This window comes from Sciurus vulgaris, assembly GCF_902686455.1.
Source record: "Sciurus vulgaris genome assembly, chromosome: 10".
NCBI lineage: Eukaryota > Metazoa > Chordata > Mammalia > Rodentia > Sciuridae > Sciurus > Sciurus vulgaris.
The window spans coordinates 8,391,773-8,679,533 of NC_136470.1; the positions used below are offsets into that span (position 1 = coordinate 8,391,773).

Genomic DNA, 287,761 nt, shown 5'->3' on the forward strand with positions numbered 1-287,761 from the left:
AGCCTTTTTTTGTATGGAGAAAGCAGAGGCAGCAGAGTGATGCTAACAGATGGGAGACTGCGGCGGAGGCCCCACCTCAACAGTGGGACAGGCAGTGGTCTTGCTCCCGTGCGCCCAGATCAATCCTGCCACCTTGGATTCTCAACACAAGCCAACCATGGTTTCTTTCCAGGACAAAACTCCACACTGGAGAAGCTGCTGGGAACAGAACCGAACTGAGCGAAAGAGCCAAGAGGGACAAAGAAGAAAAGATGTCTAAAGAAAAGGTTGGGAAAAGCCAGGATTTCTTCATTAGAAATCTGACAGGGAACAAAATGTCTGGCCATACCTTACCATAAAGATGGTGGTAATGACAGGGACAGACAGACAGAAGTGGGGAAACATAAGGTCAAGGGAATAATTCTATAAAGTGGGCCCACTGTGCCCACTCCCACATGCTTTCTTTGCCAAGAAGCAATTTCCCTACAGCCCTGCTGGGCTTGAGTGGACAGGATATGTCACATTCCTCCTCAAATTACTGTTATCTGCAGGAGAAATGTCCACAAGAGGAACCCGAGTTACGCTGAAGGGGGAGACTTTTGTGACTCTTTTCACAGACCAAATTCGGGAACTCAGGGAGATAAGGACTAATTCCTCCTAACCATAAAAAGCATTAAGAATTTATAGGCCACGTGAGGTGGTGTGTGCCTGTAATCCAGGCTGAGGCAGGAGGATCACAAGTTCAAAGCCAGCCTCAGCCTCAGCAATTTACCGAGGTCCTGCCTCAAAATAAAAAATAAAAATGGCTGGGGATATGACTCAGTTGTGATGTATAGGCACTGGGTTCCAATCTTCAGTACCCAAAAATAATAAATAAAAAATAAAAAAAAATTATGTTCAAGAATCCAATTAGAGGGGCTGGAGTTGTGAATCAGTGGTAGAGCACTTGCCTGGCATGTGTAAGGCACAGGTTCAATAATATAAATATAAATATAATATAAATATAATATAAATATAAATAAATAAGTAAAATAAAGGTCCATCAGCCACTTAAAAAATATTTTTAAAAATTCCAATTAGAACTGGTTAGCAAGGGTCAAAGTAACCTAGAGTTATCACGGCAGTGGGACTTCAGAGTCTGATGTCATCCTGCTGTCAGTCAAAAGTCAAGTTGTGGAGCTGGGCCAGAGTCTCTGGAAGCTTCTTTGGCATCCCCAATGAAACTAGAGTGCAGGAGAAGCACATTGGTCCCTTTCCTGTCTGAGAGGACCCACTCTCCCTTGAGAGTGTCCTTTTTGCTTTCAATAAACTCCTGCCTATTACTCTGAGTGACATATCTGAGTTTTTTCTGATTTGATCACAAGAATCAGGGTTTGATTTGGGGTCTTTGTTGTAATGTATAAAGCTGCTCCCCTGCCCATCAGGTGCAGCCATTTTCCCCGCCTCCCAACCACTTGTCAATCTGTGAACATCCTGGCTAGCTATTGGTTCATCAGTCAGCTTGCAAGTATCCTTCTCTGATATTGGTCCCCTGTTAGCCCAGCGGAATTCAACTGTTTTACTGTAGCTTCCCCGCCATCTTTTCCATTCTTCTGTCTGTCCTACACGCTTTTCCCTATCCTCCTGGCTTTCCCCTCTCTCTAGCGCACCCTTTCTTTTCCTTTCTCTTTTCCTCTCATTTTCTCTCTTACCCTGCAGGGAGACACTGTTTGCTTAATAAACTCCCTTATGTGACTTCCCGTGTCGGGCGTGGTTCGGTGGAAATTCCCTTACATTTGTGTTACAGGGGTTCACTTGATATCCTTGGTGGCTCTGAAACTTAATAGATATGGAAAGTGAAAAAAGTCCCCAAGATAATGTGGCCGGGGAAAAGGGAGTGAAAAAGAACGCCTTGCACTGACAGCCTTCCTCTCCCAGGACAGAGGTTTTCCATGTGCTGGTGCAGAAGGTTCTATCAGCCCTGACGTTACCATCTCCAGGAGGCGTTGATCTCCTTCAAAGTAAGCCCTCCCCAGACATCGCCCACAGATTCCTGACCCCAAAAGGATGTAATGGCCATAACTACAAGAAAGGGGGAAAGAAAAGCAAAGGGGTGAAGAAAGCAGACACAAATACCTTTATCTAGCTCTACTCAGTAATTCTGTGGGAACTATTGGTGTTGCTATCTGACAAAGTCTACATATAAATCGGGCGAAACCTAATGAATAACCATGTGATACACAGCCATTGCAGTACATGGAGTGCCACAGAGATGGCACTGGAGCAAGTGAGATCTGGGCTGGGTGACACGGGATACTCTGGCTGAGGCGAAGGGACTCCTGTACAGTGTCCACTTTATGCTCTGAATGCAGCCCTGGCTGCTTGGCCACTGCAACTTATTTTTAGAATGGACACCTCTCTTTCTCTTCCTCTCTCCGTGCTCCTCCCTCATCTCTCCCCCTCCCTAGTCTCAGGGGAAACAGGATCGCCTTTCCTCCCTTTCAGGGCAGAGTTATCTGTCCTGAGACACACCTGCCACAGGAATGAAGCGATCCAGATTTGGGGGATGGCACAGAAGTCTCAGGAATGACTGTCTCCCAAATCAACAAGTGAATATCAGCTCCAACAGAGAACACGTGGAAGGTCGCCTCTGAGTCACCTCTTTAAAACCCCCTACTCCTGCTGAGGGGCAGAATCACAGCCACTGGGACAGAAGTCCCTGGTGTTTTTCCTTTGCTAGCAAAGCAATAAACCTCCTCTATACTTTTTCTCAAAACCATGCCCTCATTAATGGATTGGCATCAGGGACAAGGACCGAGCTTTCTGCAACACTCCTAAGAAACTGAGAGGTGAAAAGTTATCATGTGCATTCCTTGAACAAATTTGATGGGCGGAGCACAAGAAGCAGCACCCGAAGGCTTCAGTCAACTTCTAGTTTTCTAGACGTGCTTAGGGAGAGGAAAGAACGTGTCTGCTAAGGAGAGGGGAAAATGTGAAGACGTGGCAAAGGAAGACAAGTCCCCGTATGAAAAGAGAAATGAGAACCTAGATCCTTCCTAAAGGGGAAACAGAAACAAAGTTCACGGATCCCAAGGCAGCCCAGGGGCTTCCTTCCCTCTGTTTCTTACTCTGTTCTGAGTATCGCCTCCAAATCAGAGGAGAACATTCTGGTATGTCCGTGGGTGATGTGGCAAAGAAACTGGGAGAAGTACAGGATGAGACCCCTACAGATGATGGAAGGCCACTGAACTGAAGAGAAAATAAGAAAATGCAAATAGAACTGAGGGGTAGCTTGATAAGTAAATAAAGGGACCATCAAACATGAGTAAAACAAAACGAAGAAGGAAGAAGATGGGACTGGGGTTGTAGCTCAGTTGGTAGAGTGCCTGCCTTGCATGCACAGGGCCCTGGGTCCAATCCCTAGCACCAAAAATAAATAAATAAATAAATAAATAAATAAATAGATAGATAGATAGATAAAGTAGGAAGAAGAGATGATGAATACATCGAGCAGGACTTTCTTCCTTGTCTAAAATGCACTTAATCTACATACAACAAGCTTCTTTTAAAGAAAAATTGAAAAGCAGGCCTGTGAATTGTGCAATCTTTTTGTGCAGTTAACACACTACTCAATATGTCTTTAGATGACTCTATCCTGGTAGTATTGATACCGCCATTTACCAGTGACGAGTTCTGCTCCTTTAATGTTGAAGACTGAACACTAGAGAAGCAGCCAAGGCAAGCAGATTAAGCAGGTTTTATTTAAAGGTAATAATACAGACTTCTCCCGGCAGGAAGAAGGGGGCCATGGCTGATGTTCTAAAGTCCCAAGAAGGGAGCGCACCCTACATCTTTTATAGGTTAAGGTCTCTTTTGTTCTCCAGTTCCCTCCCCCCTTATCTCTCCTTCCTGCCTAGTGACTAGGCCTGGTTTTGCATTAAGTGAAAACCATGGGCAGGGGGAGGGCCAAGGTGATTCAGCCAGGTAAGGGCTGGGGGGGGGGCATTAATTAGCAGCCTCTTGCTTGCAGTCCTTGATGAAGGCAGGTAAATTTGGTAATCAATGGGCTCTGGAGGAGATCCTTGACATTCCATTCTTCCAGGGGCAGTCTCCAACTTCCAGAGGCAGATGGCTTCCTGGCTTCATTTCCTCGAATTGACCCGATTCCCTATTTCTACACTAACTACCTGTCCTTAATTCTGGCTTCATTATTCCCAGTAGCCACTGACCTTGCCCGCTACAGACTGGGGGGGTTGTAAATTGGGATGAAAATTCACAGCAGGGCTGGGGATAGAGCTCAGGTGGTAGAGTGCATGCCTCACATGCACAAGGCCCTGGGTTCAATCCCCAGCACCTCCAAAAAAAGAAAAAAAATTTCACAGCAGGTTCTTGGTGCCCGGCCCAGGTTAGATCTGAAGGGTATGGAAATGATACCCCCACTGTAGCCCAAAAGGCTGGGAGGCAGACCTCCTGGATTCAGAGAAGCCTTTACTCCTTCGCGGACTCGGGCACCATCCAGGAAAATGGCCGTCAGTTACAGAGGGGATTCTGGTTTTATAGGGTACCAGGAGGATGATATCATCATTGGAAGTCCCCCACTTGTTGTGCAGTTTTGACCACATCAGGGGCTTGTAGTACAGGTTAAAACCAGACCCTGAGGGATAAGTGTTCAAATCTTGCCCATTGTCATTCAGGACTAGGTTGACATGGGGAAGGCCCATGTCAGGTCTGGCATTCCATATCCACCCCTTTCCTTTAGGGCCCATTGTTATCAGGAATGCACCGGGAGAGGTTCAATGTTTGGCCAATTTCCCCTCCCACTTCCTAAGTCACACTGTCCCTTCATTTTCTTGGGGAGCTGTCTTTTAGGAATATTATTTTCCATAACCCTTCACCCACCCCTTCGAGAGAGCATGTGACCCGGGAGGAGGGAGAGAAAGAGAAGCCAAAACTTTGATCCTTCCAATATATCACTTCTCAGTGACAAAACAAACCCTGGAAAGGAGATAACCATCCATCTGAGCAGAGCAGTCCCTGGGAAGAGGGATCCTTTCCAAGTAAATTCTCTTCCAGTGGCAGTGAAGCTACACATCAATCTTGTCCCTGTGACAATACAATGGCCCCTGGAGGACAAGATGAGCACTGGACCCTGAACTCTGAACCCTCCATTCGTGCCCTGTAAGAACACTAGGGCCTCATAAAAACCGTGCCCAGTAAAATCAAGTTCCAGATTTTGCGACATTTGCCCACGTCCTGTTAAGGTCTTCAAGAGCTGAGTCACCTCCCTAAGTGACCTATATGAACCCATACCCTCTATGACTGGGGCTGTCTTCAATCCAGATAGTGAGCCCTCCCATGCCTGACTCCACTGCTGATCCGCGAAGTCTGCTCCATCGTGCTTATCTGTGCTTTCATTATGGTGCTTAAACTGTTTTCATTATTTTTGCTACAAGATCTCTATTGGGAGGGTGGATTTTCATGTTTACTTGTCACTAATGCAGCTTATACAAAATGGTTTTTGTTCTGGTAATTGAATACCATGCCATAATTGTGCATGCACACACACACAATTGGATCTCTTTTCTTTTTGTGGGGAATTGACCCCAGGGATGCTTTACCACTGAGCCATATCCCCAGCTCTTTTTAGTTTTTGTTTGTTTATTTATTTATTTGATTATTTATTTAGTTTGGTACTGGGGATCGAACTCAGGGCTGCTGAACCCCTGAGCCACATTCCCAGGCCATTTTATATTTTATTCAGAGACACAATCTCACTGAGTTGACGCCGTCCAGCGGAGTCAATTTGACACTGGAGACAAATGAATAGCGAGGCTCTTGAATTCGGAACGGTTTATTGTTGATTCAGGAAACCTGGGAACTCCAGCGCTCAAGGAGGGCCAGCTTATATCCTCTCTAGGAGGTGAAGGGTAGGGCTGAGGCCAATTATGCGAAGATTAGGCCAGAAGCTAGTTGTCAATCATGGTAAAGGTCAAAATGAGCAGGCACGTGCACCCCTTGTGTGCTTGGACTTAATTGAATACGGCCAATGACAAAACACCTGGGTGTGCTTATGCTAACTGACTTCCTCACCACTGATGTGATCAAAACAACTTCTGGCTGGCTACCAGGTGCCATCTTGGTGTAGTCCGTATGGCATAGCCCCCAGCACTGAGTTGCTTAGGGCCTTGCTAAATTACTGAGGCTGGTTTTGAACTCACAGTCTTCCTGCCTCAGCCTCCCAAGTCACTGGGATTACAGGCATGTGTCACCATGCCTGGCTGGAACTCTTTTCTTGACATTCTGAATGCTTCTGTTATGGTCAGGGAGTCCAGTTGGGTTCCAGGTTCTTGGTGACCTGAACAAAGAACTGAGCAAGACAAAGTACAGATTTACTGAAGGCGAAGGTGGAAGTAGCACTGTGTAAGGTAGAGCAGAGTTGGGGCAGGAAGGGAGAGGGAGAGGGAGAGAGAGGTGGAGAAAAAGAGGGAGTGACGGAGGGAGAGGGAGATTTCAATATCTGTAAATCAGTGTTTCACATACTGAGCTGTGGGGCATTCTTTCCCTACAGGAACCTGATTGGAGACCTCACCCCATTTGCTCCCATTGGCTACCTTATGACACCTGATTAGAATACTGCCCACTTTACCCTACTGGTCATTTTAAAATACTGAAACTGGCAGAAGCTGTCATGGCAAGTCCTCAGTGGCTTAAGTTGTCATGGTAATGGGACTCATCCTAAAGGGACAGTACTGGTCTCCCTGTCTTATCCTCCAGTGGCATCCTTCTTATACCCTACTTCTGCCACCTTGGTGTCCCTGAACTCTTACCTAACCCTTCTAAATAAATACAATTTGTTTTTATTATTATCAAAGTATGTGGGCCTATTGGGGTTCAATATCGACCGATCCCCAGAGAGTCAAAGTGCACACACAGCAATGCAAATCACACAACGAGGTTTTATTGCAAGCTCAAGCCTGGACCGCAACCAGCCTCTCAGACCACTATCATGGCTGAGTGGGGAGCGGCCCCGAGGGATGAGAAACAACTCTACTTAAGAAATTTCCGATCATTCACATACAAAGACCTGTACATTATTGGTTAACGTTGGAACAGCTAAACATTTGTTCTCTTTTGGTTGGGTCCTGCCAATTTATTAGAATCTCATTGGATCCCACCAAAACTGAATGGTCCTGGAGGAAGAAGGGAGGAGGGGAGTGGTGAACTATGCAGGAGATGAGTCAGGGCTAGGCCCCCCTCCCTGTCCTTGATAGATAAGGTTTCCGGGCAGCTGCCCATTTCTCAGACAGATGTCTCTTAACAGCCTTGATAAACCCCGGGGGCCCAGTACGTCCTGTTTGTCCTGTATTGGCTCTTTAGGGTAGTACCTGTGTGCCCTTTCCTGGGGGGAGGTTTTACAGGCCAGTTCCTGAAATGGCTTGTTCATACAACATGGCTGCACAGATGTCACCTTGTTCTCCACAGGCCCAGGGGTGTAGGTTAATGGCAGAGCACTTGCTTCACATGTGGGAGGCCCTGGGTTGATCTCAAACACACACACACACGCACGTGCACACACACAAATACACACACACACACACACACACACACACACACACACATTAAATGATATTCTGTCATCCCCAGAATCCTCAGTTTAGGAAAAAATTAGATACAGATATAAGGTATAGAAGGTCAAGATGGGGAGGTGTATAGCTCATTGGTAGAATGCTTGCCTAGTATGTGTGATGGGTGAGGTTCTGGGTTCTACCTCCAGCAATAGGGGAACACACACACACACATACACACACACACACACACACACACGAGATATCCATATCAGATACATTCGAGTTTTCTTGTAAGTGTACAAAAAAAATGTCAAAGCTGAATTTGATATAAACTGGAAATGTGAATTCATGAGTTATTTTGTCTGTTAAAAAAAAAAAAAAAACCAGTATATTTTCTATTTCATTCATTGAAAAGACCTAGGAAAAAATAACCAACTAGCAGAACTAAGTATAACTAGAACTGTGGTCTTGAAACACCATTTCCCAGTAGAATAAAACCAAGGGGGCACATGCCTCCTCCCCTCCCCCTCTCTCCCCTCCCTTTCTAGATAGGGTCTCTCAAACTCCTGGGCATGAGGGTGACTTCTACCTCGTCGTCCCTGGTAGCTGGGTCTATAGGCACATGCTACTGCACTCGGTTTAAAAAGTTGGGACTTTTTAAAGGCGATAGTAACATACTGTGGGATTCCACATTCCCAAAGCTGACTCATGGAAGCAATGCTGCAAGGCAATTGTGTACCAGCAAAATTTGCACTCGATCCAGGAAGATAAATGCTCTGACACTTCCTCAGATGCTTGTACTTAACACACTCAAACTAACTTGGAAATCCTTATTTTTAAAAATGTCAAAGCTGAATTTGATGTGATTGATTAATTATAAAAGCTATTTCTGGGGGCTGGAGATGTGACTCAGTGGTGGCCTGCTCATGTGGCATACATGAGGACCTGGGTTCAATCCCCAGCACCACAAAAGAATAAGCAGAAACTAAGTTAGGCTGGTGTGTATGTCAAACAAAACTGTCTTCTTTGGGCAGGAATTTTAAAATTCCATACAAGCTTCAAATAAATCATTCAAATCAAGACAAAATGTGAAATCTAGGTGCTTTCAAAATATCCAATGAAGCTATACATCTTGATTTTTATTTTATTTTCTATTTGATACTGGGATTTGAACCCAGGGGTGCTCCATTACTGACCTAGAGTCAGTCCTTTTTATTTTTCATTTTGAGAGAAGGTCTAACTAAATTGCCCAGGCTGATCTCGAACCTGAAGTCCCCCTGCTTGTCTCCTGAGTTGCTGGAATTTCAGACTTGCACCACCACACCTGTTTGTAACTTGATTTTTTGTGGGGGCGGGGGGCAGAGGGGTACTGGGAATTTAACCCAGGGGCACTTTACCACTGAGCTACATCCGCATCACTTTTTATATTTTGAGACAGGGTCTCATTAAATTGCTGAGGCTGGTCTCAAGCCTGTGATCCTCCTGCCTTGGATTACAGGAAGCACCACCACACCGGGTTTATAACTTGATTTTTACATTGATCAGTATGTCTTGGAGATCCTTCTCTGTCAGAGAGAAGATATAAAGAGCTTCCTCACAGTATTTTGAACTTTAGTTATATTCCATTATATCAATGTATAGTAATTTATTTAGCCAATCTCTCACTGGAGGACACTAGGGTTGTATCCAAATTTTTAAAAATTTTTTATTAGTTGTTGATGAACCATTATTTATTTGTATGTGGTGCTGAGAATTAAACCCAGTGTCCTGCACATGCTAGGCAAGCGCTCCACCACTGAGCCACAATCCCAGCCCTGTGTTCAAATTTTTGCTATTACTATTAATTAATACTATAATGTATCCCTTGTACATAAATCATTTTGCACATATGCATGAATGTCAGCTAAATTCCTGGAAGTAAATTTGAAGGTCAAAAATATGTCCATTTTTAATTTTGATAGAAACTGCTACTTCCTGCATGAATCAATTTATATTTCTGTGTATAAGGGACACTTATACCTGTTAGTGAACACTATCTCGGAGCAATTTTCTTTCTCATAAGTTTGGGCATTGGTTTTCAGGAAGTCAGAACAGAGCGAGGTAGTCTTGGAAACAGTCTCTGCCACACAAGACGACCAGCCGCCGCTAGTTTCCGTTTCACTTTCTCAGCACTGGGCTGACATGCAGACAGGGCCCTAGGTTGGGATTCCTCGCCCTGTGTCTCTGAAACTCATTTCACTTTCTCAGCACTGGGCTGGCGATGCAGAACTCTCTAGGGAGAGGGCCCTGGGTTCCATTCCTGGCCCTGTATCTCTGAAACTCAGTTCTGCTTGCTGGTTTGCAGAGTGGGTAAGTTGCCACCTTTCTGGGTGGTGAGAAAAGAAGTCAATCATGTGATGCCCTGGGCACCCTGCCTGGCCCTGCAGCCAGGAACCTCCATGCCCACTCGAGAGCTACACTTCCACGAACACCCACAAAACTCCGTGCGTCTATAACTCTTGGCTGCGAAAAAGAGTGTGCTCTCATGGTCTGCTCCCGCCAGCCCTGGCAAGCACCTCTTGGGGTGGTGGCAGCTAACCCACCTTTTGGATCAGAACTGACAGTCTCATCTTAAGGATGAGAAAACTGAGGCCCAAAGTATCTGCCCAGGCTAGTAGGGAGGGAAGCTGAGAGTCAAGCTCAGGCACGTGGACGACAGCCAGCATGCTCAGCTACAGCAAACAGCTGTGATGAAAGAGAGTGTATATCACTTTTATGAATTCTTTCTTGTCAGGTGTGTATGCTGGTAATCTCAGAGACTGGGGAGGCTGAGGCAGGAAGATTGCCAAGTTCAGGAATCATTTTGCTTTTTCCTCACGGTGCTGGGGATTGTACCCAGGGCCTTGTGCTTGAGAGGCAAGCACTCTACCAACTGAACTATATCCCCAGCCCGCAAGATCGCAAGTTCAAACACAGCCTCACCAATTTTAGCGAGGGTCTAAGTGTAATGTACAAAGCTGCTCCCCCGCCCTTTCTGTTGCAGCCATTTCCCCGCCTCCCAACCACTTGTCAGTCTGTGAACATCCTAGCTAGCTATTGGTTCATCAGTCAGCTTGCAAGTGTCCTTCTCAGATATTGGTCCCCTGTTAGCCCCGCGGAATTCACCTGCTTTACTGTAGCTACCCCGCCATCTTTCCTCATCTTTCTCTTTCCTACTCACTCTCTCTATCCTCCTGGCCTTCACACTTTCTTGCATGCGCCCTTTCTCGTTCCCTTTCTCTTCCTCTCATTTTCTCTCTCACCCTGCAGGGAGACACTCTGCTTAATAAACTCCCTTATGTGATTTCCCGTGTCCGGCGTGGTTTCCGTGGGGTCCCTTACATTGGTGCCGCGACTCGGGATGGGTCCTTCCACTGTCTCTTAAGCGAGTGGAACCCCATCTGAGCCCCAGTGCCCCCGGACACAGCCCCACCTTCCATTCTGCCGGACGCTCTGCTCTGCATCCATCACCGGACTTCAGATTGGTGAATCTTCTAGGCGGGTTCCCCTAGGCCGGTCTATCTGGGACCCTCGAGGCGGCTGAGGGGTGGGGGTACCCCCAGCCACAACTTTTATAGTTATGGCTGGCCGCTTGGTCTTATCTGCCGGTGGTTTCCTGATTTCATGGTGGAGATTCTCTCAGGGTTGAGGCTCATCTCGTACTTGCATTCACACTCAAAAACCCTGATATCAGGTCCTCGACTCTTCTCGGCTTCTGCCTGGCCCACACTGATGTTTGTGTGACACACCATCTATGTGCCGCCTTCTTGTCTCCAGTCGACTACTCTGTGGCCTCGGGACGCCAGGGCACAGACTCGGCTGTATCAGTCCCCACCATGGGATCTGGGTCCTCCGATCTGGCAGATTCAACCCTGGGAACCCTTCACCCAACCCCCGGTACTTAAAGCCATCAAAATCCATTTGTGTAATGGCACACAGCTTCCGTGAGCGAGCCGGCAGGTGGAAAGGGATCCTTATCTTCCAGTCTCTTCTTTCTCGCTTCTTGGCTCTTCCTGCAGGCTCAGGCGCCTCCAGACCCTGCTTCTCCATCTTCCCCTGCTCCCCCATGTAATGTAAGCAGCCCCATTCGCCACAAGTAGTGGGAGATAATTGTTTGACAATTTTCTGTGTCCAAACCTAAATTAATTACTAACCAGGAAAAAGGGTTAAAAGGACCTAAGCATCAAGTTTCTGCTAGAACATTTTAGCCCCTTTCAGATTCAGATCTCAGTCAAGGCTTACATTGAAATGTAAATGGAGGAAGGCAGTGGGAGACCAGTCTCAAACCCAAGTAAAAAAAAAGTGTGCATTTTAAATTTCTCCTGGGCTACAACTCGGAATACTTCTCTCCCTTTCACCTTTTCTCTCCTTCTTATTTTCTCATGCTTTAATTAATGACCATTATCATTTTTCTTCTAGGACTTTTGTTTTTCTTAAATGTTATATTTTTGAACTCACAATTTTGATCCTACATACCTAGGTTAATGATTTTTTTTTCCATTTTTTAAATTAAAAATCATAAATTTACATAGGGCAATGTTGTTTGATTCATTCTGTTAGGTTAATGATTTTTGATCAGTTCTTTTTGTCCAACTCTAGAGTTATTTTTGGACATCTGTTGCATTGCAATGGAGATAAATATTACAAGGCCTTTACTTTTGTGTTAAATATAAGCACGCATAAAAATTAAAATTTTAAAAATGGATCCAAATATTTTTAATTCACGTGATTTAAAGAGGTTCAATTTCAATTGGGTAAACTAATAGAAGTAAAATGTCTTTAAAATTAACTCACAGGTCTCTAGGTGGTCACACTAATAAAATGTTGATGTTTATAAAATGTCTAACATCTATTTTTCTAGGACTTTTCTTCAATAGGAGACGGCAAATACTTGTCTGACATCTAGTTTTTTTATACTTGTCTGATATCTTGGTTTTTTTTTTTTTTTTTTTTACAATAAGATGAGTGAATTAGAGTTGACATGTATGGGATTACTCAAACACAAGCCTTTAAAGCAGAAAATTTATCAAGCTGCTCTTCTCCAAATTAAACTTGTCTGTAATGATAAACCTATCATTTAATGTTTTATTATAGGACCTGTCATTAATAGGGTATATGTAAAAGTTTTTTTTTAATGTTTTGATTTTTTATTTATTTATTTTATTTTTTTTTAATTTGTTAAATGTATTTCTAAAAGTTATTGAAAACCTGGTTATTTAAAAGTTAAACATGAAAGCATTTTACCACTTTGCCACACAAAAGGAAACTTAAAAGCTCTCTCAGCCTTTCTTTAATTCATGTTTTAGATATAATGTTAAATTGTGTTAACTAATGTTCATATAGACTCAGGAGTCAATATATGTAAACTTCTTAAAATAACATTTAAGAAAGAGTGTAATGCGCAATTGCAAAAATGGGACAACAGTGACTGAGATTGGGGTCTCTGATGACCTCATGGCTGTGGCATGCCTGGTGTCTGGGAAGGCTCCTGTGCAGGGGCACAAGATGCCTGACTGCTGTGGCAGTACATTGATCTCAGGCACACAGCACTTGGGCAGGAAGGAATTCTTTTACTAGATAACCAGTGTTTCATCAGCTCCCTTCTCTGGTTCCTGCCTGCCTTACAGTAACTTTGAACAGTGGACTTCCTTAAAAGCTACACAGAGCTCCTAGCATTGCACTTTGCAGCTCTGAAAAAAAGTTACGTTAATGTCCTAGTCTGTAACTTTTTTGAAAACAAAGAATAATGCTTACATACATATATAAAGATTGCTGACATAACTCTTTAGATCTGCATTTCCATCACAGAACAGAGTTCCATCTGATCTCGGCTTAATCTTCAAAATCTGTGTTCATAAACCTTTATTTTCTAATACTCCTTTGTCCCTCACTGAACTTGAGAATTTGGTCATGCTGGTCATGGCAAGAGGAAGCCGTGCCTTACCTGAGATAAGGCTCTGTCTCACAACCCTGCTGCACGTTAGAATGGCTCCAAAGTAAGCCAGACTTTTAACTCATTTAAAGTTGGGTTCAAAAGTTTGATGTTTGTTGTAAAGATTACTGTGATCTCAAGCAGGGGATATAATGAATAACTCAGCCAAAATTCAAGATAGCTATTACACAAACTGAATGTTTTACTGTTGGTGATTCCATTTTTTATTTCTTTGTAAACTCCAACCATTGCCTGATATTTTGCAGAAGTACACCATAGATTAACTTGAAAAGCCATCACCTATAGGACAGATAATGTAGACCCCAATTAGATAAAAAGGGGTAAATAACTGTAAAGTTATAGACATTGAAGCTAAAGCCCAGTACTCTTACTTTACGACTGGTGAGACTGACTTGCTTGATGGTTAAGATCAAACTTAGAGATTGAGATTTAATACAGAGGTCAAGAAACGTCCATATTTGGGTCTTGCCCTCAAAGTTAGCCTGACCACAGGGACCAAGAGGACTTCTCTAAGGAGGTTTGCAACTCTAGGTCACACAACCTTCTGATCAAAGAGATTGATGAGGCCACTAGAGGAAAAGCCACTCTGCACCTGCTGCAGAGGAGGGTCAAGGAAAAAGGGAGACATCCCTGGTGCTATCAAGGAAAGCCACCTCATGGAGAAGACCCTGCCTAACCAATGGCACTAATGGAGCTAAGAAGCTGCTCTTAAGTTCTCTCTGAGTGACCCCTGTGGGAACTCAGCTGACTCTTTGACAGACAGGAAAAGGTCACTTTGACCAACTTGATCTTAAACACCTAGCAAACCAGTTAAAACCAAAATATAGCCATTCTTGGGCATTTAAAAGAAATAATACTTAAATGTAACTTAAGATGTACACTTGTGTTAGCCCACTAGAATAAAGACTAAAAGTTACAAAAGAGATTCTTAGGCAAATGTGCCTGATAACTATCAAGAGAAACTGCCGAGTCAGAAGTTTTAGTCAGTTTAAAGCCAACAGACACAGGTAGGCTTAATCTGTTTGCTAGTAACAAAAGTATAGAGATCTCTACTAAATGTTGTGTTTACATTCCTGATAACCTGGACAATGTTAAAGTTCCCAAATAAAGGCCTTGTCCTCTCCAGTCTTTGCTAGGCCTTGTTATGGGAACTTCTCAGTTCTTCCACCCCCTGGTGAGGAATTATTGACTTCTGTCATCTTTATGATATGCATTGGCATGTTCCAGATTCTGCAACATTTATATTGTATCAATCTCATTTCAGTACTCATGTCTTTTTGTTCTTCTCTCATAGAAGCACCCATCCCCAGATGCCTTTACAACCTGCTCTTCCCAACCGGACTTCTACCATGAACCCCTCAAATTTCTAAAAAGGAAACTCCAAACTGCTTGCCCCATGCTTCCCTGTTCCAGCTTGAAGAAGCCAGATCAGTCATCACCCCCTTTCCCTACAGCAGTGAATGAGTTCCTAAAATTAGAGGGGTGAATGAAGTCAGAATTGGCAGTTAGTGTAGAAATAGGGGATCAGTCAAATCGAGGAAATGAAGTCCATGAAAACCATCTATCTGCCTTTGGAAGTCTGGAAGGAGAATGGACGTTTTACATCTCACCTGCAAAACCAGCCCCAGTCACTTAGGCAGGAAGGGGAGAGAAGGCTTCAGAAAGAACTGGAGAGCAAAAGATTTTCTTATAAAAACAGAAACGGGGGAATGTAATGTACAAAGCTGCTCCCCCTGACCTTTCCGGTGCAGCCATTTCCCCGCCTCCCAACCACTTGTCAATCTGTGAACATCCTGGCGAGCTATTGGTTCATCAGTCAGCTTGCAAGTACCCTTCTCCGATATTGGTCCCCTGTTAGCCCCGCGGAATTCAATTGCTTTACTGTAGCTACCCATCTTTCCTCATCTTTCTCTCTTTCCTACTCACTCTCTCTATCCTCCTGGCTTTCCACTCTCTCTAGCGCACGCCCTTTCTCATTCTCTTTCTTTTCCTCTCATTTTCTCTCTTACCCTGCAGGGAGACACTCTGTTTCTTAATAAACTCCCTTATGTGATTCCCCCTGTCCGGCATGGTTTCCGTGGGATCCCTTACACTAAGCAGCTTAGCAAGACCCTGTCTCAAAATACAAAATAAAAAGGGCTGGAGATGTGACTCAGTGGTTAAGCACCCCTGGGTTCTATCCCTGGTACCAAAAAAGAAAAAGACTTCTTTGAGTGCTCCCAGATAAACAAACATGCCGAATCCCCATCTTTTAGAATTTCTAGTTAATAAAGGATTAAATCATATATGGAATCAGAAGAAGACAATGAAGTGTTTTAGATATTGGAGAGAAAAAAGCCAGAAAGTTAAACTTGTAAGTCTACTATAAAGACCAACTTTCATGGCCTCATAGGTGCTGGCGATATAAATCAGCTATTGATTTTGTTGATAAATGTACATACACATCGACCTTGATGTTAGCTATTAATCAGGGTAGGGTCAGCTCCTCAAAGCCCGTTTTATAGATAAGTAACATGTAAGCAATTGTGACACACATTTTACACTTCAATAAATTTTAGTGATCCAAACTTTAAATGTTTTTAAGAATATCTCCTTGCACACAAAAGTGACATAACTTCCATATAATTTTCAACCAGTATTTGTGTGATGACCCTCATATCCAGTGGATAACTTTTAGCTCTGACTTAGGCAGGGAACAGGTTCAGTGATCCCTAAATGCTGTGTTTGGGCTAATGACATAATTGCTTCTGCACTGCACCAAATTACTAGTAAAATGTTAAAAGAAACTTAACCAATAATACTAACCAAACTCCCAAAGTACCCTGTGGCAGTAGGGGTGGGCTGGGTGTGAGAGCACTCTTAGGGAGAGTGGACTGACCTCACCCTGCGGCTGGACTGGGACCACAAGGCTGCGGGTCTGAAGGACACCCTGTGCTCACCGTGGAGAGTTATGAGCAGAGAAGTGGCTCCAAGCCAGCATGTGAAGCAGGGAAGCTGGCAAAAGACAGAGGCTTGGGAGAGCATGGGGTCAGAAGCTGCCACATCAGGAGGATTCTTTGAATATACAGCAATGTCTGCAAAGTGGTAAAGACATCCCAGAGTGGAGACAGTAAAGGGAAATGGCCAAAGAGTGAGCGCCGACTGACTTACATCACAGAGTGTGCTTGGAAGGTACACTGAGATACATGACTCAGGTCACAGTTGTCAGAATTGTAAAACTACGTGACTCTTAGGCAGTGATTTTTGTGGGCAAGAGCCAAATATGTTGGTGTATATGTATTCATGTATGTGTACACGCACACACACACACACACATATATGTATTTATATTTAGTACTGGGAATTGAACCCAGAGGTGCTCTACCACTGAGTCACACTCCCAGTCCTTTTTATTTTGAAAGAGTGTCTCAAAGTAGCTGAGGCTGGCCTCAAGTTTGTGATCCTCCTATCTCAGTCTCTCAAGTCACTGGGATAGCAAGCGTGTACTGCCACACTATTACTAAGATATAGTCAAGTGCTCACCTCTGCTGAATAGGTAACAGGGCAATTATTATCAGAAAGCAATATATTTTAGTTTTAAAATGCAGTATCAAATAAATGTTTTAAAGGACATCTGTGTGAAACATTAAATATAACATTCTTTTAATAGGTTTAAACTTTTAGAGAAATATACTGAGACTCATTCAACTGCTTCAACAAAATGACTTCTTCATTCTCTTCATATTTTACTTCATATTATAAATTGTGCACTGCTGTTAGATGATATATTAATTTTATTTCCATTACATAAATCAAGGCAGAAACACAGAATGAGATCCAAATATATTACAAGGCATTTAGGGAGGTGTGTTTTGTTGCTGAACAGAAAATTATCTGAAATTAACTTTGGAATTGAAATAGAGTTGCTTGAAAGTACATCCTGGCTCCTTTTTTGTTTAGATTGTTTCCTGGTTTTCATTAAAGTATCAGCTAATGAACTGAATGAATCCTCTCTTTTAAGGTTAACATTCTGGGTGTTCCAAAAAATCATATTCCACACACTCTTCCAGTTGTCTCAAGACCCTTGGGCTCTCGGCGACAGGAAGCTGTAAGTGTGGAGCTCCGGGGGCATCTGCAGGCAGCTGACTCTGGGTTTTGAAAGCACGGTTCAGAGTCGTGAAGAACGGCACCAGCTGCCGAATGCTGGGGACGGAGTGCTGGCGCAGAAGAGGAAATTCACTCCTCATGGCGAGCTCATCCGAGCTGCTGACTTCCTGCAAAACCAAGACCAGGAACGTGATATGGCTTTACTCGGGAGATGCCCATGAAGCACCTGCATGTAGTAATACCTAAGAAAACTCATGGCCAACTCAGTGACAGGGGCGGGAACTCCAACTGCAGGTCTTTGATTAACCTTTTCCATCAGGGCTTTACCCCAAGTCCCACCCAAGCTGAGGCCTTCCATTCCTGCAGTGGGCTCTCCCTCCTCTTGGACTCTAGGGCCTCTAGAGCAAGCATCTGGGGAAGGTGACTTCCATGTGACTGTGCCACTCGGGGAGATGCCTTAGCCAATGGGAGGGCAGGTAAGAAAACAAGATGGAACTTATAGTCATCTCAAGTGTTAAAATTCATATTTTGAAAAACTTTCAGATCATTAAAATCAAGTAACATTGGCAGTACTTTCTCACTGCTTAGCCTTTCTTCCATTTACCAAAAAATCATCATTATTATTTTTTTGTACCAGGGATTTAGTCAGAGACACTTTACCACCGAGCCATATCTCTAGTCCCTTTTATTTCTATTTTGAGACAGGGTCTCTCTAAGTTGTTGAGGCTGGCTTTGAACCTGTGATCCTCCTGCCTCAGCTTCCTGAGCCACTGCAATTACAGGATGTGCAGCACTGTGCCTGACATAATTAATTTTTGAGAACAAAATATTTACCCCATATTTCAATCTCAGAAGCTCTAGAATCCGAACAGTGTGGGGTTTGCATTCCTGGTGATCCTCCTCTAGATCCAGCGGGAAGGCAGGGCCCTCTGTGTCCACCTCTGGAACAAATGCCCACCTATAACTGGAGGGAAAAATCAAGGGTCAGGCATGCCGGATCGGAGCCCGTGTAGAATTCTAAAAATTTTATTAAGACATTCTGCATCCGCCTCGCCCATTTAATATACAACTCGATGGCTCTTATTTAATAGAATCGTACCTTTATCAACACAATAAACCTCAGAGTGTTTACTACCCCCAAAGAAGCCCTGCTCCCTTAGCCCTCTCCCTGGACCTCCTGAGCCTGGCCGAGGCAGCTCACTCTCTACCTGCTGCCCCTGCTTCCCTTATTCCAGAGATTCCACGTGAATGGGATCATTTAAGTGCTCCTTAGTGACTGTCTATCACTTACGTTTTCAAGGTCCCTTCCCGTGTAGTGTGTCTCAGGACCTCATTCCTTTGTGCTGTTGGATGACAGTTCACTGTATGTTGATACCACATGCTATTTATTCAGGTGTCATCTTGTTGTGGGCCAAACTACATGTGCCTTGACCAGCCAAACCCCATTTACCCTGGGACTCCCTTTCATATAAGAAATGCTTTCCCATGTGAAAACCCCATCTCTGTAACCCACACCTTGCTTAGCACACCCTGCTCAGCAATGCATAGTGGCTGAAAAATGTTTCTTTTATACTTACACAATGTATTATTAAGAAATGCTTTCTGTAAGACGTTTTCTTTTTTAGTTTCCATTTTTCTTGGGCAATGTACCCTGAATTGGGTCATTCTGACCCACTTCCTGTGTTACTATGGTTTTTCACATACTTCACTTGTGGTTTTGGGCTATAAAAAATGTTGTCTAACTTGTGGTGGGGGTCAAAGGGTGCAGAGTCGACTTGGTTGCTGCCCTTAGCCCACCAGTGAATCAAGTTCCATGCCCTGCTTCAAAACTGACCCGGTGATTTATTTTAAATGAACCACAACAACTTGGGTAAGAGTTGTCTCCACTTTTGGGCTGTTACAAATACTACTACTGGGAACATGTGTGTGGATCTGAACCCGGTTTTTTTTTTTTCCTTTTATTAAGTAGGTCTACTTTCTTAAAGATTTGGGTGAAGAGTTGAGTTGAGAAACTACAGCGTTGCCATGTGTCCCTTGTCTCCACACATACTCAGTGGGCTCTGGGCCACTGGAAGCTCACACTGTGCCTTCTTGCTACTGCAGGCCAGAGAACAAGTGCAAGTGCTAAAAGGGCAGGAAGGGCCCTGTAGAAGGGTGTGCGCAGCCCCGACTCACATCTGAAACAGCGGCATCTTGTCAGGTGGGAAGGACAGCGCGGTGTCCAAGAACTTGCACGCGGATAAGTACAAGACGAGGTCACTGGGGGCCATCTCCCCCACCGAGGGCCCGCTTCCGTCAGTCACTGAAACTTTTGTTCTGTTGATTTTGTTGCTGTTTCTATGAATTAGCAAAGACATTTTTGTTACAAATCCCTTCACATCTACTAGAGTCCATTTGTTTATAAAGAGTTCGTAAGGTGAAGTTTTCAGAGGAGCTGGTCGCTTCCTAATCCTCCGAGGAGACGGTGCTTGGCATTAGACAACCCTCTGTCACACAAGTGACTTCCCTTAGCCCTGCCACATGTGCACGCCTGCTCCCACTTACCTCAGTGATTCGTCTTCCTCTCTCAGATCTTCTTCAAGTTGGATGAATGTCTGAATCTTAAAGAGAAAATGTGCATTTGAGTTAATATCAGAAGGAGAGGAGATCTACTCAGTATGTCTGTAAGAACCAGCAGGGCTAGGGACACAGCTCAGAGAAAGTGCTGGCCAGGCAGATGGCAAGGCCCTGGGTTCCAGCCCCTGTACTGCCAGGTGGGGGAAAAAACTAGTAAACATTAAATGGTACAAATTAGTTGGAATAACTGATGGGAGAGAGATCAAATTGCGATAAAATATTCTCTATTTAACAAGGAGCTGACTATGTGCTACCAATCTGATTAAGAGCAACTTTTAGATAAAACTAGATTACACGTGGAGTAGCATAGCACGTGATTGGGAAAAGCCTCTCTCGAGGCTCAGCCTGCTCTCAGGGGAAGGCCAGGCGCACTCACCAGTTCAGAGACCATTATTGGCCACAGTGAGGTGAGGTGTTGAGGAGATATCCTTAGCAGCAAAACTCTGAAAAAAAGAAACATCTGAGCAGCAACTGTGGATGTCTGTCCGACTCTGAGATTGTCTGTCAGGCGCTCTACGGAAAGAAGATTTTGAAGATGTCACGCAAAGGTGCAGCTTGGGGTTTCTCATCAGCCAAAGAAGAAAACACAACTGTAACTGCTTCGACACTTTGACGGCAGCGTGGGGAGGATGCTTCTGTGCGGGGAGCTGCCTCCAGTCCCTTCCTCTGGAAGTGCAGCAGCCCTGGCCCTGGCTGAAGGAGGCCGGTCAGATGGCTGTCACCCTCCCGCCACAGCGGAGGAAGATCGGCTTCTGCCTCCTCAAGTCCACTGGATGTTCTGTGGCACTGACATCTTTTTCTTTTGGCACCAGGGACTGAACCCGGGGCACTGGACCACTGAGCCACATGCCCAGCCCTTGTTCTGTTTCATTTTGCCACAGGGTCTTGCTAAGTTGCTTAGGAGTTCCCTAAGTTGCTGAGGCTGGCCTCAAACTTGCAATCATCCTGCCTCAGCCTCCTGAGCTACTGGGATGACAGGTGTGTCACCAACCCGGTTACACCTTTTTCTAAGCATGAGGACTATGAGACGTGGAAACAGAGGCAGCCTTGGCTGAGTGACATAGATGACTATACAGATTGCCTGGCAGATGGTATAACTTGGGGATGGTGGATGGGAAGTGAAGGAAGTGAATAAAATAGATTTATCCAGTAAAATTTGGATTTGGTGATCATGATACACACTAATTCCTCAGGGGGAAAACACTGCAAGTCAAATTCTCCAGCTTTTACCACTTTTCCTGCTGAAATAACTACAGAATGAGATTTTTAAAGGTTTCTTAGGAGTGTAATACACAGCTACAGCAAATGCTCAGTGACGGGCATGCTAGCTAAGATTTGCTGTAGAACATCAGCAACAGTCTTCTCTTTATAAGTGTTTTTTTTTTTGCAGTGCTGGGGATTAAACCCAGGGCCTTGTGCTTGCGAGGCAAGCACTCTACCAACTGAGCTATCTCCCCAGCCGGTTTTTTTTCTTTTAAAAAACTGTTTGTTTTAATTAGTTATACATGACAGTAGAATGCACTTTGGTTTTTTTTTTTTTTTTTTTTTTTTTTTTTGCGCGGTACTGGGGATCGAACTCAGGGCCTTGTGCTTGTGAGGTAAGCACTCCACCAGCTGAGCTATCTCCCCAGCCCAGTAGAATGCACTTTGATACATCATATGTAATAGAGTATAAGTTCTCATTCTTCTGGTTGTACAGAGTGTAGACTACCACTGTTCATACAGTCGTATATGTACATGGGGTAATAATGTCTGATTAAAGTAGTCTGACCCAAGGAAAGAAATGCATAGCTCAGATTCTTCAGAAGTTGGTTTTATTTACTTATTTATTTGGCTGTGTTGGGGGTCAATCCCAGGGTCTCCTACATGCTGCCCAAGTGCTCTACCACTGAGTCACACCCCTCGGCACACCCTACTTTAAACATTCTGAGACAGGGACTTGCTAAAGTTGCCCAGGTTGGCCTCAACCTTGGGATCTTCCTGCCTCAGCCTCCTGGGCACCTGGGATTACCACTGCAGCTGGCAAGTCGGTGTTTTCAAAAAGAAGTCTGCACTTCTGGTTCCAGACAAGAGGGAGCTAGTACCTCCTAGTCTTACTCCAATTGAAACAGGAAGCAAAATACAACAAAATACGTGAACCTGCTGTCATGCAAATGGATGGCATGGGACAAGGTGGACATGAAGGGGGCAGATGCAGCAGTGGACGGTGATGAGCCGTGCTCATCCAGAGGGAGGGAAGAGGCCCTTTCCCCAGATGATCCTGATCCCTCTGCGGTGGCGCTAGGCCGGCCCTCACATCATTGTGGAAAACAGCATCCTGATCCCTTTCAAACACTGCTTTGGGTTTATTATAGTTTCTCTTACGATCAGTGTGAAATAAAAGACCTGTGTGTATTTGAGGTGTACGTAGTATTCCCAGGCTCCCACCCGGACACACAGTGATTACTACAGTCCAGCAAACGGACAGCCGAGCCACCTCCTATCACCACCTTTCTTTTCTGTTGTAAGGCCCTCTAATATCTCTACCTCGTGTTTCTTCTCCTGTTAACTGCCAGGATGTAACGTGCTGCACGTCTGGGCCCAGGTCTTGTGCATCCTGTAACCGTGGCTTTGTGCATTTAATTATGTCTCCCCATTTCTCCCCTTCAGTGTAAGACTGATGTCACTCTAAGCCAAGATGGGTGCTCAGCTCCCCATCCATGCACATCAGTCTCGCTCACTGTCATCTGATGGTGCTATAAATCAGGGGAAGAACTCCAGAGGACATCCTACAGGGAAGTGTTAGACATTCGCCATCCTGCTGTTTTTGGTCAGGTGAAGCTATCCACTGTGAAGTGCAGCTTCTGGTGCCGCTGCTCCTTAGAGGCAGGCATGGCCTCACTGTTCCATGGAGCATCTTAAGAAGAGTGAAGCGTCCTAACACTGGGTCAGAGATTGCTGTGAATGCACCCCAAGCCCTCACATGGCTGGAACTACCCAGGCACAGTGCTGGGGACAAGGACAATAAATAGGAAAGTGCTTTTAAATAGCTAATCAAAAATGAAAACAGGGTAAATGTGTATCATTTTAAGCAAGTACTATTTCTAGCAATGTAAGTAGAGTGCTTGCCTAGTATGTGAACAGCCCTGGCTTCCATTCTAGCATTGGCAACAAAAAAAAAAGAAAGAAAAAAAATTTTAGAAATTCCTCCCTGCCCCCAAACCACCTTCTATTTAAGTCAGCAACATGCTGACTTATTACATATGAATAGATGTTATAAATCAGTGTATCTGTGGTTTGAGGCTGGTGGTCAGTGGTAGAGCACCTGCCTAACCTGTGTGAGGCCCCATGTCCAAATCTTAGCAGCAATAAATAAATATACAAGCGTATTGTTATATTACAATCATGTTTTAGTGTTACTATGCTAACATTCATATTTTTAGTGTTATTAGTGATCATTGTAACTGTGATATAAAACATACATGGCAGTACGCAGCCCCCAATTCTTCTTCCCTCGGTGAAATGAACTCTCAGAATGTATGGCTGGCCACATTCTGCACACCACGCTTGACTGCTGTTTTCATTCCAGCTTCGGTGCACCTGGCAGTGCCTTACCCCGCTCTTACACAAAATGGGGTAGAGGGAAGGAACAGGTGTTTGATCTCAGACCGAAAAGGCACCCGCCGGAAGACAAGGTGGTGCCCGACTCTCTCCTCTACTGAGAAAGGAGACTCACTGCTCCCTTGAGACCACTGTCCCCTGGCTAGTTTGTAAAGTACACCCAGAGGCTGCATGTCAACTGTGGGAAACCTGACGCCCATGGTTCTTTTTACCCTTCTATATTTTGTAGGGATGCGACAACATTCAGCCTTGACCTGCATCCAGCCAAAGTCAGGAAAGGGCTGCCAGCGCTCACTGGCATTCCTGGGCTCCCTCTGATCAGATCAGCCTCTTGCTAATTCCAGTAAGGTGTGCCACTTGCATTTGTTGATTTTGAATATTTTCCTTCATGTATCTTAAGTGTTCAAGACATTACGAGGTAAAGATCTTATGAGCATTACCTGTTGAAGGTGTGCCAGCTAAAGTATAAAGTACAAAGGTTTATTACTGCATATATAAATTATTATAATTAATAGTTATAAAAGCTGATGTTTTGACTAAAACAATTAAGACCTTTCTAATAGTTAGAAAAGTGTGAAGTAGGTTGATGATTGGTACTAATATTAAGAGTCATATTCCTCAGACACACTCAGAAGAGGGTTTTTTTTTTTTTCTTGTGTCCAAGGAGCTGGGGATTCAAAGCACTCTACAAATTGAGCTGTATTATCTGCTTCCTCAGACATTATTACCCTATGTACAAATGGTGTGAATCTTCATTGTGTATAACCATAGGAACAAAAAGTTGTACCCCATTTGTGTGCAATGAATCAAAATGCAGTCTGTAAAAATAAAAAATAAATAAATAAATAAAACATTTAAAAAAGAGTCACACTGCTGAGCATAGTGGTGCACACCTGTGATCTCAGCAACTGAGGCCAGGAGAATTCCAAGTTCAAGGTCAGCCTCAGCAGCTTAGTGAGGCCCTAAACAATTTGATAAGACCCTGTCTCAAAAAAAAAAAAAAAAAAAAGACTGGGGAATGGGGTTCAGTGATTGAGCACCCCTGAGTTCAGTCCCTAGTTCCAAAAGAAAAGAGTCACATCAGGAAGAGCACATGCCTTGAGCTGACAGATGTTTATAAGCAAAAGTATTTTAAAGATCCTAGCAAAGACTTAAATCATAATTCTACCTGAAAATGACCCAAATGCCCTTCCATTGGGGAGGGGTAAATAAACTACGAAATAAAATGTATTAGAAATGAAAATTAAGGGCTGGGGAGATAGCTCAGCTGGTAGAGTGCTTGGCTTGCAAGCACAAGGCCCTGAGTTTGATCCCCAGTACCCAAAAAAAAAAAAAAAAAAAAAAAATTAAGTTGGGTGCTGGGGCGCATATCTGTAATCCCAGTGGCTGGGGAGGCTAAGGCAGGAGGATCGTGAATTCAAAGCCAGCCTCAGCAACTTAGTAGACACTCAGTAATTCAGTGAGACTGTCTCTGAATAAAATACAAAATAGGGCTGGGGATATGGCTCAGTGGTCGAGTGCCCCTGAGTTCAAGTCCTGATAATTAATAAATAAATAAATAAATAAATAAATAATAGAAAATGATGAATGCAATGATGTGGATCACTCTCAAATACATAACACCAAGGAAAAGAAGCCAGACTCCAAGGCTATATGCTGTGTGACCACACGTGAACAACATCAGGAAGCAGACTGGTGGCACAAAGGGCGAAGGGGAAAGGCTCACTCTCAGGGGCATAAGAGCTGGGTGCTGTGGTGCACGCCTGGGAATCCAGCTAACTGGGAGGCTGACGCAGGAGGACTGCAGGTTCAAGGCCAGCCAGAGCAGCTTAGGGAGACCCGAAATAAAACAAAAAGGGCTGGGGGTGTAGGTAAGTGGCAGTGAGTTGGCTAGCATTCATGAAGCCCTGATTTCAATCCCCAGTATTGTAAAAAGAAGAGGAGCAGATGAGGGAACGGTGAGATGGAATGTTCTACACCTTGACTGTGATGGTGTTTACGTGCATGTACTTATCAAAATTCACAGAACTGTATAACCAAGGGGTGATATGTACTACGTGTACATTGTATCTTCATGTACCTGACCAAAAGAGAAGAAATTTATTTTATAATTTTATTTGCAGAATTGCTCATTACGTTAGCCCTTATAACACGAAACAACAGCAACAAAATCCTTGGAGCGTTGTACTATTTGCACTTGACTCTGTTTAGGCCACGAGTCTTAAGAAAGATATATTCCTCTTTGAGAATTCTTTCATATCTTGGAGGAGGGTGAATAAAGATAGAATATCCATTTTGCCACCTGTTATGGTTTGGGTATGGAAAGTTCCCCAAGGGCTCCTGTGTTTAAGCATGGTCCCCAATGCAGCAAGGTTCAGAAGTGGGGCTTTTGGGACGTGACTGGATCCTGAGGGCTTGGACCCCATCAATGGATCAATTCACTAGAGCTGCAGGGACTACTGGGAGGGAGGGAAGCCACAGGTGGTGGGGCAGTTAGAGGAGGAGGTCACTGGAAGGGCTTGTCTCCCCTCTCTGCTTCCTGGCTACTGTGAGGTGAGCAGCCTTCCTTCACCACACCCTTCCGCCATGATCTCTGCCTCACCCCTGGCCCAAAGCAAGGAGTCAGCCAACTGTGGACCGGAAGCTCTGAAACCTTGAGCGAAAGTAAGGTATCTGTCACAGCGATTAAAAGACGACTAACACACCGCCTCAGAGTTTTACAAAAGGAAAAAAGAGCCCTCAAAATCATGGATGATATATGTGACAATTAATTTTTTTTTTTTTTTTTTTTTGAGGTGCTGGGGATTGAACCCAGGGCCTTGTGCTTGTGAGGCGAGCACTCTACCCACTGAGCCATCTCCCCAGCCCGACCATTAATTCTTGATGCAGACAAAAAATTTGGTAGATATGAAGAAAATTTAAAAAAATCTTGAAAAATCCACCTCTTTACTGGCCTCTGTTCAAAGTGCTGATCGAGGGAGTTTATAAACATGCTGCATCGTGCTGTGGGAAGACTAGCAGGAGATGGTGCCGAGACAGTACTGCTCCTACACTGGATGGCCAGACTTCAAAAAAAATCTACCTAATTAAAATTAACATGATGGGCTGGGGTTGTGGCTCAGTGGTAGAGCACTCGCCTGGCACATGTGAGGCACTGGGTTTGAGTCTCGGCACCATATATAAATAATTGAATAAAATAAAGGTCTATTGACATCTAAAAAATATTTTAAAAAATTAACATGATAAAGAATAGAATACTGTCATTCTTTTTAAAATAAAGTTTAGATTTATGGACATATTTGTTTTGTTTTGTTTGTGATGCTGGATTGAACCCAGGGCCTTGTGCATGCTAAGCCAATGCTTTACCCCTGAGCTATGCTTTACCCCAGCCATAGCAGTGCTTCTGAAATTCAGCAAGACGCCTGCAGAGTACTCATTCTGACACTTGACCTTTGTGCCAAAACGGACTGCAGGACCCTTTAAAAGATACTGCCCATCTTAAGGGTCTTTCTTAAGGTGGGGTCTTAAGGGTCTTAAGGTGGGGAACAGCTGGCCATTGCTGTGGTCTGAAAGTCTGTCCTGTCCAAAATTCACACTGAAATTTAATCGCCAAAGTAATGATTTTAGGAGGCAATTAGGACATGGATGCTCCACCCTCACAGGTGGGATTATTGGTGCCATTATAAAATGGGGAGTTTGACCCCCTCTTGCTCTCTGTCCTTCTGCCTTCCACATGAGATGAAGCAGGAAGACCACCATCAGAGGTGAGCCTATCAATTCTGGATTTCCCAGCTTCCAGAGCTGTGAGTCAGTACATTTCTGTTCATTATAAATTACCCAGTCTCAGGTATTCTGTTCTAGTAACAACAACAACACAAAACAACAACAAAAGACTAACACAGCCATCTTACCTTGTATCAATGGAAGGTAAAGGTGGTACTGATCAAGTTCTCCACTGAAGACAGCAAAAGCCTGGCGCTTTAACAGCATGGCTTTCTGCTCAAAACTTGAGAAGAGTTTTAAAGAACTACTCTGCATGTCTGAAACAAACATAGCAGATAAATTATACTTAGTAAGAAAACCACGGACAGAGGTTAAGAGACAGGAAAATCAGTCCAGTGTAATTCCCAACTTTCCCAGTGGAAAAATCGTGATCCTGATTGAGTATGATTATTATTCTCACATGTATTATTAAAAATACTCATTTCAGGGGTTGGGGAGATAGCTCAGTCGGTAGAGTGCTTGCCTTGCAAGCCCAAGGCCCTGGGTTCGATCCCCAGCACCGCGGTGGGGAGCATCGAGCCAAGCACGGTGGCACACACCTGGAATCCCAGTCCAAGGCTAGTTGGCAACTTAGCAAGACCCTGTCTCAAAATAAAAATAAAAAGGGCTGAAGGGTATGGCTCAGTGGTTGAGCACCCCTGGGCTCAATCGTGAGCACTGAAGGAAAACAGGAAAGACCATTCACGTGGCCCGAACTGCACACCACAGCAGTTTGAGGCTCAGCACAGACAAAGGTTTGGGTGGGGTTCTGAAATGCCTGGTAAAAGCCAGTTAGGCCGGCCGTGGCCTTCAAGTGTGGCAAGGAAGACGGAACTTACTCATTAGGTCCTTAAACATGGTTTTCTCATGAGTCAGAAGATGGTCAATAATGGACTTCCAACTGGATATTAAAAAAAGCAAAATTAATCACATTTGCAATGTTTGATAATATAATAAGCATTAAGAAAATAGCCTACTCTTTTAATAAGATCTTTTAAAAAAAACTGTTCTCTGCAAAGAGGTTGTCACACAAATACGTATGCCTTATATAAGGAAAGGACAAAAGCTTAGCTTTTCTTTTTTTCAAAACCTTCTCTTTTATAACTCTAGCATTAGGAATGAACTGACGCTCTGTCTCAGCTGACCGTGAAGTCACTCACCCTGGCGGGGCACTCTGGTGGCTCTGAACACGTCCACACAGGGCAATGCTCCCAGTGCTGTGAATGGACAGTGGTGGGTGGTAGGACAGACACCGCCCTCAGTTCTTACTTTCAAAGGGCTAGTTTGGGGTACCCAGAAGAACAAAAGGCTGACGGCCAGCCCCTTCCATACATCCCATCTGCAGATTCAGCCAACCACAGACTGAAAATATTTGGGAAAAAAATTGTGTACGTATTGGACACGTGCAGACTTTTCCTTGTTCTTATTCCCTAAATAATAAAATACGACGACTATTTACACAGCATTGACATTGTGTTAGGCGTTAGAAGTCACCTAGGCATGACTTCAAGTACAAGGAAGATGTGTGTGGGTTCTATGCGAAAACTCTGCATTTCATATCAATGCTTGAGCCTCTGTGGAACTTGGGATCCACAGGGATGGAGGCTCTAAGCAGCCTTCTGGTGGCAGACCAAATGTTCAGTCCACACAAAAGGCTGTCCCAGGCAGGTGTGGTGGTGCACACACCTGTACACCCAGCTACTTTAAAGGCTGAGGCAGGGGGATTGTATATTCATGCCCAACCTAGGAAACTTAATGAAACTGTCTCAAAATTAAAAAAAAAAAAAGAGAGAAAGAAAGAAAGAAAATAAGGGTGTGGTGTGGTGGAATACCCCTGTTATCCCAGCAACTTGGGAGGCCGAGGAAGGAGGATCACAAGTTTAAGGCCAGCCTCAACAACTTAGCAAGGTCCTAAGCAACTCAGAAAGACCATCTCAAAATAAAAAATGAAAGGGCTGGGGATATAGCTCAGCAGTGGAGCTAAACCTCTGGGTTCAATTCCTAGTACTGCCAAACAAACAAAAAGAGTCTGCTCCCATCTGCGCTGTCTCTCCCCGCACCTCCAGTCTTTAAGAATGGCCCTTCAGCAAGCCAGGGGAGCTACTGAGTGGATTTCCTGACTTCCAAGGAAAAGGCATGGGAAGCACACCTTGCACCTGTGTCTCCCGGGCTCTCCACTATCAATGCCGTGCCTGGCCCACTGCAAGATCTCAGTATGAACTTGGGGTGTATGAGCTGAGAAATGGGGTCGAGAGACCACCTGGATCACCAGTGGGCTCTGCCACCTCAATGCTGGTCAAACATTTCATGATAGGATAGAGCAGCATACCCGGGCACGGTGGCATATGCCTGTGGTCCCAGCTACTTGGAGCCCCAGGCAGGAGGATCACTTGTCTCTAGAAGTTCACGGTCACCCTGGGCAGCACTGCAACACCCCATCTCAAACACACAAAAAAGATAAAGTAACTCTGGACCAAGTGTCCCTAGAACCCCGTGTCCGCTCTTTAGGAATAATGTGCTCTCTCTGTTGTTAGGGGTCAAACTTGGGGTCCGTGCGTTCCAGGCGAGCCCACCCAGCCTCTGCGCTCTCCGTTTGGTGACGTCATTCTTCCGACAGAAAAGGCACCTTTGTCTCTTAAGGTGCTGAGTGCCTTTCTGGTGAAGGCCGGCTGACACGCGAGCCGAGACAGCGTGTCCTACGACCTGCGCTGGGGCCGAGGTCTGCTCCCACTTCCGCGATGAAGGACGCGGAGCGCGAGCACGCGGGGCAGGGCGCGGTCCTTACTGGGCGCAGGAGGCGTCCATCTGGAAGAACGCGGGGTCCAGGAACAGCTCCAGCACCTCCTTCTTCCATGCGCGCTTCGTGTAGGCATAGCCGCTCAGCGAGCTGAGCAGCTGTGCGCTGGCCCGGAAGCTCGGCGCGTTATAGGCGCTACGTGGGGTGGGGAGGGCAGAGGTCAAGGTCAGAGGTTACCCGAGGAACGCCCCTTGAGTCATTTCTCAAAACGTGTTTTTCTGCATCGGCGGGGCGGACGGGAGAGGCCGGCCTCACCTGTGGTTGCGTAAGTAGGGGAAGACGTAGTAGAGCAGGCGGGAGATCAGAGGCACTGCCTTCTCTTTCTCGTCGCTGCGATAAACCATGTCCAGGAGAGAGGCCAGAACCTGGAAGGAGGGTTGTAAGACCACGGAAGCCTTCTGAAGCAAGCAAGAGGACTGTCACCTCCTCCTAACCCAGGAAGAAAAGTCCTGGCTGCAGCTCGAGGCCTGCCAGGGTTTGGGTGTGGAAGGTCCTCCCAAGGCTCAGGTGGCAAAGTCAGGTCACCAGCCTGGGGCACTGATGGGAGGTGGTGGGACTTTTAGCAGGTGGAGCTTAGCGGGAGGAAGTTAGGTCACCGGACCAATTCTTTGAAAGCAATATTGGGGCCACACCCTCTTCTTTGTGCTTTCTGGCCACCAAGAGGAGAGCAGTTTTGCTCCCCCATACCCTCTCTGACACGTGTTCTGCCTCACTACAGGCCCCAAAGCAACAGAGCCAACTAAGTGTGGTCTGAAACCTCTGAAATTGTGAGCCCAAAGAAACCTCTCATTTCGAGCTGATTTTCTCAGGCAGTTTGTGATAGCAATGGAAAGCTGCCTAACAAGGTCCACACTGATTTTGGAGCTCACTTGGGAGGGTGCAGCCCACACTCACTGGCGCCTAAGAATGAACATGTACTTTTGCAGTAATGCAGGATGGCAAGCATTTCCACAAGGGACCATACTCAGTGTGTATTTACCTCTGCCAGGAGGGAGAGGGCTTGTACACTGTAAACCGAGGGGGCAGACGCGGACACCATTGCCGAAGCTGCAGCGGCATCTGCTGACAGAAAGGCATTTGTGTTTAACTATGAGGGACAGGTCACCATTTACAGCCACGAAGCATCCCACAAACCTGAGTCATGAGCTCCTGTCTTCCTTATTGGCCAGGTTTATATAACATGGGCATTCTCTGTTAGCGTTCAGTTTCATCAACTAAGAATGGAGATATCTGGACAAAACTAGCACCAGCTCACCCTTCTCCCTCCTCGTTTCTGATTTGTCATTATTTTTGGAAAGGCAACATCCCCTTGGATGATCCATCTAACATTCTGGTCCCTATGGGTCTTGACCTTTTCTCTTCCAAAAATCTGTCATTCTGCTGCAGCTCAGTCACTAACTGTCCCTGTCACGTCCTGAGGTTCTTTGGCCTCTCTGAAACTCATGCTGGAGTTGGTTACCACTGTGGCTGCATTGGGATGGGGCCTTTAGGAAGTGATGAGGTTAAGAGGCATAAAAGCCTTTTTTGCAGGACAGGGTTAATTCCTGTGGGTTTGGATTAGTTACCATGAGGGCGGTTGTCAAACAGTGAGTCCCCTGCTCCTGTTTGACTCTTCTGCATATGGCTGCTAGCTCCTTGGCCTCCCCTGTTATGATGTAACACAAAGGCCTCACCAGAAGCCAAGCAGAGGGTAGCATCAAGCTCTTGGGGCTTTCTAGATTTCAGAACCGTGAGCCAAAATAAGCTTCTTTCCTTCATACAAATGAACCCAGTCTCAGACATTTTGTTAGAGCAATGGAAAACAGACTAAGACACCTGTTCATGCAGTTTTGTATAGCTAGATGTTCTGGAGAAAATCACAACACTCTGCAATGGATCTTATTTCATGACCAAGGACTTTAATGCAATCACACAATCCTGTCACATGTTCCTAGGTGGTGTGCTGGCTTTTCTCTCTCCGATGTAATTCTTTCACATCCTCCCTCAACACCCACAACCTCTCACCTCGTATTTCATTGAAAAAGTTAATGCAATCAAAGGGAACCCCTTCATTTTACCACTAAGAAGTCATTAACCTCCGTGTTCACATTCATGTTCTCTGTCTTATATCTTGTTTTAATAGACAGCTCTCTGGCTTTTATCAAAGAACAATAAGCCTATTTATGATCTCAATGCTGGCCCAAGAGCAGTGAAGAACTTTACTTTCTAATTATCCTTTCTCTCTTGCATTGAGGAACTACTTTAAAAAAAAAAAAGGGGAACTACCATGTTGTTCCAATGCTATGCACACAGGCCCTGATACACTCGTTGTAAAAGCGAATCACAACAATGAGCATCTTTGGTCCTCAGTTCTAACTGGTTACTGACCTACTGACTGCCATGATTTAAGGACTCTCTCCATCGCTGTCTCTATCTCCTAGCCCCCTAGCTTCACCTACTCCATTGAGTGTCCCTGCTCATCATCACAACCGCACCCACATGGCTTCCATAGTAGCTGGTGAAGCAGGGCCCCATCCTCCCCTAACCACTTCTGCTCCTTCTGGCTCTCTGGGTCTTCCTCCCACCCCGACTGCCTATTCACCTTTGCTGGATCCTTCTCTCTTCCAGATATCTCAGCTTTCACACATGTAAGACCAAGCTCAACGTCCCTTTCCAACACCATGATCTCCTCTCTCAGTCTCCCCACCTCAATGAACTGCTTAAGCCCCAAACCGAAGTCATCCTTGACTGACTCTTAACCATCACTCCAATCACCAGTCCATCTGCAGAGCCTTCGGGCCTGAGTTTAAACCACTACTCGCAATTGGCCCTGCCTCCCAGCCAACAGCATCTCTGGCTCAAACCACTGTGAAATCCTTTAGACTGGACCTCAGCTTCCATTCTGGCTCCATACGCTCTCTGTTGCTCAGGACAGCCTAAGTGATATTTTCTTTCTATTTTTGGTACTGAGGGTTGAACTCAAGGGGGCACCTAACCACTGAGCCATATCCCCAGCCCTTTTTAATTTTTTTTATTTAGAGGCAGGGTCTCATTGAGCTGCTTAGGGCCTCACTAAGTTGGAGTCTGGCCTTGAACTCATGATTCTCCTGCCTCAGCCTCCTGAGCCTCTGGGATTGCAGGCATGCACCACTGTACCCAGTATTTCTTTTTTTTTTTCTTTTTTTTCTTTTTTTGCAGTGCTGGGGATTGAACCCAGGGTCTTGTGCCTGTGAGGCGGGCACACTACTTACTGAGTTACATCCCCAGCCCTGTACCCAGTATTTCTAAGAATTTTAAAAAGCCAGGTAATCACATTACCACAACACTGTCTCAAGGTTACATTTAATTGTTGCACAAAAGCCAGGCCCAGCAACATTTGATGTGACCAAGTTGCCAGAGCCGCACTGGGTGGAAGCCTCCTTGTGCCTAGGCAGGAAATAACCTGGCGTAGCAGCCAGGGGCGGCACTCATGCCACAGCAGAGAAAGCACAGCTGCTGTTGTGCTCGCCAAGGGCAGTACCCAGAGTATCTCCATTACACGATTAAGAGCAACCTTTTCTCTTAGGCAGACCACAAGACTAGCAATCCGGCACGGTACTGGTGTGCTATTGAAATCTGCCTGCCCGGCACCCTACCCTTACTCCTTCTGGGAAGAGGGCCCAAATTTGGGCGGGAGCCTGCGTCATGTGGCTCCTGCCCTTCCTCTGGGTTAGAGCCACCAGAGTCACCTGAGCACCTGGTCCCTGCTCTGCCTAAGGCAGACATCAGCCCTGGGCTCTTCATGTGCAGGAACCCGAGGTTCTTCATTTGGTGTTGTTTTTGTTCATCTGCAACGGATTTCTGTTATCTTTAAAGGAAAGGAGTCCTGACTCATGGACGTTCCTTCCTTGTATATTAAAAATGACCAGTTTAGGGGCTGGGGTTGTAGGTCAGTGGTAGAGTGCTTGCCTAGCACATGTGAGGCACTGGGTTCCATTCTCAGCACCACATAAAAATATATAAAATAAAGATACTGTGTTCCTCTACAACTAAAAAATATATTTTTTTAAAAATGGCCAGTTTAAACAGGTGCAGTGGTGCACGCCTGTAACCCGGTGGCTCAGGAGGCTGAGGCAGGAGGATCACAAGCTCAAAGCCAGCCTCAGCAACTTACCAAGGCTCTGTGCAACTTAGTGAGCCCATCTCAAAATAAAAAATAAAAAATGGCTGGGTAGGCTCAGTGTTAAGCATCCCTGGGTTCAATCCCTGGTAACAACAACAAAAAACTATTTAGCATCGTTTCTGCTGATATATCCATTGCGGACAGAAAAGTAATAAAAGCTAAGTTTTGAACATTTACTCTGTGGCAAGTATTGTGCCATAGAGTTTGTACTGAAAATAAAAATGTAATTTCTTGTCACTGGGTTTATGTGTTTAATAAAACTGGGACCAAACCTACCTCTCATCTTGCATTAAGCAATAGTGGCATGGGCTCTCCTATTCCCGTGTTAAATAAAATGCAGAACTAGCAAAGAAAATCAGTTGCCCCAAGACATACTCAATCCCAAGAGAAAACTATACACCAACGAAAGGAGCTTGCTTGTCAAAACCAGCCGCACACTCATCAAGAGTCACTTCTGGTCCTCGCCTCAGGCTGAGCCCACCAACCTGGGACTAGAAGAAACACACGTGCACACACACACTGCCTGACCCTTGCCATGTCATGCTCTGTGCTGCCTGGGGACTCTGCCATCATGGGCCATTGCCAGACCTGATCCCTAGACCTTGCACCTCCAGAACCATGAGTCAAACTAAACCTTCACGAGTCACCCAGTCTATAGCATGGTGTTTCAGGCAAGAGAAGATGGACTGATACACCCCTCCTCAAAGATCTGTCACAATGCAACTTGGCCACGGTCCTGAAACCCGGTAAGTCCCCTTTGCTGACTCCTTTTTGAGACACTCCTTTGATGCAGGGCACTGCCTCACTTACTGCAGTGGGCCAACACCCTGAGATCTGCCTGGCCAGCAGGTGAGCCCACTGGTCTTGAGGGCCTGGCAGTTGACAAACTACACTGCCACACTGAATGTGTAATAAGCACATAGAGGCTGTTTTTGCTAAAAAGCACTGACTCTTCACCTGAGATGCCCAGTGGGACGTGCATCAAGCCTGGCATCTCTGCCTTCGTCTCCATCTCCTTTACTACCTCGAACTACGGGTCAGTATACCATTTGGCTCTCTAGGCATGTTAATTGCTTAGGGAGTGTCTAAAAACAGGTCACATGAAGATGATTAGCCCTAAATCTACCTGATTTATCAGTCTTCCTCCAAGATTGAGGACACCGAGATAAGACTGACCAAGGTCTTTTCAAGACTTGTGGGGACAGTCAACTGCGAGACCTCCTGGAGTGGTGCCGAGCAGTCTCCAGTCATTGCCTAAATCTGCAGGCACCCTGGAACAGCACAGCCATGCAGACAGGTCACCCCACAATGAGATCACTGTCCTAAGCAGGAACAATTACCCCATGACAGGAACTGGGGCTGCCCCCTAATTAGGAGTAATCATCTCATGGGAACTGGACTGCCCTTTCAAGCAATAAGGACTTCTCCAGAGCCACCTTGCAGTCAGGATGAGATAATGATCAACCAGACCACGGTCTGACCAAGACTGCTTAATCATGCATGCGGTTGGGGTTGGACCTAAAATGTCCCCCAAAGGCTTGTGTGTCAAAGGCTTGTGCAGTGGTGCTCAGAGGTGGAGCTTTGGGAAGTGACTGAATCATGAAGGCTTTGACCTCATCAGTGCAGTGACAATTTGATGATGTTATTGGGAGGTGGTGGGAACTATAGTACTGGGTCTTTGAGAGCATGCCCTTGGGGACTGAATCTTGTTCCTGCCTCTCTCCTTTTTTGCCCCTCTGTTTCCAGCTACCGTGAGATAAGCAGCTTTCTTCCACCAGGCCCTTCTGCCATGATGCCCTGCCTCACTCAGGCCCAAAGCAATGGAGCCAGCCGGCCACGGACTAAAACCTCTGAAACCATGAGCCAAAATAAAACTTTCCTTCTCATGTCATGTTTTTCTCAGATTTTCTGTCTCACACCAACAAAAAGCCATCTAACACATGTGGCTCTAAGCCCCCTGCCCCCGCCTCATTCTTCCCCTATTTAAACCTAGAGCTCATATTGGTATCCCCAAAGACAGGGCTAGGATGCTTGACCTCCCTTGTCTTCCAAGTACAGCTGTATTGATTAAATTCCTTTCCTGCTTTTCACTATTTTGTTTGCTCTTTTGGGGGTAAAGGGCCACACCAGACTTGTTGGGACTGTTAATCAATTTCTGACTCCAAAAGCTGAATTATTTTTCCCTCTTAGAAAAGAGATTTTTATTCTTGGTCAAGAATAGAAGTGGGAGATAAATTTACGAACCAACTTCCTAACCCTTGGGGGCTGGGAGATTACCCATATAGGGTAAAGAAATGAGGACAAACAGGCTAATAAAGGAGAGGAACAGTCATGTCTTTTATTATAATGAAGCTACAGGTTTTCCAGTGGTCACCCTGGCTGCCATCTTGGATCCCATTGGTTTTGGCCAGTCCACCTGAAGAGGAACTTCTGGCCTTCAGGCCTCCCGTCCATGTACACTAACTAGGGAAGTTTTCTTTGGGATCCCACCTGGGCCCAGCAAAGGTTAACACGGCAGCACTGTTCCCTGGGACACCATCAGAGGAATCCTGCTGTTCATCATACACACAGCTCAGGTTGTAAGAAGGGAACTGTTCAGTCACTTAGCTGATGAGCACAGTGAGGGCACTTGGGTGGATGAAAGCAGGCCCAAGCAGGCAGGATGTGCTTTCTCCTAAGCTTAAACTTTCCCTGCTTTGGTCCTGAGGACTGAACCCAGGGCCTCCCATTTCCTAGGCAGGTACTGTACCACTGAGTTATATCCCCAGCTTGCTTTTTTATTTTGAGATGGGGGCCTCCCTAATTTACCCAGGTTGGCCTTGAACTTGGGATCCTTCTCCTCAGCCTTCCGAGCAGCTGGGATTACAGGCATGTGTCACTATGCCTGGCCCTAATCTTGCTTATCTTTGAGGATGGGAAGCCTGAAGGCCAGAAGTTCCTCTTTGGATGGGCTGGCTGAAGCTGCTGGATCTGAGACAAGCTGCCAGTATAGGACAGACAACTTCAACTTCATTACAACCCCAGCTGCATGCTGAATGACATACTCTCCGGTGCCATGACAGTTGGCTGTCATGACAATGACTGGAAAGAACCATAAAAGGAATGAGGTGGTGCCAAGTAACAGGAAAACCTCTACCCATTCCCAGAAAATACAGGCGTATTCTCCCTATTAGCCTGCTCCCCCCACATTTCTTTTGTCCTTCATCTATGATACCCCAATCCCAAAGGGGTGAGAACTCGATTTATGAGTTCATTTTCCTCTCTTATTTTTGATCAAGCTGAGTCAGGTCAGTCAGTATTTGGTCTTGTTAATGTTTCCCAATTCCAGGAGGAAGAAAGCACGCAACCTTTGGGATCAAAAACTAGTAACAACTTCACCTCCCAACCTCATAGCTTTTCCTTCTTTCTTCCTGTCTGTTTTTGGTGGTAAGAACACTTAAGCTCCTTCCAAAGGCCAAGCTAGGGCCTGGAGCGGACGTCAAGCATTACCCTGAACCCCTACACCTACCATACAAGTCCTCCTCAGGATCAGACTCTTCCAGGGCCACCTGTGGCTGAGCCTTCACTTCCAGGTTTCTGCTGAGCCAGCTGGTTTGTTCCAAGGAAGAACCAGCAATGTTCCCTATGGCTTCCAGGATTTTTTGAGTGATTTCCTGACAGCCATCAGAGGAAGAGGAATAGAAGTTAGTTAAGAAGTTTAGGTGCGAAGAGGCAGCACCATCCAATAGAAATACCACCCAGGCTACAACTGTGAGCCGTTTACATAACAGCAAACATTCCAGGGTCACATTCAAGGTAAAAAGAAATAGAGGCAGCTAATTTTAATATGTCCTACATAATCCAATCTACCTAACACACAACAAAATTACGAATGAGGTTTTGCACTTTATTTTGTACCAAGTCTGGATCCAACGTGCCTTTTATATTTATAGCACATTCAATTCAGTCACACTTTCAAGTGTTCACTGGCCAAATGGTCAGACAGCAGTTAGACACGAGCAGTGGGTCAGAGGTGTGAAAGCTTACTTAAGTGCCAAACAGATCGGTTCATCAATAGCACTGCCTCTGTCACACCGCAAGGTCTGACAAGATAGCTACTTCAGGACCCTGCCTGATCTCAGCTCTATAAAGTAGACCTCTTAACAGGAGAAGATAGGGCTGGGGATATAGCTCAGGTGGTAGAGTGCTTGCCTTGCAAGCACAAGGCCCTGGGTTCAATCCCCCGTACAGCACAAAAAAAAAAAAAAAAAAAAAAAAAAAAAAAACAGGAGAAGATAAACTAGGGGTAAGCTCAAAGGGCAAAGGTACGATTGCACCCAAGGGTCTAACACATCTCAAGCAAGGCCCTGCACAAACAATGCTGACCTATGTTAGCCTGTGGCCTAAGATCAACACAACGCAACCATAAAACTCGCTGTGGTCATGGGACCCTGAGTTCCTGGGAAAGCAGGGTGATTAGACCAGAACCCATCAGACATCAATCCTGTAAAACAAGTTCCAATTAGAACCTGAAGGCTGGGTCAGGATGACAGAGAGTTGCCTTTGGGTGATTAGTATAACCTCAGGACACTGTAATTGACACCTTGCTCACCTTGCTCCGGCTTCTCAAGGTGTTCACTTAACACCTACGGGTAAAAGCATGTGCAGCAGAACTTTGGGATCTAGTGTAGTTTGTCAATCCAGAGTCCAGAGGTCATACTTGGGTTCTCTTCCAACCCCAGTAAAACCAAGCTCACAAAAAAGTGAGTTGCTAGGGGCTGGGAATGTAGCTTAGTTGGTAGAGTGCTTGCCTTGCAAGCACAAGGCCCTGGGTTCAATCCCCAGCACTGGAAGTCTGGGGCTGCGTTGTGGCTTAGTGGTAGAGCACTCACCTACCATGTGCAAGGCACTGGGTTTGATCCTTAGCACCACATAAAAAAACTAAAAATAAAAGGTATTGTGTCCATCAAAAATGAGAAAAAATATTTAAAAAAAAAAGAGTTGCTGTTCTCATGGAGATGACCTGCCCTCTCCCTCCAGGGTGCCTTCTTTCTTAATAAACTTTGCTATACTTATATGGTCGGCATCTTGCTCAAAGTCTTCTCTTGCAAGAACACAAAGGCAGTGTCATTTCTGGTAATAACAGGTGCCCAGTGGCTACTATCCTGCCCAGTGTAGGTGAAGTATGCAGACATCAGAAATTGGCAGTACTCTAATAAAGGAGCACATGGCATTATTAACAAGTTGGTCTTCTGGCTTCTCTAGGACTATGGGTTCTTACTAGTGTTAAATAAAAATTATAGGAGATTACTCTTCTCCACTCAGATCCTATACTAGCCCTAACAGGACAGACCAAAAACCTAAATGGAGTCATTAGTGCTGAAGTTCACATCGCCAAATGCAAATGAGCTGTTTGTCTCACCCTTTGAGAAATCAGGACTAGCCAGATAACAGACAGGTTTCTAAACAGGTCAGTTTCAATTGGCTTGATACCGAAGTTCACTCTCTGCCTTAATCCTTAGACAAAAAGTAACCTGAAGTAACCTTTTGCTAACCAGATAATTTATAAGATTTTCCCGTGTCTCCTGGTACTCTCCTCACAAGAAGAGTCGCCTTTTTTGTTGTTGTTTTTTGGTACTAGGGATTGAACCCAGGGCACTTTACCATTGAACTATATCTTCAGCCCTTTTTTACTTTTTATTCTTGAGACCGGGTTTGGTTAGGCTGGTCTTGAACTTGCAATCCTCCTAAGCCTCCTGAGTTGCTGGGATTACAAAAGTATGTCACCACACCTGGCAAGAATAACTCTGAAATGACCATGCTGATTTTCATTCTTTGTTTTTTCTTTGTTTCAGTCCTTTTTTTAAAAAATCAAACCAGCCTCCTTTGCTCAGCTCACTGGAACACACTGTATCTTATGGAATGAAGTCATTATGGGGAAGTGTAAATAAATCTCCCAGCTTCACTTGTTCTTAATTAACTTAAAAATCACTGATTTTGGAGGTCACACAGCTGGGTAATACACGATCAGTCTTCTACCTGCTTTGTTGCAGGTGACATGTCTGACGTGTGGTCACGATGGTAAGAGCAGTTAGGCTACTCTCTAAGGACCAGATGGCCACTGCTGCTGGAAACAGGGACTCTTTCCTAGGGGCCTGCAGGTGTCTGCTGGGGACCGGGATGGGACGAGAAGGCTCATATCTCTGCCTTCCTGTATGGTGGGTCTCCTTTGCTGCGATAACCCCTGGGTCAGATTCTACTCAGGTCTGCATGGAGACATATCCATCGCTGAGAAGTGTTTGTCCCAAACTGTAACACAAGGAAGGATAACTGGACTCTGGCTTGCTTGGCCTCTGTCTTCCTCCTTCAGGTCTGAAGACACCTACCAGCTGCCATGACCAGAAACACTAGACCAAGAAGGGAGCGAAAACAGCCGGCACTTGAGTTCCTGAAAGACATGACTATTCCTCCCCTTCCTTAGTCTCTCTCCCCCATTCTTCCTCTCCTGTACCTGAACCCCCAACCTGCAGCAGAGAAGCTGGCCAGGAGGCAGAGCTCCCTCTTCTCCACTCCCTGGCCACGGAGTAAGGCCCTTCTTTCTCCCCAGTAGTGTCCCTGGGACATTGATTTTCTGTGGATGAGCTTCTGGACTAAGTGTGCCTGAGTCTAGAATGGCAAACAGAGCCAATCAATGCTGTTGAACTAGACCGTCATAGTTTTGTCTTTGACACTAGGATTGTACCTTTCAATAATATAAAAAGAAATAAAATTAAATAAATTTGCTAGATGGGGGCAAACTGACAGGTCACCCACTCTCAAGAATACCATCAGGGAAGAACTTGGTCAGCAGGTGAACAGACAAGAACCCTGAGCAGGGATCACGGTCAGTATCATGGCTTCTCACCAGCTAAGAGCAACTACAACCCTTGACATCTCAGAATTTAGCAACCGTGACCTTAATTATTACATAAGGTCCATTAGCTCAGGAGCTATGTTTAGGCATGAAACAAGCACATTTGCCACCTGGGTAGGAAGGTCATGCACTTGAGGGAATTGGCAGGCTGGCAAACCTGTGTGTGTATGCGGGGTGTGACGGGCAGTGAAAGGTCAGGAAATGGGGTTTGGGCTAAGAGAGTTCCCATGAGGACCATTTCACAAATATGTCCTGTGAAATACTTATTTGGTCTTCCTCCAACTTTTCTGGCATACAATGCCTAAAATCACTGCAAATCTCCAAAACTACCTACCATTTTCAGATAGATATATATCTAGATATATCCATCTATCTATCTGTATATAGATAGATGGTTTTGGAGATTTATATATGGGTATATATCTATATATAGATTTATCCATCTCAAAATGGTAAATTCATCTCAAATACATATATATACATATATATACTATATATATATAAAATATATATGTAATTTTATAGATTTCCAATTTTTTTTTTTTTTTTTTTTTTTTTGGTGACATGGTGATACTGGAGATTGAACCCAGGAGCACCTACCTTTAAACTACATCCCCACTCCTTTTTAAGACAGGGTCTCACTAAATTGCTGAGGCTGGTGAACTTAAGGTCCTCCTGTGTCGGTCTCCTGAGTTCCTTGGATTACAGATTATGTACCATCATGCCTGGCGAGAGCTGCAATTTTCAGCCCCATACTTCAACCTCTTGTATTGAAAGAGGAGCTAAAGGTTGAGCTGATCTCCAATGGTCAGTGACTTCATCAAGCATGCCTTCATAATGAAGTTTCCATAAAACCCCCAAGGACGGGGCTGGGAGATCTTCCCGTGAGCCGAACACATAGCAGTTTCTGGAGGGCATCTGGAAAGCCACACCTGGTCTTTGCACCTCTTTATCTGGACCCTTTGTAATATCTTTGATAATAAACTGGTGAATATGATTCCCTAAGTACTATGAGTTGCTTCAGCAAATTAACTGAACCCTGATTTAGAGGACAGTAAGCAGCACAGCAGAATAACCTGGGTTGTGCAATTAGCATTTGAAATGAGGAAGAGGCCACTGGGATAAAGCTTTCCACTTCTGCAGACAGCTGTCTCCAGGTAGATAAGCCTCTGAGCTGAACTGAAGGACACCCGGTCAGTATCTGCAGAACCAATGCTTGGTAGCAATCCACACATTTTGAGAAAGGAGTTTTGGGTTATGGGAGAGATACACCAAGTCCCAAAAGAGAAGCACTCATGAACCTTTGAAATGCAGAACAAGCACTGTAAGCAACCCAGCCTGTGTCCTTGGCCCTCTTCCTTTTATACAGGGAAGGCAATGCGCATGCACTAGAAAAACTGGCCGGAAATCATGTGACTCCACCCTCACTCCACCTCCAGTCCGGCCCCTAGCTGCTGTCCCTCTCTAAATGTCAACACACCCGGCCAGTGTCTGCATGGTAATGATGCTTTCTTCAAAAAAAGGAGTCACTCAAAATTTCTCATGCTTTATACAGTACCACTGTGGTATGTCCTGACAGTGCTACAGGATATACCTTTCACAAATGCCGGGGATCGTAACGATTTTCAGTAATATCACCAAAGACATAAAACTGTTAGATGAGCCCTTGGGATCTGCAGATTCAATAAATCAGGGGTGGAAAGTATCAGAAAGAAATCTGTATCTGCACTAAACACCTACAGACTTTTTTCCTTGTCATCACTCCCTAAACAGTACAGGATAACAACTCTTAGCATTTACATTGTACTAAGCAGAATATGTGCTCCAGAGATGATTAAAAGTATCCAGGAAGATGTGTACAGGTTATATACAAATAGTGTGTCATTTTACACAAGAGACTTGAGTGACCTTGGATTTTCGTATTTTGCTGGGGGCATCTTAGAATTGACGGATACTACATACACCAGGTTATTTCGAAGGACTCGACCACAAGTCACCAACTCAATCAATGTTTTATAACAGTGGCAAAATAGTGATTTTCTAACTCTATCTTAAAGTCTATGTATTAGTCAGCTCTCTGCTGTGAGAAGTTCTCCACCTCCTCTGAGCAAGCAGTACTTTTATTTTTCAGTATTTATAAAATTTTATATAAGCGTGCATTGCTCCTACAACAGGGCAATAAAGGGAAGAAATCTTTCTTCTTTTAAGGAAAGAAATCCATGTGTAGAGATGGATAGATGTTTTAGAGAGGGCTCTAGAGACAGCTGCATGCACTGCGGGGTGAGAGGGAGTGTCCTGTAAATCCTAGGGTAGTTGCTCAAACACTGCCCAAGAATCTTCATCATAAACACTGGCCCCAAGCCTGCTTGCACCCTGCATTGGCAGAAGATGAACTCAGGCACAAAGGCAAAGCCAGGATGGAACTCGCCAGTGCTGGTCATCAGTGATGACTTCCCCCAAGGATGGCACTCCAGGAATGACGACATTCACTAAACATCTGCACATACAGACCTGCAGGTCTTTTTGGTCCTTCTTGTTTTCCAGGTTAGGAGTTCTGGTTACAAAGTCATTCAGCATGCTGTGGAGACAATTAGCTTCTGATCAGAAACGCTGCAGAAATAAAACATGCTCTGACAGAAAACACAGCCTCCATGTGAATGTGGTGATATGATACCTGAGAAGCAGGAAATATCCAGGTGGAGCCAGATTCAACTGCACGGATTCCTTCAGTACTCCCAAGAGCGAGGGAAAGTTCTCTTGCAAGGCTGGTATTGGAAGCCTATTTAAACAAAAGAAAGAAAGAAAAAGGAGGGCTGGGGATGGGGCTCAGTGATAGAGCACTTGCCTAGCATGTGAGAGGCACTGGGTTCGATTCTCAGCACCACATACAAATAAATAAAATAAAGGTTCACTGACAACTTAAAAAATAAAAAAATAAAAAAAAAAAGAAAGAAAAAGGAAACGATGTTAGCATAGGAAGGCAGCTAGGGATGAGCAGGAAAGGGAGAAGGGGAGCAGGGAAAGACAGGAAGGACTATAAAAAGAACCCCTTGCTGGGCACTGACCCCCGGGCGCCCGTCTCTTTCCACATCCCCTTCTCCCTACACACACACACACACACACACACACACACACACACACACACACGTTCCACAGTTATGCATGTGCTCATAAGCCACTCCTGGGGTCAGCTGATCATTATATGACCTTCCACTTGTGGTCTTAGGTCAGAAAAGGCAAAATGACCCCAAGTACAGGGGTGCATGCCCTTGATACGGGGACAGCACAGGCGTGACTCCTCCCACATGGGCAACAGCTACGCCAACACCAGGCGTGGAGGGGAAGCACCGTCACCGTAGGGTCTCTCCACTGCCAGCCCCACCTCCCATCCTAACAAAGCAGAAAGCGCAATCATTTCAGGGGGTCCTAGCAGATCTGCCACCCCTTCTCCAGGGGGCATCTCCTGCTGCTTTGCCTCCCCAGCCTTACAATAAGCCTGCCTTGGACAGTCTTTTTTTAAAGGCCCTCCTGCAGGAGCAGAAGCTTCTGGCCCCAGGACTACCTTACAGCCTTTTTCTCTACCTCATCAATCTTCATGAGCGGCACCCGGGTAACTGTTTAATCTTAGACCAATCATACCCAGGACCGAGGGCCAGATCACAAGAACCCACAGTCGACTCTCAACCTCCAGTACAAAAACACCATCCACGAACAACTGCAAACACATCTACTTATTAAAAACATTTTAGACCAGAAGCTGGAAAGCGGAGAGGAAAACGGCAAATCTGACTGGCCTGTTTCCTGGTTTTTCATCTTGGTGTTCTGGCAAGCACCTGCAATCAGGGGACCAGACCCTGCTGTGACAGGAGAGCTCTGGCTTCCTTGTCGACAGAATAAAAGCCTGAGATGACCGGTTTCAGTGTCTCTCTGGCCAAGTACCCTGCTTCCCTGACACTGCTGGGGACACGTGTCAACTGTCAGCAGCTCTCAGGTCAGGCTCCTGCAGGATGAGGCAGATGCTGATAGGACAGCCACAAAGCCAGGTAGCAGTGCAGTCTTCTAAAGCTCAGGTGCAGACAAAGGTCCCAGGGCCAAGTCCTGGTCCCTGTCCACCCCGAAGGATGGCAAAAACCTACCTTGCAGCTGCTGGGAAGGCTCAGACACCACAATAATTGTGTCATGGTACAGGTCTGCTGTCACAAGAGAGACGTGATCGGCCCATCTTTAACTGCTCTATGAGAGGACCGCAATGATGCTCTGCGGGTGAAGCTGCTCTGAATGTAACCCTAGACCCAGGGACTCTGGGATAATGGTCCTCAATTTACCCTCCTGCAACTTCAAAACTTGGCAAGCGGGACTAACTGGAATGCTAAACGTGAACCCAGGAGACTGTACTGGCTGTGGCACTCCTGACAGACGGGGAGGATACTAGGCTTCCCTGGGAAGTCACGCGCATCCCGTCCATCTGTGTTTACAGCAACAGGAAAGGGCCATCCAGGGGCCGGGCCTGGAAGCAGTGCCTGGGATGCTGCCCTTTAAGAGCTTGCAGAGGCCCAGCGAAGCTTCCTTTGCACACTGGCCTTCCACATCTGCGTTAGCTACAGAGCCGAACAACACAGAAGCCACCCCGCACAGGCCGCCAGACGCACTGAGAACAATCATCAAAACCATCACTTCAAACCCTCATTTCTTCTTTTGCTGTTGGCCTTTGACTTTCTATTTGTGTATGTTAGGGGGCTGGTATCAATTTCATACAAACCTGAATCTTCTCAAGTTTAACAGGCCTCACAAAAAAGCTTTGCTGACATAATGTATTCAAAACAGATTTTTAAATATCAGATTAGATCTCGGAGAAGGAAAAGTAAAGCTCCTTGGCCATTCCCACACCCCAGGGAGAAATTAAGACACCTTTAAGATATTTCCTGAACTAAGGCGCTCAGTAGTCAAGATCACCAGGCTGGGTGTGGAGGCGCATGCCTGTGATCCTAGTGATCTGGGAGGCTGAGGCAGGAGGATTTGAGAACCAGACTGGGCAACTTAGTGAGAACTGTTTCAAAATAAAAAAAAGGGCTCGGGATGTAGCTCAGTGGTGATGAGCCTGCGGTTCAATGCCCGGTTGGGCCAGGGAAGCAGCTCAGTGGTAGAACCGCACTGGGCTCAGTCCCCAGTTCCACAAAAATAAAAAGAAAAGAAGACTAGAGCTGGCTCAGTCCACGGCCACTGCAGTAGCATCTGCAGTTCAGGTACGTTTCTGAGGGGACGACGTTACCTTTGGATGAAAGCGTAGCAAAACTGCAGCACAGGAATATCCACCAGGGGCGACTTCTGAAAGTTAAAAGTGAAACCAATTACTCCAAGCTGGGAGCAGATAAGCCCGATTTTCAAAGCATTCAAACACAAACTGAAACAGCTCTGTATCCTAACAAAGCAAAGGTTTTAGCTAAAGAATCTTTCAGATAAAACAAGACACAAGATAGTAAAATTTGGCATTATAATTGAACCTCCCCAAACAGAAAACGTGGGCTGGTGTGGACCCTAATAAATCCACATGCTTAGCTACAGACAGGGCACATGAGCAATTCCAACTCTTTTTGACACAGATTCCCGCAACACCAGCCCATGGTCTCCCCAAATCCCAAGTGTCTAGAACTCCTTAGTGGCTGTGAAACAATTTCCCCGGTTTCTTTGTAAAAAGTTATTTTAGAAGCTGAGCTAATAAACTAAACAAAAGGTAGTTTTAGCATTTGGAATGCTAAAACCCAGTCTGCCAGATGACATCTAGCTCCTTCTAAGCCCTGGACTAAACAGGAAGTTGCCGTTATCTGTAGACATTCAAGTAATGGGAGGGTACAAAGCCCACAGGTGCCTCTCGCTGGTCTGGGCAGGCCACCGCAGGGCCCTCTCCTGTACACTTCCTATGCTTCTGCCACCCCAGAGCCAGGGTAGGCATGAGCCACCCTCAGGGAGCGTCATTTCCTGACACCAGCCACGGGCTGAGTCCTAAACCGCTGCTGGCTGAGGGTGTGGCTGCCTTCCCACCCCCTCCATCCCTCTGGCCTAAACTGCTTTAATGTTCATGAACGGGAAGGAACGGCAACAGGGGACGACATGTTCTTGGGAGATGCTGGGCCAGAGTGCTGGCAAATGCTGCAGATGTTGTCTGTGTTCTTGTACATCCTTAGCCCTTGGCTGGTGCCACAACCAGCCCTCGCAGTGTTACATTTTAGGGTAGCTTCTCTTCTTTTCCCACTTATTTTCCAACCTAGGTCATTAGGACCCAGAACTTGGACCAAGGGCAGGAACCCTTTTGCAAGGACTAGTATCCCCAGCAGGCAATGCAGAGTTGACTTTTCCACAGACACTGGAAGGGACCAGGGCCTTGAGCATACAACTGGCTGCAGCCCACAGCGGCCAGGCCCTTGGCCCAGACATTTCTGCGGAGGGCCCTGGGCTATGTGTGAGAGGCCCCTCCAGAGAAGACCAAGGCAGGACGACCACAACGAGATCTCTAGCCCCAGCAGTACGTCTATAAAAACTGCCAAAGATGAGATGATCAGTAGTCAGTTTTCCCACTACGGGGAAAAGATGACGGAATGTCACCGCCCGCAGCAATAGTCCCGTGGATTTTGTTACTGCCCGCAGCAACAATTGCGCGGGTATTTATCGGAGGTGGACTGGAAACGAACTACTTCTACTATCTTTCTCTAGTGGGCTGCTTTCTTGCTTGTTTACTCCCTAGTTTATAGAGGAAGAGAGGCTTTGAGAGGAAAGAGAGAGAAAGGCTTTGTATAAGAGAGAGTCTTTGCTTGAGAGAATCTTTGCTTATCAGAGAGGCTACACTTTCAGAGATCTATATCTTCTTAGAGTCCTGCATCCTGCAAACTAAAGGTGCATGCTATCAGAGGTGCTTCTTCTGTGATCTGCCACCTGCCTTCTGCGATCTATCAGAGGTGCTGCTTATCCATGCTTATGCGTGGTGCTTCCTATAGGTGTGTCTTATATACCTAAGGCAGCCAATCAGTTTAGGATTAAGTAGCATGGTTGGAGCGGGCACCACAGTACCAATCAAGAAAGAATGAGGACTATCTGTTGACCACTAGCACAAAGGAGACATTAACTAATTAGGCAAAGGTAGATCACGCCGTGTTAACACTATGTGCCACCTCTTAGCTCAACGCCAGCCGCCATCTTAGGGTTACCCAAACATGTCTTCTGCATCTGGAATCACCTGAGTGATGTAATTACTATCAGTAAAGCAGTTCATTTGGTGGCCCGTACGGGGAAAAAGAAAAAAGGAAAAAGAAAAAGAAAGCCCAGATAAAGATAATAGAAGCAGCTCAGTTTCTAGATGAAAGCAGCCCACTAGAGAAAGGTAGTAGAAGTAGTTTGTTTCCAGTCCACCTCTGATAAATACCTGAGCAATTGTTGCTGCAGGCGGTAACAAAATCCGCGGGACTGTTGCCGAGGGCGGCGACAAAGGAAAATAATTTTATGATTCTCAAATGATTCAGCTTTTGCTCACTAGTCCCTGAAATTGAGGTAGCAGAGAAGAAATAAAAACACAGGTGGAAGAGATGAAAGGACAAGGAAAATAGAACATTAATCTAAAGCCCTGAGCTGAAGTTCCACAGGCCTCTCCTCCCAAGCCGGCTCTTCTTCTAGGCATGTCACTCCCAAATCTCTGGGAAATCTGTAAAACCTTAGAGTTACTGTAAATACACTCACTTATGAAAATTACCCTGTATACTATTGATTAGCCTACATAATAAACAGATTACACAAAGAGCCACCTGATATCTTAAGAAAGCTATCCTCTGGGGTACTCTCCAATGTCATCTACTGATCAGAAAACGGAGATCAGGCCAGCCTAGGATCCCGAGACCAGACTCCTGTGAACTGTCTTTGATCACCAGGTTACGTCCTCCCACATACCCTCCCCCATGTCCACCCTCACATCATTTCTAAAAAAGGAGCCTAAGATCCCCAAAGTGTCTCTCACTCTCCATGTGACCATATTCTCACGTGAAGTGTGCCCTTGCTTTCCCAAATAAGTCTCCCTGCCTCTGACTGACACATCCTTAAATTCACTTCTGTGACATTTGTCAAGAATCTCACTCATCCTGAGTGGAGGGAGGAGCCACCCCCTGTCTGGGAACTCCTTGAACCTGTGCTGGTGACAATGTTCCCTTAATATCTAAAAACAATTTCCTTCTTTTTTCTTTTCTTTCTTCTTTTGTTTTGTCTTTTTATTTGTTTTAATAAGTTATACATGACAGCAGAATGTCGATTCATCGTACACAAATGGAGCACAACTACTCATATCTCTGGTTGTCCATGACGTAGTCACACCGTTCATGTGATCATATAAGTACCTAGGGTGATGATGTCAATCTCAGTCCACCATCTTTCCCACTCCTCTGCCCCCTTCCCTCTCCTCACTCCCCTCTGCACAATCCAAAGTTCCTCCATTCATCCCCTGCCCCACCCCATGGATCAGCATTAGCATATCAGAGAAAATATTTGGCCTTTGGTTTTTTGGGATTGGTTTATTGCACATAGCATAATATTCTCCAACTCCATTGAATGGGGTTGAACCTGGGGCCTCACAATTGCTAGACAAGCACTCTGAACTGAGCTAAACCCCCATCCCTGAACTGTGTATTTTTATGTATTTTGCCATGTTACCATGGCAAAATGGTAACACTATTTTACATAGTGTTATTCTTATAGATTTTTGAACGACAATGCACATGGTAAAAATGTTTTATTGTATGAAAAGGAAATCTGGCCTGGGATGTGGCTCAGTGCTAGAGTGCTTGCCTAGCGTGCACAAGGCCTTTATGAAAATGCCATAATTTTATTCTCCTTTAAGGCTGAGTACTATTCTGTTATGTGTATATACCACAGTTTTTTGATCCACTCATTTATTGAAGGGCATCTAGGTTGGTTCCACAGCTTAGCTAATGTGAACTGAGCTGCTGTAAACATTGATGTTGGGCTGGGGTTGTGGCTCAGTGGTAGAGCACTTGCCTAGCATTTGTGTGAGGCACTGGGTTTGATTCTCAGCACCACATAAAAAATAAATAAAGATACCGTGTCCATCTACAACTAAAAATATAGAAAGAATAAACTTTGATGTGTCTGCATCGCTGTAGTGTGCAAATTTTAAGTCTTTTGGGTATAGACTGAGGAGTGGGATAACTGGGTCAAATGGTGGGTCCGTTCCAAGTTTTCTAAGGAATCTCCACACTGTTTTCCAGAGTGGTTACACTAATTTGCATTCCCACCAGCAATGTATGAGTGTACCTTTTTCCCCACGTCCTCACCAACATTTATTGTTGCTTGTATTGCCATTCTGACTGGAGTGAGATGATGTTTTAGAGTAGTTTTGATTTGCCAAAAACAAAAAGAGAAAAGATAGCCTCTTCAACAAATGGTGCTGGGAAAACTGGAAATCCTATGTGACAAAATGAAATTAAATCCCTTTCACCCTGCACAAAACTCAATTCAAAGTGGATCAAGGACCTAGGGATAAGACCAGAGAGACCCTGAACCTAATAGAAGAAAAAGCAGGCCCAAATCTTCATCATCCTGGCTTAGGACCTGACTTCCTTAACAAGACTTCCAAAGCACAAGAAATAAAATCAAGAATCAATAAATGGAATGGATTCAAACTAAAAAGCTTCTTCTTAGCAAAGGAAGCAATCAATAATGTGAAACGACAGCCTACTGAGTGGGAGAAAATCTTTCCCACATGCACATCAGATACAGCACTAAGGTCCAGGAAATATAAAGAACTCAAAAAATTTACCACCAAAAAAACAAATAACCCAGTCAATAATTGGGTTAAGGAACTGAACAGACACTTCAAAGAAGAAGATATACAATCAATCAACAAATACATGAAAATGTGTTCAATATCTCTCTTTCTCTCTCTCTCTTTCCTTCCTCTCTCTTTCCTTCTTCCCTCCTTCCCTCTTCTCTCTCTCTCTCTCTTTTTTTTTTTTTTAAAGTAGAACAGATGATTTAACTAAGGGTCTTGCCCATGCTAGGCAAGCACTCTAGCACTGAGCCTCGTCCCAGGCCAGATTTCCTTTTCATACAATAAAACATTTTTACCATGTGCATTGTTGTTCAAAAATCTGTAAGAGTAACACTATTTTACCATGGCAAAATACATAAAAATACAGTTTGGCACTGGGGGTTTAGCTCAGTTCAGGGTGCTTGTCTAGCAATTGCGAGGCCCCAGGTTCAACCCTGTTCAACAGTGATGAGTAAATTCGTGCTGCTGGGCAGCCATCACCATCCCCCTCCTCCAGAATGCTCGCACCTCCCAAATCTGCACTGTGTCTGTGAGTCTGTCTACTCTGGACACTTCATGGAAGAACCATACAGTGTCTGTCCCCTTGTGACTGTCATGCTGTACCCAACACAGTATCCTCAAGGGTCATCCATGCTGTAGCATGTGAGGCTGTCCTTCCTCTCTTAGGCTGGGTGCCTTTACATGCAGGAATACACCTCATTTTGTTGATGCATTCATCCGCTGATATATACTTGGGTTGTTTCTTCCTTTTAGTGCTCATTGTTGTTTAAATATCTGTAGGAGTAATACTATATGTATGTATATATATATGTATGTATGTATTTATTCATTTATTTATTTGATACTGGGGATTGAACTCAGGGGCACTCAACCACTGAGTCATATCCCCAGGCTATTTTTGTATTTTATTTAGAGGCAGGGTCTCACTGAGTTGCTTGTGGCCTCGCCAAGTTGCTGAGGCTGGCTTTGAACTTGCAATCCTCCTGCCTCAGCCTCCTGAGTTTCTGGGAGTATAGGCATGGTCACCACATCAGGCACAGTCCTCTCTCTCTCTCTCTGTATATATATATATATATATTTTTTTTTTTCTTTTTTGCGGTGCTGGGGATTGAACCCAGGGCCTCGTGCCTGTGAAGTAAGCACTCTACCAACTGAGCTATCCCCCCAGTCACAGTCCTTTATTTTTAAATATCACTTTCCATTGTATTACTTTCGTTTAGGAGATTCTCCTTAAAATTTTGCTAACTACAATTTTAAATTATTTGATAGAATGCATTTATTTCAAAATTGAGTTATTTCAAGACATTTACATGAAATATCTAGAGTAGTAGAACTCCTTTACTTCAAGGTTGAAATGAATCCTTGGTTTCTATCAAATTTATTAACGAAGAGCCAACAGCTTCTACACTTTCGGTGAAGAGTTCTGCTTTGGTTATACAAAAACCTCTAAGGGTCTAGAAATATCAACCTTCGATGTCTGTCCTATGTAAAAGGGAAAAAGGTCTTGATACAGCATGGAGCCCGAGGTCCTGCGCAGATGTGAAGCAGAGCAAACACGGGAGCGCCACAGTTCGAGCGCACCCCGCTGGCGCCTCCCGCCTCACTGCGCCACACAAACTTCCTCCTTCTCTTGAGTGTGGAGCATGAGTTATTCCTCCAGGTCCCCTCCCTGACCAAGCCTCGACCTCGGCTTACAGACCACAGCCTGCCTGACCTGTATCCCCACTCCCAGGGGCACCCCTGCCCTCCACCCCAGTAATTCCAGTTACTGAGGCTGAGGCCGGAAGATGGCAATTCTAGCCAGCCTCGGAATTTAGCAAGAACCCGTTTCAATATACAACAACAAAAAGGGTTGGGATAGCTGAGTGGCAGAGTGCTTGCCTAGCACGCCTGAGGCCCTGGGCCCTGGGCCCTATCCCAAGTACTGCCACACAAAAGAAGTTCTAGCCTAGGGAATTTCCTCCAACCCCCACACTAGGAGACCCGCGCAAATGCAAACACACAGCAGTAGTTTCTAGCAGTACAGGTGGAGTCCCTTAGTCCCATTCCGCCTCCAAGTCCCTGTTGGGCAAACTCAAGGTTACCAGGAATTTACCTGCTCCTGGCCACGCCTGCCTCTAGGATCCTCACCTCCCTTTCTCAGAACATTTATTTATAAAAAGCTCCTAATTACACATGCTTCCCCTGTCCCTTCGAGACGCCATCCTTCTCCTACAAAACAGGAGTTCTTTCTCAAGGACCTTGGAATCATCCCTTTGAAGTAGAATGGCCCAAAAGGTCAGGGCCTTCGGCCCCCAGTCTGTGGAGGGTAGGAGCCTGCCCACCCTGAGCACCCGTCAGCAACCCAGCAGACCCTGATCCGTCAGTTGCTCGGCCCTCGCTGCTCTTCGGTAACATCCACCTCCCGACTCTGCCTGAGCCCGCTTGTCTCCCACCCTCCTCGCTGCTTCTCCCTTCAGTTCTCGCTGCGCAAACCTTCCCTATGCAGCAGTTACTGAATACACCTGCTCACACCACCTTTGACCAGCGGCCGACATTGTTTATCTCTGTCATCGCCTGTTAGGCTGTAAGTTGCTTGAGGCAGGTGACATCTCCCTTTTCTAAAGACTTTGTTCCCTGTGGTGCCCAGAAAGTGCCAAGAATCTGAGCACCAGGTAGCGTGCCCTGCAGCAGGGACTCGGAGACACAGCCCGAGCGCATCTGCTGCCTCCTTAAAGCAGGACACCTCCACGGCACGTTCCTCCTGAACACTGTTGCTGGGAAGCGGCTTTAGGAAGACCATGCGTCTGCAGATGCCCCGGCGCCACGCAGGTCCTGGGCTCCTCACCTCGTCCCCTTTGATTGGCAGTGGCCTCTTCACCACCTCCTTCACCAGGTGCAGCACTGTGTCTGTCTGCAGGGTGCTGAGTGCACAAATCAAGTCCACCAGGGTGAGCTGGGACGCACTTGCCACTGGGACTATCTGCACAGAAAAAAATAATTCCTTGGAAGTTTGAGAGAAAACAAAAATAAAAGACAGCAAAAAGTATGTTATGGTTGCTGTTCCTGAGAGAGAAATCCGCTTTAACCGTTTGACGGACAGTTCCTGTTGTACTGGGTAAGGGCTTCATCGAGGGAAGCACTCAGCCCCAGGAGCATTCACCGTGGCATAAGTCGGGGCAAAAGCTGGGTGCTGGGGACAACACTGTGAAGTCTGAAACGAGAAAGCATTCTGGGGCCGAGGGTGTCTGGAAACAGACTGAATTCGTCCCCCAGAACCTGAAATGGACAATGGCCTTCTCATGCTCAGAGTGGAGACGAGGGAGGCTGTGACCCTCTCCCAACTCTTTCTCCAATCTACCCCTCCATCTCTAACAGCCTCTCTTTTGGTATTTTAAATTCTAAAGAAAGCCCTCGGTGATATTTTCTCTTCTCCTCAGTTAAAAATATAATGTGTTGTGCTGGCCGTAGCAGAACACACCTGTAATCCCAGCTGCTCAGGAGGCTGAAGGCAGGAGGATCACGAGTTCAAAGCCAGCCTCAGCAACTTGGCGAGGCTCTAAGCAACTTAGTGAGACCAGTCTCACCAAGAAAGGGTCAGGGATGTGGCTCACAGTCTATGTGCGCCCCTGGGTTCAATCCCCAGTACCCAAACAAAACAAAACATGTTTATCTAAAAGGGTGATATAAGCCGAGGTACATGCCTGTAATCCCAGTGGCTCGGGAGGCTAAAGCAGGAGCATTACAAGTTCAAAGCCAGCCTCAGTAACTTTGCAAGACCCTAAACGACTCAGTGAGACCCTGTTTCAAAATAAAAAAATTTAAAAGGGCTGGGGATGTGGCTCAGTGGTTAAGCACCCCTGGGTTCAATTCCTATTACCAAAAAAATAAAAGGGCAACAGAGGTGCTGGCCCCATAAGTCCTGGCTCTTCTTATGGTAAAGAACCTGTGAGGCACCCCACAGGTGCTAAGGAGAGTGCCTAGGCCCCAACTGCTGGCTCTTCCTCAGAGCAGGAGCCTGCCCTGACCAGGAGGCAGGCGCACTGCGGGGTTCCCAGGAGGAGGGACCTACACCTCTGAGGGAGGTTCCAGGTAGAACAAAGACTGTGCTGGTGTTGAGAAGGTAAACCGAGTTCTGGAGGACTTCCTGACCCATGAGTCTATGGACAAAATGCAAACAGAAGTTATCTTGGGTATAGTGACATGACTTCGTTTTTCTCTATTGTTTGGACAAGTGTTATTTTTACACATTAAATATGTGGTGAGATGTCACTAGGATGAGGGAATGACCCACAGGAAGGACAATGAACCATTTCTTAAGCCAGGTGGCAGATTCATGGGTGGTTTTAAAATTCCATAAGACGTACCTGTTATGGAAAGTAGAGGGGGAACTATTAGAGAATAGGCCAGGGGCCAGGGGAGCAGGGAGAGGACGGTGGCGGGCAGGGGTAGGACATGACCAAAGTATATGCTACAATGAACCTCTTTCCATATAATTGATATGTGCTAATAAAGAAGTACACATTGTCCACACCCTTGTAGGTATGTCAGAAACCAGAAGGCAGGGATGGGACCCCCCCTCTCCACCCAACCCATTTTGAGATGTGACTGTATCAACCGATGCGTTAAAAATGGCGAAGCTAACTCAACAATTCCCCATCTGACTTGCAACGTCGCCTGTGATTCCAACAACCCTCCAGTGTTTCTTTTTTGGTATTGAGGACTGAACTCAGGACACACTAATCCAGCAGCCCTTTTTATTTTCATTTTTTATTTTAAGACAGGGTCTCATTAAGTTGTTCAGACTGGTTTTGAACTTGAGGTCCTCCTGCCTCAGCCTTCTCAGTGGCGGGAGTACAAGCATGACCAGCGCTCCTCGTCCGCAGCTGCTGCTGCGTGGAGGAAGTGTGCTCCTTCCGCAGTTAACTCTACCTTTGTCTTACTGTGCCGCTGAGCCTTCTTTCTGTTCCATACGGCTGCAACTGCTGCTGTTAGCTGAACCCCCAGGGGGTCTGTCAAGGGGTTTAAGAAGTCCAAAATTATTTGTCTTATGGTCTAGAAAATAGAAAAAAAAGTTACTGCAGAATAATAGCAGGGCTTCAATGTAAGATGCATTTGGCCACCACCTACTGTAAGCAATGAGAGCAGGACCTGTCACACGAGTGCCCCAACACCATCCCAAGCACCCCATGGCTGAGAGGATCCAGGAAGCACCCTTCCAAGGAAAAGGATGTATGATGGGGTATGCCTCCCACAGAGGGAAGGCTCAATGCATGGCCAGGGTGGAGGGACATGGCCAGCTGAGTTGAGCTGAGGTGATCAGGAGTCTCAGGAGATGATGAACATGCCCCAGTTGTCAGTCAAGGGCCATCTTATTTTTACTTTTTCGTGGTGCTGGGGATGGACTCCAGGGCCCTGTGCATGCGAGGCAAGGGCTGCGCCACTGAGTTGCACCTGCACCCCTGGCAAGTCTTGAAGAAATCATGCAAAGCTTCCACAGACATTAAGAGAAACCCAGGAGGCCAGGCCAGCACTTTGCACCTAGGAACCTGCAGCCTGAGCTGGTCTCCTGCAGCTGGGACTGGCTTACAGCCATGTGGAAAGCTCATTCTCCACTTCTAGAAATAAGGGCCATTGAATCAACTGCATTATTAACATAGTTTAAAATACACGGTGACTTGGCCCTAGATGTCACCCAGCTCCCTCCCTTTGGCCCTCCTGAGCTCCCAGGTACCCAGCTCTGCAAACCTGCGGCTCTCCTGCTCCACCCTCAACAACTCCCACCTGGGTCTCTGCTCAGCCACTCTGCCTGGGAACTTAAGACCAAGTCCTGTTCCTGTTACACACTGTCACAGCACCCTGCCTCTCCTTGAAGTGCTTCCCTTCATCATCAGTCCTTGCCTCTGCCACAAGAGCAGAGACCTCATGTCTCCTCCACCTGCAAAACAGGGCCTGGCTCACAGCAGCAGGCAGAGAAGTGATTCCTGGGTGACTGTGAACTTTCTGACCAGGTTTACTTCACATCGGACACAACTGAGCCTGGCACAGAGCTGTCCTCTCCATTGTAGCAGGTTTCTTCTCTAGAAAGACCACTGGGAGCCCCACGCCACTGCCCTGGGTGCTTCAGGGAGGTGGAAGCTAAGTATTCAATAAGAGGATCCAAGATGGCAGACTAGAGGGAGGCTGCGTTCCTTGTCACTCTGTAACTTAGGTTTCAAGCAGAGGATATCTGTTTCTCAGTGAGTCAGTCTTTGCTGCTTATCGATCCCCTACTGTTTACCCCATTTGTCCACTGTGATCACCGGCAGTCTGCCAGCATATTGACTACTTTTTAAATTTTTATTTTTATTTATTTATTTTTGCGGTGCTGGGGATTTGAACCCAGGGCCTTGTGCTTGCAAGGCAAGCACTCTACCAACTGAGCTATATCCCCAGCCCTTGACTACTTTTTGATGAAGATTGCTCACTGCTGCCTATCATCCGCCATTTGCCTGCCTATTGCTTGCCCATCGCCTGCCTTTCACCTACCCACCATCCACTGCCCAAGGTCCACCTGCTGATTGTCTGCCAGTAGACTGACTGCAGACCGCCATTCAATTGCCAGCTGCCTGCTGTTGCCTGGAAGTTCACCGTCACAGAACCTGTCACACGTGGTTACGTGTGGCTGCCGCCATTTTGAGACAACAGCCAGGACCTGTAGGATCCCCGGATGGACTGACTGAGCCTCATCTCCAAGACCCCTCAGCCCAAACGTCCACACCCTGCTTCCAGGACCCCCAGCCAACCATACCCACACCCGAGCTGCAGCTCCCCATTTGCCAACACATTTGGAAGCCAGAGTGGCCATCTTGGATTACCCTGGAAGTGGTAGCTCCCATCTTTAGGTGGGGCAAATCCCATCCTGAGGCACCTGCTGGAGACTTGTCATTGTCAGGCACCTTTCATGCATCAGGCTACTGAAGACTGGGAGGTTTGAATTCTATATGACTGTTATAGTGTAGTTTTTTGTTTTTTTTTTTTTAATTCTTATTTTTTTCTCCTTTTTGAAAAAAATTTAAGTTTTTATTTCTTTACTTTTTTTGCCCTATTTTCCTTTTGTTTACCTCTTTCCTCAGTCTCTTTCTCCCTTTTCTCAGGCTAACAACCAACTTCTTTTGATTACATTTTCACTCCTTCTACAATCTAGAACTTCTATATACTCTTTTCCTATCCCACTAACAGTTACATTCTACACCCCTCCCTGTTCCTTTGTCCTCTATTAGAAACTGCAGACTTAATTGCAAATCTATTTGTTATACTGTAGATAATAATTGAACTCATTCTGTTTATTATGACAATATTGTTAATGTCCTCATTGGGGCTATTTGGTTTAGGGTTGCATATTGTCTGTATTGGGCGCTGCTAATATTGATCTCCCCCTTAAAGAAGAGGTTTTGGAAACCTACGGGGTCACGAAAAGCCTATAGTGGGGAAACTGCAATACCCCAGATCTGCACTGCTATAGGGGAAAATATGTGAACAACATGAAAAAACAAGGGAAGAAAATGATCCAAACAAACCGAGATTCTATATTAATAGGATCCAGAGACAGCATGGTAGAAGAAATGTCAGGAGTTCAGAATATACATAATTAAAATGATTTGAGAAATAAAGGATGAGATAAGAGAGCAAATGCAGGCAATGAATGATCACTCCAATAAGCAGTTGAAAGAGCAACTGTAGGAAGCAAAAGATCATTTCAACAGAGAGATTCTCAAAAAAAAAAAAAAAAAAAAAAACAAACAAACAAATCCTTGAAATGAAGGAAACAATAAACTAAATATAAAACTCGATGGAAAGCATCACCAACAGACTAGACCACATGGAGGACAGAACCTCAGACAATGAAGACAAAATATTTAATCTTGAAAATAAAGTTGCCCAGAGAAGATGGTAAGAAATCACAAACAGAATCTCCAAGAACTATGGGACATCATGAAAAGGCCAAATTTAAGAATTATTGGGATTGAGGAAGGCCTAGAGAAACAAGCCAAAGGAATGAACAATTTATTCACTGAATTATTATCAGAAAATTTCCCAAATCTGAAGAATGAAATGGAAAATCAAATACAAGAGGCTTACAGAACACCAAATGCACACAATCACAACAGATCCACATCAAGGCACATTATAATGAAAATGCCTAACATACAAAAAATTGTATATATGGGATTTTGAAGACTGTGAGAGAAAAGCGTAAGATTACATATAGGGAGAAAACAATACGAATATCAGATTTCTCAGCCCAGACTCTAAAAGCTAGAAGGGCCTGGAACAACAAATTTCAAGCTCTGAAAGAACATGACTGCCATCCAAGAATCCTATATCCAGCAAAACTAACCTTCAGGTTTGAAGACAAAAATCCTTCCATGATAAACAAAAGTTAAAAGAATTTACAAATAGAAAGCCTGCACTACAGAATAGTCTCAGCAAAATATTCCATGAGGAGGAAATGAAAAACAACAATGTAGGTCAGCAAAGGGAGGAGCTATGTATTCAATAAGTATTTGGCATTACTGTCATTAATCTTTCTACTGGCTCACAAGACAGGACACTAACCTTAGCCTCATCTTATAGATGAAGAAAATGAGGCTCAGACAGGCCAAGCGCAAAGGGTTTTTGAACCTTTTAGGACAGGTTTCTATGGAAGCTTGAACTATGGCAGAATTTCCCTGTAGGGCAGTCAATCAACAGACCATCCTGGACCCTGTGCATCGTGGCACCTAAATGTAGGAATGCAGGATGGAAGAACTCCCAAGTGCTATGTGAAGGCAGAGGCCATGAGTGGACCTGGGGCACTAGACTGACAGCAGACAATTCTGAGCCACCACACATAGTAACAGAGGTGACCAGAGGCCAGGATGTGTGTTTGGACAGAGATGGGAAAACCCAGGGAGAATATACTGTAACTGTTTTGGGTTGTGTGTTCCCAATTTAATTAGAAAAAACTCAAAGCAACCTGATGCGTGCATGTTTCAAAGGTACTGCTAAGAGCTGAGCACAGAAAGAAGCAATGATTAGCAGAAATTCCTTAGAGACACAGTGAGTACTTGAATACTCCAGTCTTCAACAACCACTGATCTAACTTAAAAAAAAAAAAAAAAAGGTGAAGCCACTCACACACCCCTAATCCAGGCATACCCACAAACAGAGTGGAGACGCACACTTCCGACTCCCCCTGGATCTCCTGGTGTACATTTGCGTGGTTATCTGTGTACACCTGCCTATACATAAGTATTCCCTTGTAGGCCAATACAAGACAAAGCAAGCCATCATGGAGAAAGGCCTCTTTCTTACTTTGGTGGTTTTAAAGTAAACCGAAGAGGATCCCTTTGTGGCTCCCAGGAGATCCACAGGTCTCTTCTGAGTCTCCTCCTTCCTGAGAACATTCCAGAGAAGGGCCATGGTGTTCACGATGCGAGGCAGCTCTTCCAAAATGGCGTTTCTGGCATTTCTCAAGCTGGCGGGATCGCTGGCCACCGTGGTCTGTGAGTCAGAAGGGAAACGTGAGACTCGGCCCTGGAGGGAACTTTTCCTTTCCCGGGGCAGAGTTGCTGTGGGGTACGGTGGACCACTGGCCTGTTCCAGGCAAGCCCACATGCATGGTCTGGAAGCAGGAAGCTTCCCTAAACCAGACAACGCTTGGCTTCTTTCAAAGAGGGACAACTGGGAGGCCAATGCTACAAATTACATATTTCAAATATTCAACCAAAGCAGGGGAGGTTATCTAAGATTTAATACCAGTGAGGGCAGCGAAACAGTTACAGTATCTTGCAGCTTAGATTTCAAGAACACCATTACAGCAACTAAAAAAATACATTAAAAATACATTTATAAGCCTAAAATCAAACTAGTGGCTTTACGCTTTGTCCCATACAGTAACTGATGGAACAACGGGTAGGGGCTGAAGAAGCCCACGCATGGGGGAGCCAGCAAGTCCCCAGTCACATCACATCACTTACACAGTTACATGCCACATACATGCTTGCATCACTTACATGCGTGCATCTGCTCACACTGGCACCACGTGCAAGCATTTGCATACATATCTGCATCACACACATAATCTGCACACACATCTGCATGACTTACACATGTATACTCACATACATTTAACTAAAATGAAACAGTCATAACCATAATGAAGACAAAACAACATGTGAAAACTGCCTTGAATTTAGGGGAAAAAACGTACCTTTTTGCTTTGGTTGGGTTGTTCCAAAAGACAAAAATGACTAATGGTTGTCAGGCCTTCCAAAAGAGTCAGTGGATAATCTGGAGAAATGTTTTCCTTCTTGGAGGTTGCGCTTTGGTGAAGAAACAAGAAACCGGTTTTGAAAACTTTTAAGAATGAGGCCATAAAGGTTTTAATCCTATATATAAACACGACAGCCAGAGAGATGTTACTACGTTAGGTGAACCTGGACTCTCTCAGTGAAATACCATCATTAAGAATGATATGCATCTTTGGTGCTATTTTATATTCAGCTATTGGAAAAATGGTTTAAAGTGTCTTAGGGTTTCTATGAAGACAATTCATATTTTAATCTGTTTTGCAAAAATGACAGAGAGTAACTGACTTGCCCAGCAACACTGAGCTAGCCTGGGTGGCTGCAGGGAATTAAAGATAAAGGATCTGCATACTCAGTTCCTTGCTACCCCTCTTAACAACACTCAACAGGATTTGGATTAGGTTGACTTATGCTCAACTGGCATTCTTGGCAAACTGTCCATTACGGAACCATCATCAGAGCAGTAAGATGCCTTGGAGTCAAACATACCTGACGGAGAGCTTCGCGGATTCGCTTTCATATTGCTTGACCAGCTCATCTAAGTTTTTGCAAATCTGGACAATGAAGGGTGTCACGGTCCATCCCAGGGACTTTCCAAAGTAAGGCAAGGAATGTGTGACCAGGCTCACCCAGGCGGGGTGCATGCCGTAGCCGTAGGCAGGCTGCAGGCCTCTCACCACTGCTGAGACCAGCAGGCCCTGGGAGGTGAGGGGGTGTGGCTGCACGTACTGCATGGCGCCGATGGCCTGCTGGAAGTTCAGAGCCCTCTGCCACTCCCGGGACAGGTTGGGCTGGCCTTCGGCCTCCTCCAGGCCCTGGCCCAGGCGGTGCTCCAGGACGATGAGCGCCTGCAGCAGCTTGAGTAGCTCGATCTGCAGAGGGTGTTCACTCCAGATCTGGTCCTGCCCCAGGTTGATGAGACTCTCCTCGAAGAGGCTGTCCTCCAGCAGGGCCCTGCCCCGGTCAGTGGCCAGCCCGTAACGCTTCTGGCTGGTGTACATGGACGCTGACAGGGAGAGCAGGACAAACTCCTGGACCTTGCACCTCTGCAGGAGGCTATGGATGAAGTCCACATTCTTCCCGTCCGAGGACTTGGCCACCGAGACCAGCTGCGTCATTATTCTTATCAGAACCTCAACGCTTTTGACCTGCACATCGCGGTTGCCGAGGATGTCTCGGTGGGAGACCTTCAGGTAGCAGGGGTAGTAGGACCGCAGGAAGCTCAGGCAGAGGTAGGTGAGGAGCTCGATCAGGAGAGAGTGGGGGCACACGTTGGGGGCCTGGGTCTGGAGCTTTCCATAGAAACTCTGGCCAATGAGGGCCTCCTGGTGGCGAGTGAGGAGGTTGGAGATGAGGTTGAGGTGCGCCGTGGAGCTGGTGTCCATGCTGGTCTTGGACACGGCCTCGATAAACTCCTTCGGGTTGGTTTTGAGCACGGCCTCCAACACGGAGAAGGCGTACAGGACCCTCCGGGAGTCGTAGGGCTGCAGGTAGAGCAGGATGTGCTTAAACAAGGCCTCGAGCGTCTCCTGCCGCTCCCTCTGCTGCTTCAGCAGCCGAGATGTGGTCAGGGCCTGCAGCTCCAGGTCTGCCTCCTCATCGCTGGAGAAGGACTCTGAGGCCTGGGTCTTGTCCGAGTCTGCCCGCACCAGGCTCAGTTTGGCATTGGACTTGAAGCTCTCTGGCTGGAAGGCTGCCAGCAAGGCCGAGCGCTTGGGGTATACCCTGCCCCCCACGGAGATGGGTGCACAGCAGCTCTCCTCGTGGCTCAGCTCCTGTGGGTCGTGGGAGGGGGACGAGAAGGTGGACGTGTTCTCGCTGTCCGTGTGGCCGGAGCTCGTGTCTGCAGACTCCGTGTGCTCGCTGCTGTCCGGGGCGCCAGGGCCTGTCCTGTCAGGGAGGTCCACGTAGTACGGCAGGTCTTCGCTCAGCTCGCTTCTCGGCGGGCACTGCTCCGGCTCCTTCTCCACTTCGGCCCAGATGGCTTCTCGATCAACTGTGGTGAACTGGCTCAAAGGCAGGAGTTCTTCAGAGGCTTCCTGAAGCTCAGGCGCCCCGCATGACTCTTTGAAAGAGGGTTTCTTTCTGTTAAACCAGCGATGCAAATCTTCTGGAAATTTCAAAATGACACATGACTTTAGAACACAAGGGTTAGTGATGATAAATTTGCCCTAGGGCAGTTTTTGTCTTAAAGTCAGAAAGACCAATATTAATCAAGTCCCCACATCAAATATACCACCAACGTCTAGATTACATTACAGACAAACCGCAGGTGAAAGAAAGCAGACAGATTTTGCTTTGTTTCTAAGTTCAAGGGACTGGACAATTTTGTTAATATCACCATAAAAAATTTAAGTTATCACAACTTTTGGGGGATGGCAATTTGAAAAAAATACCTATGATTTGTCCCAGGAAGTCTCTTTCCAGAAATGTATCCTATAGAAATGTCAGCAGGCTTCAAAGCTATGAGGGTAAGGGTGTTCAATGAAATGCCACTGAAGATACACTGGAATGCAAACTGAAGATCCAGAGAAGGGTGCAGTGAACAAACTGAGCACATGCAGGCAAGAGATGACTGCTCCTAGGCAGGCGCAGGGGTGCACACCTATAATCCCAGTATCTCGGAGGCCAGCCTCAGCAACTGAGCGAGGCCCTTGGCAACTTAGTGAGACCCTGTTCCAAAAAATAAAAAGCGCTGGGGATGTGGGGCTCAGTGTTAAGTGCCCCTGGGTTCACTCTCCAGTACTAAAAGAAAAACCAAAAACCACATTCCATTTTTTAATTAAGAAGTTTTCAGGGATAGAGAGTGAACCCAGGGCCGTGCACATGCTAGGCAAGCACTCAACACTGAGCTATACCCAGCCACCCAAATTCATTTATATGTCCTGATGTGAGAAATGTGCAGGACACACAAAGGGAAAATCAAGATGCAGAACAGTCTGCCAAGGGCCTTTGGGGATAGCATCTCTCACAGCGTGAGAGACAGAGAGAGTATCTGCCACACCTTTAGCACCACCAGCTCTGTCAACTGGTACTGCCAGGGACTTCCATTTGTGCTTTTACTTCTTTAGTTTTCTAATTTAAAAAAATAAGCACACTGGCAATTCCTATAATCAAAATACACAGTACTTCTAAATATTCAATTCTCTATGAATTCTGGGGATTGAACCCACGGATTCACCCATGCTAGGCAAGTGCTCTACCACTAAGCTACATCCTCAGTCCTTTTTATTAATATTTTTTTCAGTTTTATTTTGAGACAGTCTTGCTAAATTGCCCAGGTTAGATTGCAAGTTTTGAAATTGGATCAGTCTCCCAAGTAGCTGGAATTAAACGTGCACACCATGATGTCTAGCAACAAACTGGATTTTTTTTTTTTGCACTGAGGACTGAACCCAGGAATGCTTTATCACTGAGCCACATCCCCAGTCCTTTTTATTTTTTTTGAGACAAGATCTCACTAAGTTGCTGAGGCTGGCCTGGAACTTGCAATCCTCCTGCCTCAGCCTCCCAAGTCACTTGGATTACAGTTGTGCGCCACCACAACCAGCCTGGTGCCAAACATTTTCAATAAGCAGCTTTCAACAAATCTATGCCATGAACACAAGCAAGACTAAGAAAGGAGTGTAAGAATGATACAGAAACCCCTGAGCCACTGGAAGGACACAGTAATGTTCTAAAAATAAACTTCTACAGGATTATGTACGTGAGATTGGGGTGGGGAGTGCACTTATGGTTTCTTTTTTTAAAAAATAAAAATATAGGAGTTTTATTATTGAATTCTTCAAATTACTACTCCATGTTTTCCTTCTTGGTAGAAGTCTGTTTTTTTTTTTTTTTTTTTTTTTTTTTTTTTTTTTTTTTAAATCACTTAATTTACTTACTTACATGCAGTGCTGAGGATCAAACCCAGGACCGCACACATGCCAGGCAAGTGGTTACCCACTGAGCCACACGCCCAGTCCCCTTGACCAAGAAAGAGATATTTTGTAAATATGTCATAGACATGTGGAAAAGAACCCTACTTTTGTATAAGACTTAAATCTGATAAAGTGATGAGTTTTTCAGTAAATCTCCACTGGGTTTTCTGGTACTTTTACACAAATAAGCCCATCACAGTTCATGAACAACGGGCTGGCTAGACAGACGGGTGTTCTTTCAGTTTATCCAGATTTTGCTCATCCTGCTGTCTAGAATTAACATCATGGTCCAAAAGGGTTTCATTAGTTTATCATCAAAGACCACCTGCCTCGCAGGCAGGCTGCTGTCCTGCACTGGGACGGCCTTCCCATGGAAAACTCTCCCTCTGCATTTGCAAACTCTGCTTCGTCCTCCTGGTCACTCCATCTCCTTTTGGAATTGGCTTTTCCTGCTTCCACAAGTGTCTTGCTCATCAGGAGAAGGAGCACTTCGCACACGGCTGATTCGTTTTGAGCGACCCCGCCAGTTCTTTCTGCAGCTGCTGGTGCGTGCATGGCTCGGGGATCTGAGGAGACGGGGTGGTGTCATTTCAGAGCCTGTCTGGCTGTCCGACCACGCTCTTTTCACAGAAGCTTAGAACCAACTCTCCACTTTGCTCAGCACGCTGGGTACCCTTTCAGTTAAATGTAAAAGGCTGTGAAACCAGACACTTCATCTCCAGCCACCTTGTCATCGCTGTCTTCTGAAACACGTTTGCTCGGTCACTCGCCCAATGTGTTCCGTTGAACGAAGAGACCTTAGTTCTGCAGCGCTCACAGAAGCCTTTGGGAAAAGCTGCTCTAGGAATGTCTTACTTCCGTCAAATCACTATCTGAGACGGAATAAGCTTCAAGTTCCGTATTCACTTCCTCGACTATGACTTCATCATCGTCATCCTCTTCTTCATTTCTGTCCTCCGCATCTTCGTCCTCGTCCTCAACTCCATCCTCTCCTTCCTCCTCGCTCCATTTGGCTGGGGCTCCCTGCGCCTTTGGTTTCTCGCAGGGAAAGAGAAGACGGAGCACAGGCGACTCGCTGGGCAGGAGGCAGATCACTCAGGCTCCTGCAGTTGGTCGGCAGAAAACAGAGCGCGGCAGCAGCGAGGCAGCGCCGGGGGCTTCGAAAGCCACACCAGTGTGCGGCCAGGACTTGTCTCTTAAAAAGACAAACACTGAACAATGCAGTGGTTGTGAACTGTAGCCCAACTTTTAAGAAGGTGCTTAGTTTGTACTTTCAGTTTCCCTTTCTTAGAATGTGGAATAATTATAAATGTCTCCTCTTTGAGAAGGCAGGCAGCTTTCCTTTCCAAAGGAAACCAGAGCTTACAGTTCAGGTAAAGACCCTGCAAGGAGAGGAGGCCATCTCCCCTAAATCACTCACCGAGGGGAGGGGTTGCTCCTCCCTGACAAGTACTTCTGGACCAGCGGACCTCACAACCAGTGAGTTACACAAATGACTCAGGGCTCCAAGCCATCTTTGGAAAACTGCAAAGTCTAAACTGCAACTAATGAGCAGGTAATGTTAGTCCACAAACTGTGAAGCACCAATCACTGAAGTTTAAGGGAGTGGCTAGGTTTATAGAAGTTTCCTTTTCTTTCCTTAGTCCTACGTATATTCTTTTAAGTTTGTCTTAAAAATGTTTCTGGGAAAAAAAAAAAGTTTCTAAGTCAGGCACAGTGGCACATGCCTGTGATCCCAGAGACTCCAGAGGCTGAGGCAGGAGGATTGCAATTTTGAAGCCAGTCTTGGCAACTCATTGAAACTGTCTCAAAATAAATAGCAAAAGTAGAAAAGGGCTGGGGATGTAGCTCAGTGGTAACAGTGCTTGTCCAGCATGCATGAGGCCCTGGGTTCAATCCTCACTACTAGAAAACAAAGAAAGAAAAAAGACTCTACAATGCCTCTGTAAGTTCTGTGAACAACAAGGTGCATTATGTCTGCCTTTCTGATACCTGATCAACAGAATTTAATAGTTGCAAGCACCTTAGAGAACAGTCAGGAAAAACCCATTTACCTGGAGTTGAAGGTTCACAGTAAGATACTTTCATGGATAAAGTACAACCTACCAGATCACACTTAGACATTTTCAGCCACTCATACCTGGCCACCTAACTATCCCACCCCCAGAAGCCAGTGGTGGATCTGGCCAAAGTGCTACCCAGTGCATGCATGCCTCACCTGGCACCCAGAGACATAGTTGTGAGTTGGCCAAGCAGTGCAGATGCAGCTCTGGAGACACACTCTCCTTTCTTACCTTAGATACATGTGAATTATTTTCTCTAGTGAAAGAATCAAGAATCCCTATTATTATTGAAATGTGAGTCACTAATTTTTTTCATTGACAAATAACAAGTACATATATTTATGTGATATAATGTATTGTTTTCATACATGTATATGGAATTACTAAACTAAACTAATTAACATATCTCACCGCACATCTTATTTTTTTCTGTGTGTGTGACGAGAGCATTTACAATCTATTCCCATAGAGGCTGAAGGGGAAATGAGGAAATAGAGATGTTAGTCAAAGGGTATGGAGTTAATTTTGCAGGGGAGTAAGTTATGGTGAACTTTTGCACAGCATAGTGACCACAATTAATAGCAACATACTGTATAATCTGCATTTTCCCTCTAGTACTGGGGATTGAAACCAGGGCCTTACACATGCTAGGCAAGCCCTCTACCACTGAAATATATCCCCAACCCTTTTACTAAATTTTTGAGACAGGCTCTAAGTTGCCCAGGCTGGCAACAAGGATCCTCCCAACTCAGCCTCATGTATCTGAGATTATTGGCATGTGCCACTAACATCTGGATCCCAATTTTCCTTTTTTGATAACAAAATAATCTGGTTTCTCAGTGAAAACAGTATTCCCATTGTTACTTTAGTTTAGATGTGTGGTGTCCCCCAGAAGCTCATGTGTAAACAATGCAAGAGACTTAGGAAGTGAAGTGACTGGACTCTGAGAACCTTTACCTAGTCAGGGCATTGCCCCCTGCTCGGGATTACCTGGGAGGTAACCGCAGGCAGAGGAGTGGCCGCAGCAGGTGGATCATGGGGCGGTGAGCCTGTGGGGTGTTTATTTTGTCTGTGGTGAGGGGGGCTCACCACGTCCTGAGCTGCTTTCTCCCTCCACACCCTTCTGCCATGATGTTCTGCCTCACCTCAGGCCCAGGACAACGGAGCTGGCAACCTATGAACTGAGACCTTGAAACCGTGAGCACTGAATAGACTTTTCCTCCTCCAGAACTGTTCTTGTCAGGTCTTTTGGTCACAGCAATGAAAAAGCCAACTAGAACACACACTAACCAGTAGTTCTAAGTTCTAGTTCTCATGGTTCTTAGACTGTTCAAGTCCCCTTAAGTTTACAAGGTATTTTCACACTGTCTGAATCCAGCAAAGCCGCCAAGCGGGTCTAAGTCCCTAGACTGTGACAACAGGCAGCCGAGCCCTCCCCGTGCCCGGGCCCCTGCACAGCCCGCTCACCGGCTGAGTTCTCCTGCTTGAGGCAGTGGATGGAGGTCCTCTGGGTTTTGGGCTGCAGCAGCAGCAGAAGCACTGGTTCCAGGATGCGAGCCACGTCCCCCAGGGAGAGCGCACGCACCAGCCAGCCTTGGGCTGCCGCGCTGATGGCTCCGTCCGTGCAGGCTAGGCTGTCCAGCACAACGAACAAGGACCTGCAGGCAGGGGCAACACCACCAAGTCCACACCCTGCTGCCCTGCCTGCCAGTCCTGGTGTGCACACTGGGCACCTGCTGTCAACAACAGGGTCACCTGCCCCAGGAAGTTTCAGCAAGCTGGACTCGGACCCAGGCAGAGGAGGGTAAGGGGTGCGACCTTGGTTTCCCCTTGGAATGACGGGGAGAGCTTCTAACACCGAAGCCTCAGCCATGCCGGGTGCCAGGCCTGCACTTCAGACAGTGGGGTGCCTGAAAAAAGCAAAGTGGAGCAGAGTGTGCTGCGCTAACACTCACACCTTACGGTGGCCGAGGGCTCCAGGGTAGAGCATCCCAGGAGAGGTCTGGGCCTTTGCAGCTCCTAGAAAGTCCTCTCATGGGGGCCAGTTGGAAAAGCCCCCCAGGTGACTCAGGTGTGCGGAGCTTCCTCATCCACACTGAATCAAGAGAATTCCTGACATGTGCTCACGTTTCCAGGCTGACTTCCCTCAGAGGCCATGGGCACCGTGTGCAGGGGCACAGCTCACATGCAGGGGTTCCGCTCTCAGCTTCCCCCCACCTCCCCAGCCCCGCACACTGACCAGAGCCTCTGAGTCCCCGAGGCAAATCACCGCCTCACCTATCAAAGGAGCGATTGTGAGATGTCACTCGGCTGCCTTGGATCTCTCTTGTCAGGTGCCAGATCACAGAAAACCTAAACAGGGCTTCCAACCTTGTTCCCTTGATGAGAAAATAAACGAGAGTGAGGAGCTTGGATGCATAAACGAATGCTGTCTTCAGCCACAGCGAATCCCATTTCAGTGACAAATGGGCACCTCGTCACCGCCAAGGGACTCTGTTTGCATGCAGGACTTGGCCAGTGGGAAGGGGGAAACCTGCACCCTCCCACTCTTCCTGCTGTGTGCTGAAGCGCACGTTCTAGACTCCGCCTGAGCCGGTGTCTGGGTAATTCCCGAGAACTGTGGTCTAAGGACCACGCAGACTGCCGGACAGCAGCCTCCTCACGCCCTGGGGAAATGCCAGGCCCGGGGCCTTAAGGACTGAGGAGGCACACCAACCCTTAGTGAGTTCTGAAAGGACGACACATTCCTGCACCTGCCCGTTTTGGCCAACAGCCCCAGAAGCCCTGCAAGCCCTGCTGGCAGCTGGAGTGGACCTCCCGGTGGCCTTCAAGATGAGGACACAAACCTCACTGTTAGGACTCTAAAGGGGGCCCGAGCTCCCAGAGATCCTCCAGGCCTGGAGCTCTGGGGCGGCTCTGCTCGGGAACCAGGAGTCCACTGAGCCCTGGAAAGACTTCGCCTGGGTGTCTGTGAATCTGACTCGGGCACGTAGAGCGGGGTGGCCCAGCAGCGGTGGCAGGCTGGGCAGAAGCTCACCTTGTCGGGGTCCAGGAGGGCGTGGCAGATGATGTCCTCGCAGATGTTGGCCGTGGGGGCCAGGCAGTGCAGCCGGTAGAAGAGCTCCACACAGGTGATGTGATGCTCCCGCGTCTCTTTGTTGAGCTGATTCCAAAGCACGCGAGCCACCCTCTGGACGAGGAAAAGGCGACAGGCTGTGTGAACACAGGCAACCCTGTGCCTTTCCGTCAGCCCATTCCCAGCCCCGCAAGCTGGCTCTTACCTACGTTGGCTAAGTGTTCTGAAATCCTTAACACCCAGATGCACGCTGCCCACACAGAGCAAAGCCAATACCCACCAGGAGGCATCCAGGCAACAGGCAGAATTATGGTTAAATCTGGAGGTTTCTGACTGGCTAAAAGCACTGTCGCTCTTGTCTGGACATCGATGCCACTTTCAGGAAGGGACTCAACCAGAGGCGAGATCTGAAGAGTTGGAGCTTTTCAGTAAGCACATACCAAGACGCAGCCTGTGCCAGCACTTGGCAAGCCAAAGACACACCCTCTAGGGAGCCCAGTGGCTTTGAAGAGATGACCAGGATGGCCCGGTCTGCAGCTGGACACAGAGCACGTCACCATCTCGGGGTGGGCTCCAACCAGCCCCAGGCAGCACTGGGAAAGAGTGGCAGCTTGCTGGAGCTGACACACATGTGCACCCCTTGTGAGCACAGCAGCCTGCCTCAGTGTCAGCACCCAAACTGCACCCCAAATCCAGCTGTGCGCCTCTCCAGCACTGATCTTAGCTTTTAAAAGCAGGGGGTCTCCAGCAGCTGCAGTCCCCTGCAGGGCCTGGTCCCTACTCACAGGAGGGCATTCTTCCAGGTCATGGAAAGTTCCGATTTCGCAGACTGTACTATTCTAGGCACACTTTAGATCACCTGACTTTTTTTGGTTCAAGTATTTCTATTTGACAAAACTGTCTTCCCTGAACAAATGAGCCCTTAACCATCATTTTCTTATTTTTTCTCCGAGGGAAAGTAATTTCCAATGATCAAGTTACAATGAACCTTGGAAGACTTTCTGATTAAGCAAAGGAATCTCACCCCTCCTTCTAGCCCTTATGGCAAGTGCATGTATAAAATATTGCTTCTGGAAGATTTAGAAATATTTATTTTTGAACAAAGTTGAAAACAAATACTTGATGGCTGGCAAACAAATACATGTATAAAAATAAGCTGCAAGGAAATGAAAATTTTGTGTATTGATCTAACGCAAATCATACATACAATAGAAATCTCACTATACTAGTTCCTGAAAAGTTTGAGGGGAATTTTTTTCTTTTCTAGTACTGGAGAATTGAACTCAGGGTTGCTCTACCACTGAGCTATGTCCCCGGCCCTTTTTTTTTTTTTTTTAATTTTGAGACAGGGTCTTGCTAAATTGCTGAGGTTCCTCTTGAACTTGTGATCCTCCTGCCTCAGCTGCCTAAGCAGCTGGATTATAGGGTTACACCACCATGCCTGACAAAGGGAAAATATGATCTTGAAATAGAAAAGTGCAGAAAACAATGTTAACACCAGCCCTGGGCATTACAGATTTGGCATATAGAGAAGAGGTGGCACAGACCCAGGATCCTGATTCCGTCCAACGAGATGAGCCAGTGGGAGTGGGGCAGGCACTTGCAAAGGGACTAGGAACGGTGTGGCCTTTGCTCACCACAGGAGCCCTGGATGGTGGTGGTGAGCTGAGTAGCCCAAGTCAGTGGGGCCAGAGCACAGAAACAGACCCTGTCCCCACTGCTGTCCCAGGTAAGGAGCTGCCTCTTCCTCCCCATACACCCTCGGGTGTGGGTGACTGGGTGGCAGTCACCCAGTCACTTGAGGACACTTTAACAAAGCCGCCACTCCTGCAGGTGCTTGGGTCATGCCCTAGTGCTGTGTGGCTGCAGGGGCTGGCACCTCCATGGACGGCAGCAGGCACAGGGGAGGGGTCGAGGCCCTGGCAGGCAGAGGTGCTGGGATCAGCGGAGGGAGTGGGGAGAGGCTCCACCTCCCAGACCTGGGAGACAGTCTGGGAGGATGGAACCAGGCTCTGAGCATGCGAGGAAAGAACTCCACCCCTGGAGGGAGGGTTTTTGAGAGCTGAGGTTTTTGAGAGAGAAGCCGATTACAAAACCCACACGAGCTCCTTCTTATGTTTTGGCCTCACTTTATCCCGTCTGAAACCTGCTATCACCACCCAATGAGGAAGGCCAGGCGCTCTTGGGCTACCTGACCTTATTCTCATTTGCAGTGTGGGCAGCAGGAGCACTGCAAGGTGAGCTGTTCTACAGCAGTAAGGAAAAGAAGAAAAGATCTGGACACAGCCCCACCTGCAGTCTGAGAGCTGGGGCACAGCCTGCCTACCTGAGCAGGTGATCCACCATTTCTAGTTAAAGCATGTGCAACAAGTGCAGGCCTTAGCCCCAGCTGCCCTGGTTCTTGAGAAGTATGGAATACAGTTGTTCCTCGCTATCTATGGGAACTGGTTCCAGGATTTTGGTATTCCACAGGGGGATACCAAAATCCTCAGATGCTCCAGTTCCTTAAATAAAATGGCCTGAAAGCTGGGGTGTAGCTCAGTGGTAGAGCAAGCATTCAGCAGGCACAAGGCCCTGGGTTCCACCCCTAGCACCAAACAAAAGAAAACAGAACTCTAGAACCTCTGCACGTCCTCCCATACACCTGAAATCATCTCTGACTACCTGCAACACCTAAGACAATGTAAACACCCTGTAAACGGTTGTTACACTGTATTGTCTGGAGAATAATGACCAGAAAGAAAGATGGACAGATTCTTCTTTCCCCAAATACTTTCAATCTCCAGGGGCAGAATCTGCAGATCCAGAAAGCCAATCACACAGAGAAGTAAAACTCAGTGCCAGGTAAGTGTACACATCATTCAGATGTGCACATCATCTGAATCAAAATGAAAATCAGCAGTTCAGAAAGAACTTGGAAAAGCATGGCTCATCTCCCTAAACCAAAATGAAAAATGCTGCCACTTTTATTCTATAAATATCATTCCACAGACTCATAGATGAAACTCTTTCTTCCCTGTGCCTGCAGGGTAAGTATATGGAACTTTCTGATCTAGGCAGGCAGGAGCAAGGACAAACTTGCCCAGTCACAGCTGCTTACAGTAGTGCTGGTCCTGGTTCCAAGTTCAACAGAATCAAGAAGGACACTGCGATTCAGGTGAAGGGGAAAGGAGGGTGTGGTGTCCACGTCAAAGAACAAGGGAACACTGGCCCCCCAAGGCCTGACACTACAGACGGAGCCCAGAACGGAAGCTGAGCCAGAAGAGCAGCGCAGAGCCCAGGCTCCTCTCCCTTCAGACACAACCGGGAACCGGGAGAATCAGAAGGAACAACACTAGACTATTTGGAGTCTTAGGAATTAATCCTAAGGGCATTCGAGAAATGGAGAAATAGTTATTCAAGAAAATCTAAATTTTGGTAGAAGCAGCAAGAGCCTATGGCACTTGGGCCATGACCTACTCCTTCCCCACTTCCTACCCAGCTCAGCCTATGGAAACTTGACTGTCCATTCCTGGTGGCTGTGACCAGGACAAAGGAGTGCTCTCTTTCCCTGGCTTCCCAGGAAAGGCTTCTGCATCTCCCAGGGAGAGGTGGGCCACCAGCACGTTGTCCTCCCCCTTCTCTGCTTAGCAGAGGGCCAAGCCAGGTGAGGGCAGAGGAGGGTCCCAGCCCCCTGCCCCTGCCCAACCCCAACTGGTCGGCAGAGGCTCCTCCCAGGCATCGCAGGCCAAGCTGTTTTCACTGCAGCTTGCCCAACTACAGAGCCAGAAATCGTGCCAGGAGCCTGGGACAGAGAGACAGATAAGGCAGCCTCGGGTCTCGGCACACCCCGGGTGGAGCTGCGTGCTCCTTACCCAGGACGGTCATTCCATTCTTAGGGAGGACCTTAAATAAATGATTCAGAAAGACGGCTCACTCACCCCTCATGGCCCTCTTCCCAGTGAGAAGTACCTGATAAAAGTCCGTCTTCTCTGCAATGACTTTCAATATCCCTGGGGCGATGGGAGGCAACGTCACCATCTGCAGCTTGCCAAAGAACGGGTTGTGCCCGGAGCTTTTGTAGCGCTTCATCTTGTCTTCAATGACCAGTGCCAGGGACTGGGAATGGTTTATCACTTCCAGCAGGGTGGAGATGGCCACATTCTGGAGGTAGCAATCACTCACACAGCAGCAGATGGTCATGAGGGATTTCAGCCACGATGGGAAGCTGGAGTCGCTGGCTCCTGAAAGGCCAGCCAGAGGGGACAGAAGCAAGCAGAACCAGGTGAGAAGGGCAGCTAAGCCACAGCACCCTAGGTCGAGGCAGTAACCTGAGCATCACCTGGACAGCCGTGTGCTATCCTGGGTGTGGCGCTTACTCGGAAATGGGTCTTTACATTTGTAACCGAGTTAGGATGAGGTCATCAAGGTCACCAACACGACTGGTGTCCTTTACAGGGGAAGAGGCCACATGAGGCGAGATCCACAAGGAGATCGCCAGGTGAGCATAGAGGCTGGGGAGGCGAGGTCACCAGCCCAGGAAGGCTGGGAAGATGCAGGTCAGGTTTGGCCCAGAGTCTCAGGGAGCATGGCCCAGTGACACCTTGATTTTGGACCTCTGGTCTCTTGGGGACTATTAGACGGTAGGTTTCTGTCGTTGCAGCCCTTCGTTACAGTGGCCCTAGCAGGCCATTCGTAAACCTCTAATGACAGGTATCACAAAACGGTCTGCTTGTGTCACTGAGCGCTGTCAGAATGCTAGCTCTTCTGTGGGCTATGCTGGACACACAGGTTTTCAAAATATAGACCCAGCCCTTACCCACCTGCCATGTAATGACACACAAATCCAAAAACGATACAACTTCAGTCCCTACCACCAAACATAAAATTGTACAAATAGATTACAAAACAAGGAGGGAAACAGACGTGGCCAATACGGGCTGAGTATCATTCATCCAAAAGGTCTGGGACCAAAAGTGCTTCTTTTATATTCTTAGGATTTCTGGAATATTTGCATAGACGTAACTGACTGAGAATCACTGATCCAGAATGCTCCAAAATCACATGTCAGTGCTCAGAAAGCTTTGGATCTGGGATGCTCTCCTGCACTCCCTTCCTGGCTGACACACTGAGCTGGACTTACGTCCACGTCAGCCACCTCAGTAACAGCATTCCCAAGGGTGGCTCCCTGGCCGCGGCCGCTCCCTCACCTGGGAGCTGGAAGAGCGTTTCGCAGAGCTGCTCCGTCTCCTCCTCCGACAGGTAGACCGGGAAGGTGGCGCAGTCCAGCAGCAGGTGGCAGGCGGCGGCGAAGGCCTCCCTGCAGTCCTCCTTGGAGCCGCCCAGGTGGACAACCACCTGGTCAACATCCCACTCTCCTCCTGTTTTTCTGCCAGGGCTACTGGGCGAGGATGATGGTGACTCTGAACTTCTGTTCTTGAATGGAGACCCACGTACAGTGAACAAGTCTGAAAGCATCTGCTTAAACTGGGGCACGGTGAGGGGCCTGGCCTCCCGAGAGTTCTTCCTGCCCAAGTCATCACCCGCCGCGCTCAGGGGCCCACCCTTGCCGCGCTGCCCTGTGGGCTCTTCAGACTCGCCCTCTTCTCCAGATGGGGTCGGCGGTACTGTAAAAATGTTCCTGCTGGCAAAGTTGGCGATCAGATCCTGGATGCTAAGAAACGTCCTCTGCATGCTCCCGCCCTTCTTCCAGATGTCGTCTCTTCCCGGAGAAACTCGAGGGACCCTCAGGTGCTCAGAGAGCTCTGGAGACGAGGCGCTGAGCCCAATCCCACTGTCCTCAGATCTCAGTGGGGGAAAGGAAGCATCTTCATCCACCGGAACCACGGCCTTTGTTTCCACTGTGATTTCGCCTTTTACTGGACTCTGCAAAAGATGAAAAAACCGCTGTACCATACTGTGCATCCTTAAGACCCAGGACTCAAGAGTCAGGTGAATCAGACAACCTGAACGCGTTTCAAGCCTGTCTTTCCAAACCCCAACTCTGCACCACGACAGTCCCCTGTAAAAGCATGTAATAAGTTAAGAGGCAGGGAAGGCAGGTCGGCCCCAGGAGAGGCTGAGGCACCAGCATGCTCTGCAGGCAGGCGGGCTTTGGAGTCTGCTTTGTCTTATTTATTTAGACGACTCCTCAGCGTTCAAAAGAGTTGTTTAAAAATTATCTCTGACAAATTTAAAAATACGAATAGGAAACTGAACTGAGGATAAAATAAAGGCATGAAGAAATACAAGGAGAAGTGAAGTGGGCACAGAGCATCTCTTTGACAGACACACAGTCGACCATTCCTAGTCTGAGATGCTCCAAAATCCAAAGCTTGAGCGCTGACACAATGCTGCAAATACAAAACTTCCAACTTGGTCTCACATGATGGGTCAGTCAAAAGGTAGGTGCACCAAAAATACTGTATAAGGTGTACGTATAATGTAAATGAATTCTGTTTTTTGACTCAGGTCCCATCCCCATGATATCTCATTATGTATACACAAATATTCCAAAATCTAAAATCTGAAACATATCTGGTCCCAAGCATTTTGGATAAGGGATACTCGACCTCTCTATGCATACATGGACACACACACACACACACACACACAGCTTTTCCAAAGTGGCGATACTTCAAACATCAATGAATCAGCCTTCTTATCTATACTGTTACTTAGGCATTATATTAAATGTGAAATTCCTTAGCATTTACCTCACTGTGCTCTCAGGGAAGAATGGGACGGGGTAGGCGGTTGTGGAAGTGAGTTGTTGTTCATATCTGTAAACTATGAATGATTCATGTTACAGTTTGGATCGGGAATGTCCCCCAGGGGCTCAGGTGTTGAATACTGAAGGTTTGGTCCCCAGCTGGTGGTGGAGTCTTCAGGAGGTAGGGCCTGGTGGGAGGAAGGAGGTCATGGTGGCATGCTGTCCAGGGGTCTATGCTGTCCCCAGTCTGCCTGTCTGTCTCTCCCCTCTGCTTCCTGGTTTCCATGAGGTAAGCAGCTTTCTGCCCTGTGCTCCCAGTAGGACGTTCTGTCTCACCACAGGGCCAGAAATAATGGAGCTAAATGACCGTGGACTGAAGACCGAGAGTTGTGAACCCAAGTAAGTCTTCCCTCCTCCAGGCTGGTTTTCTCAGTGGTTTTGTCAAGCGACTGACACACGTACGTTTTATATCTTAAATAATTTTTAGGAATTTTTTTCTAACAGCTAGAACAGCCAAGGAAAAAAGAACACTAAATTCTAAATCGGGGCAACAATCTGTAATTAGTCTACAGTCTGAGACTGAATGTCTGTCAGTCACTCAGTGGTCACCAAACCCTAATCCATACCTGTGACCCGCTCTCAGCCTCACTTTTCAGTCTCTTTGCACCCCATCTGCCACTGCACTGAACTGGTTTCAAAACCCCCAAAGGTTTCAATCTTCAAAGAAGAAAATAAAAATAATTCAAAGAACAGGGGTATCAAACATTTGTGGGACTATCACTGTTCGTCTTTCTGGAAGACATTTGGCAACACAACATCTCTCACAGATTAAATGAAGCTCGCATGCCTTTCAATCACAACCTGCTGTCAAAAATTTGTCCTTCAGAGACACTGGCACCTGCGCACAGCCGTACGAGAAGGCTGCGTGAAACTGCTTTTAACACAGAAAGACAGGAAAGAACCCAAAGGACCCATCAGTAGGAAGACTTTTTTTTTAATATTCATGTGCAAGAATGTCCCCCAAATATTGTCTGGAATGAAAACCAAAGAAAGTCACAAAACAGTATATGTTATGGATTGGATTCTGACCTCAACAAGACGTTGCAGTCCTGGCCTACAGGGCCCTGGAATGTGACCTTATTTGGAAGTAGGGTTTTGAAGGTGATCAAGTGAGGATGGGGTCATTAGGGAGGGTCCTACCCCAACAGGACTTCTGTCCTCATAAAAAGGGGCAATCTGGACACAGAGACAGATGCGTTCAGGGAGAGTGTCCTGTGAACACAAAGACTCACGTTTCAATGAACCGAGGACACCCAGGTTTTCCAGCAAGATAGCAGAAGCTGGAAGAGGCGTACTTGGGAAAAACCAACCCTGCGGACACTCTGCTGTCCAACTCTGGCCTCCAGAACTGAGAAAAGTAATTTCTGTTACTCAAGCCACCAAGTCTCTGGAACTTTGTTACAGCAGCTCTACAAATCAGTATAGTACATATGCTCCCTTACCTTTTAAGTAACCCAGATCACAAGCATACACACATATACATCCACAGATCGGCCCAGAGATGTGCAGGCACCGACCGTAGCTGCATCGTTATTAGCTATGTCTCGCCATTAATCATAGCTACGTGGCAGGGAGTGGGTGAGATGAAGGGGTCAGTGACACCAAAACCTTTCAAAGTGTTCGAGTGTTTTACAAGCACATGTGACGTGTGACTCAGACATCTTCTCTTCTGTAACCGTGCCCTGACAAACCTCCCCCCAGGGTACGAGAGCCTGCCACTCCCAGGCACCTACCGAGCTTCCACTTGAGGGCTCCGTGTCTAGGTAGGAGGGCGGCATCTGGACTTTGCTGAGAACCTTGAAACAGGTCTTCAAGGTGTGCGTGAGCTCAGGTAAGCTTAGGGCCTCCACCTCCTCAGCAAGAGGCTGCACCAGGCAGCCGAGCACCTGCGGGAGGTACTGGGTCTGTACCTCTGAGTACAGCTCCTGCGGAACAGAAGTACAGTTGACACACGTTTCCCATTTCCCGCCCCCCAAAAAATGCACCTCAAAATGGCATTTTGGATAATTCTGGGTTCAAGAGCATAAATTTCATGTTAATTCTCAAATCAGAAGATAAAATAATGCTTCCTTTTGCTCTAGACAAATCAAGAGTGTCTTACTCTCCTTTCAAGTGGCTTTTTACAAGACGTAAGGAAAAAAATAATAAAACTGCCATGTAGATTTCTATATTAAGGAAGTTAGTGTTCTTCAAGAAGACTCGCCACTGCACAATTTGGGGGGTGGGGTACTGGATTGAACCCAGAGGTGCTTAACCACTGGGCAACATCCCCAGATCTTTTTATTTTTTATTTGAGATAGGGTCTCAATAAGGTGCTGAGGTTGCCCTAGAACTTGGGAGGCTGAGGCAAGAGGATCACAAGTTGTGGCATTACAGGCATCTGCCACGGAGCCTGGCTCAACTGCACAATTTTAAGTAGGAAGGACACTTGCTTTCACAACTAAATAACTGCAGTATCAGTTCATCCCATTATCTGGTTTATGTAACTTCAGTTTGGCCCCTTGCAACGGGCCCAAAAGTTACAACACCTTTCAGATGAGATATTAAACATATAAAAGGAGGCAGCTCAGTAGTACAGCATGTGCTTAGCATGCAGTCCTGGGTTTGATCTGCAGTATCCCCCAAAAAAGGAAGAAAGGAAAAAACAGAGCGAGAGAGAGAGAGAGAGATTACTCCAGACACACGTGTCACAGCAAAATAAACACAGATCGCGTGCGCTCGCAGGTGGGTTTTTTTTTTTTAGGTAAAGTTGCTTTTCAGTACAGTTACGGTTATAAAGCAGGATACCAACACTAATAAGAGCAAGACAACACTCTCCGCAGTGAGCACCTACCAAGGGAATAACGTCCAGAAGGAACACGAGGAGGGTACAGAGCTCCGAGACCGTGGGGGCAGGGCCGACGGTTTTTCCAATAGTGTAACTCTGCTTCACTGGCCTACGTTAGTCAAAAGAAAGAAAACCAAATTCATCTTTCGTCTTCTAGTAATTTCAAGCATCTTATTTCAAGCATCTTATGATTTCCAGTAATGCATTCCATTTCAAACCTAATGAGAGACTTTATAGTTGTAACACCTAAGCTGTGGTGACCAGCTAACACAGAAGTGTCAGTAAGGGCCCTGAATCTGTCTCCCAAGTGGGTTCCCTCTGATTTGAACTCCTCGGTGTGGACGTGCGTGGCCCCGTGAAAATGTGGGATTCCACACCCAGCAGACTCAGCTGTCAGCACGTGCTGACCCCAAAGAACAACTCAGGCCAAACAGCTGTTCACCTTGCCGTAGGAGGACCTTGAGACACCTCCTTCCCAGGGGACAGCCAGGAACTTGTCAGCATGAATTGCTTAGAATTCTCCTGTGTCACAGAGAAGTGCAACTCCCAAACCCGAAGCTCTGCAAGTGTTGCTGACACGGTGCCCTGGGTGGGAACCAGCCCGGTCAGCTGCTTAGTTGATACCAAACTCAACACTTCGTAAGTCAGCAGGCAACTGGGTAAATGGCCACATTAAAAAGTAGCAATGACCTGGTGAACCCTGAGTTCCATAGATATGGATCCAACCAACCACAGATGGAAAACAAACCAACCAACCAACCATGCATCTGTACTGCACACATACAAACTTTCTTCCTGTTCATTACTCCCTAAACAATACAACCACTCACAATAACAACAATTCACAGAGCACTGGCCCTGTACTGAGCACCGTGAGTTACCTAGAGATGACCTAGCATATACAGGAGGATGGGGGCAGGTCAGGAGCAACTACTGTATTTCACATCTGAGACTCCAGCACCCAGATTTGGGTTGTCTGCAGGGGACCCTGGGAGCAATTCCCCGAGGATGCCAAGGGAGGAGGGATGACTGTATACATTGTTTCTCAAAACATTGTTACCTGGTATTCATCTAGCTATTACAGTACCACTCAACCTGAGTTAGTTTGCTTTCTTGTAAATCAATGCTTAGTCATCTTGGTGCTCACCTTAGAAGAATTCCCGCGGGGAGCTGGAGGCCTACACTGCACCTTAGCGATTCTACTTCTAGGTGTCTAATGGAAAGACAGTGTGCTCCTGCACGCAGACAGGGCAAAGATGCTCACCATGGCACTACTCATGGGATCAAGAGTGGAATGGGCCACCAGCACCTGGTGCTGGTGCACCTTGGATGCACGAACTGGATGAACACGTTACGATGCAGCTGTAGGGTGCTAACCTCCAAGAGCACCTTACAGGAAGGTGCGTGCAACCTGGCTTCACTCAATACCATTTAGCCCGTGACACAGACTACGCCACTCCCAGACACACCCGCTGGAACAGTACATACCAGCATCGTGGGAAAGACAGACACCCAGTGCAGGACAGGGATTAACCTGGGATGAAAGGAAGACATGCTGGGCAGGTGGCATTTAGTTCCATCTGGGGAGCAACGGTTTCTTCTTTAAAAAAAAAAAAAAAAAAAAAAAAACAGCCAAGAGGCTGGGGGTGTGGCTCAGGGGTAGGGCTTCCCCGGCAATGCAGGAGGCCTGGGTTTAATCCCCAGTACCACAAACAAAACAAAACATAACACAACAAATAAATAGCCGAGGGGCTGGGAGTGTGGTAGAACACCTGCCTAGCATGTAATGTCCTGGGTTTGATCCCCAGTACCACAAACAAGTTTTAAAAAGTAAAGAAAAAATAACCAGATTGGGGATGGGGCTCAGTGGTAGAGTACTTGCCTGGCATAAGTAATAAGGCCTTGGGTTCCATTCTTTGGAATGGAGTTAAAAATAAATAGCCCACCGTGACCAAAGTAGGCTTTAAGCTCCGTTATCACCTGGCCTTGCTGTTGCCTGTGGGTCCAGGGATGAATTATTCAGGACGAGGTAAGACTATCTGGGCCTGGTGCTGGGGAGGCAGAAGAGCTCGCTGCAGCAGCGGGAAGTCAGAGTCCCAAGGCAGCACTGTGGGGTTCTAGTCGCAGCTGCTCCTGATCTGCCATGCAATGCCAAAGGGGGAACTTCACGTCTCTGGGCTCCAGCTTTCTTATAATGTCACAAGCAGGAGGATGACATGCCTGTTCCTCTTGGGGAGGCTCCAAAGCATTAAAGCAAGGCTTTCTAGCCACCAGACACACACGGCAAACTGTTTATATGGGAAGCTTCTGTTACAGCTGGGCATGTGAACAATAGGGAGAAGTCCAAGCATTATAGCAGAGATTGGCCAAAAAAAAAAAAAAGGAAGTTTCACAGCAGACCCCGAGGGACAAAATAGGGTTGAAAAGACTGCATTCCTCCTCTTGGAAAGGCAATGACCTGGGAAAGCTCCCTGGGGAGCATGCTGTCCCTGCTTGTCCCGCGCATAATTCTGAGGTCATGCAATTCACCCGCAAATTAAAAGTTAACAGCAAAGCTGATTACAGTAGCTTAAAACATTCATGTTTTTATCTGACCTGATACTTGCTAATTTCAAGAAGAATTTAAGAAGACTGAAGAGATCAAAAGCACTCCATCCAGTCCCAGAGACACAGAACTAAGCTGCACTAAGGAGATTGGGCCGGCGAGAGAACAGAGCGCAGAAAGCCGATTTGATGAATGAAACCAGAAAATGCACCGAGAGTTTTCTAAAGTGAGATTTTAATAAATAAAGCAGCTTCAGAATTATGTGGCAAAGATTATGTGAATCCTCTTCTTGGGAAAATTCTTCATCCTATGAGGATCTTAAGTGAATTCTTTCCAATCCTGTCTTGGCTGAATTCTCAAGCTCAGAGACCACCCGACTTCAGCTAGTTATGCACAATCTCGCCACGCCGGGCAGCAGCAGAGCCATGACACCTGCCCACCTTCCTACACATGCCAGCCCCCGCTTACCTAAAGCATTCCTCAAAACACCTGGTCATGTAATCCCACAGGAAGTCCGTACTGAGGGAGGAGATCAGCAAGTTCACTGTCTTCACGATCTCAGAGGCGTTTCGGTTCTCTTTGATTGTACTATAGAGGAGGGAGGAAGGAAATTCACCCATGAGAAGCCCGAGCTGCGGGAACACTGTGTCTGAAGAGTTGTAATGTACGTCTCATTTATAAGGTATTTCCACAGAGGCTGACAAACTCTAATCAAATATTGTTGTTCGGGGGCTCAGAGTTGGGTGCCTGCCTAGCAGCGTGAGACCGCAGGGGGAAGAATAGTTCCAGCTGGGTGTGGCAGCACAGAAGAACAAAACACAGGGGTTACAGGCAACTGCACACTCGAAGCCAAGGTGTCTGCTGCCTACCAAACACCACCCCCTGCCTCCAGCGCACTGGACTCTGCCCTTGGTGCCCTGCCTCGATCCCCTGCCTCTGGTGAATCACACCCCTGGCCCACATCTGAACTTACTCCCCTGCCATCTTCACTCTGTGGGACTCTCCATGTGCCACTCTGGATCAAGTTGCCTCTGTTGCATGATTTGCACACTTGGTCAGTGAACACCGTCTGCACACCCAGGCCAGGGAAGGGACCCAACTCCTTCACATTCTTCACCAGACTCAGCAGGAAACTCAATTCATGCTGACTGACCTAAGAGCATGGATTAGGCCTGGGCTGTGTCCACTTTCTTTAGCACGTCACATCTTACAGGGAACCTCAGAGAAAAGAAACTTTGGGCACCATGAGGGAGGAAGACGTGAGGTTAGAAGCCACATTCATACCTTATCAGCAGATTTCCGCTCTGAGTGTAGCTAAGCTTCAGGTCAGAGCCAAGGGCATCTCTACAGTAGGAATAAAACGCCCTGATGACTTCAAGAAACAAACTCTCAACCACTTGAGGCCCTGTAATCAAAAAGAAAATGGTCAGAGAAGGAATAAAGGACCTTTTTTAAAATCAATATGCAACACACATAAAACATAGAGTGATCCCACATCTGGGCCTTTTATATACACCTAACTGCACAGCAACATAAGGGTGACAGTGACGACTTTGGCTGGGGACAACACTCATGAAAACAGCCAGCACCTCTGTTGAGCTTGCTCTGTGTGGGACGCTGCTGCTGACATTTCACACTAAGACCACCCTGAACCCTCACCCCTGCCGCACGCAGGTGTTCTACTTCTGTCCCTCAGTACACTAAGGTGACGGGGCACAGAGCTTAGGCGAGTTGCCCACGCCAACCTCTGCTAGGGGCAGGCAGGCTGCCTGCAACAAGTTAAGTGTGCACAAACTGTGTGGCCCGACGTGTTACTCAACAGAAGTGACCCTGCACAAGGCCACTTCCCTATCCTCATTCTTCCCTATCTTCAATCGTGAGCTAGACAATGCAAAAGAAATAACGCCAGTCCCGAAAAGTTTATAAAGAGCCACAGAAGAACTGCAATCCCAGTGATTCAGGAAGCAGAAACAGGAGGATCCCAAGTTCAAGACCGGCCTTGGAAACTTAGTAACGCTCTGTCTCAAAATCAAAAGTAACCAGGGCTGGGAACACAGCTCAGTGGCCTAGCCCCAGCTCCACATCCAAGCAACTTTTCTGCCAATCAGGTGAGGCTCCGGACAGGACATTCTGCTACACGAACAGCAGCCATAGGGCGGGCAGCTGGGGAACTGACTCCCCCCTACATATCCAGAGGGATGAACGCATGTCGATTCACAGATAATCAGTCTGTCAACACCACCTTGCAAAAAAGCAATTAGTAGATTGATCTAATCCTCCCCCTTTTGTGGCACTGGGGATTGTCCTGCTAAGCACATCCCACCACTTGAGCTACAACAAAGCCAAAAGTGCCTCTGAGAAAACTACCTTCAGGACAAGCCTTGTACATGTCTTATCTACAACATAATGCCAAATGTCTTTTACAAAACAAAGGCCATTTTGTCAGCCCTTCTCTTGGAGGAGGAAATCAGATGTGGCTAAAGTTCAGATGCTCAAAAAATGGAGAGGACTGAAAGACTGTCCCTTGCCTTCTGGCTCTACATAATCTACTCCTTTGCCTCCTATGAATGTTGTCCCTCGGACAACTAAATCAGGCCCACAAAATTAATGGCTGTTATGATTGGACAGAGTGGACATCCATCCCCTTCCAGAAAACATGACCTGGAGCCCCAGAGAGCAGCAGCATTTACTTGGCTCACGAGGTGCCCGGCTTTGACATAAAACACACATGTCCAAAATGCCGAGCTACAGTTTCGTCCTTGAATACTTCTCCAAGCTACACGGCAAGCTCCCAGCACGTCCATGACCGGTGTTGTTTTCAGTCTAAACCTACGGCTTTGGAGAGCCGCAGTTACTTCACACTCAGGGAGGAAGGTTAAGAAGAGTCTGAGCGAAGTACAGACAGCCTGAGGTAGTGCAGAGAGGGCAGGGCGGGAAGAACCAACCACCTCACACTTGGATGTGGTTAACGGGCTGGAGCCACGGTGGAAGAAAAGTTCTCCTTTGTTACACAGGAAGCATGCCAGGATGGCTGGTCTGGTGCAAGCAGGCAGCAGTAGGGCTGAGTAGGAGAGCTTGTGCCTCCAGGAGGACATGGACAAGCCGCTCACCCTGGCTCAACCTCAGGCTCTCCCTGTGCAAAATGGGTATCACGGAAGCCCAGCTGAGGGTTGTAGGAGATGCTGGGACACTTTAAACTCACTGTGTCCCACCATGCCATACATAGGACATGATAAAAACCTGTAACATGCCCACAGCCCGATGCTCACAAGGCTGCCAAGTGTAAGAGGCAGACCTCCAGTGAGTAGAGTCTGGTTCAACCTCTGTCACTTTACAGTGAAAAGCTTTCATTTTACTCAGTGAAAAGAAGTGATTTGTTTGCGGTCACAGAGCAAAACATAAGGCAGGTGCTCCCCTACTTAGCTGAAAATGAAACCTAAGTGCACTGGAGCATGACACTGGAACGAACGTTCTAGCAAATCCCACGCAGGCTCCGCGGGCGCAGGCGCCAGCACACACAGGAGCCTGAAGGCACTCTGCTAACAAGGATAGTCAAACCACTGTGGGAAACTGCTAAGCAGCTTCGATGAGAGAACTGAAGCTCACGACTTCTAGATTCTGACATTCCAAAGATGAAATTATAGTCAAAACAACAAGGTGATCATTTCTCACTATATTTTAATTTCCTGAAAACGGGTGTTTGATATCTGTGGCCTGCGGGCAACGGCATTACTAATGTTACCTATTTCTGGCTTGTCGAGCAGGCTGACGAGGATGCGGAATGGCTTCAGGTAGGTGTGGTGGCGGTCCTCGCTGTCAGCGTCCGAGAACTTCTGATGCAGTATCTCAGCCAGACTCTGTTTAAAAGTCACACGTGAGGACCTTGTATATGGTAAAGCATGACATTCAGTTGTCCTAAGTGCTAGACATCGGGACAGAGAGCCCTTCGCAGGCAAACAGGCACCCTATATTTCACCCAACCACGTGCCAAGGTCTACCATGAAGTCTCACAGAGAATCCCGCTGCAGAGTTGTGATGAGCAATGCCCCCAAAAGAGCCTGCTTTCCAGAAATGTCCTTTACCTCAACTAAGAGATCCTTGGAGTATTTTTCAAAAAAATAAGACGACTGGTCTTCATAAGAACTTGAAATTTTAGATTCCAGCACAATGGCGTTTCCTTTAATGTCTGAACCTACAAAAAAAAGAAACACTATTAACCGTAAAGAGAACTATGCTTTTAAATAGGACTTTACAGTGTACAGAAGTCTCAGACGCTGATATTTTTAAAAACAGAACTACTCCAACAAGAAAATCAGATTGAACCAAGTCATTCTTTTCCCCTGTGCTGGGGATGGAAGGCAGGGTCTCGGGCCGCGCGTGCTCCACACCGATCCACACCTAGCCCCACCTTCTGACTGTGGTGTGGCTGAGGATCAGGCACGCAGGTTCCATCTCCGTTTGTCCTAGGGACACACCCAATTTGGGACAAGCGAAACTGCAAGTATGTAACAGAACGAGGACTGCTTTCTAAACCTGTGTCCACTTGTCCAGCAATAAGTGAAACCATGGTATTTCTGTGGACGCACTATATACCCTCGTTCTAAGGGAGGGTCAGTCCACAAGGTCCTCAGGCCCAGGACAAGCACTGTCCTCACAATGAGTGTAAATCTGAGACTCCTGGGACACAGGTAAGGATGGCCTGAGGCCCTCGCTGTACACAGAACGTGCCCTTAACAGAGGAGCCCTCCACTACACGTCCCGGAAGAGCCCTGACCATCTGAAATCCTTAGTGAGCGTCTTTGCAATGTCTGTGGGAAGTTAGGTACCTAGGGAGGTAAAGGGAAGAATGATCCCAGAGGGTCTCCTGACTTGGGTGTGACAGTCATGTGCTGACAGTGAACAGCAGCCAGGGCGTTGGGGCACAGCGGCTTCACGCACCACCTTTCCTTAGGGACACGAACAAGGGACTTTGCAACATTCATAGAAGGGCTACCTTTCAGTCCTCTGGTCTCCTGGACTCTGTCCCTGGGAAGCTTTCTGATCAAGGGTCCAAGGGTCCAGGGCACTTTGCCTACAAGTCCAGAGACGGCCAGAATAGCCCGTGCTCCTGCAGAGAGACCCTGCCCAGCGGCTTCCGCTCTCCAAAGCCACCAAGTGCTGCCCCAGGCGTTCCCGTTTACACGAACCTCCTCTATTTACATGTATCCCACGACATTTGTGGGCTTTCTCCATATAATCCCTCGTTCCATGAAACCTCTTTAGAATGGGCTGCTAATTCAGAAAGATTCGGCTACAATGTTTGGTGTGGTATTTCAAGCTCTTGAAATGGAATTCATTTGGCATTTAAAAAATCCCACTTATTTCCCTTTAAAAAAAAAAAAAAAAAAAAAAAAGCTGCAAAGAACCAAAGCTGCGTGTGGGAAGCAGCCGGTGACGGACCAGTGCTATACTTAGTGTGGCATCTTGGCATCTTCCACACTGTGATTCAAAAAGAGGTCGCCAAGACTGAAACTCATCCTGGGTCAGCACTTCCAGGGCTCAAGCTCCCGGACTTGGAATGACTGCGTACCCAGCAGCCAGGCATAGAGTCTTCTGTTGAGAGACATGTCCCTTCTCAGCAGGGTCTGGGTGGCTGCGGAGAGAATGCGCACGATGTCCCATCGGAGCAGGGGAATGGCTCTCTCGTCGGAATCCTGTTGGGAGGACAGAGAAGACCTTACTGCAGGGACCGGCACAGCAGGCTGCCGGCTCCGACACGTAGCCATCTACCCCAAAGGGCAGTTCTCCAAAGAGCCTGGATTTTTCCACGTTGCCCTTGGAAAGAAGCTAATTGATATTTGCTATGGAAACATCGTCCTCACAAAGACAAATAAGGGCCTTTAATTGGCAGAAAGCAAACAGTGACCAGGGAGGAGCTGAGCTCCACTCTCCCGACAAGACTGCTGGAGGTTCATGCCCGACTCCCAGGCCTCAGAAGTAGCAGGGACTTGTCCAGAAGGCCCCTGCAACTTACCAGACAGGAATAGAATGGGAAGAAAAAGAGAACAATCTCCAGGTTATTTCTCTGTACAAGAACATTCGAGTCCAACAGTGATGCACACAGCGACTTCACCTGTAAAATGATAGATGACATAAACAGTTTGTTCCAAAGACATGTGACATCCTTTGCAGGCTGTTTTTTAGTCATAAAAATGAAGTAACCCTTTGTTAATTCTGCATTAGATCATGCAGAACAGAGCAAGCTATAGGTCAGAATGGCGGGGGCTGGTCTCCAAGAGTGGGGTTAAGGGACATGGGGAAGATGCATAGCTAGACCTTGCCTGCTCCATGAGGAGTATCAGCCTGACGGTAGGTTCTGAGACCACAAAACCTGTGATCCCACAGAGGAGCCAAAAGGAGCCTTGCACTGAATGAAAACTCTGAAGACACGTGGTCCAGTGGATTCTAAGTGAATCCATCATCTACTTAAGTGTCATTTCTGAACACAGTCAGGTACCTGCATCAGAGCTAAGAGCCAAAGACATGAGGAACCAGAAGAGGAGGGAAAAGCCCTTTCCACTGGGGAGGACAGGAATGCTAGGCTCAAGGACAGGAAGCAACCATACTGGGACCCGTCAGGAAGAGGGAGCTGGCCCAGCAAACACAGCCTCATGGACAGGCCCCTGGGCAGCTCTGCGCAAGTGCAGAGGCCTGAGGGGAGCAAATGAGTGGCCGCTGGGAGCAGACTCAGAAAACTTCCCCGTGAGCAAGAGGAAGCCAGACATCTCAACAGCACAGGGCAGATATTAACAAAGCCATGCTTCAGAAAAGCAAAACTCTCCGCAACTGGCAAGGATGGGAGGAGTAGAAAGCAGGTAGAAAATTACATTTTGGTTCTAGAGCAAAGCATGAGAAGCCAAAGCAGGGCCATGGAAATGGAGAGAAAGAGCCAAAGGTGACATTGCCTGGCAGGAAGGAAGGCTCCCATGCGCCAGTCCCCAGCATGGGGAGTTCATTCACCTTCCCACTGAATCAACAGAAGACCCTGTGAGGGGGAGCTACCATCCACAGAGGAACGGCTCACAAGGAATAAAAGGGAGATGAACCAAACAGGCAATTCTCAGAAGGAGAAATGCAAATGGCTGACAAATACATGAAAGAATGTCCAACAGCATCATCAACAAGGGAGATGCACATGGAAACCACACCAGAGTTCACCACCCCCGGTCAGAATGGCAGCCATCAAATAATAAATGCTGGAGAGGATGGGAGGAAAAGGAACACTTTTACACCATCGGTAGGACGGTGAGTTAGTACAACTCCCATGGAAATCAGCATGATTTTGAGGGTCCTCAAAAGACTAGGCATGGAACCCAAGCCCATCTGACCCAGCTGTACCACTCCTCAGTACAGATCACGAAGAACTGAAGTCAGCGTACCACAGCAATGCATGCACGCCCCTGTTCACAACAGCACAACAGCCAAACTATGGAACCAACCTAGGTATCCATCTGCATGAATGGATAAAGAAAATGTGTGATATGTACGCAATGGAATTTTATTCAGCCATATAGAAAAATAAAATTATGTCATTTGCAGGAAAATGGATGGAACTAGAGACCATTATGTGAGGCAAAATAAGCCAAACTCAGAGGGTCAAGGGTCGTGTTTTCTCTCATACGTGAAAGCTGGAGAGGAAAAAGGAAAAGGAAGGGTGGAGGGGGACAGGGATCTTGTGAAAATCAAAGGGAGATCAGTAGAGGAGGGGGGGTGGAGGGGAGGACGGGGGAGTGCTACTGGTCAAATGACACTGCTCTATGGTGAGCATGTACGAATATGCAACAAACCCCATCATTATGTACAGACATAGCGAACCAATAAAAAATGTGGAAAGAGAGTAGAAGAACAAAGAGAGAGAGAGAAAGAGAAATGTGCTTGGAGGGGTGAGTATTTCTACTGTCAGTCTTCCAGCCCCTGAATTCTATTTGCCTGTAAGTGCAAAGCGTGGGTCCACCACCAGGTGGCGACAGACAGCAAGCCATTATCAGGAGGGTGTGGGGTAAAGTGATTCCCCAGGTTACTGAGAAGGGATGACACATCTCCATGGAAGAGAGCTTCCTCCAAGGGCCAGGAGATGGACACCTGGGGGAACCCCAGCGGTTTAGGTTAAAGAGCAGCCAAACGAAGTACAGGGCCAAGAGTCTCAGGGACCGCAGCTGGAAGAGGGGGATGTGTCAGCCTGAGTGGTGGTCAGTGTGACGAGGAGGAATGGAGTCTGAAGCCACACAGCGGCTTCCCTGCAGAGGTTGTCCGTGCCTCTGAGCACAGCGACTGCTGCTGCCAGAGGACATGTGCCCTCCAAGGGAAACTCCTAGGGCGCAAACACCACCTGTGTGAACCTATCAACCTGAATGCACGCACCGTGCCACGACGCTGCCTCCTGGTCCTGCCAAGCAGCTCATTCCACACAGCCTGAACCTCGGAATGCCTCTACTTCCTCCCCAATGCCTGACGTCCCTTTGCAGCCTCAGACACAAGCTGCACACAGAGCTATACCCACACACCCCCCGGAGAAGCAAAGCACCCACCGTGATCTGGTAGTCAGTCCCCAGCATGTATTTCTGCTCCTTGCCGGGCAAGTCCCTGTTGATGTGGCCCACCACGAAGAGCGAGGCAGGGAGGCGGATGGAGGGGCTTGCCAGAACACTCCCCCACAGGGCGGCATAGAACACCTCCCTGCCCACCACCAGGGACAGTCTCAGGAGCAGGGCGTCTGTTCTGTGGATGAGAGATGAAAGCTATAAAGTCCATCCCATAATCCCCATCTCACTACACATGGCTCCCTGAGCAGATCCACCCCTGGCTGGGGAAACTCCACCGTCCTCATCGTTCTGAGTTGTGGCCATCCCTTGCCCTTCTCTGTGTGTCCACCCACTGCTGTCACGGTGAATCTAAATTTCCTAAAACAAACATGTCACCAAGAGGAGCAGCTTCATGGCCAAAAGGAAACATCTGACTGGGTCATGTCAAGGTGGTGCAGAAACGGTCTTCACCCAGCCTTGCCATGGATACTGAGAAAGAAAGGTGGGTCCACCGTCAGAAAGGGCATCTGCAGATCAGCCACTTGATAAAAAGCACAGGAGTCACTGATGTGTTAGCAAACTGAAAGCTGCTGGAACTGATGGAAGACTCAAGCAACGGACAGATGGCCCCGACCTGGGTACAGCCAGAAACGTGTTGGGCGGCATTTGACTTCAGAACACTGGGGACAAAACTGGCCAGGCTTCTGCCGATGCGCCTGGAGTGGTGTACGCTCTCGCCCTGGCCACAGCACCTCCACACGCTGATTCCTGCTCTGGGAAGCTCCTGTGTGGGGACCTGACAGGCACTGCACTCTGACCTCTACCTAGGCCTCCCACGACACAAAGTCAGCACCTCTTCCTGAGAAGCTCATCAGCACATCAGGACCTGTTCTCTGTGGATGGTGGCTGACCACAGCCAGCCCCAAATGCTGGATGGCATGGTGCAGCTGCCAGAGGAAACCTCTCTGTTGGCACCAAAAACAAGGGGCAGGCTGGTCACAACACTTGCCAGTGACCCAGCAGAGGCAAATTCCCATGCAGAGATTTCACCTCACTTTGATACAATTCATGTCTGCCAGGATTCCACTGGTCACGTGCTTCCTACTTTCAAGGGAGACAGGAAGACATGGCAGCATGGCCCAGGGGATCGGGGAGCTCACTTGGGTTTCCAGGTCAGCCCTCCTGGCTGTGAGGCTTCCTGGCTATAGCGTAGGACAAGTTTGCCTCCTGTGCACATCCACACTGTGCAATGAGAAAGGGCAGAGAGCCCCTTCCTCATGGAGATGTGAGACTCCCCATGTGAAACTCAGTGCAGGAGAACAGGGTCAGCCTTGGGCTATGCCGCCTGCTGTGGCCACCAGCTCTGCTGTCTGGCGAGGGGTGACACACAATAGGCACAGGGAAAACCATCAGAGTAATGCCACTCCTGACCTATGATGACTCCGACCATCTGCAGTTCACTTTTCAACTGTCAGTTTAGAGTATATAAAAATATTTCATATAAAAAGACTACACCCTTTATATATTAAAAATGGATTTTTTCTCCTTAAAATGAGTCTGAAACTTTTTATCTCATAAAATATTTGTAGGAAATGACACACAATATCTCAGAAAAACAAAAAATGACGAGGTGTAAGTGAATAGCCAAAGGTTTAGGAAAAGTACACCGAATAGTTTCGTGGCTGAAGTCATTGACTGGTCTTCCATTAAAAGCTGAGCAAACAAATAGAGCTCGGCTTTGCCAAGGTCTGAAAAAAATCACAGCAAAAGCTCTAATACTGGGCAGAAGGCCCACCGGGCTGCTGCGATTATGGCAAGGTGGTCAGATGGGTCACACACTGCCCTGGACACAGGCCTGCCATGCAGCCTCGGCAGGGAGCAGACAGGATGGTGCTGGGCGAGGAGGAGACTCCACAACAGATTGACCACAAAGCCCCTGGAGCATGTGACTCTCCGGGACCCCTTGCATGACAAGACCAACACCTAGGTAAAACCTGCTGGAAGTGCACCACCCACAGCCCCAAGGCCTAGAACAGAGCATGCCCCAAGTATGTTCCACGGGACCCTAGCCACTGGAGGCGCTCAGCAGAGAAGGGTTTCCGCTCCCAGAGAGCCTGGGAAATGCTGTGGATGTCATTCCTTTTCCAACATTCAGGGTACGCTGGCTAGACTTCTGTATTAAATAAATGTAATTTTATTCCTTCAGTCTTATTTTATTCTAAAAAAATTAATGGGTACTAACACTTTAATCACAGTGGAGGAAAGAGCAATTACAACACATCTTCACTATGGAAGAACAAAATAACTGGGGTTAAACACCAAGCAACTGTCTACTGAACAAGAATTCCTCTGCTCATCTTGGCTGCTAAATTACAAAATTGGCACACAGCCCAGAACCCCAAACTCTGATGTTTTAATTCAAAACCAACCGGTAACTAACAAGCCCAAGCCCCACCTACGACTCCACCCTCACTTTCTCTGCTCGCTGTCCAGTGCCTCCCACAGACACAGCCATTTGGGTGGCACTGACCTCCACTCAACATGAGGACAGCGATGGCCTGGGAACGGCACTGCACAGCTTGGGCAACCACCTGTCCAGGGGACAGCCACGGGGACCACACCATCACGCAGAGCTTCCGTGTGGTCATCTGCCACTGAGCACGCAGCTCGGTGACAGCAGTGCCCCACATTGTGAAGCACGGGTCGGACACAGGGTAGAGGCAGGGTAAGAATGAAGTCCAAACCAGCAGAGCGCGCGATCCCACACAGCGACCCAATCAAAAGAAAGGCTCGATCACTGAAGTCAGGGTTTCTCAGCTACCTAGAAGGCCAAGGCAGGAGGATCGCTTGAACCCAGGAGTTTGAGGCCATCCTGGGCAACACAGTGAGATCCTATCTCAAAAAAGGAAATAAATGAATCAGGGCTTGTCTGAATACCGGGTGCTGTGGGCTAGCCGTGTGTGGGGCAGGAGTGGGGAAGCTGCGTGCACAGGCACCTGGCCTCCACCCACCCAGGGTGACAGAAGCATCTCTAGATATTACCAAAGGACCCTGAGGGAGGGGACATCGTCCCTGGGTGGAGAACTTCTGATCTGAATGGCAATGTCAACCAAGGTAGTCCCTGCTTCCTTACAAACCATTTAAGACCCTCGCCTGTCCTGCCTCCACAGAGGAAAACTCCTCTTAGTATTAGTAGTTCTCCCTACCTGTCTTGTTTTAGTTAGGACAGCAAAACAGCTCACAGCGCTTTAAAAAGGATTTCTGGCCAGGTGTTGACAGTATGCAAGAACTAGAGGTAAGAAACCAGGGAGAATAACACTGCCTAGTGCCAGCCATGATTTCCATTTCTTATGGTTCACTAGAAAGGGCAAACCAGGAACATTCTCCGCTTGCAGGACGCTTGTGGGTGGCCCCAGCCTAACTCGCCTCTTGCATGCACACGTGACCCCCACACCCTCCCTTTTCTGGCTACACCAGGGCTGCTGGGTGTTTATCTGAGTTCCTAAGCACTTCAGGAAATGTGGGCAAACTGCCTCGGGCTGAAATGGAGCGGCCAGTGCCTGCGGCCCTCCCACTCGGCAGCCACAGCCTTTGACCACTGTCTGCCTTGGAAAGCTGATGACCAAAAACTCCTGGGAGCGACAGATCCTGGGATTGGTGTTCTGTGACAGCTAAATCTATTCAGTGATTCACGCAGCTACTCAGCTCTTGGTTCAATGTCAAGAAATAACAATGGAAAAATCCATCAACATTAGGCGACTCTAACCTCTGTTCAAGTGAACCCTCATTTATTAACCATGAAAACAAAGGAAAACACTGTATTTACAACTGCTACTGCACGGAGCTGGAATGTCCCCCACAGGCTCTGGACCCCAGTGCAGTAACACGTGGGCCCTGGGAGGTGACTGGATCAGGAGGACTCTGACCCATCCGTGGTCTGACCTACTGACGAGTCACAGTTTCGTGGCATTGCTGGGCAGCGATGGAAACTGCAGGAGGTAGAGGACACTGGGGGTGTGCCCTGGAAGGGTACGTCTTGTCCCTGGCCCCTTCCTGGCTCTCTCTCATTCTCTCTCTCTGCTTCCGGGCACTCACAAGAGAGCAGCTCTATCTACCTATCCTCTTTGCCTCAGCACAAGACCGTGGTAATGGAGCCATTAATCTTTCCTCCTTTAAGTTGATTTCTGTCAGGTATTTTTGTCACAGCAACGAAAAGCTAAAACATACTTCTAGTGTGATTCACAATTACAGATTTAAAACATGGCAATACATTTGGGGAATTAATGTGTTCCTCTATCAGATGATGAAAGAAGGGGACTGGGGAGATAGCTCAGTCGGTAGAGTGCTTGCCTTGTAAGCACAAGGCCCTGGGTTCGATCCCCAGCACCCAAAAAAAAAAAAGATGACGAAAGAAAACATACATGCACTGCATGCACACACACAGGTATAGCCACACATTTGTTGTCAGAACACAAATGCAGCTGAACTTCTGGAAAGAGCCTGAGACTAGACGTCAAGAGGCACGACTCCTGCTGCTCCAACGCAGCCTTGACCACTCATAACTCGACACAGAACCCCAAGCCTTACTACCTGCTAGCTGCAGCTCAGGGTGCCAGGATTAAAATGGCAACAAAACCGATTCTCCTGGGTTCTCCACTGGGAAGTGGGAAGTAACTACCTGGTCCGCATGACCAGGAATGGTGAAGAACAAATCCGGCTGCTCTGTCAAGTCCTGGCCACAGTACCTCAAGCCATCTGATTCCTGCGTTTCCTCAAGTTTAGGGGAATGAGCACTCCAAGTGGGCCTTGGATGGATCCCTACATTCTGCCCCAGCCCCTGCGGCTCCCAGTCATGCCAATGCCACAGGCCAGGGAGGCTCAGGCCTCAGCACAGGAGGAAGCAAGCGGCACCATGTAACCAAAGGGAAACTTTCAGGCTCGGTCACCAGTCCCTGCTGCTGCGCCCGACTGGGCCCAGTGCAGCGGCTCTCAGGAGGGAGCGGGCTAGAAGCATGTTCCTCATGATCCTCAGAAAGAGGACCCTGCATGGACTCCAACGGTCTGAATGGACACAGGCCCTCCCCCACTCCTACGCAGCAACAGGAGAACCTTGTGAACTTGTGCTCACGTCTTTACAGGTCTCTGAGGTGCTGGTGACACCGGTCGAGAGAGTCTGCTCTGCATCGCAAGCTCTGCGCTCTGTGAACCGGAGCTGAAAGAAGGACTTTGGAACACCGTGGGACACTGGCTTAGAACCCTGGCTCTGCCACTCGTGCCGTGCACCTGGCCCACCCACCTTCTCACGCTCGCCATGAACGGAGGCGGGACTCAGAGCTCAGGAGCCCGCGAGGAGGTGCTTGCTTCCTCCTCAGAGGCGGCCCAGCGTGCCTTCCCCAGCTCCAGTGTGACAGCCTTCGGGACGGGGTGAGACACACCACCCTCACTAAGCCCTGCGCTTCTCCAGGTCTAGGTCCCCTCTTGTGGAGACGCGGAGAGGGTGGCAGGAAACCAAAGAGCGCAGAGAAGCGCCAACATGGCCTTCCCACTGTGTCCCCAGCACCGCGTGCGTCTTGGTGCTTCTTTCCCCGTCTCCCATACAGTAACCGGGTCTGGATGGGCCAGGTGAATCACCCACCTGTCGTAGATCTCGGAGCCCTCCTCCAGGCCAGGCAGCAAGCCCACGAGGAAGGCCTGGAGACTGGGCAGGAGCAGCTTCTGCAGTGGGAGGAAGTACTTCTCATACAGGCCGAGCAGTACCGGCCGCACCGACATCGCAGCGTTGGCCAGGAGTGGGAATAAACCGCAGCTTTGGGGAAGAAGGGAAGGGAGGGTGGGGGACAATCAGGCACTGGTCAGAAGCACCAGGCAATCAGCCTGCAGGAGGGAGTGTTTCTGCCTGTTTTTGAGTGTTTGTTTGCAGTGCTGGGGATGAAACCCAAGGCTATGCACATGCTAGGCAAGCACTACCTGAGCCGCATCCCCAGCCTGAAGGTGGTTTTACTTTATTTATTTATAGTGCATTTTGAACCCAGGGGCACTTAATCACTTAGCTGCATCCCAGTCTTTTTTTAATATTTTATTTAGAGACTCACTAAGTTGCTGAGGCTGGCTTTGAATTCACAATCCTCCTGCCTCAGCCTCCTGAGCTGCTGGGATCATAGGTGTGCACCACTGCATGCAGCAACAAGGAAGTCTTCAAGAAAAGACTGCCATTTGAAGTGGGGATCAGATGCATATTGGACCCAAGATCGTCACCAGATATTGCTAAGAAAAGAGCAGGCAACTAAGCTGTGTGCATATTCATGTTCTTCTTAAAACACACGTAGAGTCTGGCCACAGAGGCCAGGAGGTGACCCGCAGTCATCTCCCATGGATGGCTTTAGCCTTGTGCGCATGCCCCCTCCCCCACACACATTCTGCTTGTCACGTAATAATCCTGTGAACTGAAAGATGGACTGCTCAGGTCACGACATCCTGTGGCCGAGAAGCAACTGTACCTGTACAAGAACAAGTCCTTGGCCAGCCATTTGGTCCCCACAATTTTGAAGATAATCTCGTAGGTTTCCAGAGCTTTCAAGTGGACTCCGCTGGGCAGGGCAGGGTGCAAACACTGAGCTAACCTCTTGCTGATGATGAGGCGTCTTGGCAACAAGGAATACTTCAGGTTGCTCTGGAGAGCCTACAAAATGAGAAGCATGTGACTAAGGCAGCAGTGATTTTGGCAATGCAGTCAATTTGCCGAGGTCTGGAGACCACAGTGTGGCTCTAAAGCAGACACACAGGACAAGGGGCCTGCACACAGAGTGCCCAGGAAGGGCCATAAGTCAGCTCTGGGACCACAGGTGGCTGGGAAGCCCCTCGCCAATGCTGGAAAGAGGCAAGCAGCAGAGTGACTGTGCCACTATCAAGCCAGCTGTCAGGCACACCGTGGACACCACACGCAGATGAGGGCTGAGTGAGCCTCCAGTTCCAGGGGAAACCAGTCTACACTCCAGACAAAGCAGGACACAGGCCATGGGAGGCCAACACCTCCTGTCCCTAGGAAAGCCCTGGTGCTTTGCTCAGGGACAGGAAGAGGGCTGAGTCTTCCTTCACTCTGCCCAGCTGCCAGCCAGGTGGCTCTAAGTGGGGGCTCACCCACACGGGGGGGGGGGGCACACTTGCTGCCATCTACACCAGCTGGGGCGGTCCTGGGAGGGCCTGTGTCCACAGGAGAAACACGCCACCGCCCTGCTGGGATGAGGTGTCCACGGGTGGGGCCCAGGGCCATGGCAGGAGCAGCCTACAGGATGTGCCGTGCCAAGACCCCGGGTCCCAAGCAGGAGCGAGTCAGAGCTGCTCTCCCAGCAGAGCCCTGCAGCTGGGAGCTCCCGACACCCTCGTGGCCCAGTCCAGGGTCTGACGCGGTGCTGGACAACCCAGGCCACCAGCACGTTCTCCCCCAGGAGTTGCTGAAAGCCCTGGTGAACTCCGGCTCCCGAGGGCCAAGCAAGGCTCCCGCCGAGGCTGCTCACGCTCCCCACGCCCCAGTGCCAGTCTTCGGCACACACAGAACAGCCCACGGCTCCTGCCGGCCCTCGCTGCTCCTCACCAGTCCTGTCCACCCTGCCCGCCTTTCCGGCCTGTGACTTGGCTAGGCATCCCCTCTCCATCTCTGCCGTCTGCAGCGCCCCCTGCAGTGCCTAGAACAAAGCAGTGCCTGGAATGTTGGCCAGGGCTACCGCATTCCACTCAGGGGCCAGGATGGCTGCCCTGGGCCATGTGCCCTGCAGGCCATGACAGCTGTCTTCTTACAAAGAAAATGGTCCCTCCTCTGTGCACACACTCAGGTTGTGTAGGAGGTAAAGGAAAGAGTCAGAAAGCAGTATGTGTCATCTGAGGCCTGAGGACTACTTGAACTCTCAAATTCAATAAAAATACAGATGCATGCCTATAATCACAACTACTCAGGAGGCTGAGGAAGGATCACAAGTTTCAGGGTCAGCCTGGGCAACTTGGTGAGACTCCTCCTCAAAAGAAAATTTTAATAAAGGGCAGAGGCTGTAGCTCATTGGTAGAGGGCTCCACGGCTCAATCATCAAGATACATTCTAAAGCATTTATGAAAAGTCTAATACCTTAAAACAATGGGAAAACCAACAAAATAATTTAAATAATGTGCTTATGTTAAAAAAAAAAAAAAAAAAGAATTGACTCAAGTCACAAACCGTAACAGAAGATGAGAACAGACAGAGATCCGCAGATAGGAAGCACACAGGGCACCGAAGAGCCCTCACCCTGCAGCAGCAAGAATGGTTCCTGGCCAGCCCAGGGGACAAGCTGAGAGCCACTTCTGCTGGCTTGCAGGGCGTGTGCAGAGCAGGAGGGCTCAGGGCTGTCTTCCCTGGAAGTTATTTTGGATAAGACAGTTTTCTCTGATCTCATTTTTTCTCCGTGTGGTCTAAGGACATCTGCTATTTCTGGTGCCACAGTTGTCCATCCCTCAGATGGCATTTGGGATTCATGGGTATTTGCTCTCCTCAGTCTGTGCAAAGAAGGATCCCATTATTCTGCCCTTTGATCCCAAGATGGCAACAGGACTTACTGGAGCCAATAAGATGAGTGGCGCTGTGGGAGTCGACTCTGGCACAGGCTTTGAAAACCAACAAGCTTGTCGGGTCCTTCTGCCCACCTCTAAGATCAAGAAACAGGCGTTGACCCCAGTGGCTTGGGAGGCTGCGACAGAAGGATCGCAAGTTCAAAGCCAGCCTCAGCAACTTATAGAGGCGCAAGTAACTTAGTGAGATCCTGCCTCAAAACAGAAAAACAAAAAGGCCGGGAATGTGGCTCAGTGGCAAAGCGCCCCTGGGGTGGATCTCCAGAACCAGAAAAGGGCTGAGGTGAAGCCCCTCCCAGCCTGGATCCTGAGAAACCAGAGCCAGAAACCACCCGCTGAGCCAGTGAGCCAGACATCGCCAGGTGTGAAAGGGCCAGGTGTGAAAGTCATGTGGCTCAGTGGTAGAGAACATGCCTACTGTGCACAGGCCCAGCCCCAGAACAGCAGGAAAAAAAAAAGGTTCTGAGATTCGGGGCTTGCCTGCTGCCACGGCATGAGCACCCTGTCCTGGTGGTACACCTCTTCTACGATACAGTAAGAAGGGTCCCTCCCACTGCATGGTGAGATGTCCCAAGCCACCCCAGGATGTCCAGAACCACAGATGATACTGAGCCCTCTCAGAGTATGTTTTTGCTTATATATACACATCTGTAATAAAGTTTAAACTTATAGTCAGCACTGAAGACAGTTCTAGAACAGTTAAAGCAGGACCATGCACTAGACGTTATGTGAACGCGGCCTCCTAAGCACCTCACTGCACTGCACTGGCTCTTCCTGTGCAGACTGGATGACGGTCCACCTGGTGACGTGAACAGGGGTGCAGGGCAGGCAGGCGGTGCCGCACCAGGGCTGCTGTCAGACCCCAGTGGCAACCCGACGTTCCGGACGGCTCCTAAGAGATGAACAAGTGGACAGAGCTGTGTGGATATGATGGACAAAGGGAGGTAGCCCCCCGGACCCAGTCAGGTAGCCCCCCGGACCCCATGCTACAGCTCTGAGCTCCACGGTCCCCCACTGCTCCGGTTTCTTTGGTCAGATCCCCTGATTCAAAAGTTCCTCTGCTCATGAGCTGTTGCCTCTGGTGCCTTTGGAAAGGAGCTGAGGCTCCTGGCCTACATGGCCAGCCATATTCTCTTCCGAGGACACTTCCCTACAGACCCTGGGGACTCGATGCTCCTCTTGTAAGGGGAGATGGCACTCGGTCTCTGCTGCTGCTGCTTCAGTAAAGAAGGTGTTCCAGGAGGAGCAGCCCTTGCCAGGGAGGACCCACGCTGACAGATGTGACCGCACAACCACCGTGGAGGACACTGCGCTGACTCCCACAAAGGCTGACCATTCACTTGCTTATCAAAGTGTCACAAGCTCAAGATCAACAATCCCACGAACAAATGCGTGCACCCCCATGTTCATGGCAGCAGTACACACAACAGTGCAAACGCAGAAACAGCCCAGGTGTCTCCTGACGGATGAAGGGATCAACAAAATGTGAACACACACAGCACAACATTCTGAGGCTTAACTGGGAAGGAGGTTCTGACATGGGCTACAACCTGGATGAGCCCTGAGAACACTGTGCTAAGTGAGGGAAACATAGAAGAACAAATATCGTATGATTCCACTTAGCTGAGGTCCCTAGAGTAGTTGAATTCAGAGAGACAGGAAGTAGAAAGGAGGCTGCCAAGGTCTGGAGGGGAGGGAAGAATAGGAATTATTACTTAATGGGTCTAAAGTTTCAGTTTGGGAAGATGAAAACATTCTGGAGATGGATGGTGGCAACGTCTGCAAAGTATCAATGCACTTTGATGCCACTGAACCTACACTTAAAATTTGTTAAGGTAGGGCTGGGGATATAGCGCAGTTGGTAGAGTGTGTGCCTCGTAAGCACAAGGCCCTGGGTTCAATCCCCTGCACCACCAAAAAAAAAAAAAACATTGGTTAAGGTGGGTGCAGTGGTGTGCACCTGAAGTCCCAGCTACTTGGGAGGCTGAGGCAGGAGTATCACTTGACCCCAGGAGTTCAAAGCCAGCCTGGGCCACACAACAAGATCCTGTCTCAAAAAAAAGTTGAAATGATAACTTTTATATTATGTGTACTTTATTACAATTTTTTTTAAAAATTAAAGGTTCTGTTTCATGGATTGCTCATGTTGGCTAAGGCTACGTGAACATGAACATGTGTGTCACCTGCACAGCAGACCTTTCCCACAACAAACTGAAGACTCCCTCCTGACCAGTTAGCCAGGGGACGTACTTCAGCAAACACAAGAGACCCGTGGGCACAGTCCAGCCTCCCCTGAGAGTTGAGCTTCAACTTCTAATTAGCCTCTGAGATCTCGTAAACTCCTGATTCCTCATCTGTGTGTGTGTGCGTGTTTCTTTTCAATGAATTAGTAAATTCTGCTTATCAAAGTTCTGGTGGGTGTGGTCTTATTCCCGGCCTCTTCACCCTTTGCCCAATGACACACCAGCTCCCATCTGTACCCGTGATTGACATTATGACCCATGAAACTTGGCTGAGGAAAAGAGAAGCTATGAAGCCCTGGGATGTTATGAGGGAAGCCACAGTTCATGGGCAACTCCCAGAATGTCCTCCTGATTCACTGTGCTGGACAAAGCAAGAGCGCCTCCCTCTTGTGCAATCTTGGTGATTTTTTTCTCCCTTGGACTTAAGCAGAGCCACACGTGAAGAGTCAGTCTCTTCCCAGACCTTCCCTCATTCTCACCCACCCCCAGCTCTCCAAGAGCTGCCAAGAGTGGCATCCTGGCACAGACAGGAGGGCTGTCCTCTGTCTGTCTCTTTCCAGTCTCTATCTGGGCATTATGCTCTGGCAAGAATCTTCTCCAGCAAGAAAAGCTCAGCAAATACTTGCAGGGCTGTTTCACGGTTTGGGTGGGGTTTTCAGAAAACCAGAAACCAAACTGGCTGGCTAGTATGCTTAATATACGTAGCTTATGAGAACTGTCCCACAACTAGAGAACAAATATCTCAGAGAGACAGATGAACCTGGAAGGAAACATGACCATGTTTTCAAAATCACGTTTTGAAAGTGCTATATGGGAAGGAACAGCTACCATTAAACAGGAAGTTAAACTTCCTTATCTCACCCAGGAACTGTACCATTCCAAAAGCATTTCTAGAGCTATAATTAAAATATAATTACCACATTTTTTACCTCATTACATTTGTAGGCTCAGTGGCAGAGTGCATGCTTAGCATACACAATCCCTGGGCTAGATCCCCAGCACCAACAAATAAGTGAATAAATACTTACGAAATACAAGAATAAAATCTGTTTTTGTGTGCGTGTGTGTGTTTAAAAGGTATAGGGAGTCTTGAACTACATCTCAACTTCATTTCTAAAGGCCAGGAAAGTTATCTCACTTTGTTTCACCCAAGAAAATATCTATGTTTTCCTTTGGCACCATACAATCTGACAGTGTGATATTCTCCAGGACTCTCCAACTGATTTAGAAGGGTTCTTCTATGTAGGAAATACAATGAAACTTTCAAAAGGCTAGACAATGAACTTGAAAGGTAATTTATCAGATTTAAAAATGGTTAAGATAATAGATTTCATGTTATGTGTACTTTACCATAATTACAAATGTTTTTAAATAAACATAATTTAACAACATGGGTAGGGAGGAGGAAAAATTATATTTGATTTAAAAAATGCTTTACTTAGCCTGTAAAATCAGCTTTAAAATGTTTCCTTTGAAAGTTCCCAGCAGAGTCCAGGCTGCTCCTGCACAGAGCAGCGATGTGGTTCCAGAGCCGGAAGGGAACGCAAGTCATTCGGAAGCATGTGTCTGTCTCCTCAAGAAATAAGGAACCGGTTCGTCGCACAGGATACTGGCCTGCTCCCCTCTGGAAGTCGGTCATCTTTATAAGGATGTTCGTTTCACGCCATGGAACAGCTGAGAGATGGCACGGTGAGTCAGACCTGACCGGTGGTACCGGCTTCAACACTCGCTATGTCCTTGCCAAGGGACACCAGCAGTGCCCTTTACAAAGGAAAGCTCGGCTCTGAGTGATGAGGGATTGCCAAGGACTTGCCACATTACAGCAGGCCAAGGCCCCACGGCCCCAAGCACCAGGTCTGCCCTGGAACGGTGGTATCTCGGGGGTTGGGAGGGTGGGGGCTATGAGAGAGGAACTGGAGAAACAGGCCCCTGGGAGCCACTTCAGGAAGCCAGATTCCACAGGCGTCCCGTGATGTTACCTTTAACTGGGGGAGTGACACTGTTGGAACTTAAATGAGGAGCTTCCTTCTCAAAAAGGTCAGCAGTTAGAACACCACCGGGCTGCATTCAGAGCCAGCCAGTCCTAGTTACCAGCTCAGGGCAGTTACCCTCTGCAGCTCACGGAGCCCGGCTGCCGGACAGCCACAAGTAAGAGACTGGACGCCTGGGTTCCCTCCATCTTCCACGCTGCTGACACACTAGAATTGTTTTTTCTTTGAAATTTTTCTTAAAAGTGTTTTATTTCCTTTGAATCCCTTTACCTTCTTGCTTAGGCTTGCTCTAGCTAACACTGACTCACACTTTCTGAGCAGGCCTCATTCCCTGTGGGGGACAGGGAAGGATACTACGTGGACAGGCGATCAAGACTTTCAAAGGTGCAGGTGGGAAGGTGGAGGCAGCAGGTGAGTCTGGCAGGACTGGTCTGGAGGTTTAAGGTGCCCCTCTGTGCGCCTGCCCAACCTGGCTCTGCAGGGAGGGAGCACCACCCCAGAACTGCCAAGGTCTGCTTGCACATCGCAGCTCGGAACCAGACCACCAAGCCAGGCTCCATCTCCACCCTCCACCCCCTGGCAAGGAGCCACAGGTCACCTAAGCACTCCACAGCCACTCACCAGCTGGTCCCAGAGAGGAGAGAGAGCACACAGGCACGCACGCCACATGCACTTCCCAGCCTTACAGGGGCAATACGGAAGGCGCAGACTCACACACGCAGACCCCCACAGGCATATGCTTGCCACATGCAAGCACACCACATACACGTTCACACTCACCAACACACTGCACACATGCAGACACCCCCATAAATATACATACATCCCCACATGCCCAACTCCCCAAGCTGATGTGCAACGTGTACACATAAGTAGTACACATCCACACTACAGATGTAAGCAACAGCTACCAACATGCAAATGGATGCCACACACGTTCACACCCACAGACCAATACATGTGCACACACCGCACACAGATATATGACACACACCCACATGTGCAGTCCACACAACCCTCACACATGCATATCACACACATCATAAGCGCACACACCCCACGTGCACACACACGCCACACATGTGCACTCCCATGCACACACATGCCCCCACGTGCATACACAGGTCACACATGTGCACCCCATGCACACACACACATGCCCCCACGTGCATACACATGCCACGTATGCGCACCCCCACACACACACATGCCCCCACGTGCATACACAGGTCACACAAGTGCACCCCCATGCACACATGCACACACATGCGCCCACATGCATACATATGCTACACATGTGCACCCTCATGCACACACAACTACATGCCCCCCACATTCATAGACAGGCCACACATGTGCACCTCCAAGCGCACACACATGTCCCCATGTACATACACAAGCCACACGTGTGCACCCTTATGCACACACAACCACAAGATCCTCACATGCACACAAGAGTCATGAGCAAGAGGCCCTCTGACCACACAGGACCACACAGGATGCTCCCAATCTCTTGGTTAAGATGACCTGGGTGTCAACAGAGATCAGAGAATGACTTCTTAAAACAGCGTGACTACCACACTGCTACTCACCACAGACAGGCCACAGCATACAGCTCTGCTTGTCCCCTTCTGAGTTTATTCCATTGAGATCCCTAACGCCACTCAACATCACCACTAACCCCTATCGTCCCACCTCCCCACAAAGAAGCCGGATGGCTGCGATGCTGTGTGCGATTCCAGACTCCCCTTATTTTCTTCAACAGCACCACACATCCTTCCCTGACACCTGCCACACTCCATCCTCAGAGCGGGGACTCCTGCACACGATGACCCAGCTGAAGGGCAGAAATGCCGTCCATTTCTGAAACCTCAAGCAAGCCACTGAGCTCCTGTTTCTTCATCAGTAAAATGGGCGAACGGCACTGACGTCAGAGGGTCGTAGGTCTGGAAAGTCGGGGTGACAAGCACATGACAGGGGCTCACATAGGAAACCACACTGTTTTGGGGGGTTAACACCCAGGAGGCTCAGAAGTGGTAAAAAACGGTGGGAGGAGGTTGAGGCAACCGAATTTTGTAGGAAATCAAGGAAAAGAGCATAAAGACATGGGACATACACCCCCTTCAAAACCCAGGCTAAACCTCAGAACACAGGCCACACAGAAAGCACTGGAATTCTTACTTTATGTGTGCGTGGTGTGTGGGTCAGAGAGCGAGAGACACACACACACACACACACACACACACACACACACACACACACACAATGGGACTGGACTTGGGGGCTTAAGCTCCCAGCCCTTTATTTTTTAGATTTTGAGACAGGGTCTTGCTGAATTGCTGAGACTGGCCTTGGACTTAAGATCCTTCTGCCTCAGCCTCCCAAGTAGCTGGGATAATAGGCACGTGCCATCTTGACCAGCAAAGACTCTGATATTTATAATTGCATGCCAGAGACCTAACGGAAGAACGGCATTAGATGTGTGCCTGGAAATGTCGTCTTTCTGCTGCTTAAACATATTATAATCCACATGCAGATGACACAGTAACAGCCCAACAACCTGCTCAAGTTAGAGCTGAGAGAGAAGAAAGAACATCTGAGGAACAGCCTCATTGCAAATCCCAAACAGGCTTCAGTTCCAAAAGCTCGACTGGTAGGGGTCAATGTTCTTCAAAAGTCACACCCAGGAGACCAGAGTGGGACTGGCTCTCCAGAGCTCTCAGGAGCTGCACACACACCCAGTCCTAAGCGCTGAGGCACAATGGCTTCGGAATGGCTGCTGACAACGGGGACGCGTCCTCCCAAGCGCTGGTTCCCACCAGCACACATGCTCCTCCTCTCTGGAGGGCACGATTCTCAGGCTAGCCTGCCCATCTCCTCTGACCTGATGGTGGCTTTCCTCCTCTATGTTTTCCCTCTGCTTCCCTGTCCCACGAACAAGCCATCTGCACAGGAGCAGTGGCTTTGTGGCTGGGTGGGAAGGGACCGTTAACAATGCACAGGAAATGTGACAAAGGTGAGAAGGCCTGGCTTCCTCCAGATCAATGCAAGCCCAGAGCTGACTCTTCTCCAAAACACCAGCAGCTCTAAAACTGTCCCGGGACACTCAGGACAGAGAGGCAGAGTACCGAGGCCGGCACAGAGGAAGTGCTGGAGAACACGACCTCGTGGAAACCCATGGTTCTGCCTCGGAAACCTCTGCAACCATGCAGTGAAAGCCTTCCCAGGCAGCAGCCCCTCCAGAGCAGATGGCAGGGGTGGGGCTGGCGCAGGACGCGCTGCAGCTTCTGAGGGCACACAAGTTCTTTCACCATCAGTAGACAGCATGCTGCCTGAGCCCACAGGCAAACAGGATCTGGCTCCAATGGGCTGAGGGCAGCCCGGGGTCCTGAACATGGACATGCTGGGCTACAGAGCAGACTACCCACTGCACAGGTTTAAGTGAAGGGAACCTATGACCTCACGAGACCAGAGGTTTTCGGCACCGACCTGCTGCCAGAGGGGAGCTGACTTGTAGCCTGTCTTTTCCTGTCAATGGCCATGGGTTCAGGAATGGATTCCCATACACCCACACAGAGCCAACAAAACAAAATAAAACAACAAAAAACACAAGTGCCTGTTCCGTTCACGATTCTTTGTATTAGAGGAAATCCCTTCCAGAGGCCAGCTGCAGCCTTCCTGCCACCTCTCATGGGTCACAGCAGGTCGTGGACCATGTCTGAATTGGTCTGTGCCAAGGAGCACAGATTAGGGTTACATCCTAGAACCACAACGTCACCTGGGTCACCATCGGGGAACATGCTGCTACCTGACCCCTGCCTATAACTGGGGTTCCACTGGCAAGAAAGAGGCGGGCTGACCGGCTGCTGGGGATAACGGCGAGTCTGCCCCAGCCTGGGAAGGAAGGGCAAGTCTGAATGTGAACCCCGGGGTCCAATCCTGAGCCAGCACACCTGCCTTCACGGAGCGGAATATGGGAATTAGATTACCTTCCAGTGACTGTACTTCCAGGGCACGAGAACTTGGCCTGAGTATCACAATCACCACAAGCATGTGAGCGGCAGTCAGGACGGGACTGCGCTGCTGAGGAAAACTTCACCCCCTGCACACTGAGCAGGTAATGAGGTGACGCACGTGTCCTGCTATATAAAGATAAGCAGCTATTAAAGCTAGGAAGAAACTAAGGACTAGACAGATCCTCAAGGAGATGCGTGACGGAGGGCGGCTGAGGGCTGAGGTGACGGTGAGACGCTAGAGGCCCTTCCTCTCCAAGTTATTAGCCTGTGCCAGTGGGGACAAGGCCAGGGACCTGCCCTTACATCCTGTGCCCCTTCTCCTGCAGTAAGGGGTATAGCTGGGCCGTCTGCTCAGCCAGGGAATACTTTCTAGTATGCCCCGAGCATGTGAGCGGAAGTGGCCTGTGCCATCAAGGCCTGCTGAAACATCGCTGTGGGGCTGGGGTGCAGCTCAGAGGTGGAGCCCTTGCCAGCAGGCTCGAGGCCCTGGTTCCATACTCAGCACCACGGACAAACAAAACACAAACCCTCACCGTGCACGATTTCACACAGCACTGAGGTTCTGGACTTGCTACAGCAGCTAGCATTAGTATGTTGGTAGTATCATCATTATCTAACTCTGTTCCAGAAAACGCTAGCAAAATATTAGGACAAAACACTCAAGTTTAGTAGTGGTGGATGGTGCACCTGTCTACCTGAAGGACTCAAAGAATCTAAGAAAACAAACGTGTTCACTAAGGTGATCGCTTCTCAATTCCACAGCTTGATGGGTTTCCTCCACGCCCGTAGTTAAAACAGAGCAGGGCTGGGGTGCACTCAGTGGCACAGTGCTTACCTAGCCTGTGTGAGGCCTGGGGCTGCCCCCAGCACTGCCCCTCAACACACAAGGAAAATAAACCCAGTCACGACCGCAAGACACATGCACGGTACATCCCTAATAACCCGGGGAACGGGAAGGACTTGTGTGAGAAGAATGGCAAAATTCTTAGGTCGTAAGTAAGTCCTTTTAATAACTGAAGAGAATTACCACATTCTCATGCGGAAGGCCCACCTGGGTAAAGATGTCACTTTTTCACGCAGAGTAATCTATAATTGTTAGCTAATGTCAACAAACCTCCCCACTTAGCATTTTTAAAACACTTGGCCAGCGATTCTAAAGTTCCCAGCCTGAAAATGCCAGAGAAACGGAAGAAGAGCAGGTGGGGGACAAGCCTGTCCTGCCGACCAGCACACAGCGAAGGACAGCGGCTAACAGGCTGTGTCCCTGGCGTCCCTACAGGCAGATCAGTGGACAAAATAAGGCCCAGAAAAGATCCTTGTGGCCACAGCTTTAGCTATAGATCCACTGACAGCAACTCCACTCTGCCAATTTATCTTTAATTTTTAAACTTTATTTGTTCTGATTAGTTGTACCTGACAGTAAAATGCACTTATGCGTCTTGACAGATCAGACCTAAAGGGAGTGTACTCTCATCTTTCTGATCACGCATGCTGCAGGATCACATGGGTCATGCAGTCGCACATGCACATGGGGTAATAACGTCTGTTTCACTCTACTGTCCTTCCTTCTCTGTGTCCCTCCCCTCTCTCCCCTTGCCTCTACCTAAAATAAAGTGACTCTATTCTTCCCTGGCACCTCCCTTATTGTGAATTAGCTTCCACCTACCAGAGCAAGTTATCTTGACGAAAACAGCATGTGCACCAAGATGTTCTCTACAGCTTTCTTCAGAATGGCGAAAAACTGCAAACACGCTAGTGCCGCGATACAGGGCTTCTGGATTCTGTCCACACTACACAATCCCGGCATCTCTCCCGCCTCTTCTGCCCCGCATGTCATACGAGCATTTCTCGTGGATGGCAGGTCTGTTCCATCCAAAGGCTGCAATCGCTGCTGCACCCTTCCATCGCAGTCACCCCAAGCTGCACCCCACTGACGGAACCACCTCCCACATTTTACTATATACCCTGGATTGCATCTCCATGGGGTGTCTATGGGACTAGAATACATTCACGGTGACCTGCGCTCACTGCTTAGTCCTCTGTCACGTAGGAAATGCAGGAGCCACAGCGAGGGGCTCACTCCACTGAGGTGGCTAAAGTTAACAATCTGACCACACCAAGTGGGGGCGAGGACACGGAGGAGCTGCAGAGCCTCAGACGATGGCTGGGATTGCAAAACAATATGGCCATTAGGGAAAAGGTTTGGCAGTTTCTTAAAAAATTAAATCTACACCCCCTGGATACAACCCAAACACCCATTAACAGGGAAGTGGATAAACCAACCGTATATATCCATGGATCTTACTCAGCAGCAAAAGAAAACTATCAACATCCACAACTCAGACAGCTTTCAAAATAGCTTTGCTGAGGGAAAGAAGCCAGACCAGAATGACTTTGTCTATATAGAATTTTAGAAAACGCAAATGAATCTATAGTGATAGGAAGCAGATTGGCGCTTGTGTAGGGACCAGGAGGGAGTAAGTGGTTACGAAAGTGCCTGGGGAAACGTCTGGGGGCGACAGATATGCGTTCGTTATCTTGATTGTGGTGATGGTTTCACCCAGATATATACACAAATCTCAAGTCGCCAAATTATACACTTCAAATGTGTGCAGTTTATTTATGTCAAGAAAATAGGAAGGAGAAAAAAGGGAAAGAAAGAACACTTTAAAAGATAAATAAATGGAAATGCCTGTATTAGGCTTAAATACTTGCTAGAATAACAAGTATTCATGTTCAAATAGCTGTCTTGACAGAAAAAGCCAAGTTTAACTTAGTTCCTTCTGTGGCAGTCCACTCAGGCTGCTATAACGAAATACCACAGACAGTGTGGCTTAAACAACAGAAGTTCACTTCTCCCAGTACTGGAGGTTGAAGTCCATGATCAAGGTGACAGGTGATTCAGTTCTCCTCCTGGCTTGAAGAGAGCGGCCTTGGGCTGTGTCCTCACAAGGGGTGGGGGACCGAGGAAGGAAGGAGGGAGTGTCTCTCCATCTCCTTATAAGGCCACAGTGGTATCGGCTCAGAGCCCCACCCTAATGACCTCAATTAACCTAAATTACCTGCTGAAAACGCAGTCTCCATAGACAGTCTCACTGGGGGTTAAGGTGGCAACATATCAATTTGGCGGGGGAGAAGGGGGTGTTCAGCACATACCATCTCCCATACCAAGGCCTGACGTGAAATTACTAGCTGCATAACTTTCTCAGCAGAATTTATACAAGTAAGTGGATTTCTTTACTCGTACTCAACTCTGCTAGAGGAGCTTCCGTTGTTAGCACAGTGGAGGATTGATTCACCTGTCCAAGCCTGAACTGCTTCCCTCCAGCAGGCTGGAGAGGAAGAAAGGCAAAAAGGTCCTTTTACTCAAACACAAAACAAATAAGACTTTATTCTGGCTACCAAGAATCAAAATGCAGTCAATTCCTCTCAGCAAAGAGAAACGCTCAAAACCACCTCCACCCCAGACCCCCCGAGTGGCTTGCACGAGGCTGCTGAGGAGGCCCACACCAGCAAGGCCCTTGCAGATCCCAGTTCCTTTCAGATGGCCGGGGGGTAGGGAATGAAGCCAGGAGGTCCTCTGAGCCCCAGTGTCACTGCAGCAGACCAGGACCGCGCAGCCCTTAGAAGGGTTAGATGTGCCATGCTTTCAGCTGCGTCTTCTCAGTTCTGCTGCCAAGAACTTCAGAACGCCGCCAGAAATAAGTGGGCCCTGTGTGTACTTCCAGTGCAGGGTCTGCTCAAGAGGGGAGGGTCAGCAACTGTCTACGGCATCCTTGCAACTTGGCCCCTTCTCAGAAGGCCATTCAGGTCACATCTTTCCACTGTGACCCTAGCACTGAACTGTGTGACAGCCTCAAGGTCACAGGCGCGGAGACACCAGAAGGTTGCTGGCAAATGGCTAAAATAGTAGCCCCATGCTGAGAAGCCACACTGTGACAGATGGGCCAAGGAGCGACGAAACCAGGCACCCTGCAGGCTGGGACATCGAACCGTGCCCCCACTCAGATCCCGAGTGGGGAGGTACTGTGGCGGCAGGAGTCACTAAGATGTAGGCGCAGCCACAGGACCCTCAGAGGCAGGCGTGTGGGCCCGCGTGACACAGCCGTCCATGAGGCAGCCCGTGCAGAGCTCTGCAGGCACAGCTGGGGGCAGGGACCATCAGGAAGGCTGCCCGACCCACAGGTCCCAGCGTCAGCGCACCACTGCACATGCAGCAAGGGAAGGTCTCTAGGGCGCTCCTGGGTACGAAGGAGATTAAAGAAATGACATTTTAACTTCCATCAGGTGCGTGATGAAAGACCATCTGGGCTTCCACCAGAAATGGGCTTTCTTACAAAGCTGGTGTGTGCAGAGACGCTGTGCACCTGCCCAGCCCCGGTTATGGGCTGAATCACGTTCCCTGCAAATGCCCCGCTGAAGTCCCTGTCCCAATACCTCAGGGTGTGACTGAACATGGACACAGGGCCTCAAAAGAGGCAATTAAATACAATGAGGCCTTCAAGTAGGCAGGTGTCCCTCAGAACAGAATCAGGACACAGACACACAGAGGGCCGACTCGGAGGACACACGAAGAAGACACCATCTGCAAGCTAAGGAGAGGCCTCAGGAGAAACCGGCCCGGAGACGCCTTCATCCTGGACCTCGGCCTCCAGGACCGTGAGAGACAAGTCAAGTCTGTGTGCAGTCCCCGCAGCCTGCGGTGTCTGGGTGTGGTGGTCCTAGCAGACCAAGGCGGGCTCACTACTGGAGGTTCAATGTGAACAGACACCCTTCAACAGAGGAGAGGGGTGATTTCGGCAGGGGCAAAAATTAAGATCCTGCCTGGACTCTGCAAAGGCCAGGGCAGCTCCCCAGCCAGAGCCCCGAGCCCACGCCCTCCTACTCCTTCAGAACTGCCTCCAACAAGGAGGAGGCTCCACTCTAAAAGGAGACTCCTCAAGTAAACCCGAAGACTTTGGAGTTGCCCACGATGCCAAGACCCCTAGCTGCCCATGCTGTTCAGGAAACCTGCCTTGGCCGTCTGTGCGACTCACGGCGTCTGGCCCAAGAGCAGCACAAAGAGAGGGCTTGCTGAGGGCACCGCCCCACTGAGGGCATTTTTAAAAAAATATTTTTCAGTTGTTGATGGACCTTGTATTTTTATTTATTTATTTATGTGTGGTGCTGAGAATCGAACCCAGAGCCTCACACACGCTAGGCAAGCGCTCCACCACTGAGCCGCAGCCCAGCCCCTGATGGCATTTTTTAAGGAAAAAAAAAAAAAAAGATTGGTCATAAGAGTTTTCAATCCACAGAGGCATTCACTCTACTATCCTCCATTTTGGAGCCAGGAGCCACCACACCCAGCTGAGCTTCTTTCTAACTGAAATCTGGTAGGTATCCTTCGGTCAACAGCACCTAATCCCCGGCCCCTTCTCTGCTAACCACCCCGCTACTCTCTACCTCTAAGAGCTCAGCCTTCTTAAGCTCCACAGGAGGTAAGACTACAGTATTAATCTTTCTGTGGCTGGCTTACTGCGCTTATGCACTTAACATAACCTTCTTCAGTTTGATCAATCTGTCCCAAATGACAGGATGTCCTTCTTCTTTGAAGGCTAAATAGTATTTCACTTTATATAGTGTACTGATTAAAATTTATCTAAAAATAGACAGTGGCTTGAAGTCTCAAGTAAATGAGAAGGCAGAAAGTACCCTAACACTGATTACCTAAAAACTATACAAGATAAATGATACCCTGTTACAGAAAAATTCTAGAAACTGTATTGAAAATTTATCAAGTTGGTAAAATGATACAATTAGAATCTGTCTAGAATTGGAAAAAGGAAGGCTTCTCACGGCCCAGTTTTCTATTAGTAAAAAGGGCTGGGCAAGGAGCGTCTGCTCTTCTGAATGTGTATGCTCCACAGTCAACCTCCTAAAGGGCACCTTGACCACACCCACAGCATGGCTGGCATCTGCATCTAGCTTTTACAAATTCAATGCTATCATAACCCACTGCGTTTCTGTGCACATACATAAATCCAAGAAATCTCAGCACACTAAAGCCTTAGGAGAGTCTCCATGCACATCAGCTCCCACCAGGTCCAGCGGATACAGAAGCTGTAAGTCTCAGAGAAGCAGTAACAACTAGTCACCATGACCCACTGCCCGCTCCTGCGCCTCCAGACCCCTAGCCAGTGACTGCTCTCGGGCTCCTGGTGTCCACCTCCACCCGGCCTCCTGTGCTCGGTGGCAGCCAGAGGGATTCTCTTAACAGGAAAGGTCTCCTTGCTCAGATCCTCCCAGAAAGTAAGCTCTGTGGCTTCCCCTCCCCTTGCCCCACTCCAGAATAAAGCCCCCGCTGAGACCTGGCCGCTGCCCTCCTCCCTCATCTCCTGCCACTCTCTCCTTTGCTGTCTCCACTCCAGCCACGCCTGTCCCCTGCCGGGCCTTGGACTTAGGCCTGTGCCCCAGATGGCCTTCCCGCCAGCCTGCTCGCTGCACTCAGGGCTGCTCAATGTCATGTTACCGGCTGGCTGTCCTCACCCCCCACAGCCCAGGAGTATTTTCTTCTTGGCATTCAGCACCCACCTCACCTGTTTGTTGCCTGTTGTCTGTGTCCTGCCAATGAAGCCTCCCGCTCCATGGGGGCAGGGGCTCCGTGTTCAGGGCACGCGTGCCTTGGTTTGACCACTGCGTCCCTGTGCTAGGGCTGCTGGCACACAGTGCCACACACCGAGTGGCTTCAACCACAGAAATGTACTGTCTGGCATTCCTGGAGGCCAGAGTCAGAAATCAGTGCCAACAGAGTCGGTCCTTCTGAGGGCCGCCCTGGTGTCTGCTGGTTACTGTTGGTCTCCGGGGTCCCTGGCTGGCGAGGCCTCGTCCTAATCACTGCCCGGGTCCTCTCCTGGTGCTCTCCCTCGGTGCAGATCTGTACAAGTTCCCCTTCTTACGAGGACACCGGTCAGACCAGGCTGCCACCACACCCTAATGACCCATTTAGCTTGGCTGTCTCTGTAAAGACCCTATTTCCATGTTTCCTGTTTCCATGAAGTTACATGCCAGGGGTCAGGACTACAACACGCCCCTTTTGGAAGACATAAGTCAACCCATTACCACTAGAAGCTACGTGACATTGGGCAAGTGGGCCAACAGTCACCGGAAAAGTGGGGCTAATGGCTGTACCCACCTGCTTTGGGTGATGGAGTCAGGGTCCTGGGCAGCCAAGAGGCAGAGTCCTTAGAAAGAACAAAAACTTGGACGGACACGCACAGAGGGAGAACCCAGGCAGAGATGAGGATGATGTGCCCACCAACTAAGGAACTCTGCAGACTGTCAACAAGCAGCAGACACAGGAGGCCCTCAGAAGGACCAGCTCTGTTGACACTGATTTCTGACTCTGGCCCCCTGGAGCGTGAGACAGTACATTTCTGTGGTTGAAGCCACTCGGTGCGTGGCACTGTGTGCCAGCAGCCCTCGCACAGGGACGCAGTGGTCAACACCAGCTTTACAGACACGGATGTGAGAAAGCCTGGGAACCCTGCTCGAGACCACAGGTTGACCTCACTCCAGTCAGAACGGCAACGATCAAGAATACAAGCAACAGTAAGCGTTGGCGAGGATGTGGGGGGAAGGCACACTCACACGTTGCGGGTGGGACTGCAAACTGGTGCGACCATTACGGAAAGCAGTGTGGAGATTCCTCAGAAAACTTGGAATGGAGCCACCACTTGACCCAGCTATCCCACTCCTCGGTTTATACCCAAAGGACGTAAAATCAGCATATTACAGTGACAGAGTCACATCAATGTCTGTAGCAGCTCAATTAACAATAGCTAAACTATGGAACCAACCTAGATGCCCTTCAACAGATGAATGGATAAAGAAAATGTGGAAAATACATAATACAGAATATTACTCGGCTTTAAAGAAGAATGAAATACTGGCATTTGCAGGTAAATGGATGGAGTTAGAGACTATCATGCTAAGTGAAATAAACCAAACCCAAAAAAACCAAAGGCCGAATGTTTTTGCTGATATGCAGATGCTAATTCACAATGGGGGGTGGACAAGGAAGAACAGTTACTTTATATTGGGTAGAGGGGAGTGAAGGGAGGGAAAGGGTACGGGAAAGGAATGACAGCAGAGTGAAACAGACACTATTACCCCAAGTACATGTATGACTGCATGACCCATGTGATCCTGTAATATGTATAATCAGAAAAATGAAAGATTACACTCTATGAGGATCTATCGAGATGTGTAAGTGCATTCTATTGTTATGTACAACTCATTAGAATAAAAAAAAAAAAAAAAAAAAAAAGGACCACAGGTTGAGCCAGGTGCAGTGACGCACGCCTGTAATCCCAGCAGCTTGGGAGGCTGAGGCAGGATTGTGAGTTCAGAGCCAGTCTGAGCAACTTAGTGAGGCCCTAAGCAACTCAGTGAGACCCTGTCTCTAAATAAATATAAAAAAGAACTGGGGATGTGGCTCAGTGGTTGAGTGTCCCTGGGTTCAATCCCCTGTACCAAAAATTAAAAAAGAAAGAAAAAAAGACCATGCGCCCAGGGCCAGGCTGCCTCCCCTCTGGCTGGCTGTGGCCCTGCAGAGTTTGCTCAGACTAGGCCTGAGGTCAAGGTGTGTCGCAAGGCTTACACAACAAAGCTAAGGCCCCCGAGCTCTTGGCACGAAGCCAGCGCCCACGAATGTGAGCCGCCGTGGGCACAGTGAGGCAGGCCAGATAGTGTCACCCTTGTCCCTCTGATGCCTGGAAAAACCTTCAGGGTGGCTCGTGTAACTCGTTGCCTAATTACAGTGACAAACAAGAAGCACAGCCAAGATGAGACAGTGGGAGTCCCTGAGTCAAAACCACAACAAAAAGTTGTCATTTAGAACTTTTAACCAGCACAATACTGTGAAAGGTGTTCAAGTCAGTGAGTGCGTCGGAGGAGGGCAAGGCGTTGAGAGGTGCACATGGCCCTACTGTGGCGGGCAGGGAGTGAATGAGTCCTGCGCACACCTGTTCTGCAAAACCCTGTCTGGCTGCAGATGGGTGTGGATGGAAAGGAGGCCACTCAGAGGGGCCCCGTTAAACTCCTGCAGCCGGGGCTGTGCCTGGCTGCACCTGTGGGCCGCACCGCTTTGCTCTGCTGTGGCGTTTGGTTAGGGGCTTGGCTCACACCTGGCGGGGTCATTCTCTCTTTGTTGGGATAAGAAAGGAAAATGATGCTCACCACAGGCGACACTCAGACGTCAAGCACTTCCAAATGCCCCCGTGGGGCAGAGCAAAACACTGCCCGTCCCGCAACACGTAAGTACGCAGCGCCCACCGTGATCCCGGGCTCCGGGAATGTGGCAGGAACAGGAAATCAGAGTCTGCCCTCCGCATGCACATTAGCTGCGCCACGTGGCAACAGACAGGCATTCCAAGTTTCCGCTCTCCTGGAACTTGAGGGTTGAGTCAATTACACACACAACATGCCTTGAACTGGGCCGCTCTGTGTTAGCTAACCTGGCATTTGTGGACTGAATGAAGACAGCATTGTGGTCACATCTTCTATCAGGAGGACAGAGAGCCCAGAGAGACTCAGACACCTGCCCAGGGCCTTGGGTGTAGCTCAGTGATGGAGCACATGCTTAGTCTGCCCTAGGCCCCGGGTTCCATCCCCAGCACATAAATAAATAAAAGAAACAAAAACAAACCCCCAAACCACAAGCTTCAGTCGTTGGTCATCAACCGGGTTCCCACACCATTCAACGGGCAAAGAACAACTAGTGCTGGCACGGCTGGGTCTCCAGAGGCAGAGGATGGGCTGGACCCCACTCCTCGTGCACAGAAACCTTCTCGAAAGGGGTCAAAGACCTACACACAAGAGCTAAAGCCAAGAAAGCTCTTAGCAAAGAGCACGAGGCAATGCTCACGGAGTTAGATTTGGCAGCCATTCCTCACACAGAACACCAAAATCTCAAGGAAAAAATAGTTAATTTGGACATCAAAAACTTTAAAAAAATATTATTAGTTGTAGATGGACATGACACCTTCATTTACTGATTTTTGTGTGGTGCTGAGGATCAAAACCAGTGTCTCACGCATGCTAGGCAAGCGCTCTTCCACTGAGCTAGAGCCCCAGCACCCCAAATTAAAAACTTATGCACATAGAAGGACCATATCAGAAAATTTAAAATGACAACCTACAGAATGGGAAAAAACATTTGCAAATCATACATCCAAAAATGGCCTCATCATTTTCAGGTAAATGGATGGAGTCAGAGACTATCATGCTAAGCAAAATAAGCCAATCCCAAAGAACCAAAGGCTGGATATTTTCTCTGATGCAGACACGAATTCATAATAAGGCTGCAGGGCTAGGGAAGAATACGGGTACTTTAGGCAGAGGGGAGTGAAGGGAGGGGAGGGGGTATGGGGATAGGAAGGAGAGTACACGAATCAGATGTTATTACTTTACATGCATATGTGACTACATGACCTGTGTGACTACGCCACATACAACCATGTGTTGTCATGTGTAACTAATCATTTTACTGTCATTTGTAACTAATCAGAACAAATGTTAAAAATTGATTAAAAATAAAGAAGTACTATCCAAAATACATAAAGAACTACAAATACCATCAAAACGGGCCGGGTACTTGAATGGGATTTCTTGGAAAGGTATACAAATAGCCAATGAACACATGACATGCCCAAGATTATTAGTCACTAGGAAAAAGCAAATCATACCCACAATGAGGCATCGCTTCACACGCTTTAGAAAGGTTATTATGAAATAAAAACTGAAAATGAGTGGTAGTGAAGTGAGGCAAAATCAGACCCTCCGTGGTGATGGCAGGCGATAAAATGGTGCAGCCGCTGAGAAAGACAGCTTAGAGTTTCCTTGGGGAGTTACACGTGGGCCCCTAGACCCAGCAACCTCACGCCCACTCAAGAACTGAAGCCTGGTGTTCAAACACCTGTCCACATGCAGTCACGGCACATTCGCAGCCACGAGGTGGAGACCTAGATGTCTATCAGCTGAAGGGAGGGCAAGACAGTGGGTCAGCCTCACAAAGCGAATTCGGGCAGATGCCGCCCTACGGATGAACCTAGAGAAGGTTACGCCAAGTTCAATATGGAGACACAAAGGGCTGCGTGTACGACTGGGTTCTCAGCAACAGTCCATAGAGATGGAAGGAGGCCAGTGGTTGCTCGTAGCTGGGCAGGGGAAAGGTAGGGTGGGGAAGACTGATAAGCCAGGGTCTCCCGAGGGAGACGAAGCTGTTTCAGAACTGAACAGTAGTGCCCACAGGGCAAATGAACTCAAAGTCACACAACTGCTATGTCTTAAAATGGATGTGGTGAATTTTATGTTATGTGGATTTATCTCAATTGAGAAAAAAAGATCCATTTTGAGTTGACTGTTGGGCAGGGTGAGAGAGGTTTAATTTCATTTTACTGCATATGGATTTCCAGTTTGCCAGCACCATTTGTTTAACAGGCTATCTTTTCTCCACTGTATGTTTTTGACTCCTCTGTCTAGTGCGAGGTGACTATATTTATGTGGGTTTGTCTCCGTGTCTTCTATCCTGTACCACTGGTCTGCCTGTCTATTTTGGTGCCAATACCATGCCATTTTTGTTACTATTGCTCTCTAGTATAGTTTAAGGTCTGGTAATGTGATACTTCCTGATTCACTTTTCCTGCTCAGGATTGTTTTGGCTATTCGAGGTCTCTTTTTCTTCCAGATGAAGTTCATGTTTGCTTTCTCTATTTCTACGAGGAATATCATTGGGATTTTAATTGGAATTGCATTGAATCTGTATAGCACCTTTGGTAGTATGGCCATTTTGACAGTATTAATTCTACCTATCCAAGATCATGGGAGATCTTTCCATCTTCTAAGGTTTTCTTCAATTTTTTTCCTTAGTGCTCTGCAGTTTTCATTGTCGAGATCTTTCATCTCTTTTGTTAAGATTGATTCCCCAATTTTTTTTTTTTTTTTTGAGGCTATTGTGAATGGAGTGGTTTTCCTAATTTCTCTTTCAGAGGATTCATCACTTAAGAATAGAATTGCATTAGATTTATGTGTATTGATTTTATATCCTGCTACTTTGCTGAATTCACTTATTAGTTCTCAAGGACTTAGGAATTAGACCACAGACTCTATACCGAACAGAAGACAAAGTAGGCCCAAATCTTCACCATATTGGCTTAGAATCAGACTTCCTTAACAAGACTCCCAAAGCACAAGAAATCAAAGCAAGAATCAATAAATGGGATGAACTCAAACTAAAAAGCTTTTTCTCAGCAAAGGATACAATCAATAATGTGAATAGAGAGCCTACGAAGTAGGAGAAAATCTTTTTCACACGCACTTCAGATAGAGCACTTATCTCCAAAATTTATAAAGAACTTATAAAACTTTACACCAAAAATACAAAGAATCCAATCAATATATGGGTCAAGGAATTGGACAGACACTTTACAGAAGAAGACACACAGGTGATTAATATATGAAAAAGTGTTTAACATCTCTAGTAATTAGAGAAATGCAAATTAAAACAACTCTAAGATTTCATCTTACTCCAATTAGAATGAAGAACACAAACAATAATAGATATTGGCGTGGATGTGAGGAAAAAGGCACACTTTTACATTGCTGGTGGAGTTGCAAATTGGTGCAGCCACTCTGGAAAGCAGTGTGGAGAATCCTCAGAAAACTTGGAATGGACTCACCTTTTGACCCAGTTATCCCACTCCTCAGTTTATACCCAAAGGACTTAAAATTAGCATGCTACAGTGACACAGCCACATCGATGTTTATAGCAGCTCAATTCACAATAGCTAAGCTATGGAACCAACCTAGATGCCCTTCAACAGATGAATGGATAAAGAAACTGTGGTATATATACACAATGGAATATTATTCAGCCATAAAGAATAATAATATTATGGCATTTGTAGATAAATGGATGGAATTGGAGAATATCATGCTAAGTGAAATAAGCCAATCCTAAAAAACCAAAGGCCGGATGTTTTCCCTTATGAGTGGATAATGATATATGGGGATGGGAGGAAGGGGGGTGAGAGAAGAATGGAGGAATTAGATTACATAGAGGGAAATGAGAGGGAGGCAGGGTATGGAAAATGGTGGACTGAGACAGACATCATTAACCCATGTACTTGTATGATTACACGAATGGTGTGAATCTACATTGTGCAAAACCATAGAAACAAAATGGTGTACCCCTGATTTGTGTACAATAAATCAAAATGCAGTCTGCAAAAAAGAGAGAAGTCACCAGATGGGCTTGGGAGGATGGGATGGATGGGTTAGTGGGTTGGAGAGGAGGCTAGAGAAAAAGGGAAATTCAGGCTAAAACAAAGGCATGGTGACATGTGCCCCTCTTTTTTCCTCAGTTCTTTCTCTTATTTTGTAAAGAAAATAAATTTTAAAATTTTATTTATTTTTTGCAGTACTGGAGATTAAACTGAGAGGGACTCTACCACGGAGCTATATCCCCACCCCTTGTAATGTTTTGTTTTGAGACAGGGTCTCATTAAATTGTCCAGGCTGGCTTGGGACTTGTGATCATCCTGCCTCAGCTTCCTGAGTCAGTGGGATTACAGATGTGTACCACCATGCTGACCCTTTTACTTTGTAATAAAACTCGTACTAACACCAGTAGGTCAGTCATGCCCCTGTAAAGTTGTTGAAAAGAATAAATTTCAAGATTAAAGATTTTGATCAGTTGTAACCAAGGCAGAAGAGCGAATCCTTTTCTTATAAAAAAAAAAAAAGAAAAAGAAAAGAAAAGAAAAAAGACAGAAATAATAAACACTACCCCCTACTCTCCTCAGCCTGCAGGTGAGCCACGTGCTAAGGCAGAGAAATGCGAAGACGCAGACTCCAGCACACTCCACCCCACTTGCGCTTCTCCCTCCCGCTAGAACAGAGACCTCCTTCAGCCCGGCCCGCGAACACTGCCCTGGCCTGAGAACGGCTCATGTGCAGCTGGTGACTGCAGGAAGCTCAGGCTCTCCTCTCCTGCCTTGCAGGAAGACCTTAGGAGCGATGCTTGTCCGCGCCAGCCAGCACCCGGCGGTGACGCTTATGTACTGTAAAGGTGCCTTGCCGGAGACCAGCTGTGATACCCACCCATCTCCACCCAGGGTGACGGCGAGTTTCAGCATCAGGGCTGGACTGCTGCGCAGGCTCAACCTGCTCCCGATCTTCATGCACACCTCCTTCCTCGCCAGCGAGGCTTGCTAAGAGCTCCCTGGCCTGTCTGGACCTGGGGCATTCAGACCTGCAGAGCAGAGCTGGGAGTCTCTCGACGCTCAGCTGGCACTTGAGTTCCACACCAAGTCCTAGCCAGAGAGCCATAGGGAGCCCAGGTATTCTCTACCTACATGCCATGCAAGTCATCTGAGTGCTTAGGGGCTCCTCTGTCATTGACCTCTAGGCAGGTCAGGAAAATTCCATGGTCCCTCTATAGGCCGCGAAAGAGCTCAAGGCCAAGCCCCCATCTGACCAGTTTGGGTCCCCCCAGACGTCACCCCTTGCTGTCATCCAAACATACACACACATGAGCACATACACACGTGCACCTACACTAGTTTGGGGCAGACTTCATGTTTATTTCATCCTTTGTTCTTCTAGGAGTTACCAGTCAGGAGTAAAAGGGTCAAAAAAGTAAACCAAAGAAGAAAATGTAGTAAAAATCCTGGGTAGTACATAAAGAGCAATCTTTGAATAAATTTTATTTCGTGCAGACATAAATACTGTTGAGAAAAAGACTGTTCGACTTCATCAACACTCTAGCATCAGGCTCAGCAAGGGCTAGGAGGCAAACACCTGGGTAACGGGCAGTGGGTCACTCTGAGGGACAGAGCTGGGGGGTTTCTCTTCTGTATTGTCTGTTACAGTCATCACAAATTCCTTGCAATAAATAATAAAAAAGGCAATCGTGTCCCCACCTCCAAGCAATCAAAACAGTACCCGCCCCACGTACCTTGTTGAGCTTGCCAAGCGAAGATATGAGATCTGCCCATTCACTCGAGGACTCGAAATTTCTTAAAGCCTTTTCAATCACTGAGGAATAATTTCTGTATCTGTAATCATTTAATAGCTCCTGCTCCTCTGGATCCATCTTACATTCTTACAGTGTGGAAAGTATCTAAAAGCGAATCAAGGAATAAACAAATGAGGGATCTGTTCAGGGACACAAATCCTTCCCAGTGCGGAGCCACGTTGACACGTGTCCACAAACACTGCTGTGCAGATGCACTTGGCAATGCAGGTCAAATATTTAGCAAGGCTTCTGGGCTGGGAACTAGGGTAAATAAAAGCAGTAATTCCAGCCTCCTGGACTCAGGGAGACAAATGCACACGGCAGAGAGGAGGAGGCCAGGTTCCACCTAATTGATAACATTCATTCTAGGAGTGAAACTTGCAAAACTACTAAACTATATATTGTTGCCAGGTGCCGAGTCTCAGTGCAGACGGCCCCTCCCATCACAGGGCATTCATAAGACCTAAGGACAAGCTCTTAACCTGAATGGTCTATGGAGCACCTGGGGTCCTCTCCCGTGACACCAGGTGACTGGAAATATTCTACAAGATCAGGTGAGAAAAAATAAAACATTAGGATGTGCACTGGGGAGGTAGCTCAGTGGTAGAGTCCTGGCTTGTGTCCCTGAGGCCCTAGGTTTGATCCACAGCACTGCAAAAGCACGGAACGTAAGAACAAAGCACTGGAGAACAGCGCTGTTGCCCATGGCGGGATGCGTCCAGGCAATGCGAACCAAGTGCTGACACAGGCTACAGCCAGTGACTCCTGAAAACTCATGGGAGAAGTCACATGCTGTACAACTCCAACAGGTGAAGCGCCCATGGTGGGCAATCCCGCAGAAATGGCAGGGTCAGTGGTCACCAAGGGTGGGCAGAAGCACAGTGACCGCCACTGAGCGGTAGAAATATGGACCACGATGATAGTTATGCAACTCTGTGAATTTACTAAAATCCACTGGATTATATCCTTGAATGACTGAACTCTGTCATCTTTAAGTTATACTCAATAACACTGCTATAAAAACTAAACTCTGAATTCCATTCACTCTGCATGCTTCTTCCTGTCTTCCTCTTCTCAGAAAGTGGAACCACCTGTGTCCATGGGACATTCTGTCATTCTGGACTCTTCCTTTGGGACATCCAAGACCTGTGGGTTTCCTTAGAAAACACTGTTGATCCAATGGCTCTCCATCCCACTTCAATGCAGAGCAAGCCTCCTGTCCCATGTGGTTTGCAGAGGGTTCCTAATGGCTCTCTCACATCCTTGTCCCGCTCCAATATATTTCACACTTCAGGAATCTTAAAACATATATTAAAAAATATCACTGCCATGTTTAAAACTCTTCCTACTAAGTTTATAAAGAATTCAAATTCCTCCCTCCACTACCTACCTACAAGGCTGCACCTACTTTTCTTCTCACCACATTCTGTAAGGTCTTTGCACATGCTGTGCCCCCTTGGCAAAAATATACTGTACTACACATATATACCCCCAAAGCAAAATCATTCTTGGGAAGACTTGTCTTGTTCCTTTTTCTGAAATATACTCCTTTATACTGTTTGAAAATATTAAGGAAAAGATGGCAAAGAGAGGTGGTAGTTTGTTTATTATGCCAAGAAAAGACTGAGAAGTTATATATCCAAATAGTCCATAGCTTTTTTTTTTTTTTTCCTCCCAAGAAATTTCCTGGCCTGAAATCCAGTCTAACTAAGCACTGCACTACTCCATGCACAATCTGTTTACTCAACTAAACATCGAAGCACTGAGGAAAGAAACCCGAAGATTACAGGGTTCCTAGTCTTACTGTTCAAAGCCTAATAAAAAAGGAAATCTCTAAGTGCATAATTTCAACTTAATGTGTATACACAGTGACAGAGTAGGTTGAAGTATCAGATGCAGGCAAGAAGACGAAGCCCTACTACCAGGACAGGAGTGCCCAAGGTCCATAGGTATGGGCGGCCCACGGTACCAGGAAGAGCTGCATTAGTGATATAGTGAGTGTTTAGTAGGTGAGCTGGCAAAGGGTGCACTGTTCGTGGCAAAGAGAGCGTGAGCCAGGCAAGCACAGGTGACTGAAGCAGTCCAATGCTACAGTCATCCATATGAAGAAAGTACTATTTGGTGTAACAGCAAAATGCGAAGTTTTAAAAATACTCATTGGAGCAAGCTCCTTTATTTCAAAATACGGGACATTTGATACTATGATACTACACCAGTCCTCTGTGTGAGCTTGGTACATACATTATTTATGTATGCACTTATCTCACACAATACACAGGAGTTCCCTGAGTATTATCAGTTCCAAGATGAGGATACTGGGAATCAGACCATTCAGAAAATTCCCTAGGCCGCTCAGCTAGTAGCTGGCCGAACCAGGATTCCAGCTCAGGTCAGTGAGATGCTATGTTATGCTAGGGCAAGGACTAGGTTCAGTCCTTAAATAGCTTTTTTTGGTTAGATCTTGCAATCTATTCTGGATACCTCTTGTGAGAGATTTGATAGTTTGCTACAAATAATTATACACACAAAGGAATAATCATACAATTAAGTGTGTCTGACCAGATATGTTAACCTTAAAACTGAAAATGTCAGTAGGATACCTCTACCTTACCCATTCTTAACTTCTTAGAAAAACAAGTTCAAGTGAAAACCCATCTGCTAGATCCCAAAGAAGTTCATTATAAATACGGTACAAGGAAGAACAAGTTAGCTGAAAAGAAGAAAACAGTGAAAATAACAAAAACCACCATTCCATGAGCAAGATTTATCCACAGATAGGAACAACCCTTGATCTAGGCCACACACACGCACAGCCAGTTGGCCTAATCAACTCGAAGACACATGATTTTGAATTTGGTGTTTCTGAGTGGTAACTGTACTGAAAAAATTAGACACCCAGTAGGAGTAGGCTTTGAGGTTGAGGCTGTCCAACACTTTAACCCCCTACCAAAAAAAAAAAACCTATAAAGGTTTCCCCACATGTAGGGCTGCTGTCTCCAGGTGAGGGCAACACCTGTGGGTGACAGTGTTGTCAGCAGCTGCTCTTGGAGGACCTAAGGGATCCCCACGATACCCGCAGCCAAGAATTCTGCAGGACGCAAGGCCAGGCCGGCAAAGCGCGCGCACTGCGGCTGGATCCCTTCTCTTGCGGACAGCCCTGGGGCTGTGGTGGTGGTGGCGGGTGTTTCCTAACAGAAAAGCCCTCAGTTCTTAAAGGTCTGGGTCCCCAGCCTCCTCCCCAATTGGGAACGCACCCGCAAACAAAGGCAGAGCTCCTCCGCCCTCCGCCAGCGGAGGGGCTGCGCGGGTGGTGCCCCACCTGACCTCCAGCGGCCGGACCTGACCCGCGCCCGGCCCGGCGAGGGCGTGCCCGCGCATCCTCCACCGCCGCGGCCGGGGACCGGGCGGGGACCCTCCCAGGTCGCCCACGGCGCGTCAGGCCGGCGCCCCACGCCCACGCGCAGCCTCGGAGGGCATCTCCGCACTGCAGCAGCGCGCGTCCGGGAGCCACCTGCACCCCGGGACCGCCCCTCGGCGCAGCCCGAACCTTCGGCACCAGAGGAAGGACGCCCGCGCCGCCTCGCCGCCCGCGGGCCGGCAGGGAGGGGACGCCCGGCGGCCGAGGGCGTGAACGCCCGGCAGGGCGCGGGCACGACTTACCTGCGGCGGCGGCCCTGGTCGGCGGGCGCGCCCACGTGCGACGTGGCGGAGCCTCTCCGGCTGCGGGAGAGCGCGGGCGGGGGGCTGCGGCGCGGCGAGGACCCCGAGCGCCCAGCAAGCGCCGTGCCCGAGCCCAGCGGCCGCGGCTCCGGGGGCGGGGCCGGGGCGGGGCGGGGCCGGGGCGGGGCGGGGCCGCGCGGGGCGGGGCCGCGCGGGGCGGGGCCGCGCGGGGCGGGGCCGCGCGGGGCGGGGCGGGCCGGGAGGTGGGCCCTCGGCGCGTGGGGATGCGGCGGAGGGCGGTCCCTCGTCCGGGGGCGGGGCCTCGAGGGGGCGGGGCGGGCCGGGAGGTGGGCCCTCGGCGCGTGGGGATGCGGCGGAGGGCGGTCCCTCGTCCGGGGGCGGGGCCGGGGGCGGGGCCTCGGCGCGCTCGGCCGGCTCCGGCGTCACCACCGCCTGGTTCGGGAGGCGAGGCTTCCGAGGCTTCCTCGCTGTGGGCGTCGCCTTGCGGTCGAGGTGCTGCTGAGAAGGCCTTGCCCAGGTGGGCAGGGTGGCGTCCGCCCCTCACGTAGGGCTTTTCCGACCCAACCGAAAGGAAGGGGTATCGGTCAGTTCCTGCCCCAGTCGCCTATCTGCCTTCGACCCTCGGAAGGGCGTTGGAGTTGCAGACTAGGATAACCGTAGGGCCCGAGCGGGGGACATGCCCTGGCTCATTCCATCCTTTTCTTCAGGGCTACCCCCTAACCTCCCTCGGGGAGGAGGCAGAATGAACCCTTCCGTGCTCAAGGCGCAGAAGGCTTGGGGTCCCTCGTTAAGGCGTGTTCCCCCACCCCGCCCGAGGCCCTCTCTTTCCCTAAATGTCATGGGAAGTGGTCACTTCTTGGAATGACCCCGTCTTGGGGGCTCCGGCTCAAGAAAGAGGACTTGATATCAACTCTAGGTAGCATTAATATTTCCGGACGAATCCTCACCCCTTCCTGGGTGACCCGCCCCACCTGGCCTGGCAGCTACAGAGCTGGAAGCACCAAGCGAGGTTGTCAAGGGAGTCATACTAGCTGGCCCGGCCATTGGCCCTATCCTGATTGCCCCAGCTGGGGCTCCCAGCCAATCAAAACACTGCCACCTGTTGATTAAGGTTGTAATTTCTATTGTGGCCGCTCCCCTTTTAACCCCTGAGAGGCCCGTAGGAATTTTTGGATCCGATTTGGGCTTCACTAAGGCTAGGTAGTCCATGAACAAGCTTGGGGAGAGGAGAAAGTCCACTGACGTTTGGAAACCGTGTAGGACGCTTTTTGTTACACGTATGTTTCTGGGTAAGGGTGTATAGTTTGTACCAGATTCCAAAGTGGATCTATCACCTCTTCCAAAACATCAGGAATATTTTAATAGTTTGGGAATCTGGATCTCTGGCCTAGCCAGGCTGCTGATTCGGTTCCATCTCCTTTTGTCACATCCCAAGAGTCCCATATGTAAATCCTCTAATAATCAGTCTTAGGACAGGTCTTAAATAGAAGCAGAGGAAAATGAAAGGGTTGAGCCACAGTTAGCAGGGAATAAAAAAGGTGAATTTTATGAAAATTGATTTCCTAATAAAGACATGATAAGCTTTGTTTTTACAAAATGGCAGACAAAAAGAAAAGAAAAAACCTGGCAAATGAGGTTTGTTTTTTTTAGGTCTTCGAGTCCTATACACACTCTGCAGTTCTGAACAAACAGAGATGAAAGAACCATTTTATATTCAACATCAAAAAGAGAAAGAAGCCGGAGGTGTTGCATTCCTATAATCCCAGGGTCTTTGGAGGCTGAGGTAGGAGGATCATGAGTTCAAAGCCAGCCTCAGTAACAGGGAAGTGCTAAGCAATTCAGTGAGACTCTTTCTCTAAATAAAATACAAAATAGGGCTGGGGATGTAGGTCAGTGGTTCAGTGCCCTGAGATCAATCCCCAGAAACAACAAAAAAACAAAACGTACCACTCCGTTTGTGTCCAAGCCACCATCTACAAATTTCCCCTAATACATTTACATAAATACATGCCTTGGAGATATGCCACCTGTCAGTAAAGAACTCTAGGTGTTAGAGGGATTAATTTAAAATAAGTTTGACACACTCAAGTATTGTAAATCCTTTAAAAATCCCTCAACTTATAATCAGGATTGGCAGAAAGCATTGATATCGCTCTTGACCGGTGACGAGTCCTGCTTCCTCAGGTGTTGAAGTATAATGCCGGAGAAGCACGCCGAGGCAAATGTAGAGTGGAAATGCAGCTTTATTAAAGAAAAGTAAAAGCAGACTTCTCCCAGGTGGAAGAAGGGGACCCAAAGGCAGAATCCATGGGATGAGCAAATCTTGTCCTTTTTATGGGTTTTAGTCTCCCATTCTTTCCCCCTTATCTCTTTTCTTCCTGCCTATATGACTAGGTCTGGTTTTGCATTAAGTGAGAAGCCATGGGCAGGGGGAGGGCCAGGGTGATTCAGGCAGATAAGGGCCCAGGGAGCATTAATCAGCATCTTCCTGCCTGCAGTCTCTGACAAGGGCAGGTAAATTTGGTTATCAATGGGTTCTGCAGGTCCTTGACACTCCATTGTCCCACGGCAGTCTCCAACTTCCAGAGGCACATGGCTTTCCTGACCTCCATTTCCTAGATCTGACCCGATTCCCTATTTCTACACTAACTGCCTGTCCCCAATTCTGGCTTCAGCATTACAACATTAAGAACCAAATTGGGGTATAGCTCCTCGGTAGAGTGCTTACCCAGCATGTGCGATGCCCTGGGTTCAATCCCCAGCACCACTGAAACAGAACTGAATATTCTTTAGAGAAATCTGTTTTCTTGGGTCAACTTGTTATACTTAATAGTCTATCTCATATGTTTAAGATCTGTAAATAGAGCAATTTCCTTGTCTAACGGTATTCAAACTAATTAGGGCCTTTCAACTTTAATTTAAATCTGAACTGTAATACTTCTCTTGACAGCAAAGATGTTGTATGCCAGGGCCCACTACATTCTCAGGCTGGGGTTGACCCACCCATTAGAGACACTGTCCAGTTAAATGCATTCTCAGTGTTGTGCAAATATTGGTGACCCTTGAGACCTGTTGTATAAAGTAATTCTGCTCCACTCATCTGGATGGTAAGCTCAGGTTCCCGGTGGACTTGGCCTTCTCCCCAGCAGCATTCATCCTCGCGTTTGTCCCTGCTGCCCTCCCATGTTCCTCTTAGTGGAGGAGAAATCTTGTGCATGTCTCTATTTGATGCTGTGCCCAATTTGTGGTCAACTTGCAGTAACAAGGAAACCTTTGTCCGACTCATTATCACCTATTTCATCTCCACATGACATCGCTATTCAGAGTTTTAGTCTGTCACAATCCCTTTTGCAGTTCGGTAGAAGGAAAAGTCAAAGGGCCAGGTCTAAAGCTGGTATTGTATGTGGATTTACCACACAAGCATCAACCTAGAAAAGCGTACCACAGAAAAGCTGTTGTAGAAGGGACTACTGCTGACCAATTTAAAATACGCTGCATTTAAGCCATTCTTCATTTCTCCATTGAAATATTTATCCAGGGTCATTTAGGGATCTAATGGCCAGATAGCTTACAAATCACTTAGATTAACTACGTCCCTTAATTTTTACACCAAGATTTACCCGTGGTCTCACGGGTCATAGCAGAAGCTAGACCGCCCAGCACCAAGGAGTTTTGCAGTAAGACAGTCCTGGATATGGTTCAGGTGCAACTCATATCTCTGTGATCCGAAATACAATACTGAGCCTCTCTCAGTCTTTATTTCTTCATTTGAAAAATGACCTTAAGGGACTGTTGTGAGAACATGTAAACCATGTTGAGAAAGTACCAGGATGACATAAAGCCAGTGTGCCCCTGGCTCTCCCTTCAGGATTTTGTTCTCCCTTTGATCATAAGCCTAGTTATTATTTTCTCTACAGGATACCATGAAATATTTTACTGTAGTTCTCTTTGCAAAGTTCCTTTGGATCACAAGTAGCACCTATCCAATTCTACCTAGTTAAGGAGAAGGGAAATTTTAAGGAGACAAAGCTGTATTAGATAGTTTTCCATCACTGTGATAAAATGCTTGAGAAAAATAAACAGAGGAAAGATTTATTTTGGCGTGGTTCAGAGGTTTCAGTCTGAGGTCACTTGGTTTCGGCACTCTGGACCTGTGGAGAGGAAGAACACTGGTGGGGAGCACGTGGCAGAGCAGAGCTGCTCCATGTCAGAGTGGCCAGGAAGCAAAGAGAGGAAGGGACCAGGGTCCCTTCAAGCACATGTCCCCAGTGACCTACATCCCCCTACTAGACCCCATCTCCTAAAGTTTCTATCTCAGTTGGACCAAGCCTTCAACACAGGAGATTTGGGGGGACATATAAGATCCAAACCACAACAAAGGGTATCTTGGAGCATCTCTTCGGACCCAGAATTTCAGGAATGATCTGAAGCCAGGGAAGGGTCACCACTGTGGGAAGCGGGCTTCTCTTTGGGCCATTTTTAAAAGTTTCTTTTGAGGTTTGACCTCCTTCTTCTCTAGCTGTAGCCTGGCTCCCTCTGCTCCTTGGACCATAAGGGGTGGGATGTTGCCACTCACAGTAGCAGCTCTGATCCCATCTAGTGGGTCCCACTTTGTAGAGGAAGGGCCCACACCTGGAGCAGTCAACAGAGTCTAGCTGGGCAAAGTCACCTTCTGGCTGCTTCAATCAACTCTTGAAGATGAGATGGGAGGCAGAAGATTTCTGGGCAGAGGGTGCTGGGCAGACCATCCAGTGAGGGTCCCCTGCAGTACTTCCCATGGGACATCTCCTTCTGGCCAACAGCTGACAATTACGTGTCTCTAAGTGGGCTACCTGCTAATCCAAGTGTCAGGCTGGGATCGGCTAGGCAAACAGGAAGTAGAAATAAAAGCCAGGAGTGGTTTACTTGTGCACTTTCTGTGACTCGCCAGGGCCTGAGTTCTGTGGTTCCCCAGCTATTGCCCATCAGCAGCAGGACTCTGGAGGTTGGCCAGAGGGAGAGACCAGGGTATGGAAGATATTCAGGAAACGTGTTGAAAACCATCAAAATGTCTTTGGAGCTACGACCTGAGCTAAATAGATATTGGATTTACTCAGCAAAATGAAAATGGACTCAAAGGAAGTGGAACTCAATCTGGGTGGGATTCAGACTTCTCTGCACCCCAAGTGGCAGAACGAGTGAGGTGATTGTTGTGATAGTTAAGCTGATACTTTGAGGTGCCAGAGACTCCAGAAAAATAGATACCTACCTGCACAATGGGATATGCTGGAAATAACAGGATCACCTTGTTTACCCTGGTCCCCCCAATGAGCAAAGCCTCGAGCATTTCTGTACTTTATTGATTCCTTAAGGGAAAATGGCATCATTGCTTATGTCTGACATGAAACGTCAGGTGACTGTGACCTTCGTGAATATGATAGTCAGTGTGCCACTGTTCACACTGAGAACAGCTGTCTTCAACTTAGTGACGGGAGTGAATCGCATTTCTCCCTGTGTTCTCTCTGTTGCATACCTGTTGAATTGTTGAATTTGGTTAGCCACTCCTTCTCAAGCCTTAACTCCCTTACAAACCTTTGCCAGTAAGTTCTCCTCTTTCATAAGCTCCTTTGGTCTCCAGGTTTTATTTCTACAGTGCACAACCAGCATTCCAGAGTCCCAGTCTCAGAACCAATCCCACTTGAAAGCAATGACTCACAAGTGGACCCGCTGGTCATAGAGACTATAAATGGGGCTCAGGAATTCACCCAAAGAATCGCCCTCGGCTGTAGCTCAGAGAGGGATGTCAGCAGGGGAAGGAGGTGATTTGCAGTTACTGAAGCATGAGTGGATGATAGATGGGGCAGGAGTGCAGACCCAAAACCCAGCTAAAATACCAGTGTGGCCGCGTGCAGTGGCGCACACCTGTAATCCCAGCAGCTCAGGAGGCGGAGGCAGGAAAATCACAAGTTCAAAATCAGCCTCAGCAACTTAGCAAGGGCCTATCTCAAAATAGAAATAAAAAGAACTGGTGATCTAGCTCAGGGGCTTAGCCCCCTAGCTCAAACCCAGTATGGAGGAAATCACATCCCAACGAAACTAGACCTTTCTCCCGAGTCCCTCAAGTTTCCTTCTTAAATGAGATGTACAGGAGGTCGTTGGTTAGGGCTGAGCACTAGACCTAACAGACCAAACCAGATGGAGTTGCTCATGCTAAAGTTCCACCTCACCAGGCCAAAGCTAAGAAAATCAGGAGAGAGATGATAGCCAAATGTCCAAACAACCCAGGTTTAGCAGGTGCACCTAAGTCCTCTCCTCTCTAACCTTTACAAGAAAATTAACTTTGAAATGACCCATCTGTTTCTCATTCTGTCCTTGCCTTTCTTGGCCCTTTCCACCCATAAAACCAACCTCTTGTGCTCAGCTCATCAGAACACTTGCTATTCTATGGAATGAGGTGCTGTCTTACTCGAGAATTGCAAATAAAAGCCAATTCAGATCTTCAAATCTGTTGTAATTTTGTCTTTTAACAGAACCAATAAAAATAAACTCAAATACAGCAAGACAGAATGAGATACACAGGAAGTTTGCAGAGCTAAGGACACAGGATACACCCTCGCCCTTACAGAATCAACAAACTAGCAATGGCGAGGTAGGGCCTGGAAACTGGCCAAGTCCGACTCCGCAGCCCTAAGACCACTACCCCGTGGGTTCTCTGACTGCTGTCCCAGGACTGGCGGCAGCAGCGTTACCTGGAAACTTGTTAAAAATGCAAATTTGGGTCTGTCCCAGGCCTTGGGGATCAGAAACCCTGGGGTGGGAAGCAGCCATGTGCTTTAACCCGCCCCAGTGCAATCAGATGCCCGCTAAAATCTAATGCGTCCTTTTCTCTCAGGCTAAAGAGTGCGGGCATGGCAAAATGGCCCGGCTCCAGGGTCTGGAACTGGACACCTCTGTCCCAGGGAGATCCGAGTGGACGTTTCTTCTCAATGACAGAAACAGAATCCCACCACATCCGAATTCACTCATTCCTCCCACCAACATTTATTAAACATCAAGCCACCAAGCGGATGTTCACCAGTTCTGCACGACCTTGTCACGGACCAGCTGGCCTTGCGGCTCAGTGGCATCTGGAGGCAGGAGGGCCAAGTAGACGGGCGTCTCGGCCGCCTCCTCCGCAGTCCTGCAGCCCCGGTCCCCGGCCACGTCTGCCTGCAGCGGTCCAGGGCAGCAGGCGTTGAGCAGAATCCGGTCGGCTTTCCTCTTCTCATCCAGCCGACGGGCCAGGATTCTCGATAAGACCGTGACCCCCAACTTGGACACCCCATAGGCCGAGCTGGGCCAGCCTTCCCTCTCGTGCACCTCATTTCTCGTGTCCTCCACAAACTTTTTCATGAGGTCCACCAGGTCCCCCTCGGTGAGGGTGTCGCACCGGAACTTCTCCTGCAGGTCCTCGCTGCAGTGCTCGAGGGCTCTGGTGCCCTGTGAGCTGCTGATGTTCACCACTCTCCCTGGAACAGAGGAACAGACCACGGACGCCCGTCATAAAGCGGCTCGACCCGCACCGTGCGGGTTTAAGGCTGAAAAACATCGAACAGAGACGCTGGGCAGGAAATCTGGTGTGGGCAGGGCAAAGAAGGGGCGGGTGTGAAACATTTATTTTGGCTCCCGTTTTCCCAAGGGGAAGAAAGAACACAGCTCCATCAACAACAGGGTACAATGAATCAAAATGCAGTCTGTAAAAAATTAAAAGATAATTTTAAAAAAAGTTACTGTATGAGAGCATTCATGAACTATGTTAAAATTCCAAAGTTGGTCATTTTTAAAAAAATTTTTTTTAGTTGTCAATGGATCTTTCATTTTTATTTATTAATATGTGGTATTAAGTATCAAACCCAGGGCCTCACACGTGCCAGGCAAGTGCTCTGCCACGGAGACACAACTCCAGCCCCTAGTTGATCATTTTAAATATGAGTTTTAACTTCCATCATCCACTTATTCAGCTCTTTACTGAGTGTGCCACTGTGTGCCAGGTGCTGGGATCTCCAGTAAACAGGTAGAAAAGAAGAACAGGGTTTCCCTTCTGCAGCGATTTTCCAGGAGCTGGGCGCACCTGTCATCTGCAGCAGAGTCGCTGGGCACTTTTATAAACAGCCTCCGTTGACACACGTACTGCCCGCGCCTGCTTCTGAGGGATGGCACCCTCATCCTGAGGTCTCGGATCCCCGTTCCCTAGGATGGCACATTCCTAGGGCCCCGGGCAGCCACTTCTACCCCTGGGTGCCTACACCAGGATCAAGCCACACCAGGGAACGCCTTGTCCTTAGTGCCAGGCACGTCCACAAGCGGAGCAGGTTGATTCTTCGTCCTGGTTCTGATTGTTAGTTTCTGGTTAGTAATAATGTGTTAGGATTCGTTAAACTAATATGAATTAATATTCATGCCGAGAATAGTTCACGACTACTAAAGAGACAGTTTGCCCGTGAAAGCATATATGCATGCCAGCACACAGACGACAATCTGAAGCACAGCTGGAAACCCCCAAACCAGCCAGCATGAATTTGCACATTTTATCCACCATCAAAACCTACCAGTCAGGTGTGGTGGTGCACGACTATAATCCCAGCTGCTGGGGGGTGGGGAACTGCAATTCAAAACCAGTCTCCGCAACTTAGAGAGGCCCTAAGCAACTCAGTGAGACCCTTGTCCCTAAATAAAATATATAAAAGGGCTGAGGATGCAGCTCAGTAGTTAAGTGCCTCTGGGTTCAAGTCCCAGTACCGAATAAATACATAAATAAATAAGAAAGAAAAGACAAGACACCAATTTGGGGGCAGTTCTTTTCCTTTAACTGGGGATTGAGCCCAGGGGTGTTTTACCATTGAGCTACGTCCCCAGTCTTTTTCATTTTTTGTTGTAGACATGGTCTTCCTAAGTTGCTGAGAGTCTCACTAAATTGCTGAGGTTGGCCTCAAACTTGTGATCCTTCTGTTTCAGCCTCCTGAGGGGTTGGGGTTACAGGTGTGTGCCATCACGCCCGACTTGGGAGTTATTTTCTTACATGTTGTTCTGAATTCACATTCTCTACATTAGGTGGCATTCACCCCAGATGCACAATGAGGGGTGTACATTCTGTTGGATGTCTTCAAGGGTCCTGTTTATGGAGATACCCTCTGTCTCTCCTTGAAAACCAACACCTCAGTCATCCTACAGGTATGTGTGATTCTTCAGTCTCTCTTTCCCTTTCTCACTTTCAATGGTGATATTGAAGCCAGAATTGGGAACAGGTAGTTAGTGTAGAAATAGGGGATCGGGTCAAATCGAGGAAATGGAGGCCATAAAATCATCTGCCTCTGGAAGTTGGAAACTGCCCCTGGAAGAATGGAATGTCAAGGATCTCCGGAGCCCATTGATCACCAAATGTACCTGCCTTTATCAAGGACTGCAAGCCAGGAGCTGCTAATTAATGCCCCCTGGGCCCTTGCCTGCCTGAATCACCTTGTCCCTCCCCCTGCCCATGGCTTCTCACTTAATGCAAAACCAGGCCTAGTCACGTAGGCAGGAAAGAGAGATAAGGGGGGAGGGAACTGGAGAACAAAAGAGAATTTAACCTATAAAAGATGGAGGGTGCGCTCCCTTCTTGGGACTTCAGAACATCAGCCATGGCCCCCTTCTTCCTCCCGGGAGAAGTCTGTGTTATTAGCTTTAAATAAAACCTGCTTAATCTGCTTGCCTTGGCTGCTTCTCTAGTGTTCAATCTTCAACATTAGAAGGAGCAGAACTGTCACCGGTAAACGGCGGTATCAATATGTACTTCTTTCCTAAATTTTGAAAAACTTGAAAACTAATGAGAAGTTGCAGAGAGTTCAGTAAAAGTTCACACATACACTTCATCCAAGTTCACAATGATTAACATTTTGCCACCTTTGCTTTCTCCCTCCCTCCTTTTCTCCAAGTTGCAGAAATTGTAAACTCTCTCCTCAAATATTTTAGTATTCAAGTGGTTCGGTTGGTGTGGGATTGGTTCCAGGACCCCGGGAATACCAAGTCTGCAGATGCTCAAATCCCATCTACAAAATGTCACAGCATTTGCAGAGAACTAAAGCAATCCTCTCAGAGACTTTGAATGGTCTCCAGCTTATCCACCACCTCAACACCATGTCAACACTGGAAATCTCTGTACTGTTGGGGAGTAATGACAAGAAGAAAACGTCCACAGTCAAATATAGATGCAATTTTTTTTTTTTTTACAATTTGCAAAAATATTCTCATTCCGTAGCTGTTGAATCCCCACCTTAAAACCAGAAGGTACAGGGGCCCACTATGTGGTAATGGGCCTTCCCCACCAGAAGCACAGCACTATTGTACGACCCTGTTAGCTCCAGTGACGTGCATGTTCAAATGTCCCCAGTCATTCCAATAATGCTGCTTTATAGTTGTTGTTTGTCTTAATCCAAAATCCAATGTGGGACTTGGGATTGCATGCAGCCACCATATATCTCTTTAGTCCACTTTCATCTAGATTAGTTGGTAATGAGCTTTCTTTAGAGGACTTCGGTTCATTATTTTGTAGGATTTCCCCCAATTTGGACTGGTCTGACTACATTTACTTCATTATTTTGGGCAAGATGCTACATAGGTGATGAATTCTCCACTGCTTTCTATACACTTTGTTCTCCAACCCTTGGCTGCTCAGGGAGTGTTGTTTCCAGGGGAAGGAAGAAAGGAAAGCCACAAAGCAGATACTCCCTCTAAGCCTTCCTGAAAATGCGGATCCTTCCGCAGGAGAGGTGTCCTCTTTGATCCCAGGGCATACCTCTGAGAGAGGTGGGGTAGAGCGACAAGGGGAACCTAGTCAACAGGATGGGTCCAATCCTAAGGACACCCCATCTGAGGGTCAGGTGATCCTGTTGGTCCTGAAACACCTGCAGCCTCATTTTAGAAAGAGTGGGCAAATAGCTCCCTCTAGTGGCTCAAAGGTTGCTTAGCCTATTTACTCAGAATCCAACAAATAAGCAACCAAAGGCTTTTTTAAAGTAACATTTTAGAGCTAAACAAAAAGGAATTAAGAAGCAAAGATGCTCAGTAAACACGAGGTTTACCAAAAACATCACAAATATTATCATGTTGTAAAGCAGAGACTCCTACTTTGGAAAGTAATGTTAAAGAACTGACTAAAGATAGAGATTCAACCGCTCTGTCTTAATTCTCAAATCCCACTCTCAAAGTCTTATCTTAAAATGGCTTGGTTTATAATCATTTGACACCCTAATTACTATTTCACTAGGACAAATTATCCTAATTTGATTGCATAGTGAAGTCAAGAAAGTAGGAGACTTTCCAGATCCATGGCTACATGTGTGTGTTCAGTTTTTTTGGCCTCAACTCTCCTCTCTGTTAAGTGGAGGTGAAGTAACACAAGGCTTCATCAGTACTTTCAGCTCTTGAATTCTATGACTATAAAATTCAGCAGGGAAAAGACTTCCTGATAGCTTGGTAAAAGACAGTCCTGCGGTAGAATATTACACAGCCATTAAAAAGAATGAGAAAACTTTCTGTTCTAATCAGGGAAGAGCCCCAGATGTGGAAAGGGAACAGAAAGAAAAATCACATTGAGTGTGTTGGTATGGGCCTTTAGGCCCAGCTACTTGGGAGGCTGAGGCAGGTGGATCACCTGAGCCCAGAATACTGGGTCAACCTGGAAAATGTAGCAGGATCCCATTTTAAAACAAAAAACAAAAAGCAAGGTGGCCAATACTGTGCTAAACTTCGCCTTTTGTGTAAAACATGGGAGTTTTGAAAATGTGCACTTTTATGCACTTAGGTTTGTATTTGTAAACGCCATCTCCTTGCATCTGGGCACTCACCAGCTCCATGCTCCTGGACCAAAGGCTTCCCACGACCAGCACCTACAACTGTCTGCAGGCTTTCTATGATCCCAGTCCATTAAGAAACTGATAGAGAAAATTGATCCCTGTGGAGCTTGAGAGCAAGAGTGGATGGGTGGAGGACTGCACCTCCCTCCATGTGCCTGCTTAGATTTAAACCCTATTTAAAAATCACATTTCTAATAAATCACACAGTTCTTCCTCAGAATCACAGCTAACTTCTTCAGAAAGAAAATCCTCAGGGAGGTAAACCTTCAGCTGGGGGAAAGCTAGCCAGCGTGGTCATCACTTACACATCTGATTCATGGTTAATATCTGTCTCCTCCACTGGGCTCTGAGCTCCATGGACAAGATGGTCCCCAGCCAGGAGACTCACCACTGCATCCCCAGCACCCAGGATGATGCCTTGGATATGGGAGGCACTCAATAAATATTTGTGGGAAAGTAACAATGTATTCATTCAATACTTGGGGGTGTGGGCAATGTTGTTTGTTTGTTTGTTTTGGTACCGGGGATTGAATTTAGGGGCACGCAACCACTGAGCCACATCCCCAGCCCTTTTTTTGTATTTTATTTAGAGACAGGGTCTCACTGAGTTGCTTAGGGTCTTGCTAAGTTCCTGAGGCTGGTTTTGAACTCGTAGTCCTCCTGCCTCATCCTCTCAAGCTGCTGGGATTACAGGTGGGCACCACTGCACCTGGCAACAATGTATTTTCTAATAAAGAAAAAGCTTTCAGATTGTCTCAATCTTATAAAGTTGGATTAAGAAAGGAATACAGGGAAAGTCATAATGCCAGAACAGATACCATCCCCCAGATCCCCAGACAAGCCCGGCGTGGGCCTGATCTCAGGGAGGAGGGATTCACTGAGATTGCTCAGAGACAAGAACCTTTGGGGATTTGTGACATTGTCAGCGAGGGTTGAAGATCATAATCTGGATCCCAAGGGCACTGTGGTCTGTCATACGTATATTTGAGAACTATAGCTGAAATAGTCAAGTGAGGAGCCAGACACTTGAGAAAATAGGGCAATTTTCTACACCCCCATCCCCCACCCCTTACAAAGAAACAGCAGAGCCGGGGAATGTAGCCCAGTGATAGAGCTTGCGGGCATGCGTGAAGCTCTTGGGTCTATTCCAGGCACCACCGAAAAGGGAGGGAGGGAGGGAAGGAAGGAGGGAAGGAAGGAAGGAAGGAAGGAAGGAAGGAAGGAAAGAAGGAAGGAAGAGCAGCCCTGGGTGATCCCTGGGGTCAGCCACTCTTTCCTGAGGGACACACCTAACAGCCCACCTGCTGGACTTACCATGAGGCTTCATTATGGGAAGCAATTCAGTGCAGACGTTTCTAGTAGCAAAAAAGTTTGTCTTCAGGGTCATCTCAGCTTGAATGTCGAAGGGTGTTGGATCATCCACTTTCAAAAAGACAGAGAAACAAAGAGAAAGTCACCCCCCCCCACACACACAAGCTCATGAGAAAGTGGATCCTATTGCATAACAATTAATTGAAGGAAAAACAAACTTTTTTAAACCTCTAGTGGTTGGTTCTCAAACTTTAGTGTGCATGGGAATCCCCTGCAAGGCCTGTAAAAACAGTTTTCTGGGTCACACCCGGGGAGTTTCTCATGGGTACTGCTACAGCTGCTGGGCTTCCCGCCCCAGTTCCAGACCCCTGGTCTGCGGCTGCTTCTTAAACTTGAAAGTCACAGGAGAACCTGGGGTATGTGTTAAAATGCAGATTTTGATTCAGCACGTGTGAGGCCTGAGTGTCTGCAGGTTATGACCCACACAGGATCCTCCAACTCTTGTCTAGGAAGCCGGGCGTTTATCCGCCAATCCCTGGCCAGTGGCTGCAGTCACTCCGAACGCTGTCAATTCCTGGTTCAGCAGCTCCCCAAAGCCCACTGGCTGAGTAGGAGGTGCTGGTGAGAGGAAGCCTGGGTTCCCAAGCAGAGCTAGAGTGAGCGCAGGGGCTGGGGAGGTAGCTCAGGGGTAGAGCGCTTGCCTACCAAGTGTGAGATGCTGGGTTCCACCCTCAGCACCATATAAAATTAAATAAATAAAATAAAGCTATGGTGTCCATCTACAAATAATAATAATAATAATAATAATAATAATAATAATAATAATAATAATAATAATAATAGTGCCTAGGGCGGAAAACAGAGCGACTTCTGCACAATCGGTTCTTTTCCCTGCTCGGTTGTAAGCGGAGCTGGCCTGTTTCTCTATACTCCAGGATCATGGCAACTCAGTAACTTTCTTCATTGAGAAATTGCTTGAATAAACAATTTCTTTGCTTTTTTTTCCCCCTCAAGGAAGATGCTTCTTAAAAGCCACACTTGAATGCCTGATAACCAACACTGGCTCCCCGGGGGCGGGAACCAGGGCTCGCTTCCCTTTGGCCAGAGCCTATCAAAGCTCTCCATTAAACAAACTATGAAATCCACTAATGTGCAAGTGCGCGCTAATTGTGTCTTAGCGACTCATTTCCTGTCCTGAGCAGATGTCTCCTGGCATCTATGAATGCGCCCTTGTTTCACAAGGGAAAGCGAAAGCCAAAAGTGATTTTGGAGACCCTTGGCAAAGGAAATGGTTCTTGCCGTGGACAGAGAGCTGATGAGCTGCTGAGGCGTGGCTCCCTCCCGGGAGGCCGGTTTTCCTACAAACAGCCGCAGCTGAAAGTTCTGGGAGGGCCCTGGGCGGCGCACGGGCCTGCACAGGCCGGCGGGCCCCGGGGCAGGCAGGGTGCGCGGTGTCGGGCGCCTGGGCCCGCCTGCGCTCCCGACCCGGGAAGGCGAAAGACTGCCTTGCAAGGCGGCAGCTGAGCGCATCCCCAGGGGCTGGCGCCGCCCTCCCGGATCACTCAAGTGGAAGGTGGGGACGCTCGCGGCTTGCTGCCCGCACCCTCGGAGCGCCGCGGCGAGTCCTCCCTCCAAGCCCCGCACCTACTCGTAAAGGCGATGCCTGCGTTGTTGACCAGCACGTTGAGTCCCCCGTACTCCCTGCGCAGGAAGTCGCGCAGGGCGCGGATGCTCTGCAGGTCGTCGATGTCCAGCTGGTGGAAGCGCGGGCTCAGGCCCTCCGCCTGCAGCTGCTGCACCGCTGCCCGGCCCCGCGCCTCGTCGCGCGCGGTGAGCACCACGTCCCCCGAGAACTGCCGGCACAGGTCGCGCGCGATGGCGAAGCCGATGCCCTTGTTGGCTCCGGTGACCAGCGCCACGCGGCTGCAGGACGACATGGCGCGGGGCAGCGCCGGACACCTGCGTGGAGAGCTGACCTGTCAGCGGACCACCCCGGGTGCGCGCTGCGGAGCCGGGCCAGGGCCGCAGCAGCCACTCGGATCTAAGTTCTGGGATCCAGTGCTACGACTCCTAGAGAACAAGGCCCCCGGCGTCGGTCCCTCCCCTCTGAGGAGGGGCCGTCTGATCCCGAAGGTTTCGTAACGCCCCAGCTCGCGGGTCCGCCTCCTCCCCGCGCTGGGGTTTTGATCCCAGCTCTGAAATGAGGGGCGATCGCGAGACGCACTTTCCTCTGAGCAACACGGGTGGCGATGTGTTCTTAGCAGTTGGACCAAAGCAACTATTTCGGGAGAACTCCAAAGGCAGACAAACAAGTGCTGAGTAATTTTCTTGGGCGTGAGCCCATTATCCATTGCAAAATGCAAATGTTCGCTTTTGCCTAACGTGCAATGAAAACACTTAGACATAGTAACTGCTTCTGCAGACAACGATCCTCTGGAGAATTAGCGAAGACAGGTTCTGTGAGTAGACAGGTGTGGCCGGCTGCCCGGCTCCGTGCGCCCCTGTGCGCCCCCACGTGGGAGAGCATGTCTACCGTGTGCCGGATCCTTTATAGGAATGCTTTATGTAACCCTAACATACTTCTATGGTGTCGGGAGTCTGCCTTCAGCTTTAGTAGGAGGAGGATATATCTCTACAGATACTTCTCCAAATAGATCTAGATCCATCTGCGTTTCCGCTCGCAGTGAGATCTGTGCACCCACAGACAAAATTAAAGACGTGGCAGGGTCTGGGCGTGCAATGAGAGCCCCACCCATCTTCTTCAGTGTAACCCCAGCCTGTTTGATTGGTGACTTCGAGATTTGGGGAAGACGGTGATCTCATCGTGACTCAACTTTTCCCATGCCCAGCTGGCCAAACTGCCTGGTTCCTGTTACCCTGACTCCACCCCCTTATAAAGCCAACACCTGAGGTCAGGAAGGTGGGTGCCTGCTGGTCTAAGGTGCCTCAACCCAGTGTATCATTCTTTTCTTCCCGAAGATTAGTTGGAACCCTGTTTTCAGAACATTCAAGTTTTTCTTCCAGTTTGATTTTATTGAAACAAAAGTTTTTGTTTGTTTGTTTAGAGAGGGGTCTCACTATGTTGCCTACTACACTGGTCCCTTCCTGCTGACTCAGGTGATCCTCTGGAGTAGCAGGAAGAACAGGTGCACACTGCCATTCCTGGCTTTGCTTTTCTTTCTTCTTGTCTCTCATCGTCTGGCTTAAAGTTTAGCTTTTATTTTACCCCCTTCAAGGAACCACCTTTTGGTTTTATTGATCTTTTTTCTCCATTTTTTTTCTGATTATGTTGATTTCTAATCTGCTCTTTACTTCCTTTTTTATCTGCTCATTTGGGTTTTATTTGCTCTTCAGTCTCTTATAGTGGAAGCTGAGACAGTTGATTGGAGAATATGGGGTGTCCTAACTATGTATTTCCCTTAAAGTACTATTTAGTGGAATCCCACACCTACTGAACATGCCGTTTTCAATTCTGGTCAGCTCAAAATACTTTCCAATTTACCACTGATGTGCTCTTTCACCAACAGTATTTAGAAGTGTTTTTTTTTTTATTACTAATTTTAGATTTCCAACTCTTCCAGGATTTCCCAGCTATTTTGCTGTTGATGATTTCTAACTTAATTCCATTGTGATCAGAGAACCTACTTTGACATTTAAATTCTTTTTTAAAGAGTTTCAAAACCACCAGGTGCAGTGGCACACACCTGCAATCCCAGCTACTCCCGGGAGACTGAGGCTGAGGCAGGAGGGTCGCTTCAGCCCAGGAGTTTGGGGCCAGTGCAGGCTGTGAGATCCCCATCTCTTAAAAAATAGAAAGGAATTTCAAAAGCAGATAGACATATATTTTTTTCTTCTCATGGATCTATTAAAGCATGGTTTATGTAAAGGCAATAATCTCAGAAAGGTAAACCTTGGTGAAGAAAAGAGAATAACTGCAACAAAAAACTGTGTGGGAAGATCAAGCGGAGGGACCCAGGACCAGGTGGGCTAGCCTGGGAAACAGGGCAGCTTTTCTCTTGCAGCAGAGTGAGTGGGGCTGGTTGCAAGTGTGTCCTGGGGGCATCTTAGTTCTTGGAAGGTTGAGAAATTTGTCATCCTTGAGAAAGATTAGTTTGGGAGATTTAGGAACAGAACAGTCATCTGCAGGGTGGTAAAGTGATTTATTAGGCAGCGTCCAGACTCCTCTGAATCAAGGACTCATGGGATCTGTGATCATAAAGGTCAAGAAAGCTGGGTCAACCTCCTGATCCTCTCACCACCAAATGTCCAGCTGCTACTACAGGGGGGACAGTAGTCAAGTACAACAGGAGAGGTGTCTGCAAGGAAAGGATTGGAGTGCAGAATCATGGCCACTGGGGACAGAAGAAAGGATGTGATAGCACTGGAGCTCCATAAGGAAGGAATGGAGGTCTCCAAAGGCAGGGGATCTTGGGGGATGGCACAGGAGACTGGAGCCCAGCCAACTATCTTGGTCCATTTTCTGTTACTATAACAAAATACCTGAGAGTAGGAAATGGATAAAGAAAAAAGGGTGATTTCATTCACAGTTGGCAGTCCAAGATTGTTGTGCTGGTATCCATTCAGCTTCTGACGAGAGCCTCATTCTGTGTATCATGATGGAGAATCAGAAAGGAAAAGCAGGCACTAGTGGGAGGGGCTTGTGTGGGGGAAATAGTGGGAGGAGATTCTGGGTCCCTTAAAACAGCCTGATCTCATGATGATTGCCTCATTTTTGTGAGAGCTACATTAATCCCCTGAGGAGGTAGAGCCCCCGTGGCCTAGTTACCTCTTAAAGGTCCCAACACCATTACATTTCAACATGAGTTTGGACAGGGATAAACATACTCAAACCCTGGCGGCCAGTTTGAGATGATGTAGAATATAACCAGCCTGCTCACAGGGTTGTCGGGGTAGTTTGGGGAATTCTGTTGATCATAGCAGTGGTTCAAATATTTTGCATGTTCAAATTCCTGGAGATTTTTAAAAAATATTAAGTGCTGAGCCAGATGCGGTGTCACATACCTGTTATCCCAGCAGCTTGGGAGGCTGGGGCAGGAGGATCACAAGTTCAAAGCCAGCCTCAGGAACTTAGCAAGACCCTAAGCAAATTAGTGAGGCTCTGTCTCTAAATAAAAATTAAAGAGGGCTGGGGATATGGCTCAGTGGTTAAGCACCCCTGGGGTTCAATCCCTGGTACAAAAAATAGTAAGTGCTGATACCTGGCTCGCATTCCAAGTATTGTGATTTGATTGGTCTGGGGTACACTGAAGCGCTGGGTGATTTAAAAGTGCTCCAGGTGATTTCAACGTGCAGCAGAGTTTGAGAGCATTGGGTTAAAGTTTGAGAGCATTGGGTCCTGAGCCAGAGAAAGCAGGTGGCTTGGAAGGGTGGGCTCCTGCAGCCTCCAGATGGAACGAAGTGCACTGGGCCTTCCGACACCCACCAGTGCGTTTGCTGTGAGCCACTGATTCGGTGTTAATTTGTTGGGGCAGCATCAGGAACAAGCTCGGTTATCAGAGAGGATGCCCCTGTCACATCCAGGGCAGAGGAGATCACCCTTCCCTTGTACCTGTCAGCCTGGACAAAGGGCTGGGATGATGAGCTCATCGTTCAGAAAAGGAGGAATTCTTGGGTATGTTTCTGAGGGATGAGGAAGAATGAGTTCAAGGGGAGAGCCCGACGCCTGCTGGGTTCCAGGCACGTCTGGGGGACGTGATGGAGTGGGGAGGCTCCCTGCCCCATGGAGCTACTCCCACTTACTCACTGTTGTGATCTTGGGCAACCTTCCTGGCCGCTCGGTGCCTCCATTTGCTCATCAGTACAATGGGAATATTACACTGCTAACTCTTATAATTGCCGTAAAGATTGAGTTCATATTATAAAAGTGCCTAGGGCAGTGTGGTCACATGGTAGCACTAGGTGAATCACCTGCTGTTGTTATATTCTTTGCAAAGGAAGACAGACAACCACCTAACACCAATATGTTTATTTGTTTACAGTCACTTATTGACCTCTTCTGGTTTACAGGAGCTGTGCTAGGCACCGGCAGTTTTAATTTGCTAGAGGTAGATAACAAGCAGGCAGGGAGAGAGGAGAAGCTGTGGACAGCCTCACCTTAGGGAAGCACTATTGTTATTGGGCACAGGGCTGCTGCAGGCAGGTCTGGGCAGGAATGGCCCCATTGTTTTTTTGGAAGCAAGATGAAGGTCAGGTTCCTGAGTCAAAAGAAAAGATGGACAGACATCTTGGTAACTCCCCACTCCCCCTTCTCTGTCCCCTGTCCTTCCCTGCCTGTCCTTCTCAGGGCCAGACCACTAGGTGGGCTAGCCTCAGGACAATGGTGCCAAGGGCCACAGAGGGCACAGGGGGAAGCCAGGCCTGCTGCCACCTCACTGAGCACCACCCACCTTCCTGTCCCCCATGCTCTATGCCTGACCCCAGCAGGACTGAGCAGGTAGGACAAGCAGTGACCGTTCCCGAGGACAGCGTGGTGACTATTCCTTTGGTGCCCTGGGTTGGTTTCTGGCCTTTAGATTCAGAGTGACTCAGGGGAAAGGGGCTGCTGGTTATAAATACTGCTCTTGGAGGAAGATTCCTCCCTGCCAATGTGGCACGAACCAGTGTAGCGTGCTGTCTGCAAGCATGGGCTCCATGCCTAAAATAAAACTGGCCAAGCCCAGGGTGGCCTGGAGAGGGAACCCTGGTCGGCCCGGGTCCTCAGTACCCATCAGGCTGCCGAACCCCTGAGCCAGAAAACATGGGTCCAAGGGTCCTTGACCTGTCCCTAGGACCCACGTCACTGCTTATTGTAAAGCCTGCTTTTTTAAAATCCCTTAGCTTGGAAAAGTACTGTCACACACAAATATAAAAAAGTCATTCCAGGGGCTGGGGCTGGGACTCAGTGGTAGAGCGCCTGCCTAGCATGTGTGAGGCACTGGGTTCCATCCTCGGCACCACATAAAAAATAATAAATAAAATAAAGGTGTATGTCCATCTATAACTAAAAAAATAAATAAATAAATAAAAAAGTCATTCCATACATATCTGATGAGTAATGTGCTATGACATCCTTGGAGAGCAATTAGGCCCCATCTTTCTTTCTTTTTTTTTTTTTTTGGGTGCTGGGGATCAAACCCAGGGCCTTGTACTTACAAGGCAAGCACTCTACCCACTGAGCTATCTCCCCAGTCCCAGGCCCTATCTTTTGAAATTTTAAAAGGTACATCTTTTTTTTTTTTTGATGCTGGGGATCGAACCCAGGGCCTTATGCTTACAAGGCAAGCACTCTACCGACTGAGCTATCTCCCCAGCCCCTTAAAAGGTGCATCTTTTGCCAGAAGATGACCCCATTGGGGAGTTTATCATACAGTGACTCTCATACATGAGACAACAGGACAAGAATGTTCTTTAAAAGAAGCTCCCAACCGGTTATTGAAAAAGTCAGCAGTCATTCAGAAAGATTATTGTGGTTGTAATATTTCAAGTGATAAATAGTAACTTTAATATCACTAAAAAGATTTGAACGCTCATTCTATGACCTTGTCGGTGAACATCAGTAACCCTGTTGGGCCCATTTGTGTAAGCAGGACTTGCTGCCCTCTAGTGGCCTCGTGACAGCACTTCATGTGTCCTTTGCAAGGGGCCACCCACACATGGGTGGCTGAGAAGGGAAGAAATTTATTCTCTCACAGCTCTGGAAGCCAGAGGCCCAGATCAAGGTGTCAACAGACCCAGGCTTTCTCTGAAAGTTCTGGCAAAGCGTCCTTCTTGCCTCTCCCAGCTGCTGCAGGTGGTTGCCAGCAATCCTGCCGCTCTTGACTTGTGGCCCCCTCTCTCCAGTGTCTGCCTCCATCTTCAGTGGCCACCTTCGCGGGGGTGACCCGTTGTGTCTCCTTCCCACGTCCTCTTTTTCCCATATTTTTATTGGTGCATGATAATCATACATAATAGTGAGATTCGTTACGTATTTGTGCATGCAAGTGACAGGGCGATATGATTTGGTCAGTACCTCTCCCCAGTCTTTCCACGTTCCTTCCCTCACTTCTTCCCTTCAGTCTCCTTCCTCTTCTGGTCTCCCTTCCATTTTCACAAGTGCCCCCACCCCACCTTCCTTTTTCCTCTCTAGCTTCCACATTGAGAGAAAACATGACCCCTGGCTTTCTGGCTAATTTCACGTAGGATAATGCTCCCAAGTTCTGTGCGTTTTCCTGCAAATGACAGAATTTTCTTCATCTTTATGACTCTGTTGTGTGTTTATGCCAGTTTCTTGCCCCTTCTTATTAGCCACTGGCTTTTTGGCTAGCCCCCATGCAGATAATTATGTTTGCAAAGACCCTATTACCAAGAGGTCATATCCTAAGGTTGTTTGTAGCTGAGAATATTTTTTTCCATGGGGGGGCATATTCAACCACCACAGAATCTTTCCTTAAGTTTTTTTTTTTTATATATATTCATCTCAGTTAGTGTAGTAAGTTACTTAATTTTGATGTGCTTATCATGATTTTGTTGTTGGGTTGAGAATGGATCCTAGGGCCTTGCACATACTAAATACATGCTTTACTGCTGAGCTACATCCCAGGCCCTGGTGTATCATGAATTCTTTTTTTTTTTTTTTTTTTTTTGGTACTGAGGATTGAACCCAGGGGTGCTTAACCACTGACCCACATCCCCAGTCCTTTTTTGTATTTTATTGAGAAACAGGGTCTCACTGAGTTGCTTAGGGCCTTGCTAAGTTCCTGAGGCTGGCTCTGAACTTGCGATCCACTTGCCTTAGCCTCCCAAGCTGCTGGGATTACAGTGTGCACCATTGTATCCTGCAAAAATTCTTAACCATATATGTCATAGTCCATTTATGCTGCTATAATAAAAATATCTGCAACTAGGTAATTTGTAAACAATAGAAATTTATTTCTCTCAGTTCTAGAGGCAGGAAAGTCCAAGGTCAAGGTGTGAACTGGTTTGGTGTCTGCGGAAATCCCATCTCTGCTTCCCAGATGGGCTCTCTTTACTGTACCCTCCATCAGGGTGAACTCTGTGTCCACACATGGCAGGGGGCAAAAGGGAGGGAAGCAGATCCCTTATACATCCTGTATGAGGTCATTAATCACCTCCCCGTGAGCCTCACCTTCTAATACCATCACCTGATCGGATTTCAACATGAATTTTGCAGGAACACATACGTTTAGCTCATAGCAACACATGAAGTTCAGGTTGTAAGCTCACAGCCCACAAATATGGAGGCAGGAGATGGAGGCAAACCTCGGATCAGCAAGCTTTCCTTTTTGCTGCAGTGAGGTACATCGATCAGGCATGGGAGGGCCCATTTTCTGGGTATGGAGCTGGGACCTTGGGTAACGAAGGAGTCTGGGTTTCATAGTTTCATTGGAGACTCTGAGAGTGCAGTTTTGACAGTCAGGGGCTAGTTGTACAGGTTAAAGCTTTAGCTTAGGAGGGTAGTTGTAAAAAGGTTGAAACTCATTTTTATCTGGGGAGAGAGGGGTCTAGATCCAAAGGGATGAGTACTCAAATCTTGCCCACTGTTTTACTTTCCCTGGGATCCATTGTTTCCCAGAGTTTCAATATTTGCTGTGCCTCCATTTAGGACTAATTTGTGATGGGGGAAGGTCAAAATCCAGGGCTCAGCATTTAGTGTTTACCTCCTTCCTTCAGGATGCACTGGGGTTGGGAAGGGGTCAATGTTTGCTTTTGATGGAGATGCTGGAGGTGAACCCAGGAAGGGATGAAAGTTTCCTTTTTCCCCTGGGGCCCATTGTTTTTGGGAAAGGGTGTGCTGGGAGAGGTTTCATGTTTGGCTAATTTCCCCTCCTCCTCCCGAGTCACACCGTCCCCTCATTTTTCTTGGGGAGCTGACTTATAAGAATATTATTTTCCATAATCGTTCATAGGTTGTTTTGTTTGTTTGTTTTTGTTTTTTTGTACCAGGAACTGAACCCAGGGGCATGAAACCACTGAGCCACATCCCTAGCCCTTTTTATATTTTATTTAGAGACAGGGTCTCACTGAGTTGCTTAGTGCTTCACTAAGTGGCTGAGGCTGGCTTTGAACTCAGGATCCTCTTGCCTCAGCCTCCCGAGCCCCTGGAATTACAGAATTTCTTGGCTCATACTCTTTTCTATCAGTACAGAAGTCAGATGCATCTCTACGGTTTTGTTCTCGGGTATGTCTGTGGTGTCTCTAAATAAAACATAACTGAATTATAACTTTCCTTCTGTTCTTAGTGGCCTTTAAAAACCAAGAGTGCCCTTTTACTGAGTTCTTGCTGAAGCCAGGTGCTGCTTGGCACTTAGCTCTGATCGCCTTGTTCCTTTGGACCCCAGGCTAACCATGCTGCAGGCCAGCTCCTGGGGAGTGCAAGCAGGTGCTAGAGTGTCTACATAGCCACGCTGATTTTTTTTTTTCCTTCATAATTGTCTTTTTGCTTTCCCAGTCATCTTTCCGTTTCAACCAGTGATCTGCGTCCCCAGTTCTCGGTGATCAATGTTTAAGAGAAGTCTCCTTAGCTCTCATCTTCCAGTTACAGTCTTTGGGAAAGGATCTCTGTGCAACTACCAGAAACAAGAGTTGTCCTCTGCCATTTAGTAACTGTGCTAGTCAGCTTTTTGTCACTGTGACCACAATACCCAACCAGGACAACTTGGAGAAGGAGGAGTTTATTTTGGAACATGGTTCCAAAAGCCTCAGTCCATAAACACTGGACTCCATTGCTCTGGAATCAAGGTGAAGAGAACAGCATGGTGGAAGGAAGCGGCTCCATTCGTGAAAGTTGTAGCCAGGAAGCTGAGCAAGAGAGGGAGGAAGAAGGGGAAGGGGCCGGGGAAGGCACACTCCCGCAAGGCATACTCCCAGAGACCCCCTCCTCCAGCCATGCCCTACCTGCTACCGTGACAGATTTGGCTCCATGGAAATGTCATAGGCCAGGCTATATGGGCAATGACTAAACAGACTTCATTTTGCTGTGAGACTCCATGTTACCTAGAAAATGCTTCTCCCATGGGAACACCCCGCCTCTGTACCCATCATAGGTTACTTAGTATGACATGTTTGGCAATACAAAATGACAAAATGACAATTCTTATATAACGAAAAATTGTTCTCTTTTTGATTCCTAGTTTCCTAAACATTGTACCATGTCAACGGTGATTGTTTAGAAGTTAGTAACCATTCTTTAGTTTGTACCCAGGTAAGGCCATTTAGACCCACTTGCTCCTCTGCTAAGGATTTCATATCTCATGATGTTGGTTTGTAATTTTGAATCATAGGAACAGATACTTATGATTGATGTACTGACTTATGGTATAAAAACCCCTGCAACCCTACAGTCGGGGCGCTTCTCTCGGTAGCCAATTTTGGGGCCTTGTGTGAGACAGTCAGCTGGTTAATAAATTTGGACTTCTTAGTGGTGATGGATCTGTTCTTCAGTTGTGCCCCATAACATGACAGTTCCCACCCAGTCAGTCCCTTCAAACTAGGATGGACTGATCAGGTCACAATCAATCAATCAATCAATCGCTTCACCTCTGAACACTCCTTCATTAACAGAAGAGCCTTTGGGGACTCCTCATGTCCAGACCATAGCAGTAACCATTGTTCTTTGAACCTCTTCTTCAAAAGCTTTGCAGAGATGTGACTGATGTACGTACAGGTCACCCATTTAAGGTAAGTGTGTTTGTGGAACTGTTCACCAGCACCACAATTTTATTTTACTTTTTTATTTATTTTTTTTCATATATTTACTTTTTATTGAATCTGTTAATGTTACAGAGTTCTTGCACTGCCAAACCATGCCTGAGAATCCAAAGAAGGAAATGGTATAATGGACAGCCTCATCCACCCATCATACAGTATATTAAAACTTGATTCAAATGCATTTTGAGAATTTCACAATCTTTTATAAAATTTTAACAAGTGTTGGAATTTAAATCAGCTGCAGGTCTTCAAAATTTCCAGTACAGTGTGCCATTAAATAGACCTCCTCATATTCATCTCAGTTCATTCCTCAACAACATAACCCAACAAAAGTTTGTGGGAAAAATGTATACTTTCAGGAAGAATATGTGGCTCAAGTTCCAAGAGATTACTCGTTAAGGTTTTTGGCTCCCAAATCATGTCTTCAGTGTAACCAAGAATCTTTTTTCTCATTTAATCATCCTACCTCCCCCCCAATGACTCACTCATTCAAATAAATCAGAAGGCAGGTGTCCTACCTGCCACCTCAAATACCGACATTATTGCCCAGAAGTGGTAGCAGGTCCTGTGAGGAGACACTGTAGCCCTCCTGGAAGCCCAATTCCTGCACTGATGTTCACCAAGACTGAACTCCTGCAGAGGACGCCCCCTTACCAGGACAGCTGCATGCCCCTCGTGTGCTTCACGCTTGCCAGTAGCAAGGCTGCAACTCCTGCCTTTGATGGGTGGAGAAACCCAGACTCTGCATCAAGTGGTCATATATTTCTATTGAATCAAAGATATAAAACTAGGAATTGCTAGACTGTCTCATGAGGTGGAAAGAAACTTTTCAGTAATCCTGGGGAGCTTCCACAAGTCCCTCTGATGGACTAAGTACTATTGGATAGCTTAAGCTGTAATTATTAATAAAAGCGCTACAATCACTGTCTTTTGCCCTGCCTTTCCAGATGAACACTATTAGACACATGAAAAGGCTGGTAACAGAGCTAGCGGGGACAATCACTGTAACTTTAGGATGTTTTACTACCTTAAAAATTTGGACACAAGTATGTAAGGAACTCTTATCAATGACCATACAAGGCCCATGACACTTAAATGGGTTGTGGGTGGTTTTGCTTACATCACTTGACTCTTAAAGACAGGCCAGTGACTCCCTTGGCCTGAGCAGAAACCGCTCTTCACAGCAGTGTACTGTACAATTTAGACCTGATTGGAGGCTTTAGCAGCACCTGAAGTAGAGCCTCCAGCATTCACTGCCCCTTATGTCAAAGGCTATTTGGTTCCACTCTAGGGATTGGCAAAGGACCACAATTTTAGAACATTTTTATCATCCTTAAAAGAAACCCTGTACCCACTTGTAGTCATTCCCTGTCGCTGGCTCTTTGCGGTACAAAATCCGTGGATATTTGTCACCGCTTGCAGCAACAATTTGCACGGGTCTTATGGGTGGTGGACTGGAAACTGAGCCACTTCTATCTCTGGGCTGCTTCCTTGCTTGCTTGTTTATAGAGGATAGAGGAAATGAGGTTTACTTGCTTTGAGAGGAGAGAGAGAGAGGGAGAGAGAGAGAGAGAGAGAGAGAGAGACAGACAGACAGAAAGAGACTTTGCTTTCAGAGATATCTATGTCTTCTTAGTTTTCTGCTGCTTACTGGTGTGTCCTGCATCCTATGAACTAAGGGTGCGTCTACCTAAGGTGCTTTACTGATGCGTCTCAGTTCTCCGCTCTGCGATCTGCCTTCCGCTGCTTTCTGCTAGCTGCTGTGTCTTCTGCTAGCTGCTGCGTCTGCTTCCTTTCTTCTGGCGGCTGCTGCTGTGTGTCTGCTGCTGAGTTTCCTGTCTTGCTCCGCCTACGCTTATATCATCTCCAGGAGGTGGAGAGCAGGGCCACGCCTCTTACGCAAAGAGGCACAATTAGGAGTGCTTGAGAACACATGCGCATACATTGTGTGCGGGGGCGATAAATCACCTGAGTGTGCTTATGTCAATTAACCTCCTGGCTGCCGATGTGATCAGGCACCATGCCGTCAGCATGGCACAGCCCCCAACAATTCCCCATTTCCTTCTGTGCCCCAGCCCTAGACACCCGGATGGACTTTCCATCTCTATAGATCTGCCTGTCCTAGACATTCGTACACATGGAATTACATGTGGTCCTTTGGGAACGACTTACATTTCGCATAATGTTCAATCATGTTGGTGCATCTTACTAGCTTTTGAAGTCAGTACGCGAGTCTGATTGTGGATGGGGTTTGTGATGGATTTGTATTTGATAAATGTTCTATCGGGTTTTCATTGCTGTGACAAATACCAAGAAAAACAGCCTAAAGGAGGAAAGACATATCTCGGCTCCTGGTTTCAGAGGCTCTCAGTCTGTGGTCAGCCGGCTCTGCTGCGCTGTCCTGAGGTGAGGAAGCGCATCATGGCAGAAGGGACACGGAGCAAGCAGAGGGGCCGGGCCAAACACGCCCTTCCATGGCCACCCCAGCGCCGGTCTTGCCCACATAGGTGCCAGGTCCTCAAGTTCCCACCCATCCCAGACGCCATCAGATCAAGAATCCGTTCCTGGACTGGTCGCGGATGATCCAGTCACTGCCAGAAGCCCCACCTCTGAACCCTGTTGCACTGGGGACCACGCTTCCAACACAGGAGGCTTGGGGGACATGGCAGGTCTAAACCAGAACAGACAGATTTGTTCCTAAAAATACTAACTGAGCATAAAGTTGATACCAAAAAAAAGGCAATAAAGACTCTACGGCTTTAGAGATCAATTTTTCTAAATTCAAGCATAAATATCAATATGGCCAGTTTTTCAGAATTTTAATTATGTAAAACTAACATTTCAATATTTTCAGCACCATCTCAACTTGTTCTAAAAGTCGATTTGGTTTAGCGTATTCTTCAGAAGTGACCTCTGTAAGGTGTATTTTTGGAAGAGCAAATGGCAGAGTCGGGCCTGGTGGCGGCAGATGGCATCTGATGGCAGGAGCTTGAGGGGAGTGCGTCACAGGCGGGCATCACGTGGCAAGAGAGGGACCAGAGGCTGAGGAGGCCACTCCTTGATAACGGCCTGCTGCAGCAGTGACCAGCCTCGTTCCCAGAGGGCGAAGACCCACCCGGAAGGCCTCATTCGCCGAGGATACACTACCAGGGCTCCAGCTGCCAGCCAGGAACCTCTGGGGACAAGCATGTCCATACTTGCATTTAAAGCAAAAATTCAGCTTCACAAGGATGCATTTCAGAATTCTTCATGAGCAATTACTAGTCAGTATTATAAACTGAGTCCTGAAGAATTATAAAGTTAGGGGCTGGGGTTGTGGCTTGCCTAGCATGTGTGAGGCACTGGGTTTGAGTCTCAGCACCACATAAAAAGAAATAAATGTCTACTGACAACTAAAAAAAATTTTTAAAAATAAAGTCAGTAGATTAATATCTACACGTTTGAAGGAAAGGCTTCAGTGTTATTTATTGATTTTTTTTTTTTTTTTTTTTGTACTGGAGATTGAACCCAAGGGTACTTAACCACTGAGTCACATCTCCAGCCCTATTTTGCATTTATTGAGAGACAGGGTCTCACTGAGTTGTTCAGGGCCTCACTTAGTTGCTGAGGCTGGTTTTGAACTCGAAATCCTCCTGCCTCAACCTCCGGAGCTGCTGGAATTATAGGTGTGGGTCACCAGGACCAGCTTGTGTTGTTTTTAAGTAAAACTGTGCAGACCAGTTGCCTGTTGAACAATTGAAATGTAGCTAGTTTGAATGAGACGTGTCATACACATAAATTTTCAAGGATTCAGTACAAAAAATTGTGAATCACTTCACTAATATTTTTTATTTTGATTATATTTAGCAGTGATCATATTTTGATTGTCAGGTTAAAAATATGTTAAAATTAGTTTTTTCTTTAAAATGCAAAATTTAAAATTATGCTTACATTTGTGACTCAAATTCTCCTCTTGGATAGTGCTTATTTGAAATGGAAAAGTTTGGTTGGATTTAAAATCGATTTACAGCATCACAAGAAAATATTAATTTGTGAATTTAAGGCAAAGTTGCTAGAGTTAAAGAATAGATAGTTCCTCAAGAGATTGAGTTATCTGAAATGTGGTTCATGGTAAGAACAAAGGATGCTGGGAAAATAAGGGAAAATAGTTTCTACTTATTTAAGCAAACAAATTTCCTCATCAGTGGTAATGCTAAAAAAATTGAAGAGAGTCATCTTTATGAGGTTCTGCTTCTTGTTTCAGCTCCGTACTGTAAACAGGTAGGTCCGATAAGTGCCTCATTTACCCCTTTTGTGCCTTTTGTTTGTGATTTTGCAGTTCAAAGTGGCTGAGCATGTGTAGAGATAGAGAGAGGGCTGTCCAGCTTTGGGAAGCAGGAGGAGGCTGCGGTGTGGCTTAGGAGGTCTGGGTGGGTAAGCCGCTCAGGTGTGAGTCAGAGCTGTGGCGGTGGACACTGGGCTCGACTAAGAGGAAGAGGGAGTTCACCCATCTGTCCAGGAGGCTGCTCTGGTAAATGCTGAAATAACATCACAGTATATGAGAGAGCTCTGAAGAGCAGTGAAATGTGTGGATTCACGAGATAAGGACCAATCTAGAAAGCAAGAGTTAAGAGCGTTGTCCTGAGGCTGACAACTGAACAATCAGAAAAGTGTTAAAGCCTTCTTGGCTAGTGCTGGCTGGCCAGCTCGTGTCAGAAAGGCAGTCCGGCATGACAAATGTGAACTTGCAGGCCAAGCAGATCCTGCAGATCAGCAAACTGGAACAATCGTTAAAAACACCTGCTTAGTATTATTCAGGGCTATGTGGAAGAGCTTTTCAATGATAACGCAATGGCTTGTTTCACCAGGACATTGGCAAATGAACCTTTGTAGCAAGTGGCATTTCAGTTGACATAAATGTGACCAGAGGCTTGTAGGAACCTTACTCTATTTCCTCTATGAGCAACAGACTAGTATTCACTAATTCAGTGTTTATAGCGACTTATAAATAGTGACTTGACTAAGAAGAATCAACTATATTTCAAGCATAAAACTTGATTCTAAAAATATCAAGTCTTATAGAACCTGAAATTAAAAGTGAATTAATGGAAAATAAGGTCTCACTTAAAACATTGAAAATACGGGGTCCTGGGGGTTTGCTCAGTGGCAGAGTGTTCAATGAACATGCTCAAGGCCCTTGGTTCAGATTCCTAGCCCTGAAAAAAAAAACGAGACTCTAGAAGTTTTCATGCAATATCGATATCTAATATCTCATTCATTGCTCCCTATTGCTTTCTTATATACTATAAAGGAAGTATAGTGGGCTGGGGCTGTGGCTCAGTGGTAGGGTGCTTGACTAGCATGTGTGAGGCACTGGGCTCCATCCTGAGCACTACATAAAAATAAATAAAATAAAGGTATTGTGTCCATCTACAACTAAAAATTTTAAAAAGAAAGAACATATAGTAACTTTTTCCATCAAAGCCCAAGGTGATGATCTCATTCCTTCCACTTCCTTTTGGTGTGCGACGTAAACACGAGCATGTCTGTGTGGACTGTGAGATGAACACAGTCGGGAAGTACGGCTTTAGAACTACTTAAGACTTATCTACTGACAAACAGCCTGACGACCATCCTAAATGGAACAGCCAAAGGCCTGTGCGATGGGAGCTGGACAGTCGCTTGAAGGATGGAGACAGCTATCCAAGCTCGGTGGCTCATGCGTACAATCCTGGCGACTCAGGTTCAAAGCCAGCCTCAGCAATGCAGCAGGACCCTGTCTCAGAAATCCCCGGGACTGGGGGTCTAGCTGTGTTGGGGAGCCCCTGAGTTCTACAGCTCCAAATCCTGCATAGTGAAGGGGAAGAGGCTTTGAGATGGTTCTTGAGCACAGCCCAGCTGGTGGGGTGGATATTTCTTTCTTTTGTAGCTGCCATAACAGATTTTCACAAATGTGGGGACTCGTGACATGCAATTATTGTCTTAAAGTGGAGGAAGCAACCCCCCCCATCCATGGACCCTCTGGAGGTTCTGGGGGAGTCAGGCTTGCCACCCCCATTCCTGGGCTGCCCCCATCTTCAAAGCTGGCAACGTGGCAACCGCTCCCCCTCCCTCACCCCCCACCCCCTTCCCACTTCTGCCTGGGAAGGAGCAACTCTAAGGTTCCTGCCACTGCAGCAGGCCAGCCTGATGATCCAGATCACCTTCCCATTTCAAGATCCTTAACTGTAGTCACATCTGAAAAGCCTCTCTGCACCCCCCCACAGGTCCCAGGGGCTAGGATGAGGACTTGCTGGCAAGGAGACAGTCCTGCCTGGTATTGCTCCTGTGGTAGGAAACTGTAGGCTAACGGGGGATCTGGGGGACAGGAGGGCTAACATTTCACTGTATATACCATTTGGTTTTAAATATATGCAAACTTAATTTAATTGAATAAAATTTAAAGCTCTTTTTAAATTCTTTTAGTTGCTGATGGGCCTTTATTTATTTATATGTGGTGCTAAGGATCGAACTTAGTGCCTCACACGTGCTAGTCTAGCGTTCTACCACCGAGCCACAAACCCAGCCCAACTTTAAAGTGCTTAAATTCATTTATCAGTGTTGTATTGTTTGTGTTCTTGTATATCTTCTTTCTTTTTGGTGCTGAGGATAGAAACCAGGGCTTCACTCATGCTAAGCCGGTGCTTTACCACTGAACTATGCCCCCAGTCCTATTTGTATATCTTAAATGCTAAGTAACTTAAAAAAAAAAAAAAAGTCTTCTGAGCCTGTCAGGTCCAAGTGGAACATGCCTGTAATCTCAGTAACTCTGGAGGCTGAGGCAGGAGAATCACAAGTTTGAGGCCAGCCTCAGCAACTTAGTGAGGCCCTGCAACTGAGACCCTGTCTCAAAAAAATAAATAAATAAAAAAGGGAAGTGGCTTGTGGTTTTAATCCCTCATTAAAAAAAAAAAGTCTTCTGGATTCAGCCTCCAGGACCCACCACCACGATGGCCGCCAGATGGCGCGCATTCGACGCGCCGGTGTGCCCGGGTCACAGGGCTTGGCACCTTGCCTGCTCTGTCGCTCATCAGGAACCCAGCAGGGATGAGAGGTGAGAGGCACGCTTGCAGGTGCAGGGCAGCTGCTTCCCCTTCCGGTCAACTCATGGCCTCCCCCGAGGACTGAGAATCACGTGAACATCTCCCCAGTGCACGCCTGGTAAGCACTGGGTAAGTGCTGCGGTTGGTGACCACATCCACCCCCTGGTGAGTGAATTTCCCCAGCTCTCTCTGCGTCCTATTAAAGGGCAACCCCACCAGCCTTGGGGACCTTTCTTACCACTCTCGCACCTTCGTCCCGACCTGTGGGTTCTCAGGTGCCATTTCCTTTGTCTCCTGTCTCCACAACTTACCATCTTAGCTAAAATGGGATGTCTGGGTCTGCTCTCTTTTGGGGTCTTCGCTCTATGCATGTTAATCAGTCTTTTGTCAGTGGAATTTGTGGGGCTCATGGGGCACTGAGCTGGGTGTGGGAAGGTGACAAAAAGGTTTTGCTTTTCCTTCGCCTACAGTGGCTTGCTTTGTGGAATGGAAATAGGTCATGTGATCAAGCAGAGTTCTGAGAGCAGGGAGTGTCGAGAGCGGTGAGAGAGAGGAACCGAGTTTGGTTCCAACAAGTGGATTTTATTCACGCAGTGCACGCTCGACTTAACCTTCCTAATGACAGCAAGTCACACATACATTGAAGATTCACTCCCTTGTCCACCTAGAGTCCAATCCCCATGGACTTACTCAATGCAACGTCTCTTAGCCAAGAAGTCAGTCAGCAAGACTGAGGGGCCTCTTCTCAGTTCCTCTCTCAGCTCCTCGGATGTCTTTGGACGTCCTTGGGTGTCCCATAAGCCAGAGGCTGGGTGGCAGTCATCGCCGCAGGAGAGGTGATCAGTCATTTGGCCTCGGTGACAACGGTTGATCAGCAATCAGTGATGGAGTGGACAGCAGCTGGGACAGTCAAGAGACAGAGCGACGTGGAGTCCTCTGGTCATGGTGCTGCTGACAGTTTGCTCCCAAAGTCCAGGGGTTTAAGTGGTGATTCTTAGCCCCGTCACGCTCTGGTCTTCATTGATAAAGACCAGAACACGACTAGACTAGGAGCCCCCATTCAATCATACACAAAGGTTCATATCGGCATTGTTCAGAGTGTCATCCTGCCACACAGCAATTTGTCACCAGGGCCTTTTATGATTTTAGTTTTACAAATTCAGGCAAATACCAAATACAGCTTATTATTACTACATAACACACGACTGTAGCAATTCCTATTAATTCCTTGTCTCATTACATGGAGGGCTGGTCTTCTTGTACACAGCACTAGCAGGGGTAAGGCCTGGGCTAGCCGTCTGTCCTGCAGGAGCTTGAGATACCTGGGGTAGTCACTCCCCGCTAAATTTAGGCTGAGTTGTTACATAGCAGTAGCTCATTTATAGAGTCGCTTTTACCTTTTTACCCTCTACAGGTCCAGGAAGGCACACAGAAGCAGGCCTGAATGAATTTGAAAGGCTAGTCTTCTTTTCCTGACTGCTGAAAATTTTTTATACTATCAAGGATATTAAGTCCTATGCATGAGGCTATAAATGTTTTCCCCAGTGTTTTTATTTTCTTCTGTTTATGAACTTTCTTTGGTGAATAGAAGACTCACACACACTTCCAAATCACTCCTTTGCTTTGTGGATTCTTGTCCACACCTCACATTTCTGCGATTCTGATATTCAAATATCCTTTTGCCACCTTCTAACCAAACCCAGTGGGTCTGTCCCTTGGTAATGCAAAGCCAGTAAACACCCAAGAGATAAAAGAGTGAAGAAAGGTCCACCAAACCCAGTGGGTTTGTCCCTTGGTAATGCAAAGCCAGTAAACACCCAAGAGATAAAAGAGTGAAGAAAGGTCCGTTACTTGCAGCAAGAAAGGAGCTGCACTGGAGATAATTCTCAACAATGTCTCTCCAAGGGCACTTTTACCAGTGAGCTACCTGCTCTGTTTTTTTTTTTTTTTTTAATTTTTAAAAATTATTTTTTGATGTTACTGGGGAACTGGAGATTAAACTCAGAGCTGCTTTACCACTGAGTTATACCCCCAGCCTTTTTTATTTTTTGAAAGGGCCTCTCTAAGTTGCTGAGCCTGACCTTGAATTTGGGAACCTCCTGCTTCAGCCTCCTGAGTCTCCAGGATTAGAGTTGAGCATCCTCAACTGCAAGTTCTTTTCTGGGGGAAATGTATACATATTCATTCAGGAAACACTCATCTTTACATGTGGAGGTGGCCACATTCCTGAGCACACTCAGTTCAAGGTCCCACATTTGAAATTAAAAAAAAAAAAAGCAGATGGAATGTCTCTGGGTGGAGACTTTAGTACCACAGTGTGCAAAGTTTTCCCCAGGGCACCTAAAAAGAGCAAGTCAGAGTGACTCGGTGACTTGGGACTGACTCCTAAGGTTTTCAATAAGGCGCCACTGAAACAAAGACAAACAAAACCACCTGACTTTGTTAAGTCATTCAAAGGAGCAGCAGCATCCCCTCCCTGCCCCTCCCTGCAGCTAGCCTCGGTGATTCTGCCTGAAAGCGCCTGTCCAAGGACTGACGCCTGGTGATCTTTTCTCTGAGGAGCTCCTTCCTTCCCACTGTCTCACCTGGGATCTCAAGTTCCTGAAAGTCAGTGGACTCCCCAGCGGGCAGGCCTGGACTCCCCTGCCGCCAGGCTCCAGGCTCCCACAGCAGGGGTGCACGTGAGGGCCAAGAAGGCTGTGAAGGATGGGGTGGGTGCGTTGGCTGGAAGACAGTTCTCTGATTAACAGTTCAGTGTTTAGCATCTTCCGTATGGAGATTTAAGAACAGTCTGTTATTTTTGCTAGCTCACTGCCAAGGCCCCTTTCTTGAGAATTCCATATCAAATGTACTGAGGACTGGGCATTGGGGGACAGCTGGACACTCCCTTCCTGCCTCCCTCACAACCGTAGGAAGTGAAGGTCGTAGTTTTAGACTTTCACACTCTTATCATTTTTTGGTTTGAGACCTACTCTGGGAGTTATCTACTTACTTTGGCACCCTTTTACTGAGATAATCTAATCAAATAAAATATTGTTGCCAAGCTGACTCACAAGTGGAAAGGTCTCTGATTAATGATTTTTCAGCAACACTATTATGGTGGTTGGGGGACAGTCTATTCCATCTCTTCCACCCCGTCCCATTCCACCAACCTGGCTTCAGCAGGGATTAACCCACTGACAGTCTTGTTTATAAGTACCTTCCTCCACCCCCTCACTCTGCACACCATAGACTGGCTTTAAAATCAAAGTCATTTTAATTTCTCCATATTTGCCATAGACCCCCAAACCTTGAGGACTCTTCTTTAAAATTCACGATCCTAATGTGACAGGGGCAAAGGCCAGATAACTGATTATCAAAGAAAAGGAAATAAGTAGATAGCACTTCTCCATCACCTGGCTGCTAACAGCCCCAGGGGAGGGAAGGATTGCACTTTCTGACACAGGTATTCACCCCCTGGACGGCTGTTTTTCTGCCTTTTGGTCAGATAGGGATGAGAAGAAAGGAAACCTCAAATCTGTACAGGTGCAAGACACCTCCACTGCCGTGGGCACAAGTTCTGGGTCCTGGCTCCTCTCTGGAGGTGTCTCTCTCTCTCTCTTGCTTTCTCTGTTCTAGTCCTTAAATAAAACTTGTTTTCTTGCCTTGGTGTTTGTTGGGTGTTGAATCTTCAATGCTGTAGGAATCGAGGACCCAATTCTGATTTTCAAGACTGGTGTCAAATGGGGACTCATCGGGATCATCATTGAGGGAAGCTCTTCTGCACCCCACATCTTTTTGAGGTGCGTCTTTCTATCTTTTTCGTTTTCTTTCTGAAGGACAACAGTGGGCACCGGCTTGCTAATTAAATGCAGCTAGTGCACGCTGCCATTCTACAAGACTTGGGTGAGAGGATTCAAGGTCTTGGTAGCTCCTAATCACCTGTCCTGCAGGTCAGGCACGTTGGGTTCTGCCAAAGTGAAGCCAGAATTAAGGACAGGTAGTTAGTGTAGAAATAGGAGACCGGGTCAAATCGAGGAAATGAAGCCATGAAGCCACCTGCCTCTGGAAGTTGGAGACTGCCCCTGGGAGAATGGAATCCAAGGATCTCCGGAGCCCATTGATCACCAAATTTACCTGCCTTTATCAAGGACTGCAAGCATGGAGCTGCTAATTAATGCCCCCTGGGCCCTTACCTGCCTGAATCATGTTGGCCCTCCCCCTGCCCATGGCTTCTCACTTAATACAAAACCAGGCCTAGTCACTAGGCAGGAAGGAGAGAGAAGGGGGGAGGGAACTGGAGAACAAAAGAGCCTTTAACCTATAAAAGATGGAGGGTTCGCTCACTTCTTGGGACTTTAGAACATCAGCCATATGGCCCCCTTCTTCCTCCTGGGAGAAGTCTGTATTATTAGCTTTAAATAAAACCTGCTTCATATGCTTGCCTTGGCTGCTTCTCTAGTGTTCAGACTTCAGCATTAGAAGGAGCAGAACTCGTCACCAGTAAACGGCGGTATCAAAAACGGATCCTCACTGTTCTATCTAGGCTGGGAGCCTGTCTGGTGTCTGGTGTCAGTAGACAGTGTCCCTAATCCCACGTTGCCTTTGGATGCCCAGAGAGACAAACAAAGAGGGGAAACAATGGGAGATTCTGGCTGGGGCCACTCCAGGTGCATCTCAAAGGTTTCTCTCCCGACCTCCTCTTGAACTTACAGGTAATGGGTTGAAACCAGGAATGGAGACCATCTGAGTCTGGGAAGTTGGAGACCACCCCTGGGAGATTGGAATGTCAGTGTCTCCTGAGCCCATTTGATCAACCAGGTTACCTGCCTGTACTACCCCTCCCAATAGGCTGCAGGCAGGGAATCGCTAATCCATGCCCCCTGGGCCCCCACCTGCCTGAGTCACTCCATTTGGCCCTCCCCCTGCCATCTACTTCTCACCTTTTTGCCATCTCACCTGCATCTCCTGGGCCTAGTCACGGAGGCAGGAAGGAGAGAGATAAGTGGGGAAGGAACAGAAGACCAAAAGGAGACCCTAATCTATAAAAGATGCAGGGCACACTCACATCTTGGGATCCCAGACCACCAGCCATGCGCCCTTCTCCCTCCCTGAGAAGTCTGCGTTACTAATTTTAAATAAAACCTGCTTAATGTGCTTGCCTTGGCGTGCTCCTCTGCTGTTATACTTCAACATCTGAGGAAGCAGAACTCATCACCGATAAATGACGGTATCACTCTCCTGACAGCCCTCATGGGGTGTCTTAGGGGGACTGGTCAATCAGGCAGTGCTGGGTGAAAGTTCCAGGGACACACGCCTCCAGATGAGCCGAGCTGCACTCTCCTGTGCCCCCTCCTCCTGAGCACTTGCCCTTCGAAGATCAGACTCTAGTCATCGAGAGAGGGACATTTTACATGGAGTGGTTCCTAGTGTAAGGCCCCCAAAAAGGAAACCCCAACTCTGTCCCATGGATGGACGGCAACCCCAATCAACCGCAGGAGACATCACTCGATGCAAACCGCAAGAGGTGTTTATTCCAGCGCGCTGGGTCCCTAGCAGAAAATCTTGTAGGTTTATAAAGGCAGAAACCACACATTGGGAGGGGTCGCACATGAAAGGGAAAAGGGGGACAAAGCTGCCGGGAAATTTCAAAGGGGGTCTGGGTTTGCTGATAACATACAACATGTTTCACAATGTTTTACAACAGGGCGTAGATTCTGGTCAATAGTTTCTGGTAATCATTCTGTTTGATCACTATCTGGCTATCTGGCTCAATTTACCCTTTTATTCTCTGTTTGGGGCTGTTTCTTGGAACAGCTTTAAGGGCTTTGTTCCCATTCCTGGGAGGGTGACCTTAGGGAGTTAAGATAACTGGGAGGGTGACCTCAGACAGCTTAGAAAAATGTCCATTCTTTCACTAGGAACTGCCTGGGTCCCTTTTCTTCACATATTAAGCCCTTACAAGCTTGTAGGGATCCTTACAAGCTTGTAAAAACCCATTGTAGTTTTTACCATTTCTGTGCTCCACTGCTAGTTTCTTTGGCTATAAAAAAGGAGGTGTTTTCAATTCCTCTCCCATAAACTCTGGGGAGAAGGGCGTTAAGTGTTCAAGAGCCACTCCATGTCCTCATCACCCTCTGGAGATTGCGTGGCCCACAGCGAGTGTAAACTCTTTATTCCAGCCTTTACACCTAGTGTTCTGCTGCTGCCCAACATGGTCTCAATACAAACTCTCCAATAGAAAGTCATGGCCATCAGAGGGAAATATAAATTTCAATACCATTCAGCCTGTTCTATAAAAAGGAAGGAAATAATCCAAAGTTTCTATTGTGCGGGCCTAAGGACTTTTCAGACCTTGTTTAAAAAACCCAAATTGCACCACAGGTGTAAATGAGCTCTGATCCTTTGTTCTAAGTGAGGCCCAATTCTGCTCCCCCAAAGTTCATTAACGGTGGACTCAACACAGATGGATCAGGATTCATTACACAAAAGACTTGTAATGACTACTTCCCAGGGTTACAAGTCACATGGTAAGTGTGGATAATCCAGAGGCCTGCATTTTTTCATGGCTACCCATGAAAAAGCACGGGGGTTGTGACCTCACTAGGGAGGCAGCAGTTAAATCTAGGGGTCATGCATGGAAGGAGGGGTGGAACTGCTGGTTGCTAGAGGCTCCAGTATCAGGTAGCCGTCCCCTTGCCAAAAAGACAGTACTACAGTGCAGACACCTATTCTGCTCTCTTTCGTTCATTGCATTTCATTGTTCAGAGGGGAGCCTTTTACTTAAAGGTATGAATGGGAGATGGATGATTTTCTGCATCCAAACCTGGCCTCATTACCAACTGGGGAATGGAGAATGGTCTCCAGAGGAAACACAAACTATAACACCACACCTTAAGAACTGATTTTACAAAGGTAAAAAATGGCTGACGTGCCCTAGGCATAAGGTTTTGCCTCTCAAGCTCAGAACAATAGCTTTCCTATCTTGTCAGCCTTCCACCAGATCTCCATCTCTCCAAGGTTTGGATCTAAAATGTAAGCTGCAGAGGTGATTATCCAAAACTGGTTTGGGACCAAAGGAAAAAAAAAAGTGTCACTTTTAAATTCAAGCTGCTATGGGACCTAAATGGCTGGTTATCTTATCTGCTCTTGAACTCTGCCACCTGCTTTCTTAAAAGTTCCTCCCTAAACACTATGGCACAGGGAGGAAAAATGGAATGTTCTCATGTATACAAGTCTTCTTTATCTTGAGACTCTGCCTGTGAATTTCAAGACTCACATTCTTTAAATATGTGGACTGACTCTAATCTGATCCCAAAGGGCACTCTGATCTGATAAAGATGTTCTGCATGATTCCTTACTAGAGTAATTACAACCATGTCATTTTCTCTTTAGGACTTCCAGAAGAATTTTTAAGAATTTCAAGAATTTCTTAAGAATTTTTTAAGAATTTCTTTCTGAGGATTCATCACTTATATATAAAAATGCATTAGACTTATGAGCATTGATCTTATATCCTGCTACTTTATTGAATTCACTTATGAGTTCTAAAAGTTTTTGGGTGGAATTTCCCGGTTCCTCTAAGTAAATAATCATGTCATCAGCAAATAGGGATAGTTTGAGTTCTTCTTTTCCTATTCGTATCCTTTTAATTTCTTTGGTCTGTCTAATTGCTCTGGCTAGAGTTTCAAGGACGATGTTGAATAGAAGTGGTGAAAGAGGGCATCCCTGCCTTGTTCCAGTTTTTAGGGGAATGCTTTCAGTTTTTCACCATTTAGAATGATATTGGCCATGGGCTTAGCATAGATGGCCTTTACAATGTTAAGGAATGTTCCCACGATCCCTATCTTTTCTAGTGTTTTGAGCATGAAGGGTGTTGTATTTTATCAAATGCTTTTTCTGCATCTATCGAAATAATCATGTGATTCTTGACTTTAAGTCTGTTGATATGGTGAATGACATTTATTGATTTCTGGATGTTGAAACAACCTTGCATCCTTGGGATAAAACACACTTGATCGTGGTGCACTATCTTTTTAATATATTTTTGTATGCGATTTGCTACAATTTTGTTAAGAATTTTTGCATTAAGTGGATGAGGACATATAATGGGGGGTAGGAGGGGTTAGCGTTAAGGTTAGGGTTAGGTTTAGGGTTAGGGATAAGGAGTGTGGTAAGAATGGAGGAAGGAAGGACTGTACAGAGGGAAAAGAGGGGTGGGAGGGGTGGGGGGAAGGGAAAAAAATAACAGAATGAATCAAACAAATTGTCCTATGTAAATTTATGATTTTTAATTAAAAAAAAGAATTTTTGCATTGATGTTCATTAAGGATATTGGTCTGAAATTTTCTTTCCTTGATGTGTCTCTGTCTGGTTTAGGTATCAGGTGATATTGGCTTCATAGAATGAGTTTGGAAGGGTTCCTTCCTCTTCTATTTCATGGAATGCTTTGAGGAGTATTGGAATGAGCTCGTCTTTAAAGGTTTTGTAGAAACTGGCTGAGAACCCATCTGGTCCTGGACTTTTCTTTGTTGGTAGGTTTTTGATGACTTCTATTTCATTACTTGAAGTTGATCTATTTAAATTGTGTATGTCTTCCTGGTTCAGTTTAGGTAGTTCATATGTCTCTAGAAACCTGTTGATGTCTTCAAGATTTTCTATTTTGTTGCAGTATAGATTTTCAAAATAACTTCTAATTATGTTTTGCATTTCATCGTGTCCATCATGATATTTCCTCATCCGTTCCAAATTTTAGTAATTTGAGTTTTCTTTCTTCTTCTCTTTGTTCGTGTGGCTAAGGGTTTATCAATTTTGTTTATTTTTTCAAAGAACCAACTATTTATTTTGTCAATTTATTCAATTGTTTCTTTTGTTTCAATTTCATTGATTTCAGCTCTGATTTTAACTATTTCCTGTCTTCTACTACTTTTGTTTCTCTGTTCTTCTTTATCTAGGGCTTTGAGCTGTAGTGTTAGGTTGTTTATTTGTTGTTTTTTCTTCTTTTATTGAATGCACTCCATGAAATAAATTTTCCTCTAAATACTGCTTTCATAGTGTCCCAGAGATTTTGATATGATGTATCTTTGTTCTCGTTCACCTCTAAGAATTTTTTTTATTTCCCCCCGATGTCTTCTGTTATCCATTCATCATTCAATAGCGTATTATTTACTCTGCAGGTGTTGGAGTAGTTTCTGTTTTTTATTCTGTCATTTATTTATAATTTCAATCCATTATGATCTGATAGAATACAAGGTATTAGCTCTATCTTCTTCTATTTGCTAACAGTAAAGCTTTGTGGCATAATATATGGTCTGTTTTAGAGAAGGATTCATGTGCTGCTGAGAAGAAAGTGTATTCACTTTTTGTTGGATGATATATTCTATATATGTCTATTAAGTCTAAATTTTTGATTGTGTTATTGAGATCTATGGTTTCTTTGTTCAATTTTTGTTTGGAGGATCTGTACAGTGGTGAGAGAGTTGTGTTAAAATCACCTAGTAGTATTGTGTTGTGGTCTATTTGATTCTTGGAATTGAGAAGGATTTGTTTGATGTACATGGATGAGCCACTGTTTGGGGCATAGATATTTATGATTGTTAGTCTTGCTGATTTATACTTCCCTTAAGCAGTATGAAATGTCCTTCTTTATCCCTTCTGACTAACTTCGGCTTGAAGTCCATATTATCTGATATGAGGATGGATACTCCGAGGTGCTACGCTTTCAGAGGAGCTACTTCTTAGAGGTCTGCTGCTTCTTCTTAGAGGTGCATTCTACATCCTAGCAGAGGTGCTGCTTATCAGAGGTGCTTCCTATAGGTGCGTTCTTAGTCCTCTGTTCTGCGACCTGTGATCTGCGACCTGCGACCTAGAGGTGCGTGCTTAGTCCCGTGTTCTGCGACCTGCGATCTGCAATCTCCTCCCAGGTGAAGAGAATGTCTTATATACACTAAGGCAGCCAATCAGCTTAGGATTAGCACAATTGAAGAACGCACCACAGTACCAATCAAGAAAGAATGAGGAACATCTGTTGACCACTAGCACAGTGGAGACATTAACCAATTAGGCAAAAGGTAACACTAATTATGCGCCATCTCTTGGCCCAACACCAGCCGCCGCCACCTTAGGGCTACTTCAACATGTCTCTACACACAACCAGTGTAACTCCACTTCACATACAACCACAAAAATGGGAAGTTATACTCTATGTATGTATGACATGTCAAAATACATTCTACTGTCATGTATAACTAAAAGAACAAGTAAAAATTTTTAAAAAATTGTTTGTAACTAAATTGACTATAATTAGCACAATCAGTTAAAGTAATTCAAGGTTTTATCCTAAGGTCAAATATTAAAGTACTGCCATAAACCAAAGTTTAATCCTCTATATGTTGAAGTAACAAGGATTTTTTAAAACATTAATCTGCTCTTGTCCAACAAGATAATTTCTTATGCCTCTTAAGTTTTATCATTTAGAGAAATTAGTCTTAAAGGAATTAGAGTTTGTTCAACTCTGGTTAAACAACTGTTATTTTAGAGTATTATAGTACACTAAGATTCTAAATCTTTCTTTAAAAGCTAGACTTGGTTATATCAAAATGTCACTGTAATTGTGGTGCCATTACTGGCTTCTTTGTATATTAGATGTTTTCAAGTTTTTGAAGCATACAAATATATTTAAAATGTAAGGGTTAAAAGAATAGTTTACCAAGATGGTGTCCTTCAAACTAATGTTTGAAGTAAAGGTTTGGGATTATTAAAATAATGTTTCTTGGTTCATAGCTATTCTATGAACTAAATATGTTCTTATTCTTGTTAATCTTATTTTGTATTTTTCTTGTAAACTTTGTAACTATTCTTTGCTAATGCCTTACAAAAATACAACTTCTAATATAGCAGCCTGACTTACTTTGAGATAAGGCCATCACCTCTAAGACAGATAGGATATAAGGCTAACTTCCAGTACTAATACTGACCCTGATTAAATGGAAGGGAGAAATAAATATAAAGATAGACGTTAAAGTTAAAACCCAGTACTCCTACTCTAGAAGTGGTAAAACTGGCTTGCTAGATGTTTAAAACCAAAACTTGGAGACTAAAGTTAAGAAAATAAAAGGACCAAGAAAGAAAATAGTATTTGGCTCTTGTCTTCTGAGGTCAGCTCAAACCCAGGGGAAGAGGGGACTTCTCTGAGGGCTTTGCAACTCTGGGGCACATGATCAGGGGGATCAATGAAACCCTGGAGAGCAGAAAGCCAACCAGTGTACATGCTGCAAAGAGGAGGGTCATCGGAGAGGGAAACATCCCTGATGCTTCCCGGGGAAACCTCGTGTGGCCAGCAAGATCCTGACCTATCCTGGCAGATGGCACTGGAGGAGCTAAGAGGTTTTTCTCAAGTTCCCAGAATGACCCTGTTGGAAGCTGTATGTAAACTACGGATTTTGTTTGAGCCATTAAGGCAGGGAAGCTGCTTTTCTGGGAACTCTTGGGTGAAATTTGAGAAAGCCCAGATAATGCTGGCACCCTGCCTTAGCTCACAGACACAGGTTCCAACGCAGTAGCCCGGAGATGGATGTAACCTGCCGAGCACCAACCTGTTCACCTCAAGAAGCCTGCCACACTGAAACCTTTGATGCGCTTCCCTGCAAATAAAGGATTGAAGCCTTTTTCAGTTGTTCGATTCCAGTTCCTAGCAGGGCTGGAAGACTCATCAGGCACCCCCCTTTTTAAGTCTAACTTCTGTCTTTGTCTTTTATTCCTTAATGATTATTTTCAGACTTTTTATTTTCCTAGGTGACTCATACCTCCAAGCAGGAATCTGCTCTACTAGGGTGCTGGTGGCCCCAGCATATGACCCCCTGAGAGAACTCAGCTGACTCTTAACAATAGATAGGAACAAGGTCAATTTGACCAGTTTGGTTTTAAACACCTGGCAAGAAAGTTATAACCAAAGCACAGCCATACCTGGGCATTTAAAAGGAAAGGTAATAGTTCTTTTGATGTAACTTAAGATGTATACTTGTGTCAGCCCACCAAGAGAAAGTGAGATTGGAGGATATATAAGAGGGATTCTTAGATAAGACTGCCTAAGAGACTCTCAGAGTCAGAAGCTTTTTAAAGTCAATTTAGGACCTACAAGTCTTCCTAACCTCCTACATAGGAAGTGATCTGTGGTTGCTAGCCCTGAGGGACAGATATGAAGGAATCTCTGTGACATTGTAAAAACTAAGTGTTGTGTTTACATTCCTGAGAACTGTGGCAATGTAACTAATAGTCTTAAAGATTTACATTCCCAGGTAGAGGCCATGTCCTCACCAGCTTGTCATGAGAACAACTTCTTAGATCTTCCCAGTTCTGATACCTCCTGGTGGACAAACTGCTGGTCTCCATTATCATCATCACATTCATTGACCTGTCTGCCTGCAGCAGTATTTATTGTATTAATCTCACCCCAGTACTCAAGTCTTCTTGTTTCTCTTATAGAAGCACACACTTCTATATGACTTTACAACCTGTTCTTTCTGAACCAGAGTTTTACCATGGACCCCTTGACTGACCCAAGATATTCGTAAAAGGGAAACCCAAACTGCTTGCCCGTGTTGCCCCCTCTCAGCCTGAAGTAGCCAGAGCAGTCATCACCCACTTCCCCTTAGAGCAGTAAGGGCTCTCTTCATCAGAGGGGGGAATGAGACAAGGACAAAAGACAGGTAGGCAGCATAGATAATGAATGATCAGGTTAGAAAGAGGGGGCTAATTATCAAAGAAAAGGAAATGGAATGCTAACACCTCCAGAGCACCCCCCCAAGCTTACAATACCTCCAGGGAATTGCTCCTCTCAACACAAGGAGTTGCTAATGAGCACCCCAGGGTGGCTCTTTTCCTGCCTTTTGGTCACCCAGGCAAGATAGAAAGAGGAGGGGGTGGGAGGAAAGGAAACCTGAGATCTGTAACGGGGCAAGGCACACCCCTTCTGCAGATACCAGCTCGGGGTCCCCCTGAGATCTGTAAAGGGGCAAGGCACACCCCCTTCTGCAGATACGAGCTCTGGGTCTCCCTGAGATATGTAAAGGGGCAAGGCACACCCACTTCTGCAGATACCAGCTCTGGGTCTCCCTGAGATCTGTAAAGGGGCAAGGCACACCCCCTTCTGCAGATACCAGCTCTGGGACCCCTGAGATCTGTAAAGGGGCAAGTCACCCCCCTTCTGCAGATACCAGCTCTGGGTTTCCCCTGAGATCTGTAAAGGGGCAAGGCACACCCCCTTCTGTAGATACCAGCTCTGGGTCCTGGAGAAGTCTATTTCTATTCTGTGCCTTAAGTAAAACTTGCTTTCTAGGCTTTTCTCAGCATCTCATGGGTGTTTGATCTTCAAAACCAGGGGGACTGAGGACCCGATCTTGGTTCCTGAGACTGGTTATCAATCACTCCCAAAGTTAACAACTTCTCTACTTAGCTTATTGAATCAGAGTTTAGATTTTCTTGATCGTTTCAAATATTTTAGAGTTGACTTTTACAAATCAGGATACGATTCACATTTACATAGTACATTTTATTGCTCTGTCTCTTGATTATCTTTAACTTATGGGTTTATTGCTCCCCTTTATAAAAAAACATTTTGTCCTATAGAATTGTTCTATAGAATTCCCCACAATGCAAAGCTTGCTGATTGCAGCCCTGACTGTTCTTTGGCTTCCTTTATTTTATATCAACCATCCCATATCTAGGAGTGTGGCAAGGTCCAAGTTCACTTAGTATGGCTGTTTCACAGGTGGAATGTCAGGTACTTTAATGAGGCACACTGTCAGCCCAAGGCAGGTAGGTGCCTGTGGGGGCATTCACCTATGCATGGGGGAAGGAGAGCTGCTGGTCCTTTGAGTGACTGTCCACCACCCAGGTTTGTTTTGTGTGTGTATTGCAGCAAAGGCCCTCCAGAGAAATTTCTAAGGAGTCAGCCAAAACCCCTGAGTCACTCTGACTCGCTCCCTATGGGTGACCTGGAGTAAACCTTACTCTTTGTGATACTGAGGTCCCTGCCTAGAGGCAGTCCAGTCCACTGGTTTTCTGAACACCTGATGAATGACCCCTGCCACGGGGCTGATGGGTACCTCCTCTAGGAATATGTATGAGACCCTCCTTGCTCGTTTTGTCGGGGAGATACTGCTTTGAGAAGAATCTCCAGTCCACACCTTTCTAGCTGCCAGTAGTGAACCCTTCCTCACACTTTCTTCTCTGGCTGTGATTTCTGGCTCTGCACTCACAAGGGGCAAACTCATCAGGTTCCCTTACGATGTGCCATCTGGTTCTCTCACTTCATAATTGTGAAACATCTTAAATTATACTCTCTGAATCTTAAGTCAAACCAGAGGGCCAGTGATTTTAACTTCCTTTTAGGTAAACACACTTGTATGTACCTGTGATGGTTTGGATGTGAGGTGTCCCCTAAAAGCTCACGTGTGAGACAATGCAAGAAGGTTCAGAGGAGAAATGATTGGGTTGTAAGAGTCTTAACCCAATCAGTGATTTAATCCCTGATAGGGATTAACTGAGTGGTAACTGAAGTGGTGGGGTGTGGCTGGAGGAGGTGGGAATTGGGGCATGGCTTTAGGTATATATTTGTTTCTGACAAGTGGACTCTCTCTCTGCTTTCTGATCATAACGAGAACTGTTCCCCTGTGCCACACTCTCCTGTCCTGCCATGATGTTCAGGCTTACCTGGAGCCCCAAGGAATGGAGCTGGCCTTCTATGGACTAAGACCTCTGAAACCATGAGCCCTCACATAAACTTTCCCTCCTCTACAGTTGTGCTGGCCAGGTCATTTAGTCACGGCAGTGAAAAAGCTGACTAGAACAGTACCTTCTCCTAAGCATGCATGTATACCCCCCACCCCATCCCACACAGAATGTTCTCTTATCCCTGGATAAGTAGCACCAGAAGGGCCCAAGCAGAGGGAGGGCCACGACGGGGCTCCAGCTGACAGAAGGGGGCCAACGGTCTCAGGCATGAATGTGTGGACCAGGGGAAATAAAAGTACAGAGAGTTAGAGAAAAAGAGTCCCATTGTTAGATAGTTCATGTAACCAAAGTAAACTTTTTCTAAAATGTGCTTAAAAACCAGACAAACAGTAAGTATTGATTATCAGTTGATGGCTGGGGATTTGTTTTTCTTTCAGCAGGTATTGGTACTCCTCCATCCCCTGAGAGTTCATAATTTTTGAAGGGTGACAGACCATTTAGCTGTAACTAAGGACTGATTTCCTTAAGGGGAAATTCTCATGCAGAATGTCCTAATACAACAGAAAAGCAAGGCTTCAGATGTGAGGTGGATTCCTTTTGTGTTGAACTCACCAGGGAAAGCATCCTGTGGTCAAATAGAGCCAGCTGTGAATCGATACTTTCTGTCCTGAATATTTGGATTTAAAAATTTGTTTCGTAGGGACTGGGGGGTGCAGCTCAGTGCTGGAACATTGCCTAGTATGTGCGAGGCCCTGGGTTCCATCCCCAGCACCACCAAAAACAAGAAAGAAAAAGAAAAGAAAATACCCCTGAAGGGTTATGGAAAATAATATGCCTGCAAGACAGACCCCGAAGAAAGATGGAGGGACAGTGCAGCTCTGGAGAAGAGAGGGGAAACTAACCAAGGATCAACCTCCCAGTAAATTCTTTCCTAATAACAATGGGCCCTAAAGGAAAGGGGCAGATGCTGAATGCTGGGTCCTGAACTTTGACCTTCCCCCATCGCAAATTAGTCCTAAATGGAGGCACAGCAAATATTGAAACTCTGGGAAACAATGGATCCCAGAGAAAGTAAAGCAATGGGCAAGATTTGAGTACTCATCCCTCGGGATCTGGGCTCCTATCTCCCCAGATAATAATGGGTTTCAGCCTTTTTACAACTACCCTCCTCAGTTAAAGTTCTAACCTGTACAACTAGCCCCTGAATGTCCTAACTGCACATCCACAGCTCCCAATGATTAAGCCATTCTCATTGTACCCTATAAAGCCAAAGTCCCCTCTGTAACTGACGGCCATTTTCGCATCCGGACAATGAGCCCTGACAGGGCCGAGTCCTCAAATGAATGAAAGGCTTCTCTGAATCCGTTGAGGTCTGCATCCATCGTTTTGTGCTTACAAGCCCCATTGTCTCTTTTCTTAATGTAAATTTTCTTATTTACTTTAAAATAACTTACCAGGAATATCATGTAATGGTGACTACATATTTACCACATTTCATTTAATTATCAACTCTGAGATGAGTATTATTGCCCCATCATATAGATGAAAAAATTGAAAGTAGAAGATTAGCAACTCACAGATGGGTGGTCATTGGCTTTTTCATTGCTATAATACACCAACTAGTAGAAAATTTTCTTTTATTTTTTTATGGTGCTGACATGCTAGGCAGGTGTTTCCACCCCTGAGCTACACCTGCAGCCAGTGAATAGTCTGGATGAAATGTTTTTTTATGGTTCAGATACAAATACTTTCTGCTTTGATGACTCGTCTGATTCCATGGAATGATTGCTTTAAATGTTTTTAAAAATAAAACATTTTAAAGATAAAGATCAAGATTCCCCACATCCCCACATAGGCCTAGGGAAAAAATTCAGGGAGGAATGCCAAATGATTTGACCAAGGGAAGCTGCCCTTGCTGAGATGATTCCTTTGAAGAGAAGATTCATCTTGGGAAGGACCGTGTTTTAACACCCTGGTGACCCTGTCCAATGATATTCTACCCTCTTACTTTCATTGTGCAAATTAATCTTTTTAAATTTTTACTCATTTATTTATGTTATGCTGGGGATTGAAACCAAGGCTAAGAATGCTAAGCACATGCTCTACCACTGAGCTACACCCCTCAGCCAAAACTCATCTATATTTTTATTTTTCATTTTTTGGAGTACTAGGGATTACACTCAGGGGCACTTGACCACCGAGCCACATCCGTAGCCCTGTTTTGTACTTTACTTAGAGACAGGGTCTCACTGAGCTGCTTAGCGCCTTGCTTTTGCTGAGGCTGGCTTTGAACTTGCGATCCTCCTGCCTCAGCCTCCTGAGCTGCTGGGATTACAGGTGCTCACCACCACGCCCAACCATAGGTATTTTTAAACTTTAAATCATGGAGGTTTTTCTACTGCGTACAAAACCAGAAGCAAAGGGAAACCCGTCAGGCGCCCTTAACAACCACCCATTTATGACCAAAACTGTCTCTCATCCATGCCCTCACACTTTTTGTGTTCCTTCTTATTGGTTTCTTTCTTAAAGACAGATTTACTGAGATATAATTGACATGACTTACTGAAAAATAACTTCCATACCATAGACTTCATTCAGATTTTAAAGTCCATGTCTTTGCTATCATTAGATAGTCACACACATCACCATAAACAATCTTAGAACATTTTTATCACTCCAGAAAGAAACTCTACCCAATCGCAGTTACTCCCTATTACCCCAAACCACCAGCCTTGGGCAACCCCTAATCTTCCTTCCATTTCAATAGATTTTTTTATTTTGGGCACTTAATATAAATGACATGGTATATGTGTGGTCATATGTGACTGGCTTCTGTCACTCAGTATTGTTATGGTCTAGGGGTGCTGGGGTCATTGTCTCCATTCAGCAAAGAGTTGAAGAACAGGACACAGAGACAGCAAGCAAGCCACAGGCTTATGGCAAAAGTGACACAGATACAGAAATAGAGCTTTCCAAGGAGAAGGGGCCCCAGAGCTGGGTGTCCGGTGGGGGAATTTTGGCCTGTTTTTTTTTTTTTTTTTTTTTTGGTAAGAGATCAAGTTTAATAAATAATAATTTTTCATTTCAGTGTAATTTTGCTCTGTTTATGTTGTTTAGAATTGGTGTATCAGTATGCAACTATAGAAAAAAAAGCCTGCCAAAGACACTCATTTTCACATGTGAAGTTGTTCATAAATTGTTCTACCCCTGCTAATGCAAAAAAGCAGTGTCATCTTAGGGCCACCACAGCTTTCCCAAGAATTACTCATAAGATGAGTAATGGCCAGTAACCTGCCTAAGTAAGATATGTGATCATACCAATCACCTAGCTTTTTACATCCTTCCTATTGCCCCATAAACACCATCTAAGCTCCCTAAATTCCTATTATTTCTATTATTCATTTTCACATTACATTTAACAATATTATATTTTTATAGTAATAGCAGAATAAACCACTTTGTTTTCATTAAGGTATTTCTCTTATTTTCGTATTGATTTTTTTATTTGTTCTAATTATTTGTACATTATTTGCATATATATTTCGATTGATCATACATAAATAGAGTGTAATCTCTTGTTTTTCTGATTGTATGTCTTATAGGATCACATCAGTCATGCAGCCATATGTGTACATGAGGTAATAATGTCTGTTTCACTCTACTATCATTCCTTCCCCCATACCCTTTCTCCTCCCCTCACTCCCCTCCACCTATTATAAAGTAACTCTATTCTTCCCTATCCTTTACTACCTCATTGTGAATTAGCTTCCGCATATCAGAGAAAGCATTCGACCTTTGGTTTTATGGGTTTGGTTTATCACTTAGCATGATATTCTCTAACTATATCCATCTACCAGCAAATGCCAGAATTTCATTCTTCTTTAAAGCTGAGTCATGTTCCATCGTGTGTGTGTGTGTGTGTGTGTGTGTGTGTGTGTGTGTGTGTGTGTGTTTCTTTATCCATTCATCTGTTGAAGGGCATCTAGGTTGGTTCCATAGCTTAGCTATTGTGAATTGAGTTGCTATAAACACTGATGTGACTGCTTCACTGTAGTATTCTGATTTTAAGCCCTTATAAACCGAGAAGTGGGATAGCTGGGTCAAATGGTGGTTCCATTCCAAGTGTTCTGAGGAACACTGCTACACTGCTTTCCATAATGGTTGCACCAATTTGCATTTCCACCAGCAATGTATGCGTGTACCTTTCCCCCCACATCCTCACCAACATTTATTGTTGCTTGTATTCTTGATAATTACCATTCTGATTGGAGTGAGGTGAAATCTTAGAGTAGTTTTGATTTGCATTTCTCTGATTGCTAGAGATGTTGAACAATTTTTCACATATTTATTGATTGTATATCTTCTGTGAAGTATCTGCTCAGTTCCTTAGCCCATTTATTGATTGGGTTACTTGGTTTTTTGGTGTTAAGTTTTTTGAGTTCTTTATATATCCTAGAAATTACTGCTTTATCTGAGGTACATGTGGTAAAGATTGTCTCCCACTCTGTAGACTCTCTCTCTTCACATTGATTGTTTCTTTTGCTGAGAAGAAGCTTTTTAGTTTGAGTCTATCCCATTTATCGATTCTTGATTTAACTTCTTGTGCTTTAGGGGTCTTGTTAAGGAAGTCAGGTCCTAGGCCGACATGGTGGAGATTTGAGCCTACTTTTTCTTCTAGTAGTCGCAGGGTCTCTATTCTAGTGTCTAAGTTTTTGATCCACAGTTAATTGAGTTTCATGCAGGGTGAGAGATAAGGGTTTAATTTCATTTTGTTACATGTGGCTTTCCAGTTTTCCCAGCACCATTTGTTGAATAAGCTATCTTTTCTCCAGTGAATGTTTTTGGCACCTTTGTCTAGTATAAGATACCTGTATTTATGTCAGTTTGATTTTGTATCTTCTATTCTATACCATTGGTCTACATGTCTGTTTTGGTACCAATACCATGCTGTTTTTATTACTATAGATCTGTAGTATAGTTTGAGGTCTGGTATTGTGATGCCTCCTGCTTCACTTTTCTTGCTAAGGATATCTTTGGCTATTCTGGGTCTCTTATTTCTCCAAATGAATTTCATGATTGCTTTTTCTAATTTTATGGAGAATGTTATTGGGATTTTAATAGGAATTGCATTGAATTTGTATAACACTTTTGGTAGTATGGTCATTTTGACAATATTAATTCTGCCTATCCAGGAGCATGGGAAGTCTTTCCATCTTCTAAGGTCTTCTTCAATTTCTTTTTTTAGTGTTCTGTAGTTTTCATTGTAGAGGTCTTTCACCTCTTTTGTTAGATTGATTCCCAAGTATTTTATTTATTTATTTATTTTTTTTGAGGCAATTGTGAATGGGGTAGTGTTCTTTATTTCTCTTTCAGTGGATTCATTACTGATGCATAGGAATGCATTTGATTTATAGGTATTGATTTTCTATCCTGATACTTTGCTGAATACATTTATTAGTTCTAGAAGATTTTTGGTGGATTTTTTGGATCTTCCAAGTATAGAATCATATCATCAGCAAATAGTGATAGTCTGAGTTCTTCTTTACTTATTTGAATACCTTTAATTTCTTTCTTTCTAATTGCTCTGGCTAGAGTTTCAAGGACAGTGTTGAATAAAAGTGGTGGAAGAGGGCATCCTTGTCTTGATCCAGTTTTAGAGGGAATGCTTTCAATTTTTCTCCACGTAGAATTATGTTGGCCTTGGGTTTAGCATATATGGCTTTTATGATGTTGAGATATGTTCCTACTATCCCTAGAATTTCTAGCGTTTGCAATATGAAGGGGTGCTGTATTTTATCAAAAGCTTTTTCTGCAACTATTGATCATATGATTCTTGTTTTTAAGTCTATTGATATATTGAATTATGTTTATTGATTTCCATATGTCGAACCAACCCTACACCCGTGGTCACTTGATCATGGTGCACAATCTTTTCAATAGGTTTTTGTATGCAAGTTGCCAGAATTTTATTGAGAATTTTTGCATCTATGTTCATCAGGGATATTGGTCTCAAGTTTTCTTTCCTTGATGTGTCTTTGTCTGGTTTTGATGTCAAGGTGATATTAGCCTCATAGAATGAGTTTGGAAGGGTTCCTTCCTTTTCTATTTGATGGGGAATAATTTGAGGAGTATTGGTGTTAATTCTTTAAAGGTCTTATAGAACTCGGTTGAGAATCCGTCTGGTCCTGGGCTTTTCTTAATTGGTAGGCTTTTAACAGTGTTTTCTATTTCATTACTTGAAATTGTTCTGTTTAAATCATATATGACCTCCTGCTTTAGTTTAGGTAGGTCATATGTCTCTAGAAATCTGTCAGTGTTTTCAACATTTTCTATTTTATTGGAGCAATAAAAAGCAGTGAAATACTGACACCTAATTAAACATGAAGAATCTAGAAAACATCATGCTGAAGGACTTAGGCAGTCAGGGCAAGATGTTGAGTGAGGAGTTTGGAGTCAGGGCCAGAACAAAGGAGCAGGGAGAGGGTCTTCTGATGAAGTTCAGTTCCTGCTCAACGGAAGTACTCGTGGACACAAGCAGGGGACCCAATCAGACAGACACTTCCATACTTTTGCTCCTAAGCAAGGGATCCAATAGAAAAACTAAAATGGACATGTGGACACAGGGGGCATCAATCAATTTTCCACCATGATTTATTTTATTTTTATTTTTTTCTTCTCTGGCTTTTTTTTGCCAAATAATATTCCAATGTGAGTATCACATCTTATTTATTCCCTGAATATTTGGTTGATATTCTGCATTTTGGCAATTATGGATAATGCTGCTGTGAATATCTGTACATAAGTTTTATGTGGACCTATGTTTTGATTCTTATATCCCTAGAAGTAGAATTACTGGACCAAATAGTAATTCCATATTTAACTTTTTGGGGAAATGCTAAAATATTTTTCATGGAAACTGCACCATTTTATGTTTATTTTTACAGTTTTTATTATTTAAACATTTTTTTGAGACAAGGGTCTCACTAAGTTGCCAAGGATGGCCCTAAGTTTGTAATCCTCCTGCCTCAGCTTCCTGAGTAGCTGGGATTACAGGTACGTGCCACCATGCCTGGCCTATTATTTTTGTTTGATTGTTTTTTTGGATGGTACTGGGGGTTGAGCCCAGGGCTTTGCTCATGGTAGGCAAGCCCTCTACCACTGAGATACATAGGCAGCTGGGCTATCATTTTGCATGTCAACTAACAACGTATAATTCCCAATTCTTCACAGTCTCATGAATACTTATTGTCTGTATTTTTTATTATAGTGGGTGTGAAGTAGTATCTCATTGTGGATTTTATTTGAACTTTCCTGCTGTTTAGTAACTTTGAGCCCCTTCCTTCCTTCCTTCCTTCCTTCCTCACTCCTTTATTCTGTTCATCTTCTTCCTCTCCCTCTCCTTTTTATTTTTGTGCTGGGGTTGAACCCAGGGCCTCATACATGCTGAACATACAATCTATCAGTGAGCTATACCTGCAGCCCCTGGGCATCTTTTCAGATGCTAATCTTCCATTTGTAAATATTCTTTTGAGAAATGTCTATTTAAATCCTTTGATCATTTTATAATCAAGTTGTTCGTCATTAATATTTAAAATATCAAAATTTAAAAGCATAAGCATCACATAGGATGCAAGCTAACTTGGGAGTCCGTGTGGACAGAGGCGCCTAATTATAGCCCTAAGCAAGTGATGGGGTTTCCTACGCTGTTTAGTGTTAGCCACGCTGGGCAGAATCTGAAGAACTCCCTAGATGAGTGGAAAGATCATGAGAAATACTAAATCGTTGTGCTGAGCTGTCTACTGGGGATTTTTTTCCTTCTACTTTCCCTCTGGGGGACATAGGTCAGTAGCATCAGCAAGCAGGACGCAGATGGTGGAAGCCATGAGTTACAGCTTGGATCTGAACTGTTTCCAGAGGCTCCATGGAAGCCTTGGTCCCCAGCTATTGGAAGGTGGTGCTATTGGAAGCTGGTAGAAACTTTAGGAGTTGGGGGAGGAGGTGAGTCAGTGGGGTGAGGCTTCCAAGGGTGTATCTTCTTCCCAGCTCCTGCCTCTATCTCTGCTTCCCTGCCAATGTGGGTGAGCAGTTGCTCTGCTCTGCGGTCCCCACTATAAGCCTGCAAGCGATGGGCCAAGCAACCCTGGACCGAAACATGAGCTAAACAAATCTTTCTCCTTCAAGTTGCTCATGTCAGGTATTTTGTCACCATGGTGGGAAGCTGATGAAGGTACAGTGTGTTGAGGATGGTGGAGCCAATGGCAGTCTGGACCTTGGGTGACTGCAAGCCTGTCCTGGGTCACCTTTTACTTTCTAGTATCATAGGAGACAAATACTGATTTCAATCAATAAGTCTCTGTTAGAGTGACTTACTCTTTGCTGTGATTCAGATTCTGGCGCTCGGAAGTGAGGTGCTTGGTAAATCTTATCAAAGAGCTGGGAGACTGCAGAGGAAAGTGAAGGGAAGCTCTTATCAAGCATGTCTTCTCCACTGGAACCTCTCGCTTCTGGAAGACCAAAGGCAATGTCATTAACTGGAAGGGTGGCGTGCTGAGTGCAAAAGCTAACATGCTGACGAAGATTTCGTGGGTTTAAAAACCGTGACCGGCAGGAATGTCTGGGGAAGTCACTGCCACATGGAATTAACCTGGAGGATACCCTCGGGCATGGCCCAGTTCAGTCCTTGCAGACGTGCTCTTGGTGTTGGGTATCTTCTCCTCACAGAAGGCATGACTTCTTCCCCACACAAGCTGGTGCCCATTTAGGAGTCAAGCATGTTTGTTTTCATGAACACTAAGGGAACCCTGTTTCCTGACTCTTGCGTTACATTTCGAATGAGGTTGACAGATCTGGTGGGTGGCCATCTGAGAAGCACAGTGGGGCCCCTGGAGGGGCCGAGTATTTGGGATGTAGTTCAGCCCAGGGAGCCCGGCAGCCATGATTGCGCACTTGTCTGATCCCGTCCTCCAGTGTGATCCGTACCTAGCCCTTGATTTTGCTTAGTGTTGTAAGGTGAGTCCCCCAAAACTCAAGACCTGCTTGAACTGTGGGTAGGAAGCAGAGCAGGTGCAGACGCTGTTCTAGGGGGAGGGTAGTGATGAGGAGCTGAACTAAGCAATTTACTGTTTGACACAAGAGACTGTCACTTCTACATGAGAGTTTTTTTAAAATTTATTTTATTTTATTTTAAAATAAATAGTGCTCTAGTTGCATTTTGGGAACGGGCAGGGGGCAGATGGGTCATGCTTTATTTTCCTAACCCAAATATGGGAAGCAGGCCTGAGGTCGGTGTTTGGCACTGCTGAAGCAGTTTTCAGGTGTGACCTAAGAGGGGATGTCTGTAGCGTGCAAACCAGCAGCGTTCTGAAGGACCTGTATCCTCAGGAAAACTGGGAGCCTCGCCACCGTGGGCTGTGGCTGTGGAGGAGAACAAGGAACCACAGAGCTGCTCAGGGTGCAGAGCTGGAGGTGAAACAGGAAGCCTGCTTCACCACTGGGCAGGCTGTCCTCACAATGTCTGCCCTGAATAGTTTTTCCTTCCCTAGGGCCCTTGGTGGCTTCTGCACTGTTGCTTTCCTTCTTTCCCACAGGGAATGGGCTCTCTGTTCTGGATCCACTGTTGCAGGCTGAGTGTGGGGGCAGGGCTGCACCTGGTTTAATCCCTCACGGTTCCAAACTGCAAGGAGCAGTTCCCGAGGTGCAGCCCTGGTGAGTGGGCCTGTCCCAGAGGCTGACTCTGAGTTGCTGGTGGGCACTGGTGGGGCTCCTGGTGGCCTCCTTAGGGGAGCGGTGGGCCTGTGTTCCTGCACCCAGAGCCATTGGAATTTTAGGTGTGTGGCTCTGTCCTGCTGTGGATGACACTTCCTAGCCTTCTGATGTTGGTTGTGGTCATGGGATTTGTGTGGAACCGAGGGCATTTGAATGTAGCGATGTGTGATCCCTCTTATCTGTCTTTTCTAAGGGAAAGCTGCTTGTGTGGGTGGAGGCATCCCTCTGTCCCCTTGCTGTTGACTGTATGGGTCAACACTTGGGGCTGCAGCAGTGTGCTCAGACTTAGGAGCTCTGTGTTGATGGCTGCAGATCTCCCCTGCCAGCCCAGGGCCCTGGACCCCCTGTGTGTACACACCACACACAGGTGCCTGGGCCAGCACTGCTCAGTCTTTATTGCCCACACTAAACACCTGGGGAATGTGTTAAATGCAGATGAACTCAGGCCCTGAGGAAGGGCCCAGATTCTGCATTCCTCATGGTCCCTGGAACATATCCATGTATCCATGCACCTGCCGAGTTTGCAGGAGCCTTATTAAATGCCCACCCTTTAAGCAGTATGTAAGAATAATCTTTCTGATTAGTCCATGTGTTTTGGTCTCCATTTTGGAGTTGTTTCATTTTTTTCTTAATCAATATGCTTTTTAATTTTTGTTCACATTTTGAAATATCATAAGCAACTCATACATCTCAATAATATAAAGAGAACCCCTTTAAACATGGACAAATGACTTGCATATCTATTTTTCTAAAGAAGATATCTAAATGTCCAGTGAGGACCTGAAAAGATGCTAGATATCATTAGTCATTAAGGAAAAGAAAATCAAAATGACAACGATATCTACTGCACACACATTAGAGAGGCTACGGTCAAAATGACAGGCCATGACAACTATTGCTGAGAAGATGACCCTCATTGGAATGTTTGTTCATTGCTGGTGGGAATACATAATGGAGCAGCTTTGGGAAACAGTGTGGCAGCCCCTCACGGAGAGACAGAGTTATCACATGATAAAATATTCTGTAACAGTGATAATAGTTACAACACTTGTTTTACTTCTCCATATTTGAGAATAGCTTTACTTTGTAAAGTTGTCCCTTGTAAAGTTATTGTTTCCTCATTTGTCCAGCATTGTAATTTCTAAAGAAAAATATCCTGTAAATGGTAGAGATATTAACTCCTAGAGTCAATTAGTCCAGGAAAAGGGGACAAAGAGGTAAAGAAATTCTCTTCAGGAGATGGTCTGGTCATTTTCCTCATTCGCAAGCTTATCATAATACAACCTGGTATCTTTCCCACCAACTCTCTCCTTCTTAGTAATGGCTTTGTGCAATAAGCAGCAAGACATTGGTTCAGTAATATGTCCACTCCTAGGTACACATACATCCAAGAGAAATGAAAATGTGTTCACAGAGGAACTTGTATGCAAATGCCTGTGTAATCATGAAAGAAACCTTAATTGTTCTTCTTTCTTTTGGTTGACTTTACAAATCACTAATTTGGAGGTCACATAGTCAAATGACCTGTACTTTAAACTCTGGGTCAGATTTCTACAACTCTGCATGTGAACAGATTAATCATTCAAGGAATGTTTATCTGAAACTATCAGTATAAGATCGATTGCCCCTAAATGTACTTGACATTTCTCTTACCCCTTCACAGCTCAAGATGCCCATATAAGAGTAGATATTTTGAAGATTTACCAGGGGATCATGATCAGCAGATTAATGACTACTGCAACCAGTACAGCTGTAAATTCAGAAACGATGAGGGGTGATGGGGGATGAAGAAAAGACAGACACACAGAGAGAGAAAAAGGTGGAGCCAGGTGGGACACTCCTCTCTGATGGAGAAACAGTGACTCAGAGCTAGCTCAGCATGTTTATTATATGGGTTTCATCATCAAAAGGTTATTTGTGGCAAAGTTTCAGCAAAGCAGGCAAACTGAAAAACGCAGGACTGGCAAGACATTAGGGTCATCTTGTTTTGCTCAGAATCCTCTATCCCTGGGAGTCAGTGTCTGAACTTAAGGCTTTGACTGATGACTCTGAGCCTTTGCACAGTTTCCTCAGGCCAGCATCACCATGGCAACTGGGCCATCTTGACCTGCACCTTCGCACAGGCGGCTCCCAGCACAACTGCAGCCAATGAGAGTCAGACCATGATTCAAATCACCCCTCTTCACAAACGACCATGAGGTTTCATGGCGTCCTGTTCCAGACCACTGGATTGGCACTGGAAGTATCCAGTCATCAATCCATTCCTAACCTTAATTCCCTGCTGTCCCCCTTACGCTGGGAAAAAAGGAGCTGGAAACCTAGACTGGGTTTAGATGTCTCGGTTGGAGATAGCTGGCCATATTCTTTGGTTTTCTGACTTTCCAAATAATTTTTTTCTTTGCCCAATAACCTGTCCTCCAGTAATTGGCCTTTTGGAGCAGCAAGTAGATGACTTTTAGCACAATTATTTATAATAGCCAAAAAGTAGAACAACTCAAACATTTACCACAAGATAAGCACCATGTGACATATTCATAGAGAGATATTCAGCAATAAAAAGAAGTTCCAAAAGTTGCTACAGTATGCTATATGTGTGTATATAAATAAATGTGTGTATATATGTATTTACATGTATGTGTGTGTATATATGTATATATGTGTGTGTACGCATATATATTTTTCTTTACTTGCTTTTTTGTGGACCAGGGATATAAACTAAGGCCATGTGAATGCTAAGAGTGTGCTTTATTACTGAGCTATACGCCAGTGTGCAACGTGATGTATTAATCATGTTTTAATTCTTCTGTATTTTTTGATGTTTTCCTGTCGTGGGGGCCTTGCTGCCTGTCTAGACCCCACCTTGCATAGCTTGATTCTTAGAGCTAGCAAACAAATTATCATGAGCATATCTTTGCTATCTTAACATATCCAGAGCCCATACCCACACGAGTCTCCTTATCAAACTCCCGCACACCAAGTATGAGTGAAGAAACTCTAAGGTTGTTGGTCAAAGGGAAAAAATGCATTTGGAAAGCCAGAAAATCAAAGAACGTGACCAGCTATTGCAACAAAGGCCATCTTAACCCTGCCTTCAGTCACCCCAGAGTCGGTAATGGACAACTTGAAAACTCCCCCATATCCCACAGCTCACTGAAACTGTTTAAAGCATCCAATCTTAAACTCGCCCAAACTTGCATACCTGGCCTTCTAGCAGAATTCACGTTTTCCTCCCTATGGATCCAGAATGACCCTAGTACTTCCCTCCGCATGTGACCCAGCATAGTGTGGTGTGTCTCTTCTTCTTGGGAACTTAATATATTCTTCAAGTTGTCCTCATGTCTGTTACTTTAGTGCACCTGGTTTGAATGAATCCTGGGTACTTTTTTTTTTTTGGTACTGGGGATTGCCAGGGGTAATTAACCACTGAGCCACATTCCCAGCCCTTTTTATATTTTAGTTAGAGACAGGGTCTTACTAGGTTGCTTATGGCCTCACTAAGTTGCTGAGGCTGGTTTTGAACTCAGGATCCTCCTGCCTCAGCCTCTGGAGCTGCTGGGATTTCAGGCATGCGCCACCGCGCTTGGCTCTGCTCATTGTTTTTGAGTTGGGGTTACCTGCCTGTGGACTGGACTGGATCCTGAATTCTTCAGGTTTATCCAATATAAATGTCCCGCATGGAGTCACTAAGAACAAGAACTTCTCTGTTCCAGAAGGCCGAGGAGTTGAAGCTGGCCAATGCAACATAGAATTCCAGGGACAAGTGTCTTTGTTGGTGTGTGAGCCACCCAGAGAGCTCCACAACGTCCCTGACGCCATCTTGAGCCGAGACATTGAGACCACAAACCAGGGCGGAGGTGACAACATCAGGCCGTGGGACAGCTTTTCCCAATATGTCCAAAGAAGACTCCCCTCTGTGAGCTGCTTCATTTCTCTTTGCTCCTTCCTGAGTCTTGGTACGATGATGCTGTAATTAGCTTTCCACGATCAGTGGCTTCTTCAGGTCACTTGACAGAGGGTTGGATCTGTGATGGCAAATAAAACTCCTGACATGACATAAGAGATCCCTCAGTCTAGCCGGTGGCTGGCTTTAACAGCAGCCCTCTGCAAATGTTGTTCCACCGGTAAAGCGGTCCCCCCAGTAGACAGCCTCCTAGACCAGCTTGTTCTCACTCCTCTTTTTAGTGGAACCCCGTGATAGGATACTAGATAATAGAATTGAACCTACTAGCTGAAAAGGAAGGAGCCTGTGCAGTTGCTGATACTCTTTGTGGCCCATGAAGTAATTCTTGTGTAGCTTCAGGTGTCAAAAGTTGAAGAGCGGGTGACTTGGTTAAAATGAGTCAACCCTCATCTGGCTAGTTCTTTGGATCCATTTGATTTTAGTTGGTTTTGCTCACTGGGACCCTGGTTAATGGATATTTTAAACTCATGATATGATCCTCTGACAGTCTGTAGTCTGCCCGGTGCACTGTGTCCTCTGAAAAAGTGTGAAATGTTCACAAGAAGGCATGTCTTGAACAATGAATTGTTTCTTTTCAGCAGGAACACTGGAAACTCCCCAAACCCGTGATCATGAGGATGCCAAAACCTCTGAATGGCTCATTGAGACTGGAAATGCCAATGATCAGACCAGAACGGAGTTGCTCATCCTCAAGTTGTGAGCTTGAAGCGCAGGGAGCTCCCCTCTGCCCGAACCAGTGTAAGAAAAATAGCTCTGAGTGTAACCTTCCATTCTTGAGGTTGTGCAGAATGTGGAGTTATACTCCATGTATGTATAATATGTCAAAATCCACTCTACTGTCATGTTTATCTACAAAGAACAAAAAAGAAGAAAAAGCAGCTTTGAAATGACCAATTTGACTCTCTTCAACCCTTTTGTTCCTGTGAAACCGACATGCCTTGCTCAGCTTATGGGAGCCTTCGTTCTTCTTTACGGAATGAAGTGCCTGCTGTCTTGTTCTAATTGGAAACAAAAGCCAATTAAGATCTTTAAAAAGATTTCTTGTAATTTTGTGTTTCTTCAGGTAGAGCTGATTCCCAGAAAGCTCCCCTAAGGGAGGGAATGTTTATGAAGTTTTATTAGTTTGGGAGACCTGAAGGAAGAAGAGTAGTATTACAGAAAGGGAAATTAAGTGTTTGGGATTGAGGTAGCATCCACTTGCAGCTTCACTGTCCAGTTGGGATTGCGATTGTAAATCTCAAGAGAGCCCCATCAGCCTGTGATTCCTTCCTCCCCGTTTGTCTAGCTGCTAGTACAGGCTGGGTGTGGTGGTTCCTTTTAAGGGTTGGGTGTTTTCTGGGCTCATAAAACCCTTCAGGGAAGGGTTGTAGCACCAGGCTAGGACTCTGCCACTCTGAGATATTTTGCATGTTTATAAATTGTATGCAATCAGTAGGTGCATGTGCTGCCTCCTCATCTAAGAGAGATTTGGCTGACTTCCTCTCCAGTGAGGAAACACCAGCTTTTGTCTTCATTTGCAGTTCAACTTCCCTTATTCCATATAAATCTGTACCCCTTTAGCTTTTCATATGAGCTGGTTATAACATCTGCCTGAATCCTTCATATGATATATTCAATATGAGATTTAATTTTTCTCTCCTTTCTTGATTTCTCCCCCGCCCCACCTCCCCCAGAATGGTTCTCATGTGTTCCCATGTGGTCTTGGTCTTATTCTTGGATTCCGGCTTTGCACCTACACAAGGCACGGAAGCAGCTGGCACTACAGGTGTGTACCACCGCACACACCTATCAAAAATGTTATTTTTGTATCTATGTGACAGTCTTAATTTTACATTTTTCTGAAGATTTTATTTTAGCAACATGTACCTTACCCTTCAGGTTGAGAAATAAATCACAGCAGTGTGATGGAATACCTCTTTCTCGCACCCCAGAGGCACTCAGGGACTTGAATTTGAAACCATGTTGTTTTTAAAGCTCTTAAAGAAGTCAGAGGTTATTAAGGTATTGAGGAGAACTATCTTTGCATTTCAACTATACATTTCTAAACCAGCACCTGAAACACTATAGTCTTGACCTAGAGATTGTTGATTTTCTGGTGTCTGTTTATAAAAACAAAATACCTAGGAGGAAACGAACAATCCTGCTGAAGGGTGAAACCTGGCAACTAACCCTCCCTCTTCAAATGAGGGCGGATGCTGGTTCTCGGGGTGCTCACTCTTCAGGTCCCCAGGCATGGCAACCCCTGGGGCAGATAAGGAGTCCTGAGTCTCAAGACATGGACGGCACAGAGCCATGCTGTGGGAGGGAAGGAAGAGTGGACACTTCCCGATGCCCTCTGGAGCCAGCTGGGCGATGGGCAGTGAACACCAGGGATGACGTCTGTCCTGATCCCAGGTGCTGCGGAGAGCACACGCCTGTGGTACAGGAGACACAGCAAGATGTTGTCGGTCTGCTGAGTCATGTGCTAAGGTGCCAGATCCAGGGCTTTCCTTTTCTATTTCCGATTTTTATTTATTTTTGTGGTACTAGACTTGAACCCATGTCTGCATCCATGCTAGGCAAGTGTTCTACCCCTGAGCCATCCCCTCCCCTCCCCAAGTTTTCAAAGCTCACAATAAACAAAAATTTGGAAAAATAGTAATTGATATCCAGATATCCATCAATGGTCTCCAACTGCAAAATTTTGTTATACTGTTCCTTTCTGTTTGTATTTGGAAAACACGGGAGTATGGCTGTTGCCCTAATACTTCATTCCTACATAAAAACACTCACAACCAGGGGTCTCTATAATACTCAGCCATCAGTGACCATGTGTGCAGACCCACTCACTTTTCTGGAGCTGCTGGTTGTTTTCACACAGTGACCTAGGCTTTATAAAGAAACCAGGCCGGCTGCCTTTGCCTTTGTGGTGGTTTCTGTTTTCCTAGGGGTGGGTAAACCATAGTACAGGGGCCACATCCAGCTATGATGCTTGCTTTCCTAAGTGTGCCTGTCTCTCTGTTTGAGAACCGTAGACCTGAGCAGTTGTAACTGGACCATACAGCAAAGGCGTCTGAGGCCTGGCTCACTCTATGTCTGACCACCCCTGAGATCCTGGGTCCCTCCCCTTGACCTAACTTTTACACTGACCATGCTCCTGACATGGAGTCGCTTCAGCATGAAAACAATATGCAGAGTGGACATTTATCAAGAATCCTTTATTCACCTACTGATTTTCATTAGTTATTTTTAGCAATTTTACTTTTCTCTCCTCGTGTTGCAGAACAGAATCAGAAAAGACCCCAGAGAATTAGTGGTGACTGAGTGAGCGCCCTACTGGAACTGTGGCATGTGAGACCTCAGCACTTGATAAGGATGCCTATTTTTTAAAAAAATATACATAAGGATATTTTTGAAAGCATAAATGTCCTTTGGGTCACATCAGGACAGGACAAAAAATGGGGACAATGGTGGAAGCCTGACTTGAGCTCACCACTGATTAATTTTTTTATCCTCAACAAACTGCCCATGAGGCCCCTCTGCCTCTGGGGGCAAAAGGGCCAAATACACGGGGGTCTCAGCCCCTTCTTCTGGGCTTTTAGTGGCTGAGGGTCCTGCCATGTCAGTTCTCACCCACCCTGGGCAGCAGGCATTTAGCAGAATCTTGTCTCCTCCCCTCTGCTTGCTGAGTTTCCAGGCGTGGATTCTGGACAGGACAGTGACGCCGATCTTGGACACTCCATAGGCAGAATTGGGCCAGCCTTCTTTCTGATGTACTCCGTTCTTTGTGTCTTCCACAAACTTGTTCATGAGCCCCACCAGCTCCTCCTCCGTGATGGTCTCACTTCGAAACTTCTGCTGTAGCTCTGGACTGCAGCGTTTAAGGTTCACCAGACTCAACATGCTGGATATGTTCACCACTCTGCCTAAAAGACATTCCAAACCATCATGTGGAAGGTATGGGAGAACAGTGAAGACCAAATTTGCTGAGATTTTAGAGCAGAAAAATTCCATTTGAAAAGAGATACCAGTATGAGCTGTAGGAGAAATAGACATGGAAGGTTTGGGGGTTGCATAAGGAACCTACTGGGAGCACAGAGTGCCCATAAGGACCGAAGTTAAGAGGAAGCTGTACATGCAAGTCCTAAACTCTAAGCCACACATTTCGCTGTTCTAAAGGCGGCTGTTTGCTGGTGTGTATGTAATGAGAAGTGGGTCACTCACTGCCCACACTGAGTGGAGAAGTGCTAGAGCACTTTTCAATGGAAGATGCAGGACAGTGTGTGGTGTGCACAGCATGAACACTTTGATGGGGAGATGAACTGAGCCGGGAGGTAGACAAGGGCAGTTAACGCACATCACTATGAACCACACTGAGGTCCTAAATTTCTCCTGACGGAGTTTTGGGAGTGGCTGGCACAGCTGCAGAAGCAGACACTGAGCAGAGCCCTGGGAAAGGAAACGACTCAAGAAGGGAGGCCTCTTAGGAGAGTTTGCAGCTGTGTGGTTTGTCAGCTGAGAGCCCATTTAGGGCTGGGATGAGAGAGATGTGGGTGACACTCAGTGGGCACAATATTTTTTATTTATTTTGCTGTATACTGAGGATGGATCCTAGGGTTGCTTAGCCACTGAGCCACTTAGCCACTGAGCCACATCACAAACCTTCTTTTTGAAATTTGAGGCGGGTTCTTGCTAAGTTGCTTAGGGCCTTGCTAATTTGCTGAGGTGGGCCTTGAACGTACAACCCTCCTGCCTCAGCTTCCAGAGTCACTGGGATTACAGGCATGTGCCATTATGTCCAGCTCAGTGGGCACATTCTTAGCACATGGGCCTTGGTGATGAGGGGGCAGAGCCTGGTGCCCACCAGGATGCTGGTGGGTGGCCAGGATGATTGAGAGGGAAGGATAGACATCCTCTGGAAATGTCTATTTTAGATTGGGGGGTATCAGGAAGTTATGGAGAAGCAGGAAGATCAATATGTGTGAGTTGGTCTGAGAGTGTTTGGGGCAGGTGACAGCTTTAGTGGGCACAGGTCTAGTGAACTGGTAGGAGTCTGAATGAGTACACTCAGTAGAGAGGGTGCGCAGGATGGAATCCTTTATCACTGGAAGGGAAAGAGTGAGAGCTGCTCCGAGGAGACCTTTGAACAGAGACTTGCAGGATAACAAAAGCCAGGTAGCAAGAGCAGTGGGACAGAGCAGCAAGCCACTGGAGAAGGTGAAGGAAGCAGAGCTGCACCTGGCAGGGTGGAGACCAGCAAAGCAGAGGCACAGATGCAGCAGGAAAGGAGGCAGGGCAAAGGAGATGAGATCCCAGGAGGGCAGGCCAGCTCACCACCCACTCACCTTGGGGTTTCATGAGAGGGAGTAGCTCTGTGCAGACATCTAGGGTACCAAAAAAATTTGTTTTCATTGTCACTTCTGCTTGAATATGAAAGGGGGTCGGATCAGCCACTTTTAAGAAAGAAAGAGAAAGGAGTCAATAAAAGTAGTCATGGAGTAGAACTTCTCAGAAATAAAATAGTGCATGGGATATCCAGCACCCTCCAGGTAAAGCCTTTTGTATTGTGCAGAGTTGTTCAATCTTCAAATCTGCTGGGAACAGGGTATATGGCAAGTAGGGAAGGAGAGGGAAGTGTTGCAGGGTGGTAGTGAACAAATTATATTTTCATATTTTGTTCTGTCTGAACATGTAACAAAAAAATTCCATCATTATGTATAGCTATAATGCAGCGTTAAAAAATGTGGAAAGAGGGGTGGGGGTTGTGGCTCAGTGGTAGAGTGCTCACCTAGCATGTGTGAGGCCCTGGGTTTGATACTCAGCACCAAATAAAAATAAAATAAAGGCCCATTTGTTTACAATAAAAATAAATAATACAAACAGAGAAACAACATGTATCCCATTTGTTTACAATAAAAGTAAATAAATTTTAAAAATTGTTACATAAAAAATAAATAAAATAAAGGTATTGTGTCCCCCTACAACAAAAATAAAATAAAATAAAATAATCTGGAAAGAGAAAAAAAATCTATCTCCTGGCTTCCTAACATTGCTATATTTGTAGAATGGCACTATTGGGGTAGTCCGGGTCATAGCCAGGTGCATATTTACAATATTGGTGTAGTCAATTCTTTGCAATTCTTCATTTCAAAACTAGTCAAAAGTCCACCCAACTACTGTAATGTGCAATCATAGGAAAACAGTGTAAAGAAAACCTAGAAAAGATCCCAATGAGTCCCCGCCAGGCAAACACAATGTCCATTTGGCTTGCACTTTCCCAGCCTCTGCTTTTCCTGCAGCTCCCAGACTCCGCTGCTTCTTTCTACGGAGACTTTTCTGGACCCACGAACCAGAGGGGCCCCCCCCAACGCCCCCAGCTGTAGTCCGCGAGGACTACAGGCTTCGCCCCCCCCCCCCCCCCGACAGCTTACTCTTAAAGGCGATGCCTGCGTTGTTGACCAGCACATCGAGTCCCCCGTACTCCCTGCGCAGGAAGTCGCGCAGGGCGCGGATGCTCTGCAGGTCGTCGATGTCCAGCTGGTGGAAGCGCGGGTTCAGGCCCTCCGCCTGCAGCTGCTGCACCGCTGCCCGGCCCCGCGCCTCGTCACGCGCTGTGAGCACCACGTCCCCCGAGAACTGCCGGCACAGGTCGCGCACGATGGCGAAGCCGATGCCCTTGTTGGCTCCGGTGACCAGCGCCACGCGGCTGCAGGACGACATGGCGGGGACAGCGCCGGACACCTGTGTGCGGGCGGACCTCAGAATTTATGCGGGCCCAGAGGTCGCCAGAGCAGCAGGGCGGGTTACTGGCCCGGGCCGCTAGCCCCGCAGCCCGGCGCAGGCGCAGCAGCAGCCCCGCCCCGCGCGGGGCGTGGCTTTCCTGGAGCCCGGGGTTGCCGAGCCGGCCAAGGGCTGCGTCCTGCAGGTTAAGATGTGCCTCGCAATTTGATCTTCGCAAAACTCTCTTGTCTTTATTGGCATGTACTTGATGAATTGTTCACTATTGTCGCATTACTTTCGGTGTTAATGGAGCGTAAACAATGACCTAGGCGGCTGGGGTTGTGGCTCAGGGGCAAGCGCTGGCCTGGCTTGTGTGAGGCTTGGGTTCGACCCTCAGCACCGCATATAAATAAATAAAATGAAAGATCCATTGACAACTAAGAAAAAATATTAAAAAAAAAAAAAAAGAACTAGGATAGGTTTTTATACGTGGAATATGGGGAATGTTTGGGGGAGTTAGAATGAACCCAGAGGTAGGCAGGGGCAGATCCCAGGCAGCCCTAAGAAACGTGCTGAGGGCTCCGACTTTGTTCTGAAGGATTTTTGGAGCGGGTTGCCAAGCAGACTGTGTGCAGGGCCCTGGGAAAGGAAAGGATTCAAGAAGAAAGGCTCTTTCCTTGCCCCACAGGCCGGTGGTCGCCTTCCGATAGGCATGCGACTACATCTGTACTGACTCTCCAGTGCTGGTCCGCTGAGGTTTGCTTTCCATCCCCCCAGGTATCCAGCTGTGCTTGCAGAAAAAAGGCTTCTGTATGAATGCCCCGCCGCCCTTTATCTCTGCAATGGAAGTCTTTCAAACTAGAGTTGTGGAATGAACTGGAAGGAAGTTCCTGGCATCAAATTTCTGTTGATTTCACCCTAAGTATATGAAAGCAAAGCTACTTGCCTGTTCTTTTCAAGAATGGAGGGAGATATTTACTAAATAGTTACTTCACCGTGTATTTGCAAGAACACCATCCTACCTGGCTCTGAGAGCTGCAGGGTACAGGTGCCAGGGCACCTCACAGCCCTTTACACGCGCGCACACACACACACACACACACACACACACACACACTCACATATCCTACGTCAGGATGTAACTTTCCCCATTTTAAAATGAAGTAATGGACTCGTGCTGAGAAAGTTTATAAGTTGGTTCAGTGGTTGGGAATGAATTTTCCTCACCCCTTGCTACTTACAGTTAGGGAAGAGGGGACTAGAACGAGTTTCATTTCTGTCCTGTCCCGCAGGTACCACCAACTGCAGTGGCTATTTAAATCTAAATTGAAATTGATTACAATTAATGCAATTAAAAATTCCATTTTTTCTGCAGGGGGTGGTGGTGTACACCTGTAATCCCAGTGGCTTGGAAAGCTGAAGTAGGAAGATCGTGAGTTCAAAGCCAACCTCAGAAAAAGCAAGGTGCTAAGCAACTCAGTGAGACCCTGTCTCTAAATAAAATACAAAATAGGTCTGGGGATGTGGTTCAGTGGCCGATTTGCCCCGAGTTCAATCCCCGGTACCAAAAAAAAAAAAAAAAAAAAAAATTCCATTTTTAGTTTCAGTCACCACATTTGAAGTGCTCACACGTATCAGTGGCCACTGTATTGGGCGGTGCAGATATAGGGTATACGCATCATTGCAAAAATGTCTTTTGCACGGAGCTGCTTTAGATTCTAATTATGTTGCCATTTCAAGGTGATTTTCCTGTCAGTTGCTTAACAAAAAGTCAAAGACCCTTGCTTTTTTCCAGTGGAATTTTTTATTGAGATAATGATAGAGTCACAGGCAGTTGTAAGAACACAATAGAGGTCTTACAGATCACCCAGTTTCCCTCAATCTGCAAACTCTAGTACGATATCACACATATATTGACAACAAAAGAATGCACGAGTCATTTTCAGAGTTCTTCTGTTTTGGGTCCTTAATTATGGATGTGTAGTGAGTTCTGTATAATTTTGTCACATGTGTAGTTTGTGTACAGACCGTGCTCAAGACAAAGCATTTCCAGGGGCAGAAGGACCTCTGTTGCTGCGTTTGTGTAACCAAACTCTCCTCTTGCTCCAAACCCCAGTCTGTCCCCTGGCAACCAGGCACCTGCTCCCCGCTTCTCTGGTTTGTTCTTGGAAACTTGTTACACAGATGGCGTCATATGATATGCACCCTCTGGATTGTCTTTGTCACCTGGAATAATTAAGTGGTTTTTCACCTGAGTGTAGGTTTCCTCTGTGGTCGGGCCTCTCCACGCTGCCAGTTGCTTCTGTAGGTGTGGTGAGCCAGTGCAGAAGAATTAAGGACGTGGGTTGCGTTAGACTGGGTAGGAGGGCCACTCACTGGTGGCGCGTGGTGAGAGCTTGGGACACCGAGAGCACCTGCTGAGTAAAAAGGCAGTGCCGGAGGGGCCCCCCCGAATCAAGATTTTCAAACTGGTTTGTTTATCCTTTTAAAACTGGTCCCCTCACAAGAACTGACATTTCAAGGGGGCTAGACGCTCCAGAACATACCGTATAGAAACCATCAAGTATTAACAAGAAGTTGCTGTTACCCAATCAGGCCTGCTTTTCTGTCAATCACTGGGGCAACTTTGGTGAAAGAGAAGGAGCTTATTTACTTGTCTGTGGTGCAGAGATGACCCAAGTCTCAAGTTCTGCCACTCCCAAAGTAGGGGATAGGGATGTCTGTGGGATAAAGAAGAGGATGGTCTGACGAATGGGAATGTGAGATTGGAGTTGAAGTCACCAGTGGTCTGAGCATGCACAAGCAAACTTTATGGCTCTTCACGGGATGTCGGGTAATGGCATTAGCATGAGTGGAGGGTGCAGTTTCCATCTGGCTTTGTCAAAGTAAAGCTGGCAGAGGTGGCACAGTTCTGTAATCCCTGTGAATCCAGAAGCTGAGGTGCTGAGGCAGGCCGGCCCCAGCAGCTTAGCGAGAAATTGTCTCAAAAGAAGGACAAAGTGTATAGCTCTGTGGTTAATCTCCAATGCAAAAAAAAAAAAAAAAAAAAAAAAAAAAATCCCATTGGCCTCTTGCATAGGCCCAAGTGACAGCCAATGAATGTGACAAAAGTAGCCTTCAAGTCCCTGAAAAGAAACCTCAGCAACTGTTTTCATTATAGGCTACTAGTAAGAGGTGTCACCTACAGGAAAGTGGGAGACTGATAATATTGCTGAGCTGTGTGACCACCAAAATGAGTGGTCCCCCCCCTTTTTTTTGCCACACTGAGGCTTGAACCCAGGGACACTCTACCACTGAGCTACATCTCCAGACCTTTTTATTTTTTATTTTGAAGCAAGGTCTCTTTAAGTTGCCTAGGCTGTTTTTGAACTTGTGATTCTCTTGTCTGAGCCTCCCCCATTGCTGGGAATACAGGCGCACACCCCTGAGCTTGGCAAAATTCATGATTTTCAAAGCCTACTAATAGCAGGTAACCCAAAGCAAGTGAGGTGGAGATTTTATTTAGGTTTTCTTTTGGTTTCACTGGTATATGAAAAAGGTTGCATTAACAGCTAATGGGGCAATGGGAGAATTATTCAAAATCGGTGCTAAGGCAAGGAAGAAATGATTGGGCGTGGGGGATGTAAACCCTGAAACATACACTAAATAATTTCCAAAGACAGAACAAAATTAATTGATAAATGCAACCATGAAATAACTATAAAAATAAATAACATTTGCCTTTTCAATCTGGGAAAAGCATTTTACAAGCCTAAGAACAGGAGAGGACTCATGAAGGACTGACAGAGCTAACTATGGAAAACGTCGAGCATTTGTTTTTGGAAAATATGATAATTGAAATCCTGAAAATTAATCTCTATTTGAAGAATTTTGTATCTTTTTTCCTCTGTGACATTTAAATCTTGAATTCTTTTTTCTCAATTATTTTTCATATATTTTTTCCTTCCTAATTTTGTTTCTTTAATGATTTTTTATTTGTTCTAGTTCTACATGACAGTAGACTGCATTCTGACATATCATACATAAATGGAGTATAATTTCTCATTTTTCTGGTTGTACATGTTGTAGAGTTATACAGGTCGTGAAATCATACATGCATAGGGTAATAATGTCTGATTCATTCTACTATCATTCCTATTCCCAGACCTCCCTTCATTCCCCTCTGTCTAATCCAAATTACCTCTATTCTCCCCCTGCCCTTATGGTGAATTAGCAGCCGCATATCAGAGAAAACATTTGGCCTTTCGTTCTTTGGGACTGGCTTATTTTGCTTAGCATAATATTCTCCAGTTCCATCCATTTACCTGCAAATGCCATAATTTCATTCTTCTTTAAGACTGAGTAATATTCCATTGTGTATATATACCACAACTTCTTTGTCCATTCATCTGTTGAAGGGCATCTCGGTTGGTTCCATAATTTAGCTATTGTAAATTGAGCTGCTATAAACATTGATGTGGCTGCATCACTGTAGTATGCTGGTTTTAAGTCCTTTGGGTATAAACCAAGGAGTGGGATAACTGGGTCAAATGGTGGTACCATTCCAAGGGTTCTGAGGAATCTCCATACTGCTTTCCAGAGTGGTTGCACCAATTTGCAGTCCCGCCAGCAATGTATGAGTGTACCTTTCCCCCCACATCTTCGCCAACACTTATTGTTGCTTATATTCTTGATAATTGCCATTCTGACTGGAATGATATGAAATCTAAGTGTAGTTTTGATTTGCATTTCTCTAATTGCTAGAGATGTTGAACATTTTTTCATATATTTGTTGACAATTTGTATTGCTTCTTCTGTGAGGTGCCTGCTCAGTTCCTTAACCCATTTATTGATTGGGTTATTTGGTTTTTTGGTGTTAAGTTTTCTGAGTTCTTCATATATCTTGGAGATTGATGCTCTATTTGAGGTGCATATGGTAAAGATTTTCTCCCATTCTGTACGCTCTCACTTCACATTATTAATTGATTCCTTTGCTGTGAAGAAGCTTTTTAGTTTGATTTCATCCCACTTATTGATTCTTGATTTTACTTCTTGTGCTTTAGGAGTCTTGTTCAGGAAGTCAGGTCCTAGGCCGACATGGTGGAGATTTGGGCCTGCTTTTTCTTCTAGTATTTGCAGGGTTTCTGCTCTAGTTCCTAAGTCCTTGATGTACTATGAGTTGATTTTCATGCAGGGTGAAAAATAGGATTTTAATTTTATTTTGCTGCATATGGATTTCCAGTTTTCCCAGCACCATTTGTTGAAGAGACTAATTTTTTTTCCAACGTGTTTTTGGTGCCTGTGTCTAGTATGAGATAACTGTATTTGTGGGTTGGTCTCTATGTCCTCTATTCTGTACCATTGGTCTACATGTCCACTTTGGTGCCAATACCATGCTGTTTTTGTTACTATGGCTCTGTAGTATAGTTTTAAGTTCTGGTATCATGATGCCTCCTGCTTCACTTTTCTTGCTAAGAATTGCTTTGGCTATTCTGGGTCCCTTATTTTTCCAAATGAAATTCATGATTGCTTTTTCTAGTACTATGAAGAATGTCATTGGGATTTTAATAGGAATTACATTAAATCTATATAACACTTTTGGTAGTATGGTCATTTTGACAATGTTAATTCTGCCTATTGGGTTTTTTGTTTGTCCGTTTTTTTTTCCAGTGCCATGGGGGAACCCAGGGTCTCTCCCATCACTGAGCTACATCCCCAGCTCTGGGTCTTTGCTGTGCTTTGTTTGTTGGGGCACCCCAGCACAAAGCACTTTGTCTGGGTTTCAAATATCTGAGAAATAAAACCAAGGAGTAGGGTGGAGGCTCTGGACCTCCCTTCTTTTTGCCATCGGTTAAGCTGGAAGATGTGCCTGAGTTGTGAGAGTCAAAGTTCTGGGACCTTGGCTGCTGCATGGAGAGAGACTTTCATCCCTTCTTATTTCCAGAGCATGCAGCAAGGTTGCTGAGGAGGATATTCCTGACTCACGGGAGATACTCTCAGAGGAACAGGGGAAGAATTCATCGTACTAAGCTCTTTTTAGTTCATTCTTTAAGGATAGTCAGGAGCGTAATGTCAAATGTCATCTAAAATAAAATAAAGTCAATTTTTTGCAGCTTCTAATATTTTCAGGAAAGTGCTTTCAGGTGGAGTGGGGGCTAGACTTATTATTGGGACGGAACCTTGAGCTATTAGGAACTTTGTTAGTGTTTAAGTTGTTTGAGGTGGGGGCATGGGTGAACAAAATCTTTTATACTGAGAGTCTGTAGTTTTTATAGGACAAATTTTAACTCAGGAATCTTGCTGAGTCCTGTCAGGGAGAGAACCTCTGTCAGTTCCCATGTAGCAAATACGATCATACATTATTTTCATTCTTCATTACAAGAAAGGCCTTATTTCAATGCTACTTTTCTTGATGTCTAGAGGGCAGGTGTATGTGATGCCCAGAGCTGAGGCAATTACCTTGAGATCATAAGAGAACAAATCAAAAAGTGTATGGAATAGCCAACTCCCCAAGGATGGTAATGTGGACAGCCAGAAAAAGGGTCGATCTTTAAAGACATCACTGAGTCTCAATCTGTTAAATACAGTAACTAAGTAGGCCAACCAACTAACAAAGAAAAATTAACAAAGAAAAGAAATGAAAGGCCATTAGACTGAAGTAGCTCTAATGCTCTAGATTCTTATGAAAACCAAAATCTGAGATGTAAAAGAATATGAGGGCTGAGGATGTTGCTCAGTGGTTGATAGGAGCACGTGCAGGTGCAAGTCCCTGGGGAGATTACCAGCAGCATGCGCACACACACACACACACAACTCAAGCTAGCCAATGACAGTGGTCAATGGGTATTTTCTTGGACTTCCCATGGGAATAGTTCAAATAAGGCATATTTTTTATTGTTAAAATTCAGTTTTGTTGCTTTGCTTTCACTTTCAACCTCTAAAAGCTGCCTCCTGGTACTCTTTCCAGGTGGAAATCAAAAGAAATTCCAGGTCGTCCTGCCCCACTCATGAATCTCTGTTCAAATAAACTCTTAAAAGCTTTTATCAGTTTTTTTTTTTTTTTTTTTTTTTAAACAGTTCCATGTTTGGAAGCATCTGTTTCTAGCCCACACATTTTTTTGAAGTTTTAAGTTTATAATAGTTTAATTTAGTGTAAAGTTGAAAGTGCAATACAGAGAATTAAAAGTATGCCCTAACTTGGTTTCTCCTATTAACATCTTACTACTATTGTTTCTGATCATCTTGTTGTGTTCTTCTGTTATTGGAAGATTTACGGGAAGACTTGAAAAGTAGCAAAAATAGCTGGGCACTGTGTCACATGCCTGTAATACCAGGGACTCAGGAGGCTGAGGCAGGAGGATTGCTGGGGATTTATAGCTCAGTGGTAAAGCACCTCTGGGTTCTATCCCCAGTACTAAAAAAGAAAAAAAAAAAAAAAAAGAAAAAAAAAAAAGCAAAAGTATAGCAAAGTTTATTTAAAAAGTTAGGAATATACTCTCAGAGCAGAGTGGTTGGCTCAAAGAGGAGATCCACCCTGGATTTCAGTCAGGAGACACAGAGCACATAAAGTGTAAGCACAACTGTTTTATCTAAGAATACATAAGTACAGTCCAGAGAACATGGAGTGATCTGGCTCAAGAGAGCAAGCAGCCCTGGATTTGGGTTCAGTCTGTTTTCATGTTCGATCTGGTTTGAGTTTAGTTCCTCCCTTGTCTCTATGTTAATGATTGGCAAGTGATTGGCAGGCAGTTATATAATTTCAGGCCAAGAGCTCAAAAGCTGTCCCAGCATTCCCCAGAAAAGTCCACCTGATCCCCCACCTCAACTCCCAAACACTAACAAAATTTCTAACTCAAGGCTCTGTCCTGGTATCTGCCTAGCCCTGATACCACCTTTACGCACCTTCTTAAAAATGTCTGACTGTAAAAAAATTCACTATTTATTCTAGATAACTTTTGACATGAGTGCTGGGGTCCAGCCCTAGTAGGGGTCAGGGGTCCTAGGTGGATGGGAGGTGTCGGCACAGTGGAGAAACAGCAGACAGAGACGCCAAGTGTTCTGAGGCTGAATCTTTATTTTTTCTGCCAGTCTTCTTATAGATTTTTTTTTTAGTAATGATTATATCATTTTATGGTTAGTTTAAAATAAGAAAAACCTTCAAAAGTACAATCTATGCTTCTTCTCAAAGTACACCTTCCCTCTGTATGGCAGCATAGACCAAAACAACCTTGTCTCCCAGCTAAACTGAAGGCACCATGATCTGCGAGCCTTCAACCTTCAGAACAAACACGTCACTAGATTTTCTGAGAAACCACCCCCACCATGAACTCCAGGGTTTAACGGTGAAAAGTTTTTACTATTATTAACAAAGGGCAAAGAAATCAACTTACAGTTAATATTTAGTCTATTCTCTTTCATATAATGGTGGACTGCAATCTTATTTTGATTCTCAAAGAATTAGAGTAAACATAGGAAAACAAATTATATTTATGACTACCCTAAATATTTTTATTATGTAAAGTATCTCTAGAATCAACTATTAAAACTGGTAAAGCAACAAAGGCTAAACATTGCATCCAAGCTCAGAGGAATGCCTCTTTTTCCATCTATTATTATACTAAAGCAATCACAGGCTCCTTTTAACTTGAGCACAGCTACAATTATTTATTTTCATATTTATAATCTATGTATTACTGCTAAATTTTTATTGTGTACTATTTTGTGTCCCAATACAGTAAACCCTTCCCAATGTTTTTAATGATACATTGATTATTAATATTAAAAAGCAACTACACATGGAGACATGCCACGCATGTGGCCCCCAAGAGGGAGGATGATCAACAGAACCGTGTCAAGTGTTGAGTCCTCTATTCCAATAGACCGTGTCAAGTGTCAGATCCTCTACTCCAACAGAGCCGTGTCAAATGTCAGAGTGGCAGGAAATAGATGTGGCACATGAGGCCCCTGACCACCCTTCCTTAAAGAATTTACTAAAAAGAATTTTGTGTTATGAATTCTTCCCGTTCCACTGAGATATATCTCCCATAAGTGAGGAGTATAAGTCAGGAGTATCCTTCTCAGCAACCTTGCTTCATGTGGTGTAAATAATATGATCAAAGTGTCAGTTCATGAATTAAACACTGTGTTGCTGTTACCTGGAATTGGTCCTTGTTCCACCAGTGTTGAAGATTAAACACCGAAGAACGGAGAGGCAAGCAAAGAAAGCACTTATTTAAGAGTGGGACCAAGGTAGCAGACTTCTCTGGAGAGGAGGAGGCCCAGAGCTGGGTGCCTGTGGGAGTGGGTGTGTCTTGCTCTTCTATAGATCTCCGGAACCCCACAATCTTCTGTGTCTGTGCCTCAGGGCAGGAAGGAGCAGCACGGGGGTAATCCCTTGGGTTGGGAAGTGCTAACCCGGATCCCAGTGATGACCAGCCCTCATCCTCTCCACCAACATCATTCACTATCTACACTGACTGCCAGGCCTTCCACCCCCAGTTTGTTGAGGAATGTGATGTTTCCTGACCCCTCAGACTAGGCAGGGCTGCAGGCAGATTGCTTTTTGGCGAAGGCTCATTTTACAGATTTTCTTCACCTTTTGTTCCCACCATCCTCAGGTATTTGTCCCCTTACATTGCCATAGTTTTCTTAGTTGTACAGTATGTTTACAATAATTGGGGATTGCAATGCTAATGATATTATGATATTTATGATACATAATGATTTGATAGTTTGCCTAAGGTTATCTTGAACATATTGCAGTTTAGGGAGCATGCCCCAGATCTGTTTGACAGAGTGGGTGTGCTGTTTGCAGTCAGAACCAATAATTCTGACCACAACTGGTTGTAGCCTTTCTGACAGCAGGTTCTGGGATCCCTCCCTTTGGTTTGCTCCTATCTTCCCTGTCCCTTCCAGTGACCTTGCTCATGTCTATATGACCTAACACTATGTTGTTCTGTCACAATAAACCGACAGTGAAGCCACTGCAATAACTAAGCTCCACACCTTATTTGGATTCAGCTCGTTTTCCTAATATACCTTTCCTATTCCAGGATCCCCTTCAGGATATCACACTGCATTTAATTGTCATGTGTCTCTGGTTTTCTCTGGCTTATGACAGCTTGTCAGAGTTTGGTTTTCATAACAGAAAAGATGATTTAGGAGTACTGGTCAAGTGTACTGGGATTCGTTTTTTCTTTTTCAAGGAAGAAAGGGGGTTATGGGTTTGGGGAGGAATACAGCAGGAGCATGCTGTTCACGTGATTATTCCCGATGATGTTGAAGCCACAATTAAGGACAGGTAGTTAGTGTAGAAATAAGGGATCGGGTCAAATAGAGGAAATGAAGCCATGAAGCCATCTGCCTCTGGAAGTTGGAGACTGCCCCTGGAAGAATGGAATGCCAAGGATCTCCGGAGCCCATTGATTACCAAATTTACCTGCCTTTATCAAGGACTGCAAGCATGGAGCTGCTAATTAATGCCTCCTGGGCCCTTGCCTGGCTGAATCACCTTGGCCCTCCCCCTGCCCATGGTTTTTCACTTAATGCTAAACCAGGCCTAGTCACTAGGCAGAAAGGAGAGATAAGAGGGGAGAGAACTGGAGAACAAGAGACCTTAACCTATAAAAGATGTAGGGTGCCGCTCACTTGTTGGGACTTTAGAACATCAGCCATGGCCCCCCTCCTCCTCCCGAGAAGTCTGTATTATCACCTTTAAATAAAACCTGCTTAATCTGCTTGCCTTGGCTGCTTCTCTAGTGTTCAATCTTCAACATTAGAAGGAGCAGAGCTCGTCACCGATAAATGGCAGTATCAAGGTCATCCTCCACCGCCTGGCCAAGGTGGTATTTGCCAGGTTAGTTCCAACCAGCCCCTCTTCCACGCTTTACTTGCAGGAGTTCGGTAGCGAAGCAGGGGGGCAGAAGTGGAGCCCCGTCTCCTGGAGCTGGAACTGACGAGAATTACTTGGAATCCTCCCGCAAGGCGGGTCTGGGGCTGGGCAGAGAGCGGGAAGCGCGGGCCAGGTGGGCAGACGGGCGTGGGAGGGAGGAGTGGAGCGGATGGGGACCAGGTGACCCAGTCCTGTAGGGCCGGCGGGCGGCGAGGGCGCCCTCGAAGCTGCGTCGTAGTGGTGCCTAAATAAAGACGCCCTAGGTCAGCTCCTCGGAGGGCGATATCGGCCTGCGCTGGCCAGGCGCCCACACCAGGGCCCCAACGGGCGTCGCAGGCGAGTCGCGAGAGCTGCGCATGCGCGCGCAGCGGCGGCTCGCAGCGGAAGGGGCGGAGCTCCGAGGGTGACGGACGTCTGGGCGGTCGAGGCCCGAAGGAGGGCGTGGCGGCTCTTGGCCTCTGGCCCTGCGGGTTGGGCGGGCTTCTGAAAGTGGCACCTGCCTCCTGCCGCCCTCCGGCCGCCCTCCGCCCGCTCCGTGTCGGAGGCCGTGGAGAGCTTGCGGGTGAGCCAAGGGGACTTCCTGTCAGAACCGCGCGCACTTCCGGTCAGAGCGCGCGTTGCCCGGGTGGCGGCGGCTGGGGGCGCAGGAATTTGTCTGGAGTTGGGCGGAGGAGACGCGGTGCCTGGGCGCCGCCAGCCCCGGCCCGGCCGTGCGCTCGCGCGGCCTGTTCCCTCGGGCGTGCGGCTCGGGGACAGCAGGGTGGCCCGGCGTCGCGCCTGAGGCCCGCGCCTCTGTCGGTGGCCGGCCGGGCGCAGGGAGCGCGCGGGCCACCCCAGCCCCGGAGGAAAGCGCGGCGGGCGCGGAGCCCTGCTTCTGTGGAAGCCGCACGTAGGGACTCCAGCAGCCGTTCCTCCTCCTGTCACCTTGGCGTGTCTGCTTTTTTGGCTCTCATTCGCTCCTAGTCGATTGCAGAAACCTCCCGGTGTTCGTTTCAGTACTCTGATGGCCAGGACGAGCAAAGCACTGTGTACACGGAAGGCCTTTTTGTTTGTTTGTTTTGGGGATTGATCCCAGGGATTCTTTACCATGGAGCTACACCCCTAGCGCTTTATTATTATTATTATTTTAAATTTCGAGATGGAGGTCTCATTTAGTAGGTGAGGCTGGATGGCCTTGAACTTGTGATTCTACTGCCTCAACCTCCTGAGTTGCTGAGATTATAGGACTGTGCCACTGAAAGCGAATTTTTTGATTTGTCGGAGACTTTGTGGAACAGGAATTTCTAGCTCTACATATTCTAAGTTTGGTTAATTTAAATTGATGCTTTCATAAATGTCGGTCAGGATTGTGATGGGCAAGTCACCAATTACTTGTTTTTGAAATCAGTTATGATCTGGGCGTGGTGGCGCACGCCTCTAATCCCAGTGACTTGGGAGGCTGAGGCAGGAGGATCTCGAGTTCAAAGCCAGCCTCAGCAAGAGCGAGGTGCTAAGCAACTCAGTGAGACCCTGTCTCTAAATAAAATACAAAATAAGACTGGGGTTGTGACTCTGGTTGAGTGCCCTGGAGTTCCATCCCTGGTACCAAAAAAAAAAAAAAAAAAAAAAAAAAATCAGTTATGAAGATTTCTGCCATTAACATTCAGTAGGCCCTCAAACTGGAATTGTTTCAGAAGGACCCATGTAATGGGGTCTCCTTTACTGCAGAGGCTTATGGCCCAAACTTTTCATGAACAAAAAGCACATTAGAGAAACAGTTTACCCAAATATACATTTGCATATTCAGAGGTCCAAGGGTGGTTATTGTCATGCACCTGGAAAATATGACATAGACATGCTTTGTATTTCAGACTGGGCATCTGCACAAACTCCAGTTTCAGGATGCAGAAGGGAAGAGGGAGAACAAGTCGGATCAGGAGACGAAAATGCCTCAGAAGTTCAAAATCAAGAGGAGGTACGCTTTTGTTTGTTTTATTAGTAAAGCAGCTCCTTTTTGTCTAGTGTTCAGTGATACGCATAGCTTTTCTGAAAACCATGTAGACATTGTTCAAAAGTAATGTTTGTTAAAGAGCACTTTTTTTTTTTTTTTTAATGGTGCCCTTGTGTTCTTTCAACCCTGGTGAGTATATGAATATATTTAGCTTATTGCTTCAGTAGTCTTTTTTGGGATGACCCAGGTTCTGTTTCTGGCCATGACCTTAATTATGTGTAGGATGTAAACGTGGGAGTGTAAGTTCGTCACTTCAATCTGTGTAACTCAGCCAGAACGAGAGACAGTTTATGAAAATGCCTGGACAACTAAACAGTGCTGTGTAAAATTAGTAACACTCCTCCTAGTTGACCCCAAGCATGTGGGCACCATCTTGAGGCAATTGCCGCTGCCTCACGCTTCCTGGCCCTCCATAAGCCTGTCTTTAGGCTGGTTTCCATTCTGCCACTTGCCCCCTGGGATGATTTCAGCTGCTCCTTTGCCTCCACCCTCTTTTCTGTCCACTTGTTGCCCTCAGTGCTTCCTTGTTGCCTGTTGGTGTCCTGGGATCCTCATGCCTTTGTGTGAGATCTCACCTCCTTTTGCTGACTCTCATGTCTCTCAGTAAGGGAGCTTCAGTTGGCCACTCTGTATCCTGGCAGTTTGTCATCTGTGCTCACCTCTTCTGAACAAGGGCCCTCACTTCCAGCTCTGCCATTCTCATAGTCCTCCTTAGCCTAGAACTTCTCTGCCTTCTCCCAGCTTGTTGCTTTCTCGCCTGTGTTCAGGACTGAACTGAGGTCCTATATTTTTGAAAATGCCATATCTACTACTTGTTAATGTTAGTCTTTGCAGTCACCCTTTTTAGCTGTCCTCTTCTTTGAGGACCTAATATTTTTCCAGGATTTCTCATGAAGATCTTTCCAAACTAAACTATTTTTTGAGGGTCAGCAATTTATTACATGTTTTACATACGTGTAAAGCTGTATCTGTCTGTATTTATATGCTCATTCTCATTGAACTTGACATACTGGTGGGTACCTGTAGTTCCAGCTATTGGGAGTATGAGTGGGCAACATCAATTGGGCTGAGAAGCTCAGTGCCAGCTTAGACAACACAGTGCTACCACTTTTCAAAATAAACACATAAAAAATGCTTATGCTTATTAATTTATTGCTCTTCCCGCAAAATCTATTTGTTTGTTGATAACATACTTTGGAAGGCTTATGCCTTTGCATTTTAAAAAAGGTTTATTGGTATAATTCACATAATGAATATTCCATAATTAAAGTATGTAATTTGGTATGTGTATACATCCTGTAAAGTTTCCATGTTTTTTTTTTTTTTTTTTTTTCCTAATAATCTCTTCCTACCATCCCTGTCTGAACTCTCTGTATTACAAACCTTGGGTAACCACTTGCTGTCACAACAGTTTAGTTTGCATTTTATGGAGTTTGTATAAATAGAATCACAGTGTGCCTTTTTCTTAAAAAATGTGATTTCCTTTATTTAATATAATTATTTAATTTTGAAATAATTCCACATTGTTACTTGTATGAATAGTTCATTCTTTTTTCTTCCATTGTTTGTTCATCCTGTTGATGATGGAAGGATCTATAATATATTGTATATATATTTAAGTTTTTTTTTTCTCTTTGTAAGCTCGGGGGCACAGCCAGTGGCCAAATAAAATCGGACAGAAAGCAGCCAAAGCAAGCTGTATTGGAATTTGGCTCTTGGGCGAAATCCCCCAAGTCCCCCAGGGTACAGGTCAGGGTAGCGAGCTGGAGAAAATCGCACGTGGCTCTAGTGCGCAGGGTCTTTATAGGCCAGAATGGGTGGGGGTCCTGCTGAGTGACAGGTGGAGGAAAGGGTCAGTGGAGTTTTCCTGCCTGTTTGATTGGGCACCGTATGGTGCGCTGCCCTTTGCCTCAGTTGCTCTGCTTTCCCTCATATAGTCGCCCAAATTCCGACCTAACATCCCAATCTTTTTGGTGCTATAGGGCGCCGGAGTCCATCTGGCTACTTCCTGCATGTTAGGGGGCGGAATGGGGAAAGAAAGGTTTGGGTTTTAGGTCGGTGGGGAAGTGGGGAGGTAGGAGCATCTGGTTGTATGTCACCCTGGCAGCCTCACTCATGCGGTTCTGGGCAAACCTGAGAAGACAGGAAGCAATTATTAGCAGAAATCCTATCACAAATAGGGGAGTAAGGATAGGGGGTCAGCCAGGTGACGAGAGTGGAGTTCAGCCATCCTGGCCAGTGGTCATTTGATCCTTCTTGCTTCAGCCTTTCATTTAGACATCTGAGAGTTTCGACGTTTTTTCCATTAGACCAGTTTCACTGATGCAGCATTAACATTCTTCTCTTAGGACGAGGCATGTTCCCCCTTTGTCTGCCATTGGATCTAGTGCTTGACAGTTCTGCAAGGAAACTTGAGCAATAATATTCAACAATATTCATCTTTGCAGGGATGTCAGGGGGGCAGCAGATGCCTCTACTACCTTCTGGAGTTGCTGTTCTAACTTTTTGGTGGCAGTGACCGCATAACCAAGTCCTCTTGTTGGTATAACCTGTGTTTAGTAGTGATCTCTATATTTTTGTGACTTAGGGCTAGATAATCATACTAGCAAGCATAGATTAAGCCTACCTGTGTAGCTTAGGAGGATCTGTAGGCCTTAAACTGACTAAAAACTCCTGATTCTGGCAGTTTCTCTTGATAGTTAGCAGGTATATCTGCCTAAGAATCTCTCTCTTGTAGCTTCCAGTCTTTATTTATTCTAGGGGGGTAAACACAAGTATACATCTTACATTGCATTTAACTGTTGTTTTTTTTAAATGCCCAAGAATGGCTATATTTCAGTTTTAACTGTTTTGCTAGGTGTTTAAGACCAAGCTAGTCAAATTGACCTGTTCCTGTCTGTTAAGGGTCAGCTGAGTTCCCACAGGGGTCACTCATAGGGAGCTTAGGAGCAGCTTCTTAGCTCCGTTAGTGCCATCCGTTAGGCAGGGTCTCCTCCATGAGGTGGCTTCCCTTGGAAGCTTCAGGGATGTCTCCCTTTTCCAATGATCCGCCTCTGCAACAGGTGCACTGATTGGCTTTTCCTCTTCCAGTGATCTCATGAATCTCCCTGATCGGGAGATTGTGCGGCCCAGAATTGCAAAGCTCCTTAGAGAAGTTCTCTTGTTCCCTGGATTCAGGCTGACTCTTGGCAAGAGCCAAATACTGGTTTTTCTTGGCCTCTGTATTTAATCTCAATCTCTAAATTTGATCTTAACCATCCAGCAGGCCAGTCTCACCAGTCATAAAGTAAGAGTACTGGGCTTTAATTTCAATGTCTATGACTTTATAGTTATTCACCGCCTTTTGTCTAATTGGAGTCTATATTATCTGCCCTATCGGTGATACCTTACTATTTCAAGTTAATTTACAGTGTTTGCTCTTGAAGCAGTACTTCTGCAAAAAATTAATCAGGCAACAGTTAGTTCACAAGGAAAATACAAAATGGAATCACCAACAGTAAAACATTCAGTTTGTGCAATAGCTATCTTGAATTTTCGCTGAGTTATTCATTTTATCACCTGTTTCAGATCAGTAATCTTTACAACAAACATCAAACTTGGAACACAACTTTAAATGGGTTAAAGTCTGGCTTATTTTGGAGCCATTCTAACGTGCAGCAGTGTGTGATGCAGAGCCTTATCTCAGGTAAGGTGGGGCTGTTCACAAATCTTAGGTAAAATGTTCTAATTCTGAAGGTGATTTTTACCTCTTTTGCCATGACCTGGATGACCAAATTCTCAAGTTCAGTGAAGGGCAAAGGAGGAACAGAAAATAAAGATTTATAAATACATATTTTGAAGATTAAACTGAGATCAGATGGAGCTCTGTTCTCTGATGGAAATGCAGATCTAAAGAGTTATGTCAGTAATCTTCATTTATGTATGTCTTATTATCAGGTTAAAGACTATGTAAGCATTATTCTTTGTTTTCAGGAAAGCTACAGAGACTAGGACATTGATGTAACTTTTTCAGAGCTGCAAAGTGCAATGCTAGGAGCTCTGTGTAGCTCTCAAGGACGTCCACTGTCCAAAGTTACTGTAAGGTGGGCAGGAACCAGAGAAGGGAGCTGATGAAACACTGGTTATCTAGTAAAAGAATTCCTTCCTGTCCAAGAGCTGTGTCCTGAGATCAATGTCAGAGCTGATAGGACTCGTGCACAGAGTCTCCCTAGGGAGGGTACTGCTACAACAGTTAGGCATCTTGCGCTCCTGCACAGGAACACTCCCAGGCACAAGGCATGCCACAGCCATGAGGTCAGAGACCCCAGTCTCAGTCACTGTTGTCCCATTTTTGCTATAGTGCATTGCATCTTTCTTAAATGTCATTTTAAGAAGTTTATAAAGAATAAAACTTAACAGACAATGTCAAGGGTAAATTAGTGTTTTTAAAGGAATTCTTGTCTTTTTAACATATAGATTAACATATAGATTAAACTTTGGCTTATATCAGCACATTAGTATTTGACCTTAGGGAAAACCTTAAATAGCTTTAACTGATTGTCTCACATACATATAACCAACTTAGTTAGATACAAACTTGTTGAAATTTGCCTTTTACTTACACAGACTTTCTTAGCACTTTCTTCGACCCTCATATATTTCATCACACAAGAACTTTCTTACCCAGAAACATTTTCTTTTCCCTTCTACTGAATATATTCCTTACTTAGAAACCTCTGTTTTTCTTTCCCATTTGGTGACCACTTTGTGGTGAAAAATCCGCACTCCTTCCAAATAGCCGAATGTGAGTGAACAATCAAGAAGGTGTATTTGGAATCTGTGTAGATGTTAACCTGTTTACCTTTGGATGGAATTAGAGACCTAATCAGAGCAAAGAGTTTGGCCTTTTGGGAAGTGGTCCCTTCTTGAAGGCAATTGGCTTCCAGAACTTGGGGTGGTGACTACTGTGTAAGTGGTTCTACAACGTCCATCGGGACCGAGCACAGAGCTGCCATCTGCAAAAATGGTTAGGTCAGGTGAGGGGCGTGGGTCATTGAAGAGGTCTTCAGGAGGTGAACACAGGGCCTCCAGCACCTGTGGGAGTGGAAGGGATTTGGTTTAAGAGGTCCTGTAGTCAATGGGTGGAAAACACAGTTATTGGTTGGAGTAGGGTGACTTTTAGACCTTCCTTAGTTAATTCAGCTGCTGCAGTCAGTACTTGGCGATATGGTAGCCACCCACGAATGCAGAATTAAGCTGCCTGGAGAGAGATGCCACCAGTTTGTAGGAAGGTCTGGTTGCGCCAGGAGGCCAGTGGCAACACCCTGTAAATTAATTAGATGTTTCCAAGAAACATATTTGAGTAATCCCACACATGTCAAATCCTTATTTTACTGTAAAAACCAAGATATCAGCTAGGTATATTGAAGAGTATTTGTGGCCTCTTTTCTGTTGGAGACAAGTTCTAGAAACAAATTAACAGTTTTAAACTTGACCACCTAGAGACGTGTGAGGTAAGTCATGATATGTCACTATTTTTGGACACAAAATAGACAATACAATATACACATAACACAAAAACAAAGGCCTTCTAGTTTTTATAGGTGAGATTTTCATTGCAGTGTAATAGATACTCAAAAACTCGAGTTCAATAAAAATAGGACTGATCAAAACATCAATGTTATGAGCTCAAAAAATATAGGATTTAAGAAAAAAACAAAACAAAACAAGAGTCCTGGAAAAATGACAGGGCCGTTAATTATCACTTTGTTGACGTTCTGGTAAAAGGCTTTTTTTTTTTGCATCTGTGGGGAGAGTCATGTCGGTTAGGTGGACTTGGTCGGCAGGATCTTGTGGTGCTGTTGGATGCAGGGTGGTCAATCTGGGGTGAGAGTGGAAGAAGTCATGCTAAGTCTGGAGTGAGAATGGAGCTTGGATTGGCACAACACCCTCTGCGCCCGCCACCTCCGGAGGAGAAGGAGCTCTGGGCTAGGTGGTGGGAAGGTCTGATGAGATCCTGAGTGAGTACTCACAGGGGAGGAGGGAACAGAGTGGGTGGAAGGGCTTCTGGAGGAGAAGGAGGGAAGGGAGGTGGGAGGGTTTTGAGGAGGAAGAGGAGGAGGAGCTGTATCCACAGGAGGAGGAGGCAGGTTTGCAGGAGGAGGACAGGAAGACCGGGGGAATTCTGGCCAGAGCATGGAGGGGATGGGGTTTGGGACCAGCGGTGAGAACTTGGGTGGTGGAACAGGTAGAAGAAAGGGCAGGGCGAGCGCCAAATCCAAGCTTGCAAATGGTTGTGAGTTCCCTTTGGTGGCCATCTTGGGATCTAAAACATACTGAGGCCAGGCCACCATCAAATAAAAACTAGCTGTTTACCTATAAGTCCTGGGGGAGTCCCAGTTTAGTAAAATTACAGTAGAGACAGCCCAAAGAAGTTTTGGGGTCCAGTGAGGTACTGGTATTTCCCATTAGCCGTCCAACTTTACCCAGTTAGGTGTAGAGAAGCAGAAAAAGGCATCCCAGTTTTAGCTTGTGTACACCAGAAAAATGTGGACGGGCCAAAAGCCAAAACGTCTTTCGACTTTCGGTGGTTCGGAACGGAGTAAATGGGGGGGCTAACTGGAGGCCGGGATGTCTCCAAGGCAACCAGAGCCCAAATGGAATGGACGGGGGTCTGTGGCCCATGCAACAGACAGACCCCGTGCGGATCGGATGGTAAAGATTGGAAAGGCAAACAGGAAAAACCCCAGGGCACTTACCCCCTCTGATGCCAGATAAGGGAAATGGGTTGGAGCGGAATGGAATCTCCTGGTTCATCTGAGGTAGGGTGTGGACCTCAACCCCCATGTGGGGAAGCCCGAAAATCCCCCTAGGTTTCGGCACCAAATGTAAGCTCGGGGGCACAGCTAGTAGTCAAATAAAATCGGACAGAAAGCTGGGGAAGCAAGCTTCATTGGAATTTGGCTCTTGGGCGAAATCCCCAGCCCCCAGGGTACAGGTCAGGGTAGCGAGCTGGAGAAAATTGCACGTGGCCCCTGCTGCCCAGGGTCTTTATAGGCCAGAATGGGTGGGGGTCCTGCTGAGTGACAGGTGGAGGTAAGGGTCAGTGGAGTTTTCCTGCCCGTTTGATTGGTCACCATGTGGCGTGCTGCCCTTTGCCTCAGTTGCTCTGCTCTCCCTCATATAGTGGCCCAAATTCTGACCTAACACCCCTGAATTCATTTTCTTGTTTAAAACCAAAGCCTCTGAGTAGTGTTCACTAGTCATAAATCTGCCAGAAGTTTTGGACGTTGAGAAGATAGACTCCTATCACTAGAGATGAGAACCTGGCACTGGGATAAGAAGTCACCTTAATAAGTGTCATCACAGGACTGTCATAGATAGCTCTCATCTCTTCTGGGGGCCTGTGTCTTTCTAACGGCCATTCATTTTCCCATAAGTGCTTTCTCCCCAACCAAGATACCCTAGTAAGATGATACTGAAGCCCCACATTTTACTCACCTCCTTGAGTTGCATTTTTTCTGTGAATATCTGGGTATAGAGGTGAATAAAATTTTGTCTTTATTTTCTTGGTAATGAGTCTTTTGCCAGTATGCTTGCCGGACCCCCAGGCGCTAACCTGGGTGTAGAGTTCAGGTTTTGCCTCCCTCACACTGACTGCTGGAGTAGTTACAGTTTCGGGCCATTGCAAGTGAAGCTGCTGTGAACACTTGTGCACAGGTCCTTGCATGAACTTACACCTTTGTTTCCTTAATAGCTACGTGGGCAGGAGTGGTGAGTCACATGGCACACGGGTGTCTGACTTGTAAGAAACTGCAGCATGGGGAAGTTTCCCAAGTGGTTGTATGTTCTATACTCCCACAGCGGTGTGTGAGTCTCAGTTTTCCATGTTCTTGCCACTGCTTGTTGGTCTGTACCATGGTCTGTCCTGAATGCTTCATGTGCACCTGAGAGAAATGCACTTTCTGCTGCTGTGGGTAACGTGGTTAGAATCTGTCTTTCAGTTCTGAGTGGGTCCTTGTGCTTCTCTGTTTCCTTCTTGATCCTTTGCTCAGTTGTTCTAACCATTATTGAAAATGGGGTCTCCAAATGTCTAGTAATTACTGTAGAATTGACAACTGCTCCCTTTAATTCTTCCAGTTTTTGCTTCATGTATTTGGGGCTCTGTTGTTGGTTCATATCTGTGTGTAATTGTTGTATCTTCCTGATGGATGACCCCTTCATCATTATTGAAGATCTCTCTCTACTGATCCTTGCTTGAAAGTCTTTCTTGTCTTCGACTGGAGTAGTCACTTCAGCTTCCTAGTGCTGCGTATGATCAGTGGGTTTCCATCCTTTACTTTCAGTTTCTGAAGTGTGTTTCTTGACAGGATATACTTGGATCTTGTTTTTATCCAGCCTAGCAAACTTCGCTTTTTCCCAGATTGCCTAATCATTGACATTCAGTGCTATTGATAGAGGTGAATTTTACATCTACTTTGCATTTTGTTTTCTGTGTGTCTCCGATCTTTGCTTTTGTTCCTGTATTTCTTCTTTACTCTTTTGTATGAAATCAGTATTTTCTAATGTGCTGTTTTAAGTTCTTTATTGTCTTTTCATTATGTTGTTTTGGATTACTTCCTTAGTTATAGTTCTAGGGCTTACCATCTGTTTCTTAACTTGATCAGAACATATTTCAGTCTTGGTCTTCATCAGCTTGTGCTACTGTAACAGCATACCACAGAATAGGCTTCAGCAATGTTAATTTATATCTCATAGTAGTAGAGGCTAGGAAATCTAAGGTGAAGGTGCTACTGATTTGGTTCCTGGTGAGTGCTGTCTTCCTGGCTAGTGGCCAGCAGCATCACCACCATCTGCACACAGCAGATCAAGTCCCTCTCTCCTTTTTGGTGCTGGGGGACGGAACCCATAGCCTCACACACGGTAAACACATGCTACCACCCTCAGTCCTCTTTCTTTGCCTTTTGTAAGACCATGAATCCCTTGTTTAAGGCCCCACCCTCATGACTTCCTGACTTCCTAAACCTGAGTCTCCCTGTGTATGGGTCCATCTTCAAATACAGTGACTGTTGGATTAGGACTTCAACATACTCATTTTGGGAGGGCAGTAACATTCAATTTGTAAGAGTCTGTTTCTACATTTTTAATTGTAATATTTTGAAGTTCTTGATGTGTAGGTCTACTTTTTTTTTAGATTTATATAAGTTTTAGGTTTTTAAATATTTTTTGATGCTATTTCAAATGATATTTTTAATATTAATTTTTGTTTTTTGCTCATAGAGATACTACTGAATTTTTATAAATCGATTTGGTATTCTGCAACATAGTATTTTAGTATTTGTATATTATTATTATTTCATAGTTTTGAGATTGTATTTCTTTGTATTGCCCAGGATGGCATCAGACTTGCAATCCTCCATCTCAGCCTTGGGTAGTGACTGGGATTTCAGGTGTGTGCTTACACACTGGCTAGTTGGTTGCTTTTTTGTAGACGCCCATTAGATTTTCTCTATGGGTGCCCATGTCTTCTGAGAATAAGTACAGGTTTACTTATTTTTTCCAGTTTCATTCCTTAGGTTTGTTTTTCTTGCCATGTGAACTGGTGTTAATGAAAAGGGAGAGGTGAGACATGCTTCTCTTGGTCTTGAAAGCACTGTTTGTCACCATTGTGTCTCTATTAGATATTATTTACTGGGCTGAGGAATTTTCCTTATGTTAGTTTGCTTAGAATTTTTATCAGGATGAATGACTTGATGAAATGCTCCTGAGGAGATGATCATATAGTTAATGGTCTTGCTGTTTTAGTTGATACTAAACTTTAATAAACTTCTTTGTTGAAGTTTATTCCCTTTTATGATCAGTCTGTCTGCTATTCTTGATCAGAGGTATTCTTTTACAGTGGTAGTCTATGCTTTTAATGAGCATGTTTGTTCTTCTCCTAACCAGTGAATGAGAGCTACAAGTCTGAATTTATAGAGCTAAAGAAGTGGCTGAAAGACAGGAAGTTTGAAGATAGGAACTTAACTCCTGCTCATTTTCCAGGTAAGAGTTGTGCTTCAGCTTGCTGAACTCTCTCCGTGGAGCCGTGTGGACCGTGGGCAATCCTTGTGGGGCGGAGTTCTGTTGGGTAGCATGTTTGTTGCTGAGGGTCGGGCTTCTTCCTTGTAGCTACACTGTACTTTACCTTGTAAAGATAAATGAATGTGGTGGGGGAAGAGAAATGACAGAATGATGAAATCAGAAGAAAAATCGGAAAAGGAGAATGAGAATATAAAAATAAGATGAAGCCATGGGCGGGGCTAACATATAAAAGACAAATTATGGTACGTCGCTCGCCTGTGGGAGCGGGGCTACAAATTCGACTGATCCAGTATTGACAGGACCAGTATCAACAGGACCAGTGCTGTGAATCTGGGTTTCCTGTGCACTAAACCTAATTGTCTGCTCAGTGGAAGTGCAGCTGTTCCTGGACCTTGATCTCCGGGGAATGCTTGGATGGTTGTCATAGGAACGACACTGGTGTAATGTGTGACCTGTGAGCTTCTTACCCTGCCTGTGGTAGTTTCCTGGGATTTTTCAAAGCATGCAGGCTGATGGGATTATCCTTGGCCCCAGTGAGTTGGTGTAGTTTTCTGTAGGCAAGGGAGGGTCCAGCCTACCATTTGAGGTACTTGTTCTCTTGAGTGGTGTGGCTTCAGGAGGAGCCTCAGCCCATCTGTCCCTCAGCTGACTTTTTAGATCAGTGTTTTAGAGGAGGAGCTGGTGAATGGCCAGTTGATGAGTGCTATAGGCTGCACAGTCACCTGGGCTGAGGCAGTTCAACTTCTGATCTGGGAATTGAAGAGCTCATTGTGGAGGTTAGGTTGTCATTTTCTTCTGGAATATTCTGTCACAGAAGTTGGATAGCTTGCTATTAGTGCATACCTGCACACAAGGATACCCTGCTGTGCCCATGGGTGGCTAGAGATAACCACAGAGTACACCAGATGCCCTTCAAAAGGACTTGGGGTCTCCCACAGCACAGAGAGGGAGTTGTGTGGTAGAGGTTCTGAAATTCTATATCACAAGGCAGGATACAGACATTTTACCTTATAGAAAACTTAAAAGTATTTGTTACTGAATGCTTCCTCTGGCCATTAACATTACCATTCAGTTACCCATTAGGTAATTTGACTTTGAGCAAAATAGGTTCCTCTGTATCTCCCAAGATAGATGATTACTGTGTGTGCCTCTGGCCAAGTGAAATGATATGATAAAATTGCTCCCTAAGAATCAGTTACATGTGGTGAGTTTGGGCTAAATTGCTTGATTTGTGCTAATAACAACAGAGAGTGGCTCCCAAAACAGTGTAGTTAGGAACGGCAAAGGCACTGCCACGGTGAACTGTGGCAGAGAAGGAAGATAAGGGTTTTTAAAGGTGAGTGACAAGAGTTGGGTAAGGCGTTTTAAACAGTTGTTGGTTACAGGGATCAATAACAAGGGTGGCTTCATTCCAAGGTCAGACAGACAGTTGCTGGGCAGTTATTGTCACAGAAGTGTTTTTGTCTGAGGCTGTGGTTTTGGCAGTCGTGTGTGTAGTTGGTATCGTCAGGCAGTCAAGCGTGAGGACCCTCCCTTCACGGCCTTTCCTGGCTTCATTCCTCGGGGTTTGACACAAGTTAGTTTCATTTTGGGTTCTGACAACGTTCACCTAGTTGTTTTGTATTAGGGTTTCTCCTAGTTTTTGGTTGTTAACCATAGCTGTCAGGTTCTAACAGAATGTTTAATTTTCTGTTTTTGCAAACCAAAGAACAATCCATGAACTCCACACTGTCAAATGGATTATAATCTCATAAGGAGGTCAGGATATTTTCTAGAATAGCTTCCTGACCCTCTCTCCTCTGGCTAAGAGACACCGTCTTCAACTTTTTGTAATTTTGAAGCTTGTTCACATTTTTCTCTCAAAATGGGCTCTCTAGGACCTTGACGATACAGTTGGATTGATCTCTTTTCTCTGTTTGCTTTCCTAGGTACAGGAAGAGGACTGATGAGCAGATCAGTCCTGCGGGTGAGCACTTCTCTCTCTCTCTTTTTTTTTTTTTTTTTTTTGCGGGGGATCGAACCCAGGGCCTTGTGCTTGCGAGGCAAGCACTCTACTGACTGAGCTATCTTCCCAGCCCGAGAACTTCTCTTTTATCCTTGAAACCCAATATAGATTTTGCTGCTTTGTTTTTGTGGTTCAAATCAAGTAAATCAAAAGTACTTCAGACTTACAACTATTTCTCTTACTTACTAATGGAGGTTTTGAATATAATTCTTGCAAGTAGAATTAAGTTTGCTTCATATAAAAGATAAAACTGTTTCAGTGCTTAAACAGCCCAGAAGTGTATTTTGCTGTCATTTAATAAATGTCTGTATCCATGGCCTTCGAGGCTCAGACTCCTTCCAACTCTCTGTCACTCCTTAAGCCTGCAGGACTGCTGGAGCAAGGGGAGAGGTGGTGCAGGGATCCTCCCTTTAAGGACGTTCCCAGCCCGGTGTCATTGGCCAGTGTTCTGACCCTCAGCCCTGCAGCCGCTTGGGAGGGGAAGACCTGCTATCCTTTCTCTAGTCCCTTGCTCTTCAAATGAGACTGTTGGGAGAAGAAAGGGAGGTCATTTTGGGGTAGGCCACTATTAACATGCTCCACCACATCAGGGTTTAAAAATCAGGTCATGTTGTAGATGTGGGAGGGGAGCTGTTTGTGTTAGGGGAAGGAGGCCTGAGCAAGCTGGGGCCAAGACATGAGACCATCCAGGGCTTGCTGCCAGCTCTGGGATTGGCAGCAATCCTTTCTGCTTCTCTTTCCTTACCTGGCAAATAAGGAGATGATCTTTAAGGTCCCTTTTAGTTTTTCTCTGTAGTATTTTAGAGCATTATGTGATGCATGATTTTCTTTAAAGTTGGAAAGGAATTAATTGCTTCCTTTATCTTACGTTTATCTAGTTACCTTTTTTTTTTCTTTTTTTATGGTGCTGTATATTGGTGCATGGAAAGCACTTAACCCCTGAGCTACACCTCCAGGTGCTAAATTTATTTTTAATTACTTTATTTAATTAGGGTTAAACTTAGCTAAGAAAATGGTACCTTTCAATGTTGTAATTCTATTGTGCTGTTTTTATATTTTTATTAGTTTTCAATTTTTAATGGTAAGATATATAAAACTTAGGAGAGTTTGCCATTTTATCCATTTTTTAAGTGCTCTTTTTTTAAAAAATATTTTTAGTTATAGGTGGACACAATACCTTATATTTTATTTTTTTGTGGTGCTGAGGATCGAACCTAGTGCCCCACGTGTGCCAGGCGAGCACTCGACCACTGAGCCTCAACCCCAGCCCATTTTGACCATTTTTATGTGTACAGTCAACAGTGTGTTAAGTACATTGACACTGTTGTGCAATATTTTTATATTTTTCAGGAAGGCATAATATGTCAATTATGCCTTGACTTATTTGAAACAGAATTTGGGCAGAAGAAATAGACCTCTTATGTACACAGCAGTATCTATAGGTAGTTTTTGTTGAGATTGAACAATAATTAGCAGTTGTTTCACTTGAACTTTCAACTGCGACTTTTTAAATTTTTTGAAAGTAGAGACATTTTACGTGCAGTGAAATGCACAGATCTAAACTGTATAGTTGGGAGGATTTATTTATTACAGAGATATATACCAATCAAGATAGAAGATTTTTTTTTTTTTTTTTAGTAGAAAGTCATGGGATGTTGGTGCTCAAGGAGTCTACATTGATCATCTGCTTTGTAGATTCAGAAACCAGAAATTGAACCCCAGAGATCTTTGACTGAGATAATTTACTGACTGGTTAAATTACTGATACTGGTTAAAATGAAAGCAGACTCTTAGATCTGCTTCCTAGTGCTTTATTTGGTGACTGTTACTGGTTCTATACTGTTATACACCCAGTGTCCACAGGGTCTAGTACCTGCTACTTTATTTTTTCTCCATATGCTTGTATTTTAATAAGAGAAACTGGAATATACATTTTTGCAAGTAGTAGAATTAGAACCTTTGTGCTGCTCGGCCACCCTCTCTGGCACAGGAGATTAGTCCATTGCCTGCTCGCTAGGATTTAACTGGATAGATTTTTTAAGAGGAAGGGGTCTCATTATGTTTCCCTGACTGGTGCCAGACACCTGGGCCCAGGTGATACTCCTGCCTCTGCCTCTGCCTCCTGAGTAGTTGAAACTAAGCAGCGTGGTGCTGTGCCAGTCTTCATAGGTTGGAACTTTTTTGAGTCGTTTTTGCCTGTTTCCCCAGGTATCACTGGTTCCTCACATAAGAAATTGGAAGAACTATATGGTTTGAGGTGTTCAAGTGTCCACGTTTCCTTCCTGTGCAGGGTTGACAGGTGGGAGTCATTCCCATTCTGAACCTTTAATTCTGTGGGGTTGTCGAACCTAGTGCTGGAGCGATCTCACCTGCATCTGCTGACTCAGAATTGGGAGTGTGCCCACTGGCGGGCTCATTTGTGGCGAGTAGTTGGGTTATAGCAGCTTTTGGTTAGATGATTGTGGTATCAATGACTTCACAATATGTATAAGTCCATCCCAAAGTGTAGGTGTCCTAAACTTTACTTTCTTTTTGGCAAGGAGGGACAGATGATTATTTCGTTGCCCGAGAGTTGCCTGCTCACCACGGAAACAGTGATTCGAAGCTACTTAGGGGTGTACATTACTAAGTAAGTGGCCACGTCATGTTTATCTAGTGCCAGTGCTTCTCCCTGAATGCCTTGTCATTGGCAGATGTGTTGTCCAAGGCACAGTTCAATAGGAGCCAGACCCTCGTCTAGCAAATGAGTACCTGAACTCAGTGGAACTCAAATTGAAAGGTATATTCTGTTCTAGAGGTTTATTCTTCATGCATATAAACTGCGTTTTGAGGTCATTAATAGACTGTGGGGGACATGGGTGTGAGTCCTGACCCATCACCTAACTAGAAAGTGGAGGTTAAGTGGAACTGTATATGTTAATCACAGCCGAGTGCTTTGGTGGATAGCAGTTGCTCCCCTTCGCCTTAGTAGGTATCCACAGGGGTTATTGAACCCTTTCTTTTAGTTGAACCCTTATTTTACATGCTTCAGTTCTTCCCCAACTATGAAGAGCTTTAATATTATGAAAGAATTTATTCTCTTTAGGTGCAGAGAGGAGGTGATGTGGGAGTTAAGAAAGTTGGGACTATTTTCTCGCTCATTTCTGGTGGACTTCGGTTTGGGGGCACCTCTGAAGGCCTTGTGTGAGCCCTCAGCAGAAGGAGTTTCTACATTATGGGGGCTGAAAGGCTGTGCTGTTTCTTAACCCCAAAGACAGCTCTGGGCACCCCTCTTGCATCTTTATATGCCTGAGTCAGGGCATACTTAGGGTTGTCCTTTTCTCAATCAGTCTTTAGTTTTTGGTGGAATGCATCTCAGTATATGGATCTGGATATTAAAAGATTAATGATAACTTTTGTAAACACAATCATGCCACATGAGATATTTTATCAGTAATTATGTAAACCAAAATTGTGTAATTTCTAACAAAGCATATAAGTTTAGGAGCAAAAGTCTTGGCACTAAGTGTATTATGATTTCACTCAGTTTCCTGTCCAGGTTAGCGCTGTCTGTAGAACTTTGGGGAGTGACAGGTGTTTTATTTTGCACTGTCTAAAATGGTACCCTTCGGTCAGAAATGGCTTTCGAGTACTTGAAATGTGACTTGCCGTACTAAGGAACTGAATTTTAAGCATCAGTTTAATTCTATCTAACTTAAATAGCTACATAGCATCCCTGTATTAGATGGTATAAGTCTAGGTTTTTCCCTACCAGCTTTTTCCCCCACTGTATTTTATACCCTTATTCAGGTGAAACCAATGGGCTTATGGCAAAAGCTTTCAAACAGGAGACCCAAGTTGGAAGCAAAGAGGTGTTTATTTATTTTTGTTTTCAAAAAGGTGTCTCTTGTAAACAGTCCTGGAATTTTGTTAGTCAGTTTTTCTGACACATAAATGTGACTGGTGGGATGTACCTGGTTGGGGTGTGCTCTAGAGAAGAGGAGCCTAAGGAAGAGACAGCTGTCTTGTTGGCAGTTTGAGCACATCCCTCCTTCGGCACACCAAAGTACTTAGCTTATTCCATGTTTCAAGTAAGAGTAACTCCTTCAATCTCTCTTTAATTTTTCAAGGTGGAAGCCTCGTCTGTCTCCTCTGCTGGCTTTGTGCACCTTTTTAGTGTCAGAAAGGCATGCAGGGGACCGGTCTCTCTGGAAGCCTTACCTACAGATTTTACCCAAGACCTACACCTGCCCTGTTTGTTTGGAACCAGAAGTGGTGAATCTTTTACCCAAACCGTTAAAAGCAAAGAGTGAGGAGCAGAGAGCCCATGTGCAGAAGTTGTTTACTTCTTCCAGAGACTTTTTCTCTTCTCTGCAGCCCCTGTTTGCAGAGTCCATTGACAACATCTTCAGCTACAGCGCCTTCCTGTGGGCCTGGTGCACTGTCAACACCAGAGCGGTGTATCTGAGGCCTAGGAAGCAGGAATGCCTTTCTGCAGAGCCAGACACCTGTGCGCTTGCTCCTTACCTGGATCTGTTGAATCATAGCCCGCACGTACAGGTGAGAAGCGGATATGGTGACATGTTCTGTTTTGATAGGAAGATTTCAGTGTGTAGAACCTGGGACTTTGAATAGTGAGCACAACCACTGGGGAGGTGTAGCTGACTTCAGGTGAACCCGTAGGACCCACCCACCTTTCCTGCCTTCTGGGTTTTTCTTTCTGACCCCATTATCCTTCAGCATGCTTTTTCTTTGCCCTATTTCTCCACTTTGCTGTCAGGACTGAGGCGCCCTGGCTTTATACTCTGGTCCTGCCTTTAGCAGCAGCTCGTGTGACAGAATCCTCTTTCCTTCCTGCTCCTTCCAGACTGGGGTGAAGTCTAGTTTGCTTTCCTGTCCTGTCCCTTTTGCAGTTGGTGGCATGGCTGTCAGCCTTTACCTTTGCTCTGATCGTGATGGACTTGCTCCTTCCCCAACTAAGCACCAAAATCTTGGTTGATGGGGACTTTGTCTTGTTTCTCTTTGGAACCCCAGGGCTCGGGGCATAGCTTGGCATATAATAGATGTTTGGTAAATGTTTACTAAATGGATGAATCTTTGTGGGGAGAGGAGTAGGAATTCATGAAAGAATCCTTTGGGAGATAGTCACAGAGTCACAGATACCCTTTTTTCCTGCCCTGTTCTTGTGTGGCAGGTATGGGAATATGTCCGCAGGGTTAATGAGTATCCCGAGGTAAGGGACTGGCCTGCAGAGCAGAGAGGAGTCCATCAGTGGGCTCGCCTGCGGGTGAGGGGTGCCTGAGGGGTGCACCGTGGAGGTGCACGGCTGGGCTCTGCTCTTCCCTTTATGTGACATCCTCCCATGAGGACATTAAAGAGTCCGGTGAGTGGAGATTGGGAGGGCCTGCCGTGCTTGCTTAGGCCCAGGACAGTGCCCTGGCCTGATTATTACTGTTACAGAAAGAAGCCTTTTCCACAGTTCAACACACAAGTCTGAGGTCAGATGGGTGTTTCTGTTGGTGTTGATGAATAGTGTCAGGATGTGCAGTGCTGTCAGATGCAGGACTCAGGGACTCAGTCAGTCCCCATTGGCGTGACTTTATTTAGATGGGTCTTTTGGTGCATTTGTGCCACAAAGCAGTGATATTATAGACAACTGTAGGAAAACCATGCACTGCCATCTGTGGGTGTGTGTCCTGGGGGCCCTGAGCAAAAAATGGTTAGTACAGTTTTAAAGGAATGTCCAAAAATAGCTTATGACAGAGACCACACACTCAACTTTTAAAATAATCTCTTAACAAATTTCCATTCTAGGTAGAAGCAGCTTTTAACGAGAAGTCTCGTTGTTACGAAATTAGAACGGCTTCCGGCTGTAGAAAGCACGAGGAGGTGTTCATCTGCTACGGCCCACACGATAACCAGCGGCTGCTGCTGGAGTATGGCTTTGTTTCCCTCTGCAATCCTCACACTTGTGTTTACGTCTCAAGAGGTTGGAATCTGTTTTGCTCTTCTTTAGACAATTTTTTTCCCACTTGGATATGTGGTTATTTTGAATTTTAATAAAAATAGCAAAACCTTGAGACATACCTACAAATCATTTATTTTATCCTGGGTAGAGCTTGCTGTACTCCTAATTGTGCAGTTCAGTATTGAAGTAAAAACAGCAAAGCTTTGATTGACAATGTGGATAGGAAGAACTGAGCAGAGTTTTATTGCACTAAGTCAGAGGCCTAGACTGAAAGAAACCTAGACTTACACCATCCAATACAGTGACCACTGGGTGCATATAGCTGTTTCAGTTTAAATTACCTAAAGTTAAATGAATATTTAAAATTCATTTCTTAGTATGGCAAGTCACATCTCAAGTGCTTAAAAGCCATTTCTGACCCACTGGCCACCATATTGGACAATGCAAAAGAAAAGGAAAACAGCTAAGGAGATAAGCATAGTATTAGTAGATGGAAGGAAATGGAAATGTTTGTACTGGAGTGTTGTTGTCACTGAAGACAGGATTAGAAAGCAGGGAATGAAAATATTAAGACATCTGTAAGAAACTGCTAATCAAAGAGATAAATGTGATATACAATCCTTATGTTTGGTGATTAATGCCATGGTGAAATGTTGATTTCACTTGTGTTCTTTTGTGGTCTGCTAATAGCCATTGTCATTGATATTACTATTTTAAAATAATAGTTTAGTCATTAAATTTATGATGTGAAAATTCCAAATTTAGTATTAAAAATGGTACACAGAGTGGGCTGGGGATATAGCTCAGTTGGTAGAGTGCTTGCCTTGTGAGCACAAGGACCTGGGTTCAATCCCCAGCACCGCAAAAAAAAAAAAAAAGGTACACAGAAAACTGATTTCCCCCCCTCTTCTGAAGCAGCAGAAAAGCAGTTTGTAGGCCATGAAAAAACGTTGAGAGATTTCCTCAGTATATAATTTGAGGTAGGGACATAGAAATGGTTAAGGTCATACTATCCATTCTGTGTACAGACCAATAAAACTTCTTGAAGTATAAATAAAGCAACAAAAACTGGGCCTTGCAGAGTCTCTTGGAAAACTTGCTTTGAGATTGGCTCGTGTTTCAGAATCCTCATAGCTTTAATATTAGTGGCTATAAAATCATAGTTGTCAAATAAATTAATTTGAAAAAAATCACATTTTACCTACAAATAAAGAAGGGACTTGGGGTATGGCCCAGCGGTAGAGCACTTACCTAGTGTGTGCAAGGTCCTCCCACCAGACAAGGAAGAATCCTTCTTACCCTGCCCTAGCCTCCAAACAACTGTCAGTGTTTGCATGTTCACAGTGAGTTTTTTTGTAATTGCAATCACTGATCGTTATACTATTTTGAATTTTCTGGCTTTTAAAAACTCTTTTACAAGTCTTCCTTCATGTTTTTATAGAGCCTGTGCTTCATTGGTTGTGATTTTCCAAGTTATTCTCATGTCTTAATGACCTGGTTTTCTTCATTGACTTTGTGGGAACGTGAACTGAGCTTATGGGTGTTCTGTCCTGAGACCTTGGAATTCTTAGAGTTTTTCAGGGAGTAAATAATGCTCTCAGTGAATTGGACTTAAGAGTAGATTTCCTTTGTGTGCATTAGGAATTATACTTGATTCCTAATGGGAAGGAAGGTGAGTTCAGATGGAGAGGAAAGATACACTTTTGTGTGAATTATACCCTAAATCTCTGAATGAATTTTTTTTTTTAAATGTAGATATGCTTGTTAAATATCTTTCGTCAGCTGATAAACAGATGACAAAAAAGATTTCCATTCTAAAGGATCATGGCTTTCTAGAGTAAGTGTTTCCCTTACCCTCTTGAAATTACTCTTTTAGGAAGTATTCATGACAAAATTGTGGGTTGGGTTTTCCATGAGACACCTCCTATCAGCTCACTAGTAGGTGTTTGTTGAGCACTTACTGTGTGCAGCAAAGTGGTACTTTGTGTTGTGGAGAGAGGACCCAGGACTGAGACACTTTAAAGAAACTTACTTGAGGACATACTCTACAAACTTGAACTATTCAATTACTATGCCAAAAGAGAGCCCCTGCCTCTGCCATCTGGCAAGACGGAGTGGCCTTGAGGGTAACCAGCCACTCAGTATCATGTACAGACTCTGGGGGAAGCGGGTGGTTGGGTGGTTCCACACCACATGGGTAGACAGGCCTTTGGGTTCTCCCTTCCAAGTTTTCTTTAGGGATAGAATTAAGATTTAAATAATCCAGCAGTTGTGTGAGAGCTGTCTGACTGTGCTGACTGTGGTGGTTGCCACTTGTTTGATCCCCAGGATAATCCGAATTCTTTCAGCATTCATCTCACTGTGAACTTTGTCCTGGGCCCTTTTTCTGTGTATCTCTTAACCAAGTTTAGCTTCTTACTAAAAATGATTGGAAGATAGCTTTTTTTTTTTCTTTTTTTGTACCAGGGATTGGATCCAGAGGTGCGTAACCACTGAGTCACATCACTAGACCTCTTTATTTTTTATTTTGAGACAGAATCTTACCAAGTTGCTTAGGGCCTGGCTAAATTGCTGAGGCTGGCCTTGAATTTGGGATCATCCTGCCTCAGTCTCCTGAACTGCTGGGATTAAAGATGTGTGCCACCATACATTCTTTAAAATAATTAAAAAAGAGAATTTTCCATTTCTTAAACTGTATTCTGAAGTATTTGCAGACTTATTTTTTTCATCTTTTTGACCAAAATCATAGGTAACAATGTTTTGTGGCCCCTTTTTAAAAAATGTTTGGCTTATCAACCATTTGTCATGGTGTCATGAAATACTGAAACAACAGAAATATTTTTGTTTTTCTACTTTAGGAATTTGACATTTGGATGGGATGGACCATCTTGGAGGTTACTCATAGCTCTTAAGTTGTTATGTCTGGAACCTGAAAAATTGTAAGTTCCACATGTACTGGTCTTAAGTTGTAGCTATAGTCTGGGCACAATTTTGGGGTGTTTTGGGCTTGCATTTAAATACCAAAACAGGGAATAAAGGAAGGCCGTCTGTGTGTAACTTACTGATTGAGGGTGTGTTTTACTCTTTCCACCTTCTCTGGCAATCTGGTTTTAGTCGTAATCAGAGTTCATGCCTCTGAGGCCTTTCAACCTCAGCTCGTGTGTTTCTCCCCTGGTGACCTGATAGCTGGTGAGCATTGTCACCCTTCAGCATCAAGACTCAGAGTAGGTCTCCTTTTTAGAGCTCCTGACCACAGCCCCACCTATCACGCCCCAGGGCAGATCCAGAAGCTGAGCTGAAGGAGAGTCCTAGTTTTCCACGGGAGAGATGGGCAGAGGAGCCCCCATCATGGACATGCATCTGGCAGGCTCCCTAGTGTCCTGTGAAGCTGTCAGTACCACTCACAGCAGCTGCTTGTCATCTCATTGGGGTGTGCTCTGCCTAGCACAGGGCTTCTTCAGCCCGGGGCCTCTTCGGGGTAGCAGCCTCCATCTTGCTGCTGCCCAGCGTGGAGGGAGGACTTCTTGAAGATGGTGAGGCCCAAGGATTAAATGAATAATGCTTAGAAATTGCCCTTGACACAGTGCTGGATGTGTTGGTGTTCACTCAGTGTTGTCTTTTGTGCTTGAAGCTGTTTTCTCTTCCTGTAGGGACTCGGGAAGCAGAAGATCTCCCAGCACCAGAAATATAGTTGACCCTGGACAATACAGATTTGCCCTGTGCAGGTCCACTTACACATTTTTTTTTTTTTTTTAATTTGCAATAATTTGAAAAACCTTGCAGATGAACTGCATACCCTGGACATTTTTTTTGGTACCAACGGTTGAACTCAGGGGCACTCAACCACTGAACCACATCCCTAGCCCTTTTTGTATTTTATTTAGGAACAGGGTCTCACTGAGTTCTTAGTGCCTTGCTTTTGTTAAGGCTGCTTTGATCTTGTGATCCTCCTGCCTCAGCCTCCTGAGCTGCTGGGGTTACAGGTGTGCACCACTGTGCTTGGCTAGCCTAGATATATTTTTAAAATTAAGAAAAAGTTAGATATGTCTTGAAAACATCAAATATGTATAGGTAACTCCATTTTATCACTTCACCATAAAATATACATAAAGTTAATTTTATAAAAATTTAGCACAAACAGATCATAAAGATGCAGTTTAAATCATAGCTGCATAAAATTTAGCATAGTGCATATTGTGCTACTGTAATACCTTCATAGCCCCTCCTGTTGCTGTTGTGGTGTTTGGAATATCTGCTTAAAACTCTGCTGATCATCTTTGCCTGAGCATTTTTCTCTACAGTAAATTGTATCCCAGTAAAAGTCATTTCTCCCAGGCCATGTGTATTTTTCATCATGTATGATACACATACTTATGTATTAATCGACTGTATTATTGTTGAGGCTTCCACTTACCAGCAGGCTAGTAGTAGTTGAATATTTTGAATCAGCAGTTATATGTGGCTGGGCAGTGGTACTGTAATCCCAGCAGTTTGGGAGGCTGAGTTAGGATCAGAGGTTTGAAGCCAGCCTCAGCAACTTAGTGAGAGTCTAAGCAACTTAATAATACCCTGTCTCAAATTAAAAGGGCTGGGGATGTAGTTCAGTCCCTGGTACCCAAAAAAAAAAAAAAAAAAAAAAAAAAAAACCAACAAAAAAACAAAGAACAAAAGAAAATTGCATGCGGATTTTTAACTGTGTGTCAGCACCTCCAGCTCCTGAGTTGTTCAAGGTCAACTGTAGGTGTTTTTACTCTCAGGTGGTGTGTTGTTTCTGATATGTTTCCTTTTTTTTTTTAATTGTAAAAGAAAGCTCGGGAAAATTTGTGGTCCTCCCAAATGTGTAGGCATCCATTCATTCCTGGCCGGATTGTATTTTTCCTCTTCATTTTTTCCTTTGACTTGATCTCCCCGTTCATTTGTTTTACATCGTGTTTGTGTAGACCCATGCAGGTGTTTTTAAATCCTTCTCAGAACAAGGCATAAGTGAGTCCCTTGTAGGCACTTCAGCCTAAAAGTAAAGAGAGCCACTGGATGTTTCCCGGAAGTGGTCTTTAGGCCTCCTTCTCCCCTCGGAGTCACTTCTGAGTGGGGTGCAGGAAGAGCAAGTGGTGGGCTTCTGCCTGAGGGGGTTTGTGTGCTGGTCACCTCCTGCGAGCTGTCTCAGGCTGAGGGCTGCAGCTTCCGTTCTCTCTTCCCTTGAGTCTGACGTGCACAGTGCTTTGTTGGTGATTGTGAAGATTCAATAGGAGAGGCAGTGCCTGGAGCACTGTCCGGGCACAGGGTAGTTTTCTGCTTTCTGTCACGAGCACTCTGTGCCTGAGGTTCAGTGTCCTCTGTGACTCTGCAGGCTTCGCAACTTCCCTGTTGTGTCTCGTCAGCTGCTCTGAGTTTCTGGCTGGCTGTGTCTGCGTCCACTTTCGCGTCGCATCCGCTCTTCCCTTCCCTTTTAGGTCGCTTCTCCAGAATCGCTGCTGCCCCTCCATCCTCTCTCCCTGGTGGTGCTCCTTCCTCATGTGTAGACTTGGCCCTGCAGCCTTCTGGCTCGGCATCCTGCCCTAGCTCGCCTGCACTCTGCCTTCAGGAAGTCAGCCCACCTGCCCACTGAGCTTCACTTCCCACAGACCTGCATAGTGTGTAAGCAGAGGGGCCTTCGTGTACAGAAAGGCATGGCTGTGCATGTAGAGCGTTTTCCGCTGTGAAGTGTGTTTCAAGTTGTCACCCTGCAGGAAAGACTGTCTCTTTGAAGAGTAGGGCCACTCCGGTGCCTTGACTCCTGAGTCCTCTGGTCTTGCTGCTGTGGACCTGCCTCCCTGTCCTCTCTCTACCTGCCTCTTTTGTCTCCATCTTTTTCCCCTCGGCTGGGGGGCACGGCTCCACTTACTTGTGTACAGACACAGGGTTGTGATGATAGTAAAATCTCATCGCAGCCGGCAAGGAGCTCCCAGTTCCCTGCCTTTTATTCTTGGTACTCCTTTTTAGTGCACTGTGTTGCTTCCACTCAGGAACTGCAGATGGTGTGGAAGTTTTGGAGAAGCTGCTTATAGAATGAGTTTTATTATGCTTCTGGAAGAATTGGAGGAGAGTTTTGTAGTTTGCAGTATGAAAGCTATCTTTATTTCTCAAGAGCCTGTTGAAATTTTCTTATTGAACATTTTGGTTCTAGTACATGCTGGAAAAAAGTACTTCTTGGAGAAGTAATTTCAGATGCAAATGAGAAGACAAGTTTGGACCTAGCCCAGAAAATATGCCATCATCTCCTGGAGGAGAGTTCTATGGTGCTTCAGAGGGTACGTTTCTAGAATATTACATCCTTTTCTCAAGCATTGTGACTGTGAAGTTATTTGTCTTATATGTTATTAGGGACAGTAGGCCTTTTTTTGGGGGGGGAGGGTACTAGGAATTGAACTCGAGGCACCCAACCACTGAGCACCATCCCCAGCCTGTTTTATATTTTACTTAGAGACAGGGTCTCACTAAGTTGCTTAGCACCTCGCCAGCTGAGGCTGGCTTTGAACTCTTCATCCTCCTGTCTCACCTTCTGGAGTCGCTGGAATTACAGGCATGTGCCACTGCACCTGATGACTAGTTTTTTTAAGAGCAGTTTTTAGTGTCTTAAATGTTGTAAATTTTAGATTTTACTGTTGACTTTATACCTATACCTTTAAAATTTTCCTTTCTTTTTAATTGACAGATTAAAAATTGCACATACTTACATTGTACTACATGATGTTTTGAGACATATTTACATATATATACACACACACCTATGTAGACACACATATTGGAATGCCTTTGTCAAGATATTTAACATATATATCGCCTCATACTTTTTTTTGGTGGTGAGAACCTTTAAAATCTAATTTCTTACCAATTTTCAAGGACGCAATATGCATTCCGTAATTAACTGCTGTCAGCATGCTGTACAGTAAGTAGATCTCTGCTTGTTGTTAGGTGACTTTGAAGGTCTCTGGAGCCTTCTTTTCCTGTTTAGCTCAGGCATCGTATCCCTTGACCAGTGTCTTCCCTGTCCCTCCACTTCTTGCATCTGCTGACACCATTCTGCTCTTTTTCTGTGTTCAACTTTTTACTGTCCACATACAAACAAGAACCTGTAATTTTTGTCTTTCTATGTCTGGCGTATTTCATTTAACATAATGTCTTTCATTTAGTATAGATATCCACCTTTTTTAAGATTGAGTAATATTCTCTTGTGTATGTCCACCATGTTTTCTTGATCCATTTGTCTGTGATGGGCACTCAGATGGATTCAATGTCTAATACCTATACATTTAAATAGGTAAAAATTTATCTTTTATATTTTAACTTAGTATTTTAAGTAAATGAGAAATCAGCTCATTTGTATAAAAATGGGACTAGGATTATAAAAAGCAGTTTTGGAACCTTGAAGACATTATGCTAAATGAAAAAAGTCACACAAAAGGACATATGTAGATTCCACTTATATAAGGTAAATCTGCAGGCAAAGTCATGGTGACACAGGAGAGTGCAGGTTACCGGGGCTTTGGGGAGAGAGGACTAGGGATGCCAATGTGGTCACAGGCTTGCTTTGGGGAGGTAGAGGGTTGGAGGTGAGCAGTGGTGTTGGTTATACCACACTGGGAATTATGTGGTGCCCTGAACTGTACACCTGAAAATGGTTAAAATGGCAAATGTTACATTACATTGTACTACAATAAAAAATTTTTAAAAATAACTTTCAGGTTTCTCACATGAAGGATGAAAAGGTGTCTTTGATAAGTCAGCTGTCTTTGGTGGAAACACTGTGGCGGGAAGAGCTGAAGGTCCTCCAGGCCTCTGCCGAGATCCTGGCCAGCGTGCACACCACTTACCTGGCCTCTCCTGAGTGCCTTGGGTCACCTCCTATGGTGGGTGTGACTTAAGCTTTTTTAAACTAAGTTGGATTAAATGAATTTTATCTCGACTGTTGCAGGCTCTGAGCTGTTTGTATTCTACCCGTGCACCTAGTCCTTTTCCTGCAAATACTCAGCTTTTAAGATCGTGTTCAGGTGGCTGCTCCTCGGATGTGGATGCATATCTGCAGGGGGCAGAGGAGTTCTGGGAATTGGGGAGCATCTGAGTGGTACCTCTCACACTCAAAGAATGAACAGCAGTGCCCGGGAAGAGGGAGGGGCGCTGAGGGAGGGGGGTCCTGCGGGGCCTGGAGCCATCCTGGAGCCACCACACTCCGGCTCTGTGTGTGGTCTGTCACTGTGTGTCCTGCTTTTTATCTGACTCAGCAGAGGGAAGAGGCCAAGAAGTTGTGCTTTTAAGATGCTCTGATACCATCTGGTTAAAGGGCAAGTTGGCGGTGGGTGTGGGGAGTGCAATGCAGCCTTGGGTGCCAGCCAGGGTTCCTCAGGCCTCCTGCGTGTGGATGCTCCAGGTGGTCATTGAGAAGGCTTCCTGGGGCATGGGGTCTCCAGGAGGACAGACTCCCCCAGACCTGCGCTTGGCCTCTGGTGGCTGGGCAGGGCTCCCTTGTGATTAATTGGGAATATGCCTGGCGAGCCTGCGGCTCTCAGTGCTCCTCCGCCACCACCCCTGGGCAGGCCTTTACCTGGGGAGCAGGCCCTTCCTGTGTCGCTGGGCCTCAGTGGGCTGTCTGCTTGGTTTAGGGCTCAGTGGAGGACAGGTGGCCTCAAGCCACAATGATATTTTGGCCTCTGTCTTTACTCTTGGTTTTATTTTTTAGTATCTTTTATACCCAGGGTGGCGAGAAGGGAGTATGCCCCCAGAACTCCTTTGTCTTTGGCCTTAGGGGCCCTCCAGTGTCAGTGGGAGCCAGGACTCACAGAGGTGTGGCGTGTTCCGTGCAGGGACTCTAACCCAGTGCCTCACCCATTCTAGGCAAGTGTGCTACCACTGAGCCCCAGCCCCAGCCAGCAAACTTCTTCTTTAGAGGGCAAAATAGCAAATCTTTTAAGCTTTCCAGATCATACAGTCTCAGTCTGACCTGTACTACAAAGCAGGTTTAAGGCAGCGTATAAGCAAATTGCATGGCTGTGTTCCTGCAAAACTTCATGTAGAAAGACAGACAATAGACTGTAGCTTGCTGACTCCTCTGTTATTCCAGAATTTCTCCTGTTGCTACTAGGGAACCTTTCAGACCTAAATATATCATTTCCTTTATACCTTTCAAAGTGAAAGCCCCCTTGAACTTTAAAAACTTTGCAAACAATGCTTGGTAATTTGTTCAGTTCTCCAGTGATTAGAAAAAAATGCAAACAACGACGAAAAGCAACTTCTCAGATACACTTATAATTGAATAATACTCCATCAGCTACGACTCATCTTCATTTATTTGAAGAATGTGGCGCAAGACTTTAGCTGGAAGGCAGTGCTTGGCACACGTGGGAAATGCAGACTCCTGTGGGTGGTCTGGTCCACAGGGTAAAGCCACAGTGCGCAGGCCGCCCGCTGCCTTCTGGCCTTGTTCTCATAGAACCAGGATCCGGGCCGCACACTTCTCCCCGAGGGCGCGAGGGCCGGCCCCTCCACCAGCCTCCCTGTAATCTGTCTCACTTTCGGTTTTCTCTTTTGGGCGCCTGCGCAGGCCGGAGGTTCCCGAGCACTCCTCCCGCTGGCGGTGGGTCACTGAGTTTGTGGGTGGTGGAACTCCACTGCTGTCCTGGCCGCGCACAGACCCCGCGGTTCAGGACGATTCCAGGCGTTCCTCTAAGGGCCCTCCAAGCTAAGTTAGCCGTGGCCCCCTCAGACTGGGGACTTGAGGGGCCCGCGTGTACAGGTGGGCACTGGCCCTCTCAGGAAGTCGGAGGCACGGCTCTGAAGCCCCTGGACACTGCCCTGAGAGGGGCTGCGGGGACAGAAGGGAACTTCTCTGAGTTCCCCTGCTGGTGAACAGCAGCTGCATCCTGAGTGACAGGTTGAAGCTGAGCAGTAGGTTTTGCCCACGGGGAAAAGTCGAGCGGGACCCATACTGGTCGGCTGGTTGACAGCTGAACCCAGGAGCTTTGTCAGGTGCGCCACATGTTGGAACTTCCCTTTAAGATCCCGAGAGTCATGTGAGCTAAAGGGAGCAAGAGCAGTGGGGGGAGGGGGCGGCCTGATGCTCTTTTTTTTTTCTTTTTAAGATATTTAGATATTAAGATAAATATTAAGATATTTATTGTAATTGGTTATAGGAGTCAGTGGAATGCAGTGGACACGTTGTACATGAATGGAGCCTGACTTCTCACTCCTCTGGCTGTATAGGTGCTGAGTCACACCAGTGGTGTGATCAGACACATGTAGGCTGCTAATGTGTGTCTCATTCTACGGTCCTTCCCACCCCCACCGCCCCGCCCCTCCCCTCACTCCCTCTGCATAATCCAGAGTTCCTTCATTCTTCCCTACCACCCCTCACTGTGGATCAGCATCCACTTATCAGAGAAAACATGTGGCCTTTGTTTCCTGGGATTGGCTTATTTCACTTAGCATGATTTTCCCTAGTTCCATCCATTTATTTGCAATGCCACAATTTCATTCTTCTTTAAGGCTGAGTAATATTCCATTGTGCATCTGTACCACATTTTTTTTATCCATTCCCTGATACCCTTTTCTACAGCCTGGCCAGTGGCCCCCACACAAAGCACCAGTGCCCTGCACATAGCGAAGCCAGCGTCCCCCCAGCAGCAGCCATTGGCTCCCTAATGTGGGTCACCCTTCGCCTTCCAGAGGGCATTTGTCTTTATCATTATTAGAACTTTAATTTCCTTCTTTCTGTATTGTTTTAATATTAGACTGTAAGTAAATTTTAAAAAGTAGAATTTATTTAATAAACATGTAAAGTTACCACTTTGTTCCCGGCCATAATCAAAACGATGGCTCGTAACACGTGTTGTCCAGGGGTGGGCAGTTGGGGCCTCCTGAGCTGTGGGGAGTAGAATGGTACAGCCGCTTCGCAGAGGGTCTGGCGGCTCCTCCGAGGACACGCAGTCGCCTCGTGACCCAGCGGCACCACTGGACGTCTTGGGATGTGTATGCCCTAGAGAGTTGAAAAATGTCTAGAAAAACTGAATAGCAGCCTCATTCCCCAAAGCCAGGAGCCCTGGTGTCCCTGTGGATGACCGGATGCGCAAAACGAGGCAGTTGCATCAGATGGGCCGCCGCGGAGAGGAGGAAGTGCCCGACTCGGCCTCAGCCACAGGGAGGGCGGCCTGGAAGACGCGGAGGTGGGGGTGCAGGGGACAGCGGGTAAACGTCCAGAAGAGACGCGCCCCCAGGGAGCGGGGGCTATGGCAAGGGGAGCTGAGGATGGCTCACAGGTGACCGGCGGCTGACGCCACCTCTGTGAGACAAGCCCATTGTTGGATTGTGCTCTATAAATGGGTGGATTTTGTGCTGTGTGCATTCTATTTCAATAAATCCGTTTTAAGAAAAGTTAAGTGAGTTCCTGAGAGTTAAATCCCTTTTCTCACTTTCAGGCAGGAAGCCATGGCGGTGTTAGGCCCAAACCCCCACATTCTGCTAGTCACCTTGTTTAAGTTCACAGTGGTTCTTGGAGGTGAGTCTCCTGATTTTGTTAAGTTTGGAACAGGAATTCAGAGGTGAAGTTACTGTAGGTGGCACTGAGCTGAGTGGCAGGGCCAGGATGTGCTCCTGGTATGGCCTTGGTGAGGGGCACCTGGGAGCTATATGACACCAAGGTGTAGAGGACAGGCCGGCTCAGGGGTGTGTCGGGAGGGCCAGGGGTGCAGTCCTGTTTGCTGACGACCTCTCCCTGCACAGTCATGGCCTGCGTTTGATAAACACTTATTAACTTGTCGGGATTCTGTCTGAAGAAATGACAGCCCAGGCCAGGCGTGGTGGCGCTTGCTTGTAATCCCAGTGGCTCGGGGGGCTGAGGCAGGAGGAGGCTGAGGCAGGAGGATCACAAGCTCAAAGCCCACCTAGGCAACTTGGTGAGTCCCCAAACCACTAAGCAAGACCCTGTCTCAAAAAAAAAAAAAACAAGGGCAGAGGTTGTGGCTGGGCAGGTTTAGTGCCTCCAGGTTCAACCCCTGGTACAGCCCATTTTTGAGAGAATCATTAGCCACACTGTGTAGAAGACTCAGTGGGAAGTGGTGCCCAGGGATGGGCAGGTAGGTGCAGAGCCCGTGGGGTGAGGCAGAGGCTGCCCCACCAGGCAGGTGCAGCCTCTGCTCTTACTGCGCTCTTCCCGTGCTAATTTACAAACTGAGGAGTGGACATGGCAGAGGAAGGCCCCTGGGTTTTTAGTTGGTGCCTTTGTGGCCTCTTGATATGTAGCATTAGGCACACTTGGCCTGAGACCTGTGAATCAAGGCCAGATCTCTCAATACCCTTAGCCTCAGAGGATCGGGACTGAGGGTCCTTGAGATCTTCCACTCTGACCCCCTCACTTCATGGTGGAAGCCCCAACACGTTGAGAAACATGCCCAGGGCCATGGATTTATCAAAACCTACGTTTTTCACCAGTTCCCATGGACTTCCCCTCCGTGTCTTCTCCAGACAGATCCAGGCGCCTCAGAGCTCCCCAGATGATAACCCTCTGTTGAAGAACCAGAACGTTGAGCCAGGCCATGGGAGGAGGAAGGGGTGGTAGGCCACACCCAGGAAGAGCAGCCCTCCTCCCTGGCCTTCCTGTGTGTGTGTGTGTCCGCCCTCATTTAGTGTTTTTTACTTCACCACTGAGCCTCACCCCCAGCCCTTTTAAATACTTTGTTTAGAGACAGGGTCTGGCTGAGTTGCTTAGGGTCTCGCTAAGTTGTTGAGGCTGGTTTTTGAACTCAGGATCCTGCCTCAGCCTCCCAAGCTGCTGGGATTTCAGGTGTGTGCCACCGCGCCTGGCTCCTCATTTAGTTGTCACGGCAGCTCTATGGGGTATTACATCTTTCATTAGACGTGAAGACCCCCTGGCATCTAGGGGTCAAGTGATTTGCCCCACATCACGTGACGGGTAAGAACGAAGGAGTGGTGTGGGTTCAGGTGCGGAGTGTCCATGGTACCTGCTGCTGCCTTCAGAGACAGGCAGTGGAGGGTACAGGATGAAGCGCTCGCTCTCCTGTTCATGCAGTGTAACGAGCAGCTTTACTGACCTTGGGCTGGCTGGTGTGAGGGCATCCGCTCAGGTGGAGCTGCCTACAGGCTGGAGGACCTGCCGGGGCCGCGCCCTCTCCCGGAAGCCCCACCTTGGACAGCCCCCTTTCAGTTTCACAGCTCCCTCCTGGTCACAGCAATGCACACCTTGCCAAGAGCAGTGGCTTTCCTGGAGGGCTGAGGCAGGTGAGGGATGGGCCTTTCCCATTTCTGAGGAATCCGTCCTGGGGGAGGGGCTGTCCTGCTGACCTGTGAGTCCCTGTCTGTCTGTGCAGCTCTGGCACTGAGAACTTGAGCGCTCTCTCCAGGTCCCGGGGAAGCTGCTCAGAACCTGAACGTGCTTCTTGATGCCCTGAAGGAAACCAAAGCCCAGGCTGCAGAGGCCGCGGAGCAGTTATCGGGATGGTAAATAACTCCAGTTCTAACTTTGCCCTTATCTCGAAGGGAGACTAAATTGTTTCAAGGTAAAAGGGAGTTCTCCATGTCACCGAAGAAGCAGGCCAAGCCTAAGGCATGGGGAGTGGGGGACGTGAACTGGGCGGCGTAGCCCTTTGCTTCTCAAATCAGTCCCCCAGACCCATCTCATTATCTCTGCCTCCCAGGCTCCGATGGTGGTTCACGCCTTAGCTGTGCGTTGGAAGCACAGTGGAACTTTGAAAAATCCTGAGGTGGGGTCCTCCCCTAGGAGAGCCTGACTTAGTATTGATCTGGAGTGTGCCAGGGCATTGGGGGCTGTCAGAGCTCCCAAGTAGTGACTGTTCCCCAAAGTTGCCATTCTGAGCCTCTGGGATGCAGGAGCAAGCTGCTCTAATTATTCCCAACAGGAACGTTCTGGTTTCAAAGGTTTTCAGGTACCATAGTTTTGGGAGGCAGGATAGAGCATCCATTCCTGAATTATGCAATATGATGCTGCATCGATGTGTACAGATAAATCCAGAGATCAAATGTCTTCTCATTTGGTTTGGCAAATACCGTTAAATATAGGAGCCCAGCCTACAACTGATGATTGGTGCACTTTAGTTCTCTTAAGTGTCTCCTTTAAAAATAAGCCACACCTGTAAGTGAGTGGGTTTATGCCTGAGAAGTACCAGGTGGGACTTTGCAGCGCGCTCAGGTCATTTCCAGTTTGGACACTAGATGGCACGAGAGGATCACTGTGCTAAGGATGCTGACTTGGGCACCGTTCGTGCACTCAGACAGCAGGATCCCCGCAAGGCAAGAGCAACTCTGCTGCCACTGGGATCAGAGGTAGGTGTGCAGCGGCTCCTGCGGGCAGGAGCTCCTTGAGTGAGAAACAGGCAGATGAACCTCTGTTCAGGGAGACAGCTGCCAGGGAAGGGACCTGGCCAGGTAGGGCCAGAGGCTCCAAGGACAGGGCAGAGGAGGGGCAGGTGATAAGACTCAGGAATGACTCTGCCTGCAGGTGAGTCACGACTGGGTTTCTTTAGCACTTGCTTTTGAAGAGTTTTCTCATACCAGGTAGCAGGTTTTAGTTTCTGGATCACTGAGAGCAGGTGGACTCAGGTCTACATGACAGGCAAGCAGAGAGGAACTCCTTTTAAGGCATTAAAGTCAAACACCCACACGAAGAAAGGGAGATGAGTCCTGTCACTCCGCTCCTCATCTGCCAGATGTTTCTCAAATAAGAAAGTGGTGCCTCTTGTGGATAGCTGGAAAGAATCCATTTCTGCTGATGGCTGGGAGGGCTGGCCGATTCATTGCTACAGGTGCCTATTTGACCTGCAGACAGAGCTTCAAGGTAGAGTGGGCAGTCCCCAGGGTGCCTGTGGCTCCTCTGTCTGCAGGTGGCTGTGAGATGCAGACCCCAACGTGGCTGATGTAGCATTACCACACACTGACTTTGTTGGTGGCTGCATTCAAATTGATTTCTTGGGTCTGCTGAACCTTGTCAGTGCCTCTATCTGTTACATCTCAAAGACTTTACCTCGCAGGCTGGGAAGCTCCTGTGAAGGGCTTTCCCTCCAGGCCCACTCTCCTCCCTCCCTTATTGCTTTTGTCTCGCCAGGATGTGATCTGGAGAGTGCTAAGTCAGAGTCTTGGAAGAGGCCCTTATCGTGACATTGAATTTTTAGTTTTTAATTGTGAGAGTCAGAAAACTATAAACTATGTTCATCTGATTGGTGGGGAAACTGGTTGTGTGTTTGGGATTTGGATATCGCTGGAGACCATTCCAGTTGGAATAACAAGTGAAGTTTGGTTGCTGTGGCACAGCAGGGAGCCACTGTGTGGCCTGGGTTGGGAGCCATGACTCTCCTGGAAGTGACCATCGGCAGGAATTTTTCAAGGAAGGAAATGCTGTATTCAGAAGGCAGTGTCTCCGATGCCAGTAGGAGGGAAGTACTGGCAGTGGAGAACTGGGAGGCTTCATCTTTATCATTTACCGGGGCAGAAGTCTATGGAGGAGGTCCCTGTCCCCAGAAAGTACCCAGGAAGCCAAAGGAGCACTTCCAGCACTTCTTATTGGGGTTGCTTGCTCAGAACCCCACTCCTCAGAGGGTGAGCTGCAGACAGCAGCACCAGAGGCACTCAGAGCCTTCGGCCCCCGGGGTCCACCAAATCAGACTCTGCTTGGGAACAGTTTGCCTTGAACATAAAAGCTAGAGAAGCTGAGCCTGGGGGCCGGGGTGTGGTAAGACACCACCACACAGTGGTCCTCCGTCCACAGGTCACTCCAGTCGTGGACTGAAATATTTGGAAAAAAAAATCGTGTCTGGACTGAACGTCTACAAACTTTTCTCTTGGTATCCCCTAAGCAATACAGGAGAGCAACTATTTACATGGTGCTCACATTGTACTAGGCGCCTTGAGTGCCTAAGGTGGCTTCAGGTGCACGATACGTGTGGTTATGTGCAGACACTGAGCCATTTTGTGAGGAACTTGAGCACCTGTGAATTCTGGATGGAGTCCCAGCACAGTCCCTGATGCGTACCCTCCAGGAGTCAATTCCGTCCTCATGGCTACGCTGCTGTCCTCCTGGAGATGAGAGAAGTCCAGCTCAGTCCCTCAGGAGGCAAAGCTTCTTCCTTGCCCAAGGCCACCGGCTGGAAGGAGGCAGATCTGCTCTGATCTGGGCATTTTGTTCCCATCCAGACATTTCCACATCAGATCTCTGATTCCCCACGGCACCAAGGTCAAGTTCAGGGACGAGCTTCCCTGGGGTCTTAAAGTGCGAGGTGCAGGGAAGGATGCTGGGAGCCCACTCAGCCTTGGCTTTGTCTTAGGCATGGTGGCTTCAGGCACAGGAGGATCTCAGAAGGAGGAACCCTGGGGGGCGGGGCAGATAACTGCACTGGCACCGCCGGCTGGCCCTTCTCTTTCTTGTGGCTTCGGTTCCCACAGCTAGTTCTGACCTGCCCATGGCTCCTGCCGAGGCTGGGGCGCTGTCGGCAGCTGCAGGCTTGCTGGCTGGCCGATTTCACAGACCCGGGTTCACCCATTAGCTCATCTTGTGCGGAATGATGGGGAACAGGGCCCGGTGTCCCTTCCTTTGTTTATGTACATTTTTTCTTTGTGAGGAGGGAAGAAAGAATGGACTCCCTTTCAAGAGACATGAAAACTGAGTTTCGTCTTTCCTTCCAGTTACTGTCAAACAAAAGTCACCTTAGAAGTCCAGATCACATGGGCTCGTCCCTGTCAGGAAGCTGGGCCTTCCCTCCTGCACGTGTAACTTACAGTAAGTTCTCAGCAGACCAAAAAAATCCCTTTCATCATGCTCTGTTTTTTCCCTCACTGTTTTATTTCACTTACAACCACTCACACCGCACGGCGCTTGTCCGGAGTGCGGGGCTGGCGCTGGAGGCCATGCTCAAGGCTGCCCGTGCAAACCCTCGAGGCAGTCGTCCATGTTGAAAGAAGATGTTATATTTGATCTTTGAAAAACGATTCCTGCAGACATGATATGTCTGCATTCTTTAGCCTCCCAACCCCTTTCTGTCTGGGAGGGTCCCTGTAGGAAGCTGCACTTCATGGGGAAGTTCGAGTGTGCCTGAAAAGTCAGCACAACACACGAACAGCCATTTTCAAAACTTGACCATGATTTCTTTTTATTAGTTGTGCAATAAACAAGGTTTGCAGGTTGTTTTCTATTGAGTTATGTCTTCAAGCTTCGCATTTCATGTTTCTATGACAATATTTATTCTTCTGGGTGGAAATATACCTGAAGACAGTGGCAACCATCTATGAGGTGGTATAATGCCCTCTCTTGCCATCTTGTTTGTAAGCTACCTGCCTTTTTGGTACAGGACACCATGTAGCCAGCACGTTAGACTCATTTGATTCCCCGGAGGCCCAGAGAGCAGAAACGAGTCAACATCATGCAGTAAGTGAGGACTGGACCCCCGGTCTTACACTCTGCAGGCAGCACCTTTTCTCTGCTTAGGCCCAGAGCACATCCATTGGAGAGTTCCTTCTCTTGGTTTCTGGGTTGGATCCAGCTGGTCATTGCCTGTGTTCGGTGCCCACAGGTGATCATACTGGGCATGGTTGAGTGGCCGGCATCATTTGGACTATTGCATGGACATGCTGCTGGCTGCTCAAGAGATCCTGCCTTTTGGCTCTCGTAAAACCTAGAGCAAGTATGACCTGTACCAGGGAAGCATTTTTCTCTCTGCCTCAACAAATATATATTAGTTTCCTAGGGCTAAGAAACTACCACAGACTTCTCTCTCCTCCTGGCTTTCTCTCTCTCTCTCTCTCTCTCTCTCTCTCTCTCTCTCTCTCTCTCTCTCTCTCTCTCTCTCTCTCTCACCCTGCAGGGAGACATTCTGCCTATCTGCTTAATAAAATCTCTTGTGTAAAAAAAAAAAAAAAGAAAAAGAAACTACCACAGTCTTGATGGCTTAAAACAAGAGAATCTTCTCTCACAATCTTGGCAGCCAGGCTGATATGGAGATGTAGGCAGGGACCTGCTCCTTCTGGAAGCTCAGGGGGAGTCAGTCTTTAGTGTTCTTGGCTGGTCGGCACATCACTCCCATTTCTGATTCTGTGGTCACATCACCTCTCTCCGTCTCTGTATCTGTTTCTCCTTTTTGTTTTTTTGGTTTTTTTCTTATAATAGCTTGTCATTGGGCTTGGGTTCACTCAGTCTAGAGTGAGCTCATCTCAAGGTCTATCAATTCATCTTCAAAGACCCTATTTCCAAAATAGTTCGTACTCGCAGGTCCTAGGGGTTGGGACTTGGCTGTGTCTTTTTTTGGGGGGAGGCGAGGAGGGGATGCCATCTCATGCATCATAACGTGATGAGTGGCATTCACATCTAGACATTACAGATGTGTATATGTCTAGCAAATGACAAGTCCCATGAGTGCACTTAGGTGTTGAGAAAATATAAAAATTCTCCTAGGGAAATAAGGGAAACGACACTGCTTTTTTTCTGTTAACTTTCATGAACACATTTATCTACATTTTGTGTAAGATAGCCATGTAAAGATATAAAAAAAACTAGTCCTTTTTAGGCAAAAGACTGATATTGCTAATGTCACCATTGAAAATAATTTTTAAAATGCATTTAAGGAATAATTTTTAAAAATATTTGTTTTTAAAGTAGTTTGTTTTAAAGTATCAAGAAAGCCGGGTGTGGTGGGACATCCCTTTAATCCCAGCTACTTGGGAGGCTGAGGCAAGATGATTGCAAGTTTGAGACCAGCCTGGCAATTCAGCAAGACCCTGTCTCAAAATAAAGAATAAAAGGAGTGGGGGTACAGCTCAGTGGCAGAGCATCCCTGGGTTCAATCCCCAGCAACACACACACACACACACACACACACTAGAAAGGGAGAGCAGGCCAGGCTTAGAACAGTTCTGCAGTCAACACAACGAAGCAAGCATACACTACAGTAAAACCACTTCAGTAATTATTACACCAGATGGAATTCACAGATTTGTCAGTATTATGAGAATGAAGAGACTTAGTAGGACACCTTGATTCCCCAAAGCTGCAGATGGCTGCCCTTGCTCAAAAGGAACGTAGGGAAATTCAAACTGCCTGATTTTACTTGTGATGTATGAAAGGAAATCTAAATAGTGATTTTGGAAAAAAAATAAAGAGTTATTATAGTCTGACTGCCAATTTTCCCAGCATGCTGTTATAGTTTGGATCTGGAATGGCCCCAGTGGGCCTGTGTCCTAAAAGCCTGGTCCTTGGTGTGACAGTATTTGGAGGTGTGGAACATTTAAGAGGTGGACCAGTGTGAGGTTCGAGGTCCCCCTGCAAGGGGTGTGGAGGATACCAGTTCTCTTTCTGTCATTCTGAGTCCTGCCATGAGGCGAACACTACTCTGCCATGCACATCCCCCATGATGTTCTGCCTCACCACAGGCTCAAAACAATGGTGCCAACTGACTATGAACTGAAACTGTGAGTCATCATAAACCTTTCCTCTTTTTAAGTTGACTCTCTCAGGCACTTGTTATAGTAATGGAAAGCTGACTGACACACACACTGAGTTTGCTCAGGAGTGATACAGGGTTCACACATTCTTTGTTCATTCCTTGATGTCTTTCTTATTAAGAATGTATCTCAGAGTAAAACTAAAAAGAAAACAGTATCAACTATAACAGCTCACTTCATAAGCAGTGAAGAACATGTAGTTGCCACATCTGTTACCTGTGTATCAAGGATTTGGGGTCTGGGAGGAAAAGGAAGGTTGGTTAACCATCTCCTCATTCTAATCCAAATTTTCTTTTTCTAACTCAAGAAAGCTTATCAGAAGTGCAATTATCTTGGGGATAATATTAAATCAATTCAAGGTTATTAAAGGAAAAATTTAATAATTTAATTTATATCAGTGATGTTAAATTTTAATTATAACAAATTGTTTTGTGCTGCACACATAGATACCTGGGATGATGTCATGGTTGATCTCAATAGGCAAGATTATTTATTTCCATTTTGAAAACTTAGGGCCTTCCACAGTCAAGCATGGTGGTACAGTACCACAGTGAATATGGGCTATGGCAGCATTTTCTGGAAAAGAGATGTCAGAGAGGCAGATGAAACAGAGAGGGCCTTTCCTGTGAAAGCCTGTGGTACAGACATCAGTTCTGGGGACCTCTAGAGCTGTGCTGGTAGGAGTGGGGCTACCCAGAACCAGGCAAGGCAGCTTGCACCCACCTTGTCTTTTGAGGTGAGCTTTCTGGTGGTCCATTGAGAAATGGAGAACATGCCAGAATTGGGATAGGAAACCTTCATGGAAACAAGGGAACAAGATGCCCCTCGGCATTGAACACTGTGGGGAGGAGGCATGGGAACACACCAAAGGTCATCTGCAGACGAGGAGGCCTGTGACCTGTTACCTCCCTGGGGTCCTCCCTTGGCCTCCCTATCATCAGCACACTGGTTTCAAAACATACCTCTCCCAGTCTTACCATGCAAAATGGCACTCCAAATGGAGATGAAGAAAGGAAGTGAAGGAGTGTGGGTGGGAAGCAGAGGGATTTATTATCATCCTACAACTTGCACCTGAAAGTTCTCATTCTGCTATCTCCCAGGCATTTTGTCTTGCTGGGACTCAATCCTGGAGGCCATGAGGTAGCACTGAGGAGACTTGTAGAGTGAGGCACTGTTTGTCTCTCAACAGAACATGGCATCTCTGGATTCATGGCATAGCACCGCTATGTAATCTAGTAGTGAACAAAGTAGAAAGAGAAGACTTGTCTGATGTAGGACAAATATAAAATATGATCATTCATGCAACAGCTATTTGAGTTGCAAAGAATAAATCATGGCCTTACTGATTCTAGTATAGCATAAGCCAGACAAACTACACTCATGGACCAAATCTGGCCTGGTGCCGCTTCTTATAAATAAGGTTTTATGGGAACATAGTCACACACATTCATTTGTATATTGTCTATGGCTGCTTTGTTTTTACAAAAGCAGAGTTGGGAGTTGCAAGAGAGACCATATGACCTGCAAAGCCAAATATTTTAACTATGGATAAATAGAAAAACGGTGCCAATAATCAATAGTAGTAGGCTGCAAGTCAAACAAAGTAGCATTCCCTGGGAAGTGAAATTAACCTATGATTGCTGCCTTCCCTTTGTCTTATTTATAAATAGAAGATTTTTTTTTTAATATGCTTTGATGGGAAAAAAAGAGAATTGACCAAAAAGAAAAAAAATCCAATCAAGAAGAAGTCAAGAAAAACATTTGCTGATCTTAATTGAAAAATCAAGATGGAAGCCAAGAAAAGATGAACTACGGGCATGATCTGAGGATCTTCTGTCAAAATGTTAGGTTGTATTTCTGTCCCTCTTTGCCCCACCTTAACATTTATTTTCTTTCTGACATAGTTCTAGATTAAAGTGAAAAACTAACTGGTAAATGCCAAAAACATTAAGTAGGTGGCCCAAGGTTCTTGCCCTCTTCCCCAAGAGTCTATTGGTTGAGTTCACAGCACAAGTAGTTTCTCTGTGTTTCCCAAACACTGATTCACTTTGTCTCTAAGATGTTGATAAATACTGACTAATGGATGTTCCCAATGTTTGTAATGTTTTCGAAAAGCAAATAGTAACACACAGTAATGATGTCATTCATCACGTGACAAGTCCCTGTACATAAAATCGTCAATTCTCATTATCAATTCTGTAACCATGAAATAGCATCACAGTTTTTTCCAAACTCAAATTATAACTGCCTAAGATCCCATATTTTGACAACAGAAGAAAAAGCTTCTTTAAGTTGCTGTTGAACATGTAGGACTTTGAGACTCTGGGAATGTCCAAGAGTCACATTTGACTTTTTTCAGCAACTGTAAAGAAACAGTGGATTCAAACAATGCATTTCAGGTTTAGAAGTAGTGGGCTCACCTTCATTCTGGCCAGCGAGGAACTCATTCCACCTGTCTTTTTTGTGTTGTTTTCCCACCTAACACATCTGGGAAGTCTGACTGATTCTCTCCCCTGCGGTGGGTTAGGCAAGGTACATCCAGAGGGCTTTGTCTTCACATCTTTGATGCAGCATGGCTCACCCTGCAGCAGTGTGCTGTGAGGGAGCTCAGTGCCAACAGAGTTCCCATCCTTCATAGAGTTTTATTTTGCTTTGACGTGCTGGGGAGGGAACCCAGGGCCTTGCATATAGGCAGGGGCTCCACCACCAAGCTACCTTCCCCAAGAATATGCCGTGTGATGACATTTCAGTTGACGGCAGACAGCACGTAGATGGAGGTCCCATAAGATGCTGCTGCCCAGTGCCACTGTAGCCATCTCAGTTTGTGTATGTGCACTCTGTGATGGTCATGCAGTGACTGAATTGCCCAATGACACTTTCTCAGAATATGTCCCGTCCTTCAGCAGCACATGGCTGTACTTCATTGTGGTATGTGGAGAGCTGTGATTTGAATCATGGCTCCTGACTCATGACTGTGCTGTGCTGGGAACTTCCTGTGCAAAAGTGCAGGTTAAGATGGCCCAGTTGCTATGGTGATGCCAGCCTGAGAAGGCTAGCTGCAAAGGCAAGCAGCTGTAATCAGTCAAGACCTTGAGCCCAGGCACCAACTCCCAGGGATAGAGGATTCTGGGCATAACAAGATGACCTCGATGTCTTGCAAGTGTGACCGTGAACTTCAAGTCCGTCTGCTTTTCTGAAACTTTCTCACAAATAACCTTTTGATGACAAAACCTATACAATACAGGTGCAGAGCTAGCTCTGGATCAGTCCATCAGAGTTTGACTACCCACCTGGCCCCAGCTTTTTCTCTCTATGCATGTCTGTTTGTCTTTTCTTCATCCCCCATTGCCCCTCATGGGTTCTGGCTGTGGTGGTGGTTCCTAAAGGAAGTCTGCTTCTCATGTTCCCTCACCCCAGAACTCTCTCTCTCCAGCATGTCTTTCTATCAACCTGGGTCCCTCTGGCCACAAACCTCTCCCCAGGTCGCTCTCCCTCTGTGGAGTCCTGTCTGCTTCCTTCTCCTGTCCTCGGGTCTCTTAGTTCCTCTACACTCCTCCTTGTTCCCTGAGAGCCCCTCCCTGCTACCCCTCGGCCCTGTCTGTGATGGGAGCTTCCTTCCCAAGGTCCTCCTCCCCATCCTCCCCCAGCAACTGTGGAGTTCTGTGTGTGTGTGGGAGAAACATTTGCAGGATATCATTCCCCATCACCTTCAGGTCCCACGAGCCTGTGTCTCTAAGACACTGCTGAGGGTATTACAGCCTGGGTAGCCTCCCTGTGACATGGCCCATGCTGAGGGCTGCTGTTCTTCTCCTCTGCAGGTTTGATGGTGTGGGGTCCTTGCTGTCCCCTGAGCCTGTTACATCTTCAGCATTGCAATGGCGATTGCAGGGACCCCTTTCACATGTAGCAGCATCCGCTTAGAGTTGTGGCTTCTGTGTTCAAGTCCTTGGGGTCCTTGTGAATCTGCGTCAGCCTGGTAGTCCGTGCCTCTCACCACCTCACTCTTCCCGCTCTTCCCTCTCACCCCACCATTTCCTTTTGAGAACCTTATTAGGAACTTCAGATTCTCACTGGATTTTCAGCTATTGGGAGATAATGCTCATGTCGTAAAATCTGCCATTTAAAAATGTATACCTAAGTAGTTTTCAGTATATTTACTGATGGTATCATTCTCTCTGTCATCAAATCCCAGGGCATTTTCAACACCCCAAAGAAACAGCAGACCCTTGGGCTGCTGTGACCCACTGCACCCTCCCTCAGCCCCTGTAGGCACAGATCTACTTTCTGTGTCTCTGGATTTTCCCGTTGTGGACATTTCATAGACGTGCAGTTGTAGAGTGTTTGGCCTCTGGACCTTCCACTCAGCAGTGTTTCCAGGGGTCATCCATGTTGCAGAACAGATCAGAACTCCACTCACGCTTACGTGGGACAGTGACGCCGTCTTTTACTCACGGTGGACATTTGGGTTGTGTCTGTTTTTAGTTTTTGCTCACAGTGCTGCTATGCACATTGCCAGGTTTTGTGTGAACGTGTGTTTTCAGTTCTCTTGGGTGAAAATGAGGGGCAAAGTTTTGAGGAGCTGCTGCACTGTCTTTAGAAGCAGCTGCCCTCCATCCATCCTCTGCTGCGGTGTCCCTGGGTCCCAGTTTGTGCACATTCCCACCGCACTTGTTTGTCATCACCCCCCCGCCCCATGGTTGTGAAGCGCCTCCTCCCTGGGGTTTTGATTGGCATTTCCCTGATGACTAATGATAACCAGCACATTTTGGTTTGCTTATCAGCCATTTGAGTATCTTCTTTGGAGAAATGTCTACTTAAGTCATTTGTTCATTTAAAAGTTGGGTTGTTTGTCTTTTTGTTCTGAGTTGCAAGAGTCAGACGCGTATTCTGAATGATGGACACGTAGGACGTAGATCTGCGAGTGTCTTCTCCCTTTCTGTGGGTCATCGTTGCACTTTCCTGAGAGTGTCCTTTGAAGCTCAAATGGTTTTGATTTTGATGAAGTTTAATTTATCTATTTTTCTTAGGTTCCTTGTGATTTTTGGTGTCATGGCAAATAAGTCATTGCCTAATTGAAGGTCACAAGAGTTTACATATGTGTTTTCTTTTAAGAGTTTCATAGTGTTAGTGTGTACATTTAGGACTCTGATCCACTTTGAATTAATTTTTGGATTTGGCCCCAAAAGCTCAGGCAACAAAAGCAAAAATAGACAAATGACATTACATCAATTAAGGGACAGAGTGAGGAGGCAATGTAATGACTGGGAGAAAATATCTGCAAGTCACACATTTGGTAAGGGGTTAACATCCAAGATACATAAAGAACTCAAAGCAAGAAAAAAAAGCCTGTTAAAACCGGGCAATGAACTGAATAGACTTCCTAAAAGAAGACACAGAAATGGCCAAAAGAAAGATAAAAAATGCTCTGCATCATTAGTCATTAGAGAAATGCAAGTTAAAACCACAATGAAATGTCACCTCACTTCTGTCGGAGGGGCTGTCCTCAAAAGGTGAAAGTTAACTAGTGCTGGTGAGGATGTGGGAAGCAGGGACCCTGGCACACATGGTGGGAATGTGTTGTACAGCCATTGCCAACCATGGATTAGCGGGTCCTGAGAAAACTGAACACAGCTACCATGTGATCCAGCAATCCCATCTCTGGGTATATATCCCAGGACTCTGAAGCTGGTATGTCAAAGAGACATCTGCACGTCTGTATTCCTGCAGCACTGTGCACGAGAGCCAGGCAGTGAACCCACCACCAGTGGATGGGCGGATTAAGAAACTGTGGTAGAATGCACAGTGGAAGGGACATTCCATCATTTACAGCAGCAGGGAGGACATTATGCTAAGTGAAAGAAGCCAGGCACAGAAAGACAGATGTCACAAGTTGTCACTCTACCGTGCAATCCAAACAACTGGCTTCCTAGAAGCAAGACTAGAACGACAGTGACCAGAGTCTGGAGGGATGGGGTGTGTAGGTGAGAGTGAGAAGGTTCAGCTGGATAGGAGCACTAGGTTCTGGAGGGCGATTGCACAACACGGCAAACTGGTTAACAGAACATTGTGTATTTCTAAATTGCTAAGAGTAAATTTCAAATATTCTTACCTTAAAAATAAGTATGTGAGATGATGAGTATGTTAACTAGCTTGATTTAATCATTCTACATTTTATACATGTAACATTGCTTTGTATCCCATAGGTAAATACACTTATAATTTGTCAATTTACATTGGAAAACATGACATTAGCTGTGGATATTTGTAGATGCCCTTTATCAGGTGAAGAAAGCTCCCTTCTATTCCTGTTTGTTCAGTGTCTCTATCATGAAAGAGTGTTGGGTTTTGTTAAGTGCTTTATCTGTGTCTGACCATGTGGTTTGTGTACTTTGTGCTGTTAATAAAGTGTTTTACATCAACTGACTTTCCTGTCAATCAGCCTTGTACCCCTGGGGTAAATTCACTTGGACATGGTGCATAATCCTTTATATGTGCTGCTGTTGGATTCACTTTGCTGGTATTTTGTTGTGGATTTAAAAATCTATATTCATAAAGGGTAATGGTCTATAATTTCCTTTTCTGACAATATCTTTTGTTTTGATATTAGGGAAATACTGGTCTCAGCTTGGATTTGGAAGTGTTTCCTCTTCCTTTTTTTTGGGGGGGGGCAATTTGTGAAGTATTCATGTTTTTCACTGTAGATTGCTGAACAATTGAATTAAAATACAAAGAGGTGAGTGAGAAGGTGCTTTTTCATCTGTTCTTCTAGATGTTGTCATCCCTATGTGATGCCTGGATCTATGGCAGCCTTCTTGGGCATCTGAGGACAGCCATCCCAAGTCAACAACATAAGGATGGCAAAGCAGAAAGAAGGAAGGAACACCTGTTCTTTACGAGAAATTGAATAACCCTTTCGCCTCTCTGTTTCCAGACTTCTTATTCTTCTTCCATTCCCCCTTGCTCCTTCTCCTCCTCCTCCTCCTTTCTTCTTTCTTCTTCTTTTGAGGTCTGGGGATTGAACCCAGGGATACTTTAGCACTGAGTTACATTCCCAGTCCTTTTTATTTATTTATTTTTAAATTCTGAAACAGTCTCGCAAAGTTGCTGAGGCTGACCTTGAATTTGCAATCCTCCGGCCTCAGCCTCCTCAGTCACTGGGATGACAGGTGTGGGCCACTGTGCCTGGCTCCAGGCTTCTTCCCGTGTGAGGGACTACACATCTCTCTTGCTGGAACACTCTGGTCAGGTTTTCAAGATGAGCAGCTGAACGCAAATGTCTGGCGGTTGTTACCATGCCCTTCGCTGCAGAGGCGCCCCTGTTGTCCTCCCCATCCTCTCCTCTGTGCCTGCGGGAGAGCATCCCGAGGTGGCTCCTGGCTGCTGGTGCCTGACGCGGCATGCAACCTGCTGGATGGAGCCCTTCAGGCTGCCCGAGGACTGAGACCCCTGGGCCAGCGTTCGCCCTGCGTGAGGGCAGCTGACGTGAAGGGCAGACGTGTTTGCAGAGGTGCAGGTGAGCCTCAGTTATAACTGACGCTCAATCCCTGGGGATTAGTCCCGGGTCTCTGGAGGGAAAGAACCAGTAGGGTTCTGAGCTGGCTCTTGGGGGGCAGGTCCTCTCCGGTCCTCCCTCGCTCTCTGCAGGATTCGGCTCCAGGGCGCCAGAACCCACGCATGCTGGGGCCTCTTCCGTGAGACCGCGGGGCTTGCACAGCGCTCTGTGTCCTCCTGGCTGCTTGAAACCATCGCTAGACGATTTATAGCATTTCATACCAGGTAATGCTGCATAAATATCTGTTGTGCTGTATCGTTTAGGAAACAATGACAAGAAAAAATCCGTAGGTTCAGTACAGATGCGATTTTTGTTTCAACTATTTTGATGCATGTTTGGTTGGATCCTTGTATGTGGAACTCAGAGATCCTGAAGGCCAACTGTATCATCCCCTTTCATCTTGAGTGTGGATGGAACTATAAATATATTGTAGGACGAGAGTAAAGGCGTTTTTCAGGTATAATTAAGGTTCTGAGTCACCTGACTTTAATCAGGAGAAAGACGATCCTGTAAGCGCTTGGCTTCTCAGGTGAGCCCTTAGCTGGACTGGATCCTTCCTGCGGATAGCCTTGAAGTTTGAGGGTCCATTGAGGGGACCACGTGCCAGGCACTTGAGAGCAGCCTCCAGGAACGGAGTGTGGCCCCAGGCTACTAGCTGGCAGGAAAATGAGGACCTGATTCCTATAGTTGCAGGGAAGTGGATCTGTCCCTAGTTAAGCCTCCAGATAAAGACGTGCTTGGATGGTTTCAACCCTTTGAGACTGAGCAGAGAACCCAGTTAAAATGTGCTGGACTCCTGGCCTGAGAAACTGGGAGAGAACAATGGGGGTCGCTTTAAGCTACGAAGTTCATAGCAATAGAAAATGAATACAGAACTCTTCAAGCATTGCTCCTTTATATTTGAAAATATGTTAATGATCGGGAAAGAAATTGTGAAAATTCATGTTTGAGAGCTCAGGAAATGACAGATCAAATGTCCCCGCAAATTGTCTTTTCTTTTTCCCCTGAGGGTACATTCCCAGGTTTTTGTTTGTTTATTTTGAGACAGGATCTCATTAAGTTGCCCAGGCTGGCCTCAAACTTGTGATCCTCCTGCCTCAGCCTCTCAAGTAGCTGGGATTACAGGTGTGCATGCTTTGTATGGATTCTGAGTTCCTTCTGTTGAGAAATCTATTCCAGACAACATCCAAATTAAGAAGAGCCACAGCATTGGGAGAGATTGCTTTAAGAAATGAAACCCATATCTGGTTGGTTATTTTTCTTCTATGGCATGTGTTATAACTGTTTCTTGAAACCTTACTGCTCCGTAAAAAGTGTTCAGGCAGATCCCGTTTGCAGGGTTAAATCTCCGATCCTGTTAGAAGTTTGAACATAATTCACAGTTAGTACAGAGATCATGTCCTATCTGTAGATTATTAAACTATTTTTTACAAAGTGATTTTAAAAAATGTCAAAACTGCTGACTTTTATTAACCTTATTTAAGAAGTTTTTGGGATTTTTATTTTCAATGTTACAGATTTATACAGAACAATTTTATTTCTCTTTCTTTGGCTTCTATGGACTCAAAGGTAGTTGCTGTGTTTCTAGTTTGTAAGACAAAGAAAAACGAGGCACCTTTTTGTTTCATTGGCAATGAAAAGGAGAATCAGATGGAGTTTCCCCCCCCCCCAAAAAAAAAAAATGTCCAGTCATTTGTACAAATGGTTTAAAAGCCTTGAGATTTTAGGAATATGTACTTGCAATTATTCTCCTTTAATAATTAATTACTAATATGTTTTAATCACTGAGAACATTGTTTTGATCATTAAGAATTTACAATGTAAAGATTATTTCAAGGTCAAATTTCAAATGTTAATCATTTTAACCTAATGCATGTAAATCTCTACTGAATTCAGTTTAAAAATAAAAAGTAAATCATTAATTCGAACTGGCATTCTTACTGGAAATTGTCTTTTATTATTCTCTGCTGTGGTTCAAGGTCATTTCTTTTATCAAACCTCAGAGTAGGATATAGTCACTGGAAGCAAAATCATTCTTCTCCTTCTCTTTCTTTCCCTAAAAATACAACTCTCCCGGGGTCTTTCTTCTAACTTTCTTTCTTCTCTGAACAGTTCTCATCTCATCTTTAATTATTGCTGCTGCTCTTAGGCATTTTAAAAATCTTTTTTAGTTTTGAGGGCAGTTTGTGTCACTGGGCACAAGCTACTTAGAAATCAGGCAGCTTCATGTGCTGTGGAGAAGTTCAGGGGGCGTCTTGCCTTTGATGCAGTGGGCGTCTGGAGGACCCTGGCCTTTCTCGGAGCTGTGTCTGGTCAGGGCCGTGTGAAGTGCCGATTGCACATGTTGCAAGCATGGGTTCAGAGTGGCCCCTGGCCTTGGGTCCTGGTGCCCCGCTTGTTAGTTCTGTGCCATGAAACTTGATGTCCGCCCCGTGTCCTGACCTCCTCCTCGTAACATGGGGACATGCAGAGCAGCCGTGCCCTGTGGTGGGGACCGCGGGGCGCTCAGTGCCCAGTGGATGCTGACAGCTTTGCAGGTCCTCAGTTTAACCCCCACTACCTAGAGAATGTGATTCCCATTGGCTGTTGGGGAATATGTGGCTTTTAGTCTCATCCAATCTAAGTTAAAAAACCCAGCTGCATCAAATTCGTTCCTTCAGAGGCAATAGTCTAAAGAGAAATACGCTGAAATGGCCCCGCCTGGTGTCGGTCCCTGTGTGGCTTCAGTGTGTGAGAAGCGGTTGTGTGTTTGCTGGTTGTCCCCAGCTGGCTCCCCTCCTGCAGGTGTCTCCCCGTGTCCACTGGGGATGTGTGCCCAGGTCCCCAGAAACAGGTGGACAGAGCCCCACCCTGCATGTGCTGTTTCTTGCTGTACGTACATACCTGTGCCAAAGTTTGCTTGATGAATTAGGCACAGCAGGTAATTAACAACACTAACTAATGATAAAGAGAACAGCTATGACCTTATGCTGGAGTAAGTCACGGAACGCACTCTCCCTCCCATTGTTAGGTAAGTAGAGGTCCTGTGACCATAAGCACTGCTGCAGATACTGGGAAAGTCGAGACAGCTACTGAGCGAGTAACAGGCAGTATACAGTGTGGACGTGCTGGACAGAGGGATGGTTCACGGCCTGGGTGGGACAGAGTGGGATGCCAAGAGATTTCGTCACACCACTAGGATTGGGGTGCTATTTAAAACTTATAAGTTGTTTATTTCTGGACTTTTCCATTTATTGTTTTTGGACTGTGACTGATGACAGGTAACTGAAACCACAGGATGCAAAACCTCGGCTTAGAGGGACTACTGTTCTTTTGTTCTTTGGGTTCAGGAAATATTTCTGGGTTACGTCTGCTATCTCTCCCTTCTTGTCGTTTGCTGCCAGAAGACTTCTGAACCTTATTCTCACCTGGCCCCTGGCCAGGGATCCATGCTGTTGGGGAGTTAGTTGGCCTGCTGGCTCTCAGCCCCATGGGACTGAAGCGGCCCAGGACAGCTGATCTTCAAGGATTCCTTTGAAATGGTCATGCTGTCTGAGCTAGATTTACTAGGATGTGTCCCTGCTGGATTGGAATATGGGAAGCCTGTCAGGTGGCTGTTTCCATAGCCTGACACAGGTGTGAAGGCCTGGGAACTCTGTCCTGGAAAACTGGGACACCTTCACCTGGCTCTCCATTTCCTTTTCCTTACCACACTTCACGTGGAGCTAGAAAGGGGCAGGGCCTCCCTTGTAAACACGCGTGGTTTAGCCTCTAAACCTGATGAGCTACAGGAGGATGAGAAAAACTGGACATCCTTCCTCAGGTGGACAGCTCAGCCTGAAAGGTGAGCTCTTGCTGCAAAATTGTTCTTTTAAACGCTAGAAGGTAGCACACGCCTGTAATCCCAGCAGCTTGGGAGACTGAGGCAGGAAGATAGCAAGTTCAAAGCCAGCCTCAGAAGAAGTGAGGCACTAAGCAACTTGGTGAGACCCTGTCTCTAAATAAAATACAAAATAGGGCTGGGGATGTGGCTCAGTGGTTGAGTGGTCCTGAGTTCAGTCCCCAATACCCGCCTGCCTCTAGGGCATGAAGGTGAATATCCCCTGGGTCTGTCTCTTCGCATTCCTCATCTTGGTAGAAGGATGTCTCCAAGATCACAACAAGGAGAAAAGCAAAAGAAAAAGCACGTTAGTACTCTCCAGACTTCTCTCTGTAATGCTGCAGTGCATCATTACAGGAACCAGCACAGTTTCAGTTCAAAACCCATTGAATGTTTGTTGAATGAATCAATGATGATGACTGCTTTCATTAGAGTTCTTTATAAACTAATATGTATTAATATGTCATGTGCCACATAACAACGTAATGGTCAATAGTGGTTGGTGTTTCGATGGTGGTTTCATGAGGCCGTATCACACAGGGATGTCATAGCCATCTTCGCTTCGCTAAGTGCACCCTATGTGTCCACACAGTGGCGGAAGTGAGTGGTGACACATTTCTTACATTCCCCATCGTCAAGTGACACACGACTATGTGTGCATCTCAAACAGCTTGCCGGCAATTCACAGCAGATATCTTGTGCCTATCTTCCCATGAAGAAATTAAGAAACCTTTGCTAGTTGTGAAGTAAGTAACTTTCTGAAGCTGAGAGAAAGAGCTTTCCACTCTTCTACAAGCAGAGCAAAGTCAGAGGAATAAAAAACTGAATCGAAGCCAAAATCGCATTGGACGAATCTGAATAGGCAAGGAAGACAGTCTTGCCATAGGTTCCTGCCGTAGGAGAGAGGCCAGTACTGGGACCCAGTCTGCTGAGACCAAGAGCGGGAGGAGCTGAGGGAATGGGGCGAGCTCTGGAGGAGAGCTGGAGGATGCGGGGGGGCAGGCTGGCCCGTGGGTGTGCTGACCACAGGGCTATTTCCTGAGTCTGCCAAAGTTTTCTCCGTGTTCAGGCCAATGCGTTGGCTCATTGGTGCCCACAACATTGACTTCCTACCTTTCCAAGAAAGACCAGAAGGCAGGGCATTATTTTCCTTAATGATTCCATTTCAAAAGGGATGGTTCCCAGTTATTTGATAAAGAATTGCTGGGTTGTAAAATTGTCAAGAGGATTTAAAAAAGATTTACATATTTCAAAGTGACAGAGACTTTACAATTATAAATTTTAAAGAACACACCGTAAGAAAGAGAGATTGGGGTCAGGAGTTAGGAATGGACTGTCTTAAGTCTGCTCGGGCGGGCACTATGGGGCCTATCATGGTCACTCTAAAGGAACACGCAGTTTCCCCTTGGGAGTTCAGTGTGAATGTAGTGTTTCATGCTGCCTGCTGAGAATATTCCTTTCTGAAGCAAACTACCATTGAGTTAGTAATAGGAGAACATAGCTAATGTTTCTATATTTTGCTCTGCAGGCCAATCATTTGGGAACAGTAGTCAGAAAAGAGACTGGAGAGTGTAGCTCCAGTCTGTGGAAGTCCTTCCGACCCTCGGTGTCACCAGCAGGAAGAACTTGGTCATGGTTCTTCCCACTTGAGAGTGAGTGTTAACAGTGAGTGTTTTCCCAGTTCTGAAGCCACAATCAGCCAAATTAGGCACTTTGTGGTAAAAATGCCATAAGTATGCAAATATCTTTCCTACAAACATCCTGTGCTGTGGCTCCTTCTTATGTGTTCCTCCCAGCTGGAGACTTGTCCCCCATTCTGCTTATAATTGCTGGTAGAGCATCACCATAGCTTTCCAGCATGAGAGAAGTTCAGAGAGGAAACTTCCACAGAGGTTGGACATGTTGGGTAAAGGCACAGTTGTGCAAAAAACACAAATTAAAAGGAAGTAGCCCAAAGCTAGAAAGAAGGAGAACCTGACCATGAAAAGACGAATGGGAAATCGGAGCCGATGGTATTGTTTAGGTTAAGAAGACACCAGCACATTTTCACTTTGATGGTGTCAGCTCTGGGCGGTTGACAGAAACGTGAGCTGCCAAAAACGCTGGGCACAGTGAGGTTCAGAAAAAAATCTATCAGTTGGGGTTAATTAAATCTGTCTGAATTGGTCGCATCCACATAGTTTAACACAATTTAGGATTGTTTCCAGGACCATTCCTTTTAGATGGTCTCTTGGCTACATTATTCTATTTGCAAAACAGATATTTGCCAGCCCTGCTGCAGTTTTATAGCCATACACCTTGACAAAGAAAAATGAGAGCTTCCATGAACCAATAATGGCTTAGCACCGGAAACCATACCTCCTCTGTCAGCTAGTCCCATTTGGTGATTTGGACACATTTTATACATCTTGGATCAGGAGCCTTCTGGATCATGGCTCCTTGTGTATTTAAATAGTAACTGTTATTAAGCTCAGCAGCTGCAGTGGTTTTCAGATCATAATGATGTCAAAGTGAAAAGCCCTTGTCCCTTATTTATTAAATGCTGCAACCACATTTCTCCCCATCAGAAGCGAACGAGAGAAGTTCAGACTAAGGTTTATATTTTGACATCTGGGTATGAAATGAATGTCTAAGAGTTTCTGATTGAGTTGAAGCCCCGTTTAATCATATTAAAAATGAGAAATTAGAGACAGAATCAGTCCTTCCCAGGAATGCAGTGTCTTCTACATATTCAGTTTGTAGTCGGTTATTTCACACTGGTGAAACAATGAGGATTTGCACATTGATGATGTTATGGTTCAGGTTATAATAGAGTAATTTAAACTCCGCCATTCTACAGAGCGGTAATGATTGTAATGTTTCTGGGCTATATTCTTTATCATGGGCTACATTGTATTGTCCCCAAAACTTACACGTTGAAGTTCTAAATCCCCAATGTGACCGAATTTGGAGCTGGAGACTTACTGAGATAATAAGTAAAATGAAGTCACAAGGCTGTGGCCCTCATTCATATGACTGGTGTCCTCATAGGAAGGGAGAAATACTGGGTGTGGAGACGCAGAGGGGTGACCATGTGAGGACACAGTGGGAAGGTGGCCATCTGCATACCAAGGAGAGCATCCTTGGGAGAAACCAACGCTGCCAACGCCTTAGTCTTGGACTTCATTCCCCAGAGCTATGAGAAAGTAAGTGACTGTTGTTAAACCACCCAATCCATGACATTTTGTATGGCAGCCCTTGCAAACTAACACATCTTTCTAAGAAAATAAATGTTGGACCCTGGCTTAAAAGTCAAGGACTCAGAAAATGCCCCCAACACATCAAAGCCACTATGCAAATACTTCACCCTGTAGCCCACTGAAAATGTCTTTTCTTTCTACTAATTTGCATCTGAATAATAAAATGTTGCTAGAAATAGAATTATCACAGTGAGACTGTGAAAGCCAAGAAGGCACTTGTCTTCTAAGGCAGGTGAATCAACCCTAGTACTCCGAGCCTTGAAGACTCTCCTGGGGTCCCAGCGGTCCTTAGTAACGGTTGTGTCCATTTGATAAACAAGTGCTCATAAATGATGACGATTCCTAACAGAGAAAGCATTAGAAGGCTGGGGGTGTAGCTCAGTGGTAGAGCACGTGCTTGGGAGGCCCTGGGCTCCCTCCCCAGCACAAAACCCAGACCAAACCAAAACCAGAACCGCCACATTGTAGCACTGACTAGCACTTCTTTTTATTACTGATAATCTCATTGTATTCATATATCACATTACACTTACCTATCATCGGATGCACATCAGAGTTGTTTCTACCTCTTGGCTCTCATAGGTAATGACTTTCTTATGCTTTTAGTCCATTTTTAAGTTTTATTTAGTGTAGAAACTGAACTCCTGATGAGAATGTCTGCCTGTATGGGACAGGGGCTGATAAGACATGAGTACGTATGGGTGACAGGCTCTGTTCACAAACCTGCAGTACGGGGCTCTGGGCCATCCTGCTGATCCCCCAGTGCTGCATGATATTCATGCATTAGCCGGCCACCCTCCTGGTGATACCTAAGCATCTCTTCCCCTTTCTCCCGCTCCACCCTCACCTGGTCAGCAGCTTAGCTCATTGCCTGGTATTGGCCTCCATTAAGGCCACTCCATGCGTCCAGCGAGACTTTCCCCCCTGAAGTGTTTGCTGGACACTGCAAATCCCATAGTCCATTCATTTACCTGTAACTCTGCAAATCCGGCCCGATTCCCAAAACAAAGTTATTTGATATTTAAGAAGTGACTGGAATTCTTAGTTATTTTTACTTGCAATTTCAAGGCTTTTTCCTTTCTCCAAATCTCCTTGGGCTATAAATTAATCTGAGTCAAAACATGCTTCTAAGAGAAGGGAGCTCGGAGCAGGACAAGGACTTGTTCTTTTTGAAATTGCATATGATTTAACATGGTGTGACCTTTGAAGAGGAAATATGACCCGCCCAGAGCAGCGCCGTGGGATTTACGGAGGCTCTGTGTCTGAAAGCTTCATCTCAAAGAAAGCAGGTATTTGGTTTCAAATTATCCAAACAGCCTTGTACTCTTCTTGGAGTTATTTTGACATCTAAATAATAGTTCTGGCATTTCTTTCAGAGTGTAAATCAATAGCATTGACTTAGTGCATTCTTTCCTCTTATTTTCATTCCTTACTCTTACCTTAGAGCAAGTATTAATCATTATTTTAAGCCTTAGCCTAGGTTTGGTAATTTGCCACTTAGTGATACGGGAGGCACCCCCCTTCCACTTCCCTTTACCAGTTGCCTTGCTCTTCCAGAATATTCTCTTCCTGTGACAAAGACATCTTCAAAAACAAAGAAGTAGATTTAGCATTTGCCCAGGGTACACTTAATTTTCTTCTCTTTATTTCTCACAGTTTTAGAACACAAACATCTTTCTCCTACATTTATCAACCCTCTGTTATGGTTTGGATGTGGAATGTCCCCCCAAATCTCATGTGCCGAAGGTTCGTTTCTCAGTGCGAGCCATGCACAGAGGTGGGGCTTTGGGGGAGTGATTTGATGAGGCTCTGACCTCATCCGTGCGTGAATCCACTGAGAACTGAATGGACTCGTCACTGGGAGCTGGTGGAAACTATAGGCAGGTGGGGCATGGTTGGAGGAAACAAGTCACTGGGTTGTGCCTTTGGGGACCATGTCTGGTTTCCCTGACCCACACAACTTTCTGGCTGCGGTGAGGAAAGACGCTTTCATTTGCTCCACCCTTCACCTTGATATCAGGCCCAAAGCATAGAGGTGCTGACTCGGTACTGAAAACTCTGAAACTGTGCAGAATGGGTCTCTCCTCCTTTAAGTTGTTTGCGTCAGGTATTTTTGTCAGTGACAGAGCCTCAGAGACGCTCACAGCACTCACAGGCGAGAAGCCCTCCCTCACACCCACCTGGCTGCCAGTTCTCATCTCTTTATTCCAGTTGCACTCAAAGTAGCTCCTGAATTCTTACACGTGGAACTCTAATAGGCGACTACTGAATTTTCAGAGATGCCTGCACCAGTTGCCAAGTCCTCACAATTGACTTAAAGACTCTGCGGGATGTGGGAGGCAATATGGTAGAGGCAGGGTTTCGAGGGTGGGGGTGAGGGAACAGAGGGCTGTAAGATGAGGTGGGAGAGGTTTTGAGATCAGTCAAACCTGGGTTGGATTTCCAATTCTGCCATGTAAGTAGCTGAATGACCTTGGGTGTGTTATCTGACCTTATGGAACTCAAATTTCTCAGCTCTATCTAGGGGTGATCATTTATCTTGCAGGGTTGTTTGGGAGGATGAAAGGAAATAGTGTAGTAAGCCAGGAGGTGCCATTATGTGGTAGCTTTTGTCGATCTTTATTCCTTTTATCTTTATTTTTTGGTTGTCTTAGTTCCTTATCCTTTTCCATATTATCCACTTGGGTAACATCCTCCTCCTCCTCCTCCTCCTCCTCCTCCTCCTCCTCCTCCTCCTCCTCCTCCTCCTCTTCCTCCTCTTCCTCTTATTCCTCTTCTTCTTCTTCTTCTTCTTCCCCCCCTTCCCCTTCCTCCTCTTCCTCCTCCTCCTCTTTGCTGGAAATTGAACCCAGATACTCCTCTTTAAAATGGTTTCAGCTTATTCAAACCTTTTATTCTTGACTTTTTAGTTTGACATTTTATCCTTGATCTATTATCCTCAGTCCTTTTTATTTTCTTAAATTTTTGAGACAGGATTTTATTAAGTTTCTTAGAGCCTCTTTAGGTTGCTGAGACTGGTCTCAAACTTGAGATCCTCTTGCCTCAACCTCCAGAGTCTCTGGTCACTGTGTGTGCCACTATGGCTGGATTCTTGGACCTTCTATTGTTGTTCTATTGCTGTTCACTCGCTGGACTGAGTGGTGTGGTAGAGAGCTTCCATGTTGCTGTGCTAAGCACCCCCATCCAGTAGAAGCACCTCTGTTCACCTATGGGGTCCTGCCACTCTTTCCCCATCATGTGTGACTGGGTAGGACTGGTGAGCCCAGTGGGCACCTGACCAGGGCTGTGGTACTCATGCACCACATCAGTCTCAGCATGGCGATTGGCCTGAGAGTTGTCGTGTAACGTAAGCAGGGCAGGTCAGTGTTGTCCTCTAGTTTTCTGGCTTGCACTTAAAGGTAGAGCTGGTTTTTCCTTCTGGAGCTCCAAGTCTCCTGGGGCTCTAGGACTCTCGGGTTGCTGACATTGGGGTGAGGGTGCAGGAGGAGGCACTGTCTGCTGCTCCTGCTCAGGTGTGCTGGAGCTTTAGGTTCCTAGCAGGGAAGCACATTTTCAGTCTACACTCTCTGGAGGAGTCCCCTCTTCAGAGATGCTAGGTGCTGGCTCCCAAGATTTATTGCTTTCTTAATGGAGTGTACCATGTACCCCTTTCTTTTACAAGTCATGCACACTCTCAACATGGATGCATTTATACCTGGAATGGCTGTTTCCCCTTTCCTGAGGTCCTTTTGGTGAATCTGGCCCATCAGGTTCCATCTTTTTCTTACCCCATAGACTGCTCCCCATCCCTGCAATCTCCTATTCCTACTTGTCGGCTTCCCAGACTAGAAATTGTTATACCTGCCTATAGTCTCAAACGATGTTGTGGTAAATTCCTGGAAGGTTTCTGATCCCCTCACCAGGCTTCATTCTCAGCCTAGATGGGACTTCTGCTACACGCATCATCAGAACTGTGCAGAAGTGTACACGTCATCCAAGCATGGGAATAGCGTAACACGGGAACCATCAGTGGGCACAAGTTGAACAACAGCAATTCTACTTAATTGGGGATAGCCTCAGTGGGAGTGGTGAAGACGGCAAGAGGTAGGAATGAAGATAGAGCTGGAATCTGTCTCTGGCACTGATCAGCTGTAACTTCAGACAGGTGAAAAAGACCCTCTTCCCACAATTTTCTCATTGACAAGAGTTTGGTTTACCTATACGCCCAACTCTAAACCCCACATGGCTCTACGACAGTGTTTTGAAGTGGAAATTTAGTGGTCCCTGGCAGTGAATTTTGGGCAGTGTGCTCCCCAGGGCTGGATGGAGGCTCAGGGCCTTAGTCAGGAAATAGGAGGAGTTCATATAGGTAAATATGAGTCTTCCTACTGCAAGAAGACGTGCCCTGTGGTCAGTTTTATGTATTAAAGATCTGAATTCGATTTTATTCATCAAAAGGGTACTGCTGGGGCTGGGGATATAGCTCAGTTGGTAGGGTGCTTGCCTTGCATGCACAAGGCCCTGGGTTCAATCCCCAGCAACACACACACACACACACACACACACACACAAAAAAAAAAAAAAAAAAAAAAAAAAAGGAGGCAATGCTGCTTAGAAAAAAAAATGCTGGAAAAAAAATCCTGGCCTATCCAAAAAAGTGAAACATCTGGGTAGATCCTGATCTAGCCAAACTTCTCTTTCATTATTCTCAAATGAACTTTCCAGATCAATCAGGGTGACAATCTCATGGCCCCTGAGTACTTCATGCCTATCTTTGCTCACACAGTTCTGTTTGTATGAATCTAAGCTGCACTTGGGAGACGAGGAATTGCTGACTGCAACACCAGTTTAGTTCTTGCAGTGACTCAACTTGGCTGCACTTAGCAGGGTTGGGCTAGTGATATAAAGGAGGTTGCACTGCTAGCCAGAGGAACAGGTGTGCAGTAGTTAGTTGGTGGCTCTGAAGCTCTGTGTCTGATGTGACACCTTTGGAGCGGGGGCGGGGGGCCTGTGGGAAATGGTCTTTGTGATGAGAGGAGTAGGGGATGGCGTCAGTTGCATAAGTGGAGGGGCTGCTGTGGGTGTTTCTTGTTGGCTCATAAGATTTGTCCAAATCTGGTCATTTCTTTGGAAAGTCACCTGGAGATGGGACTGAGCAGTGGCAAAGCCATGAGAAATCACATACATTCTCAACTGCTCTCTGCTTAGAATTTCCACTTGGAAGCATGGGCTAGCGGCCTGGGAGCCAGGGCAGTGGGTGTGGGACAGACTTCGAGCCACAACACTGCCCTGCAAACATGTACATTGATCAGATGTTAACCCATTTTGTCCCATTGTCCCAGGTAGCACAGTTGCCCAATGTTCTATTTATAGGATGGTTTATATATGCAAAAGATGCTATGGTGTCCCAGTGTCCTATTTATAGGACAATCTGTAGTTTTGTTCTTAATAATAATAATCAGGAAAATATAAACTCTAGATTATGGTTTTAAACCCATTTTAATGCACTTGTGTGAATTTCATTGAAATATTCGCGGAATTGAAAACTTGGGACTTATGCATTGGAAGGATTACTGTTGAAATAAGATAAATCACGAAACAACAGGAAAAGGGTGGTTAGACATTTTATGATATGGCTTTTCCTTGAGTTGAAGGGCAGGCACCATGGAGTTCAATCTCCACAAAACCCACCTTGGTTCCCGGTACAGTTCTTCTGGCCTTAATCTCCTTCCCATCTCAGCCTTGTCTGCTTTTGGCATCAATGAGAGTATAAAAAATGAGTTATACTACTTCCTCTTTACCTAGTCTCTGAAAAATTGAGATTGAAGTTCCCCCTTTCTTGGATATTTGATAAAACTTATCTAGAAAAGTATTTCTTTATAAGAAATTATTATTATTACCTTTCTATATACTTGAAATGGAGAGATGGTATAATAAATCCCATACACTTAATGTTCAGCTAAGGAAAGATTTCAAATTAGCAATAAATTTTATAAATGTTTATAAGACAATTCAGGTTTTCTATTTCTTCTAGTGTTATTTTTGACAATATGTTTTTTCTAAATATTTATGTATTTTAATTATGTTTTCAAATGAATGGCATAAGTTATTCATAATTTTCTTCAAAATTTGTGCCTCAAGATTTATATTTGTTTTCAATTCTAATCCTTTCTATTTGTGCCTTCCCCCCATCAGTCTTATAAAAGCTTAATTGGTATAATTAACTTACTCCAAGAATCAACTTTTTTCTTGCTATTACTTTGTATCAATGTCTGGGTTAACTCCTGGGACTGGTTCTGGGGATGGGAGGAACCCGGGGCTATCAGAGAATGTACCAGCTGGAATGCCATTGGGTAGGTTAGAGAACAGGTTCTCAAGACCAAGTTAGGGAAGTACAGTCCACTTTAAAAGCTATGTCCCTGAGAGAAAGGTGGCAATGATAAACTTTCAATGCTAACATAGAGATAATCATGGTGTGCTGTAACCTGGGTCAGGTGCTTTATGTGCATTGCCTTGTTCAACCTTCACAGCAGGTCTGTGAGAACTCTGTGAACAACCCCCTTTTCAGATGAGGAAGCTGAGGCTCAGTATAATTGTATAATTTGCTCAAAATCCTCTAACTTATTGGTGCCAAAGCTGATGTTCTTCCTGTTTCCCCACTAGCCATGGACAGGGTGGACTGCTGCAGAAGTGGGAAGGATGGGCCATGAGACCTGGAGAGGCCGGGAGATGGAGCAGAGCTCAGTTCCTCCCTGCTTTCTTGGCAACTCTGAGGGAAGCCGTGATTAGAGTTGTCCCAGTTCCCTTTTATGCCCCTGTTCTTCATTTTATTCTGGGGATAAAATAAATCTGGGAGAAAAAACTTACCTAGTGAAAATATCCAAATATAAACCAATTATTATTTTTCAATTAAAAATTGGGTAACTTATTAAAAATGAAAAATAATAGTGTTAATGTTTACAAGAAATGATTAGCTGGAATGAGTGATGTATGAGCTTTTATAGTTTTAGTTTTTCATGTAAAAAATGTAATGATGATAATTTGGCTTTTTTATTGTTTTGTTTTAGTTTCTTTCAAAGACTTTAATATCCGTGATAAAATTTCAATATTTAATATTTAATTTAATAGTTAATATCTTTTGTCAGACAGGCACACAATCAACTTAATAGAAGAGTTTTGGGCTGGGAACATATCTCAGTGGTAGAGTGCTTGCCTAGTATGCATGAGGCCCTGGGTTCAATTCCCAGCACAGCAGGAAGGTAAAAAAAAAAAAAAAAAAAGCTGTCAAATAGGGCTGTTACAGAAACGCTCACTTGAACTGTGAAAATGTCTGTAGTTTCCCCACATCAGCTTATTTATGTGATAAATAAGGCAAATGTATTCAGAAAGTTAAGCATAAAAGTCTGCCTGCCAAACTTTAATCTCAATGTAAAATATTTGTCCTCCTTGAGCAATATGGCCATCAGCCCCTGAGAGTGTGTCCTGTGAAGTGTGTCCTTGAGGTCAGAAATGCAGGTGAGCGACTGAACTTGTTTCCAGATTTCATGGACCTGGTATTATGCTACTTGACCCTTTCATTCCTTCACCTTGCCTTTTCTTCTCCGCACACCTTTCACTGACATCACGGTCTGTGCGTGAGGATCTGAGAATGGCCTCCTCCCTGCTCACCTGGACCTCAGTGGCTGCCGTGGACACACTCACACTAAGATGGCATCGCCCTCCCTCCATGGTTGTTTAGATCGCTGGGAGATAATTGGGGCCAATTCACTTACCTGGACACTTGGAATTAGATCCCAGAAATTCTGAGCACCAAACAGCATGTGAAAATTCAGGGGTCAGGAGCACCTGCATCTGCTCCTTGGAGCTGTGGGGTGACCTTTTAATCTGTGAAGCACAGAATAAAGTTTGAAAAGCGGGAAGAAGTAAGTAGTTAGATAAAGAGAAGCAGAGATAGAGGCAGAGATAATTGGTGAAGTTACAAGTTCTCATGAAGTCTCCTTGTCTTTGGGTTCTGTGAGGGACCCTGGAAATGTTCTTACAAATTTCCTCTTCTGATTAAAGTTGCTTAAATGGGTTTCTGTTAATTGTTATGCAAAGAATCTAAGATAATCTCTGCTGTTCCATAGCTAGCACCCAGAGTTGGGCAGGTTCCTGGGGCAAATGCTCGTTGTATAAATTCCTAAAACCAAAAAAAAAAAAATATTATCTAACTGATGATGAACATATATGGAAAGGAGAAGGTCAATGAATAAAATGCATATCCTAAAAGTGCTTCAAATGGGATGTCTTTCTGTTCTTTTTCAGGAAAACCTAAGGTCATCCCACCAGAATTCAAAACAGATTACCAAAATGAGCATCAGGCTGTCAGTCAACTTTTTGTTGAAAGGGTTGGTCTCAGATTAAAAAACATTATAAAAATAATTACACATGGCACAAGTACTGTTGCTGTGGTCTTATGGAACAACATTGGCAGATCAAGTCCTAGAGTTTTTATAACAAATCACCTTCAGGAAGTTCCAAGAGGTACACAATGGATACTTAGGTTTCTGAGTTTTTTTCTTTTCTTTTTTTAAAAAAGATCTTTTTATCTCCTTTCTCTCTCCCTCTCTTCATTTGCTCATCTCTCTGTCACTGAGGGGGTTGGTTCTGAGAACTCCTCAGTTATCAAAATCTGCAGATGCTCACGTTCCTCCTGCAAAATGGATACAGTTTTGCATATAACCTATACATATCCTCCTCCATACTGTAAATCATCTCTAGATTACTTATAATGCTTAGTACAATGTAATACCATGTAAACAGCAGCTACACTGCATTGTTTAGGGAAACATGATAAGAAAAAGAGGTCTGTACATATTCAGTATAAATGCCATTTTTTTCAAATCTTATGTTGGTTAAATTCATGGATGTAGAACCTATGTGTACAGAGGGTCAACTGTATATTCAAACATTGATAGTCTATAGTTAGCTAAAGATTAAGACCAGAACAGAGGCCTAGGAATCATTCAATCCTGTTCTGGGAGAAGGACGCTCTGTGACAACACATCTTTATCTGCTTTGTCTAATCTGGTGGCTGCTAACTACCTGCAGCTAGTGAGCACCTGGAGTGTCTGGTTAGCATGACTGAAGAGTTGAAATTTAAATCTGATATCATTTTAATGAGTTAAGTTTAAATTTAAATAGCCACATGAGGCTGGTGACTACTGAATTGGACTGTGCTGATTTAATCTCACAATACACTACAATTTTTGTTCTTGGTGTTTTGAAAACATCATTTGTGATGTCTGGTGGGGTTTTTATAGTGGTTTGATTACCCATCTGATTTCCCTAACTCTCTCATTTCCCACTTCAAAAAGACCAGTGGTGAGAGGGGGGTTGTACCACCTTTTAATCAAATTCCATTTAGTTCTTTGGATGGGAAACTCTGCCCCAATTCTGGTTTACTGTAGATGGGGGTTCTGTGGTCGAGTGTGGGTGAATTGTGGCTTTCTATTCTATTGAACTGGCATTCACAAAACCAACTGGATGCTGAGGGCAGTCAAATGAAACCTGGAAGGAAAGGTATTTGCTTATCTTTCAACTTGTTTGAAGACCAAACCACAGCCATGTTGGGATCAAGTGGCCTGGTGAGATAGTAGCAGCAAACTCTAGAGAGTCCTCAGCCTGGCTCACCACAAAAACCTCAATGTTGATGTGCCTTTCTTTTCTTTATGGACCTTAATGACAGACTTTCCTGGGTCCTGGTTGCTGTGAAGAGACTGCTGAGAGTGGGGAGTATATTTATTGCATGTCATTATTTCCGCAGTTGCCCTACTTTTTAAAAAATAAGCTGACAGCAGTCTTTTGTATAAGAGGTGAGTTGACACCCTTTTGCTCCTCCTGGGTAACTTGTCCCAATTCCTGATATAATAGTTTCCTGTCATCCTGTATGAAGTTCAGCATGCTGGATCCATAGCTAGAGTGTTCTGATATGTGACTGAATGCACTGGTTCAAATGACAAAAACTGCAGGTCTGTCAAAGGAGAAGACATACCAATTGAGATGGTGGAGAAGGTGTCCATTCTTTGTTCCTGGTTGTGCTTCTTCATTATACATTTTCCTGGTCTCTGATGGCTGGGTCATTGCATTTTGTGCACTTCCTACACATCTGTGGCCTAACTACTTGCAGGCTTGGCCAAGCCAGTCAATATGTACATGATGTGGGCAGAAAAACTTTTCTTCTTTGAGCTTCCTGAAAAGGACGGAAAAACATCCTTTTCTGCACTCTGATCATCTGATGCTTGAACTGCCTGTGGGTGAAAGGAGGTTATTAATTGAAGGTATGAGTGGTTTAGTTCACTTTCTGGGGAACACTGGAGTGCCAAGGCAGGAGAGCAGACAGACCAAAGTCTGGGGCCTCTTCCTGCTATTGTCTCTGCACGTATTCATGTCAGGAGAATTCAGGAAGATCTGAGTGTTCTCCTGCACATCAGCAGGTGCCTGTGTAATTCTCCTTGCATCCCGCTGAAATGCATGGAGTCCTTCGCTGGAGAATTTCCACCTCAGTCCAAGCTCCTTTGAGAGCCGGAAGACCTGGCCCTTGGATTTGACTCTAGGTTTCTCCTGAACCTCCCTTTTCTAAGCCAGACTCTTACCCTGGGCTGAGTCAGGGTGAAGATGGGTGCGAAGGGAGTATCCCATTCTTTCCAGCCTCTGTTCACATCAAACATTCATTCCTTTATTTCTTCAGTTATTAAGCACCAGCTATATATCTTCACTGTTCTCTGGGGATACAGGTGTGAGTGACATTTGCACAGCTGGTTTCTGGAGTATTTTTTGGGGGGTATTGGGGATTGAACTTAGAGGCACTCAACCACTGAGCCACATCCCCAGCTTTATTCTGTATTTTATTTAGAGACAGGGTCTCACCGAGTTACTTAGCACCTCACATTTGCTAAAGTTGGCTTCGAACTCATAATCCTCCTGCTTCAGCCTCCCAAGCCATTGGCATTACAGGCATGTGCCACTGCACCCCGCTCGATAGAATATCTTGAAGACAGATTTTCTTCTTTTAAAAGTTCTCTCCATATTCTCTTTGTAATATCTGTGCCCTGTGCCCCAACACCTTTTTTGATGGCAGAAAATTCTCACGAGGATGCTTAAAATATGGCTAATAGATTCCTCACTTTGGATGCAAAGTGAATACAACATAATGAAAATGGAACCAAAGAAGTGGGTGTTAGAAAGTAAGCAAAATCTTTGTGATTTGAGATAATGTACTGAGATTCCCCCTCCCCCCCACCCATTTCTATGTCCAAGGGAGTGCAGGGTTTTGAGTTCAGGAGACCTAGAGTTTTCCTTGTCCAATGGCAGAGTCAGGAGGCATTTCGTTTTCAAGAGCATAGGATTCTATTCAGACAAGTGGGGGACAAGAATGGAAATTCTGGAACCCTCTGAGTGATGCCTGAGACTGGAAGTGGCTGCAGTTCTTGTGTGCAAAAGAGAGGTCACTCCCTGGCAAGGTATCCAGAGATGGTGGGGCCTCTGATTGGTGGATCTTAGGTGAGAGAGTTGGGGTGTGAGAGTCCGGGTATGTGTGAGAATTGAGTGTGTTGGGGCACCTGTGAGAGTTGAGTGTGTGAGTTGTACATGGTAGAGTTGGGGTCACATGATTGTTGAGGTGTGTGTGGAAAGGTGTGAGAGTGAGGTTTGCTTCGGAATGGGTAGAACCTTGGGGTATGTGGAATGGTTGTGGTGTGTGAGGGCTGAAGTGTTCAAGAGTTGGGGTATGTATAAAAGTGGGGTTATATGTGAGAGTTGGGGCACTTGAGAGGTGAGGCATCCATGTGAGTTGGGGTATGTCATGAAAGTTGGGGTGTATGTGACAGGTTTGGAGCATGTCATGAATGTTTGAGAATCATAGTGGGGACTGAGTATTATGAGAAAGAGAGAAAATGAATCACTGAACAGGAGGGGGTGGATCTTGGAAGCCTCTGAAACAGCCCAGACCCTCACCTTCTGGTGGACTTGGGCAGTGACATTACAACAATAAAATAACAGTCTTCTGAAATGCACTCTTCAATTTTGTTTACCTCAGTTTGGGTAGCTGCAGAAGGGTTGCAATCTCCAACGGATATGTGTACAAGTATATTCATAGCAGCGCCATTCCTAAGAGCCAGAAGGTGGAAGCAATCCAAGCTTCCACTGACGTATCGATGGATAAACACAATGTGGTCCATCCATGCAACGAAATATTTGGTTTAAAAAGGAAGGGAGGGCTGGGGCTGTAGCTCAGTTGGTAAGTGCCTGCCTCACATGCACAGGCCCTGGGTTCAATCCCCAGCACCACAAAAAAAAAAAAAAAAAAAAGGAAGGAAATTCTGAGATGTGCTACAACATGGATGAACCTTGAGGCCATCATTCTGAGGGAAATAAGTGAGACAACAGGACAAATACTGGGTGATTCCATTTATAGGAGGTTCCCAGAGTAGTCAAACTCATCACACAGAAGGCCGAATGGTGGTTTGCCAGGTCTGAGAGGAGGGGCAATAGGAGGATACTATTTAACGGGCAAAGTTTTAGGTTGGTAAAATGAAGAGTTCTGGAGACAGATGGTGATGGTTACGCCACAATGTGAATGTACTTAGCATTACTGAATGTTTCTTTAAAAAATAGGATGTAAATTTCCTGTCCTGTGTATTTTAGCACCTCAGGGGTCTTCTCCAGGCCTTATTCCCAGACTAGTGGTTGGTGTGGAGGCTGACACCCAGTACTGCTCCTTTCCTCCCCTACTGTCTGTGTAGGGTGATGTACCCACAGTCTGTAACAGGAAGATAAACGAGGTCACACCGGCCCAGAACTGGGGAAATATCAGCTAGATTCAATACATGAATGACAGGGATGGCCTCCTCCCGGGCCTCTTCAGAAACAATAGCATGGCTACAGATTGTATGTCCAGAACGAGGCAAAACCCAAACCAAAACCAAACAAAGCCCTGGCTCAAAGATTCAAGATGGAATTGTAGGCTGAGTTGGACAACAAACTTTTTACTCAAAGTTGTAGCCTAAGCTTTTCCCTCTGTGTTCAAAGGGTGCTGGCAAACACTGTCTTTTCACAGCAACTCTAAGAAGTAGTGAGGCCAAGCTTTTTTATTCCCAATGGTGAAATGGAAATGGCAGGCATGGTAAGGGGCAGAGCTGTGGGCTAACGCCTAGTGCAGTGCTTTATTCCTTCCATTTCCTTCCCCTTCCTCCCCATCACCCAAGGCCATGGTCTGTTTGCACTGTGTGTGTTGTGTTTAGAGTAGGCACTTTCAGAGGCCCGGGGAAGGAGGACTTCTCTTTTCACAGTGGAGGTGTGACTCTGCTTTCCTTCCTATGGCCTGAGTCTGAGGAGTCCCTACAGGCGGACTTTAGGGCTTTGGGGGTAGCCGTCCTGCTGCTGCTATGGGCTTGGCCTCTGAGTTTCTGTTCTTCATCTGGGGCTCAGGTCATATTCCAGAGTCACTTCAAGGTGAGCTGCTTGCTTTAAAGTCCTTTGATATTTTGACTTAAGCTGGTGTTCCATTTGAGGCACCGACAGATTCAAGTAACAGCTGGGGCCTTTGTTTATGAGTCTCTCATCTCACATTTCTGGGGGGATTTCTTTTTGGAGACAATATTCTATGAATCACCTTTGAAATGAGAATTTATCAGCTTAGGGACTATTCTCTTTGAATTGTCTGAACAAGAATAAACGTAGCTCTCTGAAGTCCTCTTTCCATAGTCCTAGGTCCATTACATAAATGGACCCACCCCCATCCAGGGACCTATGCTTTTTTCTTTCCCGCCAAAGAACAGCACAGAAATTCTCACCTGTTTGTTTTATCTCTCCTTGGAACTGCTGACCTGGCCAGTCCCACTGCTTTCCTGGTTCTATCACTTAATACTTGCTCTGTGACTCTATGAGTTTCTTTCTCTATCTGTAAATTGGGTATAATAATAGCTTAGGATTGCTGAGAGTTTTTAGTCTCTGCATGTGAAAGCACTTTTATCAATCTGAAGATGCTATGCAAATGTGCATTACTTTTCTGCTAAAAAACCAGGAGAGGATGGGCAGTTTGTCTTTCTGGACTCACTGCCTGACAGGGACAACAGAAGTCTTGATCATGTTGCCATATTAAGAAAATAAATTAACAGTGAAGAGTCTTTCTCTTGCCTCCTTTTGGCCCTCTTCCACACTGCCCTACTTATGTCTAGGGGGTAATAAAAATTGGTTTTCACTTCCTTCTCTTTCCTGGCAGTTGGGCCTCACCATTTGGAGAAGGCCCTCGAGGCTGTTCTCCCGTGAAATACTGGGGTTCTTTCCACTGGCCCTACAATGTCAATCAAAGTGAAGTGTTGAGTGCAGAGGTGCTGCAAAGCCGGACAGCCTTCCTGTTCTGACCCGGCGACACACACGGCAATCTGATGGCCTTTTCCTGGGAAACGACTTGGCCAGGAACATGCGGAACCACAGACGGCTGGCTCAGTTGGGCCGGAGCGAGCAGCACGTGGTCTTTCATCGTGCGCCGCTGTTCTCACGCAGGTGGATGCACGCGCCTTCCCGTCGTGCTCTGCGGTCCAGACGCAGGTGGACGCACGCGCCTTCCCGTCGTGCTCTGCGGTCCGGACGCAACTTGGGCTCGGGAAGCCGAGTCTGTGTCCAGCAGGGCCTGCTGTGCTCTAGGAAGGTTAGTCCGCGCAGGGGTTTGTCTGACGGTTTGAATCAGGCCGTGTTCTTCAGGCCATTAGTGGCAGACTTTTTTGTGGGGAGTTTGCAGGGGTGAGAAGTCATCTCGGTATCGCGACCTGGGAAAACTCTCTGTTGACTTCACTGCACATGTTCGCAAGGCTGGTGGCCGCTGGGCGGGCCCTGGTTCTTCCTATCACCGGAAGCCCCGTGGATGTGGCTAAATGATACTTCGGTGTGTGGTTCATCCTGGGAACCTGAATGCGCGTGCTCTGCATTTACTGCCAGCCCCATATCTCGAGGGAATGACAGGGTCATCAGACAGCCCTTCTCCTGACCTTGGTATTCGTGGTAGAGCTTGAGAGTTACCACCATGTGACAGCATTTTGGCTGACTGTGTGTGGAGGACAAGTTTGTGTGAAAATTGCCACCATACATGGTATTTCTGCTGGCGGTCTCAGAGGGTTAGCAGTTGTGCAAATGATGTGCTTTGTCAAAGGGCTGACAGGAAGTAAAGATGAGCTACTTGTTATTAGGTTGCAGAAAGTCAAGCTCTGGGAAGACATTGGTGAGATCAGAAAGTCAAGTATATTGTGAGAAAAGATTGAAATGGAAGTCCTTGCTACTTCTGTGAAATCCAAGAAGTTGGGGCAGGAAGCAAAGTTGTTTTTTTTTAAACCTTTCGTTTTGAAATAATCACAGATTCACAGGAAGTTGCAAAGAAAAATACTGGGGTGAACATACCCTTCACTTGTATGATACCTTGCATGATTATAATAATAGCAAAACCAGGAAAGGAAACAAAAGGCTTTTTAGACAGCTAGTTGATAAATTCGGAAAATGAAATCATAATCCTGTGCGGAGATAGCATCGACATTTTTTCTGAGCCCCTACTCTGTGTCAGCATAGTGCCTGTCATTTAATGATGGGGGTAGTTCTGAGAACTCCATTGTTAGGTTATTTCATTGTTGTCTGAACATTGCAGTGTATTTAAGGTAAACCTAAATCTTATAACTACTACATAGCTAGGCTACAGGCCTATTCACCATGAAAGGTACAAGGTAAGAGGAAATTTTCAGCTTTATTATAATCTTGTGGGAGCACCATCATATCTGCAATCCATCATTGACTGGTGTGGTTATACAGTACATGACTGTGGGGCACTGGGAATGTAAACTAATTAGTGCTGGTTACTTTCTTCAGGGTTTATAGAATAACTAGGGAGACTTAAGTAAATAATTATGTAAGTAATTAAGTAAATAATTATGAAGAAAATTCATTAGTTTCAATTGTGATAAGTGCTGTGAAATGAAAATATAGTAAAAAAAAATGATTTCATGAAAAGAGACCTTAAAAATTTCCATGATGTTCAGTACTCTTTAAGATTTTTCAGATAACTGCAACCTTAAAGTTATACAGTAGCAATTCGTCTGCAGAAGGGAATCAGGCTTCAGAAATATCCTTACTATAACCAGCAATTAGAAGTGATAAACCCAACATAGACACCTGCCATGGGAAGGGATTCTTGAAAGCTGACTGTGTTTGATGAGACCCTAAAACATCTTTTCTATTATAAAACTTCCTGTTTGGTTTCAGAGGGCAGCTTTGGCAAGTCAGAGTCCAAATACACAATGCTTATTCATATGGCTCAGTGATATGATCTAATTTGGAATCCTTACGGTTTATGTGAAGAGAGAACAATTAGATTTATGTTCCCTCTTGAACGTAAGACATGGTATCCAGGCAACTCAAGCTGAACGCATACAAGATAGCGACCTTACCCACCTACTTGGTAAACTCTGCACAGGTGGCGAAAATAATACCTGGATAAATATCACCGGTCACTTAGGACGTTTTCTTTATATCAACATTTGCTATAGGAGGTTCTCACATCTCCTGGCTTTTGCCAAGCAAACATTGTGTTTCAGACAAGAAGTGGGAAACAAAGGTTTGCCAGAAGTTGCTGAGGAGTAGGTGATTTTATCAAGTGATGTGCATAACCTGGTTATTCTACTGATTGTCAGCTCCAGTTTTTGTGAGATGTGCTCTTGACTTATGGTAGCTATCCAGGAAGTATGTAATATTTAGAAGTGTTGATTTAATGTTTGTTCAAGTGGAGTGTCTTGTGTAATTTTTCATTACTCATTTGATGTTCTTCATCACTGAGTCTTTCAGTATAGAAGCAAGAGTTCCACTTTAGTTGTTGCATTTGATCACCTGAAAATTCCAGTTAACCTCCATCATTACTAAATAAAGTAGGAAAAAAGTTCTCCAAACTCAGATTGCCCCAAGTCTATTTTTTATTCCTTTTGTACGGAGATCACAGGATCCATTGATTACTCTCTATTATAAATTATAATATCTTTATTTAATTTTATTTTCAATAAATTTTGAAAATTGTAGAATTTAATATTCTTTTTCAAATGTTAGAGTTGAGTTTGGGAGAATTTGTTATTTTTAATAAACTCTGGTGAATGGATGCGTATGCTCTTGGACACTGGAAGCCACATATACCGGTTTGAGCTGGGTAGACTAACTCTCGGAGGCAGGATTCCAGTCACCTCTGCAGCCCTAGGGCCTGGCACTGTGTCCCACACATATCCAGCTCTGAACACACACTGGCAGCATTTGCTGTTGGAAACTTGCAGCTAGATGGTTTAAGTGTTAGCTAGATTTTGGAGAAAGTAGATCTGATTTTGAATCCTTGGGCAAAGTTAGTTACCTCATCTGTAAAATGAAAATACCCACCACATAGAGTTGGAAAAATTAAGTGAGACTATATTTAGCACCTTGTATAGAACCTGAGACATGTTTACTTGAAGATTGTCTGTCTCCTGGTTAGAGTATAAGCTCCTTGAGGACGAGGATTTATCTCACTGCTATATCCCAGAGACTAGCACAAAGTAGGTGCTAAACAAGTTTTTGTCAGATTAATGAATAAAAAAAGTATGGTATATTTTTCTATGATATTAATATAAAAAAGAATAGTGTTAGTATTTGAGGAATGAATCATGAGAATTATATGGGAAAAAAATCAAATTATTGGAGGAAGATATTTTTATCAACAGGAATTATCTGGCTTTATTGTCATTTTGTGCATAAATTCTATTTCTAAGTAAATTTAACATTTTAGCTAGGAAGTTATCACTAATTTTTCCAAATAATATTTTTCAAGGTTCCTGACAGAAAGTGATGTATCCGTTTTGAATCTTTGATTAATATATATATTTAATATAATTGTGTTTTATTTTGGCTCAACGCCAAATGTGGCTATGACTTCTCCATTTTTCCAATCCTTGACTGCCCCCTTCTTTCTTCCTGTCTTACTCTGCCTCCAGAGTGAAACACTATCCAGCATTTAAATTATTTCTGAGAATTAATGTTATGGGGGAATGTTTGTTAGGGGGAATTTTAAAGTCAAAATATTTTTTCCTTAAGAGTTATTGAGAAGTTAACATTACATAAGACATTTTTAATTCACCAAAATTACAAATTTTGTAAATTACCAAAATCTGGTTTTTACTAAGAACCATCTGAAGGACCAATGTGCCTAACTGCTGGGAATCAGTTACCTGTACCTGACACTGCCCTGTGATTGAAGTGCTTTGGAGACAGTTCTTTAGGTCACCACTAGATGGCGAAGGCACTCCATCGACATCCGGTCCAGCAGTTGCTTTGTTGAAACAGGTTTGGCACTTGCCTTCTTTCAAGACTGGATTGTTCACATTTTTTCTGGATACAGAAAAGAGCTACTCATGAAGACCTGTGTTTTAGCATTTTATGTAGGAATTGAAGTACATGTTGTTACAGATTCTAAGACTATTTATGCACTTAAATCATTGAGAGTTGTTGTGTATTTTTAACCCTTAAAAGAATGGTGGTGTCAGGTAGTTTTGATTATTTCCCTCCTCAGGGTGAAGTTCAGTTTCCCACTTCTTAACTTCCAGCCCCCTCTCTTGTCAAGTCTCTCCTCCAGGTTTGTGGGATCATAACATTAGGTTAATAATTAAGAACTAGAATATTGGAGACTAGTGGCTCTGTGTTCAAGTCCAGATTCTTCCACTTGGATGAGCTGGGTAACCTCCCCATGCCTCAGGTTTCTACATACAGAAAATGCCCCCTTCTCAGAATGCCTGGGGTTGTGGATGACACAGTGTAGCTGGTACCTGTGCCTGGAGCCATGGGTGCTTATGCTAGTGTGTTTATTGTTGCTCATCATTTATCATCCTTGGGTGAACAGGCAGGTAAGTGCAGTGTTTTGTGTCTTTTTCCAATACATTGGACTTTCATACTACGCTCAATTATAATTTGGTTACGGCCCTTCTGCCTGCTTCTCTCCACTCCCACCCCCACCCTGTGGTTTGCAGTTGTGGGGGTGGGAGGAGGAGACTGCCTCCCCTGGGGATACTTGGCAATGTCTGGAGATGTGTTTGGTTGCCACCATTGTGGGGAGGTGGGTGTTACTGGCATCTGCATAGAGGCTGGCGATGCTGGTAAACATCCTGTAATATACAGGATAGCCTCCCTACAGTGGAGAAGTATCTGGCCTTAAATGTCAGTAGTGCTGAGGTTGAGAAACACTGGACTAAATAGTGCTCAGTAGAAGGAAAATTGCCTGTCTTTGGTCTAGTCAATTCAAGTTGATTAAATGCCAAACCTACTAATCAGGACCTGTGCTAGACTCTGGGGACCCAAGAATGAAAGGACATAAACTTAATTCAAGATCCATGAAGAGTCTGTATTTTGCTCCACTTTCAGGCTATTAAAGTTGTCTCGGTTGTTGTTTCATGCGCACTGGCAAGAGAACAAGACTCCTGGGTCAGAGATAAAGGACTTTATCAGTCATGGCCCAGCAAGCTGAGTGAGCTGCATGTTGTTATCATTCTCCTGGCCTGCCGAGTCGTACAGGGTCAGCGTGGAGGGCCTGGGTGAATGTTGAGCCTGCAGTAAGCTGGTGTTATAGCTGAGGAACACTGGGCTTGGGGAATCCTCTACCCTTATGGTAAGTGATAAACTGACTCCCTCACCCCAGGGGAAAGACAGCTTCCATTAAGGTGTAACAAAAGATATGCACAGTGTAGAGGATATAGACCAGAGAATTTCAAATTGGGTTTGTTTGAGGTTGCATGGAGAAGAAATACCTGAATTGGGTTTTGTAGGGTGAATAGGGATTCAACCCAGAGACAGGGGTAGAAAAGGTGTTCCCAGAAGTAGAAACAGTATAGGCAAAGGCACAGAAGCATAAACCATTATGGCACATTTGGCAACAACACACATGCTCTTCAGGGTTGTCCAGGAGTACACCATTCAGGCATCAGAGAGGGCTGATGGTTTGCACGTGGTAGAGTGTTAAGGGGGTACATCTAGCCTATTAGTTTTCTTGTAAGTAGGTGAGCAATAGGAACATCTCTTACTGTGGGCTGTGGGGGCCCCAAGCTGAGGGGCGTGAGAAAGTGTGTCCTGGGCATAACCAGAGTTTCAGAGCTTATTGTGAAATGGTATTTGATACAAAGGAATATAAGGAGGTGGAAAAGAATTGAGTGTTCTGGTGATGCTGGGGTTTCCCCCAAGAGAGGGAGCTTTCTTCCCAACAAAATAAATGAACTTCTTTCCTGAGCATCTTGCGCTTGGTTGTGTGAGGACATGGAGGACTGCGAAGTCCTGTTGAGTGTGATTGGTTAGTGAGCATGTGTGGGCTGTTGCACATGTGATGTCATGCAGCTATAAACTTATATATGACAGTAATTTACTGTGAGCAGATGAGAGCTACATTTCTGTGAAATGATTTTTTTTTCATGCCATGGCTGTGGGTTTTAGTGATAGTGGAGCTAGTTTTCTTCACCAGTAGAGCTTTGTTTGATAAATGATAAGATTGACAGACTACAAGCAGAATCCCCTGGATCATCTACAGGAAAAGTTAGGGGAAATGGTGAGATCAAGGAGGGCTGAGTCTAAAGGGTAATCAAGAGAGCCATTGGGATAAACAGAGCAGTCTCCTGTGCCTGTGGTGGACATCACTTGGCTGGTTAGAAGCAGGCCATGACAAGTGTATTTACATTAAGGAAATTGGCCAGTGCTACAGGTCAGGCTTGTTTTGTTCATTATCTAGATGCAAGAGAGTGATAGACAAAATGTTAATAATGCAGATTAAACTTACAGGTTAATCACGCCTGTGGCTGTTGCATTGTTAATAGCACTGAAATTGGAAAATAGTTGTCTAGAATTTGAAAACTATTATCTGATTCAACAAAGAGGTTGCTCTCACGAATGATGAAAAAGTGACTTTTCACTATATGTCATTGCCATTATTCTTTCTTGTTAATGTAAACAAAAAATCAGTATTCATATTAGAATTACCTTTGTTTATCAATTGTAATTGTTGGTGAACTGCAACTACAGCAGCAGTTTGACAAAAACCAAGAAAACATTCATTCTGTGAGAATCAGTTGACTGTGCCAATTTATAGTAAAGGGTATCATATACATTTTATTTTACTTTTATTACTGTATAACAGTGGTTCAGTTGATGGTGGACTGCCATAAGTTTATAATGGCACTGAAAAATTCTTGTTGCCTAGGGACATTGTAGCCATTGTAACATCATAACATTTCCCTTTTCACATGTTTGTAGTAATGCTGATCTAAATAATCCAACTGTTCTTTTTCTCTCTCTTTCTTTCTTTCTTTCTTTTTTTTTTTTTTTTTTTTTTTTTTTTGCTGTCTGAGTATTGAGCCCAGGGATACTCTACTACTAAGCTATATTCCCAGGCCTTTTTATTTTATTTTGAGACAGAGTCTCATTAACTTGTTGAGGCTGACCTCAAACTTGTGATCCTCCTGCCTTAGCCTCCAAGTTCCTGGGATTACAGGCCTTTCTTTCCATATCTGGTTTTACATAAGTCTGCTGTTCCAACAGTCATATGAAAGCATGCTGCATGCTGGGTACAGTGGCTTTGCCTGTAATCATAGCTACTTGGGAGAATGAGGCAGGAAGATCACAGTTTTGAGGTCAGCCTGGGCAACTTAGTAAGAATTTCACTCAAAATAAAAAAGGGCTGGGGATGTGACTCATTGGTAGAGTGCTTGCTTAAGCATACATGAGGCCCAGGGTTCAATCCCCAGTACTGAAAACAAAAGTGAACAAACAAAACAAAATAAACCACATGCAATTATGTACAGTTGTACAGTGTGTGTGTGTGTGTGTGTATGTGTGTATAATTTTAATTTTTGTTACCGGGGATTCAGCCCAGGGGTACTTAACAACTGAGCCACATCCCTAGGCCTTTTTGTTTCTGTTTTGAGGCAGGGTCTTGGTAAGTTGCTTACATCTTTGCTAAGTTTACTGAGGCTGGCTTTGAACTTGTGATCCTCCTGCCTCAGCCCCCTGAGTTGCTGGGATTACCTACCTGGCTACATACTGTTTCATAGTGACAGTAAATACATTACTGGCTTATGTATGTGCCATACTTTTGTGTGTGTTACTGGGGATTAAACCCATGGCCTTGGGTGTGCTAGTCAGGCACTCTACCACTGAGCTGCGTCCCAGCCCTACTATTATGATTTTAGACTATGTCACTGGTATATGTATTTACCATAATCATTGTTAAGCATAATTTTAATATACTCCTCCTCCTTATATAAAAAAGCTAACTATAAACAGCCTCAGGCAGGTCCTTAGTAGGCATTCCAGAGGAGGATGTTGCTGTCCCGGGAGGTGGCAACTCTCTATGTGTTCTTCTAGGGGAACAAGATATGGAGGGGAAGATAGTGATACTGATCCTGACCCTGTGTGGACCTCAGCTAATATGTGTGTTTGTGTCTTACTTTTAACAAAAAGTTTAAAAAGCCAAAGACATTAAAAATTAGAAAAAAACTTATAAAGTCAGGATACTAAGAAAAATATTTTGAATAGTTTATACAGTGTGTTTGTGTTTTAAGCCAAGTGTTATTACAAAAGAGTAAAAGTTAGAAGATATAACATTTATAAATAGTTACAATAAAATAAAGATTAATTTATTATTGAGAGTTTTTTTTGGAGATATATCAGTACATCTTTATGGGGTACGCTTGGTGACTCAGTGCATGTGCACAGTGTGCAGTGATCAGATCAGGGTAATAGTTTCCATCTCTTCACACGGTCCTCATCCTCATGGGCTGGGATATGCTGTTTTAACCAGTAGTTACCCTATGGTACCAAGGAGAAACCAGAAGCAATTCCTCTACTCTGCTTTAGTGCCCCCTACTGAAGCTCTTTCCCCTCCTCTCCTGCAGTTCTAGTGACCTCTATTCCACTCCATTCCTCTAGAAGATTAACTTAATTACCACAGGTGAGTGAGAACATGTGGTACTTGTCTTTCTTGTCTGGCTTATTTCACTTAATATAATGACCTCCAATTCCACCCATGTTGCTACAAATGACAGGACTTCATTCTTTTTTTTATGACTGAATAATGTTCCATAGTGTTCAACCCCACATTTTCTGTATTCACTCATCCACTGAAGGGCATCTGGGTCTTATTCCATATCTGAGCTCTTGTGAATAGTGCTGCAGTAAACACACAGGTGTCCTTTTGCTGTCATGATTTCATCTTCTCTGGATATAGGCCCAGTGGTGGAATTGCTGGATTACATGGTGGTTTTATCTTGAGTTTTTGAGGAGTCTTCCTGCTGTTTTCTCTAATGACTGCACTAATTCACATTCCTACCAACAGCGCGTAAGAGTTCCCATTCTCAACCCTTGGCAGCATTTGTAGTAGTCATTCTCCTTGGGGTGAGGGGATTTCATCATGGTTACGATTTGCATTTGCATTGCTTGGTGATTCCTGAGATTGAGCATTTGCTCACATACTCATTGACTGTTCACATGTCTTCTTTTGTCGATCATGTTGATGTCTTTGAGATTTTCTATTTTATTGGAGTATAAATTTTCAAAATAACTTCTAATTATTTTCTGTATTTCAATAGTGTCCATTGTTATCTTTTTTCATCATAAATTATAGTAATTTGGGGTTTCTCTCTGCTTCTCTTCATTAGCGTGGCTAAGGGTTTATTAATTTTATTTACTTTTTCCAAGAATCAACTTTTTATTTTGTCAGTTTTTTTCACTTGTTTCAATTTCATTAATTTCAGCTCTGATTTTAATTATTTTCTGTCTTCTACTACATTTTGGTGTTGATTTGTTGTTTTTTCTGTAGGACTTTGAGATGTAGGGTTAGGTCATTTATTTGTTGACTTTTTGAGCTCAGTGCAATAAACTTTCCTCTTAGCACTGCCTTCATAGTGTCCCAGAGATTTTGATATGTTGTGTTGGTGTTCTCATTACTTCTAAGAATTTTTCAACACCTGTAAATCAAATGCATTTCTGTACATCAGAGATGATTTCTCTGAAAGAGAAATTAGAAAAACTACCCCATTCATAATAGCCTCAAAAGATTACTTAGAATAACCAAAAGAGATGAAAGACCTCTACAATGAAAACTACAGAACACTAAAGAAAGAAATTAAAGATCTTAGAAGATTGAAAGATCTCCCTTGTTATTGGATAGACAGAATTAATATTGTCAAAATGGCCATACTACCAAAAGCGTTATACAGATTTAATTCAAGTCCAATTAAAATTCCAATGATGTTCCTCATAAAAATAGAAAAAAACAATCATGAAATTCATTTGGAAAAATAAGAGACCCAGAGTAGCCAAAGCAATCCTTTGCAAGAAAAGTGGAGCAGGAGGCATTACAATACCAGACCTCAAACTATACTACAGAGCCATAATAATAAAAACAGCGTGGTATTGGCACCAAAATAGACTTGTAGACCAATGGTACAGAATAGAGGACAGAGACAAACCAAGACATACAGGTATCTCATACTAGACAAAGTCATCAAAAACATACATTGGAGAAAAGATAACCTCTTCAACAAATAGTGCTGGGAAAACTGGAAATCCATATGTAGCAAAATGAAATTAAATCCCTATCTCTCAACCTGCACAAAGCTCAACTCAAAGTGGATCAAGGACCTAGGAATTAGACCAGACACTTTGTGCCTAATAGAAGAAAAAACAGGCCCAAATCTTCATCATGTTGACTTAGGACATGACTTCCTCAACAAGACTCCTAAAATGCAAGAAATAAAATCAGTCAATAAATGGGATGGATTCAAACTAAAAAGCTTCTTATCAGTAAAGGAAACAATGTGAAGAGAGAACCTACAGAATGGGAGAAAATCTTTAACCACATGCACATCAGATAGAGCAGATATAATCTCCAGGATATATGCAGAATTCAAAAAACTTAACACCAAACAAACAAACAAAACCCAGTCAATAAATGGGCTAAGGAACTGAGCAGACACTCACTGAAGAAGATATACGTAAAATCGACAAATATATGAAAAAAGTTCCAATCTAGCAATTAGAGAAATGCAGATCAAAACTACGCTGAGATTTCATCTTACTCTAGTCAGAATGGCAGTTATCCACAATACAAGCAACAATAAGTGTTGGCAAGGATGTGGGGGAAGAGGTACACTCATTCACTGTTGGTGGGACTGCAAATTGGTGCAACCACTCTGGAAAGCAGTGTGGAGATTCCTTAGAAAACTTGAAATGGAACCACAATTTGAGCCAGCTATCCTACTTTTTGGTCTATACCCAAAAGACTTAAAAATCAGTATACTACAATGATGTAGCCACATCAATGTTTATAGTAGCTCAGTTCACAATAGGGAAACTGTGGAAACAACCAAGATCTACTTCAATAGGTGAATAGATAAACTGGTATATAGACACAATGGAATATTACTCAGCCTTAAAGAAGACTAAAATTATGGCATTTGCAGATGATGGAATTGGAAAATATCATGCTGAGCAAAATATGCCAATCCCCCAAAACCAAAGACCAATATTTTCTCTGATAAGTGGATGCTGATCTATAGTGGGATGGGGGCAAGGGAAGAATGGAGGAACTCTGGATAGGGTAGAGGGGAAGGAAGGAAGGGGAGGGAGTATGGGGGTCAGAAAGATGGTGGAATGAGAGAGATATTATTACCCTATATACATGTATGATTACTCGAATGGTGTTACTCTGCATTGTATACAACCAGGGAAATGAAAAGTTGTGCTCCATTTGTGTACAATGAGTCGAAATGCATTCTGCTGTCATGTATAACTAATTAGAACAAATTAAAAATTGGATTGTTCGCTTTTTTGGTTTAGTCCATTTAAAAAAATTGGATTGTTCGCTTTTTTGGTTTAGTCCATTTAAAAAAATTGGATTGTTAGCTTTTTGAGTTTCTTATATATTCTGGAGATCAGTCCCGTATCAGGTTTATAGTTTGCATGTATTTTCTCCCCTCTGTCGGAGGTTTTCTTTTCACTCTTGAGAGTTTCCTTTGCTGTGCTGAAGCATCTTGATTTGAAATAATCCCATTTGTCAACTTTTATTTTTGTAGTCTGTGCCTTTGGGTTCCCAGCTAAAAAAATCATTGCCTACCATGTCTTGCGGTGTTTCTTCAAGCTTTCGGTTTCAGCATCTAGGTGTTAACCCAGCTTGAGTTGGTGAAGGGATCTGGTTTCTTTCTTCCTCGTAGGTATACCCAGTTATGCAAGCACCGTTTATCAAAGAGACTGTTCTCCACTCCGTGTTCTTGGTGCCTTTGCTGAAAATCATTTGGCTCTATGAATGTGGTGAGGAAACGGATTTTTTTTTGACCAATAGATGTAATGTAGCTGAAGTGTGCAGTGGTGTGCAGTACTGTCCTGGGCCTCCGCGTGAAGTGTGTGGTGGTGTGCAGTACTGTCCTGGGCCTTCCTGTGAAGTGTGCGGTGGTGTGCAGTACTGTCCTGGGCCTCCGCGTGAAGTGTGCAGCGGTGTGCAGTACTGTCCTGGGCCTCCGCGTGAAGTGTGTGGTGGTGTACAGTACTGTCCTGGGCCTTCCTGTGAAGTGTGCAGTGGTGTGCAGTACTGTCCTGGGCCTTCCTGTGAAGTGTGCAGTGGTGTGCAGTACTGTCCTGGGCCTTCCTGTGAAGTGTGCGGCGGTGTACAGTACTGTCCTGGGCCTTCCTGTGAAGTGTGCAGTGGTGTACAGTACTGTCCTGGCCCTTCCTGTGAAGTGTGCGGCCGTGTGTAGTACTGTCCTGGGCCTTCCTGTGAAGTGTGCAGTGGTGTACAGTACTGTCCTGGGCCTCCGCGTTCACTCCATTCACTCACTGACACCCAGAGCACAGCAGTCCTGCCAGTTACATTCATGGGAGTGCCCTAGACAGGTGTGCCACGTGAAAACGTTCATGCTCTTTTTATTCTGCCTTTTTTATGGTCAGATGTGTTCAGATATATAGATTTACTGTTGTGTTAGAGTTGCCAGCAGTTGCTGTACAGGTTTGTAAGCTTCAGAGCGAGGGGCTGTACCATAGAGCCTTAGTGTATAGTAGGTTATACCGTTGAGATTTCTCACTCTGTGAAGTTTGCACTGTGACAAAATTGCCTCCCAGTGCATTTCTCAGAGCATATCCCACTCATTAAGTGATGTGTGACTATATTTTAAAATTGTATCTTAAATGTGTTTTATGTAAAGAATTTATAATACACATTATGAATATAGTTAATGATACCATATTCATGTTAGTTCGTTCAGGCTGCTATAACAAAATTCCATATACAAGTTGGCTTATAAATTTGTCTCTCAGGGTTCTGGAGTGGGAGAATGCTTTAAGAGCAAGACGCTAGCAGATTTGGTGTCTGACCAGCACTTGCCTTCTGCTTCAATAGTAGGTGAGGAGATAGGTTAGCTAACTTGACTTAATCACCCTCGGGGGCCCTGCCTGTTACATTGTACAGTGTACACACATATAATTTTATTTGCCAATTTTGCCTTAATAAAGCTGGGGGAAATTTTTAAAATTTATAAGAGAATTATAAAGGGAAACACACACACACACACACACACACACACACACACACACTCGCTATTTGGAGAGTCGATTGTTAAGCACTTACCATCATACCACAGTGTGTACCCACTTATGTGTGTAGCTTCAGCATTGTATATATACTATGTATATGGCTACCTACCTATCTAGTGAAGTAAGGAGGTGACAACTACATTCCATAAAATGGTTATCCAGAGAGAGGTTGGATGGATATTCTCCCAAAGTTACCTTTGTTTTGTCTGTTTTGCTTTCCTCCCCTCACTTGCCATCCACTCGGTTGTTCAAATTCAAAACTGGGGAGCACTGGGGAATCCTCCGTCCCACTTCACATCATGTCAGAGGCCCGCTATTGAGTTTTCTTCCCAAGCATGTTATGGTACTCATGGTTCCCACGATGGAACCCAACTGAGAAATAGCTCTTCCTGCTGATTACTTCCCCATAACTTGGTGCTCACAGATTTTGCCAGAGAGAACATGAGGGAGAAGGAAAGGGAGGAAGCTCTCCATTTTACCTAGCTTCTTTAACAAAGTGTTTTGTGAGCACTTACTGATAGACAAGGAAGCAAACTTCTGCAAAAAACCCTCATGAAGAACATATATAAAGGCATCTGTTGTAGTCAGCTGTTTCACTTCTATAACTCAAAGATCTGATCAGAACAATTGTAGAGGAGGAAAAGTTTATTTGAGGGCTCACGGCTTCAGAGGTCTTAGTCCATAGAAGCTGACTCCATTCCTTGGGACTCGAGGTAAGGCTGAACATCATGGCAGGAGAAGGTGGCGGAGCGAAGCAGCTTACATCATGGTGATCAGGAAGCAGAGAGAGAGTCCATTCTCCAGATACAAAATATATACCCATAGCCACATCCCCAATTAACCACTTCCTCTAGCCACAACACACCTGCCTCCTGTAACCATTCAGTTAATCCCATCAGGGATTAATTCACTGGTTAGGTTAAGACTCTCACAACCTAATCATTTCTCCTCTGAATCTTCTTGCACTATCTCACATGTGAGCTTCTTGCACTATCTCACATGTGAGCTTTTACATCCAAACCATAACAAGAACTTAGAGTAATTCTTAAGGAGAGACCAAGAGTAAGGTCTCTGAGGAAAAGAAAGTGACATCCAGATGTGGCCTCTGCAGAAAAAGGGTAGGATATACAGAAAGGGATGCAACCACTGGGAATCCGGAGCAGAGGAAGGCTGCTTTCTGAAGCTGTTTCTCAGGGTGGAGCACCTGGAA

General features: G+C 45.9%; 4 protein-coding genes and 1 long non-coding RNA gene across 13 annotated transcripts; 1 reads left to right on the forward strand and 4 right to left on the reverse strand.

The window, feature by feature from the left end:
• Positions 1-17,158: 17,158 nt before the first annotated feature.
• DOP1B (DOP1 leucine zipper like protein B) lies at positions 17,159-126,971 on the reverse strand. 3 transcript variants are annotated; one of them, XM_079156003.1, is made up of 37 exons: positions 126,831-126,971; positions 123,111-123,275; positions 97,765-97,946; positions 96,903-97,073; positions 91,274-91,463; positions 88,720-88,818; positions 88,276-88,399; positions 86,789-86,898; positions 86,449-86,563; positions 83,991-84,111; positions 83,175-83,294; positions 80,168-80,270; positions 79,068-79,259; positions 75,773-76,448; positions 74,535-74,806; positions 70,545-70,697; positions 69,785-69,885; positions 68,975-69,165; positions 62,014-63,634; positions 61,428-61,539; positions 60,530-60,718; positions 56,126-56,248; positions 54,042-54,176; positions 46,661-46,716; positions 44,066-44,170; positions 43,903-43,969; positions 38,008-38,152; positions 31,338-31,417; positions 30,614-30,723; positions 30,347-30,493; positions 28,401-28,462; positions 27,711-27,839; positions 20,576-20,712; positions 20,128-20,183; positions 19,759-19,920; positions 18,418-18,547; positions 17,159-17,750 (listed from the first exon to the last, which is right to left on the reverse strand). In XM_079156003.1, exons 2-37 carry the CDS (start codon positions 123,246-123,248, stop codon positions 17,499-17,501), a joined length of 6,876 nt encoding a protein of 2,291 aa, XP_079012129.1. In that variant the 5' UTR covers positions 123,249-123,275; positions 126,831-126,971; the 3' UTR covers positions 17,159-17,498. The 3 variants fall into 3 exon arrangements, 2 of the variants coding, with proteins under 2 accessions (XP_079012129.1, XP_079012128.1); XM_079156002.1 differs by having other exon boundaries at positions 31,338-31,420; XR_013766542.1 differs by lacking the exons at positions 17,159-17,750; positions 18,418-18,547 and having other exon boundaries at positions 19,838-19,920; positions 20,576-20,642; positions 31,338-31,420.
• Positions 126,972-133,841: 6,870 nt separating this feature from the next.
• On the reverse strand, positions 133,842-194,254 carry LOC306670939 (carbonyl reductase [NADPH] 3). 2 transcript variants are annotated; one of them, XM_079156006.1, is made up of 4 exons: positions 193,956-194,254; positions 141,663-141,990; positions 140,018-140,125; positions 133,842-134,338 (listed from the first exon to the last, which is right to left on the reverse strand). In XM_079156006.1, the coding sequence occupies exons 2-4, from the start codon at positions 141,949-141,951 to the stop codon at positions 133,902-133,904; spliced, it is 834 nt and encodes a 277-aa protein (XP_079012132.1). In that variant the 5' UTR covers positions 141,952-141,990; positions 193,956-194,254; the 3' UTR covers positions 133,842-133,901. The 2 variants fall into 2 exon arrangements, with proteins under 2 accessions (XP_079012132.1, XP_079012131.1); XM_079156005.1 differs by lacking the exon at positions 193,956-194,254 and having other exon boundaries at positions 141,663-142,455.
• On the reverse strand, positions 153,966-158,820 carry LOC306670823. The gene is made up of 2 exons (XR_013766504.1): positions 158,682-158,820; positions 153,966-154,391 (listed from the first exon to the last, which is right to left on the reverse strand). It is a non-coding gene; the product is annotated as an uncharacterized lncRNA (long non-coding RNA).
• On the reverse strand, positions 190,398-193,941 carry CBR1 (carbonyl reductase 1). Its single transcript, XM_079156004.1, has 3 exons — positions 193,630-193,941; positions 192,544-192,651; positions 190,398-191,124 (listed from the first exon to the last, which is right to left on the reverse strand). Exons 1-3 carry the CDS (start codon positions 193,916-193,918, stop codon positions 190,688-190,690), a joined length of 834 nt encoding a protein of 277 aa, XP_079012130.1. The 5' UTR covers positions 193,919-193,941; the 3' UTR covers positions 190,398-190,687.
• Positions 194,255-205,160: 10,906 nt separating the features above from the next.
• On the forward strand, positions 205,161-232,731 carry SETD4 (SET domain containing 4). Of its 6 annotated transcripts, none has more exons than XM_079101182.1 (12): positions 205,161-205,350; positions 206,639-206,742; positions 216,150-216,206; positions 216,703-216,798; positions 218,766-218,803; positions 222,632-222,693; positions 222,952-223,381; positions 224,636-224,810; positions 226,545-226,626; positions 227,648-227,728; positions 230,953-231,076; positions 232,511-232,731. In XM_079101182.1, exons 2-12 carry the CDS (start codon positions 206,670-206,672, stop codon positions 232,688-232,690), a joined length of 1,398 nt encoding a protein of 465 aa, XP_078957308.1. In that variant the 5' UTR covers positions 205,161-205,350; positions 206,639-206,669; the 3' UTR covers positions 232,691-232,731. The 6 variants fall into 6 exon arrangements, with proteins under 6 accessions (XP_078957308.1, XP_078957306.1, XP_078957311.1 ...); XM_079101180.1 differs by lacking the exon at positions 222,632-222,693 and adding an exon at positions 221,383-221,471 and having other exon boundaries at positions 205,162-205,350; XM_079101181.1 differs by lacking the exons at positions 205,161-205,350; positions 222,632-222,693 and adding exons at positions 205,449-205,582; positions 221,383-221,471.
• Positions 232,732-287,761: the final 55,030 nt, after the last annotated feature.

What these genes read in the sequence shown, in the direction of transcription:
- SETD4 (XM_079101180.1), top strand. Translation starts at nt 206,670, where the DNA reads ATGCAGAAGGGAAGAGGGAGAACAAGTCGGATCAGGAGACGAAAATGC. An exon ending in AAGTTCAAAATCAAGAGGAG is followed by an intron (nt 206,743 to 216,149) that starts GTACGCTTTTGT and finishes TGTATTGCCCAG; the next exon opens with GATGGCATCAGACTTGCAAT. An exon ending in GGTAGTGACTGGGATTTCAG is followed by an intron (nt 216,207 to 216,702) that starts GTGTGTGCTTAC and finishes TCTCCTAACCAG; the next exon opens with TGAATGAGAGCTACAAGTCT.
- CBR1 (XM_079156004.1), bottom strand. Translation starts at nt 193,918, where the DNA reads ATGTCGTCCTGCAGCCGCGTGGCGCTGGTCACCGGAGCCAACAAGGGC. An exon ending in CGCAGGCATCGCCTTTAAGA is followed by an intron (nt 192,652 to 193,629) that starts GTAAGCTGTCGG and finishes CTTTCTTAAAAG; the next exon opens with TGGCTGATCCGACCCCCTTT. An exon ending in CCCTCTCATGAAACCCCAAG is followed by an intron (nt 191,125 to 192,543) that starts GTGAGTGGGTGG and finishes AATGTCTTTTAG; the next exon opens with GCAGAGTGGTGAACATATCC.
- DOP1B (XM_079156002.1), bottom strand. Translation starts at nt 123,248, where the DNA reads ATGGATCCAGAGGAGCAGGAGCTATTAAATGATTACAGATACAGAAAT. An exon ending in ACTCTATGCCTGGCTGCTGG is followed by an intron (nt 86,899 to 88,275) that starts GTACGCAGTCAT and finishes TTTTTTTTGTAG; the next exon opens with GTTCAGACATTAAAGGAAAC. An exon ending in TGCTACGCTTTCATCCAAAG is followed by an intron (nt 44,171 to 46,660) that starts GTAACGTCGTCC and finishes TTGTTTAAATAG; the next exon opens with GCTTCCAATACCAGCCTTGC.
- LOC306670939 (XM_079156006.1), bottom strand. Translation starts at nt 141,951, where the DNA reads ATGTCGTCCTGCAGCCGCGTGGCGCTGGTCACCGGAGCCAACAAGGGC. An exon ending in CGCAGGCATCGCCTTTACGA is followed by an intron (nt 140,126 to 141,662) that starts GTAGGTGCGGGG and finishes TCTTTTTGAAAG; the next exon opens with TGGATGATCCAACACCCTTC. An exon ending in TCCCATAATGAAGCCTCATG is followed by an intron (nt 134,339 to 140,017) that starts GTAAGTCCAGCA and finishes CCTCTGTTCCAG; the next exon opens with GGAGAGTGGTGAACATCAGC.